Source organism: Phascolarctos cinereus, unplaced genomic scaffold, assembly GCF_003287225.1.
Source record: "Phascolarctos cinereus isolate Bilbo 61053 unplaced genomic scaffold, phaCin_HiC Scaffold_4;HRSCAF=312, whole genome shotgun sequence".
In the NCBI taxonomy this organism is placed as follows: Eukaryota; Metazoa; Chordata; class Mammalia; order Diprotodontia; family Phascolarctidae; genus Phascolarctos; species Phascolarctos cinereus.
In genome coordinates, this window is record NW_027555847.1 from 568,718,972 (window position 1) to 569,007,329 (window position 288,358).

Sequence of the window (288,358 nt, forward strand, 5' to 3'; positions counted from 1 at the left end):
TGGTTTTCAATATTTCTAATTTGGTGTTTAGTTGAGGATTTTTAATTTGTTCTTTTTCTAGTTTTTTTAGTTGTATGCCCAATTCATTAATCTCCTCTTTTTCTATTTTATTTATGTAAGCATTTAGAGATATAAAACTTCCCCTAAGAACTGCTTTCCCACAAGTTTTGGTATGCTGTCCCATTATTGTCATTCTCTTGAATGAAGTTATTGATTGTTTCTATGATTTGTTGTTTGACCCAATCATTTTTTAGGATTAGATTATTTAGTTTCCAATTATTTTTTAGTCTATCTTTCCATGGCCCTTTATTACATATAATTTTTATTGCATCATGATCTGAAAAGGATGCATTTAATATTTCTGCCTTTCTGCATTGGATTGTGAGGTTTTTATGCCCTAGTACATGGTCAATTTTTGTGTATGTGCCATGTGCTGAGAAAAAAGTATATTCCTTTCTATCCCCATTCAGTTTTCTCCAGAGGTCTATCATACCTAACTTTTCTAATGTTTTATTCACCTCCTTAACTTCTTTCTTGTTTATTTTGTGGTTAGATTTATCTAGTGCAGAGAGGGGAGGTTCAGGTCCCCCACTAGTATAGTTTTGCTGTCTATTTCTTCCTGTAACTCCCTGAACTTCTCCTCTAAGAATTTGGATGCTATACCATTTGGTGCATATATTTAGTAATGATATTACTTCATTGTCTATGGTGCCTTTTAGCAGGATGTAGTTTCCTTCCTTATCTCTTTTGATTAGATCTATTTTTGCTTTTGCTTTGTCTGAGATCAGGATTGCTACCCCTGCTTTTTTTACTTCAGCTGAGCATAATATTTCTGCTCCAGCCTTTTACCTTTACCCTGTATGTGTCACTCTTTTTCAAATGTGTTTCCTGTAAACAACATATTGTAGGATTATGGTTTTTAATCCATTCTGCAATCCATTTCCTTTTATGGGAGAGTTCATCCCATTCACATTCACAGTTATGATTACTATCTGTGTCTTTTTCTCCATCCTTTCCCCCTTTTATGCTTTTCTTTTCCTTTCCTCCCTTCACTAGTGTTTTGCTTTTGACCACCTCCTTCAGTCCCTCCCCTTTATTATCCCTTTCCCTTTTCTTCCCCTTTACCTTACTGCTTCTTCCCTCCCTCTCTTCCCCCTCCCTTTTCTTTCCCCTTTTCCCTCCTACTGCCTATAGGGCAAGTTAGATTTCTATACCTAACTGATTATGTTATGCCCTTCTTGAGCCAAATCTGATGAGAGTAAGGTTCAAACAATGCTCCCCCTCTCCCTTCTTTCCCTCTGCTGTAATAGGATTTTGTGTCTTTTCCTGTAATGTAATTTACCCTTGTCTGCCTCCTTTCTCAGTACATTTTCTAAGATCAGATTGATCCACTTATTTGGATCCATTTAACCCACTTGATTAGATTTTTTTTTATCATTACATCAAAGTCAACTAATATCCACCCTCTTTATGTATACTCCTTTAACATGGTGTAATAACAATACAGTTCTCAAGGTTGCAAGTGTCATATTCCCTTGTAGGGTTTAAACAGCCCCCCTTATTAACAACATATTGTATCTTTCTGTCCCATTTACCTTTTTATGTCTTCTTGAGTCTGTACTTGAAGATCAAATTTTTTGTTGAGCTCTGGTCTTTTTATCAGGAAAGTTTGGAAGTCTCCTATTTCATTGAATATCCATCTCCTCCCTTGAAAAATGATGCTCATTTTTGCTGGGTATTGATCCTTGGCTGCATTCCAAGCTCCTTTGCCTTATGGAATATCATGTTCCATGCCCTGGTCTTTTAATGTAGAAGCTGCAAGGTCCTGTGTAATCCTGACTGTGGTTCCATGATATTTAAATTGTTTCTTTCTGGCTGCTTGCAGCACCTTCTCTTTCATCTGGTAATTTTGGAATTTTGCTATTATATTCCTTGGCTTGTCAATTTGGGATCTCTTTCAGGTGGTGAGTGATTCTTTCTATGGTTATTTTCCCTTCTGGTTCTAGGACTTCGGCAGTTTTCCTTTATGATTTCCTGAAAGATACTGTCCAGGCTCTTTTTTCATCATGATTTTCAGGTAGTCCAATAATTTTTAAATTGTCTCTCCTGAATCGATTTTCCAGGTCGGTTGTTTTACTGAGGTATTTTACATTTTCATCTATTTTTTCATTTTTTTGTTTCTGTTTGACTGATTCTTGCTCTCTCATAGAGACATTAATTTCCATTTGTCCAATTCTAATTTTTAATAGATTGCTTTCTTCTGTTAGTTTTTGTATTTCCTTCTTCAATTGGCCAATTGTGTTTTTTAGGGACTTGTTTTCTTCAGTGTATTTTTTTCCAATTGGCCAATTGTATTTTTGAAGGACTATTCTGCCTCTCTCATTTGACTATTAAAATCCTTCTTGAGCTCTTCTAAGAAGGCTTTTTGGGCTTCAGACCGGTTCATATTCCCTTTTGACGTTGCAGATGTGGGTTTGTTGACAATGTTGTCCTCTTCAGAATTTCTGTCTTGATTTTCACCCTTCTCATAATATGAATCTATGATATGTTTCTTTTTACTCATGATGTTTCTTTATTCCCTGGCCTTTAAAGAGATTGAGCTCTCCTGCTGGGGAACAGAGGGCACTGACCCAAGCTTCTTGTGTTGGGAGCCTAGGTCTTGGTCACTGGCTTTGTGTGCTGGGGCCTCTTATGTTGGCAATCGGAGGCTGTAGGGTTCTGGCAGCTTACCTTGTGTTGGGCTGGAATCAACAAGGCTAGAACTTTAAGGCAATTCTAGGCTTCCTGCTTTTCCTTTCCTTTAGCTTTCTTCAGCTTTTTTTTGATGGGTGCTGCTGGGTGTTTATCTGCCTGGGGCCTCTTGCAGTGCTGCTTCACTTGCTTCTGCTAAAGTACTGGGAGATTCCTTTGTTGTAGAGTGCCAGGGCACTCTGGTGGTTTTCTGAGCTGGTTTCCACTGGTTCCCCCTGCCCTCACTGAGGCACTCAGAGGTCCAGGTGTTGGTGTTTGCCTGCTCTACCACCTGGGCTTCAGGATCTCTTCCTGGTTGATAGTTGGAGGCTGTAGGGTTCTGACAGCTTACCTTGTGTTGGGTTGTAATCAGCACAGCTGGGACTTTAGGAAGACTTTAGGTTGTTTTCTTCAGCTCCTTTCAGATGAATGCTGCAGGGTGCTTATCTGCGTGGGGCCCTTTGTAGTGCTGCTTCCCTTATTTTTGCTGAGGCACTGGGAGATCTGTTTGCTGGGCTGCTGCACTACTGCTCCCTCTCTTTCTTCTAGTTCAGTTGTTCCAGGGTTTTTTCCTGGGGTGATATTTTCTGGGTTTTCAGAGGTTGATAGGGGAGAGTGAGAGTGACTACCTTTTTATTCCACCATCTTGGCTGCCAGAAGTGGAATTTAAATGATTCTGATGGATGGATGTGTAACCCTTCACCGAAAGAGTTTTGCATGGAATTCTCTCCTCACTGGGGGGAGGGTGATTGATTGCTCAATGTTCCATTCTTTTGTGTGGGGTGGAATTAGTGAGAACTAGAGGAAAGAGACATCCTGGTCTTTTGGGCTTCCAGGTGCAATAGAGAAGATGCACTATTTATTATAACCTTTCTTGAGGTACCTGAAGGGAAAAACACTCTGGAAAGAAGCTGACAGGTAGAGGAGCTGAAACTTCAATCATGTCCCTATTCCCACCTTACTAGGCTAGAGACTTTGGGAGATTTCCTTTTGGGTGAAATTTGAGAATCTCTCGATTGAATTGAATTATCTTACTCCCAGTGGGATAGCTCATTCATTCTGTATTGTTGGATACATAGTTCTCCTATATATGCTTTCTTTGATTTCTGTTTGCTGGGTTGGATAAATTAGTTTGTTTGCTATTTGTTGTGTGTGTTCATTATGTAAATGGTATCTACTGGGAGTGGAGTCAAGCCTTGGATGTATAATTTGGGGCAATCCTTTCCAGTTAAGAAATAGCAATCAAGAGTGTGGTTTGAGCCTAAAATACTAATTTCCCTAGAATATTTAAGAGAGCCCATATAATTCTAGCCTGCTAACCCCTCTCCCTGAGGAGAGCAGAGTGGCCACCCTTTGTCCCCAACTTCTTGCTTCCCCTCCTGGAATGAATAAAAGTTTCTCTTGGAGAAAGGTGGAGGGTAGAGAAGCTAGAGATATATATTCTTGCTTCCCTGTGAACCACATCCAGACACACTCACGTGGACACACAATCTATGTGCACCAAACAGCAACAATTTCACACATATTCTTACAGAGATAGAAGGTTTTTATTGGAAAAAAAGTTATTAAGGTAATGATTTGCTCTACCTAATCAAATACTCTTTCATAAGCAGCAAACTATTCTTTGTTGTACTTGTTAGTACAATGGCAGCTAGGTGATGCAGAAGTTAGACTAGGGGGCCTGGAGTCAGGAAGACCTGAGTTCAAATCCAGTGGTATGACCTTGGGCAAGGCACTCTGCTTGCCTCAGTTTCCTCAGCTGTAAAATGGGGATAATAATAACACCTACCTTGCAGAATTGTGAGAATCAAAGAAGTTAATATTTGTAAAGTGCTTAGTACAGTGCCTGGAACACAGTAGGTGTTATATAAATGTTATGTGTTGTTATTATTATTACAATGGGATCTTACATTCTCTGTAATTTTCAGTCAATTATTAAATGGTAAAGATATGATTCATTGTTGAATAACGCTTGAGAAAGCCTGCTTGTTTGCCATGAATACAATCCTTTAAGATGTTCTCCATTCATTGATGTTTCATTTAACAATGACTTCCAATTTTGAATTTTTTAAACAGATAATTAGAAATAAGAAATGGGAAATGAATATCAGAAATAGCGCTGACTTTGATTTTTGTTGTTTAGTTGTGTTTAACTTTTCAATTCTTTGTGACCATTTGGGGTTTTCTTGGAAAGGATTCTGGAACACTTTGCCATTTCTTTCTCTGTCTCATTTCATAGATGAGGAAACTGAGGCAAACAGGGTTCAGTGACTTGCCCAGGCTAAGAAGTGTCTGAGGTCAGATTTGAGCTCAGGTCCTCCTGACTTTTGAGGAGACACTATATTCACTGCACCACCTAGATGCCCCTATGACATTGATTATAATACCTTTATACAGACATTTAAACACTATAGATTTATTGCTATAATAAGTACAACCAAGTATGCCCAGAAAGTCCTTTAATAAATATTTGATGTACTTGCTAAAGCAGATGGTGGGCAAAGGTAATAGTGGTTTAGACTATGAAGGGTGATTATATAATCATGAGCACTATTGTCTCACAAAGTCTAGAGAAGCAGTGCAGGGTGAAAACAGTTTAAAGAAAGCTTGGCAAGAGATCTAATTAAGCTTGGTTATCCTAAGCATGAAAATGGAAAGAGGACAACTAATAGAAGGAAAATGGAAAAGATCCATAATGCTGATTACAAAAAATTATTTTTATCATCAAAGTGTGGTGATTAAAAAAGTTTGAGACACATAATTTCTGGGTAATTTAATCATTTTATTAATAATGCCAGCATTTTAATAAAAGGATGGTCATCTGTCCATCTCCCTTACACTAAAGACATTCATGTTGGCCAGCTCACAGTTTATATACTCTTTGAAAAGTAGGTGTTCCAAGGACTCACATGTACAAAAATATTTATAGCAACTCTTTTTGTGGTGGCAAAGAATTGGAAATTGAGAGGAAACCCATCAATTGGGGAATGGCTGAACAAATTGTGGTATATGAATGTGATGGAATACCATTGTGCTATAAGAAGTGATGAACAGGCTGACTTCAGAAAAACCTGGAAAGACTTGTATGGTCTGTTGCTGAGTGAAGTGAGCAAAACCAGGAGAACATTGTACACAATAACAGCCATGTTGTGTGATGGCTAATATTGATAGACTTAACCCTTCTCAGCAATACAAGGATCTAAGACATCTCCAAAGGCCTCATGATGGAAAATGCTATCCACATCCAAAGAAAGAACTATGAAGTTTGAATTCATGTCGAAGTATACTATTTGCTATTTTTTTTCTTCTGTTGTGTTTTGTTTCCTCTTTCTGGTGATTCCTCCTACTGGTTCTAATTCTTACTCATAACATCATTAATGTGAAAATATGTTTAATAGGAATGTATATGTATAGCCTACATCAGATTGCATGCCTTCTTGGGGAGGGAGGTGGGGAGGGAGAAGTGATTGTTGATAAATCAAAATAAATTGATTTTTTTAAAAAAGAAAAGTAGATGTTTCTTAGGGTGGGAATCAACCCTGATTGGTTAACAATTAATGAGAGAATAAATATTATAAGGAGGGACTGAGAGTGGCATCATGTCATCCTTGGACAGAAAGACTATTTATACCCAGATCACCCCCAGTCTTGAGCAATTTAGACAAAAGGGTCTGTTTCCACCCAAGCTTGACTGAATAGAATTCACTTAAGACTAGAGATTCCTTGTAAGGTTGGGTAGGGTTGCATATAGAAGAATGTTAACTCAACCCTCAGAAATGGAGGTCTTGAAAATAGAAAAAAAAGGGAGAACTTGGAATCTCACCAAATCATTAGTTATTAGTAATCATTTCTCTCAAAAGTCAGTGCAACCACTACACTTGAACCTTAAAAATCCCAGATATGCCTTTAGGGGAGGTAGAAATAGTTCTAAAGGAAACAAAGATGGGAAAAGCAGCTGGATTGTAGCAAATATATGTGGAAGAAGTCAAAGGTGGGAGAGAAACAATTCTGAAAAACTGATACACAAGGTGTCTGAGGGAGTGGAAGATTCCAAAAGCATGGAAAAGACTGTGGACCTTATTTAAATACCAAGTTTACATGGCTATTAAGTGTCACCTCTGAGATTCAAACTCAAATCTTCCTAACTCCAAGCCAGATGCTCTTGCCAAAATAACTAACATTTATTTATATAAGTGCTTTGTTTGCAAAGTACTTTGTGTACGTTACCTCATTCAATCTTCACAAAACCCCCATCCTACTATATGTAAATAGTAGAAGGGCTAACAACAGAGCACTTTGCAGGAAGACATGTATATTTAAATGGAAGTCTAAATCCTGTGGGTGAAAGCATAGGTGAGGCATTTGAATGATGATCAAAGCAGAGAGAAAAGGGGGTGATGTTGTGGGACTATATTGCATATAGCCTAGCAGATGACAGATGTGGATAACATTTTCCTTTGAAGGGGATAAATAATGTTTCTGTAAGACATCAATGCTTTACAAATCACTGCCCTTCACACACATATAGACCTATATGTATACCTAGCTGCCCCATACACGTATATGTATGTATATGTTTGTGTTTACATATACACAAATGTATATGCACACAGCAGTTTGTACATATACACATACACAAGCACACACATAGGGTTATATATGCATGCATGTGTGCATGCTTATTTCTCTCTATATATATGTATGTGTGCATGACTGTGCATATGTACATGCAAACACAGTCATACCCTCCTTTTTTATGTGAAGTAGTGAGTCTTTTGTTCAGAAGGGGTTCTCCTGGGAGCGCTGGAGCTATGATCATTCTAGGGAAGGTCAATGTGAACAGGAGTTAGAGGTTCCTAGCACAGGGTAAGAGATTATAGTTGGAATGCCCCCATTGCCAGGAGTCTAGTATATGTTTCAGACAGAATGGGAAGAAGCAAAGCCCAAACATGTAAAATATTAATGAAATGCAATAAAAACCTCTTTTTTTGAGAATGAAAAATAAACTGCACAGGTAGAGAGAAATTGGGTGGCTTTGGGAAGGAAGATTGGGACAATCAAATAGAGTGATTCCACAGGAAGGGACAATGAGTAAGTCCAGGATGAAAATGAACATTTATAGCCCAGTAAACCAGCCAGAGGTATAAGGACTAGACTCTTAATTGGCTCTGATATAATTTGCTTCCCCAAATCTGGGACTAAAGGAGAAAACTCTAGTGGCAGGAAAGGTGCTCAGTTGAAGTTTGGATTTCCAATGAAAACACAATTACAATCAATATCTCTTGAGCTAAAAGTCCTTTATGCTTTTATTCTTTTTCCTTCCCAAAATGTTGTGCTGTGTTGCTTCCATCCAGCAAAACAGAAATCAGAGGGAAAGGAAGGAAAAGTAGGCAGTGAACAAAATTCTTGTGTGTCCAGAGGATCATTGTTGCTGATTGTTTCTTGCTAATGACCTCATGATGTGTCTACAGCACTTTTAAAACACAGGAAGTGGAAGTTCAGCAGTCAAATCTGGGCAATAGTTCAAACATAGAAAGAGGTGAGGCTGCTTGGGGGAGAAAAGAACGAAAAAAACCCAGTTTATATAGGTTCCTAAAGTAAACCATTCTGCCCCCGAGGTGTGTTGGAAAAATGGGGGGGGCATAGTAACCTCAGGTGTAATTGGAGGGCATTGAATAAAAATAAGGGGGTGGTGGAAGCATAAGGAAAGAAGATAAGATAAGAAAATTTTGAAAAAAACAGTTCCTACATGTTTCAATTGTTGTGTAAGAGCCTTAAAGTTGTAATGATTACATTATTTTCCAAATAAACACACAAAATGAAAGTTATAACACATCAGTGGCTAAGTCCACTAACAGGTCTTAACAAGCAAGTGTTGCACATTGTCGGGAAGTCCAGCATGCATCTTCAGGAATATGTGTGTGTAATGACTTGTTGGTAATAAGATATTATATGGTTACATTACGCAATATCATGTCATCAAAATTTCAATGAAGGAAAAACCCCACAAATTTACAATAAATTATTAAATTTAAGATGTATCATTTAAAAAAAACATACATAGTTTTGGAATGATACAAATTTTAAAAAATTTGAGGGTTAAAGAAAGTAGATTTCCAGGGGGGCACTGAGTAATTTTTTTTTAAAAAGGGGGCAGTAGGCCAAATAAGTTTGGGAACATCTGTTTTAGAACCATGAAATGCGAAGCTGATAGGATCTCCCATTTAGAAAGGACCTCTTGGCCTTGTGGTCCAATCACCTCATTTGAAAAGATGAGGAAATTGAGAGGTTAAAAAACTTATTCAAGGTCCCATTTGGAAGAGAGGAAGCAACAGTGGTAGGATTTGAACCCAGGTCAGCTCCAGGGTCCATGTCCTCTCCTGTGTGCCACCTGCCTTCAATCCTGACCTCCAAAAGAGTCCCCACTACAACATGAATGCAATAAATGGTCGTCCAGTCTCTCTGCTTGAAGAACTTGAAATAGGAGGAGCCTACTACTTCCTGTGGCAACCTGCTCAATTTTTAGATAGCTCTGTTAGCAAGTTTTCTTCTTAACTCAAACCTAAATTTGCCTTTGTAACTTTCACTAATTGTTCTTAGTTCTGGGGAAGCAGTTTTCAGTTTCTGTACTCCTTGGGTTTCAATAAACTTTTCTATATGCGCTATCCAATATGAAAGCAAGTAAATTCATGCAAGTGCACATAAGCAATAAAATAGGTGAATTTATTTTTCATAAGGAAAATTTTAGTAAATTCATAAAAACATTTTTAGGATCACAAAGTGCTTACATGTTCATAAGGGTAGTCAAGTAAATGAGTAAGACTCCTGATTCTGTTTCTTGTCAGCCAACAGTCTTTGAAAGTCTCAGGAAAGTCTTTGAAAGAGATACCCATTTATCACGGTCAGTCTCGTCAGTATGTTTCTTGTTTTGAATTTGATTGAGAACAGGACTGAGAATCCTGATTGACAGAGCTGTTTGGCCTGGACAGAATTATAGCCCTGTGAGCACATTTAGTACGGGTGGCTTCTCCAAGTGTGCACCAACCATTTTGTAACTTCATTGATAGGAAATCAATGAGGAATTTCTGATTATTGGGAAGACCAGTTAGCTCTTTTTTACTGAGTTGTTCCTGATTTCCTCTAGTTCAATATGGAAATCTCTTTCTTAATACTTTTAGGTAGTATTATCCTTTCACCAGTTATTTTCAAATTTTCCAGATTTACTATAAAGTCCCTTTCCTTTCCTTCCCCTCTTTCCAACCTTCTCATCTTTCTCTCCATGATCCTCATTTTCTCACGAACATTGCTATTTTTGGAATATTTCAATAGGATTACTTACTAAATGTCCCCCCCCCACTCCCTTCACAAGTTTTTTGTACCCTCTTGGGTGACTTCTACCCCAGATTGAGAACCCTTATCTAAGGACAAGTGTGGGGCAATGGATAGACTTTTGAATCTGGAGTCAGAGATCTTGGTTTGAAGTTGGATTCTACCACTTACTGTCTAGGACAATTTCCTCATGTAAAATGAGAGGGTTGGTCTAGGTGACCCGGAATGTCTCTTCTGCTCTAAATCTTTGAATCTTTATGTCTAATCCTTTTTTTCTCATCATAGACCTTAAAATACTTGGAAGTCTTTATTATCCACCCTGCTCCTTAGAAAATAGAGGATGAGGGGCAGTTAGGGGTTCAGTGGATAAAACATTGGCCCTGGAGTCAAGAGGGCCTGAGTTCAAATCCAGAGTCAGACACATAACATTTACTAGCTGTGTGACCCTGGGCAAGTCACTTAACTCCAATTGCTCTAACCCCCCACCCCCCAAATAGAAATAAATGGAGGGTGGTGAACCAGAACAGCACTAATAGTATCAGAGCATGCTGTGCATTTATACAGTGCTTTACAATTTACCAAGAATCATAAAAGACATAAATTAGGGCCAAACACTGAAGTAATTGGCTCTGAGAATTCAGAGAATTTTAAAATGATGAGGAGACTTGATCAATTTCTCCTACCCATTTCAATTCCTTTATTTGGCAGCAGATACCTCTCCAATTGAAGGATTATGCGGTAACCTGAGAGCCTTTACTAGCGGAGAAAAAGGAAACCCACACACAACACTGATGTGTCCAAAGGAGATTTATGAAAAGATTTTTGTTTTTAAAAAACAGTTGGAGATGAGAGAGGGATGCTCAAGGTTTCCAAATCTCTATTGAGTTGGTGTCTATGGTACACCAATTGTCTATACTGTAGTGCTTTTGTAGCTTCAAAGACTACTTCCTAGATTTCCCATTTTGTATAGGAAAAGTCACAATTCTTCTATGTATTAGAGATGCTTACTCCTTTTGGGAGTTTCTAGGATTGCAGTTTTGGGGAGTAGGAGGTTATTTGCTACCTCTGCTACATATGTATTGGGATCTTTGATCACAATAACTGGTTGAGGGGGCTGAGATCATGGAACTGATTTACCCAAGGTTAGCTAATTACTGGGGTGTGGACAGTCCTCTCTAAGATTGCAGATTCTTTGGAGATATCTGGTTCCAGGTCAATATTTTTAGCTATGAGGTTGTTAGGTAGCTAGGTGGTAGAGTAGATAGAGTGCTAAGCCTAGAGTCAGGAAGACCTGAGTTCAAATGCAGTCTCAGACACTTAAGTCACTTAACCACTATCTGCCTCAGTTTCCTCACCTGTAAAATGGGGATAATATTAGCACCTACCTCACAGGGTTATTGTGAGGACTAAATGAGATAATATTTGTAAAGTGCCTGACACACAATAGGGGCTTGACAAATGCTTATTCCCTTCCCTTGTTATGAAAAGAGGGAGAGAACATCTTGACTGTTTTTAGGGGCAAAATGAAAAAGTAAGGTAAAATTGTCTATATCTGCCAGGAGAATGGCCTTGAGTTATTCCTTCAAAAGAGGAATAGGAATCAAAGGGTTACAAAGGTGCTTATGTATTTTTTTTTTGGTAATGTTTTTTTTTTCTGCTTGGTTTTCTAAATGTGAAACATTTTCTCAGATTCCATGGGAAAGAGAGAATAAACTTCTAATACACATAAGTCCTAAAAAGGCTTTACTAATTAATATTGTATGGAGAAATATATGTGGGCACGTATATGTTCCATATAGTAAAAAACAGATTTATTTTCATTCATCTAAATCAGTACTTCTTAAATTGTGAGTCCCCATATGAGGTCGAGTTACTGAATGTGTGGGTCATGAAAAATTTGGCAACCATAAAAGGTTTCTGAACGTGCAATAACCAAAATATCAGTATCAAATATTCTGCCAAGATTTAATTCTTTATGTAAAAATAAATAAGCACATCTATCTCATTAGTATGCAGATTTCCTTTCATCTTTAATAAATGTAAAATTATTTGTATACCAAAGAACTGTTTTAAAATAAATTTCCTTATGATTTATTATCAGTAAATGTTTGATTTGTATACCTATTTTATATATCTATATCCATGTTGTTGCATCAAAATTTCTCAGGTGAAAGGAGTCACAAGTAGAAAAACTTTAAGAAGCCCTGATCTAAATGAGGAAGGACAGGGCAGCACTATCAGTTACAAAATTCTTAGATGCAAAGTCATATATGTGTGTGTATGTATACATGTACATATGTCTATATACACACATACATACATATATACACATATTCACACACATTATATGTCTATCTATCATAGATAGATACTAGAGATAGATAGAGACTAGACAATATGGAAAGCATTGTAGCAGTTAAAGTTTTGTTGTCTCTGTCACAAGACTTTACTTGCATTTTTGATACACCTATGAGCTCCTCAACATAGTGATTCCCTCCAGCAGTAGATCTACACCTTCTTATCCTGTGTGACTCTTGTGCTTAGCAGGGACCCACTCCAATGTACTAGAGACCTAGATCTCTTGATGCCATGGGTATACTGATGGAGCATGAAGGCTATCCATTGATTATCTCTTGTTCTTGACACATGACCAATCTACCTTCCTTTTTGGTCATGTATCTCTCTAGTGACATCCTTTATGCTACTTCTCCAAGACAGCTCCTCATTGTTAATGTGTTACAGTCTACTAGTGCTCATTGTGTCTTTCTATGATCTATGATCTATGATCTATGCCCTGCAGCATTAATTGTTTTTAGAGACTGTGGGATTCCCATGACCCATAGCCTCATAGGATCATTGACATCACCAGTATCTTTGACACATGTCGTATACTTGCTAATTCCTTTATTCTCAAGGGATCTGAGCCAAAGATTGGCAGAGATTTGAACATAAGGCAACCTTTCATTTATAGTAGCAGATTAACATACCAGCCCCCAGCCCCCAACCTCACCAGTATTCATGACTTTAAGATTAACAATGGATTTCCTGGATACTTTAGGGAGCTATATGAGCTTAGAAAGTGGCAGACTGTGCCTGCCTTCATTCTGCCCAGGATTTTGCTCTAGGTAGTGGTGCCAAAGGCCATGTTGGGGAATAGTGTTGTAGATGTCTTCTGTGACTGACCAGGGAAGGTTAAAGAGGTTCTCCAAAGATGTTTAGTTTTCCTATAGTAACTGGCTATGGAAATAATAATTATAAAAAGTAACATTAATATAGTGCTTACTATGTGCCAGGCATTATGTTAAGTACTTTACAAATAATATCTCATTTGGTCCCCATGACAACCCTGGGTGCTGTTATTATCCCCATATTACAGAGGGGGAAACTGAGGCAAACAGAGTTAAATGACTTGCCCAGGGCCACATAGCAAATGGGTGTCTGAGGCCAAATTTGAATTCAGGAAGATGAGTCTTCCTGAGTACAGGCCTGGCACTGTATCCACTGTACCACCTAGTTGCCTCATTGTTGACGTGAAGCCAGTTTTGTACTACTTTGTATTTTCAATTTATGCTATCTTTTGTGATCAAAGCATCAGAGAACCTAAGAGTCGCAAGGGGCCTCAAAGTCTATCTAGTTCAAACTGTACCTGAAAAAACTCCTCTGTAGCATCCTCAACAGGTGGTTATTGAGTCTTTGCATGGAATCTGAAGTAGTAGCATAATGTAGCAGATTTGTAGTCAGGAGTCAGGAAGACCTGGGTTCAAATCCTGCCTCAGATATTAGCTCTGTGAAATTAACTGTGCCTCAGCTTCCTTATCTCAAAAATGAAGGCATTAGAGTTGATAACTACTAAAGTCTCTTCCATATCCAAATCTAAGATTATTGTTAATTATTAGGAAGTTGTTCCTTAAGCCTAATTTATCACTTTGTGACTTCTACCCATTGCTCTTAATTCTGCCCTTTAGGGACAAGAAGAACAAGCCTATACTCTATTTTACACATATTATTCATTATACAGGGAATCCCCTAAAGAGTCTGGGCTTACACAGACTAGCTCTGATTCTGAGGGCTGACCCCAACTGGGTCATTATGTCTCCTTGGCTCTTTGCCCCTCTACCCTTACTTAACCCTATTTGCCTCGGTTTCCTCACCCATAAAATGAACTGCAGAAGGAAATGGCAAATCACTCCAGGATCTTTGCCAAGAAAATCCAAGATGGGGTCACCAAGAGTTGGACATGACTGAAACAACTGAACCACAACCTAGAGTTTTTACTCTAGGGAAAAATCTTCTGCCTAAAGTTTATGTATGGCCTATGTCATATTTCCCACAAATGTGAACAATAGGGTCTTTCACTTCCCACATAGGATTTCAAAGTACAGTGTGAGTTTTGGGTATGCGACAGCCTTTCTTTCCCCCTATGGAGAATTTATAAGTCAGAAAGGACACATCAGAGTACATAAACAAACATGTTAAATACAGAAAACATTCAAATCAGCCATGAGTTAACCCTAGGAGGGGAACTATTGAGGCTGTTATTGGGGGAACCCTCTGTCATTCCACTCCTACGGAGTCTTACATAGTCTCTCCAAGACTTGTGCCTTCTGATAATTTTGACTCCTCCCATAAGATGAGCATACATTGGAGCTTGCTAAACAAGCAAACCCCTACTGTCTTGTCCAAGAAATCAAAGAACCATGTGTTCTTTTTTTTTTTTCTGGAAGCATACTGTATGGGAAATTTTCTTTTTTCTCTAGAAAACTTTTCTCCTTTCTCTAGGTCTTCTATCTGAACTTTGAACTGAGGCACTCTAGAATTTAAGATTCAGTTTATAAGTCTATTCCTGAAACTCACGCTCCCCCAAAAAATTTCCTTTCTCTGACTAGAAGCCTAGAAACTGTGATCACACAGGCAGTGCACTTCTGAATCCTTCTCTTTTCTACACAGGATATTCAGGAAAAATAACTTTGCATTTCCTTCTCAGATCACCAGCAAACTCATATCACCCAGTACCATGTGCTTCCACTATCAGTCCCCAATACTAAAGAAGTCCTGGAGAGTGAGAGTATATGGACAGCTTGTTTTTAATTAAAAAAAAATTATAGGAGGGCTGGCTGATCCTCTATTTAGTCCCCCTTTCCCCCTTTAACATTAAAGGTGTACGACTAAAGTCCCTTCTACCTCTAATCCTCATGAATCTCTGATCTGTCTCTGACACGGCAGCCCTCATTTACTTCTGCAGCTACTTAGACGCAGGACTGCTCCTTCCGCAGTGGGAGTGAAGCCAAGAGGCTCTGAAATATGAATACGGTTTTGAGGTCACAGTCAAAAGAAAATCAGGGTGAAAGAGGAAAGCTCTCTTTAGGGCTGGCACCTTTGAAAGATAGCTGAAAGTGCTTAACTTTTAAAGTGGTTTCCAAACATTTGAGGAATGCAAAACCACCAATCATTTCCTTTCTAATTTGTTTAAACCTCTTAATTTCTAGATAATAGAGAATGAAAAGTTCAGAAGGCCTTGTTTTACTGAGAGAGGATATACAACTAAATAGGCAACTAAGCTCGAACCGGAAGCTGGATCTTTGGCCGTGATATGTTTTCCCCTTTTTAATATGTTAAAGTTATCGTCAGAATGTGCTTTCAATTCCCATGTTGGCCGTTAAAATTATTTTAAAAAAACCTAAATGTAGTTGAAGTTAAAATTTCAGATGTCACAGTTGACTCTATTTTATATGTGTACATCTTCCTCTGTTCAGAAATGGAGGTTTAATTGAAAACAAAACAAAACAAAATAGCAATCCTACCCCAAATAAATCCACTTTCCATGGGGGGGGACAGGGTTGAAAATTTTAGGCTAATACTTTGAGTGTTATCATCAAATTATTTTTACTTTTCATAGACTGGAGGCAGCTAGGTGGCACAGTGGATAGTGCACCAGCCCTGGAGTCAGGAGGACTGAGTTCAAATCTGGCCTCAGACACTTCATACTTATTAGCTGTGTGATCCATTGCCTAGCTCCCCTCCCCCTCTGCCCCCCAAACCCCAAAACATTTCATGGATCAATCAAAAAACATAGTACAGTAATTTCTAGGGCACAGGATCTGTAAATCCACATTGAATGTAGGTGTGTATGGGTATGTGCATGCACATTCTATACATGTGTTCATGCATATATGTGCATGTGTCATATATGTATATATGATACATGCAATATATGTATCTATATATGTACAATATATAAATTAATTATTTGCTTATTTATCCATCTAAATAATAATTCATAAATAAGCAAATATATGGTAGAAATGTGTGATTTCACTAGTGTAGGGACCTCTTTGTGAGGAAACTCCCTCTACCAATGCAGACCAACAACTATTCTGCAGCTTATAGTCTTACAAGTCTTATATGGAGAGTTGACTTTGGCACTGAGAGGTTATAACCTGTTTATAATCACATACCCAGTATGTATCAGAGGCAGGATTTGAATCTAGGTTTTCCTGACCCTGAGACTAGCTGTCTATCCCCTATATCACACTGCCTCTCGTATCTTCTGTAAATTGGGTAAATAATATCCACATATTTGTGTGTGTTTGTATATATATCTATATATATATCTCACTATTATTCAAATGTATGTAGATGTTGTTGCTATTAATGCAAAAAGGATGAGGACCTTTAATTAGACAGCAAGAATGCACAGCAAAGGTGGCCAGTTCCAACTGTCCATCACTTAGTGTCATTAAATATCTTCCCATAGCCAATAGAAACTTAGACAATTTGTATATCAATCAATCAATCAATCACTTAATAAGCATTTATTAAGTGCCTATTATGTGACAGGCACTATGCTAAGCAATGTTCTGGGCACTAGATGATTGGGACAGATGGGAGCTGAAGAAGCAAAAAGATAAGTAATGCACATATTTATCCCCAGCCCTGAATAGACTTAGCAGAAGTCTGCATTTTGTGGTCAGGAATAGGTAAAAGAAACTTATTTGTGTGTGTGTGTGTGTGTGTGTGTGTGTGTGTGTGTAAGCAGTAAAAGGCCTTAACAGTTCGCTGAGGATCTCTGTGGGTCAGCTAGGTTTAGTAAATCCTTTCTAACAAAAGAGCTGTGTCACCTTGTCCCTGGGCAGTCTAAAAAAAAAAGTCAACTGTTCTGCCCAATGATAACTGTCTTCAGTGTATGGAGGGCTGTCATGTGGAAAAGGTGCTGGACTCATTTTGGTTGTTCTCAGAGGACAGAAGTAGGAGCTATGGGGGAAAACATCAGAAGCAAATTTAAACTTAACACTAGAAGGACCAGGCCCATGGAAATTTTTTTTTAAATGAATGGAAATGAAGTTAAAATTTCAGATGTCACAGTTAACTCCCTCAAAATGCAAACATTTTGTTATAATATGTTACTTTGAAATAAACATTTTCATCCTATCTCTATTTTCTCTGCTTTAAGGATTAAAAAAAATGCATTGTATCAATGGACACATTTTGGTCTTTTGAGATATCTTAAATTTTAGTCATTGTAAAGAAAAACTGTTAAATAGAGTGATCACACATCCTGAGGTGATGCAGGAGGCTGTGGGTCCTCTTCATTTGAAGTTTTTATGCATAGGTTAGATGACCATTTATTGGTTCCATGTTGTAAAGGCATTTTTTTTTCATGTATGGGTTAGAGTAGGTGGCCCCTGAAAGCTCTTCTAAATCTAAAATTTTGTCATCATGTATTTTCTGAATCAGTGGGCACTACTGGTACAACCAGGGATCTGCTGGTAAATATTTAACAACTGGCTCCCCCCAAAAAGTGCCCATGATATACTTTTCAGCTTAATCTGGAAAAATCTGATGATTTTCTCCATCACTAGAATTCTTAAGAGCAACAAAACAATAAATCCAGACCTTATTTGTAGTATTTACTGATTTCTGGAGTATATATTCTCACACCGAAAATTTAACAATTGACTCTCATGGACCAGTTTGAGCTGGCTCCAGCATATACCTGGGTACAACTATTAATTGTTGGAATCTGAGAAATTTCCTGATATTGAGACAAGGCCTTTATGCTTTGAAAGGTTGGGAACCATTGTGCCACGATAAAAGGACCAGAGTATACACATTTAGGGTATAGATCATATGGAGAAGCTTTGTTGTTATTACAAGACACAGCAGGGAAAGATTAGCTCATTCGCAGCTTTTCTCTGTCAGCCAAGTGAACTCTGAATGCAAACAATCTCCTACCAATAAATATAATGTAGGAAGCAGAAAGAATGGAGGGAAATCAGCCTGGGTTTTGGAGGCTGGCCAGAGGTTTGCTAATCTGGCATTGACCCCCTGGGGAGTCAAGGCAAGGCAGTTTTGTTGTGCAAAGGATGCAATAGGTAGCCCCTGAGCTTGGAGTCAGAAGACCTGAATTTAAATCCTTCCTTAGATACTCACTAGCTGTATGACTATGGACAAGCCATTTAACCTCTCTGGGCCTCAGATCCCTTCTCTGAAAAAAGAAGGGGTTGGATTTGATCCTCCCTAAATTCCCATCACATGCTAAAGCTATGAACCAATGGCTAGTGTAGCACGGGAGCCAGAAAAAAGCAAGATATAAACAAGGAAGGGGAAGTGTCTATCTTATACTGAAATGAAGGTTAGTTTAAAGATAGAGTCACTTGGTATACTGAAAGAGGGAAGAAACAGGGCCCTCTCTTTATTTATCTCCACAAGTAATAGCATATGTTCATATGCCTAGGGTCCAGCAGGGGTGGGGAGCTTGTGGCCCTCTGGATCCTCAAGTGCAGCCCTTTGACTAAATCCGAATGTCACAGAACAAATCCCCTTAATAAAAGGATTTGTTCTGTTAAACTGGGACTCAGTCCAGAGGCCACACCCAAGGACCTAGAAGGCCACATCTGGCCTCTATGCTGCAGGTTCCCCACCCCTGGTAAGGAAACCAAACCAGATTAAAAAAAAAATCAGGACAGAGAGAGTTAAAGAACCAAAAAGGAAAACCATTCTATCTCTTTCTTTCTTCTCGGGTTTTGAAGAGTATGGGTCTGTGGGGGAATAAATTTGCCATAGGGAGAGGCTTATGTTCAAAATCACACTGATCCATGAGGATGAAGATACACCGTAAGTAAATTATGAAGGGAAGAAAGGAATCACATTTATTAACTGAACATTCACCCCCCATATATAATCCTTTGGGGGTCTCCTTTGTCTACGTACCTACACAGAAACAGTTACAATTGAATGGGAGATTCTATAAATGAGCGTTCAGTCTATGGTGTCATCTCAGATTTACCTCTAATACCCCTATGATATCAGATTTATCCTAGATTCTGCGGGTGCTGGGCCTCTGATGTGGTTTCATTTGCAAGAATGGTAGGCATCTTGATAAAGCCCCAAGTTTAGTCTGAGATCTGGTTGTGTTGCTGTAACACCAGGCATTAGGGAGATGAAATTAAATTTCAAATCCAATATAGTACTAAAATTCTTTGAACAAACCATGGGTTAGCACTGTGGTCTGGATACTTCATTCTATTTAACTCCTTGGGTAGATCCCCAAGGAGTCAAAAAGGATGAGCCTTTGGTTGTGATGATCAATTAGGAAATAGCAAATGAGGACCAGGGAGTGCTTGATTACTAATGCTAGGCTCATTAGAAACAGACAGATAATTTCATGGGATTAATTACACCTGAGGGTTCTGGGGACATCTGCTCCTGGGGCTTAAATCAGCACCTGAGGCTTCTGGTGAAAATTGGTTCTTACAGCCCCTCTGTCGCTGACATTGGATAGCTTGCTTAATTGCAGGGATTTGGGCTTTCCATCTTGCCACACTTGGCCACGCTCTTGAGCTTGAGAAAAGGGTGGTTGGTCAGTAGCTAAGGACAGTAAAGTTGGCACAAACAACGGTGGAATTGTTTTCATTGTATAGTCTCAATAAGATGTGGTATTCTCCCTACAAGAAACAAAAACAAAATATTAGACTGATGTCACTTGGCATAATCAAAATGGAGATGCAAAGGGCCATATGGAAAGTGCTTTATTAGAAGAATGACCAGTGTCTCAGGATTCCCACCTCACTGCTGACCTTTCAGAAACACTGATATCTCAGAGTGTGTACTTCTGCATCCCCTCTGCCCTTGGAGCTAGTGTTCAAGCAACATGAAAAAGGTCCCACTGATGGGTGTCCCATCTCCCAGCTGTCTTATTGTTCAAGTTACTGAACTGCTATAGTTTCAGGTAAGGTTTTATGATTTTAACAATACCAATGTAAAAAAGAGTGTGTTAATTATGTGCAGATGCTCACCTTAAACTTTCTCAGCTTCTTTGTTTAATTTTTTAAAATCCTATATATTTTTTTAGTAGACAGCATAGAGTGAGCTCTATAGAAGGTACTTACAAAAGATTCTAATGGAAACATACCTCATTTCTTTGTGGTGAAGCCATTATCTAGGAATATTTTTATTTGAGACAAGGACCACAAATAAATCGCACCTTAGATAAATGGTGTGAGATTCACCCTCCTGTTGAGAAGGTGCAACACCACCCTGAAGTGGGAGAATAGAGACTGAGGGACACCAATATTAAGCCATTGCTATTAAATATAATGGGGGTGGGGTGGGGGAATGGAGACTAGGGAAGGAGTGGAGATAAGTTTGAATTAAAGTGTTGTCCTGTTAGTTTCCTAGTTTTAATTCTTACTAACTGGATTGAGCTCTGTTGTTTCTATATGGCTTACAGATGATAAATACTATCAGCCCCTCTAAATTTGGCAAATATGGTGTCCTGGGACACAGTCTATGTCACTCTACCATGGTGCAAATAAGAAATGTAGAGATAATTGAAGAATGGGACATGAAGTTTGTAGTTCAAGAGTGTACACTCCGATTTAGGAAAAGTCTACTGGGAGGGCATGCCAGCATGGAGGTGATTGGGGCCAGTTGGATCCATGTGGGGAAGCTCTAGTTTGTTTGTTTGTTTGTTTCTTTTAAATAATATTTTCCCCCAATTACATGTGAAAACAATTTTTAACATTTGTGTGTTTTTTTTTAAGCTTTGAATTTCAAATTCTATTCTTCCCTCTCTCCCATCCTCTCTCTCTGAGATGGTAAGCGATCTAATAGAGGTTATACATGTGCAATCTTATAAAATGTATTTCCATATTAGTCATTTTGTGGAAAAAACCTTGAACCAAAAAAAAAAGAAAGAAAGAAAGAGAAAAATAGTACACTTTGGTCTGTATTCAGATGCCACCACTCTTTCTCTGGAGGCAGATAGCATTTTTCATTATGGGTCCTTTGGGATTGTCTTGGATTGAAGCTCTGGTTTCTTGGTGTTCATAATGCCTGTGCCACCAGAGTAGTGAGGATGGGAGAGAGAACAGTTAACCCATATTCTGCTGAGCAGAGCAGTGGTCTCAGGAGCCAGGAGTCTGATTTCTTTCTTGGCAATTATATAGCGGAAGTCTTTATTTACAAGTTACACTGGGTAGAATGTTGGACTCAGAGTCAGGAAGTCCTGAGTTTGAATATTACCTCAGTCACTTATTATCTGTGTGAACCTGGACATCATTTAACCTTGCTCAGCCTCAGTTTCCCCCTCTGCAAAATGAGGATAACAATATCATGTCACAGGGTTATTGCGAAGATTGTATGAAGATAATATACACAACTAGAAACTTCAAAGAACTGTTATGTAGGAAGTAAGCATTTATTAAGTGCTTATTATGTGTCAGGCACTTTACAAATATCTCATTTGATCTTCACAACAACTCTACAAGGTAGGTGATATTATTATCTCCATTTTACAGTTGAGGAAACTGAGGCAAACAGAAGTTAAGTGACTTGCCCAGGGTCACACAACTAGTAAATGCCTGAAACCAGATTTGAACTCAGGTTTTCTTGCCTTTAAGCCCAGTGCTCTATCCACTGTGCCACCTACCTGCCTTACTATCGTTGTTGATAGGACAATGATGACAGATTGATGATGAAGAAGATGATGATGATGATGATGATGATGATGATGATGATGATGATGATGTTGTTGCCCATGTGCGATAGGGGACCTTAAGGGGACATCTAGCTCTGGCTCAGAGATTGGAGGGAGGCCCTGGCTCTGTTTTCTTTCTCAGAAGGGCCTCCTCAACCAGAAGGAGATGAAGAAGTCTCTGGCTGGGCTATGGGTCTTAGCTTTCTCTCTAATAGTCTGAGATCTTATCGAATCTCTGGTGATAGGGGAAAATTTGGGGATTCCTCTTCAGTTTTGTGATTAAGGGAGCTTTAGAGACACAAAATCTCCAGGTCTTATATCTTTACCATATTCTTGAGCTTAATCTTGGTCAAAATCACTTCAAGTGTATCTTTATTGATTAAAGGGTGGTGTAATGATTTACCTGTATAGGTGCTGGGTTAGACTTTAAATTTTATTAATTTTCTGTTTTGAGGGATTATCTACATATACACATACACATATGTGTATATATATACATGTGTATATATATGTATATATATACATATATATACACACACACATATATTTAAAAATAGCTCTCTGCCTCTGTTTTGTTTTCATTAAGAGAAACTAGCAAAGGTGCTGTTAAACTATAAATAAAAGCCATTATTGCAGAAAACATCATATACCAGATGGTAGTAGTCAGTGGTGTGTTCTCAGAAAGGAAAAAAAAATCCCATTAATAAATTAAAAAAAAAAAACCAAACCAAAAGTAGAAAACTCCCCTGTGATCAGGGGACATTTTCTATAGGCTTATACACCCTTAGGAATGAAGAGACTCTGATTTCCTTGCTTATGGCTCTATAGGATTAGACTGAAAGGAAGAAGAAAAATCTGGAGAAGATACCTAGAGGGGGAGAAATCAGAAATTGCTGGCCAAGAAAGAAAATGAAGGCCAGGGGCCCTCAGTGAGATGATTCTCTAAAGAAAAGGACCTCGGAGCTGGAAAATGAAAAGAAGATAGAGAAAAGTAAGATTTGAGGCTGAATGAAGGATGGGAGTTTTTATAAGAGAAGATGTTTCCCTGGAGTCAGGTCCAGGTTTGAGAGGGATGAAAGGGTGAAGTGAAGCATAGGCTTGTTATTGTTGTTATTTGTTTATTTGTCGTAGATAACCATGTATATACTTCTGTTTTATTTTCTGTTCCTCTAAGGAACCCAACCCATGGTTTTTCAGCTTGGGCAATTCTTAGCCATTCCCTGATGGATTTATCCAACATACTAGCATGTATTGTGTCCCTCTCATTCTCTGCTCTCCTCCCATTACAGCCCAGCCCATATTTTTAATGGTCATACAGGTCCCAAATGATGTCTTTTATGCCACGTTTGATACACAAGGTATCATTAGGAATAGGCCATGTATATTCACTATGTGTCTTTCTGTTGCTCTCTGGACCACTAACATTTTTTAATCTTTTGAGATTTTGATGTTCCTAACCACATAGAATATATGGCCATGGTGACACATTAAACAGATAAAAATGCAGAATGGTACCCAGTCATTTTTTAAGGAGCGTCATCTTTAAAACACAGTGTGTAGAGTCAGGACAACTTGACCTGAGTTCAAATTCAACCTCAGACACTTCCTACATGTGTGATCTTGGGCAAGTCACAACCTCTGTCTCTCTCAGTTTCCTCAACTGTAAAATGGGGATAAACCCAGGGTTGCTGTGACTATCAAATGAAATGATACTTATAAATGCTTAGCATAATGCCTGGAATATAGTAAGTGCTTCGTAAATGGTTTGGGACAGCTAGGTGGTGAAATGGGCAGAGTGCCAGGCCTGGAGTTAGGAACACTCATCTTCTTGAGTTCAAATCTGGCCTCAGACACTTACTAACTGTGTGACCCTGGGCAAGTTACTTAACCCTGTTTGCCTCAGTTTCCTAATCTGTAAAATGAGATGGAGAAGGAAATGGCAAACCACTTCAGTATCTTTGCCAAAAAAACCTCAAATGGGGTCGCAAAGAGTCAGACACAACTGGACAACAGCAACAACAAAGTAAATGGTTATTCTTTTCCCCTCTCCCCCAACCCTTTCAGCTTGGCAGAGTTCATTGGCAAAGCCTTCAAGAACCCAAGTTCATCTCCATCTCACAAAGAGTCATTGGAGAAGAACTTCTATGGAAGAAGGAAATACAGGCAAGTTAGAAACACGTGAAAGATTGAACAGCAATGAAAGATATGTATGAAGGCAGAGCTGACTCAAGGTAGGCATCTGTGTGCTTGGGAGAACTCTACACTCTTAGGAAATAACTTACCTTGACAATTGGAAAGGCAGGTTTATTGATGTCTCCAGCATAGTAGATATTTTCTGGAAAGCAGGTAAAAGACAGAGAGGCATTACTCAATATAATGAAAGAAAAACAAGCCGTTTGAATCTCTTATGGTCACAGTGTACCATTTTTCTGTATTAGAATCATAGTAATGATGAATATGAGGTCAAATATGAGAGTGGGGAAGAGCCAGGTTATGGGTGTGGCGGTGACCTGTGTTTGTTGCTTCCTTTGATACCCCTTGCCTTGGGGCCAAGGGCCAGAGATTGAATTGCTTCAGCTTGGGAAGTGGTATTGTGCTTCTGTGTGTAGTGGTGGGGTGGAGCTATGGAAGCTTCACCTTTTAGCAGAGTAGGGGGTTTGGAACAGTGTTACATAAGAATAGGAAAGTCTGGTCCTAGGCAAGCAGGTCAATAAATGCAAATTAATGGTGTTGAGTAACCTTTTAAGAGATCCATTATGGGCAGCTAGGTGGCGCAGTGGATAGAGTGCTAGCTCTGGAGTCGGGGGACCTGAATTCAAATCCAGCCTCACTAGCTGTGTGGCTCTGGGCAAGTCACTTAACCCCGATTGCCTCAGCAAAATAAAAAAAAAAGAGACAGAGAGAGAGATTCATTAATTCAAGATCTTGTGTGTAGTAGATGCCCAATATACAGTACGATCATGTCCCAAAAGTCTTAGTGCAGTTTTAAGCTTTAATAACTACAGAAGTATAAATGCCATAAATTCACAAACAATGTTATTTGAAAGTTTAATTATTTAAATTTATCTTATGCTTACTTTGGATAGTATATAGTAATTACTTATATATTATGTGTTTTGGATTATATATATGTGAATTTTGGATAATAAATTTGTTTACAGGTATAATGGTTTCTGGATGACACTTTCTCAGACTTGTGAATCAGTAGAAGAGATCTTTTTTTGCCTCCCTCAGTCACCTCTTATATCTCCATTTGACTTTTTTTGTGTGTGTGAGCTCATGTAAAAATCGTTCTCTATGTATCTAAAGAGGGGCAGAAGGAAAGGGAAGGGAATAAGCATTTTTTTTGTCTACTATGTGTCACGCACTGTGCTAAGCATTCTTTACAAATGTTATTTGATCAAAACCTTATTCTTTGGGTGATCTTAAGACTAGCATTATAAATGCAATCAGTGACACTTTTAGTGACTAAGTGGCAGCTGATGAAAGTTTTTACAAAGTTGAAAAATTAATTAGAGCCAAGATCTATAGTATGAGATGGAGTTTTATTGAATTTTTATAAGAAATATAAATTTTTAAAATTATAAGTAATTAAGTTTTCAAATGTTCTTTTTTTTTGTAAGTTTGTTTCTGAAGTCATTAAAACTTAAAATTTCATTTGGACACCTCATGTAACTATTGATTAATTAAAGGATTGTCTTATAGAATATCAGTTTCTTGGAGGAAGCTGTCTTTGTATTCCCAGCACTAGTATGTACAGTGACTAGCACATGATAGGGACTTAATAAATATTTATTAATTGATTGGATTCAGGCTGCTGAAGTATCTTTCAGTGTCAGGAATCTGCAGGGAGAGCTTTTTTTCTTCTTTTTAAATGGTATTTTATTTTTTCCTATTATATATACAGACAATTTTTAACACATTTATAAAAAGATTTTAAGTTCCAAATATTCTCTTCCCTCTCCCTTCCCTCCCTTTTCCTTAAGACAGCACACAATTTGATATAGGTTATGTATGTATAATCATGTAAAATATATCTCTGTATTAGTCATATTATTAAAGAAGAAATAGGCCAAAAGAGGAAAAAAAGCCAAGAAAATAAAGTGAAAATAGTAGGCTTCGATCTGCATTCAGACTCCATCAGTTTTTTTCTCTGGATGGGGATAGCATTTTCCATCATGAGTCGTTTGGAATTGTCTTGAATCATTTTATTGCTGAGAAGATCTAAGTCATTCATAGCTGATCATCACACAGTGTTGCTGATACTATGTATAATGTTCTTCTGGTTCGGCTCACTTCACTTTGCATCAATTCATGTAAGTCTTTCCAAGTTTTCCTGAAATCTACCTGCTTATCATTTCTTATAGCATAATAGCACACCATAATATTGATATACCACAACTTGTTCAGCCCTTCCCCAATGGATGGGCATCCCCTCAATTTCCAATTCCACCACAAAAAGAGCTGCTATAAATATTTTTGTGCATGTAGGTCTTTACCCCTTTTTTATGACCTCTTTGGGATATGGACCTAATAGAGGTATTGCTGAATCAAAGGGTATGTACAGTTTGATTGTCCTTTGGGTATAGTTCCAAATTGTTTTCCAGAATGATTGGATTACTTCACAACTCCACCAATGGTTCATTAGTATCCCAATTTTCCCACATCTTCTCCAACATTTATCATTTTCCCTTTCTGTCACAGCAGCCAAAGGGATGCTTTTTGAGCAGATGACTGACAACATGCTATGGTTTTAGGGGCACCCTCCTTATAAAATCACTTTCCTCACTGCTTTACTGATAGCTGAAATGCCCAGTCCATTCTTTGGGTGTAAGACTCTCTGGTTAAAGGTCATCAGGGTAAGCCTTAGTGTAAGGTATGCTTCCATGTGAAAGGTCATCTGATCCTTTGCTTAAGTTAGATTTTGATAGGTGGAAAGGGGGAAAGAGTAGGAAGGCTGCGGGCTCCTTGCGAAGAAGGATGTTTACGAGGAGAAAATATCTCATGGGATGTCAGATTTTGAGCAAATTATAGAGATTATTCAATCCAATTCCCTAATTTTATAGGTGATTTGCCTAAATTCACTCAGCAGGTTAGGGACAGAGCTGGAGGCAGAACTCAAGGCTCTTGATTTCAAGATCAGCATCTTTTCCAACTTCACATGATACCTCCAGGCAACAAAGGGAGCCCGAGTTGCTAATGACAACATTGACTTCCTTCACAGTTTTGTCCAAGGCTGACCCAATGTGGAAGAACCTCTACCACTAGAGTTCTTCTGCCTTCTGATGTAGTCATTCCCAAGAGATAGGAGAAACTGAGGGACTGAACCCAGGTTGCCCCTGGAAGTTTGTTGGCAGGCCAGCCTCTAAACTAAGCCTGATTGCTTGTGGTTTAGCAGTTGGAATTAAGCAGGGAGCCATTTGGAATTTCCAACTTTTAAGTCAGAGTGAGGCATCTGACAAAGACGATGCCCTTGATGTCCAGAAGTCAAGGGGTAAAAACAAAATAAATGTAAGTGTGGAGGCACTAGTTAGCTGAAACAGCTTTATCTTCTAAAAAAGCTTGGCACTTAGGGAGGGGAATGTGCTAGAGAGGGGGAATGCTCATTCAAGTCAAGGTTCAGAAAGACAGACAAGACTTACCCCATCCCCCTCTTTACTGGAAGAAAAGCCGCTGTTCCCTCCCCACCCCTGTCTGATGACTGGGTGTGTGTGGTCTCTACTGGCTTTTCTACAAAAGATCTACGTCAAACAGAACATTAAGTTAGATGAATGAAGGCGGGAACCCCCCTTCCTCTCATGAACAAGAAGGACTGCCTTATCCGAGGAATCTAGATATTGTTTTTGTATCCTAGCATTGTAGGTGTTTAATAAATGTTTATTAATTGATTGTTAATCAATGCTACCTCTCTACTGAGGACAGGGATCATTTCAGGTATAAAGTTTGTACCTGTCTCCTTCAGGGACCTGTTGTATATTGCTTAGTAAACAATAAGCACTTAATAAATGTTTGTGGTTGTCTTAACACCTGGGGCACCTTGAAATTCAGTAACTCCTACTTCACATTAAGAGAAAGAGGCCTATTGGGTCACTGCAAACTGCCTGTGACCTCAGTAATTGCAAAATGGGGATTTTGGCTTGTTACTTTCTCTTCTTTTTGAGGAATCTAAGGCTTTTACTTTATATCTGTCATCTCTGCCAAGGGAGCAAGGATAACATGTGTGGCATGAGCTGTTGCTGAGAAGCTACCGTGGTCACAATGTCTGAGTGTCCTATGGTATGTGTCCTGCCCCCTCCCTTAGTATTTCCCTTTCTCCTCATGGCCTATATACCTCACCTTGCCCTCTGAAGGGCACTAGAAACCCTGAGAAGGCCTAATTTAGGAAAATGATGTTTCATTGCATTTTATTCACTCATTCAAGAAATACTTATTGAGAACCTACTATGTGCAAACCACCACAGATAAAGCAATGGAGTCTAAACACATGGTTCTACCCTCAATGATCTTGCAGTCTAGATGGAGGAAATACTATACATGTAAATTATATGTAACTTTAAATACATGTAAATATTATACATGTAAAATGTGTTTAACTTTAAATACCAATGTAACACAGTATGTAGGGAGACAATATGATACTGTGGAAACAGTGCTAGATTTGCAGTGAAAGGACCTGGAGGAGAATCAGGCTTCTCTGCTCTGTGTGACCTTGGGCAAGTCACTTAACCTCTATGGACTACAGTCCCTTGGGAAAAGAGAGGGTTAGATTAGTTCATCTTTACCATCCCTTCCTGCCCTAAATCTATGGTCCTATGTTCCTGGTATAGACAATAATGTTTTGACTTCACAAAAGGGATAGTGAATGATAGTAATTCAGAAGGCTTAGCAGAAGGGGTGGAATTTGAGTGGACCCTTGATACTCAATAGAAGATCTAATTTAATTATTGCTAATTCACTTCCCACAGTGTTTGATTTGCACCTGGGAAGTAGATTCCCCCACAGGTCTGACAAATCCCTCTGAGATAAACGTGAGCCTGGCAGGGCTGCTGTAGGCATCGTCACATGTCAGGCCCTTGAGAGCTGGGTGTGGGAGTCAGGAGGGGTGCAGAAACTGCGCTGAAAGACCTAGAGGGAGAATTGTACTCCAGCTCTGGGCTGCTCTGGCTGCGAGCTTGGACAAGTTCCATAATCCATGCTTGAGATTTCTTGTCTCCTCGGGCGTTGCAGAGAGAAGCTCAACTAACCCCAAAGCCACAGATATTTGGTCAATACAGAGTCCTGATCACTGATTCTAACTTTCTTTTGTGGGTCTCCTCTGGGCTACCATTCAGTTGCCATGCGTGCCATTCATTGCTTGCTCACTCCCAGTTGGGCAGGATCCAGCTCTGGGGAACGTCACCCCGACAACTACCATGTCTACTAACTGTCCTTCGATGATCACTTAGGGCCCACACATCAGCTAGTCTGTGCTTCTCACTATTAACACGTTCTTAGCTGAGGTGAGAGATTTTCATTAAGTAGGTCTCTGGCAGTTTCCAATTTTAAATTGAGCTTTTTTGGGGGAGCCCAAGAATTGCTACAAGTAACTCAAGATGCTTCCTCACCTCCTTCCTGCGCCCCATCTTCCCCCATGAAGCAACACCTAAAATTAACTTTTCACTCCTTTCCTTCTCAGATCTTTTCTCATGGCGAGATTCTTTTAATTAACATTCTCACACTTCTATAAAAAGACCCCCTAGTACATCTGCACCCACTTCTTCCTTTCCTTCATTGGAAACCTTTATTAATTTTTAATTGAGTATGGTGTTTTGTTGGATTTGGGGCTTTTGGTGGTGATGTTTAATTTTTTTTTTTACCCTAGTCAGTTTTTTTTTTTTTGTGTGTGGTCTGGTTCTTTTCTTGGAGAATTCACTGGGGTGGGGCACAGCATCATCTTAAAGGGAAATTGCTGAAACAGGAGTTCCTAAAAGCTTTTCATTTCAGACCAACATGGTTACATTAGGGGATTTTTAAAAAATCCTGCATAGTATTGCTGTGTATTCCAGTACTGCTTAGTATTCTAGTGCAACTGACTCTAGGATAGCCTCAGAATTTTTCCTTTTTTGGGGGAAGGGGCTGGTGATTCAGATCTGTGTTTTTCTCTTTGATAGAATCTCTTTCCCTGATTCAAAGAACACCCATAGTCTTAGATTGTAAGATCCTTGAAGGCAAGGACTGTCTTTTGATTCTTTTTGTATCCCCAGCGCTTAACACAGTGCCTGACATGTAGTAGGTACTTAATAAATGCTTATTGATTAATTGATTGAGAATTGCCTGGAATCAATGAGCGGTTAAGTGACCTACCTAAGACGGCAAGTCCTGGGGAAAAGACCCAGCCACCTACCTCTCCAGGCCCTATCTCTGGTGCCCCCGAGGAGTCACCCTCCCCCCTCTCTTTTCCTCTCACCTCCTAGCTTCCTTCAGCCTTGTCCTGGGCCTTTTCCAGGGTCACTCACTTCCATCTTCTGTGACCTCCTGGGTCTTTTCCTATATCTGCCCCAGGAAAAGACCCCCTCCATATAACCTCGTAGGGGCTTCTCCAGCAACGGAAGTGCACAATGGCCTCCTGACAGGGCTCCCCCACCTGCCTCTGTTCCTATTTCCAATGAAACAGGCTTCCTTAAGACTCAGATGCAATGTTACCCATCACCTGCCATGAATCTGAACCTCAGACGAGGACCTCCAACAATCTTTTTATGTGCCTCTTTCAACAGAACCCTCTCCAGATAATCTTCCTGGACTCACTCTTCAAAGCTTAATACATACACTATCTTATCTCTCCCCCTCCCACTGATTCCGCACCTCAGGCTGCTGATGCACAAATCCCAACTGCCAGATCCCTTATTCCTAAACACCTTCCTCCTCCCCCACCCCACCAATGTCTTATTCTAGATCTTCCTGCCCTTTCCCCTGTGCTTTCTCTTCCATAATGAACAAACTTTCCTTTCATGTTACATCTTTCTATTTCTTCCTCCATTCATCTTATAGTTACTTCACTATGATCCTTATAACACTATTTAAAATAAGTATTTATTAAACACCTAACTTAATAAATAATTATTATTGTTAATTGTTGCTGTGTTTTACAAATATTATCTCATTTGATCCTCACAACAATCCTGGGAGGTAGAAGCTATTACTTTCCCTATGTTACAGTTGAGGAAACTTAGACAGACAGAAGTTAAGTGACTTGCTCAGGGTCATACAGCTGGTAAATGTTCCAAGGCCACACTGGCAATCAGGACTTCTTCCTCCAGGCCCAGCATTCTATCCACTGTGCCACTTAGCTGCCAGCACTCTTTACATTACATTACTGGTTACCTTTTCTCTCATACCTCCTTTCCCTTCCCAAGTCACTCAACTGCAGTGGCCGTGGTGGGGAAGTTGGAATACTGCTTGCTCCCTAGTGACATTTCCATGGCCATCACTCGGTAGCATCTTCTCTTTTGAAGTTCACTCACCCAAATTTATTGCTGTTTAGATTCTGGTGGCGGTCATCTATCTACTTGGGACATCCTGCTTCCTTCTTCAGTGAGCTCAGTGCCTAGTTCACACACAGTCTTTCCTAACCCATATGTGCCTTCTTGATAGAGGATTTCAACCCATATATTGATGTTCGCTCAAATGCCCTAATTTTCCGTTTCTTCAATCGACTCAGTTTTCATGAACCTGTCTAATCTACACCCAAAAAATGATTATACCCTTGATCTTGTCATCACCCACAAGCATCCCACTTCTATGTCTATAAACTCCAAAGTTCCTCTGTCAGGTTGTAATCTTTCATTTTTCTATCTTTCCTTAAGCCTTATAAGTGCCTTACTGGATTCTTCAATTTCACCTTGCCTCCCATTACCTTCACCCCTCAGTTCTTTCTCAGGCCATTGGTTTTGTACTGTTCTCCATCCTTTCTTTCTACATCTTGCTCAACCAATTCAATTTAATACCATCCTCAATTCTTGAACACTTCGCCCCCTTTCCTATTGCCAATAGCAGTTTGCCGACCCCCAGCCTGGATCACTCCCACTTTCTGCCTCCTTCACTTCTGCTCTGTTGAATGGAGCTAGAGGAAATGACAAAACCGAGCCTGTTGGATTCGACATAAATTTATGTTATCCAAGCTCAACTTGGCTTTCTCAGCAGCAAGGCAATCATCCTCTACCTAACTAATCAATTTGCTAACCCAACTCTTCATAGAAGCTGTTTCAAGCCTTCTTCTCTCTATTCAAGCTTTCGCTGGTGCTCCCATTCCCACCCTGTCAGCTGAGGGCTTCAACTCATATATACTTCACCTCCCTTTGTGTATTGTCCTTCCCGCATTAGGATGTAAGCTCTTGGAGAGTGGGGACCACCTTGTTTGCTTGTTTTTGTATTTCAGTGCTTAGCACTGTCCCTGGCATATAGTAAGCACTTAATAAATGCTCTGTTTCTCCATCTTCTTGACTTTTAACTCACCTCTTTCTCCATTACATTGTGGCTGCTTCTCAAGTCACGTAAGTAATCTTCATATTTATAAGATATTCTTCATATTTATATTTATATATTGGACTAAATGATCTCTGAGGTCCCTTCCAGTTTTAAACAGCATAATCTATCTAAACAGATTTTTTAAAAATATAGCACATTTAATATATACTTAATATATATTTAATTCTTTAATAATATTTAATATGTAACATTTAAAGATAATCCATTTAAATATATTTAAATAGTATAATCTATTTAAAACTGGAAGTGACCTCAGAGACCATTCAGTCCAATCCCCTCATTTTATGGATGAAAAAATTGAGGTTCAGAGGAATAAAGATATTTGCTTGTGGTCTCACAGTTCTTAAATATCAGAACCTGGACTAGAACCCAGTCTTATGACTGACTCCAAGCTCAGGGATCTTTCCTCTATATCAAAGCTTTGCTTACTTTCTCTAGCTCTTGTCATGTGTCTTTTAAGATACATGAACCAGGGCTGCACATAGTTTTCTGGGTACAGATGCACCCTGGTTTTGTGTATGATAGGGTGATGTCTCATATTTTATTTATAAAAGCTTTCCTTAGATGCTCAGCAGTTTTTTGACGCTTCTTGCCGTGGTTATTCATTGGAGTGTTGTCTTCTGGGAAAAGTTATTTTATGTTGACCGTGAGATCTATTTCTTGCGTCATAACTGCTATCTCAGAGCCTTTAATGCTATTAGTATGGTTTGGTTTATTTCTCCCTTCCTTTACACTCCCACTGAACTGTATTGGCCATTTTTCCACCCCCTTATGCAGATACATAAGCTCCTCCTTATCTCTCTTTTGGCTTGATATTTTACTACCTGGGGCGGTAAAATAGATCTGGAGATTTCACTGTTCACTCTTTCAGATTGTTTATAAAATTGTTAGATAAACCCGACATCAGGACTAATGCCTGGGTGATCATACTGTTTGCTTTTCTCCATCCATTGATGTGCCCATTTATTTATACTCTGTTTGAACTAAGTTAGCTCCCGATCTATGAGAAAACAATTCCTCCCTGGTGAAGCATGCCTACAGTTGGTGCAGTGGAAAGAATATTGGATTTGAAGTTGGAGGATTTGTGCTCAGATACTAGCTCAGCCATTCACTAACTCTGTCACTTAATCTCTTTTGGCCTCAGCTGTTGTTTTTTTTTTTTAATCTGAAAAATGAAACGATTGAACTCAATGACTTCTAAGGTAGGATATTATGTGAGGTACCGCTTTATTAAAAAATGTACACAATGACATTGACTCTTGCCAAATTTACTTTCTCCTCTTAGTAGGTGATAATCTTTAAGGTGAGGGTCTTGGTGGAAAACTGTATTGGCCTAATCAGCGTTATATACCAGCGTATGGTGGTACAGTTATTCCTTCCACGTCATGGCTATCCCCATCATGGTGAGTGTATAAAAAATTAAATGGAAATTTTTAGAGAGTTTTGTGGAAGCTGCAGATGATAAGCAAAGGCCAGCAGATGACATAGAAAAAGTTTAGAAACTTAGAAATGCATAAAAATATATATAGTATTGCATAATAGCACATATTTTATCTTTAAATACCATAATAATTCAGACTTCTCTGGTAAGAAGGGAGGGCAAAAAATTTTACACAGATTTTCCAGATCACTGAGTGCTGCCTCCCTAACCCCTGCAATGTGGAAGGGATAACTGTAGGCTATTTACATTCCACCTATGACACATTATAGAATGTATCAGATGGGAGGACTTTCCAGGGATTTGAATCCTTTGGCATTTCAATTTTAAAAAAAAAACCAAAACATAGTTTATGGTATTTGAGTTTTCATTACATGATGCTAAAATTTGAACAATTCATATTTGAGTGATATGTTTAGAAGTCCAGGCAAAGAATGGTCCTTTTCTACTTAGGGATGCCAGCCAAAGAATGGTCCTTTTTTATATAGGAGTGTTAGGAGAGGATCTGCTCTTTTAAAATGTAATGCCCAACAGAAGAGAAGAATCTTTGTTTAATCTAGGCAAGAGGTATTTTTCAGTTTAGTACAACTACTCTGACCTTCTTATTCATTTAGATCTTCAGTCCCTAAAGGGGAGATCCAGTGGAAAGTACTAAAGTGGAAGACAGAAGATCTGGATTTTAGTCCTGGATCCTATTAGTTGAGTGCCTTTAGAAGGCTGTGGTTTTTGGAAAAAAAACACTGGACAAAAAGGGAGGAGGCTGGAATTTTATTTTTGCATCTCAATCTGTTTTACCTTGGGCAAGTCACTGAAGCTTTCTGAGATATCGTTTTCTCATCTCTAAAATGAGGGAGGTGAACTCCTTGAACTCTAAGGTTTTCGGCGGCAATATTTTATGGCTCTATATTGGACCATACACATAGTCCAGGACTTATATAGAAAAGAAAGACCTGTTGAGAGCCTTTTTGTGTGTGTGTAATTTCTAAAGCCAAAAATTCCAGCGGATTCTTCCAGTGGTGACCTATTGCTTTGAAGATAAAATGCAAACTCCTCAGTCTGGCATTTAATCTTCACCACAGCCTGGCTCAAGCTAAACTTGCCAATCTGAACTCAACTTGTTCTCTTTCACCACTCTATGCTCCAATCACCCACCTCATTCCACACTTTCTCACCTCTCTGTCTTCACAGTTCCTAGAAGGTCCTCCTTCCTCATTGCTGCCCATTGAATCTCCTTTATTCCTTCCAGGCCCACCCCATGGGCCACTTCTTCCACAAAGATTCCCTGATCCCCCCCAGTTGAAAGGCTCTCTCCCCCAGATTTTCTTGGAGTTCTCTGTTTGGATCTGATGAGACATTAGCTCATATCACTTTTTCTGTGTTCAGTTTTCTCATCTGCATTTACTATTACCCAAGGCTTAATCTGATACCATAGCCTTGGTTTCAGTAATATCACACACAAACCCAATGAGATGGATAGATAGTATCATGGAAACAAGGAATATAACTTGGACAGACTTTGAGAGATGGTGGAGAACCTGGTGTGCTGTGCTTCATGGGGTCACAACTCAACAACAACAACAACAATAAAAGAATGTAAGCCTCCTGAGGGACCATTTCATTCTTGTCTTTCTTTCCTCAGCAGTGCCTAACCCTGTGCCTGCCATGTGGTAGATGCTTAAGAAATGCTTATGAATCAACCTGGTTTATTTTCATTTTGCTTTTGAAGGATAAACTTTCCCTTAAGAGGCTGGCCATTCTCATCCTCTACTACAGGCCCACCATATTTTCTTAGTTTCAAACAATTTCAGGGAAGTGCAAGAGATTTCTGCCACTGCAATGATTATATCTCTGTCATCTCTGCTTCTGAGTGAGTTTTTGAAGTAGTTCCTAAGCTATGTACACTCAGGGGACTGAAACTTATATGACAGAGAATAAAACATGAAGGAAACAAAGGGGCAGAAGTCCTAGGAAATGGAGTCTGTCATTTGGGTACTTGAATCTTTGCCTCTATAAGAAATGATAACAAGGTTCTCTCTCCTGAAGGAAGGCCAAGAATAACAGTCTTTGTCAGCCATTAGAAAAAGAGTGTTTGGGGCCCAGGTCCTTCTCCCACCAGCCTAAGAAATAAAATATCATGACCTTCTAAACCTGCCAAGGCTTTAGTACTGCCCCAGGGACCTTGTTAATATAGGCTTATATTTCTAAGATGAATCACCCCAGGACCTTCGAGTTCATTTTTCAGAAATCCCTAATCAGCTTTATTTACCAGGTTGCATGTAGGCAGTGTAAACTTCATAGGCGTAAGCTGGCAAGTAATAGAAGCAGCACAGTTGTGATAAGAATTATAAGGGAGAACCATTCTCGTAGTGTTATTTTTTTCCTCCCTTAGCATGTCTCCCATTGCTACCAAGGAATATCATGAATGATTATGGTGGCGTGGTGTGTACCCTTACCAGCCAATCAGTCAATAAGCATTCATTAAGTACTTACTATGTTTCAGGTGTTGTGATAACTGCTGGGGATACAACAAAAGGCCAAACAAAACAAAAACAACCCTGTAGGAAATAAAAAAAAAAACCCTGCCCTGTAGGAGTTTCTGTTATATGGGGAAGATGGTAAATGCCTAGGTATATACATCTAGATGGTTCAGTGGATAAAGCACTGGGCCTGGAGTTAGGAAGACCTGAGTTCAAATGCAGCCTCAGACACTTACTAGTTGTGTGACCCTTGGCAAATTACCTGACTTCTATTTGCCTCAGTCTCTTCAACTGTAAAATGGGAATAATAATAGCATCCCAGGGTTGTGAGGTTCAAATGAGATATTTGTAAAACACTTAGCACTATGCCTGCCACATACTATATAAATACTTATCCTTTTCCCCTTCCCATACGAGATGTATACAGAACAGATGAAGGTAATCTGAAAGGGGAAAGCATTAGCAGGTGGAAGGACCAGGAAAAAGCCTCCTTCAGAAGGTGGGATTTAATAAGAGTCTTGAAGGAAGCCAGGGAAGCTAAGAGGCATAAGTGAGAGAACACAGGATTTCAGACATAAGGGACATTCAAGGCACAGGGATGGAGATTGGAGATAGAGTGACGTGTTCAAGGAACTATAAGTAAGCCAACTATAAGCTAACTTGGGGAGGGGAAAGGGGGAAAAAGGGTGGAAAAGTAGGATCAGCTCATGAAGAGTTGCAAATGCCAAGCAGAGGACTTCATACTAGATCTTGGAAGTAAAAGGAGCTCCTGGCATTTACTAAGTGGCTGTGTAGGATGGTCAGATCTACTTTTTGGGAAAATCCTTTTTGGTATTTGGGGAAGGGAAGGATTGGAGGAGGGAGAGATTTGAGGCAGGGAATTAGTTAGAAGGCTATTAGAGTCAGGTGATGAGGACTTGTGCCAAAGTGGTGGTTGTGTGAGTAGAGAGCAGGAGTGTGTGTGAGAAATGTTGTGAAAGTAGAAAGAGACAACAAGATTTGGCAATGGACTTGATATGTGGAAAGAACATGAGTGAGAAGTCAAAGAAACAAAAGAAGACCAAAAAAAGTCAAACTGGGGAGCCTGGGTGATTGAGAGGATGGTAGTGCCCTTGACAGTAATGGGGATGTTTGGAAGATGGAAGCATTTTTGGAGAAAGATAATGAGTTCTGTTTTGGACATATACTGAGTTGAAGATGTCTATGAGATATTGAGTTTGCAACGTCCGAAAGGTGATGAGATGCTAGAAATTAGGAGAGACACTATGGCTAGTCATTTATATAAAAATGACCATTGAACTCATGAGAGCTGATGAGAGCACCGAGTGAAACAGTATAGAGGAAGAAGAGAAGAGAGCGCAAGACGGAGTCTTTGGAGACACACAAGAGCTCAGACCAGACTCCTGAGAGCTTGCTGTTAAATTTTCTACGTGAGCATTTAAGCCTCAGAAATGAGGAAACTTGGCGTTTAGTTTGTTGTTTTGTTGATTGTCTAGACTTGAAAAAGTTATAGAGGAAATACTAATGCAGATTAAACTTAAACGTATTTTGTCTATATGTTTCCTTTTTTTGTGGAGGAGTTCATTGCTCAACGTTTACCAGTACAACACTGGGGACACCCATGGTTAGTGGGTATAACTTGGATGAAGAGCCAGAGAAGGAGACAGAGAAATGTAGGAGAAACAGGAGAGAGTGGTGATAAGAAAACCTAAAAAGGAGGGATTATCTAGGAGGGAAAGTCCTTTAACCTGCCTGAACCTTATGAATGCTGAGCTGCTTTGGAAATTAGTGCAGCAATAACATTGGAAACTCTAATGGTACAAAAACCCCAAGGAACTCAAAAAGAATGCTATTGTGATAGCATAACACAGTATCCTCTACAGAGCCTATGGTAGGAAAAGATATAGAATTAACAGGTAAAACATACTTATTAAATAAGCTATAAGAATAGGAAAATTAAAAACAACAACAACAACAAAACAAACAAACGAAAGAAAGAGGACAATGGAAGATGGAACAGGACCTCTGCTCACGGTGGATGGAACAATGGTAACCAATGGTAGAGAGAAGGTATAGCTACTCTTTTCTTACTATATTTTTTATCTCTTTGTTTTGCCATGGAGAATATTCTTTGGATTGAAAAGCAAAGAACAAAAATAGATAATAAGGAGTGGGGTAGTAAGACCTGGTTGCTCTTTATATGGTCAACTTATCTGGCCCAAAGAACTAATATCCTAAGGTACTGAGAGAACCGGCTGATATGACTATTTAGTTACCAACAGTGTTCTTTGAAAGACTGTGGAGAACAGGAGGAATACAATTGGATTGAAGAAGAACACATTTTCTGATTTTGAAAAATGCAAAGACTATGTATTTTATAACTGTAGGTCTTTAAGCTTGATGACAAAATTCTAGATTGTGTCATTAAAGGGATGGCTAGCAAATGTTCAGTAAAGAAAGAAGTAATCATAAAGTCAGATTGATTTTTCAAGAATAGGTCATAACAGACTAATTCTTTTTTAAATAGGATGACCAAACTGATAGATCACAGAAATGTTATCATGTAATTTACTTAGATTTTAACAAAACATTGATTAAGTATCCTTTGCTAGTCTTGTGAAAAAGCTGGGGAAATGTGTCCAATTAATTGGATTAAGAACTGGTTAAATAGGAAAATTCTCAAAGACTGGCCATTAATGGTTCAATGTCAACTCAATTTAGAAGGAGGTCTCTAAGGTGAGTATCCCAGGGATTTCCCCTGAGCCCATATTTTTTTTAAATATCTTTATCAGTGAAAGGTTAGAACATTTGGTTAAGTCTAGTAGAATGAATTTAGTAGGATTTAAAACATCAAAGATCTAGAGGTATTAACAAGCTCAATAAGAAAGAACATTGTGTTATTGCAGCCAAAACGAGCTAATTCACTCTTAGGCTACATTAAGAGAAAGAACAACTTCCAGAAATAAGGAGGGGATCACCCTGTTATTTTACTCTATTGTAGTTCTGGGTAACACATTTTAGGAAGGACGGTGTCTGAAGGAGGGTAACCAGAATGGTGAAGGACTTCAGGTTCACGTCATAGAAGCACTGGTTGAAGTAACTTGGGAAGTTTACTAGTCAGCATTTCTGTACCTGTAAGGTTTGTAAAGTCCTGTACATATATACATTATCTCAGTTGAACAACCCTGTGAGATAGGTGCTATTATTATCCTCATTTTATAGATAAGGAAACTGAGGCTGTGTGGGAAGGGCAACATATAACCATAACATTTGTTGTTCACTTGTGTCCGACTCTTCATGACCCTTGGCCGTAGCGTGCCAATGCTTCCATGGAGTTTTCTTGGCAAAGATACCGGGATTGTTTGCCATTTCCTTTGCCAGTGGTTAAAGGCAAACAGTCTTAAGTGACGTGCCCATGGTCACGCAGCTTGTAAATGTCTGAGGGCTGATTTGAACTCAGCTCTGCTTGATTCCAGGTCCAGCACTGTATCCACTGAGGCATCTAGCTACCTCCAGCCATAATGTTAGAATATGATAAATAAATTCAGAGTGGTGAGCTTTGAGAGATCTCCTATGGGTGGGGCAATCAGGGAAAGTTTTCTGTTTTCTTTTTTTTTCTTTAGTGAGGCAATTGGGGTTAAGTGACTTTCCCAGAGTCACACAGCTAGTGAGTGTTATGTGTCTGAGGCTGGATTTGAACTCAGGTCCTCCTGGCTTCAGGGCCAGTGCTCTATCCACTGTGCCACCTAGCTGCCCCAGGGAAAGTTTTCTGAAGGAGATAGTGAGTCAATGCGTGAAAGATTTAAAAAATGTTGAAGTTAGAGGATTGAGGGAATTTTTCCCAGGCAAGAGAAATGTTTTAAACAAATACATAGAATTGAGAGATTACGTGGTGAACTAGGGGAACAGTTTGTTAGCATACAGAATGCATGAAGAGCAGTACAGTATACAGGCTATTTGAAATGAGAATGGAAAAGCAGGGATGTGCTAGATTCCATAGGGCCTTGGATGCAGGGCTAAGGAATTTGTGTTTTATTTAGTAAGCAATAGGGAGTCATTGATACCTTTTTGAGTAACAAAGCAGAATAGTATAATCAAATGTATACATTAGGAAGATTACTTTGACAATAGTTGGAAAGATGGATTGAAAGAGGGAAAGACATATTCTAAAAGCCTTAGTGCCATTTTAAAATATCAAAATTTTAATACCTTTAAAATGACACTAAGACTTTTGGAACTCTCTATACTTTTGATTCTCAGCATTCACAGTTGTTATGCTTTATGTAGTCATGAGCACTGAATTAGTAAATACTGAAGTATTACTCTTAGGGGAAATATAGGGTTAGGCTCCTGTGAGCCTCTGTTCACATCATTTACTTTAGCACTTTCAGGAATGGTGATGTGCACAGATCAGTGAATTTCCTCTTCCTTTTTTCTGTATGTACCATATTGTTGATTCATTAATATTGAACTCATGGCCAATAGCACTATACCTCATGCCTGAATGAAGCTTATCTAACACACATATTTTCTCTGTAAGACACATCACAGACTTCTTGCACTTAGGAACTCTAGGCAGTACTTCAGCACTAGGCTTGGGAGCCATTTTAAATAGCTAAATCACAAACAAAAAGCACAAAAACCACGAAAAATGTGACACTAAATAGACCATGAAAAGAACACTTGTTTACAGTATGAGTTGAAACAAGAAGGCAGAGCCTCACCTTTCTTGACCTCAGCTGGGAATGTGCATTTTGGGTGACTCAAATTTTACACAGCACTGCTCACGTCAAAGAATGATGGTGAAAGTTCCATGAGGATTGATTTTGGGGTTATGAATAAATTTTAGCTAGTAGGTCTGTAAATAATGAGGGTTGACTGTATATAGATAAATGTACATATACACATGCATGTGTATACAAACGTGTATACATACATACATAGATATATATTCATATATTTACAAATATATAGTAAATTTCATTGAGTCATAGAATGTCAGAGTTGGGAGAGACTAGAGGTCATAGCAGAGTTCACAGTAGAAATGGGAAGGACCTCTACTTTCTCATTCTACAGAAGTAAATCTGCCCCTAATATCAATGTTCTTCCTGGGATACTACACTGCCTTTATCTGCTCTCTATGTGACCTGAGTAAGTAATTTCTCTCACTGAGCCTCAGTGTCTCCATTTGTAAGATGAGGAGTGGATGAATTTGGTTTCATTTGAGCATCTCTTGGTCTCATTTTCCTCATCTGTAAAATGGAAGAGGTGGGCTTGGTCTTTCTTGGGCAAGATGCATCACATCTCTTGGTCTCAGTTTCCTCATCAGTTAAATGGGGGAGGTAGCCTTGTATTATCCTCAACTCCTATATCCTTGACAGTATTCATTCAACTTCTGCTTTACCTTTTTGGAAGGGAGTTAATTATATCATGCCTTTATACATGGGCTGGGCTGTAAATCCTCTAATCTCATGAATAGGTTTTTGTTTTTGTGTTTTCTTTTGGTTTTTATTTTTAAATATGAGAGTAATTGCATCCTATTCCATGCAATGTAGCTCTGGCCAATATAATCGTTGGAGGCAATAAACAACAGGGGCTCTCAGCTTACTTTTTGGGGCATCAGATCAATGACAACTGCCACTACCCATCTGGATCTTCTTGTCTGTTAGAGCTTTTAATGCAGAACCATTAGTGGACTAGCTTCCATTGACTTTCATATGGCTCTGACAGCAGTTTGGGTGTGAATATCTACACTGTCACCAATCAAACAAAGAGGATTTTTTTTTTTTTATCCTTAGGTGGCCAAAAATGAAAAGCCAAAGTCACTTTAACTTGGATGAGGTTCTGCTCTGAATAATACAAATGGAGACGTAACCAGAACCATTTTGGCAAGCTGAATGTCCAAGATAAATATTTCTCTCTAGGACCTGCAGTGTTGATCTTGTATCCTGTTTATTTTCTGGCCTCAATCTGTCCCTCTGTTCAAATCTTCTCTGAGTTCATTCCCAATTAGACATTTTGCTCCATCTGTGCAATCCTACCCAATGATATTCTTTCTATTTCCAAACACTGATCATTTCATTTTTACTTCATTTTTACCTCATTACTTTTATTTCTACCTCACTTTATTCTTATCCAACTTCTTACCTAGTTCCCAGAGTAGGCATCATCTAATTTCATTCCTGCTAGACAGATGGCCAATTAATTAGTGCCTCTGGCAAATTCTTCTCTAAATCATTTTCTTTCTCACATGGGATAGTTTAGAAAACACCCAGATTCTTCTGTAATAAAGAACTAGGCCTCCATGAAGCATCTTCATTCAGAAGAGTCTGGGGCCAGCCAGTGCTGTGGTATTACCAGTCCGCTCCCAGTAGAATTACTGTCTGGCCAAAATTGCCCCCTTTCCTCTAGGTTGTTTGCCAGACTAAGTCTAGACATTCCATATGGCAAGAAAAAATGACCTCTGTGTGACATGGAACTTTTTTTTTCTTGTGTTTTGACTCTGTAAATTAGATAAATACTCTGAAAAGTCTTGCTGATGGAATGATGAGGAGTAAGGATTTGTCAAAGGATTCCTTGAGCTGATAGAACTTATGGTCCCTAGAGCTGTAAGTGAGCCCCTCCCTACTCCCTCCACCCCCCACTCTCTTGACATTTATACAGTATTTTAAGATATGCAAAGCTCTTTACATATGTTTCCTCATTTGATCTTTATAGCAATCTTGTCAGTATGTGCTCATTCCGTGATTTTGAGCAAGTCACTAAATTGCTCTGTGTCTCAGTTTCTTTATCTGTCCCTAAAGTCCCTTCCAACTCTAAATCTATAATCCTGTGGTCCCTAATTTTACAGATATAGACAGTGAAGCTGAGAGAAAGTAACTCAGAGTTACTTGATAGTGGCAGAACCAGTGTCTTCTGAATCAAAGTCTCTTGTTCTTCCCATTTCCTATTTTTCCTTCTGCTTCCTTTTTCTCTCCACTTTACCGTGTGGAGAAAGGAGAGTTTTCCCTAAAAAGAGGCTGTTTTGCTAGTGTAGGCTGAATGGGCAACGTTATCATTTTCACTGATTGTTTTGCCATACTGGTTTTCTCAGGGCTAAAACACTCATTCTCTGTCTGTTTCCTTAACCACCCTTGCATTAATCAAAAATCCCCATACCAGTCCATTTGCCTTCTCTAAGGAAGACATAGCAAACAAAGGAATATATAAAGTGCAATCTCAGTTTCCCCTCTAATATTCAGTACCCATTCGCAAGGACACTGGAATACAGGAGGTTTGAAGTGTTGTATTGTTTAGTTGATTAGTTGTGTCTGACTCTCCATGACTCCATTTGGGGTTTTCTTGGCAAAGATACTGGAGTGGTTTGCCATTTCCTTTTTTAGTTCATTTTACAGATGTGGAAACTGAGGCAAACAGGGTTAAATGAGTTGCCTAAGGTCATGCAGCTAATAAGTGTCCAAGGCCAGATTTGAGCTGAGCTCCTCTTGCCTCCAGGGCTGGCTCTCTATCTGTTGTCTCACCTAGCCACCCTGAAGCTACCTTGAAGTGTAGGTGTTGTTATTTGGCTGAATTTACTGTCATCTCAACCGGTAAAATGCCCTTTCTTGACAATCTGGCCATAACCAAGAGTAGATACCTGTTATATTATTGGTACTAGCAGCTATGCTAATTTAAAATGGTACAGTTTTTAGTCTGAATTCTCGCCTCAGGGCAATTTGATATAGATGAAACTGCCAGGAAGAGAGAAGATTTTCAGCTATAAAGCCCTCTGGGCCACAGTGAAGCAATACGGTATAATAAGAGAGCTAACCTTTATTGAATCCAGGAAAACCTGAGTATAAGTCCTACTTCTTACTGAGAATGGCTGTGTGATCCTGGGCAAGTCACTCTCATCAGTGTTTTAGGACATTTTCTCGGACTATAAGCAGCAGGTGAGGTGCTGGTCTGCTTTGTAGAAGAAGTTTCCTTGTTGAGAATTTCCTATTTCTATAAAATCACAGGTCCAGTCCCCTTTCTATTCACCAACTCTGAGGTCTACCGCAGAGGACAGAGGCTAAAGGCCCTATGTAATTAAATAATTATAATGACAGCTAAATGGTATAGTGGAGACACTGGGTTTAAATCCTCACTCTAAAACCAACTAGCTGTAAGGTCATGGACGAGTAACTTGATCTTTTTAGGTACAATTTATTTGTTTGAAAAATGAGGATACCAATATTTTATACTGCATCCCTCCCAGAGTTGTTATGAAAGGTGCTTTGTAAGCATTAAAAGTGCTATAAAAATGGGAGTTATGATGATAATGACAAACAAGATTGATAGAAAATAGAAGAAATTGTTTTTGGTGAAGCTGTCCCCACAAAGGGCCATAGAAAGGCATATGACAGCTATGGGCCGGTTATAACATATTATCAAAGAAGAATGGCTTAGAAGAAGTGGGGTCAAACTCAAATGGAAAAGGATGCCCAGAACAGTATATTGACTTAGAAAATAATAAATTAACATTACCTATATTGTATTATATTTTTATTTGTTTTGTTAAACATTTCCTAGTTACATTTTTTTTTTGGCTAGGCAGTGGGGTTAAGTGACTTGCCCAGGGTCACACAGCTAATAAGTATTATGTGTCTGAGGCCAGATTTGAACTCAGGTCCTCCTGAATCCAGGGCTGGTGCTGTCTCCACTGCGCCACCTAGCTGCCTCCCAGTTACATTTTAATCTGGCCCCTGGTGCACAGGGGCAGCGTAAGACCTGTTGGGAGAGCTTTGGTAAAGGATATCACAGAGATTAATGACCAGTAAAGCCAGTGGGCTGCTAATGTCAGTCAGTCAATAAACATTTATTAAGCACTTTCAAAATGCCAGCCACTGTACAAAGCACTGGGGATATAATGAAAGGTAAAAGATAGTTCTTACCCACGAGGAGCTCACAGTCTAATGGGAGGGTCCATATGTAAACAGCTATGTACAAACAAGCAATAGACAGGTAAGTTGGAGATTATTAACAGAGAGGAGGCCAGTAACTGATGGATAACATACATGCTGCATAATGTAAAAGTGCTAAAGGACTCCTCAGTGTGTGGTTTCTACAGGATTGGAGGATTTGTGGGAGGACATGGACATGAGTCTTCCAGGATGAGAAGGTATGATTAACTTGTGATTTTTACCATTGTAGAGAATACCCACACCTATTATGAATCCTATAAAACTTACATTGAAGTGCTGAAGTGGCTAAGATGGCTAGATGCTTAGTGGGCAGAACATTAGGCCTTGAATAAGGAAGATCTAAATTCAAATCTACTCTTAGATACTTACTAGCTATGTGATCCTGGACAAGTCACTTAACCCTTGACTGCCTCAGTTTCCTCATCTGAAATATGGGGATAGTAATAGAACCAACCTACCAGGGTTGTTTTGAGGATTAAATGTGCCCAGCACATAGTATGTACTATATAACTGTTAGCTATTAGATGCTGCTGCTGCTACTGCCGGTGATGATAATGATGGGGATGGTGATGAGGTAGTGGCTGGCTATGGACAAAGACTACGTTACTACAATGATATTCTAGTTGACCAGTTTCAGAAATGTGTCTGTTATTTTGTAAGACATAGATGTTGGAAAGCCACTGCAAAGGAGCGTGAGAAACATCTGGCCTAGACTTCTGCCTTCAATACAACCAACTAACTAACCAGTCAACATTTGTTAAGTGCTTGCTGTGTACCAGGCATTGTGCTAAGTACTGGAGGTAGAAAAAAGAGGCAAAAGACAGTCCCTGCCCTCAAGAGCTCATAATCTAATGGGGGAAACAACCAAGAAGTACATACAAACAAGTTGTGAGCAGGATAAACAGGAAATAATTAATAGAAGGAAAGCGACAGAATTAAGAGGGGTTGGGAAAGGCTTCCTGTAGAAGATGGGATTTTAGTTGAGACATAAAGGAAGCCAGGGGGGTCAGCAGGCAGAGATGAGGAGAAAGAGGGTTCCAGGCATGGGGATCAGCCAGAAAAAATGCCTGGAGCTGAGAGATGGAATGTCTTGTTCAATGACTAACCAGGAGGCCAGTACCACTGGATCAAAGCATACATATCAGGGAGTATGGTGTAAAAAGACTGGAAAGGTGGTGATGGGGGTGGCTCTAGGTTATGAAGGGCTTTAAATACCAAAAGGATCATTTTGTATTTGTATTTGCTCCTGGAGGCAGTAGGGAATCACTGGAGTTTATTGAGTGTGTGTGTGTGTTGGTATGATCAGACCTGTGTTTTAGCAAAGTCACTTTAGTGGTTGAATGGAGGATGGATAGGAGTGGAGAGAGACTGGAGGCAGGCAGACCCACCAGCAGGCCATTGCAATAATCCAGGCATGACAGTGTCAGAAGTGAGAAGGGGACATATTTGAAAGATAGGTGAAATTAACAAGTCTTGGCAACAGTTTGAACATGGGAGGTGAGAGATGATGAGGAATCCAGGATGACTCCTAGGTTGTGAGTCTGAAGAACTGGGAGGATGGTATTGCCCTTTACGCTAATAGGGAAGGTGGGAGGGGGAGGAGGGTTTGGAGGAAGACAATGAGTTCCATTTTGAGCATGTTGAGTTTAAAATGTCTACTAGGAATCTAGTCTGAAATGTCTGAAAGGCATTTGGAGATGTGATATTGGAGATCAGCAGAAAGGTTGGGGCGAGAAAGGTAGATTTGAGAATCATTAGCATAGAGATGGTAATTAAATCCATGGGAGCTGATGAGATCACCAAGTGAAGGGACATAGAGGGAGAAGAGGGTCCAGGACAGAGCCCTGAGGGACACCTAGAGGCTGTGATCTGGAGGAGGATCCAGCAAATGAGACAGAGAAGGAGCAGTCAGACAGGTGGGAGGAGAGAGTGGTGTCCTGAAAACCTAGAGAGAAGAGAGCATCTAGAAGGAGAGAATGATCAGTGGTATCAAAGGCTGTAGAGAGGTCGAGGAGAATGAGGATTGAGAAAAGGTGAAATATTATTATTTCCCATTTATAGATGAGGCAACTGTGTCTCAGAGAGGCTGAAAACCTTGCACAAAGTCACACAGCTAGTAAGTGGTATGGAGAAGGGATAAACTGGAACTCGGGTCTTCTGATCTCTTCTATTACACCAATATATTCTCACAAATCACAGGCACGCAGAGAAGGGGAGAGAGATACAAATAGGGACAGAGAGAGTGAGGAAGAGAGAGAGACAGACACAGAAACAGAGACAGAGATAGACAGAGAAGGAGGGAGAGAGACAGGGGGAGAGAGAGAGAGAGAGAGAGAGAGAGAGAGAGAGAGAGAGAGAGAGAGAGAGAGAGAGAGAGAATGAGTATGGGCCTCACTTGGGTCTGTGCTCTATGCATTCCTACATCATTATTCTGTCTTAAGTATCCTTTGTCTTAAAATCTAACCATATCCTTTTAAAAATTATAATTTTTTCCCAATTAAGAAGCATTTATTTTCTCTCCCTTCTACTTCTCCCTATTAAATGAAATGATGCGACACTTATTCTGGTTGATATTGCTGAGGATAGTGAAAAGAGATCTGACATGCCTCCGTAGATAATAAAATAATAATAATAATAGTACACATACAGTGTACACTAAAATATGAAAAGTTCTGAAGACTCTGAGGTCACTGAGTATCTTTACTTATTTCAAGCTTCAAAAATTATACCTAATAACAAAGTAGATGACAAAAACAACCCTGCTACATCAAGTGACTTTCAGAAAGAGGATTAGATCAGGATCCCTTTTTGAGTCTGATAGCATGAATCCAAATGTGCCCTAGGTCTCTATGACATAAAGGCAACAAAAATCTGGTGTCTCCTGCAACCATCAAGAATGATTGCATTCTGAGAGAATCAATATTATTGGAGGTGGCCTTATTCTAATGAGAGTCGGGGGGACATGACTCTGATCACTCAGTCTTGGTCAAAGAGACTTAATTTTTCCCAGACCACCCCAGTCAAGGACAATCTAGACAAAAGGGGGGATCTACTTCCATTCAGATCTGTCTGACTAAGATGAAATGGACCAGAATCCATCAATTCACCTAAACTAAAATTTCTTTACATTTTGATCAGAGCTGAATTTTCACCCAAGATTTCATCTCATTATGAACCCTATACTTCAAAGGCTGCTTGAATAACCTACAGGAGCTGATTTCTAAATAAAGGAAAGAAAGGGGGGAAGCCTTAGCCCTAATTCATTGGCTGTTAATATAGGAGATACATAATCATTTCTCTTGGTATAGTCTTAGAGAATTGCCTGGGGCAGTCAGTCTACGTCAGAGGCTGCATTTGAGCCCAGGTCCTCTGACTCAAATCCAATGTCCTTTCCACTAGGACAGTATCCTACTCATCACTCTATTTCCTCCATTCCCTAGCACAGGATTTCACATGTAGTAGAATGTTGATAAATGTTTGTAAAATTAAATTTAAATTGAGCTGAGAAAAAAAAAAGAACGATTACATTCTTCTGCAGTGTTTGACACAATGGATAAACACACTTCGGTATCTGCACAGAGTAGGGTACACAGTTTCTGCATGGACAATAATGACTACAGAATAAAGGTGGATCTATCAAGGGGTCCCTCAAGGGCAGGCATCACAAATGACCGCTGTACAAGCCACTTGAGAGAACTAGAGAAGATCCACACAAAGTTAATGGAAGATTTGCATCGTTGGTACAGGCGATGGAAAATTCAAGTGTCATATTGCCCCATTAAAGGCAGCAACACAACAGAGCCACATGGAAAGGCATCTGGGAACAAAAGCATATCAGAAATTCTAGATTTCATTTATTAGTTATTGAAAGCAGGTAGTGCTTGCTATGTATGTTGCTTATATGTAGCATACATATACATCGCTTATACATAGCATACATATATTTTGCTTATATGGAGTACTCACATATATTGCTTATATGTAGTACACATATGTTGCTTACACGTGGTATTTATATATGTTACTTGTGTATAACACTGATACATGTTGCTTATATGTAGTACTTTCTTCTGTCTATAGGGTCAGTACCAAGCAAAGCTCTTTTTCTCTATGACATAAAGTTGCTAAATAAAACAAGACAAAACAAAAAATGACAGTGAAGCTGATGAGCTAGCACTATTTGAGATGACTAATGTTTGAAAACATGACAGAAATCTGATGAAGCCTAAGACAATTTAATCCATTTGACGTGATGCCAACAAATGAGTTAAAAGTGACTTGGCCGTCATGAAAAAAGAATGCGTCAGAGATGGCCCATGTCAATCTTTTCGTAATGTGCCTGTTCCTCTAAGAATGAGGCTTTGGATGCCCCAGGGAAAGGTAAAAGAGATACGTTAGAGTCATTCATTTATTAATTTCTAAGCATTAGAAACTACTGCTAGGCCTAAGGGGGTGAGGCAACATATTCTCTCCTCCCCTAACAGGTTCATCTTCTCCGGACTCATGCATAGGGTGACCAGATTCAGTTTTTGTGGAGCCTGATCACCTAAAAAGAAGTATCAGACTCCTTTTCTCTTGGCTTATTATGCCCTCACCCCAGCCTCCAGGGAATATTCACTTAAAGTTGAAGTTTGTTTTGTGTCTAGGGTCTTTCCAAAGTACGGAGTAGAAAGGTAATCAATATACAATGGAAAACAGATATGGGACAAGTAATTAATTATTTCCTCCATGAAAAAAAAATTACTTAACACAAAAGCCTTTCAATAGTGCACATTGACAGAAAAAAATTAATAAGCAGCAATATCAGCCAGTATCAACCAAGCAATCCATTTATATTCTCCCAGGCCAGGGTCATCTCATAAGGGCCAATTGTTAAATTTTCAGTGTGAGCATTAATACTTTAGAAACTAGAAAATATTACAAATTAGGTCTTGATTTATTATATTGTTGATTGTCTAGACTTTAGAAAATGATAGAAAAAATGTTAATAATGTTCATTAAGCTTAAATATGAATCATGCATACATTTTTTTCAGAGTTGGCTAATAAACATTTACCAGCATACCAATGGATAGTGCTCAAAGACTTATAGACTACACAAAATTCTGACACACAACATGAATATTTTCCTCAAGAAAAGAATCAAAACATGTTAGACATGATGGACATCAAATAAAATCAGAAAAAGGATATCCATTATATTTTGATGATTAACAGCTGAATAATTACTACTGTGGGAATCATTCTTGAATCATTTATCTGTGTATAATCAGACTGCTGCCAACTAGAGCAAAGATCAAAATTAGTATAAAACTAGAAAAAGGAATAAAATTAGAAAAATGTGTAGTGTTTCATAAAACAACTGTAATCTGACCTATTTAAATGAGTTCTTCATAAAGAAAAATGAGATATGGTTGGAAGAAGCTATATAGATATAGATGATAATAATTTCATACTGAAGTTCAAATGGTATACCTCAATTGCCATGATGAAAGATCTGAGTAGCACCTAAGCAAACATTTGATTACTTGCTAAGCAGAGAGATATGGTAGACATGGATGTCACCAATATAGAAGATGAACTCATTTGTAAAACTTCCAGAAAAGTATGGCGAAGGATCATGAGTAATATTGCTTAATAAAAAAGAGAGGATCGATCAACAATAACAATAGAAATAATTGTAGTAGTAGCTTGAATTTATGGAATAGTTACATATATTATTTCGTTTGACCCTGAAAATAACCCTAGAGGTAAGTGCTCTTAATGTCTCCATTTTATTTACAGGTGAATAAAATGAAACTGAGAGAGGCCGGGAGGAAGATGAGGAGATATTTACTAAGCTCCTACTACATGCTGTAAGCTCTGCTTAATGCTTTGCAAATATTAAGTCATTGGATCTTCACAGGAATCCTTTGAGGTAGGTACAATTATTATCTCCATTTTAAAGATGAAAAAACTGAAGTGATCGAGGTTAAGTGACTTATTCAGATTTTTTTTTAGTTTTAACGTTTATTTCCCCAAGACAGTCTGGCCTACACTCTACTTGGATAAATTTTATAAGCTGGTTTTCTGGGGCCTTTAGTTTTAAACTTTAACTATGTCTTGATGACAAGGAATGCTGCAAATGCCCTCTAGTTCGACAAAGAGTTATGATCAAACAAAAACCTTTTTCCGTTCTACAACGTTTCAGAATTACCAGTTGATTTTTAACCACAAAGTAGATAAGAATGCTAATGGTGGCTAATCAAGTATGTTTCTTATAGCAAAGTGTTGTTCACACAACATTTATGCTCAAAGGGGAAGACGGAGGGTTTTCTACAATGAGTCACCTTATAAAGGGCTCTCTTTTTTATACAAATTTACTTTTTTTCACATTTAATTTAATGTGCAGAACCTCAAAACTGAGGTGTTATCTCAATTGGTAAAAAAAATTGCATGTCTTTTATGGATGTTTTAAAAATACAAAGTTTTCTCCCTCAAGTAGCTGAAAATAGATTGTTTATGAGTGCCTACATATACGATAAAAAGATTCTAAAACAATTGAACGGATTAGTCACATAGCTAGTAAGCATCTGAGGTTAGATTTGAACCTAGGGCATCCTGACTCCAGGTTCAGATCTTTATCTACTGAGCCACCTAGCTGCTTAAGAGATGTGTCCAAGGTCATATAGCTAATAAATGTTTGAGGCAAAATTAGAATTCCTCACTCCCAGTCCATAGCTCTATCCACTATGCTATCTAGCTGCCTAAATGAAGGGTAAAACTAGTTTAAAGAAAACTTGGAGAAAGACCCAAATAAGTCAAGTGTTATTAAGGGTAATTATGGATGAATCTGGAAGGAAGACAACTATGAGATAAAGTATGGGAAGCTTTGCAAGAGATTTTTATAATAATTTTTTTCACCATCAGGGAAAACGGGTCAAACATACTTGGACCCTCACATCAAAGTCATGGATATTCTTATAGAGGGGGCAGAAATGGCACCAATGAGAACAAAGACAGGAAAAGCAAGTGGGTTTGACCATTCATTCATGAAGATCCATGCTGGTGGTAACATACCTTTGAGAGTGTTGAGTGATTGATTCACAAGGTATTTGAAGGTGGGCCTGAAAAAAGTCTTGGACCTTATTAATGCCCCCAAAAATCAATTGAGAGAACATGAACCTCTATGCCCATATTTTCATTTATATAAAATTTTCATGAGAGTACTATATGCATATCCAGGGCATCATTGATCAGGTTATTAGTAGGGAATAGATAGTCTTTTGAAAGAAATATTCCAGAGTAGATCACACTTTTATAACTGCACAACTGACCAGAAGTTGTACAAAATACAAGATCCCATCATGCTTCTCTATTTATTAACTATGAAAAAGCTTTGGATTTATTAGAACAAAACACTGTCTTAAAGGTTATATTCCAACAATATGTCTCACAAGCATACTGCCAAATTATATAAGATTCCTTGAAATATTTAACATGAGAGATAATTTTATTTGCTAGCCCTCCGATCAATAATATCAGGAGTTAGTCAATTAATTAACAAACATTTATTAAGCACTTATTGTATATATTAATAAACATTGGGGCTATAAAGAAAGCAAAAAACGAACAAACAAAACCGAACAAAAACTAAAAACAACAAACCAATAATAATAGCTCTTGCCCTCACAGGGCATATGTTCAAATGTGGGACACCACATGTAAAACTAGTTAGAACAGAGACATATGCTCACCAAACAAAGGTATTTGGCTCTGAGAGGGAATCCCTATAGATAGATACAAAGGCAGTGAAGTAAAATAAATAGGCAGTTGACCTCAGGGTCAGGTTCCACTTCTGATACATCCTTGATGTGTGACCTTGGACGTGATACAACCTCTCAATGATCTAGACTGATGACGTCAAACTCAAGTAGAAGTAGGGGCCATAAAACCATAAATAAAGATTGCTACAGGCCATGTATTGACAATTTTAAATGTTATATTATCTATGTTTTATTGTATTTTTATTTATTTTGTTAAATATTTCCTGATTACATTTTAATCTGTTTCGTTCTACACTCAGCGCTATTGCAGGCTGCATGAGGTATGTGGGCCACATGTTTGACACCTCTGATTTAGAAAACTCTCTAAGACCATAAGGTTCAGAGAAAGTGCCAAAGAGTATTAGCAGAGAGTTTCTTCATTTGGGAGACTCTATATTGATGAAACCCTATGTACAGCCCCTATTTTTATATCCCTGTAGATCATGAAGAGGAAGTTATATGGCTCAGTGGATAGAGTGCTGGGCCTGGAGTCAGAAAGATCTAAGTTCAAATCTGACCTTAGATACTTACTAACTGTGTGACCCTGGGCATGTCACTTAACCTCTTTTTACCTTAATCTACTGGAGAAGGGAATGGCAAATCACTCCATATCTCTGCCAAGAAAATCCTATGGCCAGTATTGGTGTGCTGTGGTCCATGGCATGATCACAAAGAGCTGGACATGACTAAATGACTAAACAACAGCAATATTATACCCTAGGACACTGCAGAGTCCTCTGGATGAAATTCATAATCACTCAAAATAGTTTGCCCTACTTGTCCACATGGGAAAAACCAAGTGGATGAAAAATGCTTACCCAAAGTATGACCTGCAATTAGGTAGATAAGTCACAGAGCTCACTCATTAATCTATGGAGTGGACAAATATGGCAAGTGAATGACTTGTTGGCCCCAGAGTTAAACAGGAAGAAGAGAGCAGCTGAATTGCTTATGGGGAATTTTAGATTTCATTTCATGACACCACACTTCTCTCTGAAGTGAAGGACCACTTTTAAAAAAACAATATTATGCCAGTGTTGTATGCCCGTGATTCACAGAGCTCTGCAGTCTTTGAGAATTGAAATGAATTATTATTCAAATGGCAGTGAAGGAATACATGGTGGAGATGAGCAGTTTGTAACACATAATAAGTAAAGAACTATGAAGAACTGGAATAAGAGATGGCATCAAAGTAATACATGATCAGAAAAGAAGATGGGCTGATCGTACGGGGACAGCAGAGGGTAATCAATGAGCAGCTGCTGCACTTCACTGGTATCATCCCAATGTAAAAAAAAATCAAGGAAGGTGCCCAACACATTTGGGTGAACTCTCTATCGCTGCTTTATGGGACGATACTGACAAGACATAAAGGAGACATGGTCGTGTATGGGGGACAATATGCATCTTTGGAAGATACATCCATATTGATCAGGTCACAAAACCACTTGATTGTATTTTGAGTATGTACTACGAGGTAAAGATACAATAATAAAAATGATCCACACAGAACTTGTATTCAACCAGAGTGGAACAGCATGTACATGGTAGCTAGGTGGTGCAATGGACAGAGTGCCAGGCCTGGAGTCAGGAAGATCTGAGTTCAAATCCAGCCTCAGACAGTAGCTGTGTGACCCCTGGACAAGTCACTTAACCCAGTTTGCTTCAGTTTCCTCCTCTGTAAAATGAGCTGGAGAAGGAAATGGCAATCAGCTACAGCAACTTTTTCAAGAAAACCCCCAAATGGGGTCACAAAGAATCAGACATGACTGAAACGACTGAATAACAGCAGCATCATGTATACAGATGAGTCCATACCAAAAACATACACAGTAATTTTTCTGGGGTAGGTAGAGGGTGCTAACAACTTGGTAATCAGAAAAGACCTCTTAAAGGAGGCAGCATTTGAGCTAAGACTTGAGAAGGCTAGGGATTTCAGGAGAAGGAAGAGAAGGTAAGGAAGCCAGATGTTCCAGGAATGGGCGACCTCTTCAGGACCTCTTCAGCATTATGATACTGTTTGTTCTCAGTCGGAGCTAACATACTTTTTAGCAGACTTTTCATCTTTAAGTAAAAAATAATATTGAGAAAAGAGGGCTAGACTTGGAATTAGAAAAGAATTGTGTTCAAATCCTTGTTCTCACACTTACTAGGCATGTCACTTAATTTTTGTGAGCCTCAGTTTTCTCATTTATTAAACGGGGACAATGGCATTTGTAGTAGCTAAATTACAGAGTCATTGTGAGGAAAGCATTTTAAAAATTGTAAAGTGCTGTATAAAATTCAGTCTGTTAATATTATGCACACTCTGTACAAGGAGATAATTCTGTTCAATACTAGTGGATTTCTGTCTGTCCTAGGGAGACTTTAGGAAAGCTGAGAGGAAGCATGGAGAGGCAGAGATGTTGAAATGAAAAAGCAGGCTTTTAGATGCAAGAGAAACATTTCACGTTGGGTCTGAAACTTGAATAGGTCAACTGTGAAGAAGCTAGCAAAGGAATAAGGAACCTCATAGCTGAGGCACAGAGGCAGTCAAAGGAGAGAGACTTTCTAGCTCCTAAGTATAATACCCCAGTACTGGACTTAGTGTGAGTCCCCACAATTTAATATCTGTGGGGTATCTGTTAATGTGGACCCTACAATGTCAACCCCTTTTACCAGGAGTGCTGTGAGGCTCAAATGGGTTAATCAATACAAAGCACTTTGCATAGCTCAAAGAATTTTAAAAATGCTTGCTATTGTTGTTGTTGTTATTATTATCACTAGCCTATAGTCACTAGGGCTCCATTCTGGTGAAAACTTCATTCCCTTCTATTTTACTCCTGCTGAGCTTACGTCGTGTTTATTCAGATATACAAGGTATATTTAACAACCGTTTTTAACAACTGGGCTGTCCCTCCAAAAAGTGCATGCAAATATGTTTTTAAATTTAATCTTCATTATTGGCACTTTCTTAAATCTAAACAACTTACAAAACAGTAATAACATCACAGGTACTCATGTATTAAAGCAAATGCAATACTCTATGGAGGAAGAAAGCGCATATAGGTCGGTTTTCACTACTCTTGACTTTAATGTCTACTTTTTCCTCTATGGACCCTTTGTGTGTTTGTGGGAGAGCACACTACAGGTTTTTAAGGGAAATGTTTTAATTTTTTTTTTTGATGAGGCAATGGGGTTAAGTGACTTGCCCAGGGTCACACAGCTAGTGTTATGTGTCTGAGGCTGGATTTGAACTCAGGTCCTCCTGACTCCAAGGCTGGAGCTCTATCCACTGTGCCACCTAGCTGCCCCCGGGAAATGTTTTATAGCTACTATTCTTGCGGTATCATTTGGGTAAATAATTTTGCTAAAGAGCTTAGTTTACTGGCTGATTGTTAGGCAGAGCACACTGGTGGGGGCTTGTGAACGAATGTTAGAAAGAGAGCCACTGATAGGGTTAATCCTAGCATCCTTAGAGTAGTAGCAGCTACTCCAGGGATATAAGAACCCAGAGAGGGTGTTATACTTGAAATGCTTGGAACTAGATCATCTCTAAATCCCCTTTATGACTAATATTCTATGATTATCTGCGATTCCTGCCATATGGAGCAATGCTCAAACAGTACCATTTGATCATAGTATGGGTTGCAATATACATCCTTTGGAGAATACTTCCACATTGGTAATAGATTTAGAGCTAGAAAGAACTTTAGAGGCTACCTGGTTGAAACCTCTTCATTTCCAGAAGCAATTCAGCCTAACTGGCCTCGTCTCTGCTTCTGATACTCCATCTCTCATCTCCATGACTTTGCATTTGCCATTTGCCATGCCTGGAATGCCTTGTCTCCTTACCTCTACCTCACAGAATCATCTTTTCTTTAAGATGCAGCTTATATACTATCTTCAGCAGAAAGCCTTTCTTGATCCCTTCTTCCCCAACTACCAATGCCCTTCTTTCCAATGTAATTACTTTGAATTTATTTATATTTTTCTTTTTTTATTTATTATATGTATATGTGTGTTTATGTATAAATACCTCCCCCCCAAAAAAAAGACAATAGAGGCATCAATTTCTATGTTTCCATCTATATAACATTTCTATGAGAATAGCACACAGTCACATCTAGGGCATCATTTATGCCAGATATTAGTAGGAAATAGGGATTTAAAAAAAACATTCCATATGAACTTGTCTTCTCCATAACAATATAAGTTCATTGAGAACTTGTTTCATTCACTGCCTTTGTGTTCCTACCACCTAGTACTGTACTATGTGCCTGTCACATAGTAGGCATTCAAAAAATGCTTGTTAATTAATTGATTGATGGTAATTAATTAATGCTTGCTGATTAATTAATTGATGGGAAGCTGAGGCCCAGGGAAGTTAACTGACATGTTCAAGGTCACACAGGTCATATCCACCAGAGGTGTGTTCATTCAATCTGATTTCTTTGTTGCCTTCACACAAATGGGCTAAAATGAGAAGGAAGAGGAAAGTAAATTTTAACCATAACTTGCTCTCTAGGCCTGACTCATTTCCTAGTTTTATGCAGCTTAGGAAACACCAAGTGGTACTCTGGCGGAAATGACATGCATACTAATGCTCTGAAAAAAAAATCTAAACAAATCATCTGCAATTGACATCATAATGTACCACACTCAGTGAAAACAAAATCTTCTCACTGCACTGAGCCTAAGGACCTGCAAACCCCAGAGGATCTGGATTTGTGGCTTAATATATAAACAGCAGCTTGTGCCTGCTTTGGGATTGACTTTCCTTCTCCTTGGTGTCATGTTTTTTCTTACCAGGGTCTTATTATTAATCACTTCTTTGGAATAGAATCAGACCAGAATGCTGGTGGGTGGGCTTTTTTTTTTTAATACCCTAAAAAGCCTCTGAATTGAAGATTTCTATTTCTCTGGCTTACAAAATTTGCATAATTGGTTGCTCGTGCAGTGTTTATATATCACTTTTCTGATAACTCTATGCTACAGGAAATTTGCTGGCAATTCCCCAAGTGCCATCTTATCAGCAGGACTGCCTGCAGTTATCCTCACATTCCCTCCCCTCCCCCCCAAACAATAGAGCAAATCACTTGATGCAGAAGCCTGGCTTTCACACAAGGCAAAACCCAGCTTTCTGAGATTTCTAGTCAAAATGGTCACCCTCAGGAGCTTTTTTGGGACCAAACCTACCCTCTGACTCATCAGCTGAATGGAACCCAAGTTTAGGGTTCATGGGCCCCAGGTTAACTATTCCTTCTTACTCACTCTGAACCAACGAAACTGGCCTTCCCTCTGCTCCTCACCCATAGCTTTCTATCTCTCATCTCTATGCTTTTATTCTGACTGTCAGCCACTCTTGGAATGTTCATTCTGTGGAATTCCACACTTTCCTTAAGACACAGTTCAAGCATCACTTTCTACGTACCTCAATTACTAGTACCCTCCCTCTCAAATACAAATACAAATACCTTGTATTTGCACCCCACAGCAGATGCCTGGCACATAGTATTAATTTAATAAATACTCATTGATTACTGATATAGTTATGTTTGGGATAGCAGTGGGTGCCAACCTTGGTCTAGGCCCAAGCTACATGTATTATTGAAGAAATGGTGTCATCACTTCATTAGGGTTGGGTAAAATCACAGAACATAATCAACCTTGTTTTTGTATATTTGTCATAACTTCTTTACTAGATTATAAATTCCATGAAGTCTAGGTCCATGTTTTATTCATCTCTATAGTCTCCAGATTTCCTAGAATAGTGCCTTTGACATAGCAGATACTCAATAAATACTTGTTAAATGAACAGCTCACAATCAGGCTATTTCTGTTCATAAGCACAGGGGAAAGCCCCCTCTATTCTGCTGATCTGGTAGCACTTTCAGTTGTTTTTATTTTCAAGTCTAAGTGCCAGGATGTTTCTTAGCGGTGGTGGGGTAGACAGGAAGACAGGCTTAGGACCAGAGGATGGGACCTGAGAAGTTGGAGATAAACAATGGCCTTAGGAATGTCACCAGTCCCTTTGAAAACAGATCTTTCCCAAGACTGCTAGATCCCTTGTCCCACGCTCAGGATGCTTGGGATTCAACTACAATATATTACGTCAAATGAAAAAAAAAGACATACATCATTAGGAAAGCTTAGAATGCAGCAAAGAAGCATTATTGTTGTTATAATTTTATTTATAGCATACAAAAAGAGGTCTGAGACTGAGTGATCTGAACCTGAGAGAAGTAGGGCTACTTAAGTGATTTGCCCAGGATCCCACAGTAAGTTCCTATAGCTGGACTTGAACCCAAGTATTTCTGACCCCAAGTTCGGTTCTATTGACTACACTATAACTCCTTTAAATAGCGTAATTCTGACAGCCTACTGGCAACTCCTTTGAGCCTTACTTTCTTCATCTGTAAAACAGGGGCTGATGATAGCAGCTATCTCATAGTGTTATAGGTATTTTTTTCTTTTTCTTTTCTTTTCTTTTTTTTTTTTTGGGTTAGGCAATGGGGTTAAGTGACTTGCCCAGGGTCACACAGCTAGTAAGTGTTATGTGTCTGAGGCCAGATTTGAACTCCAGTCCTCCTGAATTCAGGGCCAGTGCTCTTTCCACTGTACCATCTAGCTGCCCCATCTCATAGTGTTATTGGGAAGCTCAAAAGAGACAATGCATACAGGGGAAGGGAAGGGGGCAAGCATTTATTAAGTGTCTACCGTGTGCCAGGCAATGTGCTTAGCACTTTATAAATATCTCATTTCATCCTTTTAACAACCCTAGGAGATAGGTGCTATTATTATTCCCATTTTACAGATGGGGAAACTGTAAGATACTTTTAAAGCACTAGACGAATGTCACCTCTGAGTACTGTACCCTCTTGGGATCTACTGATCCCTTCTGCTTCAGCATGCCAGGCATTTCCCTTGGTGTCTGCTTCTTTCCTAGACCTCCTTCCTCACATTTTGGCTGTTGTTACAGACCTTTTCTCACTTCTTGTTACTTGATGCCTAATTCCCAAATAAATGGCTATCAATTCAGAAAATTCTCCAATTTGCTTCCTTAGTGCCTTGTCTGGTAACCCATCCTTCTTCTAGGTGCAGAATGTGACTCAATTATAGGTACTTAAGCCAATAGCCAAGGCACTGATGATCACTTACTGCGGTCCAATGTCTCTGAGCCCCTCTATTGTCAATTCCTAATACTTTAGTTAACCCCTTAAGTTTTGGACTGCCTTGGGGAAGGAAAGAGGGAGGCTTGTAAAGCCAGATGTGGAAAAGGCCAAATTCTTCTAACAGGTTTAAAATACATTAAAAAACAAAACCAAAAACCAAGCCTCTACTGAATTTTCACATTATGTATGTTAAAGCCAATAGAAATAATGCCTGGGATGGTCAAGCCTTCTTCTGAACTCCTTTGAACTTTATTTCCACTACTTGAAAAAAAAAGATCATATGCTATCTTGTAGTTATCAGTGTACATATTTTTATTTCTCCTCTGGATTTTTAAGTCCCTTTTCCTGAGAAAGGAGACTCAGGGGCTCTGTTTTATTCATTTCTATAACCTCCAAAGTACTTAGCATAGGTCCTTATTGAAATTAAATATTTCATGAATAATTGAATGAACGGAGAAGGGAGTACTTAGTGGTAAAGATGGCTGAGGGAAACCAATGGTAGACATTCACTAAGTGCCTACACTTTGCAGATTGTGTTGTGCACTTGGGAGATTCAAAATTTGAATAAGACATCATTCCTATCTTTTTGGATCTTATAGTTCAGTAGACAAGTAAGTGGTAGAGTGGACAGAGTACCAGGACTGGAGTCAGAAGGACTCCTCTTCCTGAGTTCAAATCTGACTTCAGACTCTTACTAGCTGTGTGACCCTGGGCATGTTGCTTAACCCTGTTTGCCTCAGTTTCCTCATCTGTAAAATGAGCTGAAGAAGAAAATGGCAACCCACTCTAGTGGGTGCCCAGAAAACTCCAAACGAGATCACAAAGAGTCAGACATAACTGAAAATGATTAAACAATAAGAACAAAAAAAAAGGGAGATAAGATACAGATACAAAAAGTTGTTGCACATAAAAAGCAAATAAGCCCTTGAGAGATATACTTATCTAAGTATAAGTATAAGTATGTATATGAGAGAAATAAATGCTATGGGTGGTTCAAGTGGAAGGTTGTTTTTGATGGGGGGAATTTGGTTTTATTGAATAGGTAGGAATTCCTCATCTGAAGGGGATGGAGGATCTCGTAAGTATGTAGAAACAACATGAACAAAAAAAAAAAAGTGGGGATATGCACAGAATGTCTTGCAGAAACATAGAAACAATCTGACTGGAGTGTAGTGTATGAATGGGAGCTGTAGGTGAGATAGGTGGGGTGGCATTAGATTGTCCTTGAATTCAAGGAAAAGGAGTTTTGCTTGACTTTGGTTGTCAATAGACAGCTACTTAAAATTATGAAGTAAGAGAAATAACATGTTCTGACCTATGTAGAAAGAACATTATCCTGGCAATAGTTGTGTAGGATGGATAGGAGGAAGGGACACCATGGAGGAAGGAAGAACTGATGGGAAGTTTTTGCAATGGTTTGGTAGATGGTAATGAAGAATGAAGAAAGGATGAATACAAGAGATATAGCAGAGGAGGAGTCATCAGGACTTGATAACTAAGAAGTAAGGAAGTAGTCAGTAAGCATTAATTAAATGCCTACTATGCACTAGGCATTGTGCCAAGTGCTGGAAGAGAAGGAGATTTGGAAAAAAACCCCAACAACCTATATTTTGATCATAGGAAGCTGGGTAAGTTTTGGTGTCAATGATAGAAATAGCAAAGTTAAAATAAAGAGTGAGTTTTGGAGGAAATGAAATAAATATGGTTTTGGACATGTTGAGTAAGGTGACAGTGAAACCTTCAAGTGGAAATGTCCTGTAGGAGGATTGAGATGTGGATCTGGAACTGAGTATAGAAGTCAGGATTAGAGATGCATATTTGGGAATTATTTGTAGGGAGGTGGTGGTTGAAGTCTTAGGAATAAATGAAATTGCCAGGGGGGAGAATGTTGGGAGAGAAGAGAAGAAGGTGAAGAACAGAACTGAAAGAAACATCCACTGAAGAGTCAAAGAAGGAGGCAAAGATGCAGTTAGAGGAGAAGAACCAGGAGGATGTAGTATTTCTGAAGCCAAGGAAAGAAAGAACATTACAGAATCATAGTCTTAGAGTTAAAAGAGACCTTACAGACTTCTGAGTCTAACCTCCTCATTTTACAGTTGAGGAAACTGAGGCATAATCAATCAGTAAGCATTAATTAAGCACCTATGTGCTAGGCCTTGTGCTAGGCTCTGGGGATACAAATACAACCAAAGGAACAATTCCTAATTGCAAGTAAGACACCAAAGATATCTATATCTATATCTACATTTGTATCTGTATAAATCTATGATTTGTATTTATTCTTTTTATATTCTGAATATAATTAAAAATAATATATATATATATATATGCTATATGTCTATATATGTTATATTTAAGTATAAGTTACATAAGTTAGGTCATATAAGTTATGTTATACAAGTATGTATAAATATTATATTTAAATATATATAACATATACACACATATTATATACGTGTATTTTATTACATACAGAATAAATATAAAAAGAACAAATAAATACAAAGTAATTAAATGCAAGGTAGTTTGAGAGGGAGGGTACTAGCATTTGAAAGGATTGGGAAAGTTTCATATAGAAGGTAATGTTTTGGCTATATTTTGAAGAAAGAGAGGGATTCTGTGAGGGAAGGATGAGGAGAGAGTGCATTCTAGGCCTGGAGTGGAGGAAGGCTCTTACAAAGGAATGGAAATGGAAAATGGAATGTTATGCTGGAGAAACAGAGAGAAGGTCAGTATGGCTGGATCACCTAGTGTGGAAGAGGGAATGATGTACCACGACATTGGAAAGATCGATTGAACAAGGATGTGCAGGGGCTTGAGTTTATACTTGATCTGAGAGGCAATAGCCAGCCATTGGCTTGATTGAGGACAGAAGTGATGGGATCACACCTATGCTCATGTCCAGGAAATGCTTATGGAGGAGGGGGGCCAGAAAACATACATACTCAGTAACTCATGTTTCTAATATTCTACCTACACTGGAACCTTTCTCTAGCTCCCTTGTATTGGACACCCTGCACTTTATTAACCCTTATGTCACAGCACCTGCAAACGCTGAATGCACTGCTTTTGTTTGCTCCTCAGAGTTGTAGAGCTGTAGGCTACAACATGCTTTTTCTTCCGGGCTGGGGGTGGGGTGGGGTATGTGTCCAGGGAAATCTGTTGATCCGTTCTATCCTCTTTGCTGTGCTGCTCTCTGCTGGCATCTCCATGGAACTATTTACTGCTGCTCTGCTGGTCTTCAGTTATTTGGAAGACTCTTCTTCCATTGAAGAAAGAGTGGCCTAGGGTTATTTCAGCAGGTTTTTTTTTTTTGTTAGTGATTCACACCCAGACCATTGCAGGACAGAGAAGTCCTTAGTCTTCAAATATATCTTTTAAACTGAGTTTTCCTGTTGCCCCTCACTCAGACTTTGTCATTCCAAACTTTTTCTGAATTATGATCAGGAAATTCCTTTGAACTCTCATCATATCACTGGGGATCTGCTTGGGTCCTCGTAAATCACTCTGAGAGCAAGACTGGGAGGAACTGGGTGGAGTTAGTAAAGCTGCTGATCTTCTATGTGTAGTGGAACTCAGTAAAATTTATTTTACACTCTCCCCAGCCCCCAACCCCTAAATCCCTCTATTACCTGAACCATCCAATAAATGCTTTTTACAATATAGGGTCCCTAAGAAAACAGTTTGATTTACCAATTATTAACAGAATAGAAGGTTATATTCTTTAACTTTGGAAATATGGTATTAAAATTGACCATTGTATCTATGACTTTCTGTCTCTGACCCATACTGATTGTGAGACGACCACCGTATTCAACTAAAGTTTCCTACCCTTTCTAGTTGACTTTATTTACACTTTTGTAGTCAATGAATTTATTCTCCTGTCTCAGTTTTCTTTATTTTCATCATATCATAGAAGTGTTGGTATGACTTGTTTTTTGTTGGGGCCATGTCGTCTCACTGTAATTCCTGCTTCCTTTTAAAAATATTCTTAACAATACCAATAATGTTTTTATAGAATTTTTCTTAGAATTGAAGTCAAACGCAATAGCCTATAGTTTGTAGGCTCTTTTTTTTAAAAAAATTTGAGATATTTCTTCTTTTTGAGTCCTGTTCTCTTTCTTTCTTTCTTTCTTTCTTTCTTTCTTTCTTTCTTTCTTTCTTTCCTTTCTTTCTTCTTCTTTCTTCTTCTCCTTCCTTCCTTCCTTCCTTCCTTCCTTCCTTCCTTCCTTCCTTCCTTCCTTCCTTCCTTCCTTCCTTCCTTCCTTCCTTCCTTCTTCTTCTTCTTCTTCTTTCTTTCTTTCTTTTCTTTCTTTCTTTCTTTCTTTCTTTCTTCTTTCTTCTTTCTTCCTTCCTTCCTTCCTTCTTCCTTCCTTCCTTCCTTCCTTCCTTCCTTCCTTCCTTCCTTCCTTCCTTCCTTCCTTCCTTCTTTCTTTCTTTCTTTCTTTCTTTCTTTCTTTCTTCTTTCTTTCTTTCTTTCTTTTCTTTCTTTCTTTCTTTCTTTCTTTCTTTCTTTCTTTCTTTCTTCTTCTTTCTTCCTTCCTTCCTTCCTTCCTTCCTTCCTTCCTTCCTTCCTTCCGTCCTTCTTTCTTTCTTTCTTTCTTTCTTCTTTCTTCTTTCTTTCTTCTTTCTTCTTTCTTTCTTTCTTTCCTTCTTTCCTTCTTTCCTTCTTTCCTTCTTTCCTTCTTCTTCCTTCTTTCCTTCTTTCTTTCTTTCTTTCTTTCTTTCTTTCTTTCTTTCTTTCTTTCTTTCTTTCTTTCTTCCTTTCTTTCTTCCCTTCTTCCTTCCTTCCCTCCTTCCCTCCTTTCTTTCTTTCTTCCTTTCTTCCTTCCTTTCTTTCTTCCTTCCTTCCTTCCTTCCTTCCTTCCTTCCTTCCTTCCTTCCTTCCTTCCTTCCTTTCTTTCTTTCTTCTTTTCTTCCTTCCTTTCTTCTTCTTTCTTCTTTCTTTCTTCTTTCTTTCTTTCTTTCTTTCTTTCTTTCTTTCTTCTTTCTTTCTTCTTTCTTTCTTTCTTTCTTTCTTTTCTTTCTTTTTCTTCTTTCCTTCCTTCCTTCCTTCTGTCCTTCTTTCCTTCCTTCTTTCCTTCTTTCCTTCTTTCCTTCTTTCTTTCCTTCTTTCCTTCTTTCTTATCAGCGTTAAGTGACTTGCACAGACTCACACAGTTAGGTAAGTTTCTGAGGCTGGATTTGAATTCAGGTCCTCCTGACAGTGGGTGCTGTATCCACTGTGCCACTTAGCTGCCCCTTCTTCACGATCTTTCAAAGGCTGCCATTTCAGAAATTACATCTGCTTATTCTTTCACTAAGTCCAGGATGCAGTTTATGTGGGCTCAGTGATTTGAATTCACTAAGGGAAGCCTTATACTTTCTTTTTTTGGTGAGGCAATTGGAGTTAAGTGACTTGCCCAGGGTCACACAGCTAGTGAGTACCAAGTGTCTGAGGTCAGATTTGAACTCAGGTCCTAGTGACTGATGCTGGAGGATCCAGCTGGAGCTCTATCCACTGCGCCACCTAACCTATCTTACTATTCATCTTAGAATGATATCTGTGGTGTGACCCGGGAACTGTTTTGGCTGAAGTGAGGTAGAAAAGAAAGTCTTTGGAGTTGAAGGGGTTAAGGAATTACACAGTCAATTTCATTGTTAGATGAGTCATTAACATAATAGTGGTTAATCATGGAAGAAAGTTGGGAGGTGGCCTGCTGGCCATTGGACAGCAGCATCAAACATGGACATAAGGGGATATAAACAGAGTACCTGGACTTTAGTGAGATGAAGTGAGAAAAGGAAGCAGGGAAGAGCCCATTTAAAAACTAACAGGATCTTAGGAATGAAAAATGACAATTTATGAAACATTTCTTCATTAGCCATCAGAGAATAACCAGAGGTCACCTCAATGAGGAAAGTAATTTTGGAACCAGGGAGTAAGAGAAACGATCTCACTTTGAAACAAGTATTGTGATAAGCCAAGCAGAGCTTTTAAGTAAGAATCAAAATTTTAAATTTAAATAACTACTATTGCTATTTAGGTGGAAAAATGATTGGCTGGTGAAAAGTTATTTGGAATAATGGAATCAAAGACTATCTCCACAGCTGAGGCTCAGGCTGAAGGAAACTGAAGAACTTATAAGTCAAATTCATGGTTCTCTGATCTACCAAATTCACTTCACAGCTTAGTCATCTTTCTTATCCCAGGATAATTGCTTATCTTAGTCCCCAAGGTCTCTCTGTCCTACATGATTCTCTCTCTCTGTGCCTCTGCCTCTATCTCTGTCTCTGTCTCTCTCTCTCCTGTTTATCCTCTTTGCCCTTCACAGACAAACCTAACTTGATGTCTCATCGTGGTACTGTTGCTACCTTCTGTTTTTCAGCATCAGTCACTAGGCAGTTAGCACAATAAAGAACTTACCTCCTTTCCTTCTTCCACAGAAAGAAAACTGTGGGAAATCAGTTTCACATACAGGATAGGAAAAGGAATACACAGACTTTCCCATTGCGAAGAGATTGACGTCAAGAAATAGCTCTTTGATGTTGTATCCTAAATAGCAGAGAAGAGTGGGTTTACTGAAGTTGTACAGGTATAGGAAGACCTATTTTTACTTTATACAAAAATCTGTATTAGTATGAACCAGAAAATTATTAGTTTTTAGGAAAAAAAACAACAACTGCCTTGTATCTATGGTTTTTGAATCGTGTTGTAGTGCTGCAGTATGGGATAGTGTTGCAATAGATAAAAGCTCAATGGAATAAAAGAGGCCTCTCCAGTTTTGTTTTTTTGATCAATCCCCTACATTCCTGTAACCTCATACTACAGTCTTTCAATCTGCATAGTACCACACATTGCCAAGCCTAGAGCTTCATATGGGGCCATAACTGCATGATGGGGCCATAAATGAAGAAACATCCAGATAACATTACTGCTAGCCTTCAGGAATCAGGCTGTTTGAGGGAACGGTAAGGAGAAAAAACAACAACAGCAACACCTTAAAACTTTGGTGTGAGTTTGTTAAATTCCAGACATTAAGAATGAACATTCCAAAACAGTCCAAGTGAAGATTTAATTTGTTCACCTGTTTTTTGGACTAAATAAAAACACCAGTTAACCAATAGCAAAGTTATAGAATCTTTAGGTGGAGAGGAAAGCATGGCATTCTTGTCATTCTACTTCCAGAGTTCCTGGCAATGTCTGTAAAATTATAGAAAAGTCTTCATTGTGAAATGTAATGCAACAATCCAAGAAGGGATAATTATCAACTTCAAATGTCTCTAGTTGCCATGTTTAACATTTACTAGATACCAGTGTTATTCTAGGTATTTATGGTGTATATACCAAGGCAGCTTGGCTTTTAGAATATGATTTAAAAATGGGAGTTCATTAATTCCTGATCAACTAATAATTTGTACGGCATGTTATACTTTAAAAAGGCACTTTCAAATCCATTCCCTCATTGTGCTTCCATAACAGCTCTGTAAGGCAGAGAAGATGGTATTAATCCCTTTTTATGGACTGGAAAACTAAGGCTCAGAAAGGGGAACTTACTTTGCTCCAGATTACACTGTGAGTTAGAGACAGAGCTGGGATTAAAAGCCAGGTTTATGAAAAAGTTAACAGTGCCTGCAGGGTCAGAGTTTGGCCATTTCATTTGGGCTATGGATTCAAAATGAATCACGTTTCCTTCCCTCCCTCCCTCTCTCTCTCTCTCTCTCTCTTCTCTCTCTCTCCTCTCTCTCTCTCTCTCTCTCTCTCTCTCTCCTCTCCCTCTCTCTCCCTCCCCTCCCTTTCTCTTCCCTTCTGTCTTTCTCTCTCCCTCTCCTCTGTCTCTCTCTCTCTCCCCCTCCCATCACCTCCATTAAGCAACTTCATAATATAAATTTATTTAGTGCAAGCATGTGGTATTTCAAATAAATGTAGACCATGTTAGTGCCATCTATGGGTAATGATAGAGACCTACATGAGAGCAAGGCCTATTTACCGTGTAGTGGATAGAGTACTGGACCTAGAGTCAGGAAGATTCATCTTTCTGAGTTCAAATGCCCAAGACATCCATATTTATTTTTCTCCCAGCTCTGCTCTTGACTTTCTGGACTTTTCCATTTCCTCACGAATAGCCTTGCTCCAATGTAGATACCATTTCATCTCTCCTCTTTTATAGCTCCCTTATATCTGCTATCTTTTCCCATCATAATGTAAGCTCCATGGGGGTAGGGACTATCTTTTTTTGCTTGTATTTATATGTGCAGCATTTAGCACAGTAACAGACACATAGTAACCACTTAATAAATGTTCTATCATTCTATTTGTCATCTATCTATACACTTGTCTATGTGTGTAGGTATGTATTTACGTATGTATGTATCGATCTGCACACCTATTTGTGTATGTGTGTATGTATGTATGTGTGTATGTATGTATGTGTGTGTGTATGTATGTATGTATGTATGTATGTATCTATCTATCTATCTATCTATCTATCACAGTCTTAGAGAATTGTCAGGGAGCAATAAGAGATTAAGTGACTTGCCAGGATCATACCAGCAGTATGTATGTGTCAGTGGCATGAATTGCATCCAGGTCTTCCTGACTCCTGCTTCCTTTCACCTGGCACATGGTAGCTGCCTAATAAATACTTGCTAAATTATTATTTGATCAATAAGTGTTTAAATATGGAGTGATCTTATGTGCAAAATATAGTAAAATCCTTTCACTTGAAACTTAATGAAAATGTTTTAATGAAGACCTTTTAATAATTATAGCAACCACAGGGCTAGGCTAATTTCAGAGACATAATTACATATAAGTTGAAAAAGTAGAAATCCAATTCCAGTTATACCATCTAGGGGTCATTCCTCTTCAGGGGTCATGCCAACATTTAAGAGTCTCCTCGTAGGGGAGAGGTGCAAAATATGCTGATGGTGGAGGATTTACATGTTGCTGAGATAATTACTCACATCAAATTGTTGAACAGATTGATAGTCATAATTTATTAAATGTATTAGGCTCCAAACACTTAACTTATTGTTGAGTCTTCTGATTCCAGTTATTTCTATCATTATGTTTATAAATGAGTGCCTACAGCTCATATTACTTGAACAGATAATTAAATAAGATTTCTGACCATGGAGTTTATCATCTAAATGGACAAACGAGAGATGGGAAGAAAATACAGTGCATTACAGAGAAACCAGCAATAACCTCCATAGTGAAAGCAAGTGGTCTTGACAGTTGGAAGGTACATGAACTCTTACTTTTAATGTCCAAGCTGGTAATTTTTACTTACTTAGAATAATTCCAAACCGAATTTTGAGATTTTCACTTAGTGGATTGTTACAATGGTCCACAGAGAAGCCAAAGTCTTGTAGTGGATCTGTCAAAAGGAAAGCAATAGATTGGCTTTATTTCCATCACTGAGTCCTCTATTAGATAGCTAGGTGGTCAAACTACTGCAGACAAGACTTTGGATTTAGAATCAGAAAGACCTGCCTTAGACACTTACTCAGCTGATATGACTCTGGGCAGGTCATTTAACCTGTCTCGGTTTCCTTATGTGTGAAAAAGGAAATTAGTACCTACATCAAAGAGTTGTTGTGAGAATCAACTGCTTTGCAAACCTTAAAGTGCTATATATTTATTAGCTATGTATATTTTAAAATTAGCTATATGCACAATTCTTGTACATAGGGTTCTATTTTATGGCACAAAAGATAGAACACTGGGCTTGGGAATCAGGAAGAACTGAGTTCAAGTCCAGCCTCAGACCCTTACTAGCTGTGTGGCGTAGCAGGGCAAGTCCCTTAACCTTTGTTTACCTCAGTTTCCTCAACTCTAAAATGGGGATGATAACAGCACCTACCTTACAGGGTTCTTGTGAGGCTCAAGTGAGATAATGAATGTGAAAACAAAACAGAACAAAACATAACATTTAGCACAACAATCCTTTGAGGAAGGTGTTAGTTTTAGCCCCTTTTTACACATGAAGAAACTGAGGGAGATTCAGGTTAATGCCTGGCACATAGCAGACACTACATAAATGCTCATTCCTTTCCTTTCTCCTTTCCTTTCCTAAATACCCTTCTTTAAAAAACTTGTCAGTCCACTCTCCATCTCTTTTATTATGAAACTGTTGTAAATCTTTAAAGATTTTCCAGTTTCATATAGATACTGAAAATCTGTTTGCATTTGTATAAGGCAGACGTTGTTTCTTCTGTTTTTGTATCCCTAGCATTGGAGTGGGGAGCTGGTTCCTCATACTTTATAAATGTTTATTGATTGAATTTACTAAGCACTCTCACATATTTTATGTCTCATGTGGTCCTCCCTCAAACTCTGTGAAGTAGGCAAGGTGGATACTACTTCAGGACAGTCAGTTCTGCTGGAATGCCTGTTTTGAAAACTCAAATTTGTTCTGATGTGATTGCTATATTAAGGAACAACTTAAGCCTAGCATGAATTTTGATTTGCATATGCACAGTTTCACCTGAAACAGTAGAATACAGAAAACTACACCCCATTGAACTGAACCACAAAGGAATGAACAAAATGCACAGGCGCATACACCTCAAATACCTACTAGCTAGCTACCTCAGTTCACCAAGTATGTTTTCCTCCAAGGTGGGGGTTTTGCTATTTTGGGAATTTTTTATTATTAAAAAGCACTATTTCAATACCACAAGTACATGACCTACAGTCCTTTAATGTAGAAGCTGCTAAATCCTGTGTTATCCTGATTGTGTTCCCACAGTACTTGAACTGTTTCCTTCTGGCAGCTTGTAATATTTTCTCCTTGACCTGGGAACTCTGGAATTTGGCTACAATATTCCTAGAAGTTTTCCTTTGGGGATCTCTTCTAGGAGGAGATTTGTGGATTCTTCCAATTTCTATTTTGCCCTCTGGTTCTAATATATCGGGGCAGTTTTCCTTGATAATTTCTTGAAAGATGATGTCGAGGCTCTTTTTTTGATCATGGCTTTCAAATAGTCTAATAATTTTTAAATTCTCTCTCCTGGATCTATTTTCCAGGTCAGTTGTTTTTCCAGTGAGATATTTCACACTGTTTTCTAATTTTTCATTCTTTTGGATTTGTTCTACTGTGTCATGATTTCTCATAAAGTCACTATCTTCCAATTGCTCTATTCTAATTTTTAAGGAAGTATTTAAGAAAGTTACAGCCCATGAAAGCCGTCCCCTCTCCTGCTGCCTTCAACTTTGCCAGCCTGGAGCTATGGCTGTGGGGGTACAGTCTGAGCAGTGGGCTGAAGCTGTAGACTTTTTGTTGTTCAGTCAATTCAGTCATGTCCAACTCTTCATGACTCCATTTGGGGTTTTTCTTGGCAAAGATATTGGCGTGGTTTGCCATTTCCTTCTTCAGCTCATTTTCCAGATGAGGAAACTAGGTGGTGCTCTATAGTGTTGGCCCTGGAGTCAGAAGGAGCTGAGTTCAAATACAGCCTCAGACACTTACTAGCTATGTAACTTTGGGCAAGTCACCTTAACCTTGTTTACCTCAGTTTCCTCATCTATAAAATAAGTTAGAGAACTACTTTAGTATCTTTGCCAAGAAAACCCTAAGGGTAGTCATGAAGTCATGGACATAGCACTATGTATTATAGTATTTATATATTTTGTAACTACTTAACATGTGTAGAACTGTGTTACTGTTTTTATTGGGTTACTATATTTTTTTAATGTGTCACTGATGAAGTTTTGGAATATTGTATGCCAACTCCATTTTTCCAAATTTCTTTTTGCTCAATTATGATAGTGATGAGTTTTAGAAATGTGTACTTCTCATCACAGCAGAACTGATTATACTTCAAAAGGTCACGACTTAATTAGTAGGGTCAACAAGTCAAGTCAATAAGCATTTATTAAGGCTTGCTATGTGCCAAGTACTGTGCTAATTGATAGAAATATAAATAAAATCAGAAATAAAGAGTACCTGCCCTCAAAGAGCTTACATTCTAATGGAGAAAGACAACACAGAAAATGGAGGCTGAAAAGTGGAGGTGGGGAGGAGGAAGATGAAGGGCATGGTAGGGAAAGTTCAGAGAGTCAAGATTATAGCCTGGAGAAGAATGAGAGGACCTCTTCCACCCGTTGATATAGAGCACAGCTTCTCCAAGCCTTAGTTGATGGTTTCATGAGCTGCTGTTACCCTCAAATTAAAATACCTGGTGTCTAACCTTTTGGTGATCTGCCTCTCCAAACTTGACTGGGGTGGTCCTCACATAATAGACAGTGTCCACTGATGGGTCAGTACTAGGAGCCTTCTTGGAAGCCTTCTTCCAGAACTTATATTCTACTGCCATGGCCTTTGAAAATTCAAGGTCACTTCCAGGACTTCCAAGGTCTATGACATTGGTTCTATAAGCCTCAGTTTCCCAATCTACAAAATGATGATAATACCTGTCCATTTCAACAAAAGCCCTATTTACCATGTCCCTATTTAATAAGCACAATCTTATTTGGCACATTTGATTTGCTATTTAATTTTTTCCTATGTCTTTATTTTATCTTCTTAATTTGAATAAAAAAACAGAACAAAAGGTTAACTTGTATAAAACAATTATCACAATAAAAAGGCCAAAATAGAGGAGAAATTGCCTTAGCCAGTCGACACTTGATATCTCAGCCAGATGGAGAGAGATGACAGCCAAGGGTTTAGAATATAAACTCATTTGCACAACACTAAAGATGATACTATTGTGAGGTTACAAACAAAATCACTTCATAAAAACCAAAACAATGAAAGTGAAAACAATCCTATGGAAAGAGTGGCTGAGTATCTAGCTGAGATGTGTACTATCAAATGAGCTGAAAGATGAAACTGAGAGGACAAAAGAGACATGGAAAATTGAACAGATAGCCTTTCACAAATGATTTTCTATAGTATATCACATCTTCATAGTTACATGAAAGGCACAGGGAATACAATATTCCAATGTGTTTATGTCTGTTGATTGCCCAAAATAACCCACCCCCAAGTATTTGACTTGGTACAACAAAATGCTTCTTTAACTAACCTTGTAAAATGAAGAATATCTCATCTATATGTTAAAATCATAAAAGATTTCTTGATAATTGCAACTACTGAGATAACTCTTTAAGTGACCACTGTATTAATATCAAGTGAAGTGAAATATAGTGTTTATATAGTGTCTACTAAGGTGTTCCTTAGTAGGTAAGTAAGTAGGTAAGTGCACTAGGTGTTCCAATGAATAGAAGACGGGGCACAAAGTCAGGAAAACTCATCTTCCTGGTTCAAATCCAGCCTTAGACACTTACCAGCTGACACTCTTACCAGCTGCGTGACCTTGAGCAAGTCACTTAACCCTGTTTGCCTCAATTCTTCATCTATAAAATGGGCTAGAGAAGGAAATGTCAAACCACCCCAGTGTCTTTGCCAAGAAAACCTTAAATGAGGTCACAAAGAGTTGGACACAACTGAAAATGATTGAACAACAATGAAGATAAAGGCTAGAACTAAGGAGAAAGATTAGGACTGGATATGTAAACAGAGTCATCTTCAAAAAGATGTTAGTTGAATCCATAGGAGAGAACCCAGGAAAGATCCCTAGGATATATTTATGTATAGAAGCTGGGTGAGATATGAATGATGAACCTGAAAAGGAGACCATTAAGGATTGATCTACTTGGTAGAAGGAGACCATGACAGAGCAATCATGAAAACCTAGGGAGGAGATAGATATTGCCCCGAAAGAGGGAGTAGTCAACAATGTGAAGTGCCCTAGGCAGGTATGAATACTAAGATCAAGCCATTGGATTTAAAAATAAAGAAATCATTCACAAACTTGCAGGGAGCAGTTTTCATAAAGTGGTGGGAACAGGAACCAAATTTCAAGGCATTGAGAATTAAGTAGGAGGTAAATAGGTAGATGCACTATGTGAAGACAGATTTTTCTGAGTCTAAAACAGGAAGACATATAGTGAGTAAAGGTGATCACCACTGTCATAGAGATGTTGGACAGGGTCTTAGTGGAAGAGGGATTACTGATGGCTGGTAAATTTCAAAGCTCCTGAAAATTATTTATTAAGTGCTTAGCACTGTACCTGTGTGGGCAGCAGAGAAAGAAAAACCAGCTCCATTTTGCCAGCAGTTCCTCTATCTTGTCCTTGACAGTGTTTACATTACAGCTGTTCCTCCCCACCCTTACTGCTGAAAGAGCAAGGTCAGTTCTATCTATCAGGGTAGGATTATAAGAGATAGGTAACCTGAAGAACAGCCTTTTCTCTCACAAGCCCCCAGCAATAGGCCTCTCCCAATTATGGGATACCACATTCCCTATTCCCACCCTATAAGCCCCCAGCAACAGTGCTGTCCAATACTAGGGTACCCCATATCCAATTCACCTCCTGCCTAAATTGAAACCTATAAGCTTTTCTTCTCTTCCTTGGGGAGCCTCTGCCTGTGTGGGTGAGGCTCCATGGTTGGCAAATTCAGTAAAAACTTGTTGGGTCCTAAATGAATGGAATTAGGTTTGATTTGGGGGTTTTTGGTTCTGGTTCTAGTTTGTTGTGACACCAACAATTTTACCCAAATGGTACATAGTAAGTGATTAATAAATGTTTGTTTCCTTTCCCCATTCTCCTGTTTATAGATGTTCTCATGTTAAGGGTGTCAAGCCCCAAGACATTTCAGGGCCTCCTCAATCAGACTGATGATAACTAGAAAGAAATTGTTCTAACAATCTATACTAGAAAAACTAGATGGACAAAAAATGCCTAGTGTTTAGATTATGATGGGCACAGGAGTGACCAGTCTATTGAATAAGTACATCAGTATGTATTTTATGAATGTCTTCTGTATCTCTATCCCAATATACCTATTTTCATATTTCTATTTGTATCTACATATCTATCCAGAATAAATAATGCAAATATAAAATGAGTTTATGAACTGGACTCAGAATTGAAAAAGAGAAAGTAAAGTTTACTTTTGAGAAATTGTTCAGTGCTTTCAACTCCCTTGGGTGGCAATACCACACCAAATCCCATCTTTTAAAAACACATGTAGCATTTAACCTCTCTTAGCCTCAATTCCCTCACCTGTAAGATGATGTGTTGGACTCAGTGACCTTTAAGGTCCCTTCCACCTTTAAGTCTATGATTCTAGGATGGTCAGAAGTCTTAGATCTTGTGTGGTTACATGACTAATTTTCCTTGTGCGCTCCATTTAAATTCCGAATATTCTAGTTTTATCTTTTTATACATCACTTTCCAACCTTCTCTGAATCCAGAGTTTCACACTCTAGAAAACAGCAGCAGCCAGGAAAATGTTAGGGGAATTGCTGCAGTGTTATTATTGCTTTGATTTGTAAGATTGCCTTGGTAGAATGTTATCTGCTCTGAAATGTATCTGGTGTCTGGTGTTATTCTGCACCATATTTGCTACAAAGCAGATACCATAGTGGGGTGTGTGTGTGTGTGTGTGTGTGCGCATGTGTGCGTATATGTGTGTATATATCTATATCTGTCTATCTATCTATCTATCTATCTATCTATCTATCTATCTATCTATCTATCTATAGATCTAGACCAATGAAGGTAATGTGGCATAGTTCATAGAGAGCCAACCTTGAAGTCAGGAAGACTGGAGTGTTAAGTCCTTTCTCCAGTATAACTCTGAGCAAATCCTTCACCCTATTACAGCTCTTAGCAACTCTCTAAGACAGTAAATTATAAAACAGTTGCTCATTTGCATTGGTGGAAGGAGATTCATATACCAATGAAATCATAGGCCAGGGTCACAAATAACAATAATAATTAAAAAAACTGATGAGGAAACCTTTAGAGAAGAACAACTTAAAAAATTTAGGGGAATATAAATCCACCTTTGAAGAAAGATAAAAGAAGGTAAGTATGTATTGCTTGGTTAAATGATAGTTACAGAGTGATTCTTCATGTTTGTAAATATTTAAAAGGTTTAGAGAGGAAGAAAGGAATAAAATCTTAAGAGCAGGTAGAAGAAACGAAAGAAAAGCATCTGTTTTGATATCAGGCAAATGGCAAATCTGAGAGGAGTATCATAAAGGAAACAGTGGGGAAAACACACACACACACACACATGAGGCAAACTGCTAGAAAGTATTTTCCTCAGTTTGAATGGAGGAAGAGGCAAGAGTTTTTTCCCTGGAGGGGTCTTTGTCTCTTATAATTTCTGCAATGAATTTTAAAAATGACCCGTTGAGTTTGTCTTCAAAGAAGAGGTGATAAAATGTAAGTCCTTCTCTTCTTTGAAGAGTTGAGGACTATGAGTTTGGAACATTGCATATGTGGTCAAATTTATTTGGTCTGTTGGTTAGTTTCACCAAACTGATGTGTTTCCCCTGTTTTCATTTTTAGTCTTTGTTATAAGGGCTGGCTGTCTGGGTAGGGCAGAGGAAAGGAATTTATTTGGAAGTGAAGGTGATGTAAAAAAAAAGATATAATTTTTTTTTTTAAAGAGCAACTTGATGGACTGTGAACATGCAAAATATGTCTTAAAACTTTTATTTTTTGTTGATAGATTTTACCTTTGCTTTTCCTATGTTTTTAAATATATACCTTCTTTCCCTCTCCCTCCCCCAAATCTAACAAACCATCTCATATTACTTTCCCAATTTCTCACACATAGCACTCCATCTCCTGGCTCCAAGCCTCTGCAGTAGCCATCTTCCATGTCTGGAATGCAGTCTCTCTTCATTTCCACTTCATGTAATCCCTCACTTCCTTCAAAACACAGCTCAAATACTACATTGTACATGAAGCCTTTCCTGATCCCCCAATTGCCAGTACCCCCCCTTCAAACTACCTTGCATTTGATTACTATTTATTTTATATTAATTTTGAATATATATAGTGTGTGTGTGTGTGTGTGTGTGTGTGTGTGTGTGTGTGTGTGTGTGTGTGTAAGATCTTCCCAGATAGAGTATATGGTCCTTAACATCAAGGATTATTTCTTTTTTTTTGTTTTTTTATATCTGTACTACCTAGCACACTGCCTAATGTTTTGTAAGCACTTTATAACTATTTGTTGATTGATTATTTGAAATAAAAAAGCTAAGCAAAATTAGCCAACCACTAAAAACATAATATTTTTAAAGAGTCGTGTGACACCCACTCACCTCAAGATGATTCTCTGTAGCAGATCGGATTTTTAAAAATCATCCTTTCATTTATCAACTTAAGCCGACTTTAAAAATAATAGCTAGTAGTACATTGGGCCGCTAGATAGAGGACCAGGCCTGGAATTGGGAGGTCCTGAGTTCAAATCCAGCCTCAGATACTTACTAGCTATGTGTGTATGATGCTGGGCAAATCACTTAACCCTGCCTGCCTCAGTTTCCTCATTTGTAAATGAGCTAGACAAGGAAATGGCAAACTACTCCCGTATTTCTGCCAAGAATATATCAAATGGGGTCATGAAGAGTTGCACACAACTGAACAAACAGCAGCAGAAGATCAAGTCGACAAGCATTTGTGAAGGGCCTACTCTGTGCCAGGCACTGTACTAAGTGCTGAGTATGAAGAAGCTGTATGTAGGATAAATAGGAAATAATTAACAGTGGGAAGGCACTATAATTAAGAAGGGTTAGGAAAGGCTTTCTATAGAAGATGGGATTTTAGTTAAGACTTAAAACTAGGGAGGTCAGCAGATGAAATTGAGGAAGGAGAGAGTTCTGGGCATGGGAGACAGAGAAAATGCCCACATCTGAGAAATGGAGTTTCTTACTTGTGGAATAGCCAGGAGGTCAGCGTCATGGGATCAAAGAATACATGGCAGGGAATAAGGTATAAGGAAATGGGAAAAAGTGGAAGAAGGGCAGGTTATGAAATTTTTCCAATGCCAAACAGAAGATTTTTGCATTTGATCTTGGAGGCAACAGGATTCACTGGAATATATTGAGTGGAGAGGGGGCGCTGACATGGTTGAAACTTGTGCTATAGGAAAATCACTTTAGTGTCTGAATGGAGGGTGGACTAGAGTGGAGAGAGACTTGAAGCAGACAGGACACCCCCCACCCCACCCCCCGCCCCAGCAGACTATTGCAGGAATCAAGGCATGAGGAAATGAGGTCCTGTATCAGAGTGGTAGTGCTTTCAGAGGAGAGAAGGGGACCTATTCAGAGAGTTTGCAAACGTGAATTTTATAAGCCTTGGCAACATCTTGGATACGGGGGGGAGCGTGGGGTTAGAGAAGTCAATTATGACACGTAAGTTGCTAGACTAAGGGTCTTGGAGGATGATGGTGCCTTATGTCGTTATAGAGAAGGTAGGAGGTAGGAGATAGGAGAGGGTTTTAGAGGCAAAGGTAATGAGTTCAGTTTTGACATGCTGTTTAAGACCACTGTTGACATTCAGTTTAAGATGTCTGAAAGGCAGTTGAAGATACAAAATTGGAAGTCAGTAGAGAGTCTGGGACAGAATAGGTAGAGTTGAGAGTCATCAACATAGAGACAGTAATTAAGTCCATAGGTGCTGAAGAGATCACCAGATGAAGTAGTATAGAGGGAGAAGAGGAGAGGGCCTATGACGGAGCTCAGAGGAACACCGAGGGTTAGAGGGTACGACCTGGATGAAGATGGAGCAAAGAAGAGAGAAGGAGTCAGATAGGTAGAAGAACCAGGAGAGAGTGGTGTTCTGAAAACCCAGAGAGAAGAGAATATCAAAGAAGGAAGGGTGATCAATGGTGTCAAAGACTGCAGAGAGGCAAGGACAACGAGGATTGATAAAAGGCCATTGGATTTGGCAACTAAGAGATCATTAGTGACTCTGGAGAGAGCAGTTTTGGTGGAATAATAAGGTTAGAAGTTAGATTATTAAAGGATTAGGAAAAAAAGTGAGAGGAGAGAAAGTGGAGGCACCTATATAGACCCTTCTCAAAGAGTTTCCTCACAAACGGCAGATCAAGGAGAATAGTTAGCAGGGATGGAAGGATCAAGTGAGGGTTTTTTGAAGATGGGGGAGACATGAGTATGTTTGTAGGTAGTAGGATATGAGCCACTGGACAGTGAGAGATTGAACATAAGTGGTACCCACATAAATCATCAGCATTTCTATAAATTACCAACTAAACCCTGCAAGAAGAGATAGTGGGAAATATCCTATTTAAAATAACTGTAGACTGTATAAAATACCTGGGAGTATACTTGACAAGACAAATCAGGAACTATATGAACATAATTATAAAACACTCCTTATACAAATAAAGTCAGATTTAAATAATTGAAGAAATATTAATTGTTCATGGGTGGGCAGAGCCAATAGAATAAAAATGACAATTCTACATAAACTAATCTACTTATTCAATGCCATCCTAATTAAACAACCAAGAATCATTTTATTGAGCTAGAAAAAATAATAATTAAATTCATTTGGAAGGACAAAAGGTCAAGAATATCAAAGACCTAATAAAAGAAAAAGTAAAGGAAGGAAGTTTAGAAGTACCAGATCTTAAACTATATTATAAGGCAGTAGTTATCAAAACCATTTGGTACTGGCTAAGAAATAGAAAGGTGGATCAGTGGAACAGAGTAGACATACAGTACACAACAGTAAATGATTATATTAACTTTGTGTTTGACAAGTGTAAAGATTTAAGATTTGGGGATAAAAATACACTACTTAGTAATAATTGTTGGGCAAACTGGAAAAGACTTTGGCAGAAATTGGGTATAGATAAATATCTTACTCCGTTTACCAAGATAAGGTCAAAATGGATACATGACCTAGATATAAAGGGAGATACCATAAAAAATCCAGAAGAACAGACTTATGAATAGGAGAATAATTTATGAATAAATAAGGGATAGTGAACATTATGAGATGTAAAACGGATAATTTTGATTACATTTATTAAAAAGTTTTTGTATAAATAAAGCCAATGTAGCCAAGATTACAAGGAAAGCAGAAAATTGGGGTAAAATCTAAAGACAGTTTCTCAGATAAAGGTCTCATATTTCAAATATATGGAGAACCTTTTCAAATTTGTAAGAATATGAATTATCCCCCAACTGATAAATGGTCAAAAGATTTGAACAGGCAGTTTTTGGAAGAAGAAAGTGAAGCTATATATAGTCATATGAAAAATGCTTTAAAACATTATTGGTTAGAGAAATGCAAATTGAAACAACTTTGATGTACCATCTCATATCTATCAGACTGGTTAAAGTGATAGAAGGGGAAGATGACAAATGTTGGAAGTGATGTGTAAAAACTGGGAAATTAATATACTATTGATGAAGCTGTGAACTGATCCAGCCATTTTAGAGAACAATCTGGAATTATACCAGAAGAGTAATAAAATCATGTGTATCCTTTGACCCAGCAATACCACTATTACGTCTGTTTCCCAAGAAGATTAAGGAAAAAGGAAGATCATCTATATGTTCTCAAATATTTATAGTAGCTCTCTTTGTGGTGGCAAAAAACTGGAAATTGAAGGGATGCCCATAAATTGGGAACTGGCTAAACAAATTGTGGCATATGTTTCTGATGAAATATTACTGTGCTGTAAGAAATGATGAGCTGTTTGATTTTAGAAAGACATGGAAAGACTTGCATGAAATAATGAAATGTTAAGTGAGCATAAACAGGAGAACATTGTATACATTAACAGGAATACTGTTTGAAGAATAATTGCGAACAACCAATCTATTCTGATTACTCTAAATACTCAAATCAACAATAAACTACCTGTGAAAGAAGATGCTATCCACCTCCAGAGAAAGATAACTACAAGTATGCATAGTATGGTTTTACATATATTTATAAATATGTGTCACATGGTGGCCTTCCCTAGTGTGGTATGGGAAGGGAGAGAGGGAGACAGTTCAAAACTTAAAATAAATTAACAAATTAATTAACAAAATAAACTTAAAAAATTAATAAAAAAAGAAAATAAGCGATAGAAGGGAGATGACAAAAAGAAGCAATCTGTTGAAAGAGATGGGATGGAACAGGATCACTTGAGCAGGTAGTGGAGTTAGATTTTGGGAAAGAACAAGGCCACTTCATGACGTGAAACAGAGGTAAAGGAGGAAACAGTGCCAAAAGGCATCTGATTGGTATGAGATGAGGAAGAGGGCCCTCACAGTGAATAGCCTCAATTTTTCTGTAAAATATGAGGCAAGGTTCTCAGCTAAGAGAGTGCAGGGAGGGGAAGCCCTAGGAGGTTTGAGGAGGGATGAAAAGGTTTGGAAGAGCCACTATGGAGAGTGGGATAGTCAATCAGTAAGGAAGGTGGAGAAAGATTGTCTAGGGGGCAGTGAAGGTCCAGTTGAAATTGTTCAGTATAAAGCTGTAGTGGATCCAGTCAGAATGGTTGCATGATTTTTTTCTACCTTTGTTCAGCAACATATGTGTAGGAGTGAAGGTAGCAAATGATGGGAATGATCCAAGGTTGAGGGTTGGCAGGGTGTAATCAGTAAAATGATAAAGTAGCTAGGGAATTAAGAGAAGAAAACAGCATAGAGTTGAATTGGTTCACCCAGGGCTCAAGAGTAAAAAGAGGAAAGAGTAACAAGTATAGGAAAGATGGCTTGGGAGAGAATTTAGGAGTCACAGTGAAGGTCATAGTGTGAAAAAAAAAGTAGGGTTTCGTAAGGGAAGAGGGATGGAGACGTGAAAAGCCAATAAATTACCATTGGATAAAAGGATTTTAGAATTCTTGAACATGGAGGTGGTATGTTTATGGATGATGACAAGATCAAAGGTATGACCATCTTTATGTATGACTGAGGTGGGTTAGAAGAACAGGTCAGGGGAAGTTATTAGGTGGAGAAACAGTGGGTAAAATTTTTGAGGGAGAGTCAACATGTATGTTGAAGTTCCCTGGTATGAAGGCAGATATTGGGGAGGAGAAAAAAATTTTGAGCCAGATACAGAACTCATGGAGGGAGGAAGGGGAGTGTCCAGAAGATTCCTATACAACAGCTACCAGGATTTTGATTGTGTGGTAGATATAAATAGCATGAACCTCAAAAGAGGAGAGTTGCAAGGGGGAGCAAGGAGTATTCCAACTCCCTCACCTTGACCAGTGGGCAGAGGGGAATGAGTAAAAGTCCAGCCAGCACTGGAAAATGTGTCATCAGTAGGGAGTCAGGTTTCAGTGATAGCTAGTAGGTAGAAGGAGCGGGAGAGGAAAAGATTTAGGATAAAAGAAAGTTTGTTGCCATTGAAACAGGCATTCCACCAGGGCACAGTAGAAAGGGTAGGTAGTATTTGGTTGGATCTTTGGGGTAGAAAGATTGAAGGGGATGGGAAAAAGGATTCAGGTGGTTGAGAACTGGAACTAGGGTTCATATGATGACCTATAGGGGTTCAGAATTGCTGGGATGTGAATATATAACCAAGTGTGAGAATATATATTGAGTGGAGGGTGCCACTCCTCTTCCTAAAGGAAGCTGGAGATCACACTGGAGACAAGTGCAGTGTGAGACGGGAGGCATATGGTCAGATGGTAGGCCCCATCTGACTATTCCTCTTCTTTCAGAAGAGTGGAGATAAGGCAAGAAAGGTCCAGAAGGAGATGCAAGTTGAACCTGCATACAGGAGAAAAGAGTCCCTTTCCCCACCAATGTTCCTCTTTCTCTTCCCTTAAGGGACAGGCACAGAAGGAGATGGGAGGCCTAAAGTCAAAGGGAGGGTTGTTTTTCATTGCATGGGTGGTTCTCCCCATCTTATTTGGGATTCTGAGCTGGAAGCAGGGAATGAAAATTGCCCTGTGCTGGTACAGGTAGAAATGGTGGCTCTGGGGCAGATGGAAGACATATAGTCTGGCTCCTTGCTACCTCTCTGCAGGGCACACTCTGAGCAGCAGGAGATAGCAGATGAAAGGCTTGCAGTTATAGGAAGGTTTGGCTCCTCTTCTCACCAAAGGAACTATAGATCAGGTGGCAGCAAGAAGTGGTGATCTGTGCATAGCTTTGGAGCAGATGGAAGAACCATGTAGATAAGTATTACTTATTATTCAAACAATAATATGCAGTTCAATAGACAACATGTAGAACTTTCTTTCTTTCTTCTTTCTTTCTTTCTTTCTTTCTTTCTTTCTTTCTTTCTTTCTTTCTTTCTCTCTCTCTCTCTCTCTTTCTTTTTTTCTTTCTTTCTCTCTTTCCATACACACATTATATATTATATATAAATTATATTATATATTTATACATAAATTTATTGTGCATAAAATATCAATATATAAAATTATGTAAGTATAGACATACAATTTCTATTTAGATACATACACTTTGGATCAACACTGGGTCCAAAATTGAATACAAGGAGAAAAAGGGGCTAGATAGCCTTTAGGAAATTCTAAGTTTCCCTTAATGGCCCTAAACTTTTCCCTGAATCAGAGGCCCATATTTTTAATACCAATATTCTTCTGGGGAAGTTCTGTGATTGTGAGATGTGGAAGGCTATCGTCTCCAAACAACTAAAATTGAGTACTATCCTAAGGGCAATGGAGAGGCAGATGGTAGGTGTGAAAATCTGCAACACATTACAATCCAATCCTAGCTGTCTGTCTGTCTATCTATCTATCTATCTATCTATCTATCTTTTAACAAGCTTTTATTAAGCACTTACTATGTGCCAAGCACTGTCTTAAGCACTGGAGATATAAAGAAAAGCAAAAACATGCTTCCTGCCTTCAAAGGGCTCATATATTAATGGGGGTAGTGGGACAACATGCAAATAATATGTACTTTTCATTATTTTTGAGTCATTTCAGTCATGTCCAACTCTCATGACCCCATTTGGGGTTTTCTTGGCAAAGATACTGGAATAGTTTGCCATTTCCTTCTCCAGCTCAACTTACAGATAAGGAAACTGAGGCAAACGGAGTTAAGCAGCTTGCCCAGGGTCACACAACTAGCAAGTGTCTGAGGCCAGATTTGAACTCATGAAGATGAGTCTTCCTGATGCCAAGCCTGGTACTGTAAACACTGTACCACCTAGCTGCTCCAACTATATATATATATATACAAGATTTATATAGCATAAATGGGAGATAATCCCAGAAGGAAGGCATTAGCAGTAGGGGTGGTGGTGGTGGGGGGGAAGTATGGGAATGGCCTCTTATAGAAGGTGGGATTTTAGTTGAGTCTTGAAGAAAACCTGGGAATCTAGGAGGCCTGGGAATCCCATCTTAGAAGGGACATTAACAAGCTGGAATCTGTCAAGAGTAGGGTAACTGGGGTAGTGAAGGGACTTGAAACCTTGTCATATCAGGATCTGATGAAGGAACTGGGAAGGTTTAGTCTTGAAAGAAGAACTGTGGGGTACATGATTCAAATATGCTTGATACATGGAAGAGGCACTGGAGGGCAGAATGAGGACCAATTGGTGGAATTGGGGAAGCATTTTCAGTGACATGCCTTTGAGTGTAGACCACTCTCCATCACTGGATACATTTAAGCAGAGAGTGAGTAACCCAGCTATTGGGGAAAACTGTAGATAAGATGCTTTATTTATGTGTGAGTCAGTTTTAAAGTCCTTTATAACCTGGCTCCTTTCTGACTTTTAAGTCTTTTTACACCTTCTTACCTTCTGCAAGGCCTCTGCTATCTAGTGACATTGGCTTCCTTCTTGCTGATCCTCAAATAGGACATCCCAGCTCCCAACTCAGTGCATTTTCACTGGCTGTCCCCCACACCTAGGATTCTCTCCTCCCTCATCTCTGCCTCCTGGCTTCCTTCCTTCAAGTCTTAGCTAAAATCCCACCTTCTACAAGAACTCTTTCCCATTTCCTTCAATCCTAGTGCCTTCCCTTTCCGATTATTTCCAGTTTATCCTGTATATACTATGTTTGTTCATGTTGTCTTCACCATTAGATCATGAGAGTCTAGAGAAAGCGACTAATTTTGTCTTTCTTTGTATTCTAACACTTAGCATAGTGCCGGACACATAGTAGACACTTAATGATCATTGATTTGAGTTTGATTTGACTTTCATCTGTGAGGTTCCTTCCAATTTTAAGCCCATTAACCTTTGACTTTTTATATTAACAAGAAATTTATTTTTTATGTTCCTACCTCCATTTTAGTGACTTCTTCACTTCTTCCTTAGTCCTTCTCAAACCTTAGTCCTTTCACTTAAGGTAGGCAATGTACTATACTCCTAGTTCCATGCTGGCTCCCTGCTCTTGCCACGCAGAGACCTTATATGTGTCTGTAATACAGTCCACACACACTATAAGCTGAGTAAAAATCCTTCTGACAGTGAGAAAAATGCTACAGAAAATGTCAGTAGCATCAACTTTGAATAAAAAGGAAAACAACATACGAATAAACTATAAAATTGTATGTTTCCAGTATACTTAGCAGGACTTCTTAGATAACACAAACAAGGCCCAGTCATATTTTTGCATCCTGTTTTGCTGAAACAGGAGCCTATGTCCCTGAAAGAGTTTGGAGCTAGACTTCTATTTTTTATTCTATTTAATTCCCCCCCCCCTTCACTTAATAGTATTTCCCCCCAATTACATGTAAAGATAGTTTTCAACATTCACTTGTATAAGATTTTGAGTTCCAAATTTTTCTCCCTGTATCTTTCCCCTCCCCCTCTCCCCAAGACAGCAAGCAATCTGATATAGGTTATACATGTATAATCATATTAATCATATTTCCACATTACTCATGTCGTGAAAGAAGAATTAGAACAAAAGACCATGAGAAAAGAAAAAAAAACTCAAAAGTGAAAATAATATGCTTCAATCTGCATTCATACTCCATAGTTATTTCTTTGGATTTCAATAGCATTTTCCATCTTGAGTCTTTTGGAATTATCTTGGATCATTGCACCGGGAAAAGCCAAAGCTATCAAAGTTGGTCACTGCACAATGTTTCTGTTACTGTGTACAATGTTCTCCTGGTTTTGCTCACTTCACTCAGCATCAGTTCATGTAAGTCTTTCCAGGTTTTTCTGAAGTCTGCTATTTCTTATAGGACAGTAGTATTCCATTCCATTCCTATACCATAACTTGTTCAGCCATTCCCCAATTGATGGACATTTCCTCAATGTCCAATTCTTTGCCGCCACAGAAAGAAGAGCTGGACTTTTAACAAAGAGGAGAGAAGGAGGTCCCAACTAAATTAACATTCGTCTTGATATTTTCTATTCAGGATTATTACCCAGTGTTCAGATCTTTCTATTCTATTCAGACATCCAGCAGGAGCCAAGAGAAGAAAATCAATTATAAAAAATAGTGTACATTTAAGAAGGGCTTTATGGTACATGGTATTTTATTCCTAATTACCTTGAGAAGTAGGGAGTGAAAATATCATTGCCCTCATTTTATGGATGAGGAAACTGAAGCTCAGATGGTAACGTGATTTGTCCAGGGTCGCACAGCTTTAGTGAATGTTAGATGTAGGACTAGAAATCTGTGGTTCGTCCATTTTCACTCCACCTTGAAGTAGTAGAACAGCCTCTGGAACCATAGCTCCATTAAAAACTAGAAGTGCAAAGCAGATCAAAGCTTGATGAGCGAGCACTAAGGTACAATCAAGATATAAGCTGAGAAGTCCTGGGTTTCTTGAGACTGATTTTCTTGGTTCGCGGGATCATAGATTTCAATGGCTGAAGAGTTGGAAGATCACCTAGTCCAGGGCTTCATAAACTTTTTCCACTTGTGACCTCTTCAGCACTTCATAAACTGTGGGCTGTAATAATCTATTCTCTTGCTCTCTTATTTTGAAGATTAGGAAATTAAGACCCAGAAAGATTAAATTGACCTGGCCAATATCACCTGAGAGAAAGTAGCATAGCCTGGATTTGAACCTAAAGTCCTCTGATGCTAACTCCAATCTAGAAAGAAAGATGACCCCTACCATGTTTTGTGTAGTATGGATAGTGGTTATGAGTAGATGGTTAGTTTCACATATGTATTCTAATCTCATTTCAATTTTCAAAGCTATTTCCATGTAAGTGAAGAACTGGGACTCCTACTCTTGTGGGAGGGTCATATTCACACTCTATTTCTATGTTAGAAAGTTTTCTCTCTCCTTGTCCATCCATCTTTAACCAAGCTCATCTTCAACTTCTCCCTCCACCAATATATTTGCTACCCTCCTCCTCCTCTCTCTGTCTCTGTCTCTGTCTCTGTCTCTCTCTCTCTCTCTCTCTCTTTCTCTCTCTCTCACACACACACACACACACACTCAGTGGCCCACATCCTTTTTTGGCACACTAGGCCATAGACAGCAAGGCATCACTTCTCTTTCTCACTTCTGTATTTAGCATCTGGCAGAGTCACGAGATGCAGAATACAAGCATTCCTCTCCTGACAGTGCTAGCCCTCAAAGGCTCCACCCTTCCCCTGTAGGCTGCCTGCTGTTGGTGTCATACAAGTTGACTCTAGCAGAATGTGGGTGATTATAAAAAGGAACTCAATGGGAACTCCTCCTTTAGCCGCAGAGATGGGGGTGGGAGTGGGGAGGGGAAGGGAAGGAAGGCAAAGAAGGCTTTATCAGTTAGAAAAAGAAAAGCTCTCTCTGGCTAGCCTCAGCTTGTGGTGGGAAGGGGCGCCCCATGAGAAAACCAGAGAGTGTTGAAAGTTGGTCTTTTGCTTGTTAACTCAAACTGAGCAGGCCTTATTCATTGTTGTTTTATAAAAGGGGAACTTTGTGAAATAGTATTTGAATCCACAGAGTGCAGGCATCCCTGCCCTCCCATCTAGGTCTTTGGTTTCTTTTTTCACCTTATTCTGGCAGTTATCAGTGGATACAGGGCTCCAAGTTATAATGTCTCCTGGAACTATGCCTTCCGTAGCATGCTTTTCAGTGAAGTTCGGTATGGTGTCACGAAATGTGGCCTAAATGTCACTAGACTTGGTACAGGGAAGATCAGGATTCACATTTTGCCTCAGAGACATGTTAGCTGTGTGCCCTGGTCAAGTCATGTCATTTCTCTATGACTCAGCTTTCTCATTTGTAAAATGAGGAGGTCTTGGACTCAATGCTTTTCTTTCCCCAAAACAATCTAGAATGCTATGATAAGTCCTGGTATTTGGCTGCAACAGCCTCCCTTCTTCACTTTCTCTCTGCATTTCCCTTGTTTGGCTCCTCTACTCTAAGTCATGTAGGTCTGCTCATTATCTCCCAGCATGCCTCCTATTTGCCTCTCATATTTAACCCTTTGCTCACGCTGTCTCCAATTTTCCATTACTACCTGTCTGAATCTTAACCACCCTTCAAGGGTCAATTCAACTCCCATCTCTTTCCCAAAGACCTTGTAGGATCCTCCTTTAGAGCTAGAATGAACCTGAGAGGTCATCTAACCTAACCTCCTAATTTTAAGGCTGAGAAAACTGAGGCCCAGGAAGTTGACCCAGGAAGGAAATGGCAGAATCAAGATTAGAACTTGAGTTGCTTTCACTTCAGGTCCAGTGTTCTTTCCACTACAATATGCCCAAGGTTACAAATGCCTGATTTGTGCCTCCCTGACTATATCAGCCTAAAGTGATCTGTTCCTCCCATGAAAAAATACCTATGACACTTGTTTATAGAATTCATGTAGCATTATTTACTTCCTTCCTTATTGTTTGGTTTCTTGTTATGTTGGCATGTCTTAATTCTCCACACAGATTATAAACTCCTTAAGGGCAGAAATCTACATCTTATGTATCTTTCCAACCCTCATTATACTTAACACAATGTCTTGAAGATGTTAGATGCTCAATAATTATTTAAATGACTGACCAATGATCTTGTAAATTCTGGTTAAAAAAATAAATCCTTCACTTTGACACTGTTTAAGAGGCAAGAAAATTTAGGACTGTCTGTATAGTTCCAGTAATTTTATAAGAGTTTCATGTCGGTAGATAAATGGTTAAAGTAATAGTATACATGAATGCAAAAGGGGAATAGAGTCTAGTTAGATTGTACAAGTGGCACTGGAAAGTCTAGTTTTGTAACCTTAGAGAAGTCACTTCTTCTTCCTCAGTTTTCCCCAGGTTCCTCATCTGTAAAATGGGGGGGAGGGGCTCTAAAGTCACTTCCATTTGCAAATGCTATGATTCTAAGGTCCTACTCCCAGTCTTGTGGGATGAGTGATGAATTTGGTGATACTTGTCTTTCCACTCCATTGAGGGTCCTCTTTGGGAGTCTTTGTTATTAACACTAAAACCGTAGTACTAGGTCAGGTTACTTTTTCATTCAAGATGGGATTTCTGAGTTTGCTTAAAAGTCCAATTTGGGACTTTCTTAACTCTTTGTCAATCATGATTAATCTTGCATCTCACTCATTTTTCAGTAGCATTATTTCCAAATCTGCAAGCCAATGATATTCTAGTAGTAGTGATAGACAATTGGGGTATGCTGGAGCCAGCTCTGACTAGCTTGTAGAAGTCGATCTTTAAATATTTTGTGTGAGCATTTATACCCTGGAAATCAGCCAATGATACAAATCATGGCTTGAATCACTGTTTGTTTTTATTCTCTAGAATCGATACTCTAGACTTAAGAAAGTGATGGAGAAAATATTAATAATGCAGATTAAAGTTAAAGTGATTTGTGCAAACAGATTCCCTCCTAACCCCAACCGCAGAGTTGGTTGTTAAACATTTACCAGCACATCCCCATAAAGAACTTATGGAGGGATCCAGGAGCTCTGAGAACTTGCTTTTTTGCAACATCCCAGTGTAGTGGAATTGTTAACTGAATCATAGTGGCGATAACTGAGGCACAAGAGAAAATAAGATTTCAGGGAAATAATAATATTAGCCAGCATTTATATGGCACCTACTATGTGTCAGATGCACAGCTATGTGGTACAGTAGATAGAGTACTGAGCCTGGAGTCAGGAAGACTCCTCTTCCTAAGTTCAAATCTGGCCTCAGACACTAACTAATTGTATGACTCTGTGTAAGTCATTTAACCTGTTTGCCTCAGTTTCCTCATCTGTACTCCAGTATCTTTGCCAAGAAAACCCCAAATGGGGTCACAAAGAGTCAGACACGGCTGAAATGACTGAACAACAGCAAATGTGCCAGACACTGTGCTGAGTGCTTTACATATATTATTTCATTTGATCCTCACAACAACTCCGGTATGTCCTATTAATATCTCCATTCTATATTTGAGAAAACTGAGGTGTACAGGGGTTACCGCTGCTGACTCATAACATTCATTTTTAATCTTCATCCTTTTTTTTTTCTTTCTTCCGGTTGTAATTCTCCAACCTTACACCCAGATTTGTATGGAAGAAAAATCACTAAGAAAAATATAAGCATATTCCAAATCTGTCCTCATGTTTTTTTCACTATTTTACCTTCTATGTACAGATCATATTCCACAACAACAAAAACTGTGATGGTGCAAAGTCCTTTCGTAGCAAAATATATCCACGTGCCAGCCTACAGCCTGCTTGTTTCAAGTGATAGTGTAAACAAATTCTGCTACAACCAGATTCCCCTACAACAAAAGGATGCAGGCAGTTTCTTTGTTAGAAATACGATAGGTCATTTTCACATGAAATCAAAGCTGGATGTCAGACCTGCCTTAATGGTTCTCAAATATTTTTCCTTATGTGTATTCAATTCAATTCAACAAACATTTATTAAATACTTAATATCTGTGAGGAAACCATGCTAGGGAGATCTTGGGGATAGAAAGAGAAAAAAGAAGCAGTGCCTGTGTGCCAGGAGCTACCCTAGAGCAAGGGTGAGGGTACGATACAGCATATGCACTGATAAAAGAAATACAAGGTAATTGGAGGAGAGAACACTAACAATTAGGGAAGCTTGGAAGACTTCACAGAGAAGATGCCAAGGGAACTGACCCTGAAAGAAGATGAGGATTCTGGGATATAGATAGGAAGAAGGAATTATATTTCCAGCACAGGGAAATAGCTTGTGAAACTCCATGAAAATAGGAGTTGGAATGTTGAGTTTAGCTATTAGTCTTTCTTTGATGGAAATAGAGTGCATGGAGGAGACTAAAATGAAATAAAGATGTAAAAGCACATGAAAATCAGATTGTGTAGGGACCTAAATGCAAGGCTAAAGAGTCTGACTTTTATGCTCAGCAGCAGTAGAGAGCCACTGAGGGTTTTTGAGAAGGGGAGTAACAGGGTCAGACTAATGGAGAGGAAAAATAGGAAGTTTATTTTGGCCAATGTAGGGCAAATGGATTGGGAGGGGAGAGAGTTGAAGCAGGATGACAAATTGGGAGGCTACTTTTGGTAAAAGGTGATATGGACTGGAATTAGGGTAGTGGTCACAGAAATGAAGAGAAGGGGGGGATATGACATGGTGTAGAGACAGAGCTTAGAAACTGATTACATAGAGAGACTAATGAAGAGGGAAGAGTCAAGGATGAAGGTTGTGAATTTAGGTTACTGACAGTGTCATGGCACTCACCGCAGAGCAGGGGAAATGTTTTTGGTGGGGTTGGAGGAGAGCAGGTTTAGTGGGGAAGATTGTGAGTTCGGTTTCAGACTTGCTGAGTTTAGATGTCTGTACTATGAAAAGGGAGAGATGTCCAGCAGGAGTTGTCAGTATAGGGCTAGAATTTAGGGGAGAAGCTGGGGTTCAATATCTAGGTTTGGAAGTCATCTGCAAACAGAGGATGTTTGAATTCATGGAACTATGGAGAGACAAAAAAGAAAAGGGCCCAGGACAGAGACTTGGGAAAAGTTAGAGGAAAGAGCAGGATCAGGAACCAGCCAAGGACATTGAACAAGTGTGATCAGAGAAATAGAGGGAGAATGGCGAGGAGTGAGCAGTGTCATGAAAGACAAGGGGAGTTTCTTTGGGCCAGTATGTATCTAAGGCTCTATTCAGACTAATGTCTTCCTGACTCCAGGAATGAATGACACTTTGTATTTAAGATATATAAGGGGAGGACATGGTTAATAGTTTCAAAAACTGTAGAAAAGTGGGGAAGAATGGGGACTGAGTAAAGTCCATAAAATTTAACAGTTAATTAAAATATCTAAACATGTTTGCTCTAATTTAAAAAGAATCGAACTGACTCTGTCACCTTGGAATACGTACTGTCCTGTGGCTGAGGGAGTTTTTTGCAGGCTGCCAAGTGGTCCTAGCAGGTATATTTTGGAGGTTGGGTTAAGATAGGCTTTGGCTGCAAACCGCAAGAATGGATCCCTAGATGTCAGCTCCAGGCTGCAAAGGAAATTACCAGTGAAATTTCTAAACTCTTTGAAGTTCATTGGAATGGAATTTGGCCCATAAAGCCCTTTTGGATTTAAAATCCTCTGGGAGTACCCTGAATATACATTTAATCATCTGTGGAGGTGATTTTTTTTATCTTGCATTTTTTTTTTTAAAAAGGGAGACCAGAAAGATGTAAATGGTAGTGAACCTGGGCATTTTGTAGCTCTTTTCAAATATCTGGCAAAAGGTCCTCCTAGCTCTTGGAAAAATGAACTGTCCCAAGCTGTTTCTTAGTTTCTTGATCTTTCAAGGTATACTCTCTCAGTAAAATATTAAATATGAGAGCTGATGGTTACATCTTCAGCTTTCTGTCATGACATCAGAGAGTTATAAAGACTAGACATGGTACCAGGAAAGTATGAAAAAAAATTAAAACAGAAAAACTGACAATTCCAATGCCTACTCACCACCCAATTTTGGGAAAGGCTGTAGTGTTTTCTAGGATTTTAGTTCAGCGTTCCCTCCTTCTTTCCTCTCTCCTTCACTTCCTTTCTTTTCCTTCCTTCACTTCTTTCCTTCATTTGTTTGTTCATTTGCTCATTCCCTACAGGCAGCTAAGTGGCACTGTGGATTGAATGCTGGTTCAAATCCAGCCTCAGACTTTTGCCAGCTGTATGACCCTGGGGAAGTCACTAAACCTGTATCGGTCTCAGTTTCTTCAAGTCTAAAATGGGGATAATAATAGTACCTACCTTCCAGAGTTGTCATAAGGATCAATTGAGATAATATTTGTAGAGTACAGTGCCCAGCATATTGACAGACCTTAATAAATGCTTGTTTCCCTTCTTTCATTCCTGCCTTCTTTCTTACCTTCTCTTTCTTCCTTCCCTCCCCCTCTCACTCTTCCTCCTTCCATCCTTCCCATCCTTCAACGAAAGTTTATTGAACCTCTACTATAAACAAAGCACTTCACTCATCGGATCAAGGATCAATCTAGCTTCCTCCCCTATTTATTCCATCTTAAAGCTCATTACACTTTATGTAACACAAATTTCCAGCAGACTTTTTTCTGGTACAGAAATTCTGGAAGATGGGAGGTTTCAATGAGACTGTTAAAAGTTCAAGCAGATGGGAGTGGCAAGATGTAGCACTATGGTTGGGAGATAGTGAGAAAGGATAATCACCTGGGTTGGTGGTCATGGCATCCTGAATCCTGGTGTCCCATCTGGGCTATGATATTGATGACAACAGAGCTGAGGTGAGAGGAGACTTCATTATGTGCTAATCCTCTCTTACCCTCCCTTAGACTGTGAGTGTGAAGTGACTACAGACAAATGACTATGTCCTTGGACTATTTGGGGGAGTTAGAGAGACTAAAGGGGTATTAGATTATAGCTCCCTTGATAGTATAGATTTGAGACATCATGGTGCACTGGAAAGAGGGTTGATGTTGGAGTTCCTGGACTTTGAATCCTGGTTTTGCGACCTACTACCTGTTGAGTCTGGGCAAGTTACTAAAGCTTCTTTGGCCTCATTTTCCTCATGTGTAAAACGAGGTGTTTGGAGAAAGGACCTCTAAGCTTATTTCAATGAGTATAATTCACTTAAACCTATGAACCCCTTTGTGTGTAGATACAGAGAATGTTTCACTATTTGACTTCCATATCTATCTATCTATCTATCTATCTATCTATCTATCTATCTATCTATCTATCTGTCTGTCTGTCTGTCTGTCTGTCTGTCTGTCTGTCTGTCGGTCTGTCTGTCTACCTATCTACCTATCTATCTATCTATCTACCTATCTACCTATCTATCTATATCTATATCTGATTTCATGTCTTAGTAAAAACGCAGTTGCATTTTATATGTCTTTGGTATATATAATGATAGGGTAAGACATTGTATGGAGGCTTGGACTATGATTTAGGTAGTTATTTCCCTCCCCTTCAAATAATGACACTGAATTTTTTAGTAACTAAGCAGTCAGAATGCTCTATGAACATTAAAATATTACCTTAGAGATGGAATTACTTACTAATGGTGTTTATGAAGTCTTCTCCATCTCGTGAATCTGATGGCAGGCAAGCTGCCCTAATAGAATATTATCCTCTGGATGACAATGGCAGCAAGGAGCCTTTCCTTAGAAGCTCTACCTACTGTCTCCAGCATCATAGGATCTTCTTATTGATGTTCTATACCCCAGTCATTTATCTAAATGCAGGGGTTCTTAATTTGGGATCCATGACTTTATTTTTGTACAACTGTACTTTAACATATGGCTAGGTGGTGCAGAAAAGAGAGTGCTGGGCCTCGAGTCAGGAAGTACAGTCTAAGTACAAACCTGGCCTCAGACTTTTAACAAGCTGTGTGGCCCTGGGCAAGTTATCTAACCATTCGCTTCTGTTTCTCATTTGTAAAATGAGCTGGAGAAAGAAATGGCAAACCACTCTAGTATCTTTGTCAAGAAAACTCCAAATTGGTCACAAAGAGTAGACATGACTGAAAACTACTGAATGATTTTATATTAATCTTATTTATAATATTTATTTATAATAATGATACAATAAATTTTATATTAATTTCATAGTTGAATAAGTTAATGTTATAACAAGTATTTAATAATAGTTTTAAATATAGTTGTTATATTGATGTTTTGGAAACCATATTTTGGTTTCCTTTATAATCCCATGTATTTTATTTTATGCATTTAAGAACATCATTCTGTAGAGTAATCGTATGTTTTCACCAATTGTCAAAGGGGTCTGTGATGCAAAAAAGGTGAAGAACTACTGTTCTAGAGTCAGCATTTGGGATAGAAAAGCTTGGTAGGGTTAGCCCTTTCCCTCCTGAAAAAATGTATTGCTAAAGATGGTTCTTCACTTCACTCAAGTTTAGAGAAATAAGTGACTTTGTGCCTGCATGTGTTCTGCCCCAATCCAATAAAAGGTTTCTTCTGGTGAAAGGGAACTTAGCGATTCCCTTGGCTATTCTCCAACTTAGGAACAGATGGAGCAAAGACAGTGATCAGTGACACTGAGGTACAAGCAACATACATCTGTCAGACTGCATTTCTCTGTTTTCCTCGCATCCACACAGCTTCTGACAGGATAATGCCGTGCCTAGCAAGGCACAGGGACAGGGATGTCACGGGGTGGCTGGCTTGCTTGTCTGTGCAGTATGTGAAGATGAGAGCTGATGAAGAGGGCATTTCTTTGGATGAGATTGCTTCTGCACATGAAAAACAACAGCAGTGCTTAGGTTGTTTGCGTGCGAGGGAATGATTTACAAGACACAGATGAGACGTTTGTTCTTGGCATCAGTCTGGGCACAGTGAGTGTTGGGGAAAATGAATGATGAGCAGGGTTGTTAGACAAGCTCAGATAACATCTGAAATCAGCCTGGTCTTTGCTAGGGCTGTTTTTAAAAAAAAAAAAAACTGGACTGGAACCAAAATTTTGGGGAGTTATTGAAAGATGTTTGCGTGTTCTACTTCCATCCTCCTACTCCTTCTAGAGCTCTAAGTAATGGCAAACAATGTAAAAGCTTCTTTAAATGGTTTTTGTTTAGGAGAAAGTTTATTGGAAGTGACTAGAAAGAGCTTAACTAGCTTGTTTGCTTGTTTTAGGAAGGGATATGTAAAAAGTTCAACTCATTGCTATGTTCAGAACCTTAATTTCTGTGCTTCTCCTGTTGTGGTTGTAGAATACTTAGTCCATTTGTGGGAGAAGTGGAGATAAATGGCTACCGAGTGACAGGTAAATGGGAGGAAAAAAATCTCTAGGTCAATTGTTCTCTAGTGATAAATTCTGGAAGACTTGTTTATGTTAAGCACCTGGAGTTCTACAGAAGGCCTTCCTTTGTCATCTTCCATTTGTGGAGTACATCATCCCAGCAAATCTTGAGGAGAGTTATGAAGTCAAACTTACTTCTTGGTCTTAAAATCTCCACTAAAGTCCTGCTTGGATACTTTGTTGTGGTGTAGAGGTCATCCTGGTTCCTTGCAATCTACACCAGCTCTACCTGATGTTGCTAAGCTGGAAAGGCTAGGGACTTTGTCCAGGTGACAAGGTGTGTTGGCTGACTGCAGTAAGACACTGATAAGATCCTCTCTTCCTCAGATCATCAGTCCCAGGAACCATGGCTTACATCTATTCCCTTACAAGGTGCAGTGACATAGATGCCACGAACGCTATGGTCATTAGTGGTAACAACTTTTACAGCAGCACATATGTTTATCAGCTACCTTCTACAAGAACACCTTTATGGCCAGTATGTCCTCATATATAGTACTCTGTCTCCTAACTCCCATGCCTGGAATGCTCTTCATCCTCACCTCTGCCTCTTGGCTTCCCCGCCTTACTTCAAGACCCAACAGCAGTGAGGGCCCACTTAAGGCTGTGCAACAAATTTGTAGTGGACTTAGTCAGAAGAGTTACATGATTTTCTCCACTTCTGTTCACTAGCACATGTATAGGAACAAATGCGATGAATAGTGGGAATGATCTGAGGCTGAGGCTTGGCTGGGTATAATTGGGGATATAATAAGGATGCTAGGGATTCACGAGGAATGGAGTATACAGTTGAATTGGTTTACCAAGGGATCAAGATGAGGAGAAGAGGAGAGAGTTCCTATGTAGAGGAAGAAAATTGGGAGAAAATTGAAGGACCAAGAAATTGGAGGAGAAATTCTTCTATTGTCGTTCCATTGCTTCTGTCTCTCTGACTCCATAACTAATGTGCTTGGCACATAGTAGGTACTTATTAAATGTTTATTGATTGATGGATGGATTGATTGATATTGTGTCCTAGGGGCAAAGGGAGCCGCTGAAAATTGTAGTAGAAGTGTGACGTGCATTAAGAAGGAAAATCACTTTAGTGGCTGAATGGAGAATGCGTCAGATCTGTGCATTTGTTAGAATGAAATTGAGAGTAGGAATGCTTTTGCATTTCTGTATTACCCCCACCCACCTCCACCCAGAGCTTAGCACAGTGCCTGGCAAATGGAAAGCACTCAGACTGACTTAGTACTAGCCCAGCTAAGCATGACAAGGCTCAAAACCAGCAGGTTGGCTAATTAATTTCTTTCGCCTTGGTAACCCACTAAATAGATACAAATATACAATGTTTCCAAGTGCTGTGTAGCTCCATTATTGATTCTACTGTGATGGTTACAAGGTAGTAAAAGAGGAAATAGAGGGCGTGTGAACAATCACAATTCAATTCAATTCAAGAGGAATTTTTGAGTTCCCACTACATGCCAGGGATTATTGTAGGTGCTGGGGATATAAAAGCAAAGATGAAATAGTTCCTGCCCTCAGCTTACACTTTATTGGAAGAATAAAGCCAGATTGTGGAGGGCCTCAAAAATCTGACTTAGTTTATACCTGGCTCACAAATTTTCTCTCTAATTCCTGCCCTCACACTATGGGACTTCAACATTCATATTGGCTTTCCTTCAAATACCCTAACTACTCAGTTCCTCAACCTGCTTATTTCCCATGAGCTACTCCTCTGACTCACCTTAGCCATGCACAAAGATAATTATACTCTTGATCTTGCCATCACCCACAAAACACCCACCCTTCTATGTTCAAGAATTCTGAAATCCCCTTATGTGACCATAACATCAAATTTGTTGCACAGCCTTACTGGGCCCTCACTTTTCTTCCTTCTCTTTCAAACTCTACTCTTCATCCATACCATGACCTTCAATTGCTTGGCCCTTCAATTTTCTTTCAGATCATCTTCCCTACATAGCAACTCTGTCCTCTTCTCCTCATCTTGATCCCTTGGTGAACAAATTCAAATGTATACTTTATTCCTCTTGAATTCCTTGTATATTTCCAATTACACCCAGCCAAACCTCAGCTTCAGATCATTCCCACTATTCATTGTATTTGTTCCTATACATGTGCTAGTGAACAGAAGTGGAGAAAATCATGTAACTGTTGTGACTGGGTCCACTACAGATTTGTTGTAGTGCCTTACCAGGGCCCTCGCTGCTGCTAGGTAATCCTACTTTACCTCTCTTATCAAATCATTATGCTACTTTCCACAGAGGTTCTTCTAAATCTTTTCATTCCTATTTACATCTCTCAGGGCTCCCCCTCCTCCTGTTCTCTCAGCTGAAAACTATGTCTCATATTTTACAGAAAACTGAGACCATTCACCATGAGTTTCCTCTTTGCTTTTTTTCTAGTAACATGTTACTCAGACAACTTCTGCTGCTATCTCCTTCACCCTGTCTCATCTGTTGAAGCAGCTTTACCAAGGCTAACACCTCTACTTGTTCAAGAGATCCCATTCCATCTGGTCTCCAACAGATTGCTCCCATATACATGCCTACTCTTTCACTTATTTTCAATTTCTCCCTGTCTACTGGTTTATTTCCTACTTCTTAAGAAGATGACCACAACTTCCCCATCCTCAAAAAAAGCCCTCACTTGATCCTTCCATCCCTGTTAACTATTGTCTTTTTTTTGCCCTTCATGGCTAAACTCCTTGAGAAGGCCCTCTCACTTTCATCTTGACCCCTTACAATCTACCTTCTAACCTTATAATTCCAACAAAACTGGTTTCTCTGAAGTTACTAATGGTCACTTAGTTGTCAAATCCAATGGCCTTTAATCAATCATCAATGTCCTTGACCTCTCTGTAGCCTTTGACACTATCGATTACCCTCTCTTCCTTAATACTTTGTCTCTCTAGGTTTTTGGGACACCACTGTCTCCTGATTCTCCTTCTATCTGAATAAGCCCTCCTTCTCTGTCTCCTTTGCTGAATCCTCTTCTCTTACCCTCTAACCCTAGGTGCCCCAAGGGTTCTGTCATAGGCTCTCGTCTCTTCTTTCTCTATTACAACTTTACTTGATTATCTCATCAGCTCCCATGGATTTAATTACTATTTCTATGCTGATGATTCTCAAATCTACCTATCCTACTCCAATCTCTCTGCTGACCTCCAATCTCATATCTCCAACAGCCTTTCAGACATCTCCAACTGGATGTCCAGTACATCTTAAACTCAATATTTCCAAAACAGAACTCATTATCTTTCCCCCTAAATCCTCCCACCCCTTCCCTATAATTGTAGAGGGCAGCTCTATTCCTAGTCCTTCAGGCTTACAACTTGGGCGTCATCTTTGACAACTCAGTATATTTTATACCCCACCCCCCATAACCAAGCTCTTACCAAGGCCTGTTGATTTTATCTTTGCAACATCTCTTGAATACACCCTCTTTTCTCCTCTGACACTACTGCCATTCTAGTCCAGGTCCTCATCATCTCACATCTGGACCACTGAAATAGCCTGCTGGTGGGTCTTCCTGGCCCAAGGCTCTTGCATTGTAATCCATCCTCCATTCAGACCCTAAAGTGATTTTCCTAAAGCACAGTTCCAATCATGTCTCACACACACACACACACACACACACACACACACACACACACACACACACACACATCCACATACCACTCCCCTTCAATAAGCTCTACTGGCTCCCTGTCACCTCCAAGATCAAAAACAAAGTGCTCTGTTTAGCATTCACATCCGTTTATAATGTAACACCCTCCTGTCTTTCCAGTCTTCTTACACCTTACTCCTTGACACATATTCCTTAACCCAGTGACATTGCTCTCCTGTCTGTTCCATGAATAAGATGCTCCATCTCTTGACTCCAGGCATTTTCTCTTGCTTTCCCTCATGCCTGGAATGCTCTTCCACCTCTTCTCCAACTACTGACTTCCCTGGCTTTCTTTAAGTTTCAACTAAAATCCCACCTTTTGCAGGAAACCTTCCCCAACCTCTCTTAACTTTAGTGCCTTTCCTCTGTTATTTCCTATTTATTCTGTACATAGCTGGCTTTGTACGTACTTGTCTGCATGTTTCTCCTCCATTAGATTGTAAGCTTCTAGAGGGTAGGGACTATCTTTTACCTCTTTTTGTATCCCTGATGCTTGGCATATAGTAGGTACTTACTAAATGTTTATTGATTGATTGATATTTTATCCTAGGGGCAAAGGGAGCCACTGAAAGTTCTTTTGTAGGAGTGTGACTTGTGAATTAAGAAGGAAAATCACTTTAGTGGCTGAATGGAAAATGCATTAGATCTGTGCACTATTTCAGCAGCTGTGTAAAGGACTGAATTGAGAGGGAGAGATTCTGGAAGCAGGAAGGCCAATCAGACTGTTAATATCATGGACGTGAGAGATGATGAGGGTCTGTGAGTGAAGAGATGAGGGTGGCTATGAGATATGTTGTGGAGGTAAAAATCAATAAACCTTGGCAGCTGAGTGGGTTACGGGACTGAAAGGAAAGGCAAAGGCAAATACGAGTTTAAGTTTATGAACCTGCATGTCTGAAAGGATAATGATATCTTCAAAGGGCTTTAGACTACCTACAAAGATGAATTTACTTAATCATGCTCTATATCTTTGTCCAACAAGTCAGTCACTTTCATATTGCAATCATAAATTGAATCTGCTTTTCTTTCTTTCTTTCTTTCTTTCTTTCTTTCTTTCTTTCTTTCTTTCTTTCTTTCTTTCTTTCTTTCTTTCTTTCTTTCTTTCTTTCTTTCTTTCTTCCTTTCTTTCTTTCTTTCTTTCTTTTCCATATTTTGCTATGTAATGGAGTTAAGTGACTTGCCCTAATGTCTGAGGCTGGATTTGAACTCACTTCTCCTGGGCCAATGCTCTATCCACTGCGTCACCTTGCTGCCCCTAATAAATTGAATCTGAAGGCATACCAATGTTGCATCCATATGAAAGCATTGCTCACAGGCTCTCTTCAGGGCATTGGTAGAAGGAGTTAGTAGGATTGGTATCATCGTAAGGCTGAAGGCACCAAGAAATATCTTCATGTGCCTTGCGGTGCCCATAAGGAGTGTATGAAAATTACCATCATCAACATCATCGTCACTACAACTTCTGCACCAACATCTATTGCAGAGAATGAAGAAGTAGAGGGATTATATGAGGAATGTGGCAAAATCTATCAAAGTGAGTTTCCATATGCCTTGATGTTAGCAGCTATTGACTCACATGCCTATTTTCTCAACTCACTCAATCAATAAATATTTATTAAGCACCTATTATATGCCTGGCAGTGTGCTAAACACTGGGGATACGAAAAGAGGCAAAAGACAGTTCCTGCCCTCAAGGAGCTTACAATCTAATGGGGGAGACAGCATGTAAACAAATATATACAAAGTAAACTATATACAGGATGAATAGAAAATAATTCACAAAAGGAAGCCATTGGAATTAAGAAGGGTTGGGAATGCTTGCTGTAGAACTCAAGTCTAGTAACTCCATTGGGAAGATAAATATAAGGGAAATATGATTTGCAATTGAGAAACTTAAAAATCCAAGGGCCTGTTGATAACTGTTGTAATGAAGGATTGGCCTATGAGGGTCCAGTTCTTAGAGAAGGCACAATATGCCCTGCCTGGTTCCAGTCCACATGGTGCCTTGGTGAACTTACTTCTGAGCATAAGTAAAGGAGGGACCCTTGCCTCTATTTCAGAGCACATAGGTGTTCTTTGATGTTTCCCATCAACTTATTGTGTGGTGATGCAAAGCCTTTTAATTGGCTGTTGCAGCTGCATCTGAGAGTGCATACAATCCTTGATGTGAGCAGTACAAGACCTGCTGTATGCTGCTGGTTAGGGGAGCTCCTCCCCTAGTTAGCCACCTTATGGCCATGAATAGCTGGTGCCTCTCTCTTTTTGGACTTTTGTGCTTATTCTTTTCTGATCTCAGGTGAACCCAGAGACAGAAAAGATCAAATTATAACCTTAGTAACTTCAAAAGAGGAGACACAAGAAGTCCCAAAGCTGGTTTTGATAGCGGTGTTTTCTGATAGCCACAAGCAGCTGAGTTCAGTCAGGAGCCATTTCTGAGGAATCCATCAAAGAGCCAGCGGAGCTAGGCAAGGGAGGAATATATCCATTGGCTATTCCATATTCAGAAGGTGACTTAGTGGGGCCTTTGGAAAAAGGAGAAAAAGATACCTATGGCCAAGAAGTACTGCCCTCCACCCCCCACCCAGGTTGAGAGGATTTGATGTCAACTATCTCCTCAGGGACTTTGTGTATGTGTATGAAAGAAAATATATTCTGATTTGGGGTGAGGGTGGGTGAAAGGAATGGAGAATGCTGTATACCAATCACTTCAAGTTTGAGACCACTCTCTACAGAGACTGTGTGGGTGTAGAGGGGTAAGTTTTCTAAATTTTCTTCCTTTTTGGAGGACTTGTGCTTCTTTGTTAAACCTCAATAAATATCCTTTTATAAAAGCTAATTGATGTCAATTGGTTAATTGCTATTGAAGAGATGTCAACTGGTGAAATGATATTGGGAGCACATTGGTGGAGGCTCATTAATCTATTATGTATTAGACATATACTATTATATTAGTTAATAGTAATATTAATTAATAATATATTTAACATTAATTAATAATGATATTAATTAATATCATTTATATTCATAATAATATAATATATTATGTGATATCTAGTGTTATATTAGAAGCTACAGCCCTTCAGACTTATCCCTGGAGCAACCCTAAGGAAAGAAGTAGGAACCATCCTCTGGGGATCTGACCTGCTAATCCAAGTACAAGTTGGGAGAGTAAGTCCAGAGAAGATTCAGTATTCTCAGAAACCTTCTACATGTACCCTGAACAAATTCTTCAAGGAGAAAGTTGGAAGACACTGAACAACGTAACAGCGATGAAATTGAATACAGATAAATTTGATTGGAAATGACGTGCACTGACCTGGCAGTCATTTTAGAATCAATTGTGCCCTGTCAGATCATCAAGTGGTGAAATAAAACATCAAAATCCATACTAAATTAGAAGAAAGACTAAAGAGCAAATGAGAAGAAAACACCGCGTGAAATTATAATAGTTCCAGCTTGGTTTATTTAAGCAAGCTATTGGCTCTGAAAAATTGGAAATGGACAAAAGTGCTATAAAGATATTGACTTTGATTATTTCCATTCTTTCACAGAAATGTTTAATTAATGTAAAACTGTGGGCGCCACGAAGAGACCAAAAGAATCTGAAAACTGCATCAGCCAGCAAACATCAGTTCTGTTTGACAAGCAGAAAGCCACAGCAGCCGAAAGTAAGACTCGTTGAGAATACAAACTCATTTGCAATACCTTACAGAGGAGGGGCAGCTAGGTAGCCCAGTGGCTAGAGCTCTGGGCCTGGAGTCAGGAAGACATGAGTTCAAATCTGGCCTCAGACACTTACTAGCTGTGTGAACCTGGGCAAGTCACTTAATCTTGCTTGTGTCAGTTTTCTCACTGGTAAGATGAGCTAGAGAAGGAAATGTCAAGCCACTCTAGTACCTTTGCCAAGAAAACCCTAAATAAAGTAATAAAGAGTCAGACATGACTGAAACAACTGAATGACAACAGGAGAGGATACAAAAGACCATAAACAGCTTTGTTTCACAAACCATGAATAGAAGTAGAGAGAGAATATGAACTGGTAGAAAACTTAGCACATGGTCAACTAAGCAATATCACCCCAAGAGCATTTATAGATAAAGCGGCAGGAGACAAATCTAAGTTAAGTGGAACAGATTTGTCACCTTCCCCCTTTAGAAGGAAACCCTCTGGAGGGCAGACGCTTTCACTTTTGCCTCTGTGTGCTTTGTGCTTAAACAGTGCCAGGCACACAGTGGGCACTTAATAAATGCTTGGTTGGGTTGGTTGATGGTTGATGGTGGAACTTCCACCTGTGGATCCCAACACTGCAATCCTGGAAGTGCTAATGAAGAATTTATAAAGGCATACAAGAAGATGAAGTCAGGAAGAATGGTTATAGCATAGAGAAGAAATACACATTAGAGGCAGATCAATTTCAAAGTGATCAATTTTCAAAATATTTCAAAGAGGGGAATTTTTTTAAAGGGAAAGATCACAGATGGTATTATTACCAAAAAAAAAAGTGACTGAGAAGATATCAGTAACTACTGACTCATATGCCTAATTTCTCAACTCTAAATTTTTTTTTTGTGAAAATGGCCCATTTCTGTTTTGAAGGTGTCCTTGATGAAAATATAAAAAGGGAAATGGCTATCTTTGGAATATGATTTTCTGCAACAAGTTATGTGTTTATAGACACACAAATGACTGGCAGGTGAAAGGAATACAAGATCCTTGTTATGTTTATTGTTTTTTGGTTACCAAATGTATTTAACTCAGGAGAACAGAACATCACTTGAAAGGCTCTCTTCTAGAAAGATGCCTGTCTTAACATGTGACATTCCATGAAGGTTGCAACAACAAAGCAACCCTCATTTAAGGAACCCCCATCATTATCCATATCTTTGGGCAGCTAGGTGGAACAGTGGATAAAGAGCCTGATCTGGAGTTAGGAAGACTTGAGTTCAAATTCAGCCTCAGAGACTTACTAGCTGTGTGACTCTAGAAAAATTACTTAACCCTATTTGCCTCAGTTTCCTCATCTGTAAAGTGAGCTGGAGAAGGAAATGGCAAACCACTCCAGTATCCTTGCCAAGAAAACCCCAAATGGAGTCAAGAAGAGTTGAACACCACTGAGAGGGACTGAACAACAGCCAACAACAAAAAAAAACCATTATCCATATAAGCAAGGCATAAAATAAAAGGCATAGCTATGCTCCCTAAAGCTTTGCCAGGGGCATTGAAGTAGAATTCTGCATTCTGTACTTGGGATTCCGAAAGGAAGAAGGATTCCATTATAGATATCGACGTTCTCCAAATGTTCCTGTTTGTAGATCATAGGAACACAGATTTAGAGCTGGGAGAGAACCCAGAGGTTATCTAGCTCAATTTCATTTTACAGAGGAGGAAACTAACATCCAGAGAAAGTAAGTGATTTGCTGAAAGTCATTTAAGTCATAAAGGCAGATAACATTGGGACTGACGGCATCATACTCCAGAATAGTATTAGATCCATGGGCCCTTGAAAGATATCTTACTAGCCATCCATAAAGGAAAAATCAAGTGGATGAAAAATGCTGCCTCTTTTTTTTTTTTTGGCAATTGGGGTTAAGTGACTTGCCCAGGGTCACATAGCTAGTAAGTGTCAAGTGTTTTGGTCTGAGGCCAGACTTGAACTCAGGTTCTCCTGACTTCAGGGCCGGTGCTCTATTCACTGTGCCACCTAGCTGTCCCTAAAAATGCCTCTTCTGATTATGTAATATAGATAGAGTCAACTTTAGAGTCATTTTGGCTTGTCTCCTCTTATCTCTCACATTCCTTCATCTACGATCAGTGACCAAGACTTTTGATTCTTTCTCTCTCTATTCACATGATCACCACTGTAATTTAGGTTTTAATTACTTCTCATCTGTCTATCTGCCTCCATTGTCTCTCCTCTCCAATTATCCTTCACACAGTGGCCAAATTCATTTTCCTGAAGTACAGGTTATTCCAAACCACTACCTTGATCAAGAATCTTCTGTCCATACTTTTCCATGGCATGGAAGGAAGGAAGCATTTATTAATACTAATAAATATATAAACAATATAAATATATATAAATATATATACTATATAATATAAATAATATAAATAACTCAATGTGCTAGGCACTTTACAAACAGCATCTCATTTGATCTTCACAATGATCCTAAGAAGCAGGTAATATTATTAACCACATTTTACAATTGAGGAAACTGAAGCAGACAGAGATTAAATGACTTGCCCAGGGTCATATAGAGAGTAAGTATTTAAGGTAGGATTTGAACTCAGGTCTTCCTGACTCCAGGTCCAATGCTTAATCTACTGTGCTATCTAACTGCCATGGCAAATAGTTGGTCTTTGAAAGCACTCCATAAATATTTGTTGAACAAATGAAAGAATGAAGGAGAAAAGGAGAGGAGAGAGGAAGAAAGGAGAGGAGAGAGAGAAAGAAAGGAAGAGAGAAGAAAGGAAGGAAGGAAGGAAGGATGGATGGATAGATGGAAGAATGAAAAGGTCCTGAATTTGGAGTCAGGGGAAACCTGAGTTAGAGTCTTGTTTGATGCTTATAGTTGTGTGACCCTGGCCAAAATAGTCAACCCTGTTTGTTTCATTTCCTCATCTCTAAAATGAACTGGAGAAGGAAATGGCAAACTACTCCAGTATCTTTTTCAAGAAAACCCCAAATAGGGTCATGAAGAGTCAGACACAGCTGAAATGACTGAACAAAAAAAGCTTGGTAAGTCCCTGTACTTCTCTGAGCCTCAGTTTTCTCACCTGCAAACTGAGTAAAATAATACCTACATCATAGTCACTGTTGAGGTCTGAGAAGTTTAGACCCCTCAAGGACAAGAGTACAGCATGGGGTCTTCTGGAATGAAGTCAGAGACTCAAGCATTCTTTGAGTCAAGGTGGCAAAGATTTATTGTTACGTTATACAGCCGGCAGAGGTCTTTAAGGAATTCTGCCATGGTGGGCAGAGCTCCGTGGGAAACTTGCCACCTAATAGAAATGATGCTAAAGCTTATATAGGAAAAGTAGTGAATTATGTGGCAAGTATGTTAATTAGGTGATAACACACAGCTACTTTATTCCTGACTGGAAACTGGGGGAAGGGGAGAGAGGGTTCCTAAAGGGTATATTTTTGGTCTGTTATGTCTGTAACAAGAAAGTTTCAGGAATTGACATCTATAACTTGATCTCTGGATTGTATATCATAACTGTGGCCATCAGTTCCTGATAGTTCTGCTGGTACAAGATAGTCCTGTTCATACAAGGGAAATTCTAGAGAGGTCAGCTTGTTCTCGTAACAGAGAGAGATAGTGCTGGGTCTGCTCATGAGTCACTGCCAGAGATAGGGTCCTTGGGCTGGAGGGAAACTGTCAGGGATAGTGCCCTGAGGCTAGGCAGAAATATGATCTTGGAAGTGGGGTCCGAGTACAAGCACTCAAGCATCCCATCAGCACCACCTATGTAGTTGTGAGGACAAGCACTCTGTAAATCTTCAAACACCATATTTGAGGCAAATTAATGTGAGTTAGCAGCAATAATTAAACTGCTTTTGATAGCAGAAGTCATACTTGTCCCCTCCACAGGTTCTTCCTCTCCAGTGACATGAATAGAAGGAGAAAACAGCAGTCACCCAGGTGTTTCCCCTTGGTGATACTGACCTTATTTCCTCTTCAACAAATCTTAACCTGTTTGTCCTAGACTAGCTCTTGGTAAAGCAGCCTTGGTGCTACTCGCAGTTCTCAGAATGCATTATTTGGTATTTGGTCCGTTTTCTCCCTGCAACTAGATGTTATTTGGAAGTTTTCCTTGAAGTCAGAGAACATATCAAATTGGATTATCCATCTGATCCATTTTTCTTTTTGATGAATGCAGAGGAAAGGGATTCATTCTCCTAACAGAGAAAGCAGGAAATACAAAACCTGCTGTTTACCGTGAAAGCCATAAAATAACTAGTCAAGTGATCTTGAAGTTAGGGGTGTGTGTGTGTGTGTGTGCACGCATGTGTGTGTGTGTGCACATGTGCGTGAAACACATATGTGCATGCATGTGCTTATTTTGCATGCATGTACTTTACACATACGCATCAGAATATAAATTCACAGAATCAAAGGCATGGAGAGGTCTTTAAAGGACACCTAGGCCTCATTTCGTATTGCCTCTTTTCACACACTCTTGGTTCCAGCCAAATTGCTCCACTAGCTGGTCTCCAAACTCAACATTCTATCTTCCTCTCTTGTACATTTGCAGAAGCCATTCCATACAACTATAATATACTTTCTCCTGCTATCCAAGGAATACTTATCTTCTTTCAAAGCTGAGTTCAGGCCTCTTTTATGGAATCTTCTCTGATCGCCCCAGGTGTTAATATTCTCTCACTTCAAATTAATTTCTTTTTTTGCTGTATTAGGCTTATGTTTTACCCTCTGAGTCAAATGTAGGGTGGGGAGTATTACCTTATTGTCTTTGTTTTCCTGCTGCCTGGCATCAATGCTTTGTACATAATATGGACTTAATAAATGTTTGTTGGGTTGAACTTAATTGACAAGTGTTTGTACTAATCTATTTTTCCTGACTTTAGATAGCACTGTACTTAAAACTAGCCTAGAAAATAGTTTTCTCCATTTTTTCTTTAAATATTTCCAAAGAAGGATGCACAGCATAGATTTTTTTTGGGGGGGTCTACAGATACCAGTGCCTATAACCCTTACTGATAGGAAAAACTTACTGTCTAATAAAAATGCCCCCTGTGTACATTCAAGCCTATTTCTCTTTGTCCTGCTCTTGAAAACAAATCTGAAATTTGGTGACTTGTCTCTTTCATGAAGTCAGCTGAACAGCTTTAAATAGTAAAGACAATCTTTTTCTTAGTTTGTTCCCCCTGCCCCCAATCTAACGACTCCAGCTTGCTCTTTCTAGAGGTGCCCAGGAGAGCATCTGCTGACTTAGTTCGGGATTCTGTAATAAAGCACATCAGCCCCGTTGAACACATGTTGGGTGCTGTGCAGTCTGCTCTACAGAGCAGGCTTTGGCCACGTGGAATCCACACTAGACTCCAGACGGCTCTATTTAGGAAGCTCTTCTGCCATTTGACCTTGGGCTCAGGGGCTGGAGGAAGGGAAGACTCACATTCTATCCCTTTGTCAATGAAACTTGCTCCCTGTAAAGAAATCTAAATAGACACACAGTGAAGTGGTAGGGTAGACTCCTGATGGGATGAAATTCAAGGTGAGTGGTGATATGTTTTCTCTTGCCTCAGCCTTTGGTCTTTGCAATGCTAAGAGGGTCATGGCAAAATAACATAATGGAATGCAAAGGGATGTTTTGGCAGGGGGGTGATTTATGAAATATTCTTGTAAGATGCATGGATGTTATAACTGATATCCCTACTTTTAAAAAATTGATTTTATTGATATTCAAAGTTTTTTGTATTACCTAGATTTTCCCCTATATCCTACCCCTCCACTTTCCCAGAAAGCCATTCCTTATAACAAAGAATAAAAAAAGAAAGAAAGAAAGAAAAAGAGAAAGAAAGAAAGAAAAAAAATAAGCAAAACAGATGAATACATACCCTCCCCCTAGTCCCATGTTTATTGCAATGTTCTGCCCCTGTGGACCTTCCCATTTCAGCAGAAGAGGTGGGAGTGGAGATATCTTTTCATATCCCTTTTTTGGGACCAAGCTTATATGATTGTATAATTGCATAAGCTTGTTTAATTTCACAACATTCAGTTTCTATGGTCGTACTTGTTTCCTTTCACTATTGTTTTTTAATCTTTGAGATCAGGGTAATGGTAATGGTGGTGGTGGTGTATAATATAACTGACAGCAGCTGGGTGCCACTTTTAGCCACCAATCTCTTCTATCCTATGCTACATTCAGGGTGTCATGGGTGATTTTGATCACGGCTATTGCCACTTTCAAACTCTCTACCATCATAACTCACTAACCTCCCCGGTTTTGAGTTTCATTCGATCTATATTTATCATCCAATCAAGATTCTGATAGCTGTAATCTACCAATTACACTCTCCTTCCTTCCTCAATGAGCTTAATGACTCATGGTCTTTCTCTCCTCCCCAATTCCTGCCCACCTGGTAGGGGACTTCAATATAGGTACTGATATTCCCTTAAACACCATAGCTTCCCACTTATTCAATTCACACATTTCTCAGGACCAATTCCTCCACTCTACTTCAGCTGAACAGAGATGGTTAGTACCCTTGATTGTGCCATCACCCACAAACGTTGCACTTCCAGGTTATAAACTCTTAAGTTCCTTTATCTGATCACTCATTTTTATCATGTTATCCTTTCGTCTGCCTCCCCACCCCTAACAATTGTGACTTCTAATCTGTCCATTACCCAGTTCTTTCCAGGCCATCACTTCTGCACTGGCTATACTATTCTCCCTTCCTCATCTTGACTCCTTGATGAACCAGTTCAACTCTACACTGTGCTCTACTCTCAAATCTCTTGCACCCTTCTCCTATCAAAGATCTTGACCTACCAAGCCCTAGCCTTGGATTCTGCACCCCCCATCTCTTGGGTTTCCTTCCATCAATTTTCCGCTAAATAGAGGTAAAGAAAACCATGAAACTGTGCTGACTGGTTCCACTATAGATTTATGTTATATAATCCCAACTGGGACCTCACTGCAGCAAGGCTCTGTATGACTCACTAGCCCACTCACCACAGTGGCTTTTCCAAACCTTTTCATCTCTGCTCTCATAGTTCTCCCTCCCTACTTTCTCAATCAAGAACCTTGACTCATATTTCACTGAAAAATTGGGGCAATTAGCCTCACTCTTCTATCTTCCTCCTTATCTCACATCATTTAGCTTCCTCCCCGCCCCAACTATCCCTTCCTTCACTCCTATGTCATATGAAGAGGCAGTCCTTCTTGACAAGGCAAACCCTTTCACATGAACAAGTGATTCCATTTCTCCTCCAGACTCAAAAATCCCTCACCAAATCCATTTATGCTGGCTGAAAATGTCCTATATCTCTTCCCCCTTTTGTGGATAAATTTGAGAAAAGCATCTTCAAATGGTGCCTTATAGTTCCTTTTCTTTCTCTTCTTAACTCTCTGCAGTCTGATTTCCAACTTCGTTATTCACCTGAAACCACTCTCTCAAAGATCTCTTAATTGCCAAATCCAATGGCCTTTTCTCAGTCCTCATTCTTCTCAATCTCTTTGCAGCCTTTGATACTATTGATCACCAGCTTCTCCTGAGTACTCTCTTTTCTTTAGGTTTTCATGACATTACTCTCTTCTGCTTTCCCTCCTACCCATCTATACACTCTTCTTCAATCTCCTTTGCTGAATCTTCATCCACGTCATTTCTGCTAAAAAAAAGCCTCTGTCCTGGGCCTTTTTCTTTTCTCCCTTTGTACTGTAATATCACCAGCTCCTATGGATTCAATTATTTTCTATGCAGATGATTCTCCGGTCTGTTTATCCAGCCCTAACCTCTCTCCTGACCTCCAAGCTTGCATCTGCAACTGACTTTTAGACACCTCAAACTGGATGTTTCATAAATATTTTAAGCTTATGTCCAAAACTGAACTGATCACTCTTCCCAAAGCCTCCCCTCTTCTGAACTCCCCTATTATTGTCATGGTCATCACCACCTTCCCTATTCATCAAGACCCACAACCTAGATGTCACCCTCAACTCCTCACTTTCTTTTACTCTTATATCTAGTCTATTGCCAAGTCCTCACGATTCCACCTTTGCAGCATCTCTCGAATATGCCCCCTTTTCTTCTTTGACATCAACACCCACCATTCTGGTGCAGGACCTCATTGCTTTACACCTGGACTATTGCAACAGCCTCCTTGTTGGTCTCCCTGCCTCAAGTTTCTCCCTAGTCTAGTCCATTTTCCATTCAGCTTTTACCATGTCACACCCCATATTCAGTAAACTCCCATGGCTTCCTGTCATCTCCAGAATCAACTATGAAATTCTTTGGCTTTTGAAACTCTTTATAACTTAGTCTCTTCTTACCTTTCCATTCTATTTGTACTTTATTTCTCTCCAAGTATTCTACAATCCAGTGATTCTGGCCTCCTTGCTGTTCCTCACACAATACACTCCGTTTTCTGACTCACTGCATTTTTACTGGTTTTCTCTCATGCTCATAATGTACTCTACCTTCTGCAAGAGGCCTCTTCTGGTGCCCCTTAATTCTAGGGCCTTCTCTTTGAAATTCCCTCTAATTTGCCCTGTGTGTATCTTGTATGTATGTAGTTTGCATGTTGTCTCCCTTGTTAAAGTGTGAGCTTTTACCTTTCTTTGTAGCCTCAGTGCTTAGCACAGTGCCTGGCACATATTAAGAGCTTAATAAACACATATTGACTGCTTGTTGACTGATCACCAGTGTCATAGCAGTCTGAAGGACAATTCTTTCTTCCTACAGTTGTTCCACAGATGCTTTCTTTCCCAGGATCAACCAAATGCAAGCTCCGGTTAGGTGAGAAATGCCCCAAATAGTTCTGTCTGTCCCAACATTGCTGCTTAGACTAATAGGTACAGTGGTAATGAATTGGCTCCCATCATTTCCTCTACCCTGACAAAATCATATAAAAAAACCCCGTTCAATTTACACATTTCACAGGGAGAAATTCTGTTGAAAGAGCTGACAAGAAAAGAGGCCCCATCTTTCCTGTTAGCCTCTCAGCAGTGGGACCAGACAGTTGTGCTGTTTCTGAAACTTGGCCAACCAAGCTACAGAATGAGTAGGAGTAGTTCCTCCATGTAGGAGCCCTTGAAGGAAGCATAAATATTAAAGGATGATCATGATGATGAGAAAGAATTGCCCTTCTGGGTGCAGTGTGAGACAGAATCATTTTGAGGACAGTGGACAAACCCTTCATGGAGAAAACCTAGGAAACTTCCGTTATATAGCTAAGTAGTTATTAATAACCCTTGCTGGACGTTCTGCCTGTTGTGGAAAATAAGGAACCAGAGCTCTGTCCCCCAGTAGGCTGTTTTCCCCTCATGTCCCTGCCCCCTATACTTCTTTCACCTTTCATACCAGATGAAGCCAGAATAGCTGAGGTGGATGTTCCAACTCTGTAATGAAGCTGTCCCTGAAGGAAAGAGGAAGGAAAATGTTTCCATGGGAAACTCTCTCACTCTTGTTTATGCTGCTGGAATTTGTGCAACATAAGATCATTAGGGAGTGGGGTCATGCGGGCTTGAATAATTTAGGACTGAGAGCAATTGCTTGAGGATGCCAGAGGGGAAAAGAACCAGGAGCGTCTGGCAGAGCCTGACTGCCAACAAAATAATGCTCTTCTAGGGAAGCACCCTCCTCAACTGAGCAGTCCCAAATGTTTTCCTCAAGGTTTGAAGGTGGGGCTTTTTACACTATTTAACACAAAAACAAAAACAAAACCAGAAATAGCTTTAGGGCTGAGGTTTTTAATCTCTCTCTCTTTCTCTCTGTCTCTCTGTCTCTCTCTCTGTCTCTCTGTCTCTGTCTCTGTCTCTGTCTCTCTCTCTCTTTAATGGACCCCTTTGCAGTCAGAGGAAGCCTATAGATCCCTTCTCAGAATAATGTGTTTAAATATTTGAAAGAAATGTTAAATTTCAGTTAGAGGTTGGTAAAAATAAAGATGAAAAGAAAATTTTCCCATCCATGTTTAGAGACTACCTGAAATCTTTTCGTTGACTAGGTCCATGGACTGCACATTAAGAACCTTTGATTTAGGAAAAATAGAAATGTGGTGTGAAACCAATATTAATGAGAGAGAGGGGACTCAGACTTCTTACCAGGAAGGATACAATTACCAATAATCCTATTCCTGATTATACCGTACAATTTTTTTTATTTAACAATCACATCTTAAATACATATATTTAACATATTGTAAGTTAAATTCTGTGCTGCACATGAAACTCTGTTCTAGGTTTGAGGGAAGATACAAAGACAGTTAAAACACAATCCCTGCCCTCTTGGATTTTGCATAATAGTGGGGAAGACTCTACATGTGCCCACAAAAAAGAAATATTCTATAATATAATAATAATAACACATTTAGTTAACACTTGAAGTGCTTTCTTCATGAAACCCTTGTGAGTAATTAAGGCTGACATTCTTGTTCCCATTTTAAGGATAAAGAAACAGTTTCAGAGAGATTAAGCCATTTGTTATGGCGGTCAACAGTGGTGTTGGAGTCAGGATTAGAATTCAAGTCCCTTGAATCCAAGTCCCATGTGCTTTTTCCTACACTGACTCTTCATAATGCAGAACAGAACATGATAAAAGTATAAGAGACACATGACTACTGCATGAGATCAGAGAAAGAAGAGATTCTTTCTACTATAGAAAGAACAAGGAAAGCTTTGTGGAAGAGGATGCATTTGAGGTGGGTCTTAAAAGATTATTAAGATTTCAACATGTTGAGATGGAGAAAGAGGTGATGGGAAGGCATTCAAAGCATGACCTAAGAAGAGGCATAGAGATGGGAAAGCCTGAGCATGTATAAGGGAAATAAAGTAATCTACCTGACTGGAGTTTGCACTCCAGTATCTTTGCCAAGAAAACTCCAAATGGGGTCATGAAGAATAAGACACAACTGAAATGATTGAAAAACAACAACGATTTGGCTGGAGGAACATAGTGTGAGATGAGGCCGGCAAAGCAGGGAGCTAAATGACATTTAAAAATCTTGTCCTCAGCTTTCAGAAGCAGAATGAGAATCATGTCACCATGTACCCTTTAATGTCATCACAGTAAATCTTTGGATGTTGAGATTTTCTTTGGTGTGTTTTCACAGATTCACATTGAAATTTTGTTGGTATATATAGAAACATTGCAAGGCCAAACTGGAAGTATACTGACTACTTTTTAAACATCCATTTTAAGGATTATGTTTAAAAGAAGCATAGGAAAGAGGTATTCCCATGGAATCTTAGAGTTAAAAGGTGCCTTATAGGTCATTTAGTCCAACCTCATACTCCAATGAAGGAAATGTCTCTACAGTATCCCTGATGGTAGTTGTCTGGAATGAAAAAAAATGTTAGAACTAAAAAGGACCTTAGAGATCATTTAGTTCAACTCCTTCCTAATTTTATTGATGAGGAAATTGAGTTCAAGAGGTGAAGCATCTTATTCAAAGTCATACCTCATACATGTGGTAGAACCAAATCAGCCTGGGCACCTGATTCCAAATCTGATGCCCTGTCCACACTTTCTCCCTAGCCTTTGCTTACATACTTCTCATGATGGAGAACTCACTATGCTCGCTTCATTTTATTTATCTCTCCCTCATGGAATGATGCAACAAAAGAGAAGCAAAATCCATTTTTACCAAAGTTTTCCAAAAGTACTCTAAAATTTTTAGAAGCCTTCAATTTCTGGTAGTGCTTTCACTACTCCATAGAGCATCCCTTGAGGGCAGAGGCAAGTGAAACATGGAAAATTTGGTTTCCTTCACCATCTCTTCAGATTGTACCATTTTGGTTGTCCAATATTCTCTGAATCATTGTATGGGAGCTAACTTTTAAAGCAAAGAATACATACAGACGTGTTTGTTGTCTTTTTGTAGCATACATAGTACATCTCAAATACGCATTTTGATGATGCCTGAAGATCCTAAAAGGCAATTTAGCTGATTTAGGTCAATGATAGAATAAAAATCTAACTATCGACTGAGCAGGTACAGGCTTGGGGGAGTCACATGTAACCGAACATAAAGTCTTGGTAGGTATAATAGTAAAAGCAGGAAAAGTTAAGTGAGTAGACCTCTTACATAAAGTAATAATAATAATCACTGTTAAAGCTTGCAGGGAATTTAACATACATCATATCAGGGAGGCAGGTGGAGAAAGAAATGGATTTGAAACCAGAAGACCTAGGTTTTAGTCTTTGTTTTACCACTTGCTATCCTATATAAACTTGGGAAAATTCATTAACCTCCTTAGGTCTCAGCTTCAGCTTCTATAAATTAAGGGAGTTGGAGTAGATGACTATAAAACTTGTTTTAGCTCTAAATCTATGATCTTTTAATCACTTGAGCCTCAAATTCTGTCAGGTAGGTATTATAGATGTTATTACAGTAGGTACATTTTATTGTGGAGGAAACTGAGGCAGACAGGTTAAACAAACGCTGGATCAGTGCTAAGATCTGAAGCTATATTCCTGCCACCAAGTCAATCCCTATATCTATTATATCAGAGGTGTCAAATACATGGCCTGCAGGCCATGTGCAGCCCACAATATTCATGAGTGATGCCCAGCCAGATTTAAATGTAATTGGTAAATATGTAACAAAATTAACAAGAATACAATAAAACACAGATGCATTTTACAGATAAGGGCATTCAATGCATGATGTAAGCAAAAGCGTGGAGGTGGGAAAGCACTGAACATACATGAGAGAATGCAATGTATTTTCATCTATAAAATGGGAATCATCATAGTGCCTACCTTCCATGGTTGTTGTGAGAATCAATTGAGATAATATTTGTAAAGCACTTAGCATAGTTCCTGGCACATAGTAGGCACTATATGTTAGCTATTATTATTATAATATTACATTTCAAAATTAAGTCAATATTTGGCCAGTAGGGATCCTTATATATTAGTGGTCCCTGTTTCTATTTGAGTTTGACATCATTGTACTACACCATACTGGCTCAGGTAATTGCCATTCTTAGATGTACACATTGCAATAATGATTTGGTAAGGAGGACTCATGAAAATGGAATCATAAGACTACATTCAGATAAAATTTTGAGTCAGATCAAAAGAAGAGTAGAGGGAGTCAGAAGGAGGGGATGAACAGGCCTCCCAAAGGTATATTTCATTTATATTTTCTACATAGTTTTGTAGACATGGAAAGGTGTCTCAAGGGAGGGTAAAAGGATGAAATTGAATAGGATACATCTATCTAAATCTATATTCATGTCTATATGTCACACCATCTTCAACAGCTTCCCCCACAGAGACTATACAGATACTATTACTGTACATTTGAGGAAATAGATTCTTGGGCTAAGTAGATATAACTATCATTCTTGTTCAATTTCCTTTTCTGAAATGGGGCTATTTAAGTATTTTATTTCCTCCTCTGTTAATCTGGGCAATTTATATTTTTGTAAATATTCAGCCATTTCACTTAGATTGTCAGATTTATTGGCATACAGTTGGGGGTTTAACTGTCATTCTGAAGACAGTACATTGTTATGGCTGAAAGAGGTTATGTGAGGCATAGGAAGAAAAGACAAAGAAAATTTATTTTTGAGAGACTAAATGAGTTAATTGTCATCTTTGAGAAATGCTATAGAGATGTTTTGAGAGAATTGAGTTTAATTCTTAAGCTGGAAGGAAGATCTGCTATATAGATAAGAAATACTGAACAAAAATCTTGAGAGACTGTCATCCTGAGAGAATTGAATGGAGGGACTATGATTCTGAAGAAAAGTCTGTAGTTGCAGTTAATGGTAAGAAGTAACTCTGGTTGTGATCTTTCCCACAGCTGATCCATTATTAAAATATTTAAAGATGATTTTGTGTTATTTGTTATGTTGATAATAATTTGTATAGCCAATAATTGTGATATTTAAGACTTTGAGTTGAGAATTTGATAATTGAGAGAGAAAGTACATGAGAAAAGATGTTCCTCCAGTTTATTTATAAAAATAAGAAGGCCTAGGGACAGCTAGGTGGCACAGTGAATAGAGCACTGGCCCTGGAATCAGGGGGACCTGAGTTCAAATCTGACCTCAGACACTTGACACTTACTAGCTGTGTGACCCTAGGTAAGTCACTTAACTCCATTGCCTAGCCCCCCCCCCCAAATATATGTTATGTAAAGGTTATAGTGTAACCTTTAAAAAAATGAGGACTGATTAATTAACCAATAAGAGAGACTTTTTATTTATGTTAATTAATTTTAAAAATTTATTTTTAATGCATGGAATAAAACAAACCTATAACATAAAACAGATGATTGTACATGAAACTACAAATCTACTATGCACAACTTGCTATTCCTTTCAAATACACAACAAAATTATTATGTAAATTTCTTTCTTTTTTCTTCCCCCTCCCCTTAGAGATGGCTACCATTAGACACAAATAGGTATGTGTGTGTGTATATATATATATGTATATATATATATATGTATATATGTGTATATATATGTATATATATGTAAAATTATTCTATATATTCTTCTATTTATTCTTTCTCTGGATGCAGATAACATTTTTTTTTCATATGTCTTTTATGGTTAATTTAGGTATTTATAATAGAAAAACTAACTTGTTCACTAAAAGTCATTCTTAAAACAATATTGCTATTACTTTATACAATGTTCTCTTGGTTCTGCTCATTTTGCTCTTTATCATTTAAAGTAAGTTCTTTCCATGTTTTTCTAAAATCATTGAGCTAATCATTTCCTATAGCACAGTAGTATTCCATCATGATCATATACCATAACTTGTTCAGCCATTCCCCAGTTGATGGGCATTCCTACAATTTCCAGTTCTTTGCCACCACAAAAAGAGCTGCTATAATTTATGAGGAAGTATCAGAGCATAGTCCTTAACAGCCTTAAAACCTGGGTACAGAATTAATAAAAAAAATATGCCAATAGCAATTAGAGATATGAGGCTTATTTTGGTTGTTGGCTAGTGCATAATTCAGCACACTGAGGTACCATGTAGTAGGAGTGGAGGTGTTTGTCTCTAAATCTGCTATATTATATATCTATATAATCTATACCTATAAATCTATATTTGGGCAGCTAGATGGTGCAGTAGATAGAGTGCTGGGTTTGGAGTCAGGAAGACTCATTTTTTGTGAGTTCAAATTCAGCTTCAGACCCTTACTAGCTGTGTGACCCTGTGCAAGTCATGTCATCCTATTTGCCTCAGTTTCCCCATCTGTAAAAATGAGCTGGAGAAGGAAATAGCAAATGACTCCAGTATCTTTATCAAGAAAACACCAAATGGGGTCATGAAGAGTCAGACACAGTTGAAAAACAACTGAACAAGCCCCTCCCATATGTCTATATTCTGCATTTAAATCAATATCTATGACTATAGCTATATTTACATATAAACCGTTAGTGTTTATATTGATGCATATAGAATCACAGAATTTTGGAATTTAAAGGGACCTCAGTGGCTATCTAGTACAATCTATACATGAAGGCTATTCTCACTTTAGGATAGTGGTAGGTGGTCTTCCAGTTTCTGCTTGAAGTCCTCCAAGGAGGAGGAACCCACCACCTCTTGATGTGGCCCATTTCACCTTTAGACTGCTCAATTTTTCAGGAAAGTTTTCTTGACATAAAGCCTAAATTTGACTCCTTTCAGCTTCTATCAGCTGCTCCTGGTTCTGTTCTCTGGAACCAAACAAATGAAATCTAATCACTCCTCCATATGACAGCCTTTCAAATACTTAATATTATAGTCCTCTGCATCTTCTCTTTTCCAGGGTAAACATGCTTAGTTCCTTCAATGATCCTTATGGACTCAAGGCTCTTCACCATCCTGGTTTTTCTCCTCTAGATATTCTTCATATTACCAATGTCCTTCTTAAACCATGGTGCACAGAACTGAACACAGTACTCCAGATGAGGTCTGATGAGGTAGAACACAGACTACCACATTCGTATTCCTGGAAGCTTTGCCTCTCTTAATGCAGCCGAAGATGGAATTAGCTTTTTTTGGCTTCCATGTTATACTGAAGACTTACATTGAGCTTGCAGTCTACTAAAATACTTAGATATTTTCCAGAACAACTGCTGTCTAACTATGCCTTACCCAGATATACATATGGCTAGATATACTGATAGAAAATAGATATGTAGATGTAGTTATGTTGATCCTGCTAAATTTCATCATTTTCCATATATTTACAGTATGTATGTATCTATCTGTAGTCTAAAAACCTCTGGGTTTCTGAGCTTAGCCTTTCTTGTGACTGGCTCTCTCTTTTAGATACAGTCTCTTCCAGCCTGGCACACCTACCCTGTTCCTTTTCTGGAATTTCCTTCCCCCATATCTGGAACATTCTATGATCAATGTAACCTCACAAATTGGTGCTGCCACGTCTCTGATAACAAAGATGGTAAGCCCATTAGACCTGAGACTCCACCCTCTTCCATTAAAATCCCTGGCCTTTGTCTATGTAGAGAACAACCTTGTTGTTTGGAATGACCTAGCTGTTTCCTCACTGAACTGGCTTCACAAGAGTCTAGAACAACTCAGTGCCAGGTCAGGAAGTCTGTCTCTCAAGAGCTCACCTTATCCCTCCTGCCATAGTACTAAATTAATCTTACCCAAGGCCTGGATCCCTGTCTGGTGGTTGGATTGTGAATGTCCCTTTTGGAGATCTGGTTCCTTCTTCCATTCTCCTCAACTTCATGCCCCTACATGTTTCAAGCCTTCTTTTTTGTCATTTAAAATGCACTGAATAGAGGACTTTTGCTTTTATTGTCATTATTTAGTCTACTTTTCCTGTGAGAACTTCTGAATCCCCTAAAGCCATCTCTGCTTCTCTCCATCATGACAAGAGGCTATGTCAAAGAGTTGCCCATTCTTTATTTAAATATATATATATATATATATATATATATGTATATATATATAATTTTGCCCCAATTGCATGTTAAAACAATTCTTAATTTTTTTGAATTTTGAATTCCAAATTCTATCACTCCCTTCCTCCCTCCCCAATCAGATACAGGTTATACATGTGCACTCATGTAAAACATTTCCATATTAGTCATTTTGTACAAGAAGACTAGAAAAAAGAAAAAGAATGAAAGAAAGAAAGTGAAAAATAGCATGCTTCAGTCTGTATTCAAACAATACTAGTTCTTTCTCTGGAAGCAGATAGCATGCTTCACCATTAGTCCTTTGGGATTGTCTTGGATCACTGCAATGCTGAGAAGAGCTAAGTCATTCATAGTTCTTCATCATACAATGTTGCTGTTGTTGTGTATAATGTTCTCCTGGTTCTGCTCACTTCAATTTGCATCAGTTCATGTAAGTCTTTCCGGGTTTTTCCGATATCATTCTGCTTGTAACTTCTTATAGCACAATAATATTCCATTATAATTATATAATATTCTATTACAATCATCCCATTCTTTACAGTGAGTGATAATTTCTGTTGTCACCCTATTTTTTTTTCTGTCTGCTGAGTATTTTGGAAGCCTTCAAGTTCTTGGGACCTCCTGAGAAGAAAGACTTCCCACACATGGCAGTAGTTGTGTGCACTGGTCTAGAGAAATCAGTGACTGGCCTACAAGTCTCTAGCTAGCTCTTCTGTTCTGTTTTTCTGAGCATAGGTGACTGAATAACAGTTAAGAAAAGTGGACTTGGAGTTTGTGGGTTCAAAATGTCTATTACTCAAAATTGATGTTCACTCCCCTATGCTCAGAGAAAGAAATGAGCCTTGAGGTCTAGGCAAGGCTCATCTAAGCCAGCATATGTAGTCATTGCTATGTGAGGGCAGGTGTCCTTGCTGCTAGCCAGTAGAGTGGGATAGCTGGAATCTCCTTCCATCTGTGTCAGAAGTCTAAAGAGAGACTTGAAAAGTCCTCACAAGCTCAGCAGACAGGAAGATATCAAAAGTGGAAGTTATTGAAGTCTATGGAGTTGATAGCTCTTACAGATCAGTGGCCAATCCTCTTCAATACAGCCTCTTATGATGGTAGAGGTGAGAAAGTAAGAGGGGAAGCAGAGGAAGCAAAGGAGGACCAACCAGAAGTGTCTGGTTTCACAAGAGGCCAAAGCACATGACTCATTAGGAGTGGTCAGGATATAGATTTGGCACTATAGGTTCTCTACTGGATGCCCCTCCCCCCTCCAACTCATCCACAAATGTACTCCATGGAGTGGGTTCCAATCCAATTCCTACATGTGTGCACATACATGTATGTATTCCCAGTGCCTGACACATAATAGCAGGTGCTTAATTATTGCTTACTGATTAATGGATAGACATCTTCACATACATACATACATACACACATATACGTGTATATTGTCTACTAAAATCCTACCTTGATGTCTCATGGTGGCACAGAGGTTACCCTTTGTTCTTGAAAGTGATGCCAGCAGAGAGGGCAAGCTCTGGCAAGTATTTCTAAGCTGGAAAGACTTCAAGTTCAAGTTTAAACCTGGTGACAGATTATGTCTGTCAACTGAGCACCTGTCCAGCTAAGGTCAGAGAGACTCATAACTAGGAGTTTGTTCACCAGGTGACAAATCATTTGGTCTCAGCAACTCATAAAATTGTCTGCTAAGGTCTGGAGGGGTTGCAATCTGCTTTGGTGGAAGGAATAGCTACTCTGGTTGTAATATATATGGGTAGTAATATACATATATATGTATATTTATACACACATAGATATGTTTCCTTTTCTCTCTTGACAATGGGAGAGTAGGTATATATATATATGTATATATGTGTGTATGTATATACATACATATATATATATATACTCTTCAAAGATGGCACATATGTGCCACATATACAGCTATATGTGTATATATAATCTCTGATATATTAATCTAAGCTCAAGTTAAAACGGGGAATAATAGTCATAAGATATAATTTTTTCCTCTGGCTAATTTAACAGAGTACTTAGTAAGCCCTCAAATAATATTTAATTTTTCCTTATGATACATTGATATGATTTCAGAACATAACATTTAAAAAACATTAATGTAAGTGAGAACCTTCTAGGAAAAATGAGAATGCCAGCTATTACTTAGGATTTCAAATTTCAGTCCAATCCAATCCAACAAGCATTTATATATTAGTATATGTTATACTGTAAGCACGCAAGTGTGGGGTGATAGTATTTTATACTTGCACAGTGAATTTTGCTTGAGAAATTAAAATTACTTTACAAATATTTAGATTTTTTTTTCATGCTAATTGCCTTCTCTCCCTCAGGTCAAGAATAGAGTACCAATAAAAGGCAAATTTTTAAGTTTGTCTCTACACCTCTTTTAGAAATTTCATTTCTTATGTTATCTACTTGACATACTGCCTTAAGTTGAAATTTCACTTTACATCCAGGAAATTTGCAAAAATGAAAAAAAGGATGTAAATAGTCAATGTTGGAGAATCTGCAGAATCCAGGCACACCAATACACCAGTGGAAGAGCTGTGAATTCTGAACATTCTGGAAGGCAATTATGCTAAGAAAAGGGTCTGTTTACCCTTTGAGCCAGAGACCACTGCCAGGCATATTCTCCAAGGAGGTCAAATGCAGGAAGAAAGGCCCCTATATACATATAAAATATTCATAACAGCATTGTGTATGGCAGCAAAAAATGGAAACAAAGTAGAGGCCCCTCAAATATTGAATTGCTAAACAAGTTGTGGCTTATGAACGTAATGGATTATTACTGAATAGTAAGAAATGATGGATACGAAAAACTTAGAGATGCCTGGGAATACTTATATGAACAGACACAGAGTGGAGTGAGTTAACAGTTCATATGTCTAAAAGCATTTAAGTATAAAAAAAAAAAGAAGCTCTGTAATTAGAATGACCAAGTTGACCCTGAAGAAGAGTTCAGAAAATGCATCCCCTCCTCTTTTCATTGCAGAGATGGACAACTATGGATGTGGAATATTGCATATTTCTTCAGACCATATTGATTAATTTCACTGAATTCCTTTTTTCTCTTTATTTTAAAGTCTTTGCTATAAGGGATGGATTTTGGGGTAGATAGTGGGAAGGGATATATTTAGAGACAAATATGATGTAAATATAAGAGTATCAACAAAGATAAGATAATTTTTAAAACCCATAATGCATTAAGCAAAATGGGTTTTTGAATCTATTCTTCTAACAATACTCAGCTCTTATTCCTTCAATACCTTTAGGATACAATGAATCTATAGATTCCTGTGCAATGCAGATCCCAGCCCATCCATGCTGCCCCAAAGTGATGAAGGCTTTCCTTTAGATTGAATGTCATGAGACAACAGTAGAACATATAAGCTGTCCATCTTTTCTATCTTTCTCTTGCTATATGACAAGCCTGTCTTTTTTTTCCCCTAGTCATACATCTCTTGGATAAGATCCTTTATGTCGATCCTCCTGTACAGTTCTTTGCTCGTAACATTTTGCAGCTCATGTTAACCATAAGCTTCTCCATGGTCCTTTGAGTGCTTCTCAAATCCAATTTGATTAGGTGATGCAGTGGATAGAGCACCAGGCCTGGAGTCGAGAGTCAAGAAGACTCACTCATCTTCCTGAAGTAAAATCTGATCTCAGTCACTTACTAGCTGTGAGACCCTGGACAACTCACTTAATTCTGTTTGCCTCAGTTCCTCATCTGTAAAATGAGCTGGAGAAGGAAATGGGGAAACCACTCCAATATCTTTCCCAAGAAAACCCCTAATGGGGTCAACAAAGAGTCAGACACAATAGAAAGGATTGAATAACAACAACAAATCCAATTCTTTGTGTATTGCAGTATTCTAGGATTCACAGTTATACAACATCACTGGAAAGATGTTGGTGTTGAAAACATGGGCCTTCCTCCCCACTCCCCTCCTGGAAGAAACCTGTGGTTATTCAAAACATTGTTAAATCTACCAAAGAAAAGCCAATCTATTCTCCCTTCACTGCCTAACATTAGGGTTCATTGCTTATTTATCATGTCTGTGCATACATTCATATATAAGCATACATATGTGTATGCATATATATGTATACACACAGACTGTGTACAACTTTGTGGATTGTTCATTTGATCACGTATCAGTCTGGGCAATATATATTCTTCATCAGCTTCATTCTTCCTGTGTGGACTGTTCAGATGAATTTTTCTGAACGATTATAAATCCTAAGAGATTCTACAATATTCCAGGACTTGATAGAATCAACAGAATATCATCATTTACAGGGAAATCTCTTTTATTTGGACTTTGAACTGGATGTTCTCCATGACAATGGTGAGCAGAGCTGTCAAGCATACACCTTTTCTGTGTTGAATATAACTTGATATTAAGTACCAGAGGTTTATTGGATGGTTATCTCTGTTGCTATGTCTTTCAAAGAATCTTGTGTGATTTTTATAAATGTATATATCGTATATGATATATGACAGTTTGTTGGAGCAGAGCTTTTATGGCAGTGTTTTGCTTTACCAAACCCAATAATTTTTTCATAGTTAATAAATAATAGGCAGTGAGATCATGTATTTTCTATACTTTTTCAGTCAATTGTGGTACTGTATAGATGCAATCTACAATAGAATAGTGTTTCTAAAACCTGCCTTTCTCCTTCACATTGCTTCATTAAGGATTTTGTCCAAGCATGTGCAGATCTTCTCATAAATAACTTGAAGACATAAGGAAGAAGGCATATGGATGAATAGTTATTGATATTCTCTTAATTGATTTTTGTGGGGCAATAATGAGGTGCAAGATTACCCCCACTTCCTGTCAAAGAAAATTGACCCTTCAATGCTCTCAAAATGAAACCACTTTTAGCACAGTCCTCTGTGTCTAAGTATACACAGTTTACTTCAATTGCTTTTTCCATCTTTGTTTTCTTCAGGGACATATCCACTTCTGTGCCTGTGACATTTGAGTCCAAATGTGGTAGTCCTGTTATCACAGATGGGGAAAAGAAAAATCTTTATGGATCCTCTTTATTTTTTCTCTCTTTGTTTTTTCTCCTTTCAATGGCCTCCTTTAATGTCCTCAGGATGAATTTGCCTCGTTAGATCTCTAGCCAAGCTTTCTGCAGACCCGTCTTCCCATCCACTGTTTCTCACTCTTTGATAAGGTGACACTGCTCATAGTCTTCCTCAGTAAGATTTTACAAACCTGTGTTGTCTTTGGCTGCCATATCTTTACTTGGCCAAGAAATCAAGTGTTTGCTGGCTGAAACTGTTTCTAGACACTTTCAGCCGCTGCATTATGATGATTAATTTCCATTGGTTAAACTCCTTTAGGAAAAGGTAATAGTCTGTGTTGATTTTTTCCTTTCAATCAATCAACAAATAGTTACTGTGCACCTATTACGACCAGCCACCCCGTGGGAGAAGAGGAGGAAAAGGAGCTGCTGTGTAGTGGTGCTTAATTAGATGTACCTTCCCCTCTATTTACTATGGAGGACTTCATTCACATGCAGAAGATGCTGGTGGAAAATGCCATGAACACAATTGCTGAATTGTTGGAGGGGTACAAGGGCTATTCGAAAGTGGCACCTTTCCCCATTCACCTAATGTTTGTGCCCTTGGATAAGTGTATTCATGCCAGGAACCATCAGAGAAGAAGAAAGGAGTAGGACAGATGGAAAGAGAAATTTGGGGAAGGAAGAAGAAGGAGAGAAGGGAGTTTTGCATCGTGAAGAAAGCACACCATGCCTTTCTCGTCCCTACCCCTCAGTATAGTATTTCCAGAGCTGAGAAGGCCAACTGAGATGATGGCAGTGGTTAGAGATAATGGTTGTGCTAATTAAATAGCAAGTAATCAATAAATCATTATTGAGTGAATGAATAAATGACAACTCTGCCTCCATAAAGTTACCCTAACTAATGTGAATCAATATGCTGTGATGGAAAGAGTGCTGAGCTTCCTTATCAGAAGCCCTTCGGTTTAGACCTGGTTCTGCCACTTTCCAAATGCATAACATGACGCAGGTTACTTCACCTTCATGGGTCTGAATTTCCTCCTCTGTAAAAAAAATAGGATTCATTTAAATGATCCCTGAAGTCCCTTCCAATTCCATTGCTCTATGACTTTGTTTATGATGTCATTAAAATATTAGAACTTAAAACTGGGTTTCTCTGCTCTAACTTTAGTCGATCTCTGAGGCCAGCTCTGCTCTGGTGCCCATTGGAAGCTTTGTTAATTACTTGGATTTATTAAATAACACAGAGATGTTGAGCATTTCATAGAATCATAGATTTAGAGTTGGAAGAGGACTTAGAGTCCGTTTCTTCCAACCCACTCATTTTACTGATGAAGAAACTGAGACCCAAGGTTGCTAAGTGACTTACCTAAGATTATAGATAGTAAACATTGGGATGGGACTTAAACTCAAATTCTAACTTCAGAGCCAGGGCACTTTTCGTTACACCAGGTTGACTCCCTTATCCTTTGCAATCATATTTACTACAAAGAGGCATAATGTTATTTATTCCACTTTCGCTGCTTCTGGAATGCAGAGAAGATAAAAACAGGAAAAACAAAGGCTTGAAGCTCAATTTCTGCTAGTTAAAAGTCACTTTCCCATTGATTGTCCTATTCCTACAGTCTCTAGAAGAAAGGAATCGCAGGGATTTGGATTCTAATTCCCCCAAGCCCCATTTCTAATCAATTTCCCTTCCCTTTCCACATGTTGAATTACAGCTCAGTACTGTTTCATTTCTCTGTTTTTCTGGGGAGACACATTATACCTTCCCCAGATGTGACCAATAGATTTTTTTGGTAGAAGCAATGGTAGAAATCCTCTGTGAGTAGTCATCTCTAGTTAGATTTTAAACTAAGCCTTTTTGATCTGTGCCCTCTCTCCCCAAACTAATGTCCTCCCCTTCAAAATTAATTTGTATTTATCTTACATACTTATATGTAATATATATGTAATATTTATATAGTTATATTTGTATATGATATTTCCTCTTCCCTGCTACCCTCTCCTCTGTAGATGTAAACTCTTTGAGGACAGGGATTGTTTACTTTCTTTTTTTGTATCTCCAGCACCTAGCATCTGGTCCATAGTAGGTGTTTAATAAATGTCTTGATAATCAATTGAAAAGGAGGTTAATTAAGCACTAGGGGAGGTAACCTGAGAAGGGAGAGTTAACCTTTGTTCCTACTCACTTTTCAGGACATCACTGGGTTCTTTGCTTTTTGTTCTCTAGCCATCTACTTCCCTACCAACATCTTCACCTACACACTTCCCACCCCTCTAATGATTGGTGTGCCACCTGGAATTTATTATTCAGGCAGTCCAATCTTGCCATCTGAGAATCTCATGTCTCTTTAAAGATGGATATGAAGCATTTAGAGTCTAGATTTTGTTCACCTTGGGCTATACTTATAGAAATCTAGCTTCCAACCTCGTTAATCAACCAAATTTTTTCAGTTATTGATGATCCTTTAATCACCAAGTTCAATGGTTTTCTCAATCCTCATCCTTCTTGACTTCTCTATAGCATCTGACTGTTGACAATTACCCTTTCCTCCCAGATACTCTGGCACCTCTGATTTGTACCACTGCTCTTTCTTGGTTCTGCTCCCACTTTTCTTACCATTCCTTATCAATCTCCTTTGCTAGAATATCACTCACATCACAATCCTTAACTATGGGTCTGCCCAGAATGTTCTGTCCTGGGCCCTTTACACTCTCTGGATCGTCTTCTCAGTTCCCATGACCTTATTTATCATTTCTTCTTTTTTTTTTCCTTTTTGGCGACGCAGTTGGGGTTAAGTGACTTGCCCAGGGTCACACAGCTAGTAAGTGTCAAGTGTCTGAGGCCAGATTTGAACTCAGGTCCTCCTGACTCCAAGGCCAGAGCTCTATCCATTGTGCCACTTAGCTGCCCCTTATTTATCATTTCTATGTTGATAACTCCCATATATCCAGCCCCAAGTATTTTCTCCTGAGTTTCACTACTAGATCACTAATAGAAACATTTCTAACTGAATGTTTCATAGACATCTCAAAGCAACATGTCTGCAACAGAACTTACTACTTTCTTTTCCATTGAAACTTTTGCTTTAATGAATTTCTCTGTCTCTGTTGAGAACATCACCATCCTTCTAATCACTGAGGTTTGCTACATTGAAATAATCTTTGACTCCTCAATCTCCATCATCCCTTGTGATGGGCCATATGCTCCCTCTTCCCACACAAACCATGTAGGTTAGGTTAGTTCTCTTCCTAAGAGCCAAGAAAATGTTCCCAGGGAATGGCTGAAGAAGTTGTGGTATTTGGTTGTGATGCAACACTACCATGCTATAAGAAATGATGAGCTCAATGATTTTGGAAAAACTCAAATAGATTTGCATGAAATGTTGAAGAGCGATTACAGCAACAGCAATATTGTATTAAGAACAACTTTGAGTGACTAAGTCATTTTGACTATTATAAATACCCAAATTAATTACAAAGGACCTATGACAAAAGATGTTATCTGTATCCAGGGAAAGAACTGATAAATAGATGTATAGAATAATTTTACATATATGCAGATTTGTATCTAATTTGTGTCTAGAGTGGGGTGGGGGGAAGGGGAAAAAGAAAAAGAAAGTGAGTTACATAACTTTATTGTATATTTAAAAATAGCTAGTAGTACATAATAGATTTTTAGTTTCATGTGCAATCATCTTTTTTTCCCCCCCTATTCTACTGTTATGGAAATGCTTGTTTTATTTCTTAAGTTCAGAAAAAAATAAAATTTTAAAATGTAAACATTAAAAAAAAAGAAAAAAAGAAAATGTTTTCAAAGATTTGATCAGATCAGGGGAATAGGGTCCAAACACCATAGGCCACTTCTTGGTGGGTTCAGGCCATATGGACATTGCTTCCTGTTTACGAAAGGGCACAAAAGGCCCGCCCTTGTGGAGTCAGGGCTCTTCAGACTTGGCAGTTGTCCTAAAGATCCTGCAGTCACCACACCCTGCCTTAATGACCACACATATGGAGGCTGGGGTGGAGAGTAGAGCTGTGTCTACCCAAGCTAAATGATGTATTCTTGCTCAATATCCTTTCTATTCCATGTCTAAAAGGGAACAAATCTTATTTTGTTAACAGTTGAATGAATGACTTTCAAAAGTCTTATTTTGTTCCAATCTCAGATGTAAATGACCAGGGGACCACATCAGGGCAAGCCCATCATATTCCCATATCCAATCAGTTGCCAAATCTTGCTGATTCTATTTCTGAAACATCTCACATTTGGTTTTTTCCCCTCATTTATATGGCCCCAATTGGTCTACTTACTCTAAATCTCTCCTTTCCCCAATCTAACCTCCACACGACTGTGAAAGTGATATTTCTAAAGCATAATTCTAACCATGTTTCTCCCATACTCAAAAAATGTTCATGGCTCCCTATTACTTCTAGGATCAAATGCAAACTTTTCACTTTAAACCATGTGAAACCCATCTGCAGCCTACTTTTCAGTTCCTCTCACATACTTTTTTGGTCCAGTCAAACTAACTTTGTTCCTATTTCTCATAGAAGACGTTCCATCTTTGTTTGCACAGGCTATCCTCTATGCCTGAAATACACTCCTTACTCACCTTTACTTTTTAGAATTGCTAGTTTTCCTCAAAGCTCAGATCAAATGCCATCTCCTACATGACTCTTTACTGGTCCTCCCATCTGTGAATGCTTTCTTCATTAACTTGAATTTATTTGGTATATACTTAAATGAATGAATGAATAAATGAAAAAATTATCAAATACTTATGATGTGCTAGGCCAGGGATGGGGAACCTGTGACCTCAGGTCCTTCTAGGTCCTTGGGTACAGCCTTTTGACTGAGTCTGAGTTTTACAGAACAAATCCTTTTATTAAGGGTATTTGTTCTGTGAGGTTTGTATTTAGTCAAAGAGCTGCACTTGAGGACCTAGAGGACCACATGTGGCCTGGAGGCTGCAGGTTCCCCACCACTGTGCTAGGCACTCTATTATAAAGTTTTAGGGATACAAATACAGAAACAGCAAAATTTTATGCTCCCCTTTTAATGGGGAAGACAACATATATGGAGGGGTTGTGGCTTGGAGAGGATCCTTGGTCTGGAAATTTATAGGGATAGTACGAGGGGCCATAGGGGAATAGATTGACATATCCCATCGAAAAACAATGGTTTTGATCATAGTATGTGGTGGGAGGTGAGAGGAAAGGGTGCATACTCATGGTGATTGGTGAGACAGTGGAGAAGTTGGCCTGAGAGTAAGGAGTGAAGTATGGCTAGAGATTTCCTTAAACAGCGGTCCAAGAGAGTCCATCACTAATCAATACAATGGGATCCCACAAAAGAAACTCCTAAAGGTATGGCCTCTGATGTGGGCATCAAGGTGGTTGGTGAAGCTATAGAGGAGATGGCCAGGAAGTGGGGACTTTATACTCATTACCCCTCTAGAATATAAAATCTTTAAGAAAAGGTATAATTTCATTAGTTATGTTTTTTGTGTTTCTAACACCTAACACAATGCTTGGCATAAAGTAGGCACTTAATAAATTCTCATCATTTGCTTGCTATGGAACTAACTGCCTCCAGAAATGTTGTTTTACCTAATGACATCTTTTGCAAAACCAAGTTCAAGATGTTAAATGGGCCTTTGGCTGGACACAAACCTGGCAAAGGCTAGACTAGTCACAGTTACTTTATGCTTAAGTAGTTTTACCTGGGAAGCCAGGTAGCACAGTGGATAGAGTGCTGGGCCTAGTCAGGAAGTCTCTTCTTCCTAACTTCAATCTCTGACTTCAAATCTGGCCCTCCACACTTACTGTTTGTGTGACCCTGAGCAAGTCACTTAACTCTATTTGCCTCAGTTTCCTCCTCTGTAAAATGAGTTGGAGAAGGAAATGGCAAGCCACTCCAGTATCTTGGCCAAGAAAACCCCAAATGGGGTTATGAAGAGTCGGACATGATGAAAAAACAACACTATAGGTTTTACCCAGCGGTGTGCTAGTAAACGAATAACTAGCTCTATGTAAGAAAATGTCACCAGCACACACTTTTATGTTTAATTTGCATTATTACTATTTTCTCCATCACTTTCTTAAATCTAGATAACCAACAAAAAGAAAATCAAGTCCTGATTTGAAGCCAGTTTCCAAGGTATAAACACTCATGTTGAAAATTTAGCAACTGGTTTTGGAGCTGGTTTGAATCGGCACAAGCACACTACTGTCATGGGTAAACTAATGAATTACAGGCATATTAAGTGACAAATTCTGCAACTTCCAGCACATGTGTGAAGTTGCTGAATTAGAGAGGTGTTTATTGCTGAGTGTGTGTGTGTGTGTGTGTGTGTGTGTGTGTGTGTGTGTGTGTTTCTGGAAGTTTTGGAGAAAGGCAACAGTGGTTACATCTCTCTTTCTTACTCTTTCCCCTATGCCCTGAACTTAGTGTCTCCAGCCCTGAATCTTGGGGTGTTATTGTGATATCCTCATGGTTAATCAAGCAGTACGTGTACTAGGGTAACCCACAGGCCTCAAACCCATTGGTGAGCTAGAAGGATGTCTCCCCTAAGTATGTGAAGACTTCCCTGGGCAGAATGGGTAGATGAGAACGATTTATTCCAATGGCTATGAAGGGATCTGAAGCAAGCCCTGTGGAATTCTTAGGTCAGATGTAGAAGATATGAAATGTCATCTATTGCATTCCAGGCCACTGCCAGTCCTCCTGACTTTTGTCTTGCGACTGGACTTTGATGACTCTGGAAGACAAAGGCTGAAGACTTTGCGTGCATAATTCTGTCTCACTTAAATCCAATTCGTTTGCGAGCCAAGACATCACAGATGTCATTGGTCCTCTCTGAAACAAAGGACGAACAACATACTAGGGCCAGCTAGGGGGTGCAGTGGATAGAGCACCAGACCTGGACTCAGGAAGACCCATCTTCCTGAGTTTAAATCTGGTCTCAGACACTAGCTGTGTGACCCTGGGCAAGTCACTGTTTGCCTCAGTTTTCTTGTCTGTAAAATAATCTGGAGAAGGAAATGGCAAACCATGTCGGTATTTTTGACAAGAAAACCCCAAATGGGGTCATGACTAGTCAGACACCACTGGGAATGACTGAACAACAATATATGCTAGTCTGCTCTGATATTCTGGTTATTGACTTCTACAACCTCAGACACGTTTCTCTCATGAAACTCAATCCCTGTGAGCAGACCTAGAATATGTGCTCAACCACGATTTCAAATAGATCTGAGAGCAGTTTGCAATTTTTTTTCTTCAGGCATTTTTTGGAAACACAAACAAAAATTGGCTCTTAATCTCATCAAAGCCAAATGTGAGGTGTAAAAGCTGTTTTTCACCCAAGAAAAACTGCTTTCTTTCCCAGTTCTTCAATAAGTTGGGTTCCACACAGCCTGGTATAGGTCAGGCTGAACCAGGAGACTGCTTTGAGGTTGGGTGTTTCTTTAATGTTCGCCTGTTGGACAGTGCTCCACTCAGAGCAACTCCAAACTCAGAGCGACATTACCCTACAGAGCATTTGGGCATCTGCCTAGTAGTTTGTGCCAGGCATGACCTGGGCTTTTTATACATTTCCAAAGAGGAAGGAACAACAGTTTCCTCAAATGTCAAATGAGACTTTTGGACTAGAATGATTGAATCACAGAATTTTGGCATCAGAATGGACATTAGGGGTTATCTGTTTCAACTTCCCACCCAACGCTGAGTTCCTCCATACAATGTTCCCCACAGCTGGAATATTTCCATCAAAAGGAAACTCTTTGCCTTACAAGATGGCTTATTTCTTATTTGAACAGCTCTAATTATTCAAAAATATCTTCCTTATATTAGATAAAATTCTTTTTTTATAACTTCTACCCACTGGCCCTTATTCTCTCCGAGGGCTACACGGAATATGTCCAATCTCTGTTGTATAAAATAGCCCTGCAAGAAAAAACCTGGAAAGACTTACATGAACTGATAAAAAAGTGAAGTAAGCAGAACCAGGAAAACATGATACACAGTAACAGCAATATTGCAGGATGAAAAACTGTGGATGATTTAGCCATTCTCAGTAATACAAGGATCCAAGACAATTCCAAAGGATTCATGATGAAAAATGCTATCTGCCTCTAGGGAAAGAACTGATGTTATCGGGATACAGACTGAAGCACACTATTTCTCTCTCTCTCTCTCTCTCTCTCTCTCTCTCTCTCTCTCTCTCTTTCTCTCTCTCCCTCTCTCCTTCCTCTTTTTTCTTTCTTTCTTTCTTTCTTTCTTTCTTTCTTTCTTTCTTTCTTTCTTTCTTTCTTTCTTTCTTTCTCTCTTTCTCTCCTTCTCTCTTTCTCTTTCTCTCTTTCTCTCTCTCTCTCTTTCTTTCTTTCTTTCTTTCTTTCTTTCTTTCTTTCTTTCTTTCTCTCTCTCTTTCTTTCCTCCTTCATTCCTTTGTTCCTTCGTTCCTTCCTTCATTCCTTTGTTCCTTCGTTCCTTCGTTCCTTCCTTCCTTCCTTCCTTCCTCCCTCCCTCCCTCCCTTCCTTCCTTCCTTCCTTCCTTCCTTCCTTCCTTCCTTCCTTCCTTCCTTCCTCCCTTCCTTCTTTCTTCTTTCCTTCCTTCTCTCTCTCTTTCCTTCTTCCTTTTCTTTCTTTTTTCTTCCTCAAAATGGCTAATATGAAATGTTTTATATGATTGCACATGTATAACATCAGATTGCTTACTGTCTTAGGGAGGGGGAAGGGGGGAAGGAATAGGATTTGATACTCAAAACAAAAGTTAAAATTTGTTTGTATATGTAATTGGGAGAAAATAAAATATTATTGAAAATAAAATAGCCCTGAAAATATTTTGAAGAGAGTTAGTATGTCCTGCCTAAATCTTTCCTTTTGCTGAAGTTTCTCTAGTTGCTTTTACTCTTCCTCATATGACATGATTTCCATACCATCCACCTTGGTGCATCATCTGGACACTCCAAATGTTGTGATTGCTTTTCTTGCATTGTGGCAGAGGAAGAGAATATTCCTCCATATGTGGCCTGACTGGTGGAGAGTAGAGTGGGATTCTTGTCTTCCTCATTCTGCACATAACAGTTCTTTCTATACATAGAGTTAAGATTGCACTAGCCGTGTAGCATCATGAGTCAATGACCTCTAGCATTCAAAGGGCAGAGCAGCATCCCCCCCTCTGCCCTTTGCTTCATGCCAACAATGCCTGTTGAGTGGGAGCATACTGAGCTCCCTGTCTCCTGCCTACAATTCTGGAGCATGACACCCAGGCAAGCTCTCTGAATAACAGGGGACTATTGTGACTGCTCAAGCTTGCCAGCTCAATTTCAGTGCTAATTAACAGAAATTGACACAATTACGGGTATATAAACATTTTGCAGGCAACAGCTAGGCAAAGTGTCAGCAAGCCCAGCTCTTTTAGTCCTGAGAGCCGGCACTCACAGAACACAAAAGCAATACTTGAGAAGCTCAGGGGCACTTAACCACAGCCCCCGGCTGCCTTCTCCCTTCCCCTTCTCCTCTCTTTCTCCTTCCCCTTCCCCTTCTGCAGTGTGTGGGTCCTTTGTGTGCCGTAATTGACAAGACCAAAGGCCTTTGTTACTGAATAGCCAAGAGAGAGTTGGCCAGTATTTGGAGTAGTGTGTTATTTTCATCTCTTTGGGAAGAGAGAAGGGTGGGCTGTGAGGGCAGGGGAAATCTGCCAATTACCGCTGGCCTCTTCTGCTTAGGCGGTAGGATGGCATTAAGGATTCCAAGCATGCCTGGCCAGCAGCAGTCATAGCCGAGAGCTCTTTCAAGAGCTTGTCTCTTGTCTCTGGTGAATTTGCCTTAAAGAGTGACTTCAGGAAGGTGGCTGGGTGATGCAGGTTTACCAAAAGTAAAAAGGAAACTGGGTCATGTCCCAACCATCAGCCAGGAATCCTGCAGCTACTAGCCTCCTCTTTGGCCACTGGGGACTTCAGACGGTGACCATCTATGACCTCATCTCTAACAAGTCCGGCAGGGTGTGCCTTTAACAGGCAGGCTTGGGGAGCACCCTAACAATTAAGGCAGGTAATGGGGGTTAGGGTGATTCTTGCTCTGGATGTCCCAGGCTAAATAAAGTTTACAGCTAGGTGTCACAGTGAATAGAGTATTGGATTCAAATCCAGCCTCTGACACTTATCAGCTGTTTAACCATGGGCAAGTCACTTAACCTCTGTTTGCCTCATTTTCCTCATCTGTAAAATGGGAATTATCATAACACCTACCAGCTAGGGTTGTTGTGAGGATCAAATGAAATAATAATGGTAAAGCACTTGGCACAGTGTCTGGCATACAGTAAGTGCTATATAAATGTTAGCTATTATTATTATTATGCCAAAAGACCAGGGTTATATATGTCACGCTTTCAAATAAGGAAGCTCACTGATTGAGATTTAGCTGGGTTGGCTCAGTTCTAAGAGCAAATTGTATTGGAAGAGGCTAAGGGGGTTTCTGGGCCATTGATCTATTTACTCTGGGTTCCTTACTTCTACCTATCACCTCCCCACTTTCCTGCATATCCCCTATCCCCCCAATATCCAGCATCTTCTCTTTCAAATGGGAAGAGACAAGACAATACCACTGAGGCTTTTAGAGGAGCCCAATGATGCCTTCTTAAAATAACAGAGCCACCGGGGGCAGCTAGGTGGTTCAGTGGATAGAGCACCAGCCCTGAAGTGAGGAAGACCTGAGTTCAAATTTGGCCTCAGACCAAACACTTGACACTAGCTGTGTGACCCTGGGCAAGTCACTAAAACCCCAATTGCCTAAACAAAACAAAACAAACAAAAAAAATACACAGCCACCACAGAACAATGACAGCTGTTCATTTACACATTGCAATGACTCAGCATAACTTAATTTACCTACCCATCAGCCTTGACTAGACAGCATTTAAACACAGTTTCCCCCCTGCAGACACAGAATGACAAAGCCACCAAATTTCCAAGCTGGAAGGGGCCTCAGAGGCCTGCACAAGACTCCCCTTGACAGCGCACTTCAGATTGAAGACCTCTGTCATATTGCCAGGGTTGGGGGGAAGAATGGGAGTGAGGGGAGGGGAGACCCCTTATTTCCCAAGGTAGCCCATCCTATCCCTGGATTGCTCTAATTATTAGAAAGTATTTCCTGACTTTAAGACTTAAATTTGCTGCTTTGCAATCTCCATTGCTCCTAGAACAAGTATAATCCCTCTTCCTCATGACAGTCCTTTCAAACGTTTTAAGACAGCTCTTACGCTTTGCCTAAGTCTTCTCATCTCCTGGCTAGAAATACCCGGTTCCTTCAACAGGTTTTATGTGGCGTGAACTTGAGACCTTTCACAATCCTAGTTGCCCACCTCTGCATAGTGCCTAGCACAGTGCTTGGCCCATAGCAGTCACTTAATAAATGCTTATTGATTGATCGGCTGGACATTCTCCAGTTTATTGACGTCTTCCTGAACCATGGAGTCCAGAACTGCATATATATAGGAGTGACTAGGTAACACAACAGATAGATAGTTGGGCCTGGAATCAGGAATGCTTGAGGAAAACTCTGGCCTCAGACACTGAATTATCTGTGGGACACTGGGCAAGGTATTTAACCTCTGTTTGCCTCGGTTTCCTCATCTGTAAATTGAGGGTAATAATAGCATTTACTGCCACGGATTGTTGTGAGGATCAAATGAGATATTAATTTTAAAATTCTTAGCAGAGTACCCAGCACATAGTAAGCACTATATAAATGTTAGCTATCATTATGATTATGATCATATGTGGTGAGACGAAGGTGGCATACACAAAGAGCCATTCTCTACCTTTTTTTTTTGGAAGCCTAGATATAACCTATAATGTCATCATCACTTAAAGATGTCCCTGAAAGAGAACAAGGGCTTTAAGACTGGCCTCCCTTTCAAAGAGGTACCCACTTTCACTGGAGCATATGTGGATCCACTTGTCAGTGAGAAACATGTGACTCCCTCTGGTTTTGCCAGCCTTTCCCCTCATCCTCGGCTGGTGAAGGCTCTGCCAGCTGTCTTGGCTTCTTAATGGCCCAGGAATATGTGGGTTCCTCCAGTAAGACATAGCTGCCTTCCGGGGAAAAGGGCTTTCTTCTCATCTGGGCTTCCTTAAGCACTGAGGGAAGGAGCTATTTCCATTCTCCTACTTCCCCTGAAGGGCCTGGTACATCTAGCCTCCCAGTCTGAACTCTCACCCACTATTTGCTTAACTTGGGTGTGAGGAGCAGACTTGTGGCTGCCTTGAGGGTGGGAGGGGAATGGGGGATGTCTCGCCTGTTCTAAACTTTTGCAAAAATAACTGCTGGGCTGGAAGACGGCCCTCAACCACCCCCAAACCCTCAGTAGACTCCTTCCACTGCCTGGTTGGGAAAATGAATAAACATGAATAAACGAGAGCTTCGTGACTTCTCTTCAGGACGTAGAAGAAAATGGGAATAATATTGGAGACAAAATTTCTATAACTAGGTTGGAGAAGCTTCCTTCAGTGTCCCACTCACCTCCCTTCCCAGCTCCTTATTAACTAAGCCCCTTAATGGCTCTGTTGAAAAGGCCTTCCTGGGAGTTAGCAGTCTATTGGAAATTGTGATGATAAGGACTGTAAAATTATATTTTGAACATTCAGAGGGAAACTGGGAGAAATCCCAGTGGCTTGGCAGTTTGAGGAGATCTGAAGTGGCTTCATACTCTATTCTCAATTTGCCCTTTTGGAAATGTAGACAAATGTTGAGATTTTAATAGCTATAATACGGTTTTCTTTGCTCAGTACTCTTCTTTGAGATCTATAAAGAAGGAAGACAGCCTGGCTGTCTTTGAGAGGGTCATTTAGCTCCATACACATAATTATATCATTGCGGAACTGCATTGTTGCCTCCCTAGGTATTTGTGGCACTTTTCTCTGTTGTTTAGTATTTATATCATTGTGGATTTGGAACATGGACTAAGAGGGAAATTGCTTTCTACACACAATGTTTGAAATTATTATTGCAGGGCTTCTTGGCTTGGGTTTTCTTGTTCCATTTACTTCAGAATTAGTAGGTTATGGGGAAAAGCATTTCCCCTCCCCTCCCCTCTCCACCCTTCCCTTCCCCCTATCTTTTTTTTATGTTGCTATAAATGTTTAATCATAATAACTCATTCAATGTGTTGTGTTGCTCTGTCATTTGTGACTCACTCTCTATTTTGGGTTGAAGGAGACAGTTGGCAGCACCGCTTTGCATTTTGGGAACCTGTCTTGATTCCCATACTTTACAATCTTGATGAATTGTTCTGGACTACTTGACCTGGTTTAGTCTGTGTGTCATCTGTGGTTAAAATATGGCTCTGCCTTTGAAAAATGACCATTGAGTCAAAAACTGTGGAGACAGAAAATCACTTGACTTGTTGTCTCCCCTGAAAGAAGAGAGTAGGTTTGTATTAGGGAGTGTTCATTGTGGAGGGATTCCTGCCAGGTGCTGAAGTAAATTTCCAAGGTGTGGGGTGGCTTTTCTAGGCCAAGAACTTTAAGTAAAGGCAAAAATATGTTGTTGATCCACTCACAGAATCCATCATGTTAGCAGAGGTGGCCAGTCCTGAGTAACAGTACTGGCAATCACCATTTCTCTACGTAGCATCCTGTCCTCCCCACCCTTCAGCCACCACCTGATCTCGGATTTCATAAGGACCTCATTGGGAGGGCTCTCCATGCTCAATAAGTGATCTGTTTTTGCAAAAATTCTGTCTATATAATGTGCTTTCCTTGTTCATTTTCCCACTCTGTCTACTTTCTTTGGGATCTATTCCAATAGCCTCACAATAAAAGAGTACCTATATATACAAGGCATCTTTCTCTTTTGCATTTCTGAACAGATCAGGACTGTCCCAGTCTTATGTCTGTGCAGAGGCAGAGGAAGAGCACTGAGTTACTAAGAGCCAAGGTACAGGTGCAGTGGGTCCCTCTGGATGAAAAAGAAAGGAAAACATAATCTCTTACTAAATGACAAAAGACTTAGTCCTTCTGCTGCTTTGTTTAGGCAAAAATTCTTTAGAATTTTTGAAATATTTAGAATTTGTATTAACAGCACAGAGAGGACCAAGTCAAGGGTAGGGTTTCTTCCTTCTCACTGTTCCCACCCAATATTTCTGGAATTGCACTACATACCTTCTTCCAAATTCAAGTCTAGTTTGAGTGTGCAAGGATGTGTTAAGGTACCTTTTTCATTGGTTGCATCTGAAAGCTACAAGTCAGACTAGGGTTAGTGCTATAATACTTCTCATCCCAAGTTCGTTTGCCACTTTCTGCCCACCCACTCCTTTCTTCTCATCATCCCAGAAGAATGTAAACTCCTTGAGGGCAAGAAACAATTTCAATTTCTTGTCTTTGTATCTCCAGCCAGTACAGTGCCTGGTACATAATAAACACTAAGTAAATGCTTGTTACATTGAACTGAATTCTCTGAAAACATAGGCATACATATCATTCAAATAGCCCCCATACACTGGTAAAGGTTATTTTTATAAAGAACAGAACATTTTTGTCACTGCTTGAAAATCAGCAGTTCTTAGATGTCACTTGTATAGATACTCATGCATTCATAGAATTTCAGAACAAGGAGGAGCCCTTGAGAGTGTCTAGTTCAGAGGTTCTCAAAGTGTGGTCCAGGGATCCCTGGGGGTCCGTGAGACCCTTTCAGGGGATTCATGAGGTCAAAACTCAGTTTGTAATACCAATAAGGCATTATAACTTTGAATATGGCAAATGGTGATAGATATAACCCACAAAAACAAAAGCTCTCTTGGGGGGATCCTCAAAAATTTTTATGAGTATAAAGTGGTCCAGAGACCAAAACATTGGAGAACTCCTGGTTTACTTCAGTTTCCTCATGGGACCTGTGGCCAAGAAGGGTTAAGTGATTTGCCCAGGTCACACAAGGAGTTTATAAAAAAAAAATCGTGTCTCAAACCTAGGCCTCTTAGCACTCAGTCCAGGCCTCATCATATTAAAAACAACTCACATTTTTATAGCACTTTACATTTCACAAAACTACATGAATATATTATACGCATATATAGGTATCATACATACTCACATTATCTTAGTCTCATAGCAACTTGGTCAGGTAGATATTGGAGGTATTTCTACCCCCATTTTATAGATGAGGAAATTAAAACTTGAAGAGGTTGAGTACCTTGCGCACTCCCTTAGAAAGTTTATTTTGGCAACCACATAAAGGATAGATTGGAGGGAGGAGAGACTAGCAGAAGGGAGAACAAAATTGAGGCATTTTTTGCCAACCATCTGGGCAAGACATGATGAAAGGCTGATCTAGGATGGTAGATGTATGAGTGAAGAGGAGGGATGGATGAGAGAGATTCTGTGGGGGGTCTAGGTTTTATCTCTGTTCTGTACAGAACCAAGCCTTTTGTCTCTACCTGTCATTCACCAGACATAAAGAAGGATGTTCTGCCCTCCTACAACTGACAGTGGAGCCAGGCCAGGAATTGGTTGCTCTTTTTAGAAATTTAGTTGATTTCCTGATGAGTTGACACTGGTGACAGAGCTGTTTCATTCTTCAAAATGTTTTTTTTTTTTTTGATAATTCAAGACAGATTCTGGTCCACAGATTAGCACAGTGAGATAGAAAGAAAAAAAAAAGGATGAGAGGAAAAAAAATCCAATGATAGAGTACCAACAAAAACCACTCATTCTTTTTCTCCCTGACAGACCCTACCACTTGGGAATTCCTGTTGAAGTATAGATGGCCCCTAAGAGATTGAGCACCTTACATAGGAATATCCTTACATAAGCACAAAGCTCTTCAAGGTACCAGTTTACTAGGCAATTAATATCATGGTAATTATTGGCAGAGAATGTCATGGAGGGGAGAATCTGAATTCAATAATGAAGGAAGGATGGAGAAGTGGGTAGTTCTCTGTGTTGCCTTTGCATCAACAATTAAGTTAAATGAAATACTCTCCTCTCCTGGGGAGGGAAGGAGTGAAAAGAGGGCAAAATGGGAAAGAAGATTTGGGGTGGGAAGTTTCCCAAAGATGAAGAGACTTTTCATAGCCAAGTGTGTTGATGAATGCCAGTAATTCCTGCTCCTGGAACAGGCTGAGGCTGGTGGATCTCCTGCCCACTCTTGCTTTTCTTGTAGACAAAATGGTCTAGACCAGTGTTTCTCAAGCACTGCAAAAGAATCTTGAAACACTCCGAGTTTGTTTGTTTAAGTGTAATTTATGTTGTTTGTTAACAGGCATCAAAAATAATTTTAGGAGAGGATTCTTGGAAGATGGCAGAGTAGGTCAGAAAATTCCAAGCTCTCCAGATTTTCCCCACAAAAAGACAAAATAACAACTCATGGTTCGCATACAGTGGTAAAAATAAATACGAGTTGGGGCAGAACAGTGGTCCTCCTGGGACAATTGGAGAAGATCCAAAGAACAATCCCAGGACTGAGGTTTGGAAGTATAAACACTTTCAGGTTAGTTCCACTGAAACAGAAAGCAGCAAGCCCTGGGGCTATCTGGGCTGGGAGGTAGCCTCCCCCAGCCACAGGAATTTTTACCTCCTGGACAGTGGGGGAAGATTGAGGGAACCTCTGCTGATAAGGAATCCCAGGCCTCTGTTCTGTCAAGACATGGCAATGGGTGAGAAGGAACCAGCATACACCTGGTGAGTGAAGAAGCAGAGAGGTGGGGGTGCTGCAGTCTGTGAGCACTTACAGGAGGGCAGAGTTCTTTGTTTTGGTTCTAAGCCAGAGGGGAAAATTGAAGGAGGATCTAAGGCTGGAGGCACAATCCCCCATACCCCAGCACTAAAGATGATTACAATAATAAGGTGCTACAAATTTAAAAAAAAATGATCGGGTGAAGGAGAAAGAATCCAACCAACTATAGAAAGTTTCTATGGGAATAGAGAAGACTGGGTTTCAGCTTCAGAGGAGGATACTGAAGCAACAAAATCTCTCCTACCCAAAGAGTAATGTAAAATGATCATCTGACCCAAAAGAATTTGTAGAAGACTTTAAAAATCAAATGAGAGAGATTGAGGAAAAGTTTAAAAAAATAAGAGCCATCCAAGAAAAACAAGATTATGAAAAGAAAGTCAACCAACTTGAAAAGAAGATCCAGAATCTTAAGGAAGAAAACTAATCCTTAAAAATTAGAATTGGATAAGGGGAAGCCAGTGAAGTTTTAAGAGACCAAGAAGTAGAACAAAATATAAAGAATGAAAAAAATAGAAGAGAATGTGCAACATCTTATAAGAAAAACAACCAATCTGGAGAACAGATCAAGAAGAGAAAACATAAGAATAATTAGACTACTTGAAAGCTATGATCAAAAAAAGAATCTTGATACAATAATTAAAGAAGATTGTCCTGAAATGTTAGAATAAGAGAAGAAAGTAGAAATAGAAAAAAATCCACCTATCACCACCTGAAAGAGATCCTATGAGGAAAACCTATCTTAGTCAAATTCTGAAACCCCCAGCTCAAGGAGAAAATAAAAGGACCAAGAAAAAAAAAAGTAATTCAAATATGGCAGAGCTACAATTAGAATTACACAAGACCTAGCAGTGGCAACACTAAAAGACCTCAGGTCTTAGAGCACTATACATTGAAGAACAAAACAACTGGGGGTGTGGTCAAAGATTATCATACCCAGCAAAGTTAAGCATAATCCTGAATGAAAAAAAAAAGGATATTCAATGAATTGGCAGACTTTCAGGATTTTGTCACAAACCCCCCTGAACTTAACAGAAAATTTGACATACCAGGTCCAAGAGAAATGTAAGGTACACATCAAAGACTAATTACAAGGGGCTCAAAAAGAATAGACTATTTTTTTGTGTGAAGAGATATAAAACATATGTCTAAGATTGTTATTAATAATTGAGTAGTTAAGGAAGATTGGGGTAGACCTGAGTATGATGTGATTCCAAAAAGTAAAACCATTTAGGAAAAGAGAAAAAGAATAATTATCTTACACAAATTAGGTGTGAGAGGAAGAATTGACATAGAGGAATTAGATGGGGGAGGAGGCCTGATAGTTCTGGAACCCTACTCTCACTGGGAATGGGTTAAAGAGGGAACAATATGTATCTATATTTAGAAGGGTATAAAGGTCTTCTAAATTCATAAAGAAACAAAGGTTAAAGGGATAGGGAAGGGGAGAGGATAAGGGAGGGATTTTTAGAGACAACCTGTTAGAGGGAACTCACCTCAAATCTGGGTTAAAGAGAGAACAATACATACATTTAGAAGAGAATAAAAGTTTTCTAAATCTATAAAGAAATAAAAGGGTGAGAGAATGGGATAAGGAGGGGCTATATAGAAAGTTGTTTAGATTAATGAGAATGGGATAAAGAGGGAATAACATATATTTGGAAAACTATAAAAGTCTTTTAGATTCAAATAGAAATAAGAGGGTAAGGGGAAAGGGTAGGGGGGAGAGAATAAGGGAGGGATCTTTGAAGGGGGGTAAGTTAAGTAACAGGAGGGCAAGGTAGTGGGTAGAGGTAAAGTAGAGGAGTTAGGAGGGATAAGAAATAAGGGATACACACAAACACAAAATAAAGATCCAGAGTAGAATTTATTAGGGAAAAAAAAAGCAGGGAGAGTAATCATGATCTCAGACAAAGATAAAGCTAAAATAGATTTAATCAAAAGACACTATATGTCACCTCTATTAATGAATATTGTTTTAGGCTATTAAAAATAACTAGACAGTATAAGGTTAGAACATTGCTGAGATATAGAAAATGATAAGTCGGTAGACTTAAAAAATATGGAAAGACTTTGGACTTATGAAGTAAAATGTTATCCACCCACAGAGAAACAGAGCAACAAGTATAGTACAGTCTTACATAGATGCATATGAATGTATATGTCTATATATGAGTATAATTATAGATATCTAAGTATATGTATGTATATGTATGTATATACATGCTTGTGTGTTTATGTATATATATATATGTGTGTGTGTGTGTATATATCTATATATTTATATCTATATCTATATATCTGTGCCTAATTATAGCCTTCTTGGGGGGGGAGGGAGGAAGGGGAAAAAAGAACAAAATAAAAACTACAGCAGAGAACAAAAGAAAACTTATAAGGAAGCAAAGAAAAGATGGACAGTTCTGAACACAACATGTAGTGTTTATTATACAGGCTTTCTTGAAATGGCAATTCATTGCTGTATGTTTTGTATCCTCTCACATCCTGCTGTGCACATGTCAATGCTTTTCTTCCTCTTTTATTTTGGGTTTATAATGTTTCTTTTTCTTTTCTTGTTATGTATTCAAGTTTAAAATAAATTAATAAAACTAATTTTATAGAATTTTACTACTAACGTTCTGCCAAATTTTTGTTTAAACTGTTCTACTTGTGAAAAAGTTGGAGAACCTCTGGACTAGACAAGAATACAATGAAGTAGATTCAGGAATAGTTGAATGAATCTGACAAATATTTCCTAGTATTCAGGTTCAGTTGTTTTGTACAACATGTGTGTATTAGCTCATATGCAAAGCAAAGGGCAGCATAGCATGATGGATAGAGGGCTGGTTTTGGAGTCAGGAAGAAATAGATAAAAAGTCCTGCTTCTTACATATACTAGCTACATGACCATGGGAAAAATCACTTCTCAGTGACCCAAGAAACTCTCTAAGAATATTAATATTCAAGTTGCTGATCTGTACCACTGGAAGAAGTTTTCAGACTAAGAATTCCCCACACTGATGGTTCAAGCCACCTCCTAACCCTTTCCCCCAAATAAATTACATGACATGCTGGGTGATAGGGACATAAAGGTAAAATGCCAAATGATCTCTGCCTTCAAGGAGCTTATATCTTACTGTACATAATGACTGTTACTTGTATAAAACACTTTCACTTTTAAAATAAAAACAATTCACATGTATGTGACCTCATCTGAACTGTACAATGGCCCTGGGAGGTAAATACAACAGGCATTGTCCCCATTGTAGAGATGGGTCAAGAATCAGTATGTATGTCTTCATCAGGAACAGATCACATCAAACTAATCTCATTTTTCTTTTCTTTTTTTTTTGCTTTTTGGTGAGGCAATTGGGGTTAAGTGACTTGCCCAGGGTCACACAGCTAGTAAGTGTTATGTGTCTGAGGCCGAATTTGAACTCAGGTCCTCCTGACTCCAAGGCCAGAGCTTTATCCACTGTACCATCTAGATGCCCCTCATTTTCTTTTCTCTTTTTCTTTCTTTTCTTTTCCCCCAGCAGGGTTGTGATTTATCTGCAGCCACACCCAGAGCAAGTGGACCCAACTTTTCCTACTCTGTGTCCACTGTCTACATACTATGTCAAACTGTCTTCATGTTGGCTTGGAAGAAGCTCCTTAGTGGAATTCCCCATAGAGATGTCCTTGGCCATCTGTTGTTTAATCATTTTTATTAATGATTTGGGTGAAAGGATAGATGGCACGCTTATCGCATTTTTAGAAGACACAAAGCTAGGAACACATTGGATGCCAGGGTGTAATGTGAGGTTGATTCATAAGATGAAATTTAATAAGAATAAATGTTAAATTTTCTGCTTGGGTTAAAAAAAATCAACCTCACAATTCAAGCGGGGCAAGGTGTTTTCTTGAAACAGTAGTTTTCCTGGAAAAAAAAATCGTAGGGTTCTAATAGACTGTTCACGAGAGCATTTTCTGAATGTTTTCAGGGTATTTGTGTATAAGAAGGATAAATCTGCTCTGCTTGACTCTTCAGTTATAATGGAGTAAGCAGTTGAAGTTGCAGAGATAGATTTTAGCTGGCTATTAGGAAAATCTTCCTAACAATTTGAGCTATCTAAGAATAGAATGGGGTTTTATGGAAAGTAGTGGTATCCCTCTAGTAGGAGTCTTTAAGAAAAGACTAAACAACCACTTATCTAGTGTGTTGTAGAGGGAAATTGGAAATAGTAGAGGTGACAGGTTGGACTGGATAGGGGGACTAAATCTGGGGTTCACGAATTTGTTTTAAAAATATTTTGATCATTGTATTTCAATAATTGATTCCCTTTATAATCCTCTATGTTTTATTTTATGCATTTAAAATCATTATTCTAAAGAGGAGTCCACATGTTTCACTTGATTGCTGAAAGGGTCCATGACTCAAAAAAGTTAAGAATCCTTGAATTAGAGGGACCCTGAAGACCCTTCCAATTCAGACTTTCTGTCATTCTGGGAAGAAGAATTTAAAGGGCATGCATCTTCCTTCCCTTTACCAACCTGATGCATTAACTATGGCGTATTTAGGAGTTCATCAGTTACCTGCCCTACCTCCCTTTAGTCCCTCATTTCCCTGATTTATGAAAGTTCCTTACATATGGCATAATGGAAAAAAACATTGGACTTGAAATCAGAAGCCCTGTATCCAAACATCAGCTTTACTACTGGTTAGATGTATGTGACCCTGGATAACTAATTTAGCTTTTCTAGGAATCAGTTTTTTCATCTGTAAATTAATCCTAACTTATCTCTGCAGTTCCTTTCAGTTCTAATCCTATGAGCCTAGAAACTATCAGAGCTTTTGTTCTACTGCTGTGATTTTCAACCCAGGGTTGCCTCATGATAGAAAAGGCTATTTCTCCCCATTAGAATTCCCTATCCTGTCACTGATGTGGGCCAGCTATGTGGTGCAATGGATAGAGTGCTGGACCTGGAGTCAGGAAATCCTGAGTTCAAACCTGGCCTTAGACACTTACTAGCTATGTGATACTGGGCAAGTCACTTAACTCTGTTTGCCTCAGTTTCCTCATCTGTAAAATGAGCCAGAGAAGGAAATGGCAAACCACTCCAGTGTCTTGATCAAGAAAACTCCAAATAGGATCACGAAAAGTTGGACATAACTGAAATGACCGAACAATAGCAAAGTCACTGATATAGATGCCTATAATCTTTATCTCCTCCCCAAAGCTTCTGGGAATCCATGAACCTTCTCTATCACAAGGGTGTGTGCTGGTAAATGTCTAGTAACTGACTCTTGGGGGGAAAAAAGGATATGTCAAACTTTTCAATTTAATTTGCATCATTAACATTTTTTTCCATCCCTTTCTTAAGCCTAGACAAGCAACAAAATAATAAATCGAGCTCTGATTTGTAGTTTTTGCTGGCTGGTGAGGTATAAATGTTCGCACTGAAAATTTAATAATCAGCTCTTCCAAGTCAGTTTGAACTGCCTCCAATATACTCCTGCTCTATCATTACCCCTGAGATGAGCCAGGACCTTCCCGGCTTCTCCATTGCTTTCAGGAACCTCATCCCTGCTAGTCTGGTGCAGACAAGGGAAGTTGGATAGGATTTGATATCTAGAAAGGGCCTTAGAAGTCATTTAGTCCAATCTTGTCATTTTACAGATGAAGAACATATTATACCAAGAGGCTAGATACTTTGTCCAAATCACAGGGGTGGTAGGTAGAAGGGCTAGAATTCAAATCCAGGGCTCCTAACTCCAAATGCAATGCTTTTTCAACTTCATCACTCTGTCTCCCACACAAAGGGGAATCCTTGACAGGAAATGCATTGACAGGCAATATAGCTAGGTGGCATAGTGGATAAAGCCCTGGACTTGGAGTCAGGAAGATCTGACTCAGACATTTATCTTGAAGTGACTTGGGTAAGTCACTTAGTTTCTCTCAGCTTCATTTCTTCATCTATAAGGTAGGGATAATAAGGTTCAAGTGAGATAATATATGTAAAGTGACTTATAAACCTTAAAGTGCCACATAAATGTAACAATGATGATGATTGATATGTTTCTGTTATCTCAAGATGGATCTTGGAGTAAGTTTTCTGATAGAAAGAATGTGCTAAGTGGCATTAGTTCCATAGTAGGTATCTACACTTCAGTATAGTATTGGTTAAGTGAGCTTTTGTGGGCTAGGATGGTAACCTAATGCTAGTCCTCAAGAGATTTGTAAGAGTGGACTCCTTAGTGAAAGATTGCCAAATGGCTTTCCCTCTTGCCAGAATTAGAGCAGTAGTGTGTGTGTGTGTGTGTGTGTGTGTGTGTGTGTGTGTGTGTGTTGGGGGGAAGGAAGTTCAGAGAGGGAGTTTAACTAACTCTTACCTCCACAAAGTCCTTCTCTCATTGCCTCATTATGACATGAGATGACCTTGGTTTGTTTTTTGAAGACTATAGCAGTGGAATGTAAACTCTGACATTGTCTACCATATTGGAAAAGACCAAGTCTGTTTTCTGAGGACCAACCTAGAAAACTGTGGATAGGCATATGACTGATAAGCTGGTCACAGATGATTGATGTTTTTGTTTTTCGCTATGGCAACCCATGAAACAAAGGAAAATATCAATAACCCTCTGTCCTATGAGGCCCTTTTCTTCTTCTGCAGTGGTGGCAGGGTAGCAAAATAAGGGGCAGAGGATGTCAAGAATCACACGATTTCTAGATTATCAATAAACAATAATATGATCGTACTTTAAACATGAAATCTTTGTCCGATGACCAATAAGAGGATGTATTGTTGGAAAAAGTGAATCATAATCAACTGTATCAATTTGTTTTTATGAAGACAGGAAGAAGGAGATTGTAGCTTTGTAGAAGCATGGCTCATGGGTACTCCTTGGAGAGGCAAAGAAAGGAGTTGGCAGAAAGGGTTTTACTATATGCCCAGAGGCAGCCAGAAACATTATTTCATGGGATGTTTGTTCATCAGGCATTGCAGAACTAATTATAAGTATCTGCAAAATGCCCCTGTGAAAATAATTTGAGCTTATACACAAGTATTGGTTGCTGAGGACAAAGAGGTGGAGTAATTCTATGAAAACTTGGATAAGACTCTCCAAACCAAATCAACATATAGTCTGACCTTTGGTGGCTTCAATGCAAAGGTGAAAAAAGGTGAGGGTGGGGAGAAACATATGGGAAAATAAAGTTCAGGAGGAAGGAAAGTGAGAGACCAAAGATTTTTGTTGATTACAAAGATGCCTCAGACCTCTATGATTTGAACACTGTCTTTAAAAAACAACAACGGAGAACTGTTAGGTTCTGGACATAAGAATTAAATGGCACAATAAAGAATGAACTAGGCTATATTTTAACAGGCAGGAAAAGACTTGTTATTTATGTGGGAGGTATCCTATGTATCTCTCTGTATAGAATCAGGCCAACAACTCATCAAAGCTAAGATCAGAATTATTAAGACAAGAAGAATTAGAAAAACATATAGCACATAATTGAAACAACTTCACCGTGAACTATTTAAACAAATAACTAAAATGTAAGAAAAGAGAAATAATCAACATAAATGACATTGATATGAACTATAATAATTTCATCTAGAGTTTTAATCAATGGAAATTAATTGCCACAGCAAGGAGATTTAAATAGCCCACAAAGCATCTTAAGTCAGTAAACATTTGATTCTTAGCAGACAGAGTGAGATGCCAAAGGCAATACTGAATTAGAATGTAGGTCTATTTGTAAAATCATTCAAAGAAGAATTATGAATAATTAGGAGTACTGTAATCTCATAAAGTGGAAATGACCAGTGGGGAGTAAGATGAATTTAAAGAAAGCTTGCTTAGCAAGATATCTATCTAGGCAAAGTCATCCCAAAGACATTCAAGGATGAAAATAGAAAGAGGACTACAAATAGAAGAAAAATGGAAAAGATTTGCAAAAACTAATTTAACAAAATGCTTTCTCCATTAAGGATACTGTAATCACCACAGTCCTAGACATACTAACATCACTGTCCTAGATATACTTCTAGAGAATATAGGAATAACATGGGGAAAAGCAACTGGATCAGAGGAGGTCTGAGATATTACAATTACTAAGGCATTCAGAGGTCAACACAGGGGAAGAAACCAAAAGTGTGGGAAAAAATCTCAGATCTTATTAATAAAGACAAAAGGCAATTTGACAATATCAATATGTCTCCCTATGTGCCTATTCTTCCATTCATGAGTCTTTTATAAAGGAATTGAATGCATTTTCATTGAGGGTATTAAAGAAGAAGCAGGATTTTATTTATAGGTGATATTCAACAATGAACCATGTCTTTACCATTTCATAATTAACGGGAATTGATAGAGAATATATCTTTTTTTTAAAAAAAAAATTATACTATGTAATGGAAATGCTTGTTTTATTCCATAAATTAAAAATAATTTTTTTTAAAAGAAAGAATATAGGCAATTAGGTGGTATAGTGGATAGAGTACTAGGAGTCAGTAAGATTCATTTTCCTGAGTTCAAATCTGGTCTAGGACTTACTAGCAGTGTGACCCTGGACAAATCACTTAACCCTATTTGCCTCAGTTCCTTATCTGTAAAATGAGCTGGAGAAGGAAATGGCAAACCACTTCAGTATCTCTGCCAAGAAAAACCCAAAATGGGGTCACAAAGAGTTGAACATGACTGAATAACAACAACAATAGTTGTTATAGAATAATAACAGAATAATAATAGAACAATAAGAATAACAAAATAGAGAATAGAAGATGTCATTGTACTTATTACTTCTTAATTATGAAAAAACCCACATTTGATTCAGTAGAACAAAGCAGCATTACCTTTAAAAGTGTATGTGTGTGTATGTATGTGTGTATGCATGTAAGTATGTGTATGTGTGTTTATAAGGTGTCTCCATTCATACAGCAAATTGTTCAAGATTCCTAGGAAGATATAATAACAGAAATAATTTTGTTCAATGACGCTGCAATAATAAGTATTGGGTCAAGCATAAAACGAGGAGGTTTCATCTTATTTGCAATTGTGATGAAGGAGATCCAGCACAGAATTTAGATGGAAGAGCAGTTCCCTGGGGATGATGGCATCCTTCACATGGTCTTGCTTGTGAATGACATTGTGGTGGTTACATCTAGCCACAAAACATTGCAAAATATTCTGAGAGAGACGTGAAATCCTTCAAAGGAGTTTGGCCTGTCCATCCACACAGGAAAGACAAAGTGGATGAACAATGTCTCTCACCCAAATTTCAATATGCATTTCGATGTAAGCCCTTGTTTACAAAATAAAATTTGTCCATCAGTATGTGTATCTTGGAGAAATAGTGTAGAAGGACAGTTGGTTAAGTCCAGACTTGAACAGGAGGAGGAAAGTAGGATGGATTGCTTTAGGGAAACTGCAAAGCCTTTTCAGTGATCTCAAGCTTCCCATGAAAGCAAAGGCTCATTATTTCAATACTAAAATTACACTGAGAAATCAAATATAACTGTCTCTGAAAATGTAACAGTGACTATCAGCCAGAGAAAAATTGAAGATTTGTGGTGAGTGTGAACAGGCTACAACATAAAACTAATGAGATGGTTGGAAGAGAAGATGAGGTGGTCATATGATGGGAATAACAGCTAGCAGAGGTTCCCAAACTTATTTGGCCTACAGCCCCCTTTAAAAAAAAAAGTTACTCAATGCTTCCCTGGAAATCTACTTTCTTTAACCCTTTAATGTTGTTTTTTTAAAAATTTGTGTCATTTCAAAAAAACATAAAATATATTTTTTTGAAATGACATCTTAAATTTAGTAGTTTATTGTAAATTTGTGGGTTTTTTTTCCTGCACTGAAATTTTGATGATGCAATATTGTGTCATGTAACGATATAGTATTGTACTGTAAACAAGTCATTACACACACATATTCCTGCCGATGCATGCTGGATTTCCCAACAATGTACAACATGCTCACCTGCCAACACTAGCTTGTTAAGATTTGTTGGCAAACTTGACTACTGATTGGTTACAACTTGCATTTTGTGTATTTATTTCGAAAATAATATGATCACTATGACTTTAACTCTCCTACACAACAAATAAAACATGTACGAATGGTTTTTCAAAATTTTCTTCTCTTCTTTCCTTATGCTTCCTCTTCCCTCTTATTTTTATTCAATGCCCCCTAATTGTACCCAAGGCTACTACTGCCCCCCTGGATCATTCCAGCGCCCCCAGGGGGTGGTATTGGCCACTTTGGGAACCTCTGACAGGTAGTGCCCTCCACTGGTACTGTCCTAATGTGAGGAAAAAGCTAGGAAAGTCTCCAACACATTAGGTAGGCCCTACGTGGTGAATTTTTGAGAGACCATTGACAAGCTACATAGGATGGGCAAGCATGAATGATTGTGGTCCGCATTGTTGGAGAGAATTCCTCACCTCAAGAGATCCTCAACTCATCTGAACATCTGAGTACCCACCCTGTGTCAACATGCATTTATGGTGGGCATTCCTCGAGACACCCAGTCTGCTAACAGACAGTAGGTTCCTGCAGGCTGAAACCCCTTTGTAGATTGTAGCTAGGGTGTTAAGAAAAATTCTTGTTTTAGCCAGACCGGAAGATGCCTGATGCCTCAGAAAACTGTTGTCATGGTCTCTTTTCTATTTCATTGGTTGGAAAACTTCCTTCCTCTTTGAGTAGTACTTGGGATATAGAACAGGCACCATAGGGGGAAAAGAAGTGTATTATGTTCAAGGCCCATACTTTCCACTGAAATGTCACAAAATGCTCCAATGTTATCATTCCATATTTTGATCAGATAAAAATACTGTACATAATAGTAACTATAATCATGACTTGCTTTTACTTGTTAATTAGCTAAACACAGATGATCAGGAAGTTTATCAAACTCTTCCTGCCTTAATACTGTTGTGTACTCATGACATATTCTTTGCCTCCAAGCCCCATACTATTCTTCTACTGACCATATTGGCCTTACCAACATCCATAATCACCGTTTAACCTTACCTCTCTCCGCCCCTATCTCCCAAATACATCAAACATTGACAATAATTTTCATCTTTTTTCACAACAAGCTCTTTCAGTGTTTTTCCAGAAAACCCTCCCTCTTGTGAGGGAGACAATATGGTAAAGTGGAAAAAATATTGGATTTGGAGTCAGAAGATTTGAATTCAAATCCTAGCTCTGCTATTTATTGCTGCACAACTTGATACAAATCCTTTAGCCCCTGAACTTTGGTTTCCTTATTTATAAAACAGTGACAATAATACTTTCAGTTTCTGTTCTCCTTGGGTAATTAGGCAGGTCAAATGAGATTATAGCTGTGAGAGTACTTCCTAACCATAAAGCAAGATGTAAACATAAACTATGATTGTTCCTTTCTTCCCTCAGCTTCTTAGATCAGCACAACCTTGTGCTTTTGTCCAAATCTCTTTGGGCTCCTCTGTCTCCTGTGTCTTGCTATACCTCACATCCTTTTCCTCTTGTCCCTGGGAATTCCATTGTTGGGCCCCACTTCCCATGCTGGGTCTTTACAGCATACCAATATTAACCAACAGAACATTTGTTATGATTTAACAACAGGCTTAAAAATGAAACTTTTTAACAATGAAGAAAAGTCTGAGAGAAATGAAATCCCTTACTCAAGGTCACCCTATGAGTCAGTGGCGGAGCTGAGATGGGCAAGGTGGGATTGGAGAATCTAGAAAGAAATTGAGAATAGATTCTGACATTTATAATGGAAGATGCCACAATGGCTTGGGAGTCAAAAGACCTGGGTTCAAAGTATGCCTCAGACACAGTCTGTGTGATTTGGACAAGTCACTTAACCTCATTTGGCTTCTATTTCATTTGTAAAATAAGGGGGCTGGACTTGATTGCCTCTGAGGTACTTTCCAGGGCTAAAACTGTGACCTTATAATCCCATTACCCAGGATTGTACAGGTAAATGTTTAATAACTGGCTCTCAAAAAAAAAGTTTGCCTGACACGCTTTTAAGTTTAATCTACATTATTAATATTTTCTCCATCATTTTTGTAAGTCTGGACAGTCAACAAAACAATAAACCAAGCACTAATTTGTAGCATTTACTGATTTCGGAGATGTGAATGCTCATATTGAACATTTAACAATCAGGTCTCCTGAGTTTATTCAGCTGGCTCCAGTGCACCACAGCACATTACTATCCCTTTGAGAAACCCAATTACAAAGTCCCAGCTCCCCTCAGAAGTGGTGTTAAAGTTCTTAAACCTTGGATTTTATCCTCATTATTTCTTGCTCAATAATGGGAAATTGAGTTACCATCTTAATCCAGACATCTTGAGGTAGTTTACTGAGAGTAGTTGAAGAGTATTCTGACACCCTACGGGATTTATTAGAAATAGGAACTGGCCTGTGATTTCATTGGAATAGGGATCTGTACCAAGCAAGGAAATTTCCTCTATTAATACAGGTGTGACACCTTCTCTATGACTTAGAGTCTCAGTGCAATGCCTAGAGGGATGGCGTCAAACTCAAATAAAAACGGGCCACTAATCCATACATAAGAATCCCTGATGGCTCCATATTGACTTAATTTTAAATTGTAATATTATCTGTGTTTTATTATATTTTTGTTTATTTTGTTAAATATATTTCCAATTACATTTTAATCTGGTTCAGGCCACACTAGAAAATGTTGTGGGCAGCATACAGTCTGTTTGATACCAGGGTTAAACACCAGAATGTGTCAGAGGTGAGACTTGAACCGAGGTATTCCTGACTCTGAGGTCAGCTCTTATTCACTACACCACACTGTTTCCGGAAGCTAATAAAATAAAATTTAATTATCACTGGTTTTGAGACCAGCTTTCTATATACTCTGCCACTGCTTCCAGTATTAGAAAGATCGGAAAACCTTGATACAGTGGTCAAGAATCAGCCTAGCATCATATAGTCAAGCTGGGAAACAAATCTAATTTCTTTGCTTCTAATCTAAGGTATGAATTTTACCCTAGTTCCTTCACAGGTACTGTAGTCAGGGCTTTAGAATCTCCCCCAGGCTAAATTTGCCCAACTCAGATCTACTAGCTTGGGCAAAACCTCCTGTTTCATAAGAAACATCTTTCCAAAGAAATTCCTTCCACTCAGCTCTCATATTCCTGCCACGATCCTGGCTGACAAGGGGAGGCTTCCCAACTGCATCTTGCTGTTGGCCAAAAGGTTTATCCTAGGGTGAGTGGGTGTCTGCCTTTTGGAGGAGTGAGGCTGACACTGCTTTCTCCACTTCCCCTAATATCTCAAGGCATTTATTGGAATCCGTTCACAAGGCAGAGATGAGAATAAAAAGGCAAAGGCTGGGCAACAGGACAACCATGGGATTCTAATACTGATGATTGCTAACATTTACATAATGCTTTACCTCTATCTATCTATCCTATGTATCTATGTATTTATCTATCATCTATGTATCTATCTATCCTATATATTTATCCTATCTATCTATTTACCTATGTGTCTATCCTATCCATCTATCTTTCCATCCATCCATTTATCTATCTATCTTATGATCTATGTATTTATCATCTATGTGTCTATATATCTATGTATCTACCTATCTATGATGTGTGTATGTATGTATGTATCTATTTATCTATGTATCTATCCTATCTGTCTGTCTATCTCTCCTATGTATTTATCACCTAGGTATCTATGTATTTATCTAGCCTATTTATCTACATATGTATCTATATATCTATTTATCTATGTATCTATCCTACGTATCTATACATCTATGTATCTATCCTATCTATCTATCTATCTATCTATCTATCTATCTATCTATCTATCTATCTATCTATCTATCTATCCTATCTCTTTATCTATGTATGTATCTACCTATCTATCTGTCTGTCTATCTATCTAATCTGGTCCTCAGAACGACCCTGTGAAGTAGGTGCTGTTATCATCACCATTTAACAGAGGAGGAAGCTTAAAAGAATCTTTGAGATGAAGATGAATTAGAGAAAGACTCTCTGGCCTGCTGATTTGTTTTCAGCCTTGTTGTCATTTCATGTACATGAAAAGAAAGGGGCCTATTCCACTGATCCTAGTAAAAGTGTCCAAAGTAATCACAGCCATAATGAAGTCAGGCAGCAAAGAAGGCAATATTTTGGCATTCAAACATTTCTAATTTCTTTTGTGAGGTGGAACCAACCCAATGTACCTCTCCTTTTGGGGAGGGGTAAAAGGAAAAGAAAAGAAAGACAGGTAGTTTTAACTTTAAGTGTCCTGAGTATCCAGCAAGTGCTTTGACTCTGTGGTCCTTTAGATGGTAGAATCACTAGAATTTCATTACTTGGCTCAAATTCCACCAGGAGTTCCAAGGCAGCCAAGAAAAGCCTTACATTCTGCTCTGTGTGCATACTCTCATCTTAGGTAGAACCAAGTTTCGCTGGTATAATGAAAGGCCGTCATCTCCCTCCCACCTAGGCCAACCTGGAGGGGATTTTCTTTAACCTTTTCAGAGTCCCCAACAAACGTGGGGGGGGGGAAGCGCCAGATTCAAGATCTGCTAAGATCCCGCCCTACCTTAAGACCCAGAATTGTCAGCGAAAAGGGAAGTAATCTGCAGGATCCTTTACCCTTTTTGGAGTGATTAGTAATGTGGAGGAAGAAACGACATGTTTTTTTTTTTTCCTCACACAAACTGCAAATCCAATAAACTTGAAAAAACATCACAGTTATACCACTTTCTGTTGTTAAATTGTCTTTGAACTGGGTAGGGGGTGCTTTTCCTTATTTCAATCTAGTAAACATATACTTTGTTAGATCAGTTTTATTCCTTTGAGAGCTCTCCTGGGTAAAAGGATCTCTCCTCTCCTGCTCTCTCTCTCCATCCTCCCTTTCCACTCTTCTTTGCCCTCCTCTTCCCCTTTCTTTTCTTTCCTTCCTCTTCCTTTCTTTCTCCCTCTCTGTCTTTCCCTCTATTCCTTCTCATTGTCCCTCTCCTCTTTCTTTCTCATTTCTCTCTCCTTTCCATCTCCCTTTTCCTTTCCTCCCAAAGGAACAAGGCCCGTGTTAGACAGTAGGAAAAAAGAGTTTGGTGGTAGTACTCAACCCCTCCTCCCACCAAGAATTTACTCTCCTCTGTCGGTGGCCTTAATTGTGCCATAAACACAAATGGATGATTTTAAAGACCTCACCGCAACTCTGGTAAAGCAATTCCAATTTGTCATCCTTGCAGGCAGTGTGTGTGGTCCATTTGCTGTGGCAGCTGGGGCATAACAGAACCAATGCAAGGAAAGGAGCCATAAAAATCTTCATGATGGTGGGGTGTGGATCTGTGAGTCTCAAAATACCATCCAGAGCACCCTCAGACAAACCAGACAAAAAAGGGCTTTTCCCCCGCCTCCCCCCTGCAGAGGTGAAGTGTTAAGTTTCACTTCTCAAATTTTAAGCTCACAGGGACAGCAAGAAGAAGTTGATCAGTTAGCTAGAGAATTTTAATATTAAACCCTAGAGCAGACTTTGTAGCTTAAGACAACAGGCTGATGCCTCATTTGCTCCCAGAGAAACTGGAAACTGCACTTTCTAGTTCACATTTAAAGCTCCAATCAGGGCTACATGAGCTCATGCCTCAGGCAACCCCAAACCCTGCACTCCAGGAGCCCTTTTCCTGACTGAAGTAAAAATGGAAACTGGAGTAAAAAGAAAAAACCCCCCACAACCTACCATATGTTTTCTATTAGTCAGGTTCACTCAGATCTCAGGGCATCTTTAATACTTGGACCGCAGGGCTGAGATCTGGTTATAATTTGGCACACAGCCCCTTGGCACTGAATCCTCTGGCTGGGGACTGGCATTTGGGACCTGGAGTCAGCCTGTGGCTCTGCTAGCATGTTGCTCTCCTTAGGGTTTCAATTTCTCACTTACTATTATTATTATTTCAGCGGTGGACACTCTGGCCACAAAAAACAGAACCTTTTGTGTTTTGGCTTGTGCTTTGGGTGGCTAAGCTCAGGGACAGAGTCCTGGGCAATGATGATCAGAGGTCCACCGCTCAGTTTGGCTTTAGTAGAATGGTCCAGGTGTGTGTGGCGCTTCTCATCCCTGTTGGTTGAATTATTCTTGGCACTGTAATGATCATTAAGGCTGCTTCTAATTTCCCTTTAAAGCCAAGATATTAGCATCTTTTCTTCCATTCACAAACCTATAAAAATGCATATCTCTGGAATCCATGTGATTTACCTACTCAATATCCAAATATTTTCTGCAACGTAAGAATACAAACACATTCGTGTATTTTGCTAGACAAACACATGCTTGTATCTTGTGAATGTAATGGAAAAAGAAAAATGTTTCATCTCTTGAAAGATGACTTAGGTTTATCCAATCCAAGTTTCCGTGTAGGAATTTCTAGGATGTAGGACAGAATTGGCAGCAATTGATGGCATCCAACTGTCAACTGGGCATGCTCAAATTTTTATTCCTTTTCCAACCCTCAGTCCTTCCCTTCCTGCCTTGCATTTTGTTTGAGTGATCCCTGTGACATGATTTCATCCACCCATTGAGTCAAATTATGGGCATATGGGCATTCAAGAATTTTCCTTTCTGCTTTCAGCAGAAGTGCCAGCTTGTAGAGGGGCTCTCCAAGCTTTGTTCCAGTACACAAACTGATGTCTACCTGAAGTGTAAATCTGCTTCTTTACATTTGGTTGTTGCTGCCCAATTACCACCATCACTTAATGATTAATAACTTAACCCAGGCCTGTGGAATACCTGGGCCGAATCTAAGCAGGGCAGTCTCCTGCATCAATTCTGTAACCAGGTACAGACGAAGGGAAAGATAATTGCACCGGGCTATGAACACGTATATATGCCAAGCAAAGGAAAAGATGGGTTCTGTGGATCTGTCTGATCAATTTCCCAATGACAATAACAACAACCGATTGTAACATCTGATTAAAGCGAAAGAAATTATGTAGGGAATGGAAAGGTATGTCTGGAGTGAGAGCACTGGTATATATTGACAATAAATTGTCTACAGTTGTTACTTGTCCTTTGTTCTTGAAGAAGACCATGACTTCAGGGAGTTGACGCCATGACATGCAAGTGAATTGGATTTAAGTGATAGAGGGCTGCGCAAAGTCACCAGCCTCACTTTCTCCTCCGGAGCCATCTGAGTCCAGTGGTAAGATATTGATCAGGACAACTGGAGGTGGCCCTGGATGTAGTGGGAGACTGTGGCCTTATTAACAGGTCTTTAACAGGTCTCAGTTTGACCAAGGAAAGATCCATTCAGTGATTAAAGCTAAGTAAGAAATGAGGCAATGAGTGGTCTCTTTGACCTTTAGTAAAAAAAAAAAAAAAAGAAAATCAATCTGGGAGGTAGAAATTGTCTACAATGAAATTACATGCATAGAAATGCAAATGATTATGCCTCACCTCCTCTATAGAAAAAAACATGTTATTAGTGAAACATTAATAGGCAGAAAGAAAGGCATTGAGGAATTTCAATTTAGTAGTGTGGGGTAGCAAAGAACTGAAGCAATTTTTATGTAAAGTAAGAGGGTGGAACTTGGTTTATTGGCTCTGATCTCGAATTCCCCACCCAGGGTTGAATGTCATCTTCTACCTCTAAATAACCAGAGGGATAGATGCTTATCTTCAAAAGTTTATCATTATGACATTTGTGAGTTTTTTTATGTAGACTCTGAAAGAGTGAACTGCTTCTCCTGGAATGTTTGGAGCTGATTTGAAATAGTTCACTCATTCATTAAAGCTGGTTCTCGTGAATTCCCTTGCTTCTGTACTCTCTGTGGTGGCTGCTGACAAGACCCAGGGGTCTGTTAAAGAGCTAATCTTTTGTGACTGTAAGCCAAGAGTAACTCTTTGAAGAATTCTTTGGGCTAGAGGAGAAATCACAGGTCAATCTATTCCTGAACAAAAAAATCATCTCTACAATATACCTGACAAATTGGCACCTAGCCTTTGAATACCTCAGGTGAGGGGGAACTTATTACTTCCTAATGCACCTGGTTATACTTTTAAATAGCCCTAATTATTTAATTGTTTCATGATGTTAAACTTCTAAAAAATGTCTCTTTATAATCTCTACCCTTAGTTCTGCCCAAGGGCCGATCAGAACAATAGAATCCCAGCCCCACCCCCTTCCCTACAAGTTTTTTCTTTGTGATTTCATCAGCTCCCAAGAGTTCAACTATCCTCCCTATGCTGATGACTCACAGATCTGTATATAAAGTCCTTGTCTCTCGCCAGAGCTTTAGTCCTATATAATGAATTGCCAATTGGACAATCTCAAATGGATGTAATGTAGGTATCTCAAACTTAGCATGTCCAAAATAGAATTCATTAGCTTCCCCCACCTCCCAACCTCCAATCCATCCTTCTTCCAAATTTCTTTATTACTGTTGACGCCACCACCATCCTTCTAGTGACCAAGGTTTACAACCTCAATTCATCATATTCCCTTTTCCCACATATCTAATCAGTTGTGAAATCACATTATTTCTATCTCCACAATACCTCTGGCATGTGTCTCACTCTCTCTACTCACATAACTATCACCTTGGTTCAAGTCCTCATCACCTCTTGCCTGGATTATTGTTACCCCCTTCTCTTTGGTGTCCTTACCTCAGATTTCTTCCCATTCCAATCCATTTCCCGCAATACCAACAAAGCGATTTTCCTAACACGCAAATCTGTCCACATTACCTCTCTATTCAGTAAAATGAAGTGGTTCCCTATTACCTATAGGAAGAAATAAAAACTCTGAAATTTGAAGATCTTCATAATCTGGCCCCTTCTAGTCATCATCATCATCACATCATCATCCTCACCATCATCATCACTGCTTCGACACACTTTATAGTCTTGACATACTAACTTACTTGCTATTGCTCACATACTCCCTGCCTTTGCACTCTCTCCCCTCTATGTCTGGAATGCTCTTACTTCTCACATCTGACTTGTAGATCCCTGATTTCCTTCAAGATTCAGATGCCACCATATCTTCTACATGAAATCTTTCCTGATCTCCCCAGCCATAACTACTTTTCCTCCTTAAGCTGTTTCGTCTCCATTTTGCATACATTTAATATGTACATATTTACATATAGTTTTCCCCCTCCCACGTAGAGGGCAAGGACTGTTCCACTTTTGTATTTGTATCTCCACTATTTAGCACTGTGCTTGGTACATAGCAGGTAAACACATGTAGATTCTATGTCACAGCCCTACAAATATTTGAAGACAACTATCATGTTCCCACTGTTTATTCTTCTCCAAGCGAAACATCTCTAGTCCTTTACCTGGTTTTGAAGTTGAGTCACTTTACTGTACTAGTTAACCTCCTCAAGACGTGTTCTACACTATCAATGTCTTTCTTAAAATGTGGCACCTCAAACTAAACACGTCAATCCAGATGTGTTCTAATGGGGCAGAGTGCACTGGGTCTTATCACCTTCCTAGTCTTTAACTCTATGCTTTTCTTAGAGAATTCTAAGATTTTATTAGCTTTCTTGGCTGTCATATCATAATGTTGACTTATTTCTTTGCCTGGCAGGAATTTGGGAAACTGACTTATGGTCCATGAGTTATCTTGTATTTTTTTTTTCCAATGAAACTATCAGAACTAACTTTTGATTTTCACCTCCAATCCTTTCCAACTTTGACCTCTGTTGAAATCAAAGGGAGATGTTTCCTCCCCTAGGAAGCCTAGTTTATCCTGGTCATTTGATTCAAGGAGCTTGATCCCACTTTTTTCCTGCCATCACAAAATGGCAGTACACCAGTGGGAATCAAGAAGAATCCAATCCAATCATGGTAACAGAAAGGTGCAGTAATATAAGAGTTGGCTACTAATCATTTAGCTTTATCTTGTCTATAGCCCAAGGCCTGGCCCAAATATGCCAGAATACTGAGTGGCCAGATAGGAAAGACTTCTCTGGAAGATTAATATAATCTCCTCAGTGGAAATGTAAAATGACAATTAGAAAGAAAATGAGGACATTGGAAGCACAGTAGGGAAAGAGACATTCTCAACGATGAGCTTGTTGATGGACTCTAATGAGTGGCACCTTTTTATACCTACACTGAATACAGCTGAAGCAAAGGGTCGGAAGCTTTAATAATGAGGCACTTAATATTCATAAATTGAGCCCTTCGACATTCCTTTGAAGCATTAATATGCCAGCTCCAATTGGAAGGTTATGGCTGAATAAAGCTGGAAAAAAGAACCTCATACTTTTCAGACAAGCAACTCTACCTTCTCCTCACCTGGACTTTAATTGTGCTAAAAAACTCAGGGCCCTGAGGTGCCATTTCTTATTAAAAATTCATATTTTTCCCTCATTTATTTTGGCTTATGACATGTAAAGCCAATTTCTAACCCCACCAAATTTGCAGGCCTCTTATGTGTGAGTCAAAGTTACAGAAACCTTACAGATCTAATATAGTTATAGTACAACAATCTTGCTTTTTCAGTTTTCACTGGTAGGTAGTCACTTGGACTGAGGTGTGATGTTACAAGAAGAGTAAGGGGAAATATCTTCTCTTAGTAGTGAGCTGTAATTCAACAGACATTTATACAAAGGAGATTGAAGGTAGATAAGTACCAAGTTCAGATAAGATGGTATTTCTCCCTTTGTGGAACTTACAGTCTCATAGGAGGTATAATCCTTGCACATGTTATTAATTGTATTTGGTGTTTTCAGGGTTTTTTCCCCCTTCTTTGTATCACTAGTGCTTAGCACAGTTTCTGACATATAATAAATGCTTAATCAGTGCTTGCTGACTGGCTTACTGACTGACAGTTACCTCTTTACCCACCAGTTTGAGCATATTCCATCCTATATTGAGGATGAATATACCTTGGGTATCTTGTCAAGAGGAAATTGACAATTCTTGATTGGTTTCCAGTGATTGGGGCTGTCCCCAAAATGCACAGGACTCAGTAAGACATACTTTTATTTCAGGAGGTGGCTTTTTTTTATTTCAGGTGCTGGCCTATAAATGAGAATGAGACTGCTCTTGGCCTTTTTGTCTTTTTGTTTTCTGTTTTCAAAGGAAAAGAGGAGACTGGCCAAGATGATAGGTAAGAAAGAAGCAGTGTAACCTAGATCTACCCACAGCTGTCCCAAAAGCAATATAAGAAGAGTGCCAGACTAAGTAGTGTTTGGGAAATCCAAGGAGAAAATACAGTGAGTCATGTTTTCAAATTGTAGATCGGGAACAAGAGCCAACCAGCATCCATGTGACCCCAACCACAGACAATGGTTGCAAATTCAGTGCTGATTTAGGAGGAGACCTGAAGCTAGGCACAGAGATGACCTGCCACTATGTCCCAGGGCAAGAAAAAGTCACGAATCCAGCAGAGACTGGACCAGACTGTACAGGTAGCAGGAATCAGTTTATAGCTGTGTAGCTCTAACCCCAGAACTGGATTGTGGTCGCAGTGTGAACTTAGAAAAGGACCTACAAGTAGCTGTGGGACTGACCTGTAGCTATGCTCCAGGGCAAGGGAATAGTCACCTATCTAATAGATTCAGTTCAAATGTGTCCTGAGGCTGTTTACTGATCAAGGATCAAGAACTGAAGTAAACAGCAACAGTGTGGCTACCAGAGTACATTATGGATTTAGCCCATAGCCCACACTGAGGCCTGCAGCTGAGTAATAAAAGCAGGGACCCCTGACCAAGGAGGAGCTTGTTGCTCTGCCATAGTAACCTACACAGCCTGCTAAGTAGTTGACAGGGCCTGATGCCAGCATCAGTCTACTGGACCTCTAACCAGAAGCAAGCCTTTAGTTGTATTGCCTATACTCAAATTAGGGTCAGAAACTTGCAAATCTTTGGCCAGAAAGGGAGCAATCAGAGTTTTCCCTAAATTAGATCTCTCAGAGAGTATTGAAATTTGTTTGAGTCCCCAGCCTGAGCCACATCTGAGATTCTTGAAGAACATGGTACTTAATACCTGGAGAAAACAATAGAAGGACACCAGAATAGAATAGAATGAAAAATCAAATACAAAACCAAACAAGGGCCTAATGTGTGCAGAGCCTGCCTAAACCCTAATATAGAGTCCTAATTCAGGAAGTAAGGCTGGAGAAATGATTAAACAAAAAAAGATCGCTCTGATAAAAAGCTATTATGGTATTAGGGATGCCCAAAACACAAACCCAAAAGAAAAACAAATGACTTCAAAACATCTACTAGCAAAGCCTCAAAGGAAAACATCACAATTTGGACACAGTTCCATTAGAATTCCTGGAAGAAATTAACCTTTTTAAAGAGTTAAAAATGGTACCATGAATGAGAGCTTTAGATTAGAAAAGAAATCAGAAAAGAATTAGAAATTCCTAAGTTAGAAAAAAAAACGAGAGCTTTGGAAGGAAGACTTGAAAATAAAATTCCCAGCTCAGTATGAGGTACCAATCTTCATCTAAGTAACAGACTCCTTCAAAATTAAAATGGGTCAAACAGAAGGTAATGACTCCATGAAATACCAAGAAATATTATAAGAAAGCCAAAATCAGCAGCAAATGTAAGTTATATAATATCAAAAACAGCCGACCTGAAAATATACCATGGAGAAGATCATAGATCAGGGAGAGAATTGTTTTACTTCTTAGAACAGGTGTGGGGAACCTGCAGCCTCAAGTCCTCAAGTGCAGCCCTTTGGCTGAATTCAAACTTCACAGAACAGATCCCCTTAATAAAGGATTTGTTCTGTAAAACTTGGACTCAGTCAAAAGACCACATCAGAGGACCTAGAAGGCCACATATGGTCTCGAGGCTGCAGGTTCCCTACCCCTGCCTTAGAACCATGATGACAGAGAGAGAGGCAGAGAGACAAAGACAGACAGAGTCAAAAACACAGAGACAGAGAGACAGACACAAACGGAGACAGACAGACACAGAGAAACTATTCAAATCTATTAGAACCCAGTTACATCCTGAAAGAAACCCCAAAATAAAAATTCCCATAAATGCCATAGCCAAAATCCAGAAAAAAAATATTGCAAGCATACAGAAAGAAAGAATTCAGATACTGAGGAGGCACAGTCAGGATCACACAAGATTTCATCACTACTACTGTAGCTGGAGTAGAAAGCTTAGATATAATCTAAAAAGAAAAAGATATAGACTTATAACCCATAATTCTACAGGGGAGGGAAATGAGCCTTTAAGGAAATATAGGACTTCCAAGCATTCTTGATGAAAAGACAAGAACTGAGTAGAAGTTTTAAAAGCAATCAAGGAAAATTTTATAAAAAGGGAAATCCAAGTGCATGATCAGAAGGGAATGGACAAAGATGAAATGTTTATGTCCTAATAGGAGGAGGTGACTTAAATGGCTTCTCAGAACTCTGATGTCTTTAAAGGTCACACAGGGAGTTAATTAAGATAGAAGACCTAGAAGTGATTTTGTTGTTTTTAAAACTTTCAAAGAAGAAATGGAAGGGAAGGTAAAAGGAGGGAAAACCAGAGTGCAGCAGAATGGGTGAGAGTGTCAGAGAACCTTTGTATGCCTACAAAGTCTTCTCTTCTTCCTCCTCTTTCCCCCATCACCTGGCAATGTTGCCTTGGCAGAAGTATCTGAGAGTTAAATATGCTTGCCAATACGAGGTGGGAGTGAAGGCAGGGGGAAGTATGACAGAGATTCATTCCAAGCAGAGGGAACAGTAAAAACAAAGTCAAAGAGGTGGGAAAGTACAGGGTATGAAGAACTGCATAATCTATTTCGGCTATAGTGAATTTTCAATGTTAATACTATTTAACAGTGAAATAACTTTCAGAAGTTTCCATAAGATTTAAAAAATACAAAAAATAGGATGCATAACAATGATATATTTAAACCCATAATAAAAGATCATAGTATATCTATCTGGACTTCATAGAATCATAGTAATGCAGCAACTTGGTGAATTTCCAGCTTCTACTCTTGCTATTATTATCCCCATTTTTTATAGATGAAGAAAACAAAGCAGAGGTTAAATGACATGCCCAGGGTCACACAACTAGTAAGTGTCAGAGGCCAGATTTAACTTAGGGCATATTCAATGAGTATATTAGTGGGGAACAAGGAGACTTTAATGAGCAAAATTCAACAATTGACCACATCCCTACCATTTCACAATTCAGAGAAAGATATGGGGAATATAATAAGAATACGGGGATTATTTTTTGTTGCTTGTAAAAAAGTGTCTAATTTGGTAGCTCAAAATGACACCTAACAAGCTTTTTTCCAACAAGGTATCTCCAATACATATATCAAAATCTTTCACAGTTTCTTAAAAAGATACAGCAAGAAGAATAATCCTGTTTAGCAATTCTCTGATTGTAAATATTAAGAGAGACATACAACAGGGCTATTTGTCACTGGGACATAGGGTTGCCAGAGCAGAATCCAAGCTGAAGAGTGATCCTCTGTGAATAGTGATGTTCTCCAGGTGTACCTTTTTGCAGATAATATTTTGCTGTTTGCACCAAGCCCTGGATCATTACAGAGTCCCTGGAAGATGTCTATAAGCACTCTCTTATTAATGCTTTAACACTAATGACATTTTGGCATTTTAACATTTAAAATGTATAGACTGACCACACGAGAAAGACCAAGTAGATGAAGCATGTATGTTGTCCAATCATGACGTAAAATTAGATGGAGATTCTATAGAGTTTATTCATTAGTTTGTACATTTGGATCAGACAGTATGAATGGACAAGTTGGGCTCAGAGTTGAATAGAGCTAGAAGAGCAGGCTGGATTACCTTCAAGAAATTGTAGAACTTTTTTAATGACCCAAAGATTTCCATAGAAATGAAGTCCCATCTTTTAAATACTAGCCTTATTATTAATATAAAATGGCATTAATTAATTCAATTAACATTCAATTAATATGACTAATATTAAATGGAACACAACAATATCTGAAGAATTAAAAATGAATAACATACAAAGGGCAATAGAAAGGCACATGCTCAGTGGGAACAGACTATTACATACAGCCAATGTGGGAAATTAAAAGAATAGCAGTAAACAGATGACATCAAGGAAATATGTGAAAGGAAAAGAAGATGGGCTGGTCATGTGATGAGGGCAAAGAATGACAGGTATCCAGCCAGAATACTTCAGTGATACCTTTATCATCACAGGAAAAATCCACAATCCAGCATGTTAGATGGAACCTCCATGGTTAACTTGTGGGATATTATGGCCTTGAACATAGGCTGGGCAGACATAGTAAGCATATAATCTGCTACAGCAAAAAGAACATTCAGATAGATGCAATCACAAATCCAATTGAGTATTTGGGTATAGCTAAGTTAAAGATTAAAGAAGCTTGAAAGCCTGCAGGATTGGTAGCATTCTCTGCCTAATTTTTGGACACCCTGCAAAAATGGAAGGGGGCTACACAGGCCCAGGGACGATTTTATATTTTTTTCTTTTTCCCTTGGCTGCTGAAGACAAATAATTTATCATTAAATGATGGCCTGTTGGTGATGAAACTCTCCATCCATAGCTGGGCTGGTCCTTAGAAAGTGAGTTCAATGTGTTGCTGGGCTTATATTTGAAGCCTTTCTATTATGATGGAAGTAGCCAGAACTTGTCTTCTGTTGCTATAACTTTTGAGAAATCAGGGTCACCTACTAACCACAATGATACACTGGAGCAGGATTTTTGTGGAGTGTATTATAACAGGGGAGAAAATTACCCTATTACTTCCAAAATTAGGGACAATGGAGAATATTTAGCTACAGTTGTTGTTTGTCCTCATTCTTGAAGAGGACCATGACATCAGGAAGGTGATGCCATGACTTGCAACTGAACTGGATTTAAGGGAGACAGAGCTGTGCAAAGTCACCAGCCTCACTTTCTCCTCTGGAGCCAACTGGGTCCTGTGGTATGATATAGATTAGGATGACTAGAGACGGCCTCACTCAGCTACAGAATATTAGAATGAAGCTACTAAAATGTAAAATGCCAATTATGGAATAAACTTTAGCAACACTCACTTTCATATTTTTCACATGTGGGTAGGGTTACTTGTTCTCTCTGTAGGTAGACAAGCATATCCGCGCATTGTTGTTTTTTCATATGGGTTGTAAAAGATTGATTGAATTTGATAAGAAAGATCAGGGAGACCCTGGAGTGGAAAAGAACCATAGAACGGGCTGAAATAGTATTTTCCTGCCTTTACTCCTCTCATTTGAGTAACTAGAGAAAAGAAGAGGTGTTTATCCCAAATTATGCATGATGATGAGTGCAGTTGGTAACTGAGAAAGACTGAAGATGGAAGAACAAGAAGGGCCTTGAGGCAAGAAGTAGTGGCAACTGGAAACTCTGGGGAATGTCCTTTTATCTTGCAAAGAGAAACTGGTTTAGAACAGGGACTCTTAACCTGGGGGTTTGTGAACTTACTTTTAAAAATATTTTAATAACTATTTCATTGTAATAGTTTTCCTTTGTAATCCTATGTTATTTTATTTTATATCTTTAAAAACGTTATTCTGAAAAAGGGTCCATAGGCTTTACCAGATTGCCAAAGGGATCTATGGTGCAAAAAAAAAAATCAAAATAACTCCTGGCTTAAAAGATGAGATTTATCATCACCAGAGTACCTGAGTAATTTTGGACTTCATGGTAGTGCTACAGAACTGGAAAAACCTTGAGGGCTAGTGGGAAGTCATAGGGAGAGAGAGAATACAAGTGGTACCTACCTCCTTTCTACTGGCCAGGAGCTGGACTGTTGACAAAACTAGGACTTTGAAAGGGCTGCAGGAAAGTCTTCTGCCAGAGGGGCATTCATATTTGGAACCGGAAGTAACTAGGAATTTTTCATATTTGTTTACATATCTGTTTAATTCCAGAATTTCTATTTTGTTTCTCTTTTAATACTAGTTTCCTCTGTTATTCTAAACCCTGTGCTGCTAAGTGGGTAGTGATATTGGGAGTGATAAGTTTGCATGAATTGTTCCAAGTAGTCTGTATATAGGACAGATAGGTGGTGCAGTAAAAAGAATGACCAGCCTGGAGTCAGGAAGACCTGAATTCAAATTCAACCTCAAATGCGGTAATATTTGGAAAAAGCACTTAGTACAATACATGGCACATAGTAGGTGTTACATCAATGTTAGTTATTATTATTATTAGCCAAATGAGAGAAATCCCTAGTGAAGTATGTCTGGGCCCCGAGGGCTTTTGGCTTTAGTTTCTAGATTGTTGGATTGAGATTCAAGTGGACCAGCATTCATATCCTCCTCTGAGTCCTTCTTAGTTATGTGACCATGGAAAATTATGAAACCCATTTTTCTCATCAGTAGAGTGTGGATAATACTATTTGTAATGTCTACCTCATATTGGGAAGTTGTTGCAAATCTAATGGGATGATAAATGTAAAGTCCTTTGCAGAATTTAAAACAGTACACGTGTCACTATTGTTTAAGTTGAAATTTTATTTATCTTAGGTTCTTTGTGCTATAATAGAAAAAGATAGGTGCACAGTAGATAGAGCACCAGGTCTGAAGTCAGAAAGACCTGAGTTCAAATCCAGCTTCAGACACTTACTAGCAAGATACTTAAATCTTTGTGTACTTCAGTTTCCTCATCTGTAAAATGGAAATAATCATAGTACCTACTTTCCAGGATTGTTGTGAGGATCAGATGAGATAATATTTATAAAGCATTTAGCACACAGTGCTTGGCACATAGTAGATGATATACAAATGTTAACTGACATTGTAGCCAGAGGTCTGGGGTTCAAATCCTGGCTTTGTCATTTATAGACTTTAGTGTGACCTTGAGTCAGTCTCTCTGGGTCTCAGTTTCCCTTATTTGTAAAATCAGAAAATTGGTTGTGATAATCTCTAAGTTCTCTTTCAGCTGTAGGTCTATGTTTCTATGGTTCTGTGTCATGGTTCGGTCTCTGATACAAGGTATAGCTAAGACATAGCCATGAATGTATGGGGTTCAATCTTATTTCTTCCAAAACATTGCTGGCAGCTATCTCCCCCCAGGTTCAATGGCATTTTTTGGGGTTTTTTTTAAGCAATTAGGGTTAAGTGACTTGCCCAGGGTCATACAGCTAGTAAGTGTCAAGTGTTTGGTCTGAGGTCACATTTGAACTCAGCTCCTCCTGACATCAGGGCCAGTTCTCTATCTGCTGCGCCACCTAGCTGTCGCCCCGATGGCATTTGTTAATGTGGAGGTGGCATTCTGAGCATGTAAGAGACAACAAAGGAGGCAAATGGTAAATGCAAGTAGAAATTGTTACTTGTAATGACTGCCAAGCCTCTAAAATGAGCTAGCTTCCCTTGGAGCATTTTCTACACCTTCCAAGTTGTGGAGTTCTCAGAGTGAGGGGAAAGGCTTAAATGCTCTGTTGGAGTCTGCTAAGTTTTTGTATACTGTGAATGTTTGCAGCTGCAGTGACGTAGCTTGACAAATTACTGTCCAAGTGTTTGAAATGGATTTGTTAGAAAATATTTAAATTAACTAATATCTGTAGTTAAGTGCAAATTGTTTAAATGCAAAAATTTCCTCTTTTATTGAAAAGGCAAAGACATTCTGAACTGATCATCCTCCAATATCTAAATACCCTTTAAGAATAAGATTTCAATTTTTGCCAATAAATCTGACAATCTGAGGGAAATCAATGAATATTTACAAAAACATAAATTACCTAGATTAACACATCAGGAAATAGAATGCCTAAATAACCTTATCTTAGAAAACGAAATTGAACAAGCCATTAAGGAACTCTATGAAAAAATTCCCAGGGCCAGATGGGTTCATGAGTGAATTCTACCAAACACTTAAAGAACAATTAACTCCAATAGTATATAAAGTATTTGGAAAAATAGGTGAAGAAGGAGTTCTACCAAACTCCTTTTACGACACAAATATGGTGCTGATACCTAAACCAGGAAGAGCTGAAACAGAAAAACGAAATTATAGGCCAATTTCCCTGATGAATATTGATGCAAAAATTTTGAACAAAATATTACCAAGGTGATTATAGCAATATATCACAAGGATTATACACTACAACCAGGTGGGATTTATACCTGGAATGCAGAGTTGGTTCAATATTAAAAAAAAACTATCAACATAATTGACCATATCAATAAAAACCCAACAGAAATCATATAATTGTCTCAACAGATGCTGGAAAAGCTTTTGACAAAATACAGCACCCATTCTATTAAAAACATGAGAGAATATAGGAATAAAGGTGGCATTCCTTAAAATGATAAGCACTATCTACCTAAAACCATCAGCAAGCATTAACTGTAATGAGGATAAGCTAAAAGCCTTCCCAAGGAGATCAGAGGTGAGGTAAGGATGCCCATTATCACTGCTATTATTCAATACTGTACTAGAAATGTTAGCTTTAGCAATAAGAGAAGAAAAAGAAATGGAAGGAATTAGAATAGGCAATAAGGAAACAAAGCTATCACTCTTTGCAGATGATATGATAGTACTCTTAGAGAACCCTAGAGAATCAACTAAAAAACTACTTGAAATAATTAACAACATTAGCAAAGTTGCAGTATATAATATAAGCCCACATAAATCATCAGCATTTCTTTATATGACCAACAAAGCCCAGCAGCAAGAGATAGAAAGAGAAATTCCATTTAACTATGAACAGTATAAAATATTTAGGAGTCTACCTGCCAAGACAAACTGTATGAACACAATTATAAAACAATTTTCACACAAATACAGTCAGATCTAAACAACTGGAAAAATATCAGTTGCTTATGGGTAGGCCAAGCCAATATAATAAAAACAACAATTCTGCCTAAACTAATTTACTTATTCAGTACCATACCAATCAAACTACCAAAAATTTATTTGATAGAGGTAGAGAAAATGACAATAAAATTCATTTGGAAGAACAAAAAGTCAAGAATATCAAGGAAATTAATGAAAAAAAAATACAAAGGAAGGTGGCCTAGCAATATCAAATCTCATACTATATTAGAAAGCAGGAATCATCAAAATTATCTGGTACTGCCTAAGGAATAGAGTGGTGGATCAGCGGAATAGATTAGGTACAGAAGACACAGTAGTAAATGACCATAGTGTTTGATAAATCCAAAGACCTCAGCTTTTGGGATAAGAGCTCACTATTTGACAAGAACTACTGGGAAAACTGGAAAACCATAGGACACAAAGTAGGTAGCAGAGGTGGGGAATCTGTAGCCTCGAAGTCACACGTGACCCTTTGACTGAATCCAAACTTCACAGAAAAAATTCTCTTCTTCAGGGGATATACTATGCTATAGACCAACATCTCACATTGTACACCAAGATAAGGTCAAAATGGGTGCATGATTTAGACATAAATGGTGACACCATAAACAAATTTGAAGAGCAAGGAATAGTTTACCTGTCAGATTTATAGGGAAGTGAAGCATTCATGACCAAACAAGAGATAGAGAGCATTATAAAATGTAAAATAGATAATTTTGATTATATTAAATTAAAAAGCTTTTATACAAACAAAACCAATGCAACCAAGATTAGAAGGAAAGCAGAAAGCTGGGAATTAATCTTTATAGCAAGTGTCTCTGATAAAGGCCTCATTTCTTAAATATATAGAGAATTGAGTCAAATTTATAAGGTTACAAACCAATCCCCAATTGATAAATGGTCAAAGGATATGAACAGGCAGTTTTCAGATGAAGAAATCAAAGCTATCTATAGGCATATGAAGAAGTGCTCCAAATCACTTTTGATTAGAGAAATGCAAATCAAAACATCTCTGAGGTACCACCTCACACATATCAGATTGGCTAATATGACAAAAAAGGAAAATGACAAATGTTGGAGGGGATGTGGGAAAATTGGGACACTAATGAACTGTTGGGGAAATTGTGATCTGATTTAACTAATCTGGAGAGCGATTTGGAACTATGCCCAAATGCAGCCAAACTGTATGTACCCTTTGATCCAGCAATGCCACTACTAGATCTGTATGCCAAAGAGATTATAAAAAAGGGAAAAGGACCAACATGTGCAAATGTATTTATAACAACCCTTTTCATGATGGCAAAATATTGGAAATTGAGGGGATGCCCATCAATTGGGGAATGGCTGAGCCAGCTGTGCTATATAAATGTAATGATATACTGTTCTGCAATAAGAAATGATAAACAGACGGATTTCAGAAAAACCTGGAAAGACTTGTATGAACTGATGCAGAACCAAGAAAACATTATACACAATATCAGCAACATTGTGTGATGACCAATTATAAATGACTCAGCTCTTCTCAGCAACACAATGATCCAAGACAAACACAAAGGACTCACAAAGGAAAATGCTATTCACATCCAGATAAAGAACTGATGGGCTCTGAATGCAGATCAAAGTGTATTTTTTCACTTACTTTATTCTTTTTCATGTTTTTTTTTTCATTTTGATCTGTTTCTTCTTTCACAACTGTGACTAATATGGAAATATGTTTTACATGACAGCACATGTATAACCTATATCAAATTGCCTACCATTTTTGGAAGAGGAGGGTTGAAAGGGAGGGAGAAAAGTTTGGAACTCGAAATCTTGTAAAAGTGAATGCTAAAAATTGTCTTGACATATAATTGGGAAAAATACTATTTTAAAAAAAGAATGAGATTTCAAGCTGTTAGTGAATATGAAGGACTCATGTATGGAAGAAAATACTTTGATAATTGTATTAATTGGTGATCTTATCCATATGGTATTCCACCCACTGGCAGAGATTGCAATCCACCCATACTTTCTCATCTTGGGAGATCACAGGTCCACCAATAACTCCTCCACAGAGAATCTACCCAATGGACTGAAGGTTTCCTTTGGTTAATTTTACATTTCATGGATACAAGTGCAACACCCAGGACTGTTTACCTGCTAATCCTCAGTCTTGCAATATAACCTTTTCTGATTGTACATTTTCTTTAAAAACAATACTTTTGTTAATATTTCTGTTTTTTATATCATCAGAATTTCTGTCAATATCCTCAAAGACAGCCATTCTCTATAACAAATAGTACTTTAAAAAAAAAGAGGAAGTGAAAAAAAATCGCAAAACCATCTGTTCTCCATTCTCTTGATATCTTCTACACAACTTCTTATACCCAAGTCATTGTACGTAATGTGCTTCAGGCGACTTGTCTGTATGTACCATGTCCTGCTTTATTGCATTTTTGGTCATTGACAATTTTGATTCTTTGGAGTTTGTGGTATTCCATGATTAAATTAAACATCACTTATGAAATATTTACTATCTTCAAAATACTATAGTACAGTATATTATTCTATAATATATAATGTTATTATATATTAGTATAATATATTTATTGTATCATTCATTTTTGGAGAATCAAAGTCAAAACCCAATAGAATTCTTTCCCTCAAGGAATCTACATTCTATTAGGGGGAAGGAGGGAAATATGTTAAGTACACAAGGCAAGGAGTGATGGGGTAGAAAAGAAAGGTCTGCTCAAACTTCTCTAAGAGTATTTCAGAAGAAAGAGAATATTATTTTCAGTTTGGAGGACAAGGGAAGTAGCTATTGTTCTCCCTCCAGAATACCTTCCCCAGTTCTTCATACCTTCTCAGATTGTCTGTACTAGTCAGAAGATTCATGTATACATTCATGGTACCCCAACCAGGCACCTCCTTCTTCACCACTCCTCTGCCAATCAACAACGTTTTGTGAGTGACTGTACTCATTTCTATGTATGAGTCCTTTTATACTTGGGCGGTCATAGTTTATTCCACATTCCCTTTCCCCCTTCCTCCCACAATAACCTACAATAGTATGTTCTCCATGGGCCTATACCTGATTTGATGCTTTCGAGGCTATTGCTATGACAGCCACATTTAGCACAAAAATACTATAAATGTGCATGCATATATGTGTGTCTGTATACATATTCGCATATGTGTATCTACATGTTACATTTATATATGTACACATTCACACATACATAATGTTAGATATGTCCCAGAAGAAGGACAAGAGAATCTAATCCTTGAAACTCTCTCTTGGCATGAAGGACCTGAGTACATTTGGGGGAACTTTTCCTTTTCTGAATCATTGCCTTCTCCTATATGGAACCTGGGAACTTTGGTATCTGATACCTCTCCCAAGAGTAGATACCAGTTTCTTTTTATCAATACTGAGACTCGTGAAGCTTAAAAACAGAAGTTTTATTTATATAATAAAGGACACAGAAAGAGCCCCCATCAAAGACTATACAAATTTAAGTGACACAACTTTTTTTTTCCATTGTCCACTCTTGCACCCAGGGATCTGTAGAGGATTCCTCAACTTCCCAAGCCCTTGGTGATTAATCTTGCACTTGTGATGTGCCATCTTGTATTCCTGATACCTTAAAATGTATACACCCTTTCTTCCAAACCAAATTGTGATTCTCATAAAAGAAAAGACCATATAATTCACATTTTGATAGTCCTAGTAATGATCACAGTGCTTATTACCTCATAGTTGACATCTAATAAATGTAGGGTAATGATAGGATGACAAGGAGGAATAAAACAAAAGAATCTTAAGTCTATATATGCTGAAAATGTGTTTGTATATAGAAGAAAAAAGATCACAACCAATAGTCTTTCTGACACTGACATGGACCCCTATATAGTGCTCTTTGTTTTTATGACCTAGGCACATTGGTTTAAACCTATGGGAAAGACAGGAGAGCTAGGTAGTGTATTGGATAGAGCTCCAGGCCTTCAGTCAAGAGGACTTGAGTTCAAATCTGGCCTCAGACACTTACTAGTAGTGTAACCCTGGGCATAACCACCTAACCCTATTTGCCTCAGTTTCCTCATCTATAAAATGAACTGGAGAAGGAAATGGGAAACCATTCTGGTATCTTTGCCAAGAAAACCTCCAAAATGGGGTCACAAAGAGTTGGACATGACTAAAGCAATTGAACATAGGAAGACAGAATGTCACTTTATCCTGCAATAGAATTTAGTAGGCTGAATACAATAACTGAATTGCCCACCAATAGGATCTATTCCTTTAGCTAACACTTTTCCAACTTTAGAGCTAGAATAGCCCTTAGAGACCATTCATTTTATAAATGCAAACAATGAGACCCGGAGATATAAAGTGATTTGCCAAGATTCACACAACGAATAAATTTTGTCTGAGGCAGGATTGAAATGCAAATCTTCCTGACTTTATATCTAGTTCCCATTTTGTCAAACTGTTAATTACTGTCTGGTTCACATATGAACCATGTATGAGGAATAGCCCATTACTAAGAGGGTATAGTGTCCCCTCTGGCCACAGGGGAGCTCTCAGTCTGCAAATACTTAGGCTACTCTTCTCTTCCACTCTTACCACCAACCCCATGTTGCAGCAACAGTGATGCAGCCAGGTAACATGCAGAAAACACCAAATGCACACATAGCAATGGTACATGCATACCCTTAGTATATAAACAAATGAGCACTTAAAAACAAATATAGAAATATAAATTCTAACAGCATACATGGCAACAATACAGGCATAATGTTAAGGCATAAACAGTGAAAAAAAATTAGAAAACAAAAACATAACAGAAGCAACATATTCAGACATTTGTAGTTATTTCTAAAGCATTTATTAGCATGCATAAACATTATATGTTCAAGTTGCTTGGCATCATGTTTCCACTTCTATTTTTCCTGCTACATCATAAGCTAGTCTTCACTGGTGGCATGGTTCTAGCTCTTCTGTGAACTGCCAAACTTTCTACACCTATACCTCATGGCCTAGTCTCATTGGACAATCTCTGCAGAACTATAAGCCTAAATTCCCAAAGTGGAAATTATAGATGACCCAGGCTGGCTGTCAGCTTTCTCAAAGCCTATGGATTTTTTTTTTTTACCATAGCTGAAGCAATAGACTGGAAAGAAGCTGCATTTGGGTTCAGTACTTCTCCCAACTGGATCAAGGTTCTCCTCAGTCTAAGGCAGAGTTGCTGGGTTAGAACACACAATATCTTTGTCTGAATCATCATATATCTCAGTCTTTCTACAGTTGGTGATGGACCCTAGGTATAGAGGGGAAGGGACCTTGGAGATTTACCCTCACCCTCTCATTTTATAAAAGAAACTAAAGACACAGAAAGATTGAGTGATTTGCCCAGAGTCAAGCAACTCATTAACATATGAGATACGTTGAAAAAACAAACATTAATACTATACTCTGCATTTTAAGCCAGAAACAATTTTATTTAATTTAACATTAATCTAATATCCAAGCCATTTTTTTTCAGACAGAGGTCCAAACTTAGAGATAGGTCCTTGCCCTCTGACATGATTCTCTACCCCAAGATGCTTTAAGATAGCATTTATAGGAATCTCGAACAATGAAAAGATTATAATGTGCTAAAATCCAGTTTGGGGTATTAACATTACAAAATAATTGTCACTGCTCAATCCTTTAGTTGCCATTCTCCTAAAATAAATAAAGGGTAACTCTTTGGGCCAATTACTTTTAATTGGCTAGGGCCTTCTCCTAGCCTGAAGTCAGTGATCTAAATAAGACCTGGGAGTGCTTTTTGATCTAAGTTTTGGTTACCACCCTTAATCCATTTTCCTAAGAAAGGCCTTTAGTCATCAACCTAACCCACCTTCAAAGACGGAATTTTGGAAAGGGTGTAGAACAGAAAAATATTTCCTAATATTTTCAGTTTCACTAAACAGAAATCTTCCTGATTCGATGTGCGATGCTGATTACCTCTAAAAGTACGCTTAACAGATTACCTATTATTTTTCCTTTTTGTTCACGATGGAGTATGGCTAATGAATTGTTACATGAGGTTCCCACCACATTAGAGTTTTTTTTTTGTAAACACACTGTTTCTCAATTGTGCAGTTTTCCATTTGTCTGCTATTTATCTTGAGCGTTTGCTGAATATGAAAGATTCCTCAATAAGACCATATTAACTGCTGAAGCTCTTGACAATGAACTTGTGTGTCAAACCATAATGTGTTTCTATTAGACCTCTTCTGAGCTGAAGTTATGGCTAGGTGGTAGCCTTCTTTTGGCCTGGAGAGATGTACTTTCAGCTGAGAGATGTATTGGTCATGAATCTTTGCATCTTTTCCATTTATTGAGATTCCAAAGCACAAGTTTATGGGCAAGAATGGTTCTTGCCACAACAAATACGGTGAAAAGGCCATGGGCATTCTTGGAAGCACTGGATACCACACTAGAAATGCAGCCTTTTGAGCCCACTGAAATGTTTGCTCAGGCCTCCTTGTTCCTAGTATGTTTAACAAGGTATAACTAAAATGCATAGGCTATGGGTCTCCATGATAGGGTCTATTTAAATTTATATATTTAGGCTGATAGGGTATTTATATACCCTATATTTAGGCTATAAGCAGATCTTTTTGATTCCAACCAAGCTAACATGTTCTTGAATAACATGCTCTCAAAGGCTCTGCCTTATTCAAAATGGATGTTGGCAGGAAATCCATATCCAGGGAAGTACTTCTTCCACAATACATTATGCTTTTCTTTGCATCCCCAACACTTAGCATAATTCCTGGCACATAATAAGTTCTTTATAAATGCTTGTTGACTAACTGAATTCAGCAACTGTTGGAACTTTCTGATTCCTGGTTGGGTATGTATCATATCTGGTGATACTTTCTCCTGGATACAAAAAAGCAATGCATATGAGCTCCAAAGGCTGGCTGACACTTCCCCCCTCCCCCTCCCCCCACTGAGATTTCATAGATATCGTGAAGAAATTCCATCTACCAATACAAACTGGGAACTCCTTCACAAATTATAGTCTTAGGTTTAAGGGACTGAAAGATTAAAGAACTTGCTCAGGGTCTGGCACAGTAGGCAGAGACAGGTCTCTATTTTATTAAAATTTTAGTTAAAATAATATTTAGCAAATTAATACTACAAATAGCAAACAAGTAGGACCAAGGAGGAAATAAAAGCAGGGAAACCGAGTCAAATGTACATGAAATGAACAGAACAGCATGTGCCAACAATTAGCAAACGTTGGCCAGGCCTAATTCAGGTCAGCCTGCTGCACCAGCTTCAGAATTGGAATGAAATGAGATACTCATAGACCATCTAACAATTAAGAAGACTAGCCTAGACTGGTTGGCAAATAACTGCTCCTACCGCACTGCAGGTGAAAAGACAAGCAATATCAGTTAATTCCACGCCAAATGCAACTAAGCAGCAATGTTGTTGATAGCACATAGCTTCAAAGAGTGCTGATTATCAGCAGAACAATATTGCTAGAGGCAAGAAATATAATGCATTAATAACCAGCAGTATTTGCAGGGAAAGGATACCCTATCCACCCCACTCCCTACCAGTCATTCTACCTCTAAAGCTAAGAAGGGACTTGAAAAGTCATCTACTGCACTTCTCCTTTATTTTTAGATGGATGAATTATCCTAGGGAGGCAGGGGGTCAATCATAAGAGCAGATGATCCCCACAGGAGAGAAACACTACATTTTTCAAAAAATCAAAGTTAGATTGAAAAAAAAAAACAATTCAAGTGAAGAAGCAGGATAGTATCTTAAAATTAAAAAAGAAAAAAAAATCAGAAAAAAAGTTTGAAAATTTCATCTAAAAAACTCAGAAACTCATGTGACCCAGGGTCCTGAATAGAACTCTTTGATTGCACCTCTACTGATGCCTCTCAGGAAGATATAATTTCACTGTGTTTACTATCCAGCAAGAGAATACATTTAGTTCGAATAGTGTTATAGTAAGTGTTTGCTACCTCCTCTGTTATTTATACCAAGTGTGGACTGGTGTTATTGCTAAAAGATTATTTAACCAAAGATTATGTCTCTTAAGCAATTGTGATGCAGTGAATATTCTCAAATTGATATTGTGGAGCGAAGACCTGTTGAATGCAATATCAGAAGTATCCACCAGATGGTGGTCTTGTTGAGCTACCCCGACTGCCCTTGTTACTCCGGTGGATGTGTGAGGGATCTTTTTCAAGAGGCTGTGCTATTTTCCCTTGCCTAAGAGAGGTTCCAGCCTTCATATGCCTAGGCAACTTCCTTTCATAACAAGCCCATGCTGCAGTGGCACTGAAGCAGCTTTGATTAACCCATCAGTAGCTGAATCTCAATTTAATCTAATAGATTAATCAAATTAATTAGCAAATTAATCAAAACATTAATATATTAACTCTTCTATCTATAGTTACCTCTTAGGGTTCATTCCATGAAATATTTCATTATCTAACGTCACTTCCCAATTCATTCATAGATTCAGCATGCTGTGATCACATAGGTTTTTAATAACTTGTAAATAAATGCAAATGAAATATATAAACTTGCTTCATAGTACCTACTCCCTCCAAGATCTTCCATATGGACAGGAAATGCTCCTAATCCATTCCAATCCATAGCACATAAAGGTAGGATTGAAGAGAGGATTCCATTCTCAATCCCCACCCCCAGGTCGTAGAGCCCTAGATCGAAACTAGAAAGGACCTTAGAGGTCATCTAGTCCAACCCCATTATTTCACAGATAAAGAAGCTGAGGTCCTCAAGAAGTAAAGTGACTTGCCTAACGTCATACAGTTAGCAATTGGCAGTGCCAGGATTCAAATTACAATCCTCTGGTTCCGGTGCTGTTTCTAGTATACCATGAAGTATATGATTTTAAACAAATGATGGGCAGGAGATTACTCACCTCCACAGTTCCCCAGTCACAGTAATTTTAGCAACCATAGTTTTCTTTGGCTCTAGGAGAAGTGGATCTGTGGACCCTGTCCTCTTGACTTGAGAGTGTTTCCTGACCAATCTGACTCACTGGCTCTCCATTCCCCTCATCACCTTGCTCTCATGGCATCAAAGTTTCTTGTGGTGGTATCTGTGCCTTTTCACGTGGTCACTTATCATCCTGACCAGTCTAGTTTTATCTGAATGTCTGAATGGAAAGGTCAAAGGAAGCAAGCAGAGGGTGCCAAGACATACCAATGACATCTCTTTTTTTTTTTTCCTGTTGCCTGTGTTTTTGCCAGAGATGACACTGGGGGCAGGCTAGTATGTCATCTTCCCTCTCTCCTAGACCTGGGGCAGTTACATTTCAGTGCTGGGTCTCACAAATTTGACTCCATTTTTCTCCCCTGTATAAGATTTTCTGAACCTCAGAGAAGAGAAAAATGCTGCAGAGGCATTGGGCTAAGTTAATATTGTCTTTCAGTTTATAGAGACAATCTGTACAGGCTGGCTCAGTTTGCAGTTCTGTCTGTCCAAAGCACTACCCAGGAACACTTGCTCCATCTCTTATTACCTGGTCTGCCATGTTGGTCTGCCAGGTGGTTTTCCAAAAGCCCCATTTAGACAGCGTCATTTGAAGTTATGTTTCAGAGTCCCCAAAGTCTTCTGCTCCTCACTTTGTTTACAGGCATTTTACTCTAGCGCATCCCCCAGCAACTGGCTAGGTCAAGGGGACATCTGTTAGTCTCATACTAAATGTATTAATCTTATACTAAATTGGTAAAGCCCTGAATTCTATAACCTATCTCCTTCATCCTGGTTCACCTCAGGAAAGCTTCAGTATGTTTTGTATAAAGGCAAATAATGTTATTTTTTTTTCCCCCTGAGGTTCCAAAACCTTCCATACACTTTTCATCAAGCTTTGAGATGGCTGTTTAGCCTGTCTTGGGCAAGTTGCTTCTAGGTCTTTAGTTAATAAAGTTGTAATTGGGGAAGGATAAATCACTATGAAATTTCATTAGGTGAAAGGTATTGGCTTCAATTTTAGATCTCTCCTCCACATTATAAATCTGAGAATACACTATCCACTGATGACAAGTACTTTGGAAACATAATCTTTGGTTAAATAATCTTTTAGCAACAATACTGGGTTGTACTTGAAATAAGTAACACAGGAGGGAAAAAGTACTCATTATAATGCCATTCACCCAATAATACCAAGATAAGATCCAAATTATTTCAGGGACTTAAATCATTTTTATCTAGCTCAGTAAAGGAGGGTAATTTAATTTCAAGAGATTGGATGCATTGATTGAGCTGTGGGTCCCTAAGGCATTTATTAGAAGAATGAAACCAGTGAAAAATAAATGTATTTTTCATCTTTAATTTCTGCACAGAGATTTATAGCTAATCATGGTAGAAATGATTTTTTAAAAAACCTAACATCTTTTCAAAAAGTTGACACCCACAGAAAATTCCAGGAAAAGATACAACAGGAACATGGACCAGAGGGTAGATCACCCACCTCTTGCCCAGGATTATGCTCTGTCTCATCTATTTTTAAATCCATAGTTTTTGTTGCTAAAGCAAATGACAGAACTTTATCCAGAACCTGTAAACATTTAAATCCCACAGCTTTTTGCGTATTAATTATAGTTATCATTATAGGACACATGGGCTTCATATAACTTATTCTTTCCCTCTAAATGAGAGAGCTCTTCTCCTCCTCCTCCACTTCCTACTTGATAGCTAAATAATGCTAGGCAGCACAGCAAAGTGGTTAGCTTGAAGTCAGGAAGACCTGAGGCATAAGTCTCATCACTGGCTCACACTAGCTGTGTGACCCTGGAGAAATCACTTAACCTCTCTGTGCCTGCATAACTCACTACTGTTATAAGTTGCAGAGCAGGTGCTGGTCTGAATTGCAAGGGGGAGTTTCTTCAGTGGACATTGATAGAGAAATTTTCTCACTGAAAGTTCCTCATACTAGCGAAATTACAAATCCAGTCCCTGCCCCTTCTCAAAAATAACCTATCTAATAACGTATTTTAAAATGCTGTGATTCCCTTATTATTCAGAATGATGACATGATGTAGGGGAAGGAGGGTCTTGCCTCTGACCATTTCAGTACTCTAGGGAACTATCTAAGACTATGAATTGCAGAGAAGATGCCAACTTGCAATGGTAGATTGTCGATCAATAAACATTTATTAAGCACTTACTATGTGCCAGGCACTGTGCTAGGCACTGAGAATACAAATGGAAAAAAAGAAAGACAGTCTCTATCCTCAAGGAACTTACCATGTAATGGGGGAAGACACACAAAAAGAAGCTAAAAAGGGGAGGGGAGATGCTGGGGAAGAAGATACCTAGCTCATGGGGCATGGTGTCGTCAGGTACTGACAGGAAATGAAGAGTTGGCTGGCCTGGGGGCCCTCATTACATGGAGACTTTGAAAGGAGTTCTTTGCTCTGCTCCCCAGTCAAACAGAGGGGTGGAGCATACTGGGGATACTAGAAACAGTTTACCATTATTACCTGGGCATGCTAGACACATTTTTGCTTTCTATTTTGAGACCTGGAAGGTAGAATATGTGCTCTGCCTTCTTTGGCCTTCAAACCACCTCAAGGAAAGAGGTGGACAGATCTGAGTATGAAGCCATAAATTACACTGGAAGGTGGGTGGCCTTGGCAAATAGAAGAGGGGGTAAGGAATCTCTTGTTTATTGACCTCAGAATCTTGAGTCAATTCTGTCAATGAACCATGGGCTGAAGAGGAGGGAGGGGTGCAATACATTTGGTGAGAGATACATAGGGGAATGGATTTGAACAGATAGAATGGTCTGAGGGAGCTGAGCTGGAGAAAACATAGGGTCTAAGAGATGACTTGGAGAAATAGAGAGTTCTAGATCAAAAGGCCCTAGAGCATAGCCTACGTAGGGGATGGGACCCAGATATTTCTTGAGGACACTAGAATGGAGAGGCCAGCTTCGTTGCTAATGTCAGGACTAGCCATTACAAATGGCTAGTGAATTCAATTAAGGCATGTCAACCAAGACCAAGACGATGGCTCAAAGATAAGGCTTCTGGCTTCCAAGGCCAGAAATTTTGAAATTGTCAAGAATGTACAGTAAGCTAGGATCAATACCAGAAGGCCAAAGCCTAATGAAGAACTCTTTAGAGCATATCCCTGGCAAGAGTTCAGTGAACCATAAAGGCAAGGTCAGAACCCCTTCGAGTGCATGGCTAGAGAGTTTAGAGTGAAGGAGGCAGCTAAGCTCCTTGTAGGCCCCTAGGAAGGACTCATTTCTAAAGGCAGAACACCAAAAGAGACATACCTGCTTCAGGCTTGGGGCTCTCACACCCGGAAATGTGGTTAGAGAAGCAGGCCTTAGCAGGATCTGCCAGGAGGATCACAGGAGGGCTGAAATACCTAACAGTTTTGCCAAGTTGAATGCTGTCAGCTAAAGACCTAGCATTTGATCTGGCCCAGCGAGGGCTGGGTTGACTGACCTCAGACAAGCCTGGAAAAAAGTGTGGTCAGGTAGGTAAAAGAGACAGAACTATTAAAGAAGAAGATGTAGGTCCCCGCACATTTGTAAACAGCATCAAGAATGATTATTAATATTTTGTAACTTCTCCCTTTACAGTTTTCCCTGTTGTGCTTGATAATAAAGACTTTAAAATTGCTCAAAAGAAGGGTGCTATTTTTAAGAAGTAGAACAAGAAGGAAAAGCCTGTTTCTCTTCCTCAGACAAGTAAGCCTTTTTCCTTTATTCATATGTATTATGATATGTGTATATATATGCATGAATATATGTATATATGACTATGTATATATTCATATAATTATATAAGAACATTTAATTTAATGTAACCTATTATTATATATACATGTATATGTATGTATGCATGTGTGTATATTTATGTATGTGTGTGTATGTTTATGCATGTATGTAGCTAGGTGGTGAAGCAGATAAGAGCTCCAGGCCTGGAGTCAAGATCTGAGTTCAAATCAGACAATTACTAGCTATGTGACTATGTGTTTTAACTCTGCTTGTCTCGGTTTCCTCATCTGTAAAATGAACTGGATAAGGAAATGGCCAAGCACTCCAATATTTTTGCCAAGAAAACCACACGTGGGGTCACAAAGAGTCGGACATGACTGAAACACCTGAGCAACAACAACATATATGTGTGTGTTCATGTGTCACACACCCATATGTGTATATATATCATATATGTATATGTGTGGCTATAGATGTGTGTATGTGTGTGCGTGTATGATTTCTAAGCTATAGGAACCCTCTTTTTTCCTATTCCTGTCCTATCTACCCATATGGTGGTCTAGCCGTCTATCCAGCTACATCTCTAATAGTTATTTCTCCAAACATATCCCTCAAAATCCATTCTATGTAGATGTATTGTCTGATACACCAAATGCAACCTGTTTATGACTTAGCAAATACGGCCTAAGGAATTGCCTGAGGAGTATAGAGGTTGAACCACATGCCCAGGATCCCTCAGTAGTAAAAGTCAGAAGCAGGATTTCATCACATGCTTTTCTGATTTCAGGCTCAGCACTTTATCTGCTATACAATACTACCTCTAGTTTGGAGGTTCTTTACCTTTTCTGCATTGTAAGCCTCTGGTAATTTGATGACACAAATGAACCCCTTCTCACAATAATATTTAAAAAATTAATAATTTAAAGAAATGCTAAATTTCAGTTAGAGGTTAGTGGAAGCAAAAACGTATTTTTTTTTCACAGACCCCCTGCAATCTATCCAGGGAGCCCAGAGGGCCTAGGGACCACCAGTTAAGGACCCCTTCTCTAGCTGTAGATGTGTTACACAAACACAATGGGGTGTGAGACCCTCTAGCCACAAAAAAGGATGAAGAGATCTTTGCAGCATATCAGAATATCAGGACAGAGTGGGCTACCAGATGTAAGGGCAGAGTCACCATGTACTGCCTCTATGTTCAGTACCATAGTGTTGGCAAATATCTGTAAAAGGGAGCATGGTTTTGGATGGGAATGAGAAGAAAAACAGCACCAGCAGGTATCTTACTCCAGTTGGCCTCTTGGAAAATGTCACCAACTATCTCATAAATATTCTTAAAAAAAACCCACCAGATATATGCATGCATGTATACATGTATACATGTGTATACACATATGTATACACATACACACAATACACATGTGTGTATATGTTTATATATATATATATATAAATATATATATATGAATGAAATGTTCACACTGCAAATTATCTAGTGGAGTTTGACTCTGGCTTATGCCATATTTATGTTTCTATCATGCAGATTGAGGGTGGAGTTTGGGTGAAGGGGATGGGTAGAATGATTTCTTTTTTAATTTTTTGGCAATTGGGGTTAAGTGACTTGCCCAAGGTCACAGAGCTAGTAAGCATCAAGTGTTTGGTCTGAGGCCGAATTTGAACTCAGGTCCTCCTGACTTCAGAGCCAGTGCTCTCTCCACTGTGCCACCTAGCTGCTCCTTGTAGAATGATTTCTTGATACTCAAAACCAAAAGTATAGGAGGGTACATCAATTGAGTCAGGCATAGAGTTCCATGTGGGCTGTCTTGGGCTCCACTGCCCCGTAGATCAACATTCTCAGTGGAGACTGGAGCTAGGAGTGGTTATGTGCCCATAGTTTACATAAGGTTTTCAGACACAGTCTGCCATGGCAGCTGGTGGATGAAGGGGTAGGGAAGCATAGTCCAGTAGCAAAAGGTAAGATATCTACACATTAACCAAGAAGGACTACTTAAGATGAGGAGGGTGGAATTATAACTGTCCTACATCATCAGGCTTTGTGGAGAGCTTCAGAAACTAATTCTAATTAGAATTGGGTGCAGTTTCAACCTGAAGCAGACTGGCTTTGTGTAACAGGCAATAACCCTCAGAGAATAGGACCTTAGACTCCTCTGGTTATTCAGCTTTGCTAGAAGGTGAGCTCAGGTGAGGGGAAGAATCCCAAGAGGGTTCCTTTTCCCCCTTCATATCTGAGTAATGAGCAATAGACCAAGTTTAGGGAGGAAGTAACTTATCTCTCCAAAGTTTTTATAAAAATGAGAAGACAAACAGTTTGATAAGTTGTAAAGCATGTGATGGACAGTGATACGAAGCGAATTTTCTGACAAGTTCCTAGATGCTCAAGACATTCCCTTGTGTGGTGCACACAGATGGTCTGAACTTATTAGGGTCTCTACTTTAAGAGGGTTGGATTTGGAGGTTGGATTCCTATCAGCTCAATGTGTTCTTGTATGCTGACTTCTTTACTCTCTACTTAGGTCATAGTGAGGAGAACTGTCTAACCACTAGAAAGCTGGTAGACAGATACATTTTAATTGGCTAACTTTTCACCCAGTGGGCCATGTTTTGTGAATTCTCTACCAGTAAGTACTTCTGTGCAAACTGGTATTTTGCAAGCTGCAGCAGTAGTCATGTAGTGTGAGACTAATATCGTCTATGGAGTCAATGAACAGATCGATGTCAGAAATCAACTTGGCCAATAGGTAGATTGTGTTTATCTGTCTACAGGCGAAGGAAGGTATGGAATTTGGGAATCAATGGGGCACTGTGCACCATAGATTGAGTTATCTATTGTCCAGTCCAAGGAGGGTTATACTGAAGAAGCTTATTTAGTCATTTTTTGGGAATATTACTTTATATTCATGTCTTTTGTTTTATGTTTTCATAAGTTCCCCCAATATCCTTCTTCTTTCAGAGAGCTGTAAAACATAATACAAAATATTTTAATAAGTAATAAATATACTTTTAGAAAATTAGATATAAGTTTATTATATTAATATCAACATAAATACTAACTATAATTAAATATATTTATATATTCATTTATAATATTTACCTAAATATAAATTTGTTATACAAACAACACATATGAGTTTATATCATATTTAAACATAATTTAATTAACTTAGTATAAAAAAGAAATATAATTTATTATAAAATTAAGATTGAACATAATTTATAAATATTAAACATAAATTTTAAAATTACATAAAACAAAAAATTTTAAAGAAAAAAGGAAAGAGGGAGAAGAGAAAAAAAAATCAGCACAATTGATTAATACATCCAAAAAATCTGAAACAAATGTGCAGCATTCCACATTTATGGCCCTCCTTGCAAAGGAATCTTTGCAAAGGAATGCATTGGGGGTACCTTCTCATATTGCGCTTCTATGGGATGCTATTTGTTTTTTGTTTGTTTTTGGTTGTTCCATCTGTTTACATTGTTACAACCATTATGCATGTTGTTTTCTTGGCTCTATGTTCTGCATCAGATTATATAAATATTTTCAAGTTTCTCTATATCATTTCTTGTAGCACAGTAATATATATATGTATATTATATATATACTTATATTATATATATACTTATATTATATATATATATATTTTTTGGGGGGCAAGGCAATTGGGGTTAAGTGACTTGCCCAGGGTCAAACAGCTGGTAAGTGTCAAGTATCTGGTCTGAGATCCAATTTGAACTGAGGTCCTCCTGACTTCAGGGCCAGTGCTCTATCTACTGCACCACTTAGCTGCCCCAGCACAGTAATATTCTATTAAATTCAAATATTGTAATTTGTTTAGCTATTCCCCAACTGTTTACAATTCTTTGCTACCATTAAAAAGTGCTACCTTAAATATTTTAGGGTTTATAAAGACTTTCTTCTTATCAATGAACTCCTGATACTAGTAGTAGAATCTCTGGGTCAAAGGGTATGGATATTTTAGTCACTTTGTTTCCATAACTCCAAAAACGATTGTACTGATTCATAGCTCCATCAACAATGTACTAGGGCATTTATGTACTACAGTGCCTATTCAACCACGGTGTGAGAGGTTTGGAGGAAATAAGAGTGGTGATGTTAATTGAAAAATGTCATTTGCACAAATGACTGAGGCACTTTGTTACTAGAGGAAAAAAAGCCAATGGTTTGAATAAAACAGGAATACATACACACACACACACACACACACACACACACACACACACACACGCACACACACATACCCTCCCCACCCTTTCCAGGGGAAAATAAAGAGATTTTGACCCTGAGTAGATAATTTCCCTGGAACAGGAAATCACCGGACTGCTCCTGAAGCAGCACCATCACTGTCTCCTGTTGTGATGTGTTATAGGACTCTGGCCAACAGCTCTCTGAGGAGTTTATTCTAGTTACTGTCAGCCTGACAAACTTGGCACAGGATAAAACAGTGGAGGTGTAAGTGTGGGAGTCTGACTCTTTACCAGAACTGCATGTAGGAACAGTGAAGAGTGTTTACAGCCCAGGGCCTCACCATTCTGGAATCTTCAAACAGCCCCAGAACTTTTAGCCAAAGCAATTTAGTTCTCTGGGTATAATTGGACAAAATCAGTCAGAATTTTTGGGATTTTTTTAAAGTATTGGCTTACATGCTATAAAGTATGAGGCTACAGCCTCCATGCCCTTGGTGTAAAAATTTTCATCCTCAGAAGTGCTAATGTTGAGTGAGATCTTAAACTATTTTAAAGATGGCCCCTTGAAGTCTATGGGGTAGAGAAGAAGCATATAACTAAGATTCAGGTATTATTATTATTGCTATTATTACATGCAAGTTCTCTAATCAGTTAACCAAAAAGTATGTATTATTGAGTGTGGTGCTGTTGTTCAGTGTTTTTCAATCATGTCTGAGTCTTTGTGACCTCATTTGGGGTTTTCTTGGCAGAGATGCTGGAGTGGTTTTCCGGTTCCTTCTTTGGCTCATTTTACAGATGAGGAAACTGAGGCCAACAGGGTTAAGCGACTTACCCAGAGTCACACAGCTGATAAGTATCTGAGTTCAGATTTGAACTTAGGTCTTCTTGACTCCAGGCCTGCACTCTACCCACTATACAATAAATAGCTGCCAAGTGAATGAATAGTACTTGACATTAAGTACTAGGGGAATCCTACAGAAGAAAAGATTTCCAGGAAATGACTTAGTATAACATTTTTGGTAGGGACAACCAAAGCCAAATCTGCATGATCTTGGGCCAATCTCTTAACTTCTCTGGGCCTCAGTCTCCTCATCCATAAAAGAAGGGGGTTGGAGATGATCGCTAAGGATCCTCACATCCAGACTTGGAGGACTCCCCCTGTGGGCATCTACCTCTGGCCATTCCTAACTCTCTTTATGGTAAAGCCCAAAATGTCACCTCCTACAGGAGGCCTTTCCTGATTCCTACCATGCTTCCAGTTGTTAATGTTCTTCCTTCCTTCAAATCCTATCCTCGAAGGTTGCTTCAGATTTACATTATCTGTGTACATGGTTTTATATGTTTCCCCAATAAAGTATGAACTCTTTGAAGACAGGATTTGTTTTATTCTTGTCTTTGTCTTCCCAGCACCCAGCATATTAACGAATGCCTCTTGAATTAAAATTTAATTGAATTGTGCATAGCCAGTTTCTTCTACCCCTTCCTATTGAACTATAATGATTGTAACACTTGTTTGCTTTAAAAACTGTCAGTGGACTGGCTCTGGAGTCAGGAGGACCTAAGTTCAAATCCAGACTCATGTACATAATACTTACTAGCTGTGTGACCTGGGGCAAGTCACTTAACCCCAATTGCCTCACCAAAAACAAAACAAAACAAAACAAAACAAAAACAAACAAACAAACAAAACAAAACAACCAAAACCCATCAGGTCAGTGAATGCCTGTGACCTGATGAATAAATACAATATAAACTCCTGGCTTTGACATTCAAGGCCTCTATAAGCTGTCATTGACCTCTCTGTTCATCTTTATCTCTTACTACTCTCCTGCACATATTCTATGTCTGGACATAGTATACAAACCTCTTTATCCTCTGTTTTCATCCTGCCCTCTCAAGGCCTTTTTGCTCATGCAATCTCCCAAATCTGGAATTACTTCTCCCCTCTACTTTCTCTGATAATGTCTCTCCCTTCCTTCAAGGATCAACTCACATGCCATTTCCTTTAGGAAGCTTTCCCTGTTCCTCCTCTCTTACCTTCTATCTCCTGAAAAGTGAAAAGTATTTGCCTACTCAAACTGCTCATAGCCCTTTGCCTGGACCTTTCTTTGCATTTATCTGAACGTCCCTTGTATCCTAACTATTTCTATACTTGACCTTAAACATTTGCTTCTTGGGAGCAGGGCCTGCTAAGGTGGTGCAGCAGATAGAGGACTAGGCCTGGAATCAGAAGACCAAAGTCCAAACCCAGCCTCAGACTCTTCCTAGCTGCGTGACCCTGGGCAAATCACTTAAACTCTGTCTGAATCAGTTTCCTCACTTAACTTCTGTCTACCTCAGTTTCATCAACTATAAAATGGGGAGAATATAAAATGAGATAGTATTCATCAAGTACTTAGCTCCATGCCTGGCACATAGTAGGCACTTAAAATGCTCATTCCCTTTCCCCTTTTTGCTAATCTATATTTGAAGTACACTGGTATTTAACTGATACTTCAACCGATGGATCTTCTAACTTGTATAGATATTCCTAGTTTTACTGTAGACCACAACACATCCCTAGCTTTGCTCACGCAGTTGTTGTCCATGGCTTTCTGTAAATATTCTGAACATTTTGTACCTGATATTCTGGAAGCCTTTCTCTGATTCTCTTAATATTTCAAGGGCACCTGAGTAGTTCTTGAGCTGTCCAGTCACCTTTAAATCTCATTACATGGCCATCCCACCTCCTTGTCCAGTTTTATACATCCCTGGCGATATATTTTGCACTACATCCTGTGTACAAGTCACCACTGAGAATGTGTTACAACCTGTTTGCACCCACTATTCATCTTTCCATTGCCCCTTATTTTTCTGAGATTTGATACGCTAAGATTTTCAACCAAAGAGGCAGTGAGAACCTTGGGATCATTGAAAGCATTCCATGATTTTCTAAATGCTATCCAACCAAATCTCTTTTCCTCATTTAATTCCTAGACTCAAATCATTATTCATTGGCAGAATCTGTTCTTGAAAAAAAAAAGATAATAATGAAATATTCATATAGCCCTTGAAGGTTAATAAGACAGAAACACAGAGGGTATCTAGAACAGAAATTCTACAACATTTCTGGTAAGTGGTCATCTACTCTCTGTTTAAAGCTGATCAGTAAAGAGGATTCCACAGTTTCCCAAGGAAGCTCATTCTAACTCTGACAGATTTGTTAAAAAATTTTCCTTTTTTGGTCTCTCTGTAACTTTTCATAGCACTGCCATCAGAGGCTAAGCAGAGCAAGTTTAATCTGTTTTCCAAATTAGAGCCTTTCCAATAATTGAAGACAACCATTAATGTAGCCTCAAATTGCATCAGCTTTTTGAGTGACAGCATATTACACTGTTAACTCACATTGAGCTTGCAGCTTAGAATAAACAAAAACAAATTAACGCCTCTCCTGAAACACTGTTGCCTAGCTATGACTATAATTCTGCAACTTAATTTTTGAACCTAAGTGTAGAATTTTGCACTCACTTCTATTAAATTTTATCCATCATTCTATCTAGCCTGTTGAGACCTTCTGAGTCTGTCATACAAGGTGTTAGCTATCCAAATTAGGACTACTCATTGTAGTTGAGGGCTCTCTGTGAAAGTTCCTACATTTGATGGCAAAAGTCTCGCCTCTTGAGTGAGTAGGTAGTAACCCAGTGTTCTCACTAGCTAGGGGGAAAAGAAGGAAGCTCATGCATAAAATGTGTGTGTCCAAAAGAGATTTAAGGATATTCTGAACTGAGACTAGACTGAGGCCTTGGAAGGACTGGAGATAGGAACAGGATGTTGCAGTCTTTCAAGTCTGGATCCAGATTGTGGTGATAGCAGAGTAGTTCTAAAGATGGCTTCCAAATATTCTCTTTTTGTGTAGGAAAAATTCAATTTTGTACATATATTAGAGATACTTCATACTTTTCAGGTGGTCCAGAATGGTTACTGGGGGTGCAGAGGGGGTGTGTGGGGAGTGTGGCAAATTTTTGGTTGTTTCCTGATCTAAGTTTTGGGATCTTTGGATGTAGTCACTGAATTGGGGTTGGGGTGGGGATTACAGTTCTTTAATGTTTCCCGATTTACTCAAGGTTAGCTAACAAAAGAAATATGGAGAATCTTATCAGTGTTTCCAGGTGCAAGGCTGTTTGGGACCAGATGGACTGGGATACAGCTTCTTGGATGATTTCAAGGATAAATAAAGTAAGGAGCAATTAAAAGTCTAAAGGCATATAGGATAGTACCAATTCATATGGACATGGATCTTCCCAGGGTGTTCTTCCTCTTTAATTGCCTGGACAGTGCCAGGAGAATGGCCTTGGGTTGCTTTCTCAAGTGAGGACTAGTACCCTTATCAAAGTGTTTATGGCTTTTCCCCTCAGAATTCCACATATAAATACTAACTCAGATTTGGGGTGGGGTAAACTCCTAATGCAAAAAGATCCTAATAAGAGGAGAAAGCGTATAATTATTAATATGGCTATGTAGAAATGTATATATGCATGCAATATATGTTGGGATTTTTTTTAGCAAGTAATATGAATTCATTTACATTCCTCAGTGAAGGACAGCACTTGTAATTACAAAATTCTAAGAAGCAGATATATCTTTTTTTTTACATATAATAAAAAGGATCATAGAAACCATAAACAACGTACTGTAAAATGAATCATGGAAGCTGGTCTACAACACCATTCCTTTCAGCTTTTAGCATCTACAAATGTGACAAACATGCTTCTGTCTTTTCTTAAATTATCTTATAGCAGCTGATCTGTGTATGTTTTATGCCCTACAGAATACAAGCTCATTTTTGTCTTTGTATCTATAGGAATACAAAGTGTCTTGTACATAGTAGGTTCTTTAAACATGTTTGTTGAATTAAGTGGAATGGAATCAAATTCATCCATGTCATGCAATATAGAACTAAAGCAAGACCTTTGAGTAATGCTCTCAAGATTCCCCTCCAATTAGTCATTTAAGCAGTTCTGAATCAGAGAATCCCAACATCTCAGCAGTGGAATGAATCTCAATGGCCTTCTAGTCCAGATAGCACCTGAATAAGAATTCCTCAATAAAATATTCAACAAGTGTTCATCCAGCCTTCATATAAAGACCTCCAAGTGAGAGGGAAATGTTCATTTAAGTGTTCTCTATCCTGCTCTAGTTCTTGGATTTCCTAATCGTTATATTTTAAATACTATTGCTTACACTCTCCTCCCCCTCAAAAAATTTAGTCATGTTGTGAAAGCAAATAAACAAACAAACAAACAAACAACAAAAACCCAGTGTGCCTCAATCTGCATTCAAATTCTATCAGTTCTCTTTCTGGAGATGGATAGCATTTTTCATCATGATCTCTTCAGATCTTAGGTCTTTGTATTTCTGAGAATAGCTAAGTCATTCACAGCTGATCATCATACAATATTGCTTGCTATTACTATGTGCAATGTTTTCTTGGTTCTGCTTACTTCTCTTTGCATCAGTTCATGTAAGTCTTTCCAGGTTTTTCTGAAAGAATCCTGTTTGTCATTTCTTAGAACAGTAGTATTCCATCACAATTATATACCACAACTTGTTCAGCCATTCCCCAACTGATGATCATGCCCTCAATTTCCAATTCTTTGCTACCACAAAAAGATCAGCTAGAAATATTTTTGTACATATAGGTTCTTTTACTTTTTTAAAAAATATTTTCCCCACACTTTTCTAGCTCTGGAATGAGAGTCAAATCAATACTGCTACCGGGAAGGGCATATCTATCAACCCCTTATGACTTCAGTAATAATGATAATATTATTATGATAAAATAACAATAATAATCACTAGTGTTCATATAGTACCTACTATGTGCCAGGCCCTGTGCTAAGTTCTTTATAAATATTGTCACATTTGATCCTTACAATAACTCTGGGAGATAGGTGCTACTATTATCCCATTTTACAGTTGAGGAAACTGAGACAAACAGAAGTTAAGTGACTTGCTCAAAGTCACACAGTTAATAAGTGTCTGAGACTGAATTTTAACTAAGGTCTTTCTGACTTAGGGCTAAGTGGTCTAGCCACTTATCTGACACTTCTCATCTCTGTGACTTTTCAAACCAAATTCTTCCATAGCCACCATACCTCTATAAATGTTCTCTCCCCCCTATTAGAAGCATACTTCTTGAAGGCAAGGACTATGTAATTTTTGCATTTGTATGCTCAGTGTTTATCATGATGTATAACACATAATAAGTACTTCATAAAGGCTTTTTCATTCATTCATTATTCATTTTTCTATTCATTCACTCATCTTCTTTCATATATCATTTCTTTTGAATAAGGGAAGCTCGTGAGAACCATTCTGGTCATGCATTATCCTATCAAGTTTCTCTAATGTGTTGGATGTCAAATTTATTTCTTTGTATTAAGATTTCTAGTTTATCCTTCTTATCGGCCATACTTTGTACATTTGTGTGTAGATATCTGAAACCATTGGCTTTATTACTGTCTCCTTTCTTAGATTTTTGTCTTGCATGAATCCATGATGATTTCAAGTTTCTTTCTTTCTCCTTTCTTTCCTTCAACTTGGGTTCCAGGGTGTTTCAGGGATTCTAACACTCTCTTCGGTCAATTTTGAGGGTTGAGATTGAATCAAAATATACTCCCTTGTAAATCATTGCCTTAAAGAATTAAAAGGTAGCTTTACCAACCCCCCCCCCAAGTTAACATAGCTTTCCTAGGTGCCAACCTACTCTTTCAATTTGGTTTATTCATGGAAAGACTCTAGCTAAATAAATATTCTTGTATATTCAGAATAATGTAAGCAACTATAATAGCTCATCAAATTAATAAGACAAATATACAGCTCAAGAGTGTTCTTGCAGTGTTCATAATTAATTCTTAGTCAACTTTTTATTTCACAAATATCATGTCACTTATCAGTATCACACTTAATATTTCCCTGACAAGACACTGGTTCATTTTCTTTCTGTTATCACCATAAGTTGGTACTTATAATGAATTCAGTGTTAGGGCTGTGTGTGTGTGTGTGTATGTGTTTAAAGGTAATTTGTGTTACATTTGCATAGAGCATATTTTTGATCACTTATTATTGTTTATTAAAGTTCACTCAGCAAAGTATGAATATAAACTCTACATTGATTTAAAACACCAGATGTATGTGGACAAAGAAGGCTTTCCCAGATGATTTGGCTAGAATACAAACTAATGGAAGACAATTCTTTGTGCTGTATTTTTGGTCTAGTTAGAGCTGACCTGCCCCCACCGAATTGAATTGCATCCTGAAGTCTCTTACTTCGAAATTTGGGTGCAGTTTAGTAGTTTACAAATGTTTTTATTCCACTACCCTAATCCAAGGATTTCTGTGAAAAGAATCTTATTCCAGGCCAACTGTCAATGACAAATCCATCTAAATCTTTCAATTAACATTGTTTACTATAAAATAGAAGTCAGTCAGAGACAGATTTATTTTGAATCTCATCTTAGAGGATTTTCTTCTGGAAGTACAAGAGGGTCCTATTCGAAAGCAATTTCACCTATAAACTGGCTCTAGCATCTAATATATATCCACATGTAGGATGCACACAGAATCATAGCTCTTGCATGTTGCATATTATTATTGTTGAACATATAAAACTGAATGTTCTCAGTGCTTTAGAGCCGGCTCGTTGAAATACAGATATGAAATGAAAAAGATTCTTAAATGTCATGAATACATAGTTCATGACAAGTAACAAATACTGACAATTGCATCATTGTGCTCAATAACACAAACCTTTCTCTGCCTCCCCCTCCCACAGGAAATATTCAAGCTGCTGCCACCAGATGGCACTGTTTGTTAAAGATGCGGAATATGCTCTGGCCTCAAGATGGAGAGCCATCTGACCTGAATGTAAATCTTCCCTAAGCCAGCGCATTTAATTCAAAAGCAAAACAGAAGGAAAATGCCCTGGGTTTCCACTGCAGGCCAGGGTATACAGCATCACACTTTTACTGCACCAAGGCCAAGGCAAGCAATCTGTGGTTATTTAAAGTTTGATTTCAGGAGAGACAGACAGACCGACAAACAGACACTTAAGAGAGCCAGAGACAGTGAGCCCAGATGCCAGGCTGTACAGGCGAGCGCGGGCACGCTCCAGGTTTTCCCTCTTTTATTTCGCACTCTCCCCACACTTTCCCAACTAGGTTCCTTCCAAGCAGCCGCCTCTTCAGCTGCACACGTCTCTAGCTAATACTGCAGCATAGAAGTGGAAATCTCCTTCGGACTTCGGGTGTTCATTTGCACCATTTTCAGAGGCTGCAAAGGTTTTCAATGCCTGTCTCTGCATCCTGCCCCCTCCCCCCCCGCCCCCAGCTCCCATCTTCTCTATCCCTTAATTCTTTTCCCCAAAGTGCGCCCTGGAATTAAGCTCTGCGGAGGAATCAGTTCAGCGAATTTCCCGCTGCTGCCTTGGTGCACCATCAAGGTATCCTGGGTAGAGCAGGGGATGTGCCCAGGGACTACATAGGGAAGGCCGCAGGTTTCTAAATTAGAGGAGGAGCCTGGCTCGGGGCGCACGCTAGCGCGTGAGTTTCGGGGGTTCTGGGGTCTTCCGGCGCCTGTGGGTAATTCCCATTGACGTGAATGGGGATTACACCTGTAGAGAGAAAAACACAGTAGCCTTCCACTGAGCTCTGCAATTCCAGCCTCCCACCCAATGTCAAATTCTTGGGGAACTGTGAGCCCTCTGGGACACGTCGGGGGAGGATTCGAGGCCCCTGGGATGGAGCCATTGTGAAGGTGGCCGTGGCTGCAGTGGAACCAGTCTGCTCTGTTAATTCCCCAGAGCATCGGGCAATTCCCGGTCCCACAGTACTTCCTAACCCTAATCGAGTCCACCTAGCATTGTTCGGAGGTGCCCCGGGGCCCTGGAGCTTTCATATCTTCTCAGGTCTCAATTGCGATGGCTACTGCTCCATTCTAGCGTGGGTGGAGGGGGGTTTCTGCAGAGGTCATTTGCTCGGAACCTTCACTGGGCCACTTACAAATAGGAGTTGATGAATATTTCATAACCATTCGCCAGGAGCTCTTACTGAAGCGTAGCTTTTGTGGCAGGGAGTCAATAAGTGACGAGACTCAACCTTAAGCTGCTGGCTTGCTGTTCGTCTCTCTGCACGCTAATTACTGGAGCTGGAAGGGAATTCATGTTTCTTTCATCAGGGCACTTATTCTTCCATTTCCGCCATGTTAGGTCTCCCTATGGAAAGCCACATGCTCCTGGGGTGGGCTGTGGGGGTTAGAAGTAAAGCTGGGCAGCAGATTGGAGTCTGGGGAAGGACAGAGCTAAGCATGGGCTGCCTCTGCCATTCTATTAACAAGGACTTAGTGCCTTCGTGCTGTGAGAGGATAAAGGAGTCAAATAAAACAGTTCCTATACCCAAGTTATAACATAGTTGTGAGAACAAGACATATATGTGAAAAAAGCCACATAATGATAAAACTCTATGATAGTGCTGAGGTAAGTGGTAGAGACAGGGCCTGTAAGTGAGTCTTCAGTGGAGGGAGAGATTGCTGGGGGTGGTCAGGAGCTGACTTGGATGAAGGCCTAGATATTAGAGTTAGCAAATTTGCAGATGACAGGAAGATGACAGGAGTGGGAGAGAGCTAATTCCCTGAACCGCCCAAAAAAAACTGAGGAACCTAGGACAAGCCTAATTCAGTCATGAAATCTGATGGGTACAAATGTAGAATACCACACTGATGAGGGTTGACCCGAGGAGCAGTGTGATCACCCTGCTGAGGTTACAGGGTGGTGAACCATTGTTTGGGACTTTGCATCTTTCTCTGGAAGGTATGGACATAAAGTAATTTCTCTTTGAGAGGGATGAGGATATTTTTTAGGCTTGGCTACTTGTTGACAACCAATCACACTTCACTGAGGATGAGAGCATAGTCTCTGGCTTAAAGATGATTTGATTGGCTCAGTCTATTACAGATAGAATCAACCTTTTCTGCTGAGCCAATAAAAGCAAGAAGACAAATTTCAAAATGTGGTCTCATTGGTAACTGGAGAGACAGAACAGCAGTAGAGCACCTGGGTTTTTGGTAGGAGTTGAAGAAAGGTTGATCCCCCTTCTTTCTCCTTCACCTCCTGCCAATGCAGCCTTGGAAAAGTAGGGGCACAAACGCTTTGAAGTTGTTTGTGTTTTCATCCATCTACGTGAGAAGAGAGGTGGCAATGAGAGGTTGTTCAATAAGTCAGTCAAAAAAATTTTTTGAGCACCTATTATATGCCAGGCATTGTACTAAGGAAGTGGAAGGAGCTGTAAGAACTTCAGTAGTATCCTTATCTTGCTATGAAAAAGTTTCAGGGGAGATTCAAATCCCCTGAAATACCTCCTGTCAAAGAAAATCCTGCAACAATGGCTGAAAGCCCTCTTTTCCCAGGCATTTCCCTTAGCATGATTATCACCAGTCTCCCCAACCTTGTCCTGGACATCTTTGGCTAGGTTTTTTGATCAATTTCCATAATACCTGATCCCGCTTGGCTCAGATATTAATTCTATAAATATCCAGTGGGTTCTACCAGTTTGAGGCTCCCATATTTCCCAGGAACCCGGTGGACTTGACCTATATCCATCCTCCCTTACCGAGCCTTCTTATTTTGAGTATTTCCCTCAATAAACTTTTGTTGCTTCACATTCCCTCAGCTAGCTCCCTTTTTGTGCTGTGTTCTGTCTTGTGTTGCACTATGTTTCATTCATGCCAGTTTTTGCCTTATAAGTATTAGCTGTTGACCAGGGCTGGGGCCAAAAGTCTTGGCAACCAGCCACCCGTACCTCCCAAAGCATGTCTCAAAAGGGCTGTACTGGGAACCCATATTCTATCAGGTAAGCCCTTCCCTTTTCTCCCTGACACTAGGGCTGTGAGGAGGGACTTGCCCTGAACCATGTGTTCCTCTGGCTCTTTCCCCTGGTGACTTAAGTGGCATATAGAAAAGACTGGTGCCTTTCCTTTTACAGTACACTGGAATCTCAAGCCTCAAACTGCATTAAGACAGGGCTCCCAACTGCCTGGCCCTAGGAGAGGATGGACTCATATAACCCAGACTTGGGTAGAGGAGTTTCTGGGCCCCAAGTTCCTAAACCCACTCATGGAGACCCTCAGTCTGAGAGATGTTAGTCTTAGAAAGGGAAGTTATATTGATTCTGCCTCTCACTTCCATCTCTCTCAGTGGGTGAGATCTCATGTAATGGGAGTGTTTCATCTCCATTAGAGACTCCAAAAGTTGGAAAGCTGTAAAAGATGCCCAGTCTTCCACCTCTACCACCATGATGCAGATTCACTTGAGCACTATTTTTTCTCCAGCTTTCTAACTCTTCCCCATCTGAAGCTTTTCTGCTGCCTATTTAATAGGCTTAGTACAAAGAGTTGGCTCCATCCACAAAAGCCTGAGCCAATTAAATTATCCTCAGTTGATGAGGTTAATCACTCATATGCAAAGAAGTGTGAATAGGTCAACAGGTACCCAGGACCAGGAGATATTATCAACTCCCTCAAGATGTTAAAGAGCATATCCACATCTAGGAGATACAAAGTCCCAAATGACTTACCTCTCAAGTTGACCTGACTCCAATAAATCAACTTTACAAGTACAGATTGATGAGATTCCTTGAAAACTATTCATGTGGAAAGAATCTTGGGGTTTTAGTGATCTAGTTAGAAATGAGCCAGACCACATCTGGAGTATAGTTTTTAGTTCTGGTTAGCATGTTTTAGGAAGAACATATGGAATATGACCAGAAAAGAGTAGCCGGGATGATGAGTGGGATGAAGACCATGAAATAAACAGATGGTTGAAGTAACTGGGGCTATCTAGCATGGAGAACTTTCAGAGGCAGGATTGATGTGATCAGGTAATTTTCAAGGTTGTAATGTGGAAGAATGGTCAAACTTGTTCTACTTGAATCCAGAGGAAAGATGTAGGAGCAATGTCAGCAACATCCTACTGGTGTTATAAGGCTAAAGATATGGAACCCAAGCCTCCAAAGAATTGAAAATCAATACCACAAAGATGGTAGTGGAGTATATAGTGGGCATGAGTGGGGTGCAAAATATAACAAATAAGGAAGAGGAACAGAGGTAAAGAATGTTGTCAGGGAAATGGATGATAGGAAATGAACGTGGTTTAATCACGTGGAGTGAAGGCAAAGAATAACACAAGGACAGCTCCATTGTTCCTCAGTATCCTTATATCAGGAGAAAGTGTGGAAGATATCTATCTAGCACATATGTTGTGCTTAGAGAAGGACAAGGGCAGCAGTCATCCAGTTGTAAGCAAAGTCCAGATGTTCATCCAGAATGTTCATCCATATGTATGTGGACACAAGTCTAGATATACATGTACACATATACACATGCACATCTGGATTGCATGCATGTATATCCAGGCTAATGACCCATGTATTAATGTATGTCTGGACTTGTGACACATAATATTTGTGCACATATACATCTGAATTCATGACACTAATTACTTGTATGTACAGTACAATGTGTAGGTTTCATGGCATGTGTACATATACTTCTAGAGTCATGGCATACAGTACTCATGTGTCTATGTATGTGTGGACTCACATCTCAATGTACATTATAGAAGTACAGATACACATGTACACATGTTCAGGTATATGTGTACATAAGTCAAGATCTATATCTATATCTATATCTATATCTATATCTATATCTATATCTATATCTATATCTATATCTACATCTACATCTACATCTACATCTACATCTAATCTATATCTACATCTACATCTACATCTACATCTATATCTATATCTATATCTATATCTATATCTATATCTATATCTATATCTATATCTATATCTATATCTATATCTATATCTATATCTATATCTATATCTATATCTGCATGTCCAGATGTACATACACAAGTCCAAGATGTACTTCTGGGCATTTGCTACACGAGTCCAGGTATGTGTGTATACATGCACACACGTATATAAATCCAGATATATGTCAAAAGGTTCATTTATACCAGTCCAGATATACGTATTGTCTAAACATATGTACAGATATACATGTACACATGTCCAGATACTTCCCTTGTTCCCTTGTAGTGCCAGATAAAATGCTATTTTCTATTAGATGCTTTTCTTGATCCCCCTTAATGGTAGTATAGTGCCTTCCCTCTATTGATAATCTCCTATTTATTCTGTATATATCTTATTTGTTCATAGTTGTTTACATGTTGTTTCCCTCCTTAGACTGTGAGCTCCTTGAGAACAGGGACTGTTTTTTTTTCTTTGTATCTCTAATGCTTAGCATAGTGCCTGGCACACAGCTGGTGCTTAATAAATGCTTTTCTGTTGGCCATGTTGCTACTGTGAGTACCCAAAATAGCTGCCCCAAATAACCTTCCTTGACTCCAAAGTAAAAAATACATCTTGGTAGATAATTTAATTGAGTCTTTTCTTGTCACATTTCCATGTCATCCTTTTGTTTTCCATACAGATCACCATGACCTCAAAACCATTCAAGATTTCATTTGGTTAGGTTATAATATGAAGTGTGTACAACAGCACCATTTTGTTATTAAGCCAAATATATAGATTTTATCCAAGCTCTGAAACCTTGGGTTTTCTCCATGTGCTTGTTTCAGAACTGATCACATACTGTCCCATGGCTAAATGTTACATCAAATTCTCTGATGCCCAGGATTTGAGTCATAGTAAATACCTCCCTGGACACTATTCCCAATAAATTATTGCCTAGGCAAGGACATCTGGGGCTTGGAGCAAATCATCACACTGACATTGAGCTGCTGTTGTACTGTCTCTGCCTCTTTATCCTTTCATTTTCACTGGTACTTACTCAAGTTGTTCACTGTCACCTTTGGTCACACCAAGTTTGATGAATTGATTTGAAAGCATTTATTTTCTTCAGAGAACTTGTCCAGGAAAGTCAGCCCCCCAAATGTTCTACTTTATTGTATTTTCCCATATTGTCAAATACATTGTGGTGTTGAGGGATAGCCCATTTGTTTGGTTCATTTTTACTGACTCAAAGAGTACTTTTTTTTTTTTACAAGGAACTCTGGATCAAAGATAGGGTTATCATAATAATAAAGTCTAGATCAGTGGCGAAAATCAAATGTATATGAAGTTGAACCAACTGAGGTTTTTAAGGACAGTATCCTTAGAAACTGATGCTTCTTTCCTAGTGTAGGCTATTGTGGTATTTTGTTTCAATAATATGTTTCCCAATTTGCTTACTTTTCCAATCAATAAACATGACTATGGTTGGAAGAGCACCAAAAATCTGAAGGCAATGGGTATCTAGTCCCAGCTTGGGGAATAGTTTGGTATTAAGATAAAGGTTCCATTTCTAAATTGTTTTCTGATAAAAATGATTACCAGATTGTGTCTCATTGCCATATTATTAATGAACATCTGGTATCAAGACATGTAGGTCATTTGTATTTAATTATTGAGGGAGACTGTCATATCGATGTATTTCTGAGGAATATAATTAAATAATTCAGGTCTTAGAATAATTTGTTTATACCAATATGGCTAACATTAAGGGCATTCATAGAAGCAAAGTCATCCATTTGATTCTTTTCCCAAGATTTGTTTGCCATCAGCGTTAGGAAAGAGATAACAGGAGCTCTTTTTACTCAGACAATCATAGTATTCTATGGTTACATCTTGTACATAATCCTTTTCAATTGTGTCTTTTGAATATTGTTTCTCTTCCATTATTTTCTGTTATTAACTGTTATGTCTTGTATCTGGCCCCCTCTGGTCAGCACTCTTAGTCTCTACTAACTGAGCAGAAGGTCTGTAGGGCTGGTCTGATGTTCCCTGCCCTTCCCCAAGCTGGGAGTTAAGGGCTCTGCCTGCCTGCTCCCAGTTTGGGAGGCCTCATTCTGTACCATAGGAGACCCTTGGCTCCTGCCCCTGATGGTTAGGGGACACACTCTAGTGGTTTGCCTTCCCATGTGAACCTAAAGACACAAATCCGCTAAATTTCAATATTGGGGGGGGACCCCAGCAGTATTTGTAACTTTTTTTTCCTGATGAATTTTCTTGCTTTAGATTTCTGCATTTTTAGGAAAATATATAACTCTTCAAATATGAAGAGAGAAAAACACTATAACTGCCCTCATTTTAAAAGGCATTTGAGATAGATCCAACTTGTTTTCAATTTCTTCCTAATAATTGCAGAATCCACTGTCCCACTTAAAAAAAATATATATATATGTATGTATATGGAGCAAAAAAGTGAAAACCCAAGAGTAACTTTTCATTTGGAGTTTAAAAGCATTTAGGGTTTTGCAAAACTAATAATATTTTTGCTCCATTCTTTTGGAATTTTAGAATCTTAGAGTTGGAAGGAATTTAAAAGTCACCTACTTCTCCCAAATATTGCAAATCTACTCTAAAAGTAGGAAGCTAGGTGGTGCAATGGATAGAGCTCTCTCTGGGCCTGGAGTCAGGAACACCTGAATTGACATTTAGCCTCAGACATTTATTATCTGTGTGACCCTAGGAAAGTCACTCGGCCTCTGTCTGCCTCAGCTTCCTCAACTGTCAAATGGGGACAATAATAGAACCTGCCTCCCAGGGTTGTTGCGAGGATCAATTTAGATAATATTTGTAAAGTTCTTAACACAGTGCCTGGCACATTTTTTGTCATGATGAACTCTTTGTCACTCCATTGGGGTTTTCTACTGGAGTAGTTCACCATTTCCTTCTCCAGCTTATTTTACAAATGAGGAAACTGAGGCAAACAAAGTTAAGTGATTTGCCCAGGGTCACACAACTAGTGTCTGAGGCTGGATTTGAACTTAGGTCTTTCTGACTCCAGGCCCAATACTCTATCCACTGCACCATCTAGCTGCCGCTGGCACATTTTATTAATTCTCTATATAGCTTGCTTTGCATATACTTGTTTGCACGTCATCTTTCCCATTAGATTGTAAGTTCTTTTATGGCAGGGATGGTCTTTTGCCTCTTTTTGTATTGCCAGTGCTTAGCACTGTGACTGGAATGTAGTAGGAACTTAATAGATGTTTATTGATAGATCATATGAGGTACTTTCCAGACCCTTCACCATCAATGTCACTCTTGTATAGATATGCCTCAATTTGGCAATGTCCATAATTTAGGATTGAATCTACCTTTCTAAATGTAGTATGTGACCATTATACTGTACCCTTGCTTACCCTAACCTGGACCACACATTTTCTGTTACGGCCCAAGATTACATTAGCTTTTCAAGCAGCCATACCATATTGTTAGCTCATACTGAGTTTGTGGGCAGTTAATCCTTTCACTGAAGTTTAGTGAAGGCTAACGCAGACCTTGGGAAATGCACATGGAATGGTCTACCTCTGGCCAACCTAGCCCTGACAACAAATAACCTTAACCTTTTCTATGTTATGACCCTTTGACTGTCTGGTGAAGCCAGTGGACTCCTTCTTAGAATCATTTTAAAATATTCCTAGTTGAAGGAAATACTAAATTTCAGTTAGAAATTACTGAAGTTAAGATGAGATTTTTTTTTCCCCATTCAAGTTCATGGCTGTCTGAAACCTATCTAGGGAGAATCCCTGCCATAGGTTTTGAGAGAAGGACTTTTAGTGCAGACTTCCTTCTGGTACTGATTCAGTAAGGATTTACCATCATCACAACTGTTGATCTTCAAGCCTTTAGCTCATATTGGCACATTGCTCAGACTTTTGCAAAATGCATAGTCACTTGTCACCTGAAGCAAGCAGTTATTTTGTGGTCCCACCCAGAAATGATTGTAGATAACACTTTAGGACTTGTAAAACTTCAGGGAAGCGGAGGTGGGAGGTGTGCTGGCAAACCATTTTAAAAGCTGGTAGATGTTGTTTATATTTTCAAGACTGACTCGTGAGTATCATACATTGTATTCTCTCAGAAAAGTTGGGGACAAATCTGAAGTGGGCTAAATTTAAACTGGATCAGCTCTGCTCAACTCCATGAGAGTTGCCAAGTACCAAAATTGAGGATCTTGTGTATTTCAGACTGTTATGATTATTTCTTGTACTTATTTCTTCTTCTTCTCTCTTTCTCTGTCTCTGTCTCTCTCTGGCTCTCTCTCTTTCTCTGTCTCTGTCTGTCTGTCTCTCTTTCTGTCTTGGTCTTTGTCCCTGTCTCTCTCTCTCTCTCTCTGATTCTGTCTCTCTGCCTCTGTCTCTGTGTCTCTCTCTCCTAGAGTTCCCTGGTCTCCCCCAATAATTCTTTCCCTAGACTTTTCCTCACTCCAGGTGTGCTCGGTTGTTGGCCATTCCACTCCTTTGCCTCGCTTTGAGGAAAGGTGAAAACTAGGTTTCCTGATAGGACAATCTCCACATGCACTGAGCCAGCCAGATGTCAGCAACCCAGCGATGCTTGGAGAAGAGCACATTGCTCTCCAGGGAAATCAGCTGTAAGCACAGAGGGAGGGAACGAAAGATGGAGATGTGTGGAGAGAATTAAGGTGCATTTTTAATTCTAATTTCGATCTAAGGGTTGACCCAGTTTGTTGAATTCTATACCTTGCAACCTTCCATGGGACAACTGTATTCAGAACAGCTCTATTCCTTCCTATATTATGGCTTTGTCTTCACAATGCCAAAACGACCAATTGATGTTGGGTTAATATAAGCTGAATTGGTTATTCGTCACTTGGAATCCTCTCCCAGCCATCATGAAATGCTCAGCTCTTTTCAACCCACTGTAATTGAGATTACTTTGTATGTATTTTATATTTATTTATCCATGTATGTTTAATTTGTCTCTGCCTCAGTAAAATGTAAGCTTTTAGACAGCAGGTATTGTTTAGCATTTGACTTTGTACCCCTCCTCCACCCCCAGTGCCTGGCATATAGAAGGCACTTCAATCTTTGTTGATTTGAATTAAACTACTATTAGGTGCATGTAGAAACACAGCCCATTGCCACTTGAATTGTATCCAAACCACTATTTCCCTTTCTTAGACTCACTCATTGCTGGTAACACACATGCATATACATATAAATGGTTTATAAAAGAATAATGAAAGAAACCATCTATATCTTTATATTTAGAGGGAAGAGAGAAAGAGAGAGACAGAGAGGAGAGACAGAGAGACAGACAGACAGACAGAGAGAAGAAAAGTTGGTTGCTTATTGTAATTCACTGTGATGTTTTGTGCTTTTCTATGTAAACCAAATGGTTTACCCATGTATCTCTACTGCTTCTTCTAGTAACTGCAAATTTACTTTTGTTCATATGTTTTGAACCCAATCTGTCCTTGTCCTTCCTACTATGTACCTTCTGAATGTCCCAAGAATGTGCACGTTACAATAGTGGATTCTGTTGCCAAGGGGTCATTTATTCTTCTTCATTCCATAATTTGCTCCCATGTGAAAGAATTGACTATGGCATGAGAAAGAAACCATAAAAGAAACCAAAATGCTATTGCTGCAACCTCATGAGAATTGGAGTGTCTGGGGAGAGGACTCTGTAACTCACTGTTCCTGTCTGAGGCAGTACTGCTTGGAGATGCATGTCCTGGAGTTGAGTCGGCAAGAACATTCTTTTTAAAAGGATCTGGCTTCCCTGCTGAACCAGAGCTTTTAATTTTTCATAGACTTACACTGTGATGAGAAGGAGCATGAAAAGGATGAGAAGGCCTTAGGAAAATCAAATCAGAAAAAGAAACCCTGGTTTGGGACTGAGACAACAAATGGAAATGGTGAGGTTGTGCTTGTTAGTAGAGACAGAAGTTAAATGGAGAGCATTTTAACACAATTAACTGTTCAGTGTGAATTTCCTGGGAAAGGAAGGAAACTTGTGCCAAGTCAGCCCCATTTAGCATCAGTCTGGAAGATATTTAGAGGCCCATGAAGATCACATTTCCACTTTGGCTGGCAAAACTGCCTGATGAAGTATTGTTTGACCAAAGGAGGGTTCTAAATACAACCTGAGGCAAATCACTTCATCTCCAAAGGCCTGTGTTTCCTTGTCTGTAAAACCGGAAAAGTTGGACAATGATCTTGAAAGCCTTAAGTTCCAACTCTTAGGTTTGATTATTGTATAGAACAAAGGGTTAGCAAATGAAATAGGGTTTTTATACCATTCCAAGGGGAATCACTGCTTCCTATTGGACCTATCCCAACCATCAGTTTTTCTTCACTTTTTGCTTTCTGCCGTTTAGCAGAACTCTAATGGTATGTGTATTATCTCAATTCTTTCTTTGTTTCTGTATAGGTTCATACTTGAATGTAACATTTTAGTCACTATCATTCAAGTACTATCTGCTAAGCACCTCTAAATATGTGATATGCTACTTAGGTTAATCTAAAATGGATCTTTTTGTTTTTGTTTTTGATTGTTTTGCTACTTAAGACTTGGATTCAAAGACTATCTTTGATACTGCCTATGAGGCCTTGTGAAAGTCACTTAATTTCCTTTGGCCTCAGTTTTCTCTGCAAAATGAAGGGATTGGATCAATTGGACTCCTGGCGTATCTTCCAACTCTTGATCAATGATCCTTAAAGGTTCTTAATAACTAGTGATATTGCTGGTTCTACTCAATTACCATCATTGGGCCTTGAGCGACAAAACCACGTCTAGCTTTGTTGAACATTTATCTAGTAATTTATATCCCTTACACTGTGGTGGTTGTTTGTTGTTGTTCAGTTGTTTCAGTCGTGTCTGACCCTATTTGGGGTTTTCTTGGCAAAAATACTTGAGTGGTTTGTCATTTCCTTCTCCAGCTCATTTTATACAGGAGAAATGGAGACAAACAGGTTAAGTGACTTGCCTGAGGTCACACAGCCAGTAAGTATCTGAGGCTGGATTTGAACTCCTGAAAATGAGTCTTCCTTATTCTAAGCCCAGTACTGTATCTCCTGTGCCACCCTAGCTGCCCATGGTACCTCCACCAAAGTCCTAGTTGCTTGGTACCTTCTTGTGATATGGAAGTGAGTCTATATTCTATGGAACATAAGCTCTAGCTGGAAAAACAGACTCAAGGATAAACCATATCTTGCTGTCTGGGTACAAGCCCAGCTATTTTTAGAGAAATGGCCATCTAATGCCAATATTTTTGGCCATAGAATATAATGAAACTGTCAGTTAAGGGCTCTGGGGGGATTGTGATCTCTTATGGTCAGTGGAGGGAGGGCACTTATTCATTTCATCACAGATCTTTTGAATGATTGAAGTTAGGTCGTATGAAAGTGTGGCTGGTGGCTGCTTGATGAGGTCATTGAGCTCCTGAGCCTGATAGCTTAGTTCTGTTCTCCAGCCACAGATTGTGTTCCCTAATCCTGGCCAGCTGGTTTGTAAATGCATGACAAGGGAAGACCAGTGGGCATGGATGGATCATCCCAAATCCATCATCTTTGCTGAGAAAACACTTCAAGGAGTAACAGCTCACATTTATCTACCTCTGCAAGGTAGGGAATGTTAAAAGAATCACAAAGACTTTCCCATAACTCACACCCTCCCCTAAAAATTATGTTGTGTTTATTTTGTACATACTGTGTATGTGATTATACCTGTGCCTTTGAGGGCAAGAATTGAAAGCTTCATTTGAACTTTGTATCCTTAGTGCCTAGCATAAAGTGAATTAATAAATGCCTGTTGGCTGATTGATTGATCATAGGATTAGAGGTAGAAGGAATCTCTAGTCTCACCTCCTCCTTTTATAGATGAAGGAACTGTGACCCAGACAGGGAAAACCTAAGTTCATGCAATTAGTATCAGTTAGGATTTAAAACCCAGCCTCTTCCTTCCCTCTACCTTCCTGCCCTCCCCCTAACTCCAAATCTAGGTTTCATTGCACTACGTCATGCAGCTCTTTCAGACTCCGTTCCCTCCTGCAATGCTATGAACACACTATGATGAAGTACAATGAGCTGTACAAATGGCACTTGGTGATGAGTAACTTCAGGAAGAGGCTGGAAAAGTGAGTACTTAAACCACGTAGTCCCACCCCATCCAAGACAGATCTATTCTGCTCTTAAAGCCCTCCAATGGCAGATTCTACAAACCTCCCTGGGTGACCCATTCCAATGTTTAACAGCACATTGGAGTCCAAGTCAAATTCACAGCATTGGTAGTTTTAAAAATATCATCATTTGACTAGGCAATTATGGCGTATAGATCCCTGAGAGGATAAACATGGAATCGCAATGTGTCACTTAAGAGAAGCTGTATAAAATTGCAGCCAGAATGGTTAAACTTAGCTCCCTCGAAGTTCTTTCATCTTATGCTTCTCTCTTGCTTTGTCTGAATCCTTTCCTTTTCCTGTTCCAGTCTTTTTTAAAAAGTCCGTCTTCTAAATCATGTAATTTTAAGTAAGGAGACAGCTAGGTGACATATTGCAACATTAAAACTGTTGAGTCAGGCCTTCATAACTTTGTGACTGTTAAAAAAAACCGCATTGGAAAAGATGACTAATTCCCTCTAATTCTCAGCAGTCTACTCCAGATAAAAATCACATATTGTGCTACTCGAATATCACAAAAACAATTCCCTCCTGGCTCCCAATTTAGTTCAGTGTGTGGTTAACCTATTGGGACAAAGATGCTCCTACCAATTGTAGGATGCATTAAAAGTTCTCCTTATAATTGTGCCTAAGAGATTATAGATATAAGCAGTTTGAGAAGCCACCTTCCCAGACCTAGTTTTGAATTTTATTGTTTAAAAAGCTAAGTTTCAGACCAAACTAGTAGGCATATGCTTCTCAAATGCTTCTTCAGTTCTTCATGAAAATGTTCATAGATTCCTCTTGCTTAATAGACTTTTCTCTATTAGAGACTTTAATAGAGACCTGTTTTCCTAAAATTTTCTAATTTCTCTAATTGAGATTTGTTTTCCCATAATTCATGCTTCCAATTTCTTCAAGATATTAGGGAGTGCTTATGTTTTAGGAGAATCTTTGTTTTTAGTTAACATATGATTTGGGACACAATCTGTGTTACTGGATGGCTGAAGTGATTGTCATAATTGTGTAAAAATAATATTGAGGCACAAATTGCTTTATTTACAGTCTTTCCTGATTATAAATTAGCTCCCAAATAGGACATCAATTACTTAGGGAAAAATGACTTAAATCAATCTTTGGTATCAAAACAAACAATCAAAGGCAGTCTGGCTCCTTCTGAGACCTGTTTGAAATGAAAATGGATTCTGGACACTTCAGAGCTAGAGATGAAGGCAAATTGTGCCAAGTACCTGGGAGCATTGCTATGTAATTATTCTCCCATGCATGTATAGTCTCAATTATCACTCCTTTTTCCTATGGCTTTTGGGAGGTAGAGTTAGCCTGTAGCTTGGGAGTGAGGAAATGGCTGAGTGAATAGAGCATTGGGCCTGGAGTTAGTTAGAATTCAAATCCAGCCTCAGACACTTACTATGTGACCCTGTGCAAGTCACTTAACTTCTGTTGCCTTAATCCATCAGAGAAGGATTGGCAAAGCACTCCAGTATCTTTGCTTCAGACTGAGAGCCATCCCTTATACTTAAGAAACAAAAAGAAAGAGGAAAATAAAAGAGTTCAGCAAAAATAATGAACACCTCAATCATCTGATATTATGGACAGTGTTCCACATCCATAAATCTTTCATGTCTGTCCACAAAGAAGGGAGGGCACATTCTCATAGCTCTTTTTTAGGGTCAAGTATCATTACAATTACAGTTTTCATTGTGTGGTTGTTATTGTTGTTTTCTATTTACCTTGTTGTAGTTGTGGATATTTTTTCCTGGTTACGTTTATTTCACTTTGCATCAGTTCATATTATCCTCCCACGACTCCCTGAATTCTTCATATTCAGAATTTCTTATGACACAGTAGTATTCCATTATATTAATATACCGCAGTTTGTTTAGACATTCCCCAATTGATAAACATCTACTTTGTTTCCAGGTCTTTACTTCTACAAAATGCTGCTATGACTATTTCAGTGTAGGTTGGTCCTTTCTATCTTTCACTTCCTTGGTGTATGCCAAATAGTGGTTTCTCAGGGGTAACAAATATTTTAATCACTTTCTTAGCATAATTCCAAATTAGTCTCCAGAAAGGTGGGATCAATTCTTGGATTCACCAAGAATATATTAGTGTGATTGCTTTTCCACAGCCCTTCTAACACTGACTATTCCTATCATTTATCATCTTTGCCAATTTTCTGAATGTGAGATAAAACTTCAAAATTGTTTTGATTTGAATTTCCTTCATTATTAGTGATTTGTAGGAATATTTTACATGGCTTTTAATAGTTGTAATTCATCTCTTGAAGAGAAAATTTGTTCCTATCCTTTGACCACTTATCCGTTGAGAAATTGGCCTTCTTTTCCATTTCTTCTGTGCATCATCACATATCTTGGGCCTTATTTGAAACATCTCTGGGAAAATAAACAAATAGTAGGCCTGATTTTGTAAGTTCCTTGTTGTGTGACCCTAGACAATTCACTAAACCTTTCTTTGCCTCAGTTTCCTTGATTGTAAAATGGCAGGGTTGGATTTGATGTCCTCTAAGGTCTCTTCTAGTTTTATATTTATGATCCAATGATTTTGTGGCTTTTCTCTTGTTTTGCTTCTTATCTTTGAAATGGTCAATTTTTTCTTACTATGATCATTCACCCAAACCATATTTTCTACATCTTTGGAAATTTTTCTTTGATGCTATGTTACCTTTCAAAAGCTGTGCAAAATATCCAGTATATAGCCTGATTATCTTTGTTAGTAGAGAGTAGGATTCCAGAGAAGTTTTAATTGAATATTTTTCCTCATTTGCTTCTCCTATCTTTCTGATGTTCATTTATCAGCTATAGATTTAGGTAACTCCCATCTGCTACAAAAGAATTAGGAGAGTTTTGTTGATGATGGATCTATAGCACCCTTGGGCTAGAAGATAATCCTGGAAACTACTCATTCTCCTACATACTTCTGGCAGAAAAGAATCCAGTATATGCTACACCCTCCCTTGGGAAAAGTAATTATAAGTTTATCTGTCATGTTAGTCAATCTGATAGGTGTGAGATGGTTGCTGAGAGTTGTTTTAATTTGTATTTCTCTAGTCAATAGTGATTTAGATCATTTTTTCCTTACAGCTATTAATAGCTTTGATTTCTTCTGTTCATATCCTATGACCATTTATCAATTGAGGAAAGACTCTTTTAAAAAAAAATTGAAACATTTCCCTATATATTTGAGGAATGAGGCCTTTATCAGAGAAACCCGCTATAATTTTTTTCTCAGTTTCCTGCTTTCCTTCTAATTTTGCCTGTATTAGTTTTGTTTGTGCAAAACCTTTTTAATTTCATGTTGTCAAAATTATTTGTTTGACTTTCTATCATCCTCTCTATCTTGTGTTTTGTCACAAACTTTTCCTTTGTCCACAGATGTGACAGATAAAATTTTCCACATTCCACTAATTTTCTTATAATATCACCCTTTGTGTCTAAATCCTTTTTACATTTTGACCTTATATTGGTATATGGTGTGAGATGTTGGTCCATGCCTAGTTTCTGTCAAACCATTTTCTAGTTTTCCCAGTAATTTTTGTCAAATAGTAAGTAAAAAAGGCTTAGATGTTTGGCTTTATCAAACACTTGATTACTATGTCATTTACTTCTGTGTATTGTGTACCTAATCTATTCCACTGATACCAGCACTCTGTTTCTTAGCCAGTACCAAATTGTTTTGATAATTGCCACTTGGTAATAGTTTGAAATCTGATGCTATTAGACTACCTTCCTTCACATTTTCCCCTTGATATTCTTGTCTTTGTTTTTCCAGATGAATTTCATTATTATTTTTTCTACATCTACAAAATAATTCTTTGGTGGTTTGATTGGTATGACACTGAATAAGTAAATTGATATAGGTAGAATTGTCATTTATATTACATTGGCTTGGTCTACCCATGAGCAATTAATATTTCTCTTGTTGTTTAGATATGTTTTTATTTGTATGAAAAGTGTTTTGTAATTGTATTCATATAGTTCCTGGGTTTGTGTTGATGGATAGACTCCCAAGTATTTTATGATACCTGCAGTTATTTTAAATGGAATTTCTCTTTCTATCCTTCTTGCTGTGTTTTGTTGGAATATATAATACTAAGGATTTATGCGGATTTATTTTATATCCTGCAACTTTGCTAAAGTTGTGAATTGTTTCAACTAATTTTTAGTTGTTTCTCTAAGTTCTCTAAGTACACCATCATTTCATCTGCAAAGAGTGATAGTTTTGTTTCTTCATTGCCTATTCTTATTCCTTCGGTTTCCTTTTCTTGTGTTATGGCTATAGCTAGTATTTCTAATACAATATTGAATATTAACAGTGATAATGGACTTCCTGGCCTCACCCCTGAATTTATTGGGAAGGCTTCTAGTTTATCTTCAGCAAAGATAATAGTTGCTCTTGGTTTTAGATAGATACCTTTTAAGAAAAATTCCATTTATTCCTATGCTTTCTAGTGTTTTTTTTTAAATAGGAACGGGTTTTCTGTTTTGTCAAAAGCTTTTTCTACATCTATTGATGTGATCATGATTTTTGTTGTTTTTATTATTGTTATAGTCAATTATGCTTATATTTTTCCTAATATTGAATAAGTCTTACATTTCTGGTATAAATCCCACCTGCTCAGTGTATGATCTTTGTGATATACTGCTGTAATTTCCTTGATAGTATTTTATTTAAAAATTTTGCATCATATTCATTGGGGAAATTGGTCTATAGTTTTCTTTGGTTTTGTTCTTGCTGGTTTAGGTACAAAACCACATTTCTATCATAGAAGGAATTTGGTAGGACTCCTTTATTTACTTTTTCAAACAGTTTATATAATATTCAGATTAATTGTTCTTTAAATGTTTAGTAGAATTCACTTGGAAATTCATCTAGTCCTAGAGATTTTTTTCTTAGGGAGCTCATTTATGGCGTATTCAATTTCTCTAAGATAAGGTTATTTAAGTATTCTACTTCCTCTTCTATTGATCTGAGGAATTTATATTTTCATAAATATTCATCCATTTTCCTTAGATTGTCAATTTTTATTGGCATATAATTGGTCAAAATGGCTTCTAATAATTGCTTAAATTTCATCTTTATTGCTGGTGTATTTACCCTTTTCATTTTTGATACTGGTAATTTGGTTTCCTTTTTTTCTTTAAAACAAATTAACCAGTGGTTTGTCTATTCCATTATTTTTTTTTCATAAAGCCAACTCTTAGTTATATTTATTAGTTCAGTGTTTTTTAATTTTTAATTTTATTCATCTTTCCTTTGATTTTCTAGATTTCTATGTTGATGTTTAATTGGGAATTTTAAAATTTGTTGTTTTCCCAGTTTGTAAAAAATGCATGCCCAATTCATTGGTCTGCTCATTCTCTGTTTTATTGATATAAGTGTTTAGAGGTACAAGTTTCCCCACTAGGTATTGCTTTGGGTGCGTCTCACAAATTTTAGTATGTTGCCTTGTGTCATTATCCTTAATGAAATTACTAGTTATTTCTATGGTTTGTTCTTTGACCCATTCATTCTTTAGGATTATATTATTTAATTTACAATTAATTTTAATCTACATTTCAAAAGCCTTTTATTGAACATATTTTTATTGCATCATTGTACAAAAAAGTACATTTATTAGTTCTGCTTTTCTGCATTTGTTTATGAGTTTTTTATGACCTAATATATGATCTTTTTTTTTGGTGAAGGTACCATGTACTGCTAAGAAAAAGATATACTCCTTTCTATTTCCATTCAATTCTTTTTAGATGTCTATCATATTTACCTTTTCTAAGATTCTATTTATCTCCTTAAAGTCTTTCTTATTTATTTCATGGTTATATATATCTAGTTCTGAGAAAGGAACTAGTATAGTTTTATTCTTTATTTCTTCCTATAACTCATTTAATATTTTCTTTAAGAATTTAGATGCCCTTTGGTACATATTTGCTTAGTATTCATATTACTTCATTGTCTATTGTACCTTTAAGCAAACTATAGTTTGCCTGATTTTCTCTTTCATTAGTTCTATTTTCACTTTTGCTTTGTCTGAGATCATGATTTCTTCTTCTTCTTCTTCTTCTTCTTCTTCTTCTTCTTCTTCTTCTTCTTCTTCTTCTTCTTCTTCTTCTTCTTCTTCTTTCTTCTTCTTCACCTCTGCTGAGGCATACTAGATTTTGCTCTGCCCCTTGTTTTAATTCTCTGTGTCTCTCTTTTTCAATGTGTTTCTTGAAAACAATATATTGTTGGATTCTGGTTTCCAACCCATTCTGCTATCTGATTTCATTTTATGGATGAGTTGATCTCATTCCTGTTCACAGTTATGATTACTACCTATTAATTTCCCTCCACCCTATTTGTTCTGTTTATCCTTCTCTCTCTCTTAGTGTCTTACTCTCTGCCCTTACTGAAAAGTCTGTTTTTCTTCTGACAACTACCTCCTTTAATTTGCCCTCCCTTTGATCACTTCCCCCTTTTTCTTATCCTCTTCCCTTCTTACTTTCCTGCTGAGTAAGATAGATGTCTATACCCAACTGAATGTGTGTATGTATATGTGTATGTAAATATAATATATATGTCAATATAATATATGTATATATGTACATATATGTAATATATGTGTATATATACATTTAAATAACAGTGAGATTCAAGAATTCCCTAGCATTCTCCATTTTCCTATCTCCTGTAAAAGTTCTTCCTTAAATGCCCCATTTTTGGAGATAATTATCCTCATTCTTCCTCTTCCTTCCCCTTTTACCCAGTGCATCTCTTTTTTTAATCACCTCTTCATTTTTTTAGATCATCCCAAAATAATTGACTCATGCCTGTTACCTCTATCTTTGTACACTCCTAACTGCCCCAATAATGATAAAGTTCTTAGAAGTTACATTTATCATATTCCCATATAGGAATGTAGATAGCTTTTTATCAAGCCCTCATGGTTTCTCTTTCATGTTTACCTTTTTGTACTTCTCTTGAGTCTTATATTTGAATGTCAAATTTTCTATTCAGCTCTGGTCTTTTCATTAGGAATGCTTGAAAGTCTTCTATTTCATTAAATATCCATTTGCCCCCTGAAGAATTATATTCAGTTTTGCTGGGTAGGGTGTTCTTGGTTTTAATCCTAGCTCCTTTGCCTTCTGGAATATCATATTCCAAATTCTCCACTCCTTTAACATAGAAGCTACTCAATGCTTTCTGATCCTGACTGTGGCTCCACAAAATTTGAATGGTTTGTTTTTGGCTGCTTACAGTATTTTTTTCTTAACCTGGGAGTTCTGGAATTTGGCTATAATAGTACTGGGAGTTTTTATTTTGGGATCTCTTTTAGGAAATGATCAGTGGATTCTTTAAATTTCTATTTATCATCTAATTCTAAGATATCAGTACAATTTTCGATTTCTTGAAATACAATGTCTAGGCTTTTTTCTTGATCATGGCTTTCCAATTAGTCCAATAATGCTTATATCACCTCTCTTAATCTCTTTCTCAGGCCAGTATTTTTTTTCCTAACAAAATTGTTCAAATTTTCTTCTATTTTTTCATTAGTTTGACTTTGTTTTGTTGTTTCTTGTTGTCTCATAGAGTCATTAGCTTCTACTTGCCTAATTCTAATATTTAGGGAGTTATTTTCTTCAATTTGGTCAATCCTGTTTTTTAAGGATTTCTTTTATTCAGTGTTTTTTTTTTGCCTCTTTTACTGTTTGACCAATTCTATTTATTTTCTTCAGTATTTTTTGTCCTTCTTTTACCAAGCTGTTAATAGTCTTTTCACAATTTGCTTGCATCATTCTGATTTCTTTTCCTAATTTTTCCTCTACCACTCTCATCTCTCTCTTTAGCTGTTTTAGGAATTCTCATTGGGCTTGTGTCCAATTTACACTTTTCTTTGAGGCTTTGCTTGTAGCTGTTTTCACATTAGTATCTTCTTCTGAGTTTGTATCTTGATCTTCTCGGTCACCATAGTAGCTTTTCATGGTTATTTTCCCCCCCTAAATTTCCTAGCTTTTTTCTTGACCTTGAACTTTATGTAAAATTGGACTCTGCTCACCTGGGGATGGAGAAGCACTGTCCCAAGCATTTGGGTCTTTTGCACCCTTATTTTCAGAGTTAATTCTGGGAATCTGTAAGCTTTCAGTGCTTCCAAGATGGTGTGATCCAAGGAGAGTTTCAATGAATACTCTCTTGGTCTTTGTTCTGATCTTTACTCAGAGAGGACCTTTACTCCCCTGTAGCCACAAGTACTGCTTTCTGCCCTAGAACTGTGACCAAGGTCCCTGCTTCCCTGCAGCCACAAGTACTAACACGTCTCTCTGCCCTAGTTCTACAACCCAGAATTGCTTATGGGCAACAGATAGCCAAACAGTGCCCTGTCCTCTACCCAATGCCAGCACAGGTTCCCCTGGTAATCTTTTTTTTTCTGAGTAGTTTTTTAATACTTTTACTGTATCTGAGCTGAAAGCTCTTAAAGCTGTTGTTGCTATTGAAGCCACCTACAAGACCTCTGAGTAGTTTTTCAATACTTTTACTGTGTCTGAGCTGAAAGCTCTTAAAGCTGTTGTTGCTATTGCAGCCACCTACAAGACCCACCACTGGTGTTGCCATCTTGTGTGCTCTGGGCTGGCCCCCCGCTGTTGTAGACCTCTCCTCCCAAACTCCTAAGTTGTTTTGAACTAGAAAAATGTCTCACTCTGAATTTTTGTTGGCTGTGCCACTCTGAATTTAATTTGATGTGTTATTTTAAAGCTATTTCTAGGGAAATATTAGGAGAGTTCAACTGTATTGCTGCCCCTGTTCTGCCATCTTGACCAATTCCCTATTTATAAGTTTATTAATCCTTTTAAATCAAGATTTTTTTCTTGTGTATGTGTGTGGTCAAGGATAGGACTAGAAAAAAGTATGGATATTAGAAAGAGACTTTAAGCCCCATGGTGATATCAGCCCAGGACATCAAGAGAGCTTTGCTATGTTTTCCATCCATTCCATCCACTCTACCTGCTTTCCTTTGTGTGTGGTTTAATTCTGCCCAACTGTAGTTTTGAAATGGATTAAAAAGGCAATGAAGGCACAGCTAGGTGGCACAGTGGATAGAGCTCTGGCCTTAGAATCAGGAAGACTGAGTTCAAATATGGCCTCAAACACTTGATACTTACTAGCTATGTGACCCTGGGCAAGTCATTTTTCCCCATTGCCTAGCCCCCAAAATAAAATTAAATGAAAGGTACAGACTTAAAAAAAAAGGCAATGAAGCCGACTTTACTATCTGAAACAAGACCTAAAGCCTTACTTCTTTACATTTCTCTAGTATTCCTTTCTCATATTTATGTCATTCTCAAGATTGTCTACTACAGAAATTCTAGAAGGTTTTGTTTCTCACCGGTCTAGGAAAATATCTGAACTCTGCAGATATGCAGAGACAATTCTCAGTTCCCTCTCTTCTTCTCTCACAGGATTAATTTTTAAATTTATGGATTTTGAGAAGAAACAGGAATAATTTTCTTTCTCTCTTTTCCATGCAATTTTGTTTCTGGGCTTTGGAGTCCTTTTTTTTCCCCATCCTTGACTTAGAACGGTGTTAGGATTACTTGTTAAAGTAAAAATCTATTGCAAATTAATGAGGAGGTCCTTGCCTTCTCTGCTGCCTTCTGAAGTCTTGGAATACTTTCCTATAGCCATGTTCTCAGGGACACAATTCTCCATGTAACTTCTATACCTTTGCCTAAGAAATAAGCCAATGGCAGCCAAAACCTCAGGTCTGTTGTATTTAGGATGACAACTTGACTACAAGCATGAAATTTATAAAGACCTAAACCTTGTACCTAGCCAATTCAAAAAGCTCTCTCTTTGGGGCTATCAAAGGAGTCTGCATTTTTATGTGGTTCATAGAGTTGCTTCTACTCTAACTCAGGCAGAATGAGCTAATTCTATCATCTATTCTAGTCCCCTAATTTTATATATGAGGAAACTGGGGCCCAGAGAGTGGCTCATTAAAAGTCACACAGGTAGGAAGTATGAGGGGTGGGATTTGAACCCATTCCTCTGGCACTGGTGGCCCTTAGCTCTAAATTTGCACATCTGGCGATGGCCAGGTTCCTCTTGGAATGGGGAAGGTGTAATTTTGCTTTCAACCACCAGGGGGAGCAGAGAAGCAGGGCGTTGAGAAATCAGTAAAAGGGTGAGCAATTTTAAATTTTTCAAAAATTTGTAACCAACTTGGCTTGGCCCCAAGTAGTGGAAAGAATATGAAGAAAAACTCATGAAAAGATTTTCTCTTTATCCTTTTTTCTTTTTCCAGAGAGGCTAATAGCTACAACAGCATATAGACCTAGCTTCTCCCCTACTCTCCTTTTATTTTCCTTTGGGTGCAAAGGAGGGAGTTGCAGAGGCTTCCTGATTAGTAGTTTGCTCCGTTCATTGACTCATATCCTTTTACTCCTACTCAAACTGCATTGTTCTCCCTCTCTGGCTTACTCTGTCCCTTGCTTTCTCTTCTACTTCCCAATTTCAAGACTTGGACATCCCACATTGAAATTTAAATAAGACACAAGCTATTACAATTTTTCAGTGTGTGTCTTGAGGATTAATGGCAAAAATTACATTTTTGGTTGGATAAGTTTTGATATTCTTCAACTGATAAGATTTACATTTTTATATTGAGCTAAGAATTTCACCTCAAATTTAAGGTGCATTTTTTTAATCTCTTGAACTAATAAATACACTTGTCTTTTCAGGAATTAAATGCATCTGTAAGTCCATCATCAATATTTTATCAGGCGAAAGTAAAAGTTCCTAGGAGGACTAGCTGGGAAAAGTATTTGAGGAACTCTGATCCCATTTTTCAAGCAGTATTGGTAACAAAGGATCTTTTTATGAGTGTGATTACTATGGACTCCCATTTTGTGAAGGCTAGGTGTGTTATATTTTCCTTCCTTGCAGCAGTCTCCACACATTGGCTTCCCTTGGGCTTACCTGCTGGGTTGGTTGCCACATCCAGCCTGGAATCTTGGATTCTAAGGTCTCCAGTGACCATGGCTTGAGATTTCAGGTCTGGGACTTCACTCTCTGCACCTAGAACTGAAAAGAACAAACAAAATAAGACCCAAGTCTGTTTCTTGAGTTTACAGAGCCATCAGGGAGGGGAAGGTAACACTCTGGACCATCCCTCCCCCACTTTTATTGCATGGTTTCCTCTCTGTGGGTGAAAGAGAACTTCATCCCCTGGATGCTGCCAGAAAGAGTGGTTCTAGTTGCAAAGTCTATAGAAAGAGGCTGCCCTCAGTCTCATGGAAAGCAAGAGGCAGAATGCACACTCCTGGACCAGTCCTGTCTCCCAGGAGCAGTTTTCAAGCATTCCACATGTAAGTGTCTCTATCCTAAATGGGCTGGGCTTATGCTACCCCTTCTCTCATTTTCAGATAACTTTTAAATTCAAGTTTATTAAGTGTTGCCCATGTGCCAGGCACTACCTTAGGTGCTGAGGCTATAAAGACAAAAACAAGAGTATCTGTCCTCAGGGAGCTTAACATTTCATTGGAGGGAAACAGCATGTGCACAGATAAGTAAATACAAGATAAGTAACAATTTCATGGGGAAAATACGATGAAGGAAATCAGGAAAGTCCTCTTAGAGTAGCTGGCTTTAAAGTGAATTAGGGGTCCTAAGACATAGAGATAAGAAGAGAGAGCATTGTGGGCATGAGGGGTAGCCTGAGCAAAAGCATGAAATGGGAAATGGCACTCAATGTCTAGAGGAAATTAAGTGGGACAGTTTTTCTGGAAGGTAGAGTATGTGAGGAGGAGTTAACAGGCCTGGAAAGATATTTGGGGTTTTTGAAGGGTTGTAAATACCAAATAGAGGACTTTGTATTTTGTACTAGAGGTAACAAGGAACCAACCGCTGAAGCTTCTTAAGCAGTGGAGTAGCAGAGTAAGGCCTATTCTTCAGAAAAATCAACATAGTAGCTACATGGAAGCTGTGGTTTGGAGAGAGGAGATGCTAGATTGCAGAGGGGGAGGCTATACTATAGAGGGAAGATGATGGATTATAGAGGGAAGAGGTTAATTTGGAGAGAGCATCAGGGGTGGGAACCTGCAGTCTCTAAGTCATATTGAGGACCTCTAGAAGGGATATCTTGGGAAACTAAGGTGATCAAAAACACATAGTAATCAAAAAAATTGTGAAGGTTTCAATAAAAAAAAGAGGCTATTACAATACTTCAGGTTAGAGTTTGTAGAGGATATGAACTATAAAGGCTTTTGTGTGAATGGAGAGAAGAGGATGGGCAGAAGAAATATTGCAGGCAGTGGGGGGGGGAAGGGAGGTAGAAATTCTAATGCTTATTGGGTATGTGTGGTGGCAGTGAGAGGAGAGAATTTGAGAGTGATTCCTAGGTTGTAAACCCTACTTCCTGTTCAGGTTGGGTGCCTCAGCCCTAACTCTCATCTGGAGACCTTTTACTCTGTCTGAATCTGCTCCCACAGGGACCCCATTAAGTATCTGGGCTGCAACCAGGTACCAATTAGTACTATCATGGCCATGATATATATTTAGCAGGCTCAGTGCCAACAAGAGCTTGGGCCAAAAAAAAAAAAGTGACTTAAGAAAGAGAGAGAAACACTTGACCTTTTTCAGAATAACTCTGTCATCTTCTGTAATTTGTTTTCCCCCAATTAAGGACCTAACAGCTTTGTCCTCAGGTTGAATCTTCTTTAAATTGAAATGAGGTTAAAAAAAACCAATATAATTAGGTTAAGCCACGGTGGTAATATTTAACATTTTTCTTTTCTTTTCTTTTCTTTTTTTTTGGACCAGTTCTGTGATTTCACCCTTATAGAGAGACCTCTCTGTGAGGGAACACCCTCCACAGATGCAGATCTGAACCTGCTCTTGGATTTCTAGTCTTAGAGAATTGCCTGGGGGCCTTGAGAGGTTAAGTAAATTGCCACAGGTTACACAGGTTGTATAGGTGTGAAGCTGGACCTGAACTCGGGTAATGTCAGCTAGATTCTGGGTCTGTGCTGTATCCATTAGACCATAGCCGCCTCTAGTAATTGCATATATTTAACATAGAACACATATGCAGTTTACATTTATATATTAATTTATAGGTTCCAAAGCATTCTTCACAGGAACCTTATAGAATAGTCAGAGCAGATGTTTGCCTCACTTTATAACTATGAGAGGGGGCAGCTAAGTGGCACAGAGGGTGGAGTCAGGAGGACTCATCTTACTGAGTTCAAATCTGGCCTTAGACACTTACTAGCTATGTGACCCTGGGCAAGTCACTTAACCATTTGCCTCAGTTTCCTCATCTGCAAAATGAGCTGGAGAACGAAATGGCAAACCACTCAAGTATCCTTGCCAACAAAGCCCCAAGTGGGGTCGCAATGAGTTGGACATGATTGAAAACACAACACGACTATGAGAAACTGAGGCAGAGAGAGCTGAAATGATAAAGTCTCATAGCTCATTAAATAGCTGAGCTGAAAATGGAATCTAAATCTACAAGTAGAAAACTCTTCCCATTAAACTAGACTCTCTTTCTCTCTGTCCTTAAGGGAGAATTTAAAACATCTGCCAAGAAAGATTCAATGTACATCTCCTAACACTTTGGAAAGAAAAAGGGCTCGTGTGTTAGAAAAGCTGAGAAATCCATTTAGGTGAGCCTGGAATTCAGCCTTTCAGCAGTTGTGAATTTTGATGCTCCATTCCAGCTCTCAAGAAAGCAAGAGAAAGGAATTGTTCCTAAGCCTATTTCATGGTGACTTTGTGTTCCCCGCATAGATCTGTCCTGGCCTCCTGGACTTAGGGTCCGTTATGAAAGGCTTGGGATGTCAATAAGTAGACATGTGAAAGGGAAGGCTCACGTTGAGAAGAACTGCCAGAGCTCTGGGTGGTGTGAGGAATGAGATAGAATGGGAAGGCAAAGCACAGTGAACCTTCTGATTTTGATGGGAGAGGCTGAACATACATCCTGTCTTCATTATGATGGAAAATCCAAAGTCCCTACAGGCTTCATACAGTATGCCATGTTTGAACGAAATGTTTCCGCTCCAACGACAACAGGCATAGGTTAAGAGAAAAAGAGAAAAAAACCCTGGAAAATAAAACAAATCAAAACAGCCAATGGTTTGTATCAGTTAGACAAGAGGAAGGTGTGACATGATTTGGAGCCTACTTGGGGGCTTTTTCAAAAGTGGAATTGGGCTCCCTAGGGTAGCATGGCATCGGGAACAGCTGTAGCTTCAGAGCAGATGGGAATTAATTCAGTGGAATCCTTTCCTCTGACGAGCTCATCCATTACCAGCCCGGCTTCTCTAGAGAAAACTCTTCCGAAAGGCCCACTGGGTCGGCTGCATTTCTTCACCCAGCTAAATTGCCATCAAGAGTGGTAACATGCGGTACTTCTAAACTAAGTTCTTCCTGCAAAAGTCCGACTGAGGAAAATTAAATGTCTCTGGAAGCTTGTTAATGTAACTCATCACCCCCTTCACTGAGCAGTCTTCAGTCCTGTCACTTGTAGCAGAAGCACTTCTGTCAGGCCCAGATGGAAAATGGGTCACAAGGTGGATGAAACACAAGACATTTCCCCAGGGCAGCTCTTAGCTTAGGCCTCCTGGGAAGCTAAAAAAAAATCTCAAAAGTTACCCATTGACACATGTGAGTCTATGATGGCTCAGCCTATGCCAAGGAAAGACACACAGAAATTACACCCCCCCCCGCCCCAACACACACACACACACACACACACACACACACACATGCATGGGTTTGGAGTGGTCTATGTTGCATAGATTTTCTCAGGGAACTCCTAATGGGCCAGTCTGATAATATATTTATGAATATACTAGATGGACACTAGGATGTGATTCATGGCGCTGGTGTGTCTAAAGTAGCGTTTTGAAGCAATTTCTAGAGCTCTAATTGACTGACTGTTCATGCTACTCAAGTCTCTTTCCGTCCACTGATAGTTCTTTTAAAGAGGGAGGATATCTATGTAAGATGACCGGACAATTAAATTCAACAGACACTAATAAGGGCCTTCTATGGACCAGCCATTATGTTCGATGCTGGAGATATAGGCAAAAATGAGACCATTTTTGCCCTTAGGGAGCTTATATTCTAGTGGACGGGAGTGCAATAAGTATAGAACTAGGTAATTAAACATAAGATAATTTGAAGAGGGATCGAATGCTAATAACTAGGGGAATAAAGAAAGCTTTCCTGCAGGACACAAACCTTGAGGAAAGCTAGGGATTCTGGAGAGATAGGTGAGGAAGGAGTATGTCCCTGAAAGGAAAAGACAGCCTAGGCAAAGTGAGGAGATGGGTTGAGCTCTGGGAAAGCTAGTTAACTGGTTTAGCTAGAATGGAGAATGCTTTCATGGGAATAAAATGGAAAAAAATGTTTTCAAAAATAGATTGGAGCAAGACTGGAAAAGGGCTTTAAAACCCAGACTGAGTCATTTATATTTGATCCTGAAAGCAAAAGGAAGACTGGGAAGACTCTTGGGCAGGAGTGATATGGTCAGACTTATGTCATAGGAAGATTATTTAGGCAGCTGTGTGGAAAAGAGGTTGGAAAGAACTCAGACTGGAAGAAAGAAGATCAATTAAGAGGCATTGTAATAGGTTAGAGCAAGGTGGCATGGATTTGAATTAGGGTAGTGGACATGCAGTGGAAATAGGGGGATACATGCAAGAGATGTTGGTTGAATTGATGAAACTTGGCAGCTGATTAGATATGGGGATTGTTGGAGAGGAAAGAGGAAAGAATGAATTTAAATTTGGGGACCTGAGTGTCTGGAATGAAGATGATATCTTCAACAGAAATAGGGAAGTTTGGAGGTACAGTAAGATTCTGGGAGTTAAGATGAGTTCTTTTGTGGGGCATGTTGAATTTAACATACTAATAGGACATTCAAGTGGAAATGTCTAGCAGACAGTTAACATGAGACTGAAACTCAAGAGAGAGATTATATGAATTGATTTTGAAGTCATCTTCATACAGGTAACAGTTGAACACATGAGATCACCAAGAAAGAGATCATAGAGAGAGGATGAAAGAACACTGAAGATTACTGTGCACGTGATGATTGAAGCAGAAAAAAGAAGACTGAGGACTGGTCAGGCAGGTTGGAAGAGAACCAGGAAAGAGCAGCATCATAGAAAGCAAGGAAAAAGAGAATATCTAGGAGGTCAATGACATCGCTAAAAACTAGAGTTCAAGTACAATCAGGGATGAAAAAAGGCCATTGAATTTACTATTTAAGTGATTACTGGTAATTCTGTGGAGACTAGTTTTAGTTGAGTGGTTTGATCAGTAGCCAGATCTCAAGTGGTTGAGAAATGAATGGAACATAAGGAACTGTATGCAGCAAGTTCAAACAGCTTTGTCCCACAGCAGAGTTTCTTAAGGATGAGAGTAACTTGGCTATGTTTGCAGCAGCAAGGAAGAAAGCAGTAAGTTAAAGGAGAGAGAGAGAGACAGAGAGATAGAAACAGACAGAGACAGACAGACAGATAGAGATGCAGAGAGAGAAACAGAGAGAGACAGAGACAGAGATAGAGACAGAGACAGAGATAGAGAAACAGAGCACCAGAAAGAGATGATGATGGTGGTGGTGATGATGATGATGATGATGATGATGATGATGATGATTGAAGGGGGCTAGTTTCACAGTGGATATGGAAAGGGATCGGATCACAAGTACATGGATAACTTTGGGAAGAAAAAGGATGACCTCACTATTGCTCCCTTAAAGAAAGAAGAAAAGTAGGGACTGGTATAGAAGTGTTTTTGAGGTATATGGTAAGAGGAAGAAGGTGCCTCAAACAGATACCCTCTATTTTCTCACTAATGTAAGGATTCAGGATCTCTGCTGTGTTGGGGTGTATGGAGAAGACTAGAAAAGAGGAGAAAAGGAATGTGTAATAGCTGCTGTTGGCAATATGATAGAATCAATTAGAGATGAATAAAAGGTTTTCCAGGCAGTGATTAGAGCCCTTCTGAGATTAGACTTGGCTATGGGATTTTCTGAAACATCATTAAGTACTAGTGGAGTTAGGTAGGGTTAAACCAGGGTTAGGGCTTGGCAAGTTGTGAATGGCCGTAGGATAAGGCAACAAGAGATTCAAGGGCAGAGGATAGTATAGAGTTGAACTGGTAGAGAGATGAACCTGGGATCAGAAAGCTCTGGATTCAAATCTTTGCACTGAGATTTACCAGCCATGTGACTATGGTCAAATAACTTAATGTATCTGATCCTCAATTTCCTCATCTGTTAAATGAAGATAATAATAATATCTGTAGTACTGATGTCATAGGCTGAAATGAGTAGAGAGAAGGGGATGGAGACAAAAGATTGTAGAGGTAGATTGATAGAACTTGATAATTGATTGAATGTGGGAGGGAAAGGGAGAAGGAAGACTCAAAGATGACTTTAAGATTGGAAAACTGGATGATTGGAAGAATGGTGATGCCATCAACAGAAATAGGAAAGTTCAGAGAAGAAGGAAGAGAAGACTTAGGGGCAGCTAGATGGCACAGTGGATAGAGCACCAGCCCTGGATTCAGGAAGACCTGAATTCAAATCTGACCTCAGACACTTGACACTTACTATGTGACGCTAGGCAAGTCACTTAACCTCGATTGCCTCACCAAAAAGAAAAAAAAAGAGAGAGAGAGAGAAGACTTAAGAGGAAAGATAATAGATGTTATTATCAGAGACATTATTTCACAGTTCAAGATCATAGAGATAACACAGTTATAAGTGATATGAGCTCTAAGATGGGACCATTGCCCTGAGTGAAATGTTAAAATTTTTGAATGACATTCCGACTTTACATGTTGTGGGAGTAACCCATTTCATACACTGATATGTGCAATGATATTCCAAATGGCATCCTAGAGATTTAAATGAGCTGATGTGGCTTTTAAAGACTTCTAATTTTCTACCAAGAGAAAATTTGTGCCAGGTGGAATCTGGCCCATCTGTATGTTAATTGTGCAAACATTAGCACATTAAGGAGAAAGCTGAAATATCACCAATTTGCCACAAATGAGTTTCACCATTTATCTTTTGCATATTTTAGATTGTGCTGTTTGGGAAGTTTCATTACTTTCTTGGATTTTGGAAGCAAGGAAAACCTTTGATGTGTTCATAATAATTCTTGTCCCGGGTCTACCTTGGTGGGTCTCAGTTTTCTCATTGTTAAAGAGATGAAAAGGGTCAGATCCAAAACCCATCAGATCCAAAGTGGAATTTCTTATATTTCCTCCTAAACTCATCTCCTCTCAATTTCCCTAAGGCATCTCCATTTTTCCAGCCACCCAAGTTCTCAAGCTTGGAATTATCCTTGACTTTTCCTTTTCCCTCAATACCATACCTAGTAGAAAGTAAGCTTCTAGAGAGCAGGGATCATTTTACTTTTATCCAACCACCTAGTACTGTGCAGCAGGCATCCTAGAAAGAATGGTGGACTTGAATCAGAAAACTGAGTTCAAATCCTTCTCCTGCAACTTATTAGCTGTGTGACTCTAGGCAAGCCACTTAACCTTTCTGAGCATCAGTTTCACCATCTGTAAAATGGAGATATATTACCATTTGGGGTAGTGAAGCTCAAATGAAATGATGCATGTAAAAAACTTGGCAAACCTAAAAGTGCCTTAGAAATGTGATCTAATATTAATTAATTTAATTAAACTGGCTATAGTATCAGTTGCCAAATCTTATCAATTCTTCTGATCCCTTGAGTCTGTTTTCTTCCTGCTCACAGCTTCTATCCTAGTCCACCTTCTCATCACCTTTCACATGGATAATTTTAAGAGACTCCAAATTGGCTTCCCTGCCTCTAGCCTTTCCCTTTAATGATGCATACTCCACACTGTTGCCAAATTGATACTTCTAAAACACTGATTTGATAATGCCACTCCACTGCTCAAAAATCTTCAAGGGGTCCTTATTTCCTCGAGAACAGGGCTTCTTTAACTTTCTCCACTCACCACCCTTTCAGCATTTCTTAAACTATGGGTCGAGACCCTATGGGGGTGCAGCCTAGAACATTTCTCCTAGCTTTATAAACTACATGCTGCCTCGTCCTTACTTTGACATTCTCATTTCATATCACCTCCCTAAAAGTGCTCTCCATTCCCTGCAAACTGGCTTTGTAGTCAATCGATAAACATTTATTAAGCAGCCACAATGTACCAGGAACTATGCTAAAACACTGAGGATACAAAAAGAGGCAAAAGACTGTCCCTGCCCTCAAGGAGCTCACAATCTAATGGGGGAAGTAATAAGCAACAACTATGTACAAAAAACTGTATATAGGATAAATAGAAAATATTGGAGAGAGGGAAGGCACTTGAATTAAATGGGATTAAAAAGGGTTGAATGGCTAAATAAATTGTGGTATGTGATTGTGAAGGAATACTACTATAAGAAACGATGAACTTGACTATCTTAGAAAAACATGCATAGACTTGCAGGAAATAGTGAAGAGTGAAATGAGCTGTAGGTGGTGGGATTTTGGATGGGACTTAAAGGAAGCCAGGAAAGGAAATATGTAAAGATGAGGAAGAAGAGCTTCCAGGTACAGGGGACAGCCTTTGTTGTTATTTGTCCTTCATTCTGAAGAGGACCAATGATAACATGAGAGCATCAACCTAATGGAACCAGGCTGTAACCTGTGGGTGGCCAGAGCAGAACAAAGCAGGCTAGAGACAGGAAAGTCAGGCATTAAACAGAAGTTGAATTTCAAAGTGAGGGAAACAACTTGCAAGCGAGGACACGTATGCCAGAGCCCTGCCCTTAGTGTAGGGGGACCCACATTGGTGTGGGGAGATCGCAGTACCTATGCCAATGGCTGCATAGTGAGTTGTAGCCCTCACAATGAAGGATATCAGCAACAATGTGACAAGCTTGGTTCAAAACAGGGCTTCATGACTAGAAACAATTCTGGGATTTTGCTGTGGTTGAATTCATCCGGAGGGTGAGCCCAAAGGACTGTTGTTATGCCAAGCTCAGGGCACAGCCTGCTTGCTGGGCCATAGCTCTGGAAGACAGGGTGTCTTCTAATATCTTGACAACAGTGATGTCTTGATGACTTGCTTATTAGATTAAAGTGAAGCAGAGCTTCAAGCCAGCTGTTCAAGGAAGATGACATTCTATCTTCTGTGTCAGTACAAGTAAGTGGTGCCGAATGGTTGAATGCTCTCCTTCTGACCTCTCCCCCTTAGATACTTATCAAGGAGCAGTTCAGGTGCCTCTTCCTACAAACCTCTTTCCTGACACCCTCAGGCATTAACACAAATTTTTCTGTTTATATTTTCAATCAGTCAATCAGTTAATTCAGAGGTGGGGAACCTGAGGTCTTGAGGACACATGTGGCCCTCTAGGTCCTTGACTGTGGCCTTCTAAGTCCAATTTTACAGAACAAATTCTTTTATTAAGGGGATTTATTTTGTAAGGTTTGGATTCAGTCAAAGGGCCACACTTAAGGACCTAGAAGGCCACATGTAACCTTGAGGCCTCAGGTTCCCCACCCTTGAACTAATTAATCAAGCAATTAATTAGTTCCACTTATATGCCAGACAGACACTGTCCTAAGGCACAAATTTTTTTGGGGGAGGATACAAATTTAAGGAACAAAGGAACAAACTAATCCCTATTCTTGAGGAGCTTATATTTTAATGGAGAAATGAGTACATAATTGAGTATATACAGAATAAACTCAAAGAATAAATACAAATAAATATAAGGTAGTTAAATACAGGGAAGCTCATCAGGGAGAGGGGGCACTAGCAGCTGAGGTGAGGAATGAGGAAATGCTTTGTACCTGAGGCAGTGCATGAGCTGTGTCTTGGAGAAAGGAATTCTGTGAGGCAGAGGTGAGGAAAGAAAGTATTCTTGGCATGGGGGACAGCTACTACAAACACAGAGAGGTGGAAATGAATCAACTTGTATAAAGGAACAAAGAGAAGGTAAGGTTTGGAGGGGGAGTAATGTACAATGAATCTGGAAAGATAGATTGGGGCTATGTTGGGAAAGGCTTTAAAAGGCAAACAGGGAAGTTTATATTTAATCCTGGAGGCAATAAGGAATCGCTTGGGTTTACTGAGTAAATAAACTCCACTTTCAGGGCAGCTGGGGGATAGAGAGCTGGGCCTGGAGTCCGGAAGACCAGACTTCAAATTTGACCTCAGATACTTACTAGCTGTGTGATGCTGGGCAAGTCACTTAACCCTATTTGCCTCAGTTCCTCCTCTAGAAAATAAGGAAATGACAAATTACTCTAGCATTAAATCAATTAATCAATCAATAGATAGAAAGATAGATAAATAAACAAAAATTACTCTAGTATTTTTGCCAAGAAGACCCCCAAATGGGGTCACGTAGAGTCAGACATGACTGAGAGGAGTCAACAACAGCGCTCTGCTCTGCATCTGCTGCTCTGTGGAATTCAGCAGTTTCAGAACAAGATGCCCCTCCCAGGTTAAGCTCATCACTTCTAATCTCATCAACCTAATTGCTAACTCAAGCCTTATAGACTACCTCCCTCAGTCTGCTCTCCTCTCAGATTGTAGGTCTGGAGGGCTGAGCACCAAACTCCTCCTAATGCCTTCTGTTATTGAGAGAAGAAACTGGACTCACTCCAATCTGCATCTGCTGCCCTGGTTTCAACCGCACAGGGCAAGATGCCACTGAGCCAGGTCCCCCCTGGCCTGTCTCCTATCTTTTCCTACCTTCTCTTGCATATTGTCTCCTGATATTAGATTGTAAGCTCCTTGAGGGCAAGGATGGTCTTTTTTATTAAGTGTGTCCCCAGCACTTAGCACAGGGCTTGGCACATGTTGCTTGGTCGTTCAGTCATGTTTGACTCTTTATGACCCTATGGACCATACAGTCCATGGTGCTTTCTTGGCAAAGATACTGGAAGAGATTGCCATTTCCTCCTCCAGTTGGTTAAGGCAAACAGAGGTTAAGTGACTTGCCCAAGGTCACATAGCTAGTAAGTATCTGAGGCTAGATTTGAATTTAGGTCTTCCTGACTCCCTGCTTGGCACATAGTTGGTGCTTTATAAATGTTTGTTGGATTGGATTGGATTTGACATATTTGGATCTACCATTAAGGTAGATTAAGCATTTCAGTAAGAGCAAAGGATGGATTAGAATGGGGAACGAGTTGAAGATGGATGACCAACTAGTCTAGGTGAGAGGTGATGAGGACCTGAACTAAGATGGTGGCTGTCTGAGTGGCAAGAAGTCAGATGTGAGAGATGTTCTGGAGGTATACAGAGTAAAATTAGGCAAGTCATCAGATATGTGGAGCCAGCAAGAGTGAGGACTTAAGGATAACACTGAGATCATGAACCCTAAAACTTTGTATTTATTTGTGATCTTGCTGAAACCCCTTACACTGCCCTCCCTGAAGCAGAACACAATCTCCTGAAAGACATGTGTTTATTTTCTTTTTCTTTCTGAGGCAACTGGGGTTAAGTGACTTGCCCAGGGTCACACAGTTAGTAAATATCTGAGGCTAGATTTTAACTCAGGTCCTCCTGACTCCAAGGCCAGTGCTCTATCCACTGAACCACCCAGCTGTCCCAAGCACAAGCATTATTTTTACATTTTATTTTTGCATCCTAGCAAAGTACAAAGTAAGTGAATTGAGTAATACCTGCACTGTCTACCTGACAGGGTTGTTGTGAAGGACATGGTGAATCTTAAGTCACTACCTAATAAGATCATGGATTTAGAGCCTGGAGGGACCTTAGTGGCCCTCACGCCCAAACCCCTCATTTTACAAATGAGGAAACTGAAGCTCGTGGAGGTGAAGCACCTTGTCCAGGGTCATACAACTGGAGAGTGTATGAGGAAGGATTCAAACTCAGGCCAGATTCAAACTCTGACTCTAAGTTCTGCAATCTATCCACTAAGAAAGAAAAAAAGAAAAAAAACTTAAATGATAACTTCATCATGTATTTAAATGATATAAGTTTATCATATATTTAAAAGAAATAGCAACTTGTACATAATAGATTTGTAGTTTCATATGCAATCAGCTTTTTTCCCTATTGTTCTGTTATAGAAATGCTTGTTTTATGTTTTAAGTTCAGAATAAAATAAGTTGGAAAAAAAGGAAGGTGATTAAGGATGTAGCCACAAATGGTCTTTACATAAAACAAAGAAATAGGGAAAAAAATGAGCTATTGTCTCTATCTCCCCCATGAACATCCTATGCCTATATATATCTTGTCAGGACACGGAGGTTCCAGAAATGATGGACCCAGAAAACAAACTTGAGTTTTCTAACTTGTGAAGCAGTATCTGAAGACCTGGATTTAATACTATCTCTGATTCTTACTAGCTATGTGACTATGTGAGCAAATTCCTTACCCCGTATGGATCTCAATTTTCTCATTTTTCAAATGGGTGTAATAATATTTTCACTACCTGCCTTGATGCTGTTGTTCATCCTTGGTTCTCGAAGAGGACCAATGACACGGCTTAGAATTCCTTAGAATGAGTATATGTAGCAACTGCTTTCTGCTTGGGCCAGAAACCTTCCTTATAGAAGTCTATTGTGAGGAAAATACCTTATAATATTTAGAACAATCCATGTGTGAAGAGCTGCTCCCATGTACAGTCTCAATTCATTATATCATCTCATCAACTTATGTACTATTATCCTCAAGGCAGCTCATTCTCTTAGATTAAGAATCCAGGGTCGCCTTAGGCACAACTGTGAAATATGACCAAAAGAGATTTGTGAGGCACATTTCCTGGCACATTGTAGACTCTTGCTCCTTTCCTCCTACCCTTCGAGGATAACAACTAAAATGTACATAGCACTTTAAAGTTTGCAATATACTTTAATAATAATAATAGCTAACACTTATATAGTGCTTACTATGTACCAGGCACTATCCTAAGTATTTCACAATTATTATCTCATTTGATTCTCAGACTCTGGGGTTTAGATGCTATTAGTATCCTCATTTTATAGATGAGGAAATTGAAGCAAATAAACATTGAGTGACCTGACCAGGGTCACTAGCTAGTAAGCATCTGAAGTTGGGATTGACCTGTATATACCTTATCTCATTTGCTTCTCACAAATACCTTGTAAGGTAAGTGTGGTTATTCTCCCCATTTTACAAATGAAGAAACTAAGTCCAAGAGAGGTTATGATCACAGCTAGCTAAATCCCGATTTAGGATAAGAACTCAAGTCTTCATGATCCAGGTCCACTATGCAAAGCTGCCTCTTCAATGATGAGATATTATAATGATGCAGACCAGCCTATTGGAAAGTGAACTACACCAAAAACAAAGAGTCTAAGACTCTTGCTCTGATTTTACCACTTTCTTGGAAGGAACCTCAGTGGTGGTTGAGTTCAGACATTTTTTACTCAGAAATCCCTAATACAAACATATCCAACAAGTGATTGGGCAGCTAGATGGCACAGTGGAGAGAGTGTTGGGCTTGGAGTCAGGAAAACTCTTTCTGAATTCAAATCTAGCCTCAGACACTTACTAGCTTTGTCATCATAAGTCACTTAACCCTATTTGCTTCAGTTTCCACATCTGTATAATAAGCTGCCAAAGGAAATGGCAAACCACCCCAGTAGTTTTGTCAAGAAAACCCCAAATGGGGTCATAAAAAGTTGGACATAACCAAAAAAATGACTGAACAAAGCTAGTAAGTGGCAAAAGCAGGACCTGAACCCAGTACTTCCAGACTCTAAGTCCAGCACACTACCATCTGAGTATAAAAAAAAGGCTACTGACTTTACTCATACTATCCCTGACACTGTTTATTAGTGCTTGCTGGGTCTACTATACTGCTGTGTGGTGGTCATGCTACCTATACAATTAAGTATTGATAATCACGAAAAACATTTTTGAGCCCTTGTTAGTGTGTCCGTCTGGAAATAATGGTGATAATACCAGCCACTAACTTCTCATACAGATGTTTTAATAATCAGTTTCTGAGAGGTTGTGAGTTTCTTAGATGAGGGCTGCTTTAAAAGTTCTTCGTATACATGAGTTTTCTATGAAATCAAGGGTCTGGGTGAGGTAGAGATTTCCAAGTAATGTAAAAAGCGTGAAGAAGGAATGGATAATCTCAATATTGGCATAGTCCAAACAGTTGCTAAGTAGATCGTCACAGTTCACACATTTCAGGATGAAAATGCGTTGAGAAAAAGAAAATAAAGCAGGAACATTTTTAGAATGCATCACACATTATTTGGTTAATTTCTGAACTTTCTCCTCATTCTGGCCTTACCAATAACACATCAGATATATACAGACATTACTACATATAGAACAATACTTCATCTTATTTTTTTCTTTTCTCTTTTGCTTTTTGTTACAAATACATCCTACTTTTCTTTACCAAAAATTGTTAAAGAGATTGGAGCATTAGACAATGAGATGTCTGGACTGAACCTCAGTAAATAATTGAGAGAGAGAGAGAGAGAGAGAGAGAGAGAGAGAGAGACAGAGAGACAGACAGACAGACAGAGACAGACAGAGACAAAGACAGAGAGACGGGGGGGAGAAAGAGACAGAGACAGATAGAGAGACAGAGAGAAGAGAGAGACACACACAGATTCAATGAGGACTAACAAATGCATGAATTTGGGGAAGAATTTTTTGCTCAGTACATTACTGTTAAGAATTCTATTTACAGTGGCAGCTAGGTGGTGCAGCGGATAGAGCACCGGCCCTGAAGTCAGGAGGACTTGAGTTCAAATCTGACCTCAGACCAAACACTTGACACTTACTGGCTGTGTGACCCTGGGCAAGTCACTTAAGTCCAACTGCCTAAAAAAAAGAATTCTAGTTACATTTTACATGTAATTTTACCCAAATTGGTCAACATTTTACCAAAATGACATGTAAAATATAAGTAGAATTCTTACCTTTAAAAATACATTCTTGGAGGGAAGAAAGCATCAGATTACCTTGTAACACGACATGGACTTCTACAGTCTTAGGGGACAGATAAGACAGACTGAGAAATGGCTGGTTCCTGTCATTTGGGGAAAGTAGCCCTTCAGCCTACCACTGCCCAGAGAGAAGGTGAATCCACAATATCCCTTTGCTTCAGCATGAGAGAAAAAAAGAAAGCTCAGAGAGGAGAATAGAATTTGGCCACCAGGAAAGAGAAAGCTCTTAGAAGACCTGTGTCTGTAGGTCCTACAACCAATCAAGTCACAAGCTAGAATCTTCCTCCTTACTAAGTCTGAAGTTCATTGTAGACAATATTCTAATTCCTTCATCTCAAACTCTAGCTCTACCTGGGGGCCAGTGGATATGTTCTTCCTCTCTTTTCAAGGGTCATTTTCAATGGAATCATGTTTTGTTAACAACAAAAAACTATCTCCTTAATCCAGGCATAGAACTCATTCAGGAACACTTGCTCCCAGGGGAGGAGTCTGTGATGGTAATATTGGCCTTTTCTGAATGGCTGATTAACTTTGAATTAATATTAATTAATTAGGAGGTCTAGTTTTGTTAGTAACAGACAGCTGCCCCTTCAATTCAGTCAAAGTGACTTATTTCGAGCCTACTTCCTTAGAGCTGATTGGAGGAGAGTGGAACATGCTCCGTGCTTTATTCCAAACAGATAGGAGGTAATTTAGTGCCAGTTATAATTACATTTTACCATGAATGGTTAAGTATATAGGCTTCTTCCTTTAGCTTTTCCCTTTTTTCCTATGAGCACTGTCTCCAGAGCCAGAGGACATAGGCTAAAATTCTGCCTCTTATGCTTACTGCCCATGTGATCTTGTGCCTCAGTTTCCTCATTTCTAAAACAAGGGGATTGGACTATTGAGGTCTCTTCCTCGAGATGGTCTGTGATTCTGTGATTCCTTCCTTCTGTCTTTATATATTGTTCACTACATTATATCTAATACGTAGTGAACAAAGAAATATATTTAGCTGTGTAAAATTCACCCTTTTCTTTGAAAACTTTTATTTTCCACAACCTGAATACCGATTGACCCAATGGGGAGAGATATGTATTGATAATTTTAGTAGTTCTGAATGATCAACTAAATGAAAGATAGGGTGGAGGAAAGAGGTGAGCGAGGTGGCAGCAGTGGAAAGAGATTTCTAGATCAAATTCAGTTCCAGTTGCCATAACAACTTGACATAGATTTTTAACGTGGTGGCCTTTTCCTTAATAACCTTTTCAGAAGCTCCAGTTGCTATAACAATAGCACTGAAAATAGCCACCTTTTTGTCAGGTGGTGTTATTGTTTCATCACCTGAAGAAACTTGTGCACCTGAGAGGAGAGCTCGATAGGGACCAACCTCAGGAAAAGAGAGGACTACAGGCCTACATATTCATAATATCAACCCTATTTCTATGGATAATTGAGGAAACAGGAAGGTTCCATTTAGTTCTAAATACTGGTTATGATTATGATATATTTTCTCCACGAGCTTGATCTTTTCCTTCTGCAGATTTGTGAGTTTATATGGGGTGGGGGCTGGGCAAGATTGCACTTTCCCCCCCCATTTTTAAGTTTTGTTTAAGGTAACATTTTAAATCTATGGAAGCTGTTGTGGAAAGTAGGGAGAAAGTTTGTCCTGTGAATCAGTGAAGAGAGATAGGGGTGACTTAACCTGGCTTTTGGTGAGAAGATGGGTTTTATTTTGAACAAGGAAGAATATCATTTCTGTTGAAAACTGCTCTTTAGACCCAAAGCTCCCCAAGGTCAGGGCCTTTGTTTTCCATCTGCCCTTTTCAGCATGTGGTGGAGGCACAAAGCTTCTACCATATGCTTGAATGAGACATAGTAAATATTTATTGATCATGACGTCCTCAGGGTTCAATGAACTGCAGAGCATTACCAGAACAGATCCCCTCTCCCACTGGCAAACTTCCTTTCTTTGTAAGTCACATCAGGAGGGATTCACCATTTGGCATTTGTAACTGTGCAGCTGGCATTGAACTGGTAATGCTTTGGGCCTAATCTCAGTACTCCTAAGCCAAATGGATGGCTTGGGGAAATTGTGATGTCTCATACAACTTGGCTGTCTTTGCTGCCTTGCGTAAGAAGTGGTTATGGTCTGACCAGAGAGAACTAATCCTTGTGGTGTTAGCCGTGTTCCTTCTGCAAGGCGTCCTGTAAGCAACAAACTATCTGTTTCTGTTAGGTGACTCTTTAAACTTATAAACAGTGTTCAAGATCCTAAGTGCTCCCAGTGTGGGTTCTGATATTCATTTGAGTTTTGAATGTGGAGAGAGAAACTGATGCATTAAGACCAGCACATGAATCTTCTCAGTTTTTTACTTCCCCCCTGGGAACTATTGTTGGTCATTTCATCTTTCTTATGTGACTTTAAAGATCTTTGGAGGAAAAGAGGAAATTTTTTTGGGTTACTTTCCACTGGGATATCTTGCAAAGAAATAGTGGAGTTGAAAAATGAGAAGTGGAACATAAATTCCAAAACAGCCCAGAATCCACTGAGTTCAGAGTCAGTACTCTCAAAATTTATCTGAAACATAACACCTAAATAAAGGTGAAGACTCTCCCAACCCTCCTATCTCTCCTCCAAAATATTAGAAAGGAAATACAAAATTTCTGAACGCTTCTGAATTTAGAGCTCTTAGATGATTCTGTTGGACCTGATAACATGATCTATATCATCAATATTTCTGGTTTCCAAATGGGAAGTGGGAAATTGTGTGCTAATGAATTATGGGTTTGATTCAAACTTTTAGAAAAAATAATCATTTCAATCAATCTCTCTGGGGTTTTGTTTGGCTTAAAGTTTACATTACAATAGCATTCTAATACAAAGTATGACATTTGCTATCATTTTTTAGATTTGCATTAGCAACAGTGATCAGGATATTTATTCTCTTAAATATTTCATCTGCAATTAAAATACACTCCTACATGTTGGACAGGGACATCTTGTATATGTGGCCCAAACAGCTAGGCTTTCCATAGGTGTGGTTGGTTGATTGAGAATCAGCACACTTATACTTAAGCCAGTAACTTCATGAAAATACTAAGCATAAGAATTTTATCCATTATCATTAAATGCATCTAAGAAAAGATACAGAGAAAATATTAAGGATAACAAATGACTAGGTTTTTTTAAACTTTTCTCATGAATTTTTAATTATTATTCATCATTATTAGGTAGTTTGTGCTCTCTAGTGACAGAATATTGTTAACAGAGACCTACTCTTTTCTTTAGATACTTTATTGACCTCTGTCATTCTTTTTAAGTACACCATAGGTCAAATACTTTTGAAATCACTCAATCAGCAATTTATACAAATCAATGATAATTTTTTTCTTTTTTTAATTAAAAAAATTCTCACATGTGATTTCATTGATATAATGAGCTCTCCAGTAAAGAAACCTCCTCTATCAATTTGTCTCTTTAACTGTTCACCAATTCAAAGTCTTCATTACCTGGGGAACAGAGGGGTTAAGTTCCTTGCCCAAAGCCAGAACATCAGAATGAGGATTTGGAGGTCTCTTCTTTGTCCACTACATTACACTCTGCTGCATGGCACATTCCTCTTAGGAAGTCAGAAATGGAGATCAGACAGTTATTGACCCTTGCTTAATCCCCCTATTTGTGATCCTTAAGATGAGAACAAGCATTGGTCTCCCAATGCTATAAATAGCCAAAGCCACTCTGAAGGGATGAGCTGCCTTGTTGTGGAGGAGACAGAGAATCAAGGGAGTCTTATCACTTTAATGAGGAAGAAAGGTGAGTAGCTCAGTGGAATCTGGGTCTGCAGTCTAAGAGCAGCCTTTCCAAAGGATCATTGCTAAACTTTATCCCTTTTCCTTCCCTAGTCTGAAGACTACACACCAAAGATCCAGCTACCCCTCACTTGCACTGGTTGCATCCCCCCTCTCTCTTTTGGCAGCTGAGAAAGCTGTTGTCCCAAATCCTTCCCACCTTCTTCTCTCCTGTCCCTTTATGCCTATCCTCATGCACCTGAGTATTGCTTAGAACACTAGGCTTGGAGTCAGGAAGTCATAAGTTCAAACCTAGCCTCAGAAGCTTTACCAGCTGTGTGACCTGAGCAAGTCACTTAACTTTTGTTTGCCTCAGTTTCCTCAACTGTAAAATGAGGATAAAAATAGCACTTCCTTCCCAGGGTTGTTGTAAGGATCAAAGGAGATACTAATTGCAAAGTGCCTAGCATGCCTGGCACATAGTAAGTGGTATATAAATGCTAACTATTATTAGCCATTATTATTTTCTTTGAGGTGTTGGGCTTGCCCTTATTATTATATACGGTCAGAATAAAGGTTTATTGATGATTCATATCTGGTTCTTTGTAAAAATTCCCAACTGTCAGAAAAAAAATTGTCACATACTGCTTAATCTAACCCCCTTTTCAGAATTCAGGAGCAATAATTCAAAATCCCTCAAATTAGAACAAAAACTTCTCAAGACCTAAAGATGGTCTATCTAGGTGCAGGGGTGGGGAACCCCTGGAGGGCTTCTAGGCAACTTGATGTTAAAAACATTTTTTTTCAGGCAGTTTTTCTCACCTGATGATAGCTTTCTCACATCACAAACCACTACATTCCAGTGGCTTCCTGTCACCACCAGGATCATATACAAAATCTTCTGCTTGGCATTCAAAGCCCTTCATAAACTGGCCTCCCACTAGCTTTCCAGTCTTCTTATACTTTATTTCCTAAAGTAAAGTAAAGGTATTTCCTCCGGCTGTCCCCTCGTGCCTGGAAGGTTTCACTCTTCCACTCAGACTTCTGTTACCATCCTGGCTTCTTCTGGTCCCAACTGAAAACCTATCTTTTACAGGAAGCCTTTCCTAATGCCTTTTTATTCTAGCATCTTCCTCTAGTTATTTCCTATTTACCTGTGTATAGGTTGTTCATACATATTGGTTTGCTTGGTGTCTTCCTCATTAGACTGTGATCTCCTTGGGGGGGAGATAATATAGAAAAGGAAACTGAAGAGACAGGTAGCAACCAGTCAGAGGTACTGGGCTGGGGCATAATGTCTGTAGAGTTGAAACCAAGCAGAACAGCTGGTTGAAAAGGGACAAGCTGGCTGGAAATTCTGAGTCCTCTATAAAGGGAGGCTTTGGGAGGAGTATTTTTTTCTCTACTTTTCATCCCTCCAATTAGAGGGGAGAGGCAGCAAAGGATACTAAGAAGGTGGTAGGTATTTAAACTGAAGCAATGTCTATGATGATGAAATTTCTGGTGACGAACTTGTCATGGGTGAAGCATTAGTGTTTGTGAAGTTGCAACCAAGCAGAGCAGCTGGTGGGAAATGAAAAGATGGCTGGCAATTGAGCCATCTGTAATGACTGAGAAGACCTTGCCATTCAACATGGGCCACTAGAATAAAGAAAAATTCAGAAGCAAAATACATGGAAGAAAGGCAAAAAGATCTATATTTATTTACTCTAGAGAAACTAAGTCCTAGGAACTATTTAAAAATGATTTTCAAATTCAATTGAATCTGACAGATTTGAACTAATTAGCAGAAAATTCTTGACTGAATTAGTGAAAGGACTGCTTTTTAAAGAATATTTCTAAAATACCTAGAAAAACACTTTAAATACGTATAGTATCTAAACAGGTTAACAAAAAGCTGCTTAGCATTTAGGAGGCCTACTTTAATTTTTATTGTGAATAAATATCAATGCCATATGTATGAGGGAAATATGCAGGGGCCTTCAGGGACCAACTTTCTTGATTACTGCCCAGCTGATACTAATTCTACTTGGCTTCTTTTGCCCCATACAGAGGAAGCAATAGTAAATGTTTAACTGGCTCTCTCCCTACCACCCAAAAAGCATGCAGCATATTTTTAAGCTTAATATGAATTATCACCATTTTTTCTCCATTGCTTTCTTAAATCTAGACAATCAACAGAATAATAAATCAAGTCTTCCTTTGTGTTATTTACTATTTTCCAAGATGACACTGAAAATTTAACAATCATCTCTGGGAACTGAGTGCAACTCTGCTTCATACCTACCTTTTTTCCTTATCCTTTAGAAAAAAAAAACAGTATTGTGAAGAAATCACATAGACATCATATTAGTAGTAAACTACAAGAGCATTTTTTCTTCTCTCTTGTAGTGGAAAGAAGAGTGACTGGGAGTTTAGGGAAAGACCCCGGTTTTAGTCCTACCTGTTTATGACTCTAGTGAAGTCCCACAACCTCTCTCTGTTCAATTTCCTCGTCTGTGAAATGAAGAGGATGAATTAGATCATACAGAAGGCCACTTTGAGCTCTAAGATGCTATGATTACTCTTGATTTGGTGGTGAAGCCACTGGGCTTTTCTCTAGCTCTTACTCTGGGCTAAGTTAAAAGTCCCTTTCTAAAAGTTCCCTTCATGGCTCTAGGCTGAGTATTATCTGTGACTACTTTTTAATAATCCCAGAAAAGCCCTGATGTTGATTTTCCCACACCTTCTGGTTAGATTTGTGAAAACAAATGTTTCCTGAATCTTTTTCCTCCACTGTCAAAAGCAAAAAGAGCAATTGAAAGATTATGGGCACCTTAGTCTTTATGTTTGCCAGCACAAAATCCTGTGATTATCTTTTCCCCAACCTGAGAAAAGTTTTATTTGGCTACTTCTTTTCTTCTTTTGAGATCTTCTCTTGCTTCCTATGGTATTTTCCTTCATTTCTATCTTCCACATAGGATTAGTTTGCTTTGTATAAAAATAGCCTCTGAAATGAGCTTACATTTAGAGAATATTAGCTGTAGCAAAATAAAACTTTTAAATGTTTTTAAAACAAAACTTAGCAAAGAATTTAAACAGAGACATAGATTTACTTTTTTCTCAAAAGGCTTAGATGAAACTTCCTCATCTTTATTTTCTTTTTTAAGTGTTGAGCAGAAATGCTGGTTTGTCATTACCAGCCTACCCTGCCCAATGATATTAATTGATTCTAGGAAAAATGATTTTAGGTGAAATAATGTTCTGGGACAGCATATTCCATAGATACAATCTTTATTGTGCATGTGCAGAGAGAAATATGGGGACCATGAGCAGACTAATAATCAGGGAAGCTAACACATTTGAAGTTCAATAACATATGCCTGCATTGTTAACAGCCATTTTGTGTTTCAGGAAATTGGCTGAATTCCCTTTCACCAGCATTTCATGACCTTATGATGGGAGTTAATGATAATTTATGAATGCTGCTTCTAAAAATGTCATTGCTCAGAGCAAAGAAAAGTAAAGCTATGAGAGCCAAAGGGTCATGACATTGCATCTATACTTTAGTATTATTCTGTAATTTAATTGTTGTGGCCACTCATTCCCTCAGTGCAGATTACAACTCATTCACATCTTCTCATCTTGTTTGATTCTTGTCTATGTCTTTCATTACCCATAGAAGATATACCCGGATGCCCTGTGGACCTTTTAACATTTCACAGATATCAGTGCAGCACTTGACTTCTCCTTCTCCCATCTCCTTTGCCAATCACACGTTTCCTGGATGAGGTCCTTTCACAGATTTAGAGCAGGAACAAATGCCATACGCGCTGTAGTCCAACTCCTTCATTTATAAAGGATAAGGAAATGGAAGCTCAAGAGAGCTTAAGTAATCTGCCCATGGTCAAGCAGTTGGTTAAACATCAGAGGCAAGATTTGAACCTAGGTGTTCCTGAGGGAGAGGCAGCAGGCAGCATGTGACATGAAAAGTCAAGTCACTACCACTGCCTTGTCCATCATCTCCTGTTGGACCCTGATGAAGATAACTCCAGATCCTGAACCTAAGAGCCTTTCTTAGGAATAGCAATGTTTCTAATCCCTTCTCCTCCCTCCCCCATCTTGATCCTTTGGTGAAAAAATTGAACTCTATACTGTCCTCTTCTCTTGAGACCCCTAAACCCTTATCAGACTTTGCCTTGTCAAACTCAGCCTAGGATCACACTAGCATTTAATGTCTTTATTCCTACTCACATACTAATAAATGAAGCTAGAGAAAAATCGTGAAACCATGTTGACTGGGACCACTACAAATTTATGTTACATAATGTCTCAGATGATCAGGCAGATGGCGCAGTGCTAGAGGGCCCTGCCAGGCCTGGAGTCAAGAAGATTCATTTTCTTGAGTTCCAATCTGGCCTCAGACACTTACTTAGCTGTGTGACCCTGGGCAAGTCACTTAACCATGGTTACCTCAGCTCCTCATCTATAATATGAGCTGGAGAAGGAAATAGCAAACAATTGTAGTATCTTTGCAAAGAAAACCCCAAATGGGATCATGAAGAGTCACAACTGAAACAATTGATCAACAACATTTCAAATGGGCCCTCACTATGGTAAGGCAATCCATTCATACCTCCCTAATCAGCTCATTATTCCAGTCACCATAGTGTCTCTTTCAAACCTTTTCATACTTTCTTACACCTTCAATCCTCTTGCCCCCTTCATCCTCTCAGTTTTGACCCTTGCCTCATTTGTTGAAAAAACTGAGACCATTGACCAAAATCTCCTTCTCACCCTCCTGATTTCACATCAACAAGATGCCTTCTGTTGTTATCTTTTTCTTCTACTACTCTCTCACAGGAAGAGGGGGGCCCTTCTTCTTAGTAAGGCAAAGCCCTTTATATGCAAAAGGGATCCCATTATTTCCCATCTCCTTGAGCAGTCTCTTTTATCATACTCACCCTCTTACATTTAATTTCTCCTTGTATATTGGCTAGTTTTGTCTGCCTACTAACATGCTCATGTTTACCCCATCCTCAAAAACATTTTCACTTGACCATCCCTAGTAACTATTATGTCTTATCTCTTCTCCCTTTCGTGGCTAAACCTCTTGAGAAGACTATCTACAATTAATTCATCCACTTCCTTTCCTCTCACTCTCTTTTTAATTCTCTGTAGTCTGGCCTCCAACCTTATCATTACACCAAAACTGCTTCCCCCCCCCCAAGTTACCAATGATCTTTTCATTGGCAGATCTCATGGTCTTTTCTATCTCCTTATCCTTCTTGACCTGTTTGCAACTTTGACATTGTACATTACTCTCTTCTCTTGATATCCTCTCCTCTCTAGGTTTCCATGACACTATCTATTTTGGTTCTCCTCTTACTTGTCTGATCGCTCCATCTCAGTCTCCTTTGCTGGATCTTCATCCAGGTCATGCTTACAAATGGCAGGTGTTACCTAGGATTGTTTCCTTGGCCCTTTTCTCCTCTTCCTCTATACTATTTCACTTAGTGATTTCTTAGCTCCCACAGATTCGAGTATCTTCACGTTGTTGATGATTCTCAGATCTACTTATTCAGCACTAACCTTTCTCCTAACTTCCTGACTCACATTTCCCACTTCCTATTAGACATCCAAACTGGATGCCTTTTACACATCTTAAACTTGGTATGTCCAAAACTGAACTCATTATCTTTCTCCCTAAGCCCTCCCTCTTCTAAACTTCCTTATTAATGTGGAGTGTAATTCTCAACCCAGGTATGTCATCCTCAGCTCTTCCCTCTCTCTTACTTTCTCCACTTTCTCTCACCCTCCCCTCAAATCCAATCTGTTGCTAAGACCTATTGATTTTTACCATCATAACACTTCCTATATATTCCCCTTTCTTTCCTCTGATATTGCCATCACCTTGATTCAGTTCCTCAACACCTCACCTGGACCATTATAATAGGCTTCTGATTGGTCTTCCAGCCTCAGGTCTTTTCCCATTCCATTCCATCCTTCCTTCCTGTCAACTGTCAAACTAATCTTCCTAAAGCACAAATCTGATCATGTACTCTCCTTCCCCCAATTCAATCAATTCCAATGGTTCCCTATCACCTCCATGATAATATATATTATGTGATACACTATGCTACAATACAACATGATACAATACAACATAACAATATAATATAACATGACATATGACATGACATGACATGACATGATATGATATGTTATGTTATGATATGATATTATGATATGATATGATATGATATGATATGATATGATATGATATGATATCCCTTTTGGTATTCAAACCTTTCACAACCTGGCCCCTTCCTACTTTTCCAGTCTTTTTTACACCTTCTTCCCACTACCTACTCTGTGATCCAGCGACGTTGAACTCCTTGCCTCTGCTCTTGGTGCCTTTTTCTAAGATCATTTCCAGTTTATCTTGTGTATATGTTGTTTGCACATAGTTTTTGCATGTTGTCTCTCCCATTAGATTGTTTGCCTTTCTTTGTATCTCCAGTACTTAGCACAGTGTCTGGCACATATTAAGCACTTAATAAATGCTTATTGACTGACTGGCTGAGCTAGTGCCTGAAAGATCATTGTGAGAAGCAACCCCTTCTGTAAAGATGCAGCCTGGCAACTGTTCCTGCAGGTTCTACAGTCACATCTATTGAAGACCCAGAAAAGAAAGTTCTAGTCTCCATAGTCTTTGGCACTGTCAAGTGGTTCAACATTGGAAACACATGATTTTATTAGCAGAAATGACTTTCAAGAAGAGATGTTGCCATCTGCTTTGCTGCTCCACTCCAAGGACCAAAGGACTTTTTCATCTGATTTACAGCTGAAATTTTCCATATGTGTCATCTCCATCATTAGAATGTGAACTTGAGAGTAGAACTGTCTTTTCTATTTGTATCTCCACTACTAAGCACAGTGCTATGCATATAGTAAGCAGTTAATAAATACTTCATTCATTCATTCATTCATGCATGCATGCATTCATTTATTTCTGACTCCGTGTCAGGACACTATATTCACTATGCCATGTCATCCCTGGTTTTATAATAGGAACTAAATGTTTTTCAGTTGAAAGGTCTTGAATTATGGGTCTGGAAATCTGACTTTATTGATGTCTAAAAGTAAGACTATTCTGTGTATCCTTGGTGGAAAGCCAAGTAAAGTGAGAAGGACTAGGAAATGATATAGCCTTCTTGCATGCTTCATCCCCTCCTCCCAATCTATTCTATTCATTGGTGATAATGTGATTTAGCAATAAGGGTAGGAAAAAGAAGAACAAAATTAGGTTAACTAGGTTCAGGTCTAGTCAGGAACTGCTTATGAGTATGTTAATAGTTTAATGAATAAATGGTATAATTATCATAACAGCTCCCATTCACATTCACAAAACTTTTTACATACATTACATTAGCTCATTTGATGCTACACCAACCCTATAAAGTATAGAAATGAAAAAGAAATTCATTGACTTGTCCAAGGTCATGTCTAGTAAATAGTGGAACCTGGGACTCTGAGCCAAGTCCTCTGTTTCTATACTTGGTGCATATTCTGCTGTATCCCACATTGCCTTCCCCATGGGTCTGTAGGAAGTACCATTTAAGGGACAGGGTTTCAAACTTTATTAAACATCAGTCTGGAACCAGACACTTCATGGTAAAATTTTTTTTAATTCCCTAACTGTGGTCACTATATATGACCTCAAATAAGCCATTATATATATTTCTAAGGATCTTGGGCTGAAAGGGATATGAGAGGTAATCTAGCCCAATCTTCTTACTTAACAGATGATTAAATTGAATCCAAGTTTTCAGAGTCTAAATCCAGTAGTTTTTTTCTTTAACTGAAAAATAGAGAAACTACTTTAATGGCATATAATCTTAAATTCAGAAAAAAAAATGCTCCAGAAAATACCTTCAGAAATGTGCAATAGCATCAGGTGTCAAGGAAATTGTATCAATTCTGTCTTAAATGTGCACAGGCAAATGCTAATCCAGTTCTGGTAATGTCTTCAGGTTCTTGTAAATAGTTTTCTTAAGATTTTTCTGAATTAGATCATCTCAGATTCCTTCTTACTAAGGACTTCATCGTAAGCACTTCCAATGAGGATTTTGGATTGGTTAAATATTTCCAACTATTTTTTAGATATTTAAATGTCAATAAATCTCAGACCCATTTACTGATAATCCCTTTGGCTACAAGTCTTCAAAATAATATAATCCATGTGTGGGTGACTCATTCATATTTTATCCTAATATTGGTTTGGGCCTTGGAGTGCCAATACTTATATAATGTTCAGAATTTTTTTTTTACTTAAGTCATTGGAAGATTTAGTTAGGTTCCCCTTGTCCCATTTTTTTTTTAATATAAGGAATCTGATTCAAACTAGGGATTTCTGTCGAAAGACAGTTGAGGCTATAGAATCTGAATAGCTTTGCAACAGGATTCTGATGTCTTTGTGATAGAGGGAAGGATTTATTTTTACCTTCACTAAATAGAGAACTCCGGTAAAAAGGGAAAGAGTTATTTTGTGTTTCAGTATCTTTGCTATGTCTGGAACACTCAAACTACCTCTGAATTGACGGGATCTCAATCAGGTGCCGCAAGACAAATGTAGCCCAGATTTTTCTCAGGAACATCTTATCACTGACCCGTCTAATCTTGTCAGATAAGAATGACTTCCAGTTGATGGAGATGCAGTAAGTGTAGGTACAAGATCCAAGATACCAAGGTTGGGGAGGGGAGTGGGAACACAGACACACGTGCCCAGTTCTCTTGGCTGTCTCCTCAATGGCTAGGTTTCTGGGGAGAGAAGGAGTCATGCTGAGAAGTTCAACTTAGTCTGAGCTGTTCTGTTAAAGCAACCAAAACTGCTACAATGTTCCATGATAGAAATGCAATTGCTAGTATATAGTTCCTTTTTCTTCTTTATTATGATTCCCTACTATATATTGTCCATGTAGGCCCATAACTGTGCATATGATGAGACAGCTCATCTTTTTTTTGTTGAGTCATGTCCAGCACCTTATGACCCCATTTGGGGTTTTCTTGGCAGAGATGCTGGGATGGTTTGTCATTTCCTCCTCCAGCTCATTTTACAGATCAGGAAACGGAGGCAAACAGAGTGAAGTGACTTGCCCTGGGTCACATAGCTAGTAAGTGTCTGAGGCTGAATTTGAACTCATAAAGATAAGTCTTCCAGATTCCAAGCCCACTGCTCTATCCACTGTCCCACCATGCTAGCTAGTTGTCCAGAAGCTCATCTACTGTACAAATAACTCCACACTGTCTCTTATCAGAGTACTACTTGCTATCACTCTCAGCTTCTTTACTGTCCCTGGCCAGGGTGCTGACATCTGCTAGGTACAAACTTAAGTCATAGTGATGTCTGCTCCTCAAAAGGCTTCAAGAGCTATACTTCTCAGTAGCAGGGACTAAGACTTGAGTCTGTCTGTTTGTCTGTCTACCCCCTCCCTACTTTCCTCCCTTCCTGCATCCCCCCATACATAGCTATAGGTACATCTATCTATCTTTGACTCTTGGTTCTTTTTTTTTTTTGTAAGAGGAAAAGAGTGGCCACAAGTATTTAATAATAAACAACAGTATTGTCAATTTGCACAACACTTCCCTGAGATATGCAAGTGAACCTCTGATAGCAATGTGGGTAGTCTCTCCAGTGATGCAACTAAGAGTAATGACCACTGAAGCTGTTCACCTTTGGTGTGTGGCCCCTCAGAATTTTCCACATAAGATTCATCCAACATACTGGAGGTCTTTCTTGCTTTCTCCTGACATTAGGAAGATATCAGTGGAGAAACACAGGGGCTATCTACCAATCACTTCTTCTTCTCACCATGTGACTAACCCATTTTAATATAGTTCTTTGGTCACCTTTGCTCATTTACCATGGATCTCCTTTGTAGTTCCTTATTTGTAATGTGTTGCAACTTGTCCACACTCACCATGTCCCTCTCCATTGCCCTCTAGGTGATCCTCATTTTCACTTCCTCAGAACCCATAGTGTTCCATGGCTTGTACCCACACGACACCACTCCTAAAATATTTGTATTAAAATATTTAATAGTTTTCAAAACCCTTTCTTATACATTTGATGCTCACAATAAAACTGTGGGGACAAGTATTATTATTCTCATTTTGCAGATGAGAAAACAGACCCAGAGAGGTTCAGTGACATAATCAGTCACATAGTGAGTTAGTGGTGGAACCAGGGTTATGCTTCAGAGATATTGTATCCAAGTCTAAGGCTTTTCCCACTATACTGTCTTCTTTTTGAACCAGTTGTTTCACTGTACAGGAAAGGAGGAAGACTACGAATCTTCTGTGTTGTCATGCAGCAGTCACCCAAGGAGATAATAGAAGGATGGGTGCCATTGTTAGTAAGCTAGAAGAAATGTGGAATAAAATAATTTCAGGTTCTATTTATGGTTCTATATAGAACCATAATTATTTTTAGAATTAAAAAAGAGGCATATTATTGGATATTCATTTGGCCATGCTCCTTCTCCTTCCAATTCTAGCTCTTCTATATATTTTATTTTCCCCTATTAATGAAAAAAAATAAGTTTCTTGAGGGCAGACTTGCTTGCTTATACCAGTACTTAGCACACTGCCTGACAGATAACAAGCCCTTAATACTTTTTCATTAATTCATTCATTCATATGCATTCGGCAGTATGTGTATTTACATTCTGTCTTCCTAGCTAGGGTGCAAGGTTCTTGAAAGCAGTCATGCCTCTCCCACTTCTTTTGAATATCCAATAGTACAGTTCTTAGAACAAACTAGGGGCTCAATGCTACTTTGCTTTAATTTATCGTGGTGGGACATTGGGAACTTGCATTAGCTCTTGCCATTATGCTCAGGTCCTGTTGCTCCTGTGTTGTTTCTGTCTGATTCTTCTCCCCACCATAGTATCAGGCAGTCAGCTTGGAGTTGGCTGGTTTATCTGGGTTTTTTGTATCCTAGGGTAGTCTTTCTGTCCTTCATGTTGATATTTTCTCAGGATCTCTAATCTGGTGGTTTCTTGGTGGAGGAGGGGGTGACCTTGCAAACATGAGCTTACATGGGAACCTTGAAAAGAGAGCTTTTCACTTGAGTTCCCAAATACTTGTTTACACATTACCTTTCCTAGTATTTGTTTTAATGCCATTCTCCAGTTGGGCATATTTTTCCATGTTATGATTTCCTGGCTCCCTTCCATTTGTGTTCCATAATTCATTCCATTCTCCTTTATTATTTGCTTGGGGAAGGGATAGCCCTGCAATTTTTTTTCTTCAGTTACCCTGACATTTCTTCTTTTTCTTTTTTAAATGAATTCCTTGTGTTGTCTGGTATTCACACTGGAGAAGAATCAGCAGAGGTCTGCTGAGAGCAGCCTAACGAAGCCATCTGTGTGTACGGAAAAGCAGAAACAATTAAAACCTGTTGACAACTTTGGGCAAAGCTGTGGGGCTCTGTGTTCTCTAATTTATGTGAAATGCTTGCGGAACAATCAGTTCAAATCTGGCTCTTCAAAGAGGCATTGCCTGTAACATGTTTTTGGCAGCTTAGTACTTGCATGTTGGAGTGAAAGGGTATTCGAATCACTTGAGCTTTGTAACATCATGAAAAGAGCACATGTGCAAGCATCCCTAAAGCAAACATACATGTAGCCGTGGAGAGGATATAGGCTAGTGGCTTTTCCAGTCTTTCATTTTGACTTAGTTCCAGTGATCAATGGAAGATGCTGTTGTGATATTGCCTCATGAGTTAAAGCCTCATGTCCTTGAACTCTGGACCTTCCAAACTCCCATGCCAAAGATTTATTACTGGGCACCTGACCAGGTCTGCAAAAGAGACAGTTTGTGCATCTAAATTATTTTTGAGACTCAGCTGAGTGAAGAACTAGAAAAATAAAGAGAGAGAAAGACAAAGAGAGCGAGAGCGAGAGAGAGAGAGAGAGAGAGAGAGAGAGAGAGAGAGAGAGAGAGAAGTGCCTGCTCAGCTCCCAGAAGGAACAAATAGCATCACAGAGAGTCTGAGAGAACCAGTAGTCTTTCTTTCACTTGTTTGCAGTGAAATGACAGTTTCCCATAGAGACAGCTTTGCTCAGCCCTGTGAGTTGGCATGTGGTCTGGTGGCTCAGGTTCACTTCAGTGAATATGCTGTGCTGTCAAATCAAAAGAACTCACCTTAAGTTCAGTGTCATTCCCCAAATGCTGTATATTTATTTAAGTTTCCTTCTGGACTGCATATATATGTATTTTGAAAAAAAAATCCCTTGACTGGGAGGGGCAAGCCTTTTGGGAAATGGGAAATAGTTTTGATGATAGAAAAGAAAGAGATGTTGGTAGGTTTCCAATCTCCATTCTGAACTTGGATGGTATCTAAACAGCCATCTCTGGGTTTTAGTTCTCTTAGAACAAGGACACTGACAGGTTGGGAAATGCCATCTGGAGTTGAGAAAACAGTGTGTTGGGGCACTGAGAAAAGGTATAGAAGCTTGACATAGCTGCCTGACTACAAGGACTGAGCTTTTTCCAGAAGGCAACAAGACCAATTCTCTTCAAAGGTCACTGGGTAATTTCTAGGAGGTGATGGCACCTCTGCTGGCACCTCCCTTTTCAGGAGAATCTTAGTTTCTTTAGTTCTATGGTTTATTAAGCACCTACTATGTTCAAGGCACTCAGCTAAGGGTGGTAAATACAAGGATAAAATAAACCTGTCCCTGCTCTCAAGAAGCTTACATTCTTCTCCTTGAGGATGGGATTTCTCCACTTTTGTATTTGTAATGCTAGCACCTAGAACTGTGTCTTGTTTATAGGCTAGGGATAGATACTGAACCTGTGATTTTATTGATATAGGAGATATCTAGGCGAGGAAACTCCCTCTACCAGTGCAGGTTGGCACCTGTAACTTACTTTCAGTGCCTAGAACAGAGATGTTAAACATGATGCCCACGGCTGCCTGCAACCAGTGTGGCCTGAACCAGTATAAAATGTAATTGGGAAATATTTAATAAAATAAATGAATATGCAATAGATTGTATATAATGTTAGCATGTGGTTTTCTAAGTCAAAATGTGGCCCACAAGAATCCTTATATATGGCTTAGTGGTCTCTTTTCTATTGGCCTTTGACACTACTGGCCTATACACAGAGATATTAAGTGACTTGCTTGAAGTCACAGAGCCAGGGACAAGGGGTATACCCAAGACTTCCTGGTTCAAAGGCCTATTCTCTATCCACTTGCCATTTTATCCATTCCATCATTATTCACCTCCTCTCTGCCTACTATGTTGTAGAGGCTTAATAACTGTTGAATTCCTTTCCTGGAAAGTTTCAGGAAGTACAATTTACTTTGCAGACTACTGCATGCCCCTGGGATAATCTTAGTGACACTGCTTTTATTTTTCATATTGGTTGGCCACATGTACTTTTCAAGTGTTACTGCAAGGGGGCTTTTATGATTTCTCCACATTTGGGGGAATTGGTGAATCCCCTTGCATGAGTTTAATCCTCCTTCTTTCATATGTCTGGCTGAACTTTTAGGAGCTGAGAATACCTTTTGAGAGAGCCAAGGCTGGAGAGAAACTTCTCCTAACTTCTCCTCCTTTTCTGTTTTCATGTCTTTGTTATTACTTTGTAGGAGGGATTCCACAGAAACAGACTGTAAGATGTTGATTGTAGAAGTGGGATCCACTTGATTAGTTTAAGTGGATGAGCTCATTGTTTGAAACCATGCATGTCCCAATGGAGTGACTGAGAGGTGCTACGTACGCGTAAGTTTTCTCAAACCACAGTCATCTGCCCTCAGACCCTGGTGAAGACAGCCCCAAACTCTAAGCCCTAGAGTCCTGGGAATAGCAGTTCCACCAGAACATCAGTTAGCCCTGCTTCCAACCTAGTTCCTGCAGCTGTGACTGAGGGGAGCAATCCTGGTTGACATAGAACCCCTGTCTTTGCTGCCACCACGCCAACAGTGGATCAGCTATCATCAACTGCAAAATTTGCCCAAGTCTCAGGAATAGCAATGCCTCCCAGATCACTGGCCATGCTTTCAGTCCTGTCCCCACAGCCATCATCCAAGGGAGCAAAAGAGGCCAGTTATTTCCACCAAATGCCAACTATTTACTTGCCCACAGGGCAGGCAGGCCAGCTTAACTGAAGCAGCAAAACATTGAAGGAAAGACAGGAAGTCACATTACCTGGTAAATCAAAGCACTGCCAGTGCTTTCAATTCAATTCAATTCACATTTATTAGGTACTTACTGTATGCCAGGTACTGCGCTGAGTTCTAGGGATACAAATAAGAAAAAGAAAGCTAGTCTTTGCCCTCCAGAAGCTTACAATCTAGAGTGGGAAGACAACACACAAAATGAAGCTGAGGAGGGGAGGGAATAACAAAGGATACCTTGTGTGGAGGCATCTTATTCTGTGAGGTGAAAAACCAAGCACAGCTGCAGGTGGACTTGGATGGAGACAGCTCAGGACTCTGAGTCCAGGAGCTTAATAACGGGAAGCAAGTGTTCTTCAGACCAGTGGCCCTGTTTCTAGTACAATCTATGCAGGGCTAACCAGGGGAAATGAGGGTAGGGAGATGAGGGAAGGGGAAAAAAAAGGTTTAAAGCTTATTCTTCTATAACCCCATCCCAGACACATCCCCCTCAGCACCAGAGATGGACATTCTCGAAAGACAGTAGCAGAGGCATATGGCAGTAGTATGTGGGAATAACTGTGTGGCCCATAAGTTGCAGTAGCTAGGGGCCCTGCTAGAGCAGCAAGGGACCCAGCTTTCTGGAAGAATGTAGAGAGGCTCAGGATTCGACTTTCTAGAGAGAGGAGGGGAATTGGGCCCAGCTGTGGAGAAACTGGGGTAGAGTTTCTCAGCTACAGAAATAGCAGCAACCAGATGTAGAGATGGGATTGTGGAGAGATGCTGGATCCAGAGTGCTGAGCTCTCACTAGTATTTACTAGTAAGCTAGCACTTACTAGCTGTGTGATGAAGGGCAAGCCACTTTAAAATCTCTAGTGCCCCCCCAGGCTCTTCATCTGTAAACTAGGGATAATAATAGCCTCTGCTTCCCATGGCTATTGTGGTGATCAAATAATTAACATATGCAAAGCAATTTGCAAACCTTAAAGTGCCACATAAACAAATGCTTGGAATTATCAGGCAAGTTTACCTGCTGGGTGAAGCTTTGGGATTTACTGGTTCCTTCCCATCTACTATCTGGGGACTGCTCTTCGAACTTGTACCCCTCATCCTAAACTCTCTCTCAAGTTCTGGTTCCACCTTTCTGACTGCCTCATGGACATTTTCCTTTGGACTGTCATCACCACAAATTCAGCTTGCCTAGAACTGACCTCATAATCTTTTTCCCGTAGCCTGTCCCTTCTGTCTGCTGTCCTGTCATTCACATTTCTTTTTTTTTTTCCTTCTGCTTTTTGATGAGGCAATCGGCATGAAGTGACTTGCCCAGGGTCACACAGCTAGTCAGTGTCAAGTGTCTGACATGAGATTTGAACTCAGGTCTTCCTGACTCTAATGCCAGAGCTCTATCCACTGCACCACCTAGCTGCCCCCATTCACATTTCTTTACGAACATTCTCTGGCATCTTCAAGCTCGAAAGCAAAGTTATCTTTAGCTTCTTCTTGTCCTTCAGAAGGAAGCTGAATGGCAAAGTTGAAAGAGCATTAGATTTGGAGTCAGAGGTCATACTGCCTATGTGAATTGGAGCAAATCTCACCTTTCTGGGCCTCATTTTCCTCTTCTGGACCAATCTTCTCTCCTCCCTCTACACTACTTCACTTGGTGATCTCATTAGCTTCCATAGATTTAATTACCAACTCTATGCTGATGATTCCTTAATCTACTATTACTGCCCCAAACTCCCTGCTGACTTTCAATCTTGCTTATCAACTGCCTTTCAGACATCTCAAATCAAATGTCCAGTAGACATCTTACGCTCAACATGTCCAGAACTGGACTTATCTTTACCCTTAAACCCTCCCCATCTTCTACCTTCTCTATTACTGTATGCTTTCAGTACCTCAGGCTAATAAGCTAGATGTCATCCTTGACTCCTCTGTATCTCTCCCCCACCACCCCCACCACCCCATAGTTATCTGGTGCCAAGGCTAGTCAATTTCACCTTTGTACCATCTCTTGAATGTGCCCTCTTCTCTCCTCTAACACTACCACTATTCTGCTATAGGCCCTTTTCACCTTCTATCTCAAACATTGCAATAGCCTTCTGGTGGGTCTGTCTGCCTTAGATGTCTCCCCACTCCAATCTATTCTCCAATTCAGCCACCAGTGATTTGTCTAAAGTACAAGTCTATGTCACCTCCCTACTCAATAAACTCCAGTTGCTCCCTATTCATGTCTAGAATCAAATACAAAATGTTCTTTTTGGCATTCAAAGCCCTTTATAACCTAGCTCCTTCCTACCTTTTCAGTCTTCCTATACCTGCTTTCCCCAAATATGACTCTTTGATACAGAGACACTGGCCTCCTTGCCGTTCCTCAAACAAACTCTTATCTCTTGGCTGTAGGCATTGTCTCTGGTTGTCCCCCATGCCTAGAATGTTCTCCTTTCTCATCTCTGCTCTCTGGCTTCCTTGGCTTCCTTTGAGTCTCAACTAAAATCCCATCTTCAGGAAAGCTTTCATGTCCCCTCTTAATTCTAGCATCTTTCCCTCTTAGTGATTTCCTGTATAGCCTGTACTACAGCTTGTTTGTACATATTTGCCTGCTTGTTATCTCCCCCATTCGAATGTGGGCTCCTTGAGGGCAGGAACTGAATTTTGCTTCTTTTAATATCCCCAGTAGGCACCTAACAAATGCCCATTGATTGACTAAGATGTGGAGGTTGGACTACATGTCCTCTAAAGTCCCTACCAACTCAAAATCTATGATTTGCATTCCACATCCAATTAGTTACCAAATCCTCTTGATTCTTTACAGCAAGCACTTTATAAATGCTTGTCAATGATGATGAGATAACTTTAAATCTATCCCTTCTTTTCTGTTTCCATTAACTGTATTCAAATCCTTATCACCTCAGAGCTAGGCTATTGCAACAGCTTCCAACTGGTTTTCTGGGTCCATTTCCTCCTTCTTCCAGTTCAGAACAAATAGTAGCTTCCTGCTTTCATCAGGCGGTTATTTAAAGGTCCCATGCATTTAAAATTAATGCTACCTTTTTATCATTATCTTTTCCTGTTTCCCATACCATCTTCTGCCCCTATAAACCACCCTATGTTTGTATAAAGTTTTTCTACTTGCCTTTCCCCAAGCAGAGCTTCCACAGTGCCTGGCATATAATAGATGCTTTATAAATACTTGTTAGTTAATTGTTGGTGTTTTCCTCTTACCAGTTCACTATTCTTAACTGGATTAATTTAATCCAATTTAATTACACAATGTGGCCCAGAATTTAAGAGTACCTTGGACCAAACAAATTTTTTCTGTCATTTAAGCTCAAGCCCTATATAACTTAACCACTCCAATCCTCAATAGCACATAAAACTAGGCTTCATTTGACATTTATTGCATATATCTTTGTGTTGTTAGTTACTTTTTGGGTACTCGTCTTATCTTTTTTTTTTTTTTATAAAATTGCAAAGTCTTTGTGGGCAGGAAAAATGTTTTAATACTTAATATGTTTGATGATGGATATCCAGTGCCTACTACTGTGCTACAGCACCTTTAATAAATGTTTGCTAAATTTTATTGAATTCTGAATGCAGATTAGATAGTCTGGATGGCCTGCTTTCTGCTAAACAAGACAAAATATTATTGGGTAGTTTAGACTCAAGGGATGATAGCAAAACCTGGCTGAAATTGTAGAGAGGGATTAACCTGGGATCAGATATTTTATAGAACTTGGGTCTAATATCCTGACTCTTATACATGGTCATAGAGATAAAAGTAATTCCTGTATCCATTTCATGTCTCATTCAAAAGTTGGCACTTCCCCAGGTCTAATTCAAGGTCATTGATTCAATACTAATACTAATTCTGACAAATAGGTCTCCCCAAGGGAAATTCTCACTATCATCAGAGGTAATATATTTCTTGAGGACCTCTTGGGTGAATATTAGCCTGACTTCATTAAATCTGGAGCTACTTAACCATAACGTTAGAATGAAGGAGAGGGACTGGACCTGTGGTTTTACTGGTATAGGGGACTTCCAGGTGAGAAAAGTCCTTCAACCAATGTAGGTCAGCTTCTTCTCTGCAACTTAGAGTCTTAGAAATCTTAGAAGCAACTAGGTGGTGCCGAGGATAAAGCACTGGGCTTAGAGTTAGGAACATCTGAGTTCAAATCAGCCTCAGATAGTCACTAGCTGTGTGATCCTGGACAAGTTACTTAACCTTTGTTTCCCTCAGTTTCCTCATCTGTAAAATGGGAATAATAACAGCACCTCCCTCCTAGGGTTGTTGGGAGGGTCAAATGGGATATTTGTAACAAGCACTTAGCATAGTGCCTGGCACATAGTAGGCAGTATATAAGCCCTTATTCTCCCTTCCTTTCCCCTTGGCACATAATAGGCACTTGATAAATTGTTTATTTCCTTCCTTCTTTCATAGAGAGTTGCCTAGAACATTGAAGGGTTAAATGACGTTATATATCAGAAGTGGGGTTTGAACTCAGTTCTTTTGGACTCAGAGACCAGCTTTCTATCCATTATGGCATGCTGCCTCTCTAGCACTGGAATTATTAAGGGTTTTTGTTGTTGTTGTTGTTATTGTTCATTAATAAGGATTATAAACCCTGGAGCTGAATTAGACCCTTGATGTCACCTAGTCCAGGCTTCTTTTCTTCCCCATTGCTGATAAAGAAACTGAGGCTCAAAGAAAAGTGGCCCATCTCAGGTCACCCATATGGGCTATAGCACGTTGTCTCTTTGGTAGAGCAAGAAGCAGACTGAGCTTCTTGTCACAGCTCTTTGGTTAGAAAAAGGAGCTTAGTGTTTAGATCATGTTTATGTTCAACAAAAGGATGCTTATGATTGATCTGCTCATTTTGGCTATACTACCCTAACAGTCCACACAGATGGCCTCATTAACAGCCTTGGCTGTACTGATTAGCGGTGGTAGAGAAAATGGCTGGAATGTATGTAGCAGTTAAGCTATGCTGGCTATATGCAAACAGCCTAAACCTCTAGTACCCTTTACTTCATCTACTTTCAGCAAACTTGGATTTTTAAAAGAAAATCAAGAAAATTGACTTACTTTGGAAAAGTTTTATTCTAAGCAAAATGGCAGTATTGACTACCCCTTGACTTTTACATAATATTGTGGAGTGTACAGAGCCAACATATTTCTGTTTTGGAAATCATTTGGTGAAAAAGTGGTTTGGATTTGTCTTTTAATGTCCTATTTAATTTTTAATATTCCACAGATGCCACTTTGATGTTTTTCATTTTTGTTGTTGGAATGGGTCTTTAATATCATGTCCTGAGTAGCTAACACATAATAAGAACTCTTCCCCTATCTTTCCTCCTTTCATATTTCCTGAAGCCATTTCTTTACCTGAGACAACTTAGGGAATAAGAGCCATTTGTCCTCCTTGCTTGTGAGTTTGTGACTGATGTCATGCTGTTACTATGCCCCACAGAGGCAATGTGGTTTGGGGTTGAGTAATGAGGATGGTCTTAATTAGGACTGAGCCTACATTGCTGTATCTCTCATGGCAGTGTCATGCAGAGTTTTCAATCAGGATGGAAATACCTTGCAGCTGGTTGGGGAGCTACAAATCCATCACTTTGAGAAGTGAGTCTTATGTTTCCCTTTAAGGGAAATGTAAGTCTTTTCTTCTAAGTTGTGGTGGACTGCCTGGTACCTACAATGACTTTCTCCACAGTTTTCTTCTTCCTTTTGGTAAGAGAAAACCCATACCTACTTGAGTAGGGACAGGTTGGTCTAGAAGTCTTTTGGCATTTTATAATTACAAGAAAGAAGTCCATTAGCATCAGAGTACAGAGAGCTATAGCAGCTAGGTGATGTGGAGTGATAGGGCTAAAGTCAGGAAGACTCATCTTCATGAGTTCAAATCTGGTCATAAACACACTTACTAGCTATGTGGCCCTGGGCAAGTCACTTAACCCTGTTTGCCTCAGTTCCTCATCTATAAAATGAGCTGGAGAAGGAAATGGCAAACCACTCCAGCATCTTTGCCAAGAAAACCCCAAATGGGGTCATGAAGAGTTGGACACAACTCAACAACAACAACAAGGACTATGTATGCTCTTTCAGCAGATAAGATGAGTTATTTTCCCATTTTTAAAAATTTGTATCCCTAGTACCTAGTATAATATCTGCCACAGTGTAGGTACTTAATTAATACTTATTGATTGATTGGATAGGGATATCCTTAAGGAGAATGGAGACAGGGTGGTATGTGAAAAGAGAATCAGATGAGGAAGGAGTTAGGAGACCTGGGGTTGAGTTTATGCTCTGTCACTTACTTCCTGTGTGACCTTGGGCAAGTGACTTAACTTGTCTGTTTCTCAGTTTCCTCATTTGGAAATTATGAATAACAATTTTTGCCAGGAATGTTGTGAAGATTAGATGAGATAATGGATGTAACAGTGCTTTGAAAAGTATTGGACATATAAAAATGAAGTTAAAATAGATTATCTCAGTAGAACCTAGGCTTAAAGCAGACTTCTTTTTTAAATTATACCTGTGATTTCATTGGCATAGGGGATTTCTAGGAAGGAAATTCTTCTATTAATGCAGATCAGCATTTACTCTAAATTTTATAGTTGCCTAGAGGCACTGAGATATTAAGTGACTTGCCACGGATCACTCATCCAGGTTTCAGAAGCAGGACATGAACCCACATCTTTGTGACTCTGAGGACAGCTTGATATCCATTAAATCAATTGCTTTTCAGTGTGAGGTAGTATAGAATATTGTAAAGGATTCTGCAGTGGTGACAACCAATTCTCATTTGGATGTAACTACTCAGTAATTTATGTTGGAATGAACAGATTAGAAAGAGGGTGTTCAATGTAATTGAAGAAAGGATTCCTGTTTAGGAATAGAGTTAGAAGTTGGAGTAGATGACCTCTGAGGTCCTTTCTAACTTTGAGCTTCCATGGTGCTGGATTCTCTGATGAATTCTTGGGTCATTCTTACTTCTATTTTGAAGTGGAATACCATCAGGGTATTGTAATGTAACCAGGCTGGGACTGCTCAGCTCTATAGGAGGGTCCCAGCTCTCTCCTCTGGCTAGTATAAAAAAAATCTATTTAGTAGAGTTAAGGCTTATAGTAATACTAACTATCCATCCTATCAAAGTCTTAGTGGAGGGAGGGAATAAGTGTTTATATACTATCTACTATGTGCCTGGTATGTTAATAAATGCTTTTACAAATACCTTATTTTATCATCACAACAATCCTGCAAGGTAGGTATGTAGGTGCTATTATTACCCCTATTTAATAGTTGAGGAAACTGAAGATTAGTGACTTGCTCAAGGTTGCAGTTAGCCAATGTCTGAAGCTGTATTTGAACTTGAGTCTTCCTGACTCCAGGCCCAGTGCTCTGTCCGCATACCACCGGGTGCCTCATTTCAACCTTACATCAGGACCATAGACAGCACCACAGAATGTTAGAACTGGAAGGGCTTTTAAGTCATTTAGTTTAATTCCCTTGTTATACAGATTAAGAAACTGAGGCCTGACAGGTGGCATGATTTACCCAAGGTCACACAGCTAGTAATTGGTAGAGGTGAGATTAAACCCAGGTCTCCTGACTCCAGATTAATAGCCTGCTAGGCACAGGAGCTATTTGTTTTAATAATAATCCCACGCTCAAAATCTCTGCATACTAATTTTATGCATAAGGCTTGTTTGTGCTTTTCTGTATTCTCCTTCCTCCATCACCTAAATACAGTTGGAGAACAGGTACACAACAGAACAAAAATAAATCAATAAACTGGCTCATGAGAATCAAATTATGTCTGCAGTACTAGAAGGTGCAAAAAAAAATCACATTTTCCACTGTTTAACTAAGAATACTGTACATATGATTAAGAAGTATATTCCTTTGCCTGGGCATTGCTATAAATCTAAAAGAGGAGGGTATAAGGACAAAAAATTGCCTTGTGTAATTATATCATTTAAATTCATGGTCTCTTATAATTATTTTTATTATTATAAACAAAGGTTGATTTTTCTTCTGTCCAAACCAAGGCTAGTGAACAAAATAGGGGGGGAGCTTGAGGTGGGGGTGGGAGGTGGGGAACCCATGACCAATTTATGGCTTGCAAGCAAAATGTGAGCATTGTTCTAAAACTCACTTTCCTTAGCTACAGTTCAGTTCAGACTGTGGATACTGGGCTGATTGAATATCTCTGAACTCTAGGGAGGCCTGACTCTCTGTCATCTCCCATTCTTTCTTCATTTATGAAGCTTATTCAACTTTTTGCCTTCTCCCTCACATTTTGAACTGAGCACCAACAACCAAAATTACTGGAAACTTGGTCTACAGGTTCTTTGTTGTAGTTGTTGAGTTGTTTTCAATTGTGTCCAACTCTCTGCGACTCTATTTGGGGTTTTCTTGGCAGAGATAGTGAAGTGGTTTGCCATTTCCTTCTCTAGTGTGTCCTCATTTTACAGATCAGGAACTGAGGCAAATAGGGCTTAAATGACTTCCCAAGGGTCACACAGCTAGTAAGTGTCCAAGGCTGGCTTTGAATTCAAATCTTCCTGACTCCAGGCCCAGTGCTCTATCTGCTGTACCACCTCACTGACCCCTCTCTAAATATTATTTGTTATATGAGATGACTTTCTAAGAGGCAGAAGTGGAGAAATCTGTGAGATAACTTAATGATATAAGAGACAGACTATATCAATAAAAACTTATTTAATTTTTTTTGTCCTGGGTGAACTCTGATCTTATCTCCAAAGAGGTTGAACTACCTTAAATTTTTTTTTGTATTCTATCTCCCCACAACCCTCTTCTAAACTGCTACTACAAGGCCTTAGTGTAAACTGACCCTGAGTTTTCAAAAGCTATGCCAGTAGAGTACTGGGGAGCAAGCTGAGATAGCTGGGAGTTAGAGAAACTTCATCAAAAGACACAGGAAGTCATCTCTCCTCATTCCTCATGGCTCACAGTTTAGGTTGTTCTTCCTAAGTCAGGTACCAATTCTCTTCGGCATAAACTCCTTTCTCCCTGGCTCTCCTTCCCATCCCCCCTTTATGGGAACCAAGCTAGAAGCCTCTGGTCCTGTGTGGTTTTCAGCAAGAGGCTACAGCACAAGAGTTTACATCCCATCCAGGGATGTTGTGAGACTCCAAAAGATAATGGATGAAAAGCACTTTGCAAACCTTAAAATGCTATATGAATTGCAGTTATCATTATTATCATTGGCCTGTGATGACTTCATTGTCTGAGTCTTCTACTCTATTCAGGCTGATCACTACCTACTCCTAATCTACCCCACCCCTCAAATCCCTTCCAGCTTGGAGAGATTCATGTATATATTATTACAGATCACCAATGGGGTAATGAAGGCAGAGAAAGGTGAAGGGGCTTTTCCCAAACCATGCAATGAGTAGAAGAACCAGAGTTAAAGCCTTTCCACTTCCTCATCCTGACCACATACTACTAATGCACATTTGGCTCAGATTTTATCATTTCTGATATTATTATCTTGGGGGGGGTAAGGATGAAGTCTAATCTCAAGTCAGAGTTTTCCTACAAGTTTTCCAGAGATCACATAGAAAATATGCAACAGCTAATTAAAAAAAAATTAATGCCTTTGATCTCCTCTTAACATCACTCCTCCTAATTCAATAATCATGAAACCAATACAGTAGTATTGAACTCTTCCTTCGCCTCTGGAATTTAAAAGGCTATAATTGATGATTTGTTCTCAAACCACAGGAAACGATTTGTCACTATTCATTTAAAGCTACTTTTCAAGAATTTTTCCTGTCTGCATTAAGGAAGAAAAAACAAACCAGATGACAAAGCAAGACAAGTTCTGTGTTTTACTTTCCTCAGAGAAGTGAAACAGAATATTCTTTGGTGAGTATCACATTCTGACATGTTATATAGCTAGTGGGGTTGGTGGTTTTCTTTTTTCTTTTTTTCCCCCATAAAGCAATAATATGGGAGCGTAATGTTTCTCTGGCTGTGTTCTGTGGGAACTGAGGCTGATTGGTGTCCTGCTAATGGAGCTGAAGCCTTCTACTGGCAGAGTAGGTCATTGAGAAAAGAACTTAGGCCAGGCAGGAGTATCAAAGAACTTTGCTGAAGTAAGTCATGCCTCACAAGCAAATCATTCTGCCTTGGACAAGTCACTTCACTTTTTAGAAGCCCTATTTTCCTCATGGACACACTGAAAGAGTTAACGGATTTTTATGTTCCCTTGCAGCTTTAAAGAGCTATAATGTTATGATTCTGGATAAGAGTGGAAAATGTTGCTTGGCACATAATAGATGCTTGAAAGATGCTTGTTGGTTGATTGCATCTCCATTGAGTCAGGAAAAAATAGTCCTGGATAGTATCTTTCTTTTTTGAGATTGGGTTTCCCCATCTCCCCTAGGCTGTGTGTACAGTGGCTATTTGTGGACCCTACCCCACTGCTGATTAATACAGGAGTTTTAACTAATCTAGGCCTTTTCATTCCTCCTTCGGCAGCCTGATGTCTTCTCTTTCCTAGAGGATCCATATTGGTCCCAAACTCTATGTAGTCATCCAATTGGTTTCAGCTCTGAACTCAAGAGATTCTTTAGTCTCAGCATCCCCAGGAGTGGGGCTACAGGTGTGTACCACAACATCTGGCAGCCCTTGACCCTCTCACAGAATCATAGATTTAGGAGCAGAGCTGAAAGGCCATGAAGTCAAACACTTTCAGTTGATAGATAAGAAAAACGAGGCTCAAGAAGGTTAAATGGCTTATTTGAGGTCATAATGGTACTAAGGGTCAGAGGGGAAATTTGAACACAAGTCCTCTGACCCTGAAGCCGACATTCTTTTTGCTATATAATTGGATGGATTGGGGACATTTAGCCTGGAAAAGAGTAGACATGATATCTATCTTCAGGCATTTGAAGGGAACTCCTGAAGAAAGATTCTTAGCTTTGTTTTGTCTGGCCCCAGAAGGCAGAATTAGGGGTATGTCAGGAAAAATCTTGCTGAAGAATCAGAACTTTACCAAAAAATGGAACAAGCTGTCTCAGGAGATGGTGGGCTCCCTCAAATGGCTGAGCATTAGAAACTAATAAGATTTTATTAATGGAAATGACATTGAAGAAGAGGCATTTCCATCTGCTTTACTGTTGAAACTTAAAGACCAAAGGACTTTCCCATCTGACTTGTAGCTGAAACCTTCCATTTGTGTTGTCTCCACCATTAAAATGTGAGCTCCTTGAGGGCAAGGATTATTTGTACAAATTTCTATTTCTATCCTCTAGGCATAGTGTATTGTACATAGTGAGAACTTAACAGATGCTTTATTCGTTCATTCACTTATTCATTCATGCATACGTGCATGCATTTCTTCTCACTGGAGATCTAGCAAAGAACAAATGGGTATGTTGTTGGGGCTATCAGGTATCATTTTGATTCAGTGGACATTTAGATCTCTTTCAACTCTGAAATTCTTCAATTGCGTAAAAATGCTTGAGGTTTGGAGGGGCTTCAAATTCTTCAAATTCTGAAGAAAAGGATATCATTCATTTTATTTTTTCAGTCTGAGCTCCTTGCTCTTTAAAAAAAAATAATTTATTTTTAGTTTTCAACATTCACTTCCGTAAGCTTTTGAGTTTTATTTTCTCTGCCTCCCTTCCCTCTCTCCTCCACATGATGGTGTGCAATCTGATATTGGCTATACATGTACAATCATATTAAACATATTTCCACATTTGTCACATTGCAAAAAAACCAATCAGAACAAAAAGAGAAAAGCATGAGAAAGAAACAACAAAAAAAGTGGAAAGAGTATGCTTTGATCTGCATTCAGGCTCCATAGTTCTTTCTCTGGATGTGGATAGTATTTTCCATCATGAATCTTTTGGAGTTGTCTTAGATCCTTGCATTGCTGAGAAGTCTATCAAAGTTAGTCATCATACAGTATAGCCGTTACTGTGTACAGTGTTCTCCTGGCTCTGCTTTCACTCAGCATCAGTTCATATAAGTCTTTCCAGGTTTTCCTGAAGTCTGCCTGCTCGTCATTTCTTATAGCACGATAGTATTCCATTAAATTCCTATACCACAACTTGTTCAGCCATCCCCCAATTGATGGGCATCCCTTCAATTTCCAATTCTTTGCCACCACAAAAGGAACTGCTATAAATATTTTTGTTCATGTAGGTCCTTTTTCCATTTTATGGTCTCTTTGGGATACAAACCTAGAAGTGCTATTTCTGGGTCAAAGGGTATGCAAATTTTATAGCCCTTTAGGCATAGTTCCAAATTGTTCTCCAGAATGGTTGGATCAGTTCATAACTCCACCAACAATGTGTTAGTATTCCAATAGTATTCCAATTTTCCCACATCTTTCCCAGCATTTATACTTTTCCTGTTTTGTCATGTTAGCCAATCTGATAGGTGTGATGTGTGTGGTACCTAAGAGTTGTTTTGATTTGCATTTCTCTAATCAAGAATTATTTAGAGTATTTTTTCATAGGACCAGAGATAGCTTTAATTTCTTCATCTGAAAACTGTCTGTTCATATCCTTTGACCATTTATCAATTGAAGAATGACTTGTAATCTTATAAATTTGACTCAGTTCTCTATATTGAGCTCCTTGCTCTTGAGGGCAGACCATGAGTTCAATTGCAATTATTAATAGCTAACATTTGTATGGTGTTTTTATGTTTCAAAGCACTTCACTTACGTAATCTCATTTTGTATTCTATCCCCAATGCCTGGCATATAGTATATGCTTAATAAATACTTTTTGCTTTGTTGAAAACCCTATGAGATAATGCAGATAATATTATCCTTATTTTTATAGGTCAGTTCTATCTGACATCTATTATGTGCCAACCAACATTTTCCACTCTTATTCAGAATCATAACATTATAGCTCTTTAAAGCTGGAAGGGAACATAGAGGTCACTTAACCCTTTCATTGTGTCCATGAGGAAAATAGGGCCTCTAAAAAGTGAAGTGACTTGTCCACGGCAGAATGATTTGCTTGTGAGGCCTAACTTACTTCAGCAAACTGACCTATGAACAGACGTATTTTTTTTTAGATGAAGAGCACTGAGATCTGGAGAGATGTAGGGAATTGTTCACAATTACACAACTAAGATGGGGCCAGTGAAGGTCCAAACCCAGGACTTTTGATATCAAATTCAGTACTCATTCACTCTTTCTGACTCCTTTCTAGAGAAGAAATATTGGCAAAAGTACTTTTGGTAACATAGATGAATACTCTCTGCTTCAGCTATTGGTCATTTTAGCTAATGTTTTTTGGGTAGGGGAGCACTAGAGCTGAATGTTTTTTCCTTATGTCTGTACCTTCTTCCAAAATAACTCCACTAAGAAAGCTGTTTTACCAGAAAAAATAATTCAGCATAAGGAAAAAGTTGAATCTGGCCGCTTGTTCTGAACTTACTAACATAAATTAAGAATTAGATGCCAGTCTTAATTTAGAATTTTCTGACTCTTGTCAGTTTGTGTCATAACCTGAAGACCTCTACCTAGAGCGAAATTGCTAAAAATTTACCTTAATATCCTTTTGGAAAAGAGGAAAAAAATCTTTCAGTGAACTTCAGGAAGCCTCATTATTTTCGCCAAAGCTCAGGAGAACAGCTCTTTTGAAGTGGTGTAAATTCATTGAATGGTGAGGGCATTAAGTTTACCTTGCCTATTTCAAAATTCTATTATATGTACTTACTGGGGAGGTAGAGAAGTCACTGAAGAGAACAAAGATAGGAAAAATGGCTTGACTAGACTGCCTGTAGGCAGAGGAGATCTATGCTGGGGGTGACACTATTATGAGACCATGGAGGGTTTGATCCTCAAGGTATCCAAAGTAGGGGAAGGTAACAAAGTTATAAAGAAATCTTGAAATTTATTTTTTTAAGGTGTTGGAATATTTTAATTCCACAAATCCAATAGATGATATTAATTGATTTGGTAATTGCACTTCCAAAGCTTGATCAACTCACTGGTTTTATATACACAAAAGTTGAAATAACATAGTTAAAATGACCAACAGGATCATAGAAACCAAAGAGTAGTATCACCATCAGATACCATGTATAATACCCAAAGGAAACACAAGGATTATGCCAAAAGCTCTTCAGAGGGCAGTCCTTTTTCCCATTAAAAAGTGTACTATTCTCTTAAGTCTTTAAACATACATTAATATTTATTTGCCTATGTGCTCATGGAAACATCATGGATGCGTTCATTATTTTTAATTAGATGAAGAAAACAAAAGCAGATATTTGAAAAAAAATTGACTCAAGTATAGATTATAAAGACTAGAACAATTTTAAATCAAGAAATACCCATGCCACCTCCCATACAAACATCTAATCCCTAAGACATAGAGAGTCTCTTCTTCCTATATGGGTATAATATGGCCTTCACTCCTGGAAGATGGGTACATCTAATAAAGTCCATCTCAGTTGCTTAAGGGGGCCAATTGAGACTTGGATATGTTAAATTTATTTCTCAAAATATAACAATTTAGAGACTGCTCTCACTATTAAACTATCAAAGCCATCTGATTCAGTAAGATAGATGATGCTACTTTTCCAAAGAAACTCCCCAGATCCATTTTAGGTATCTGCTTTACTGACTAGAAGTTCTATTCATCAATTCCCAGAATACAGAAGTAAAACATGATACAGTTAAAAATAGTACTTATGTGGCTTACTGAGGGTTTTAAAAAATTTTTTTAATGTACACTTATTATAAATAGTCAATGCTGCATAAGCAACTCTCACAAAACATTTATCACCATATCATCACTGTTAAAATATTAACTTCCTGGTACACAAAGAGCTAATGCTCATTCTATACCTCAAAATGAAACCTGACCCTTTGTCTTTAATTTGGCTTGTCCATCTTAACATTTCTTTTTTTCTTAATGTTTTCCAACTCAGCTTAGACTTGTGGCTTTCATATTCATTTGTATCATCTGTTCATCAGTATTATCTATTCAATAGAGTTTTGTATGAGGTTGGCAACAAAAACTTCAGTTAAGGTAGCAAACATTCATGTCAGAAAACACCATGAGAGTTGGCTAATGCAAGTCCATTCCTTCTTAAGTTTGGAATGTTGACTGGGGTTTTTACTGTAGTACCACGCTCCGCTTTTCCTTAGTCAGAGGAGACAGCTCTACATCTTGCTTGTTCTCTCATTCCACTGGACCATTTGCACTGTGAACACAAAGCCTTGTATTGAGATTTCAGGATTGACAATTCCTTTAATGGTCTAACTGGATTTTTCTTACCTGATGAAATCTTGGGATTTCTTCATTTCAAACTCCAGCTTGTGTTGAATGTAATCCAGATTACATTCTGTTTTCTGGGACATTGTTTCCATCTTAGAGATCATTGCCTCCATGTTGAATCCTTGGAACTTAGTATCAAACAAATGTGATTGAAATACATCAATTAGTAGCGTGTATATGTAAGCAAGTGTGGGAATCTGTCTATCTATAGATATACACATACATACTAGTAAGTGATATATATACATATACATACACATAGATACATACATATAACTTTCCCCTCTATATAACCTCTATTAGAATAATCTACAGTGATGGTATCCTTCATTATGATACTCCAATGAGTCAGGAAAACATAGCCCTGGATAGTATCTTTCTTTTTGAGAGTGGATCTTTACAAGGCTTTTACAAATAATATTCTACAGAGCAAATTTCTACCATCACACAGTTGAAAGATACAGAGAACATAGGATCCCACTATATATGTTTATTGATTATGAAACAAAAAAAACCTTGTTTAGTATTTAGAGCAAAACATCACCCCAAATAATCTCCTTCAACTATGTCTTCCATCCATACGTCAAAATTATTCAAGATTCCTTGAAAGTTATAATAGTGATAACCTTGCTCAATAACCCTCTAATTATTAATATTAGGTAATGTATAGAATGAGGAGACAAGCGCTTGCCAAAAAGGTTTGCTACTATCATGTAGAAGGTTCTGTACAGAGTTTAAATCAAAGAGGGATGTTTATGACCTCTCAAATCCTTTCCCCTCTGAGATCTCAACCCCAGGACAGAGTAACAAGACTAGAGGAATGTATAGGTCTCCAGGTCGGATGGGGTTCACCAGAAAGGAAGGCAAGTCATATTCGTTATTTAAGGGCTCATATATGAGACTTTTGTGTTTTTTTATTATGTTTAATAAAATTTGTCTTATATTTTTGATGTTTTGTTTGCCTGAGTGAATGCATGGGAACTGAGAGCCCTTTTCCTTTTATTGTGGAGCTCTAGAAACAAGGGAAGTTCTCAAGTTTCTTGGAGGAAAAGGGGTAAAGGCAGAACAAGACAAATTCTGAAGTTCTCAGGGGAAAACTGAGATGGGTATAAAAATAATTCTCAAATTCTGAAATTATCAGGGAATAACCTGACAATGTGTATGAGCCTCAAAATCTGTAATTATTAAGATTAAATCCTACAGCTATAAGCCCAAAGCTTTGGTTCTAGGTCACAGCTTACATTAAAATTCCCAAGGTGGTTGTGAGGAATGCTTTGTAAACCTGAAAGCATTATATAAATGAGCTATTATTAGCTTCCTTTCTTCCTATTAAGCAGCTAGGTGGCATAGTGGATAGAGCACTGGACTAGTAGTCAGGAAGACTTGAGTTCCAATCTGATCTCAGATACTTACTAGCCATGTGACCCTAGGTCAGTCACTTGACCACTGCCTGCCTCAGTTTCCTCATCTGTAAAATGGGTTTAATAATAACACTTATCTCTCAGGGTTGTGAAGAGGGTAAAATGAGAACATATTCATAAAATACTTTGCAAACCCTAAAGTACCATTTAAATGCTAACTATTCCTATCAATCACAGGCAGAAAAGAGCAATAAGAAAAGTAACGTGTTCCTGTCTCTGGCATTACTAAGGGTTTAACTCCCAGTACTGATGTTCTTGGCCATCTGTGCTCAAGGGCAGCTGTGAAAAATCTGAATGATCTTCACCCATTGATCTTTCTGCTCTCTCTCTAAGCTCTGACAAAGAAATATATCCCTGAATCTTCCTATCCCCACCCCTTGCCATTTTTATGAGAGAAATTGTGACAAAGCATTTTCCTTTTAAAGATGAATTTCCTAATGCCACAGTAAAGAGTGTCTACACAGCTTGCCCTGGCATCTGGTGTATTTCAGTGCTCCTCTGCTCTTAGGGCTCATTGTTCTGCTCATTCCCTCAGTAATCAAACCTGTATGTCAGATTTGACAAGCATACGTTTCACCGAGGAAGGTGTAATAATTGCTTTATGAAGGAAAAATGGACTTGTCACCTGTGGATAGCCCTGTTTTCCTTAAAACTATGAAGCTGTACTTTTCAGTTTGTTTCTCTATGTAATGGATGTTTTCTTTCTCCACTGACATTTTTCTAAATTCAAACACCAGTATTTTAAAAGACCACATCCTTTATTTACTTCCCACTGTGTGAAGACAGAATTCTCTCCCTCCCCTTTATTAGAGTTAATAATAATGATTAAGTCCTGACAGATGTCTCCACCAAGCATCAGCCTAAACAAGAACAACAGGAGTTGTGTGTGTGTGTGTGTGTGTGTGTGTGTGTGTGTGTATGTGTGTGTGTGTGTGTGTGTGTTTAAAGGAGGTGCATGTTGTTTTCAGTGTCTCTTATGTGATGTTGTGTAGCTTGTCTGTAGAGAAGGGCTTCAGGGCTTTTCAAAGTCCCTTAAAATGGGAGGCCCTGAAACCCAAGAGACCCTCCCATCTGTCTCCTTCCTAGGATTACTACCAGGGCCAGGCAAATCACCCTTCATTTTGGATTCTTTGAACTGCCCTTTGAATGCTCTCTGTTTAATAAAACATGGCTTTCCATTCTCCTGGTTCATTTTTGCCTCCTGTTCATTTTTAAGGGAAATCTAATCCTTGGGCTTCCTCATCATTGAAACCCTTAGGTTGATTTTGGAAGAGAGTCAATGCTTAAGAAGCATTTCATTATTTTAAAAAAATCTTTTAAATAACAGGAAATTAAGATTTGAGGGCCCCCATCCATGAAGATAGAGTGGGTATCTTATATGAGTCAAAAAAATTCTTCTATGACTATAAATGCAAGAAAGATATTTTAAAAATATATTATTCAGATGGCCCCTTGGTTATTTCTAGGCCTCCCTGAACTGCTTGGTCACTTTCTAAGGTTCAGCTGTCAGTTGACAGTGACTTAAGGTGTCCCCTTATTCTCTGATGGGCCATTTGTTATTACTATTTTTTCTCTCTGTGAACTTTGCTTTCACCGTTACAAAATGCAAAGTCATCGTTGATGGGGTAAGGAGACTGACTAGGGAAGAAATTTGGCTCCTTTAATTTCTCCTGCAGTATTAACAGAGCCCCAATGTACTGACCCTGTTATGTCAACCCACCAAGCCACCAGATCTATGATTTTCACTTTCCTTCATGTTTAAAAATACTTAATTTCTTTCCAATTTAGTTGAACTTTTCCTCTTCAGCAAATGCTACTAAATTTGATATGAATAGGTTCATCTGTCTTTTGAATGTTATTGGCTCAAGAAACAAAACCAAAAATAAACCCAATGCTTTTCTGAGAATTGGGTGTGTTTTTATTTATACCTCTGGATCTCAATGGCTATCAAACAGAGCCTATCCAGATATTTAAGGGGCACCCCCCAACAAAATCCTTTTATCTTTAGTATCTCTAACAATATCCTTTATCTTTATTTATTTTTGGGGGGAGGGAGGCATTGGGGTTAAGTGACTTACCCAGGGTCATACAGCTAGTTAGTGTCTGAGGCTAGATTTGAACTCAGGTCCTCCTGACTCCAGGGCTGGTATTCTATCCACTGCACGACCTTGCTGCCCTCTTTATCTTCTAATTAAGAGAGGCCAGTAGGGTGAGCTAATTGCTCTTGTTCTACCTTTGAAGTATTGAGAAAGGTGGGGAAACAGTGACCTGGTATCCCTTGAAACATCCCTGGAACCTGACATCCTGACAATGAGAGGTTTTTAGAGCTGGAAGGGACTGTTGGGGTCATCTATTCTGACCTCTTCATTTTTACAAAAGAAGAAACTGACACCCAAAGAGGATCTATGACTCGTCCAAGGCCACATGGGTAGAAGTTGGCAAAGCCAGAATTTTGACAGCAAAATTCAGCATTCTTTTCAATATTTGATGTTGCTTCCTCACAATCAAAGTTAAATCAAAAAAATATAAGGAGTTCAGCATACTTCTCCTCTTGGGTACCAAATATAATAATGTCTGTAAAGTGCACTGCAATCCTGAAAGTGCTATAAAAATGCCAGCTTCCCTCCCTCCCCCTGTCTTCTTTGTAAAAGTAATGAAGTTGGGGGCGTCAGCCTAGTAATAAGCTAGAATATTGGATCTCCTGGGACTCCCTAGTTTTGGAGCCCAATCATTATCCAGTGTAGCTTCATGTATAGTAACTCTACCCACAAGCTCAAAAAATATGATGATTCTTTCATAGCACTCGGAGGTATCAAAGGACATGTTCACAACCTCAGTGCGGAGAGATATGGACAAATAAATCAAATAAAGGCTCACATCTTGGTAAACTAATCAGATTGATCAGGGAAGTCTTCTGTTCAACCTCCCTTATACACACATTATCTCATTCGGTCCTCAAAATAGCCTTCTAAGGTAAGCATTATAGCTTTCCCTCCCTCTATTTTATAGATGGGGAAACCAAGGCTGAGCTCAACTATTATTTATCAGTCTGACACTCAAAAAGCACCTATTGTGCTAGACTCTGGGGATTCAAAGACAAGAATGAAATAATTCCTGCCTTTGAGGAGCATACAGTCTAGAAGGGGGAGAAAGATGTTTAAATACATGTGCTTGTGTACTTATAAGAGAAATACAAAATAGATGCAAGGTGATTTGGAGGGAGAGTGTCATAGAATCAAGGAAAATCAGGGAAAACCTCATGTAGGAGGTGGCACTTAAGCTGAGCTTTGAAGGACACCAGGGATTCTAAAGAGATAGAGATGAGGAGGGAATGCATTCCAGGCATGGGGGATAGCTAGTGCAAAGATGTAGAGATGGGAGATGGGAGATGCCATGTAAGAAGCAAGAAGACCACTTTGGCTGGATTGTAATATGGGTGGAGGAAAACAATATATTGTAAGGCTGGAAAGGTAGTTGGCCCCAGATTGTGAAGGACTTTAATTAAATGTCAAGCACAGGAGTTTATATTTGATCCTAGGTGTAATAGAGGCAGCCAGATGGCACAGTGGATAGAGTGCCAGGCCTGGAGCCAGGAAGACTCATCTTCCTGAGTTCAAATCTGGCCTCAGACACTTACTACCTGTGTGACCCTGGGCAAATCACTTAACCCTGTTTTCCTCAGTTTCCTCATCTGTAAAAAGAGCTGGAGAACAAAATGGCAAACCACTCCAGTATCTTTGCCACTGAAAACCCAGATGGGCTCACAAAGAGTCAGACATGACTGAAAGAAGACTAAACAAGAAGTAAAAAAGAGTCATTGGAATTTAATGAGTAGTCCAGTAACAAGGTGGGACTTTGTGTGTTTAGGAAAATATACTTGGCAGCTATGTGGATGATGGATTGAAATGGTAAGAGAGTTGATGTGGGGAGACCATTTAGGAAGCTATTTCAATAGTCTGAGAGATGATGAGGGCTTGAACTTGGCTGGTGGTATGAGAGGGAAAAAGTGGACTGATTTAAGAGAACAGGAAAGGAGAAAGGATGAAATTTGGAAACTGATTGGCTATGTGGGCTGAGTGAGGATTTGAAGACATTGAAGTTGCAAATCTGGGTGAGTGGAAAGATTGTGGCACCCTTGACAGAAATAGGAAAGATAGGTAGAGGGGTGAATTTTGAGAGAAAAATACTTTATTCTGTTCAGGACATGTTGATGCCTACAAGGCAATCAGTTTAAAATATCTAATAGGCAATTGGTAATGCAAGACCAGTGCTCAGGAGAGAGTCTTCCTGAATCCAAGTCTGGCATTCTGACCACTACGTCCACTCTCACTTCTGATGCCTAGTATCTGTGTGACCTTGGGCAAGTCACTTAACTTCCCTAGGTCTCAATTTTCTTCTTTGTAAAATGAAGGAGTAAGAATAGATGACCTCTAAAATCTCTTCCAGTTCTGGAGCTTTGATTCTATAATCCTACCATTCTACCAGAACTGACATTGCTTAATCTTGCAAGCATTTGTGGTTAGGAAAAGATAGGAAAACAAATACCTGTGCTTTGGAATTCTGACATGTTATTGAGAGTTCATGTCGGGACAGTCTGAGCAGCTCAACTGCCAGGGTAAAACTGAGTTTGTCAGGAATAACCTGGTGATGGAAAATTTTGAGCCCTGTCGCCCCACACACAGAGACGTACAGTGACCACCACAAGCCGATGGATAATATACAGCCACAAGTATGGGGAGAAATCAGACGTGAAGAAAACAGGAAGCAGAGCCACGGATTAGCCAAGGTCTAGGATGCAAATTAAAAGCTGTTTGGTCCCCCAAAGTGAAAGGCAGTTAGTCCTTTAAATCAGCTAGGGCTTCAGTTAGGCCTTTGCCCAGAGGGGAAGTTATTTTCTTGGGGTCCAGATGTAGGTCAATCTCATTTCCTTTTGTTTGATCTTCAGCCTAATGATTTCCCCTCTCTTTTGGGATTCCATCATTGGTGGCTGAGAGGGGAAGTGCTTACCTATACAGAGCAACTAGATGAGACAATATCCTCATACTCTAGTGCCTAGAAAAATAAAGGTGTTTCAAGGACAACTGTTTTCAACATTGAAATAAATTTCAATTTCAAGAACAATTGCTCTCACCATCGGTCATTTCACATCCAACTCTTTGTGGCCCCATTTGGGGTTTTCTTGGCAAAGATACTGGAGTGGTTTGCCATTTCCTTCTCCAGCTCATTTTACAAATCAGGAAACTGAGGCAATAGAGTTGAGTGATTTGCCCACAGTCACACAGCTAGTAAGCATCTAAGACCAGATTTGAACTCAGATCTTCCTGGCTTCAGGCCCCACATTCTATCCACTGTGCCACCTAGCACCCTACTGTCACCTAATAATGACAGCTAACATTTATATAGCACTTTAGGGTTTGCAAAGTACCTTATTTGATCTTTACAGCATCTCTTTGAATTAGGAATTATTATTACCCCCATTTTATAGATGAGTAAACTCAAACATTAAGAGGAGAAGTGACTTGTCTGAGGTCACACAAGTAGTATCTGAAACAGAATTCAAACTCAGATCTTCCTGACTATGAGGTCAAGCACTATCTCCTGGGCCACCTCAGTGCCTTGCCTCTGAAAGAAATTCTTCCCTTGAAGCATTTATTTAGTTACTTTAAGGAACTTAGAAGATTTCCACCTGATTTGCAACTTAATAGTCTAGTAGAATTGCCTTCATTCTGTCAGTCAGTCAGCCAGTCAGTATAGTTAGAACCTCCTATGCACCAGACACCAAGCTAAGGCTATGTTGGAAATACGAGGAATTCACAGTGGGGGACAGAACATGAAAATAACCACATTCAAACAAGATATATACAGGATAGATTGGAGGTAATCTCAGAGGAAAAGCAGAGGAAAGATTAAGGAGGATGGAAAAAGGTTTCTTGTAAAAGGTGGGATTTTAACTGGGATTTGATGGAAGCCAGGGAAGATCCAGGAAGTGGAGATGAGGAGGAAGGGAATTCCAGGCATAGGGTCCAGCCAGTGAAAAATGCATGGAGTTGGGAAATCAGATGTCTTCTGTGAGGAAAAGCAAGGAAGCCAGTGATCTAAATCACAGAGTGCACAGGGGATGGGGAGGAAGGTCTAAAGAAGAGTGGAAGGACCTTGGCTATGGAGGACTTTGAATGCTAAACAGAAGATTTTGTATTTTTTCCTGGAGGTTACAGGCAGTCATTGGAGTTTATTGAGGAGGGGGTGATATGGTCATATCTGTACTTTTGGAAGATCAATTTGAGGACTAATCGGAGGATAGAGTGAGGGCAGTTTTGAGGCAGTGATTGGCCAGTCCTCAGGTAATGAGGGCCTGTACCAGGGTGGTACCATTGTGAGCATAGAGGAGAGCTGTTACAAAGGTAACAGTGACAGGACTTGGCAACATATTAGATATGGGAAGGGGAGGGGAGAGGAGAGGAGAGGAAGGGGAGGGAAGAAGAGAAAGATACCAAGCCTGAGAAAATGGTGGTGTTCTCTGCAGTAATAGGAAGTTTGGAAGAATAGAGGGTTTAGGGGAAAAGATAACGAGTTTAGTTTTTGACATGTTGAGTTGAGTATGTCCATGGGACAGATGCCAGATAGGCATTTGGAGATGTGAGAATGGACATAAGGAGATTAGAGCTGGATAGGTAGATCTGAGGTCATCAGCAAAGAGAGGTTGAATGAAGCTATGTTTATTCATAATTGTTTGCCTGTCCATAAGTCTGATAGATAATGTGTTCCATGTTCTTCAAATTTTCTTGTAAGAGCTCTCTATATCTAGGTTATGTATCCATTCTGATCTTAGAAAAACATGGATAGACTTATACAAAATAATGAAGAGAGAAATGAACAGAACCAAGAGAATATTATATACAGTAACAGCAATAATGTTTTGAGAACCACTTTGAGTGATTAAGTCATTTTGACTATTATAACTGCAAAAGACATATGAAGGAAGACTCTTATCTGCATCCAGAGAAAGAACTGATTAATAGAAATATGTGCAGAATGGTTTCACACACACACACACACATACACACACACACACACACACACACACACACACATTTGTGTCTAATGCTAGCCATCTCTAGGGTGGGAGAGGGGAGGGAAGAAAGAGGAGAAAAAAAGTTACCTGATAACATTATTATATATTTAAAAGGAATTGCAAGTTGTGCATAATAGGTTTGCAGTTTCACATACAATTATCTTTTTCTCTATTCTACTGTTATGGAAATGCTTGTTTTTTTCCTCAAGTTCAGAATGAAATAAATTAAATTTTAAAAAATAAATGAATCTATGGGAACTTTGTGAATAGTATGGAAGGAGAAGAGAAGAGGGCCCAGGATTGTGCCCTGACGGTACTCACTGTGAGTAGGCAGAACCTGGATGATGATCCAGCAAATGAGACTGCGAAGGGGCGATCAGATAAGTAGGAGGAGAACTAGGAAAGAATAGTGGGATATTTAGAGAAAAAAGAGTAAGTAAAAGGGCGGCTGACAACGTCAAAACCTGCACAAAAGCTGAGAAGGATGAGGACTGAGAAAAGGCCATTAGATTTGCTGATTTGGTTACTTTGGAGAGAGCGTTTCAGTCGGAAGATGAAGTCAGAAGCCAGAATACAGAGAGCTAAAAAGAAGTAAGAGGAAAGGAAATGGAGGCCATGATTGTAGAGGGACTTCTGAAAGACCAGTAGAAGCTGCTGAAACCAAGTAACTGAGAGACAAGTCAGTCTGTCTTTCTATAAAATAACCACAAAGGACAACCAAAGATGTCAAAATCAACAAAGATGATTCACTGTAACCGCGTATTATCAGCTAGTTGGCTTCCCTGGTAAATTAGGAGGATAGCGGAGCACAGATGAACCGGGGCCCACGAAGGGCTCATTCACTACATGCAGTTGGATGGTTGATGCCAATCAATGGCCCATTTTGAAAAATCCAAGTCAGGAAGTTCACTGAACTGGCACAGGGGATGCTTGCAGTCACCCAAGTGTCTAACCTCTGCTCCAGTCATCCTTCCTGCCTCTATTCTACTTGAAATCATAATAATAATAGCTCCCACCACCCTGGTGCAGGCCGTCATTACCTCATACCTGGGCTATTATTGCTTGCTGGCTGGGCTCCCTGCCCCAAGACTCTCCTCACTAGGCTCCATCCTCCACTTAGGTATCAAATTGATAGTCCTAAAGATTACAGGTCTGATTGTGTCATCTCCATTTTCAGAGGGCTCCCTATCACCTCTAGGATCAAATATAAAATCCACTGACTTATCAAGCTCTCATAACCTGGCCCCTGCCTACCTTTCCAATCTTCTTAAAACTTAGACTGCCTGACCTTCCCTCAAGTACTTTGTGAACAGTGACACTGGCCTTCCTGTTTCTCACATGTTGTACTTCATCTCCTGATTCTAAGAGTTTTCACTGTCTTTTCCCCATGCCTGGAAATCTCTCCTGCCTATCTGCCTCTTCTCTGGCTTCCTTCAAGTTACATCCTCTTCAAGAAGCTTTATCTGAACCCCCTTAATGCCAGTGCTTCCTCTCTGTTGATTATCTACAGTTTATCCTCTGTGTGTATGTGTGTGTGTATGTATGTATGTGTGTGTGTATATATATGTATACATACATACATACAATACATACATATTATATATGTTATATATATTATATATAAGATGTACATATGTATATACACATACACACACATACATAAAACACAAACATATATGAACATACACACACACACATAGTACATAGTTATTTACATGTTGTCTCCCCCATTAGACTGCAAGCTCCAGGAGCACCGGGACTGTCTTTACCTTTCTTTGTATCTTCAGTGCTTAGCCCTTTTTTTTTAGCATTCTTTTGAATCACACATTATAAACATTTCCTAAAGATAACGAAGCAGAAAGGATATTACACTTCCAGATTCTTATGAAATTGTTGTACTAGAGGAAGCATGAATAAATCAATTCTTATGTTGTGCGAGGAACAGGGATGTACATCTACATCCCTATGGCCCTACTCACCATCCCAGTGACTTTCAAAAACAAAGGACTACTTCCTGGCTACCACTCCCCTATGCTTTCTGTCTTCTACAATTGTAATGTAAATATTTTGAGATCAAGGATTATTTTAGCTTTGATATTTGCATTTCAAGTACTTAGCACAATGCTTGATTCACAGTAAGCACTTAATAAATGCCTTTTCATTCATTCAATCATATATTCATTGTGTATTTTATTACTTTTTTAAAATTAAAAATATATTGCAGTTTTGGGTTGAGTTCAGTTGTTTTAGTCATGTCTAACTCTTTGTGACTCCAGTTGGGGTTTTCTTGGAAAACATACTGAAGTAGTTTGCCATTTCCTTCTCCAGCTCAAAGAGGAAACGGAAACAAACAGGGTTAAAAGACTTGCTCAGGGTCACACAGCCAGTAGGTGTCTGAGAACAGATTTGAACTCATGAAGATGTCTTCCTGATTCCAAGCCCAGTGTTCTATCCTTTGAGCTATATAGCTGCCCATATTACAGGTTTGATGACAAACAAATCTTAAACACACAATAAAATAATGTAATATATGTAAATATTTGTTGATCGATAAAATTCTTTAAATTTTAATATTTGCAACTTATTAAAATAATGATCATGTTAGTAGGATAGGTGGACTTCATTATTGGCTTGACGTTTCTCAAACTGTGATGTCATTGATGATTTTATTTTAAACTCACTAACCAAGATTGATATTTTTCTTTTTTAATAGCCACAGCAGAAAATTCTGTTCCATAAAAATAAGTTTTTGCTAACAATAGTAAAAGTTAAATCACTTTGTCTGATAAACCAGAGAATTCTTTAGTTACTCATAGTCAAAATATAATTCAATTTTCAGTTTCAAAAACTTATTTCAACATACTATCACAAGACAAGTATATTAATCTGTCCTTTTTCAGATGACATAAGACCAAATTTTTATTTATCTGTGGTAAATGAGTCCTTTAAAATAAAATAAAAATTACTTCTGCAGACCAGTCAAGTGATTAATTAAAAGACCTTGACTTCAATTTCATTTATAAGACAGGTAATTTTTTAAAATTAAAAATATTATTGTGAAAATTTAGTTTTCATAGCTCTTTTTCATAAATGTAGTTTTTTTGCTTTGATCAGAATATAAAACTATGAGTGTTTTTTAGATTATTCCAGTGTCCCAAAATTTCCACAATTTATAATTTTTCAGGAGGAAATTTTTATTGCTAAATTAATTTACTAGGTTTTTATTATTGTCGCTAATAATGACAACTTCTTAATAGCTCAAACAAACACTTTTTTTATAATAATTCAAAAGTAGTGCCCTAGGCTTAGTCTCCATATCACCACATAATCTTAAAAAGGGTCTTCCTTTTAATAGACTATTAAAAAAATAAATCAGCTTACTTTTGTAATCACTTGAAAAACTGTGTGTAGTTCCTCACCCAAATTTCTCAATACATGTGATTATGAAGCGTGCCATGTGCTCAGATTATGAGAGGCTATATTTTAATTTTAATTTAATTTAATTTTTTTTAAAACTCCTTGAGGGTAGAGTATTAATTGCTTCTTTTTTTTTTTTGGCTAGGCAATGGGGTTAAGTGACTTGCCCAGGGTCACACAGCTAGTAAGTGTTATGTGTCTGAGGCTGAATTTGAACGCAGGTCCTCCTGAATCCAGGGCGTGTGCTCTATGCACTGTGCCAACTAGCTGCCCCGAGGCTAAATTTTTTAAACTAATAATCTTAGACCTGTTTTTTATCTTTATATCAATTAAGCTCTATCAGTTCAGAATTCAATACAGTTCTTCTACATTATGCAATTTTCATTTAAAAAGCCATCAGCTATATTGATAAAATTTCTTGATCTGGCATTACCATCATCATTACGTTTGCAAAGTAACAAATCTTCCCTAACATCAGTTTCAATAAAAGGTATATTTGTAATCAAATGAGCATCTTTAACTATACTTGCTGCTTTATCTACTTGCCTTGTCAAATAGGAAGGCATTAGTTTCTCAGTTAATTGATTGCAAAGGTATTCAGAGGGATGGGTAATTCTCCTTACCTCTGTTTTATCATTAAGCAGTGCTGCTTTGCATATGATTTGCACATCTCATTTCAACTATGCAAATAATTGTTGATAGTACTAGTATTTCTTCTATTGAATAAGGATTTTTAAACAGTATTGCTATAAAAAATGTTTCTAGATGCAAAGAATCCTTTGGGTACCATAGACCTAGTTTCTGAAAAAGCTTGTTTTTGCTTATTAAAAGAATATAATGGCTGTACCAGATCTCAAACTGTAATATAAAGTGGTAATTATAAAAACGATTTGGTACTGGCTAAGAAATAGAGTGGTGGATCAGTGGCATAGATTAGGCACACAAAATATGGGAGTAAAGAACCATAGTAATCTTGTATATGACAAACCCAATGACCTACACTTTTGGAACAAAAACTTATTATTTGACAAAAAAAAAAACCTGCCAGGAATATTGAAAAAGAGTATAGCAGAAACTAGGTATTGACCAACATCTCACACTATATACCAAGATAAAGTAAAAATAGGTACATGATTTGCACATAAAGGTATGTATCATAAGGTACCATTAACCATAAGCAAATTAAGAGAGGAAGGAATAGTTTATCTGTCAGATTTATGGATAAGGAAAGAATTTAGGACCAAAGAAAATATAGAGAGAATTACAAAATATAAAATAGAAAGTTTTGATTATATAAAATTTAAAAGTTTTTATACAAAGAAAACCAATGCAACCAAAATTAAAAGGAAAGCAGAAAACTGAGGGGAAATTTTGCAACAAGTATCTCTGATAAAGGCCTCATTTCTCAAATAGATAGAGATTTAAGTCAAATTTATAGAAATACAAGTTATTCTCCAATGATAAATGGTCAAAGGATATGAATAGGCAATTTTCAGACAAAGAAATCAAAGCTTATCTATAGACATATGAAAAAATGCTCTAAATCATTACTGATTAGAGAAATGCAAATTTAAAAACTCTGAGGTACCTACACCTCACACTTATCAGATTGGCTAATATGACAAAAAAGAAAAGAAAAGAAAAGAAAACAATGGATATTGCAGGGGATGTGGGAAAACTTGAACACTATAGCACTGTTAGTGGAGTTGTGAATTGATCCAACCATTCTAGGGAGCAACTTGGAACTTTGCCCAAAGGGTTAAAAAACTATGCATACTTTTTGATCTAGCAATACCACTGATAGGTCTACATCTGAAAGATATTAAAAAAGGAGGGGGGGAAGGATTTATTTGTACAAAAATATTTATAGTAGCTCTTTTTGTGGTGGCTAAGATTAGGAAATCAAAGGGACTCCCATCAATAGCGGAATGGCTAAACAAGCTATAGTATATGATTGTGATGGGATATTATTGTGCCATAAGAAATGACAAGCAGGATAATTTCAGAAAAACCTGGAAAGACTTATATGAAAAATGAAGCTAACAGAAGAAGACTTATATGCAAAATTAAGCTAACAGAACCAGGAAAATGTTCTGCACAGTAACAGCAATATTTTATGATGAAGAACTATGAATGACTTGGCTATTCTCAGCAATACAATGATCCAAAACAATCCCAAAGTACCACCAATGAAGTATACCATCTGCCTCCAGAGAAAGAACTGATATTGTTTGAATACAGATGGATGCATGCTATTTTTCACTTTCTTTCATTCTTTTTCTTTAATTTGAGTCTTCTTGTACAAAATGACTAACATGGAAATAATTTACACGATTGCACATGTATAACCTATATCTGATTGCTTACCATTTGGGGAGATGGAAGAGGAGAGAGGAGGGGAAGGAGGTAAGGATAGAATTTGGAACTCAAAACAAAAAAAAAAGGAAATGCTTAAAAAATGTTTTAACATGTAACTGTGGAAAAATAAAATATATTAAATAAAGAATACAATTATTTCTTGGAAAAAATTTTCTTACCTTACCAATGTATTCTGCAGATACACTTTCTTTTTTTATTTTTATTCATTTTGAACTTAAATATATAAAGACAAAATAAAAAGAACATTTCCACATATACAACACAACCTAAAAAAGAGGATTCACTATAAAACCATGAATTTACATTTCATACTGTTTGCTTAAAAAAAACCAAACACCCTATATAATAAGTACTACCCATCATTTTCAAAGCTACTCTGCATTCTATGTTTCCTTCTACATTTTCTTTCATTCTCTGCTGTGTACTTTTTAAAATTCCCTGCTCCCACCCTGATGGCTACCATTAGACACAAATATGTATAAATATGTAAAACTACACTATACATACTTGTACTTATCAGTTCTCTCCCTGGAGGCAGATAACATCTTTCTTTGTAGGTCCTTTATAGTTAATTTGAGTGTTTACAACATTTACAATGACTTAGTCACTCAAAGTTTTCTTTAAATAAAATTGCTGTTACTGTATACAATGTTCTCTTGGTTCTGCTCTTTTCACTCTTCATTATTTCATGCAAGTCTTTCCATGCTTTTCTAAAATCAACGAGCTTGTCATTTCTTATAGCATAGTAGTATTCCATCACAATCATATAACACAACTTGTTTAGCCATTCCCCTATTGACAGGCATTCCCATAATTTCCAGTTCTTTGCTACCACAAAGAGAACTGCTATAGATAATTTAGATCATATAAGTTTTTCTTTCTTTTTCTTTTTCTCTAGCCATCTTGGGAGACAGACCCAATAATGATGTTGCTGAGTCAAAGGGTGTAAGCAGTTTAATAACTCTTTAGGCATATGCTCTCCAAAATGGTTGGATTAATTGCACAGTTCCACCAACAGTAAATCAATATCCCAATTTTTCCATATCCCCTCCAACATTTGTTGCTTTCTCTTTCTATCATTTTAGCCAATCTTATAGGTATAAAATAATATCTCAAGGTTGTTTTAATTTCCATTTCTCTAATCAATGATTGAGAGCATTTTTATATAACTATAAATTATTTTGATTTCTTCACTGGAAAACTGCCTGTTCATATTCTTTGACTATTCATCAATTGGTGAATGACTTGTATTCTTATAGATTTGACAAATTTCTTCATATATTTGAGAAATGAGACCTTTATCTGAGAAATTACCTATAAAATTCCCCCTCCCCCCAATTTTGTACTTTCCTTCTGATCTTGGGTACATTGGTTTTAGTTGTACAAAATCCTTTTAATTTAATTTAATCAAAATTATCCATTTTACACCTCATAATGCACTCTGTCTCATGTTTATTCATAAATTGTTTGCCTAGCCATAAACCTGATAATTAACATGTTCCATGTTCTTCTAATTTTCTTGTAATATCTCCCTTTATATCTAGGTTACACATCTATTTTAACCTTATTTTGGTAAATAGTATAAGATAATGATCTATGCCCAATTTCTGTCAGACTGCTTTCCCAACAGTTTTTACCAAACAATGAATTCTTATCTCTAAAATAACACTTGTCAAACACAAAGTTACTATATTAATTCAGTTTGTATATTATATATCTACTCTGTTCCACTGATCTACTTTTCTATTTCTTAGCCAGTATCAGATAGTTTTGATAAGTACTGCATTATCATATAGTTTAAGATCTGGTACTACTAAATCTCCTTGCTTTACTTTTTCTTTTCCTCTAGTTTCTTTGATATTCTTGATCTTTTATTCTTCCAAATGAATTTTGTTACTATTTTTTCTAACTCTGTAAGATAATTTTTTGTTAACATAATTGGGATAGCATTGAATAAATAGATTAATTTTGATAAGATTGTCATTTGTATTATATTGGTTCTGCCCACCCATGAAAAATTAATATTTCCCCAATTATTTAAATCTGATTTCATTTGCAAAAGTTATTTTAAAAATAATTTTATTCATATACTGGGTTTTATTCATTACTGGGTTTGTTTTGGCAGGTGTACTTCCAGGTATTTTATAGTGTTTATATTTTAAATGAGGCATCTTTTACTATCTTTTCTTGGAGTATTTTGTTGGTGATATTGTAGGCATACTTTCATGATATTTTCACTTATTTAGTTTCATCCTTTCTTAAGCTAAAACATTTGCACAAAGCAAACATAGTACTTCTCTCTGTCAACAAAAGTACTTGTAAATGCCAATGATAAATATAGCATATCACATTTTCTGGATTTGGATTTTTTATTCTTGTTTCTGTATTTCCAGTACTTAATTTATTTCTATTTTCTTTGCTAGTTTCAGCTGCTCCAGTGGATTCTCTTTTCAAATTGGTCAGGTATATATCAGGTATTATTAAAAGGTATATTATTTCACTTTTAAAAATTTAAGATGAATATTTTAAATTTAATTGTTCAAAATTTCAGATGATCATTTGTAACCATTTTTTGAAGTTCTATCCGTTTTTGGTAACAACTTTATCATTTCATACTTACCAAAATAAATGACATTGAGAAATATATTAGATATCATAGCATTTTTTAGGGCAGCTAGGAATCACAGTGAATGGAGCACCGACTCTATCTCCTCCACTCCTCCTGGAGTCGTGAGAACCTCAGTTCAAATCTGGCCTCAGACACTTACGAGCTGTGTGACTCTGGATAAGTCACTTAACCCTGATTGCCTCAGTTCCTCATCTATAAAATGAGTTGGAGAAGAAAATGGTAAACAGCTTCAATATCTTTGCCAAGAAAACCTCAAATGGGGTCACAAAGAGAAATGATTGAACAACAAAATAGTGTTTTTAACCTCAGAACAAAAATTGTTTAACTTCTAATTTACAAACTTCACATTCAAGTTCAATAAGCAGCACAATGACACACCTCATCTGTGTCATGGAGCTACACTGACTGATGGTGACAGTGAGAGATCACTGGACTGAAATTTGATTTTATGCATATAGTCCTAAATAATTACTAATCTTCAGTCATTGTGGTTTGGAATGAATTTGCCATGTTTGTTTTGCTTCTGTCAACTTAGACTTGAATTTTCTTTTCATTGGGAAAAAAACCCACTTGATATATTTCCATTGGAACAGTATTTGAAAATACCCAATAACTTTGGCCGTTGCATGCCCTCCGAGAGGGTCTCATGCGCTCCTCCTATCCCAAGGAGGTATACCCTGCCATATGGAAAACTCTGTCCTGTATCACTTTGAGGAGAAATTTCTTTATCATCCCATTTGGTATACATAGTATTTGGTATATTAAAAAATAGTATATTAAATATTAAATAATAGTATATTAAAAAATCATCAAGCCTTGACTGCAGTCAGAATAACTGACCTCCAACAGGGACCTGTAATGGATGTGTTAGCCAGAGCTTCCTATAAAGTCTCAGCCATGGAGGGACTCCTGCTGTTGGTTCCCTCCCAACACCATTATTTAGTTGATGCTTCTTGGCACAAATCGATCTTTGATAGCATGGGCTCCTTTCCCTGTGTACCTGCTACACCTTCTGACAAAGCTATTAAACTCTAAAGTGGATGGACTCCTGTCATAACTGGCCTGAAGGAGCCCCCCAGCCCTTCTGAAGGCAGGTCCTATCACTACCATGCATAATTTGCTTCTCACACAATCAGAGAATGAACTATTGTTAATGTCTAGTGGTTTTGCTTCTTTCAGTATCTGTTTCTAGCCTTTATTCATAAACATTTTCAGGTCACTAGCATCAATTTAGACTTAGAATGCTAGAGACCCTCGAGTCTAATCTCTTTATTTGAGGGATGAGAAAACTGAAGCTCCCAAGGGTGAAGGGTTTTGCCTGAGGTCATTTAGGTCATATAGGTCATAGCCAAGATTTAGACCTTTGTTTTCTAATTGTAAATCTAGCGCTTTACTAGGAAAGTCATGATTTATTGGTACCCTGAAAGACTGATTATCTTCTCTCTCCTGGATTGCACAGCAAACTGAGTTATATAATTTTAAAGGTTATTTTATAGGATGCAAAGGTTCCTCAGAGGATATCTAATGTAATCCATAACTGAAGTGGGTAGCTGGGTGGTGCAATGGATAGAGCACCAGGTCTGGAGTCAGGAAGACCTGAGTTCAAATCCAGCCTCAGACACTTACTAGGTGTGTAAACCTGAGCAAGTCACTTAACCCTGTTTGGCTCAGTTTCCTCATCTTAAAAAACTAGAGAGGAAATAGCAAACCACTCCAATATGTTTGCCAAGAAAACCCTAAATGGGGTCGCAGAGAGTGGGACATGACTGGACAACAAATTTACCAGAGCAGCTAGGTAACACTAGGGACAGAGCCCCAGGCTTGGAGTCAGGAAGACTCTTCTTCCTGAGTTCAAATCTGGCCTCAGACACTGGTTGTGTGACTCTGGGCAAGTCATTTAATCCTGTTTGCCTCAGTTTCCCCATCTGTCAAATGAGCTGGAGAAGGAAATAGCAAACCACTTTAGTATTTTTGCCAAGAAAACCCCTGGCTGAAATGAGTCAACAACATAACTGAATGACAACAACAACAATAATATAATAATCATTATAATATAATAACACTAATACTAATAGCTAGCATGTAGTACTTCAAAGTTTGCAAAACACTTTACTTGTGTTAGCTCATT

General features: G+C 38.7%; 1 protein-coding gene across 2 annotated transcripts; it reads right to left on the minus strand.

The window, feature by feature from the left end:
• Positions 1-19,178: 19,178 nt before the first annotated feature.
• On the minus strand, positions 19,179-157,723 carry LY86 (lymphocyte antigen 86). 2 transcript variants are annotated; one of them, XM_020973810.1, is made up of 5 exons: positions 157,533-157,722; positions 69,654-69,740; positions 66,785-66,913; positions 24,319-24,371; positions 19,179-20,003 (listed from the first exon to the last, which is right to left on the minus strand). In XM_020973810.1, the coding sequence occupies exons 1-5, from the start codon at positions 157,651-157,653 to the stop codon at positions 19,920-19,922; spliced, it is 474 nt and encodes a 157-aa protein (XP_020829469.1). In that variant the 5' UTR covers positions 157,654-157,722; the 3' UTR covers positions 19,179-19,919. The 2 variants fall into 2 exon arrangements, with proteins under 2 accessions (XP_020829469.1, XP_078009752.1); XM_078153626.1 differs by lacking the exon at positions 69,654-69,740 and having other exon boundaries at positions 157,533-157,723.
• Positions 157,724-288,358: the final 130,635 nt, after the last annotated feature.

Coding starts and splice junctions, on each gene's coding strand:
- LY86 (XM_020973810.1), bottom strand. CDS start 157,653: ATGAAGATTTTTATGGCTCCTTTCCTTGCATTGGTTCTGTTATGCCCC. Junction 24,372..66,784: donor CTGTGGAAGAAGGAAAGGAG/GTAAGTTCTTTA, acceptor CCTGCTTTCCAG/AAAATATCTACTATGCTGGA. Junction 20,004..24,318: donor CTGCCTTTCCAATTGTCAAG/GTAAGTTATTTC, acceptor TGTTTCTTGTAG/GGAGAATACCACATCTTATT.